General features: G+C 45.1%; 2 long non-coding RNA genes across 2 annotated transcripts; both read left to right on the forward strand.

The window, feature by feature from the left end:
• Positions 1–12,465: 12,465 nt before the first annotated feature.
• LOC134956787 (uncharacterized) lies at positions 12,466–30,532 on the forward strand. The gene is made up of 3 exons (XR_010186173.1): positions 12,466–12,692; positions 22,671–22,715; positions 30,484–30,532. It is a non-coding gene; the product is annotated as an uncharacterized LOC134956787 (long non-coding RNA).
• Positions 30,533–38,285: 7,753 nt separating this feature from the next.
• On the forward strand, positions 38,286–198,320 carry LOC134956786 (uncharacterized). The gene is made up of 4 exons (XR_010186172.1): positions 38,286–38,332; positions 51,276–51,320; positions 171,301–171,460; positions 197,832–198,320. It is a non-coding gene; the product is annotated as an uncharacterized LOC134956786 (long non-coding RNA).
• Positions 198,321–288,358: the final 90,038 nt, after the last annotated feature.

Raw genomic sequence — 288,358 nt, forward strand, 5'->3', positions numbered from 1 at the left:
TACACTAGTATATTGCATTAAAATAATATTGTAATACTGCAATAGTAAGTGATTGGTACTGATTGGTCTGGTGGGATGATGAGCATGTACCTCACAGAGGCAGAGAGATATATTTAAAATGGTCTTAATGACACTGTAGAACTCAATACTGTCTAGCTGTTATCAAAGGTTCTAGTCACTAAAAGTACTGGGAAATCCTGATATTAGTTAGGTGTTGTCAATTTATTGTTTTTTTTAATGGTGTCTGTTGGTCTGAGTGGGGTGTGGGGCGTCTGCCCCTCAGGGCAGATTGAGTTTAAATATATCTCTCTGCCTCTGTGAGGTACATGCTCATCATCCCACCAGACCAATCAGTACCAATCACTTACTATTGCAGTATTACAATATTATTTTAATGCAATATACTAGTGTATTATAATATTTATTAATTCACTAGTATATTTTGTAAAGTACTATAAAGACCTCAGTTTAATATCTATACCTCTGTCTATTTTATTTTATTTATTATTATATTATTGTATGTATTAATTTGTGTGAGGAGATTGAATTTCTTCTTATGTCCCTGCTTTGAAGTATTATTTGAATAAGATTTCAGTGAATAAGATATAGATTTATATGCTGTCCCCTGATTTGACTTTATATGCTAATTTGGAGTCTAACCTTTGTAAGTGCACATGTGGTGCGCTATAAAATACATACGTTTGTGTGTGTATATATATATTTGTATTATATGTATGTATGGTCCACACATTCATGTATTAACTATTCTGCTGTCCCTTTCTTCGCTATGAACACATATGGATATGAAGCTAATTAATTAATTGACTTTAAGTTAAATCTGATGTAGCCATAAAGAACAATTGATGGAGTTGTTAGAAGTTTATAATAAAATAAAATAAAAAATATAAAAAAATTAAGAATGACAGACAACCAAATAATAGATTTGCAGAGAACAAATGTTTTTTTCTATTTTATTTTATATATATATTTGTTTTATGTTTCTTAATTGATATATTATTAGGTAGATTGCTGGTGATTTTATACACACACACTCCTGAGAATGAATGTGACAGGAGCTCTACAGGTGCTTATACTAATGATTTAATTGGTTTCCCTTTAAATATGGAGACCTAGGAGAGCACAATCACTTCAACCCTCTGAGGAAACGACCAGTGTTGTCGGTCGAGAAACGCGTCAGGGCTCAAAGGATCCAGGCACTCGTCAGACCTACGAGTTTATTTATTCTATACCCTCGATCTCTGCCGGAATTGATTGACCAGCTCCGTAGCCACCTGCATTGGTCCCGCTTGCTATACGGGGACCGTGGCTTTCATTTGATTCATTTGGAATCTACAGTGCTCAAATCATCTGGAGCACCAGCGATCCGTTTTTGGAGGCGGCAGTGAAAGAGATATCCTGCCACACTGGTCCGGCAGGAGAACGGGAGGTCGAGCCGCTAGAAAGAGCGGTGCCCGGTTTATGGTCAGTACCGCTGGGACAACTGTGGAAGCGGTAAGCAATTCAGCTCCGGATAATAGTCACAGTGAGAGAGTGACAGACGGAGCCTATGCACTTTACTTCATCTAATTTCAGTATGATATCTTTACCAAACCGGTTTATCCAATAGCAAGAATATCACTACTTTATAGAATAAAGGAAAAACATTCATTTTGGAACGGTTTCTAAAGTGCTATATATTTTTAAACAAATTTCTACATATCAAATTATCAGCTACTATTAATTACACCAGACTGATGGATCATTGGTTCTAACAAAGAACGTATACTGAATGTTGCATCATTTACTAGTGCACTAGTACTGTGGGACTATATTATATCATATGCCGAGTGTGGATTCTTTGTTGAATTGAATATATTACTAGTTCTAACTAATGTCATTTTTAACTGATTGTGATTCAATTTATTTTATGAATAAATTTGTTCAAATGCACATGTAGTCTGCTTGCGCTCTCTCCTCTTCCTTTTTTCTTTCAATTGTTTAGGGTGTGCTAATACCCTTTCCCTTGAGAGCAGCAGGCAGCATTTTTCAACCTAGGCTCAGTAGGGCGCTTTTTCTCTGTTTTTTCTTTAATTTAGTGGGTCTGGGCCACTCATTCACTGCTTCAACTTTTGTTGGGTCAGTAGAAATGCCCTGTCGACTTACCACATGTCCCAAATAAGTAACAGAGGGCAGACAGAACTTGCACTTGTCCACAGAAAGTTTGAAACCTTTCTTCAATAATCTATCCAGTACCCTGAGCAGACGCTGGTTATGTTCCTGCAGAGAGGACCCGAAAACGATAATATCATTGAGATAAACTAATACCTCACGATAATTCATATCACCCACCGTCTGCTCCATGGTCCTTTGAAAAGTTGCCGGGGCACCCTTGATTACCTGGGGCATCTTCAAAAATTAAAAGAAACCCAAAGGGCAAATAAAAGTAGTATTCTCTCTATCCTGATGACTCATAGGTATTTGGTAATACCCACTCCGCAGATCCAACACTGTGAACCACTGACTCCCTTGCAAACAGTCCAATGCCTCCTCTATCCTAGGAACCGTGTACTGATCTGGCACAGTGCGTTGGTTAAGTGTGCGATAATCAATACACATTCTAATTTTGCCATTCTTTTTACGAGCCATTACAATAGGAGAGGCATATGGACTTTCAGAGTGTTGAATAACCTCTGTTTCTAAGAGAGTCTGAAGATGCTGTCTGACATCATCGAAATCTGCAGGAACAAGTCTGCGTGACCTCTCCCTAAAAGGAGTCTCATCAGTCAGCTTTATACAGTGCACCACACCTTTTGCTTTTCCCAAATCCTATTCCCCAAGAGAGAATACATGCTTTCGTTCCAGCAATTCCTCACATAAAGTATTTTGTTCTGCCAACCCAATGTCACTCCCCTGGAAATATGGATGTAAGTCTTCTATGGAAAGGCCCTGAGCACGAGAGAAATCTCTGTGCTCAAACTCCCCGTCCCTGTATTTCTCATGGCAAGTCACCATAGTAATAGCAGTCGCTTCCCTACACATTTTTAAACACCAATCACTGAGGACCCTAAATAAATGAGCAGTAGTCCCAATGATCACGGGCATTACAGTTTTATCACCTGGTGATTCTGGGCATACCAAAGCAATTAGAGGTAATGGCTCCGACACACCCATAAATCCTTCCGTAAACTCTATGTTGACTACCACATAACCTAAATATGGGTATTTCTGGTCACTCAATCCCCAAATTACCAGTACTTCCAGGGGCATGATAGGGACATCAGATAGATAATGTCTATACCAATGCTCAAATATAATGGACACCTGGGACCCACTGTCCAACAAAACAGGGCAGGGATGTCTATTTAATTTAACAACCACACGTGGAGCGGGTCCTATCATACCATCCAGAATAGAACTACTCCACTGGGTACTCCCCATTGAATCTACATCTAATTTCTGGGAGATGGTGAGGGGCCCGCAAATCTCCCGCCATCGTTTCCCTGATGAAGAGAATTATTTGACTGAACATTAGTTCCTACTTCATTCATTCCCCAGTCTATAGAACATTCTATTGCTCTATGTCCTAACTGTCCACAGCGGAAACACCCTCTGCTTATAAAATTTTTACCTCTCCTAAAATTTCCCCTACCACTGTTAAACCCCCTATTGGAATTACTGGAAGTACTGCTGGAGGGATCCACCCTTTTATTTAGTGCCAGAATAAGCTGGTCTATTTTCTTATTTTGTTCCACTACCAGAGTAACTAACTTGTCTTCCCTCGACCCTTGGGCCTCAGGGGAGGGTACCATCACTTTGACAGCTTTGGTATGAGTATTTTCCCTATTAGCAATTAACGCTTCATCCTGTGTAATTTCCTTAATTAGATCATTAAGGGTGGGACTTCCTAATAATAAAGTTGTACAACGCAACCGCTGAGCTACAGGGTCAGTTGTTAATGCTCCCCTAATTAATTGTTTCAAGCGGCTACTATCCACTTCAGCTGGAGCTAACCCTCCTTTATCTACAATTTTATGGATTAATTTATCAAGTCTATACACATACTGTGATAACTTTTCTCCTGTCTCCTGATAAGTATGATGGAATCTGGCCACCAAATCACCTACGTCCTCCAATGTCCCATATGTGTATTCTAAGGCCTGACAATAGTCAGCCACAGCAGCCCCAGGATTACTTTTTCTAGTAGCTTGAATAATTCCCATAGCGGGTCCCCGTAAACTCTCTACTATCCTTTGTTTCTTTATATGATCGGAGCAATGCCACTCCTCAGACTGATGTTAAGCTGCCTCCCTCCAGGCTGCATAAGGTTCCTCACCAGTAGGTACAGGAATTATTCCTGAAAAAAGCCTCAATTGCCTGTAACTACCCTCATAGTGCCACCTTTCCAATTGATGTACTACTTTATCAGCTTTAACCTCTAACTGGTTACCTAATTTTTCTTCAATGCCCTGTGTTTGACTACCCTCTCCCACAGCCGCGGAGGGATCTCCACTAGCCGGAGAAGACATGTCACCCACAATTAATGGTTCAGCAGCCCTTTCACTGCCATCCTTTTCAGGCCATTTAATTATCCACCGGCGTTCTGGGTTAGATCTAACAGCCACCACTTTAGGAAGCAATTCAGACTCTAAATCATGACTGGTAGTTATTAATACAGCACACATCTCTCCACTTTCCCTAAATTGTTTATCAGCAATCCTTGGTTGCTTTACCCCAAAGAGAAACAACATCTCTGTCATAATGGTACCATCAGTGGTGTCTGTGAGATCCCCCATCAATACAAAACTCCTTTCAGGAGTTACTCCCTTCCTTATACACCAGTCACATACTTCACTCCTGGTATATTGTGGCATTCTGGCTACTGTGCTTCACTTACCCCTGAGTATCTTACAAAGTGATCTTACGCGGTGCCTCCAAATGTAACCCCTCTCTCACCACCCAGGGGTACTTAATACATATGTGCCTCCACCCAAGCTATATTCTAAGGCTCGCCTGGGTAAGCCTCCCACCTGCAGTGTATATGTGAGTGTATTCAAATCAATTACTTATTACCTCTTATATTGTACCTTTCTTCTCTTCCAGATTTCCAGGATCCAAGTCAAACCACAACTAAAGGTAAGTAATGTAATTTAATCACAGAATCATACTACACCACTTCTGAATTAATAATTTGCCTTGTTGGGCATAAAGACAATAATACATTCAATATATATTTATATATTTATATATAACAGTGGTATCTACCACGGCTTTATCCGATTGACAAAAATGTATGAATAACATCTGCAAATTTCGATGGGACACCTTTATATTTATCTAGTATATTACTTCAGTGTTTTGGATTAACACTAGTCCAACAAATATGTTGTTACAGTTATTTTCATATACCAGTCTTTAGAACATCTAATATTTCCAATCACACTGAATCCTGTATTTATATTACTCTCTAGGCGTCCGGGTATTTATTCCCTATTAATAGTATATATAAGACTGTCAATTAGATCTATTTCCTATATATGATATTCCTCCCTCCTTGCCGTTATTTCAAGGTTATAATGACAATTAACTGTATTCATAAGTGCCATATGCAAGTCACTCTATTTGTTGGCCCGGCTATGAATCTTTATAGCTATATTAGCTTCCTGACTTGAGATTTCATTCTATTATGCCCATCATTTACTCTTTTGGGCTACTGCAAACTTATTGTTGACTTAGGCTACTGAGAACTGGTATCTGCAATATGACAATTACTTAAAGCAGAGTTTTAGCCGGAGTCTATGATGCACAGTGTGTGTATTCTGCAGGGGCAATGTGGTTTTAGCTCACTTACACGTCCCTTAGATATGCTGCTGCTGTGGCGGGATGACGCTCCCCCGACTCCTCCCCAGTGAGGTGGTGATCAATGGAGTTGGGTTGTCCCTAGTGAGAGGCAGAAGATACCTTCAGCTCCGCCTAGCCTGGATCGCTATGGAGAAGTATCTTTCGTCTTCCTCCGCTCCTAGACCACTGGCCCAGCTAGACTGGGAGATGCCCCAGTCTCCTCGAGCAGCGGGCCGTCTCCGGCGGTATCTCCCCCGCACTGCCTCAACTCCTTTTCCCAAGGTATTGCCTGGCGTGGGTATCGCTACTCAGTCCCTGCGGCGCCGCTGTATGTTCACAGCATACAGCTCTATTATCGGCCCGCAGGAGAACTGATCACACACACTAGCCAGGGGAACAGCAGCCAGCCAAGCAGCGCTGGTGAGCACTGTTTATACCCACTCATCAAGGGACTCGCGCCGCACAGCCTTTCTCCATTGGTCCGCCGTCCCTAGCCACCGCCAACCAGTGCCTCCCATGGTCAGCCGCTCGCGGGCAGCCCTGAACCCCTCTGATGGACAAACTCTTCCCACCCTGCAGGTTGTTGCTCCGCAGCACGAGGTATTTGTTAAGGACTCTGTTTGCCGCCTTTTCTGCCTTGCAGGCTATTGCCCATATGTCTCAAGCCCACCTTGAAGTATACACCACCATTGCTATATTAAATAAATCATGGCAGCAGACCACCATCACCATGGATGACACAACCACTCCACCTCATCACTACCATATATACCTATATATATATATATGTATAAATTAATTTCATATATTTATTCTATTTATATCTATTGTACATATCCCTTTACACAATACACTTATATGAACCCCAGACCTATTGGATTTCACATGAACTACATATTTCCCCTAATACTAACACAACTATATATTAAGTTAATGCTAAACAATCAATAATAAACAATATTCATGTTACACTAGTGAGCATTTATTTAATACTCCGCACCACCGGGTGCAAAACGCTAAACTATGGCGCCCGATGCTCGGAGTATTGTTGACCCTAAAGCCACGTGGTATTCGCTTATTTCTGTAATAATCAGAAAGAAACTGCCCATGGAGGGTGAGATCCACTAACCTTTTCCTTAACCGTAACACTTATGGTAAAGATCAATGGGTGTATCATCAGGCAATTTTTTAAATTGACGGTGGTCAAATAAGACCTTATCGGCATCATCATCTGTGAGAGAGAAGAAGTTACTCTGTGCTAAATTAAGTGTCACCTCATCGAGAACATTCCCTACTCCCAAAGACATAGCAAGGGCTAGACTTAACTAAACAATAGACTGGGATGTATAGTGAGTTTATCTGAACTAAAACAATAGTAGATACTCTGCACTCCTCATCAAAAGTGCAAACAGCTCACCGGGTGCCATCAACGTTGAACTTTCATTCAAATAGATACATCTTTGGAAGAAGCGGCACTCTACGGATTTTTCAGAAAATTACCACACAGACAAGCATCTGTACTGCTACATTTCTTTTTTATTCAACCGTCGTCAGGCATGTCAAATACAAAAACGTTTTCACCTTTTATAACCAACATCCACCTCATGTGAAACGCCCCTGGGTGTCGTCAGCAATTGATTTCCCTGCTGACTTCATCAGTTACTAACAAATGTGAATAATTACTTCCATCACCATAGAAACCATTATACAATAGAGCTTTACATTATAAAAACAGCAATTTTACATTCATGACAATTGATGCTCCATGTTTCAATTTCTCAACCAGCAATGAGCTTTTATATACAGATAAACAGATACCTAATAAGCGAGATATATATATATATATATATATATATATATATATATATATTAGAGATATGCACCGGAAATGTTTCGGGTTTTGTGTTTTGGTTTTGGATTCGGTTCCGCGGCCGTGTTTTGGATTCGGACGCGTTTTGGCAAAACCTCGCTTAAAATTTTTTGTCGGATCCGGGTGTGTTTTGGATTCGCGTGTTTCTTTTCAAAACCCCCTCAAAAACAGCTTAAATCATAGAATTTGGGTGTAATTTTGATCCTATAGTATTATTAACCTCAATAACCATAATTTCCACTAATTTCCAGTCTGTTCTAAACACCTCACACCTCACAATACTATTTTTAGTCCTAAAATTTGCACCAAGGTCGCTGGATGACTAAGCTAAGCTACCCAAGAGGGCGGCACAAACACCTAGCCCATCTAGGAGTGGCACTGCAGTGGCAGACAGTATGGCTCTTAAAAAAATTGTCCCCAAACAGCACATGATGCAAAGAAAAGAGAAAAAGAGGTGCACTGTGGTCGCTGGACGGCTAAGCTAAGCGACACAAACACCTCAATATCACAGGAATTATTTGTTCTAATCAATGGTATTATTGGTCCAAATCACTGGAAGAAAATTACAAAATCACAGGAATTATTCGTTCTAATCAGTGGTATTATTGGTCCAAATCACTGGAAGAAAATGACAAAATCACTGGAATCATTTGGCAAGATCACTGTAATTAATAATTAATTATAAAGCACTGATATTAATTGGTATAATCTCGCTATCGCCTAGTGAAGTGGAATCTAGACGGGATTTTGTACTGGGGACACAATAACTTCATCAATTGTCTAAATCCCAATGCACTAATGGCGGAAAATGCACTGATTATACTGAGAACTGATTATACTGATCAATCACTGATTATACTGAGCACTGATTTTACTGAGCACTGATGATACTACGGAGAACTGACACTGAGCAGCGAGAACAGTACTGGACTATATTACTGTAGTATACTGGTGACCACAATGCTGCACTGTACTACTATATATACTGCTCACAACAAGGCAGCACAGATATGGATACTTGCAGTGACATGGAAATGCTGCAAGATACAGCAATTGCCTACTGTACTGTACAACTATATACTGTTGGTCACCAAAATGCTGCACACTGAGCACAGATATTTGCAGCACACTGAGCACAGATATTTGCAGCACACTGAGCACAGATATGGAGCTTTTCAGGCAGAGAACGTAGCCAGGTCCTCTCCATTCTATTGCCAATGCACGAGTGAAAATGGCGGCGACACGCGCCTCTTTATATAGAATACAAATCTCGCGAGAATCCGTAGCGGGATGATGACATTCGGCCGCGTTCGGGTTGACCGAGCAAGGCTGCCTCGGACCCGTGTAAAATAGGTGAAGTTCGGGGGGGGGTCGGGACTCGACGAACCGAATCCGCTTATCTCTAATATATATATATATATATATATATTATATACCAAACAGCAGGAAACGGCACTCAGAGACTTTGTATATCGTGCCAAAACAGCAGCTTTAATAAGACATCAACGTTTCAGGGTTTCCCCCTTCAAAAAGTTGATGTCTTATTAAAGCCTTGCTGCTTTTTTTGCACAATATACAAAGTCTCTGAGTGCCGCTTCCTGCTGTTTGGTACATGTGAGGGGGCGCTGACCCCTTTAAGAGGGCACCAGAGCCAGTATTCTGCTGTAATCTGGGAGTGCCGGATCCTGTTCATTTATATATATATATATATAGAGAGAGAGAGAGTGATGGAGCCTTCCTCATCTATCCCTTTACTAGGATTAATTGAGCCAGGGCAGTCGGACTTAGGGGGTCATTCCGAGTTGATCGTAGCTGTGTTAAATTTAGCACAGCTACGATCGTACACTCAGACATGTGGTGGGACGCCCAGCACAAGGCTAGTCTGCCCGGCATGTCAGTGCCGCCCCCCCCCCCCCCCACAAATACAAAAGCATCGCACAGCGGCGATGCCTTTGTATTTGAGGAGTAACTCTCGGCCAGCGCAGCTCCTGACATGCGGGGCAGACTAGCCCTGTGCTGGGCATCCCCCCGCATATCAGGGGCGATGATCGTAGCTGTGCTACATTTAGCACAACTACGTTCTACTCAGAATGACCCCCATGGTTTTGCCGAACTGCTAACAAATTTGCCGTTGCGATCAACTCTGAATTAGGCCCTTAATCCCCTGCTGTATTGTTCTCTCTGTATTGTATTACAGCTGAGAACAATAGATGAAAGGCTTATGCACCTAGGCGCAGCAGAGAAGCCTAGATGAGCGAGGCTCCATCTGTATATGTACACAGTACATATCCTAGGCCGAAACCAGGATTTTCGTCACCCGAGGCAAAGCATTAATTTGGCGCCCAACACCCCCAAAAAATTAATAAATAAATAAAATACAAACCCTGTCAGACCAAAATAATCAGATTATCAAAAATTTTGAAGAACGGGGATTCTATTGGACAACATTCCCCTATGTGCCTCAAATGCCCTATGCGTCACATGCCCCGCCACCTACATGCTCCTCTGTGTGTCCCCATACATTGAACTATGGCCCTCTTCCCGAGTTGATCGCTAGCTACCGTTGATCGCAGCACAGCGATCAGGCTAAAAATCGGCACTTCTGCGCATGCATACGGGCCGTAGTACGTATGCGCAAAGTACTTTCGCACAAAACAATGCATTTTACACAAGGTCGAGCGACGCTTTTCAGGCGCTCTGTTGATCGGTGAGTGATTGACAGGAAGTGGGTGTTTCTGGGTGGAAACTGACCATTTTCCGGGAGTGTGCTAAAAAACGCAGGCGTGCTTGGGGAAACGGGGGAGTGGCTGGCCGAACGCAGGGCATGTTTGTGACGTCAAAGCAGGAACTAAACAGACTGAAGTGATCGCAAGGAAGGAGTAGGTCTGCAGCTACTCTGAAACTGGTTGAAAAAATGTCAGCACTGTTCTGCTAACCTTTCGTAAGCACTTCTGCTAAGCTAAGATACACTCCCAGAGGGCGGCGGCTTAGCGCTTGCACTGCTGCTAAAAGCAGCTAGCGAGCGATCAACTCGGAATGAGGGCCTATATCATAACACTTCATAACTGCACTATATTCCCCTATCCATTGCACTACATCACTATAATACATCCCTTACATGCTGAACTACATCACTGCACTACATACCCTATATGCTACACTATATCACTAAACTACATCCCCTTATATGCTATACCACATCAATGCACTACTTGCCCCTATATACTGCAATACATTACTACACTACATACCCTATATGGTACACTACATAACTGCACTACACCCCCCTATAACCTACACCAAATCCCCCCATCTGGGAGGCAAAGCAGAGGTTGATACTGCTAACTGAGAGCACAGTGCGCTTCTATAGCTTGTACGGTGCACCGCATGCTAGGCGCAGCACTGCATGGCAAAAAAGAGAGTTTAAGACAGTAGCCAACATAGGAGAGATCCCAGTTACTGGAATTAACCCGCACAGCGACGGAGTCAGATATGGGCCGACCGCGCATTACCCCGGGAGCTGTCTGCTGTCTCACTGGAGCAGCACAACACTGGCGGTAAAAAACAAAACAAAAAAACATGCTCCTCTGTAACTCCTTAGTGCCCCCTCAAATCCAGCACCCGGGGCACATGCCCCCTTATCCCCCCCTAGTTACGGCTCTGACATATATATATATATATATATATATATAAAACAATGGTGGTATGGGCGGCACTCATGCAGACTCCACAGCGTAAGAAAGATTACTTTATTAGGGCCAACATGTTTCGGGGACCATACCCCGTCCTCAGATCTGGCCCTGAGGACGGGGTATGGTCCCCGAAACATGTTGGCCCTAATAAAGTAATCTTTGTTACGCTGTGGAGTCTGCATGAGTGCCGCCCATACCACCATTGTTATCTACTTGGGACTTCCGTTTTTCCAACTGGGAAGGCACCTCAGCTGCTGCTGTCATTCAGAGTGGAGTGCCGGGCTGTTCCTGTTTGCTCTATATATATATATATATATATATATATATATATAGGCAAAGAGGTATTCGGCACTCCAACACAGGTAGATATCACAGCATGCTCCGGTGCCCTGCTTGCAATATAGCATATAACAGACAGAAATAGCCAGCACTCGCAGAGACTTGTTTAAATAAATTGACACAGTACAGCAGCTAGAGTCAACGTTTCAGGATAGACTCCTTTTATCAAGACCAAATGCAAAAGTGAAAAAAGTACATTTATATACATTACCAACACCTCATGTGCACGGCTTCCTCCGCTCTCCGAGACTCAAGGTGACGTCATAGGGGTGCGCCAGCGCCGACGACCCTGCATCCACGGGTGGGGGCGGAGACAATACCAAGTGAGACCCGTCACCATAGCAACTGTACACAACAAGCAAGCAGGACGCATCAGTGAAATGCATGTAGTAACAGGTGTGGTGTTTTACAGGTTAAGCGCACATAAGTAGGACAAAAGGAGATGGGGGCTAGTACATAATAAATGAATAAATAAATATCGCTAGGGGACAGTCCCTGGGGGCATATAAGCATAAGCTGCTATCAGGGACGTGCAGTCAGGGGAGGCAGGGGAGGCAGTGCCTCCCCTGTCATAATGACTGCAGTAATGCAAAGAAGATGTTTATAACACATCCTGTGTCATAATTATCCTCTTTGCATTTTTCTAATCATATTTGCTGTTTGGAAACACAGCCAACGGTCGGTGGGAGGCAGCTGAGAGCGCTGCCTCCCACTGACAATAGTAAAGTGTCTGAGCTGGGGGACGGGCAGGGGGCGTGGCCAAACGGAGGGCAGGAAAAGCCCATTGAAAAAACATGCAGTAGAGGCAGCAGCAGATCTGCCTCAGTGAGAGGGGAGTGCCTGCATGCCACCTCAGAGCCCGCCCCTGTCAGGGAGGCAGATTTGATTGGCCAGTGACTGTGACCGTTTCCTGATGCACTCTCAATGCTGAGTCCGGATCTCCCTCTCTCCAGGTGCTGGTGGTTTTACAGATGGTGAGGTGAGCTGTCAGGGTGCACTACAGCCAGTAGCGGATGTTGCCACGGGCAAGCAGGACTTTTGCCCAGGGCGCCGCCTTCCGGAGGGCGCCGCACCATGGCAAGATCCGCTGCTGCTGTGGGCCCCCCCCCCCCCCGCTGCCGTGGCCCGCTGTCCCGCTGTCCGTTCCGTTGTGAAGGGAAACTACTAGACGCTACGCGTCGAGTTTCCCTTCGTGGGCTGCCCGCAGTGAAGGGAAACTAGATGCTAAGCGTCTAATTTCCCTTCCTGGAGAGGACCTTCACTGTAATGATGTGCGGTGCGCGTTGACGTCATCGCGCACCGCACAGCAAAGGTCCTCTCCACGAAGGGAACTAGACGCTTAGCGTCTAGTTTACCTTCGTGGAAAGGACCTTTGCTGTGCGGTGCGCGATGACGTCATCGCGCACCGCACAGCAAAGGTCCTCTCCACGAAGGGAACTAGACGCTTAGCGTCTAGTTTACCTTCGTGGAGAGGACCTTTGCTGTGCGGTGCGCGATGACGTCATCGCGCACCGCACATCCTACAGCAGTACAGGGGGCATAACTGACCACGCCCCCTGTATGAAGCCACACCCCCTTAATGCCGCACGGGGCGCCCGAAGCCCCGGAACCGTCCCTGACTACAGCATGGGTAGCACTGTTATCAGGGGGGTGTGGGGACCTCCGGTTTCCTGCACATGGCTACTATAGCCACGAACAGTAGGGTCAGGCTGCTGCTGTCAGGGCAGGGCTATGGCAGGAGCAGGCTGCATGTCACTGTCTGCTCCAGCCTTTAGTTTCCCAGCCCTCAGCTGCTGCCTGTGGATGTGTGTTACTGATACCTCCTCCATTCCCACACACATGCAGCAGCAGCACAGCCCTGGCTGGGGGTGGGAGGAAGACGGCTGCTGGGGCTCTTTACTTGTTGTTCTGTACACTGGAGTAATCATTCATTTCTTATATTTGTCGTAACCCTATATCTGACAGTAAAATTACTAATAATTCAATATTAAAGTGCCTCCACCCAAACTTTTTATTCTATGTTGTGATTATAATAGAAAAAGGGCTCAGTTTGGGGTAAACCCACACAATCGGGAATTTTTCTCTTACAGGAAGAATCAACGTTAAGGGTTAATATTTGAAAAGAGATATTGGCCCTCATTCCGAGTTGTTCGCTCGGTGTTTTTCATCGCATCGCAGTGAAATTCTGCTTAGTACGCATGCGCAATGTTCGCACTGCGACTGCGCCAAGTAATTTAGCTATGAAGATAGTATTTTTACTCACGGCTTTTTCTTCGCTCCGGCAATCGCATTGTGATTGACAGGAAATGGGTGTTACTGGGCGGAAACACGGCGTTTTAGGGGCGTGTGACTGAAAACGCTACCGTTTCCGGAAAAAACGCAGGAGTGGCCGGAGAAACGGTGGGAGTGTCTGGGCGAACGCTGGGTGTGTTTGTGACGTCAACCAGGAACGACAAGCACTGAACTGATCGCACAGGCAGAGTAAGTCTGAAGCTACTCTAAAACTACTACGAGGTTTGTGATCGCAATATTGCGAATACATCGGTCGCACTTTTAAGAAGCTAAGATACACTCCCAGTAGGCGTAGGCTTAGCGTGTGTAACTCTGCTACATTCGCATTGCGACCGATCAACTCGGAATGAGGGCCATATTATAAGTATATCATTCGGGGATATATCATACACAGTACACATCATACTTTATATAAGCTAATTTACTAGTAACTTTTTAATTACAATATACTTATACAATTTACTTTTCAATATGACATGTATTATTGACAATAACAGATAGAATACAATATACCATAAGATAATAAATTCATTACTCATGCATTACCCTACAATTCCCCTCTTCCTCCAGTCCCATCCAGTAGCTAACTGCAGTTAGTATAGACAGTTATTACATTTATATATGTGCATATATATATATCTCCTGAATAGTCTACTGAAAAACCCGGGATTTTGCTAGTGAATATATATATATATATATATATATATATATATATATATATATATATATATATATTCTATGTTATTTAGGTTGAAATCCTGTGAAGTTGAAGTTTAGTACTGATGCCATAAAGTATCTTCTAAGTAACTAATAGTTGTTACCTATCTAAATGTATCCAAGAGTTCCTTTCCTTGAAGTGCAATAGTATCTTTTACATATTATTGTATCCAATGCTTGAATGAATAACTTTTGAGGAGTTGTAAGAAATCCCCACTAGGTGTCTCTGTCCTGTCACTTTTGGTTTCTCTGAGCTGAGAAGATACTCATCTAGTGTACCTATCCTCCATCTGTAACATACAGCTGTTCCAATAGGGGAATAAATAAAGTCTTATTAATGTTATCTTTCTGCAGTGTAATGTAGATTTCACAGACCTTAGACGTCTTCAGCTACAGCTCCTGCTAGTAGCCAATCCAGATATAACTAGGCTCCTCCCCTTGCTCACCGATTGAAGGACTTTGGATTTCTCACTCTACTCCTAGTTTTCAGCACTCCCCCGCTCTCGTAGTCAGCTAGGAGGCTATTGTCAGCTGCTGCTTGTATCTGTACTTTATTCCCCTTCTCAGCTCTCCCCCGCTCTCGTACTCAGCTAGGAGGCTGGGGATCCCCAGGGATTTCCGAGTGAAATAGAAGAAACAGCTGACCTGTTCTCTCGGCTTCTTCTGTGTATTTTCTGGAAGATGAACTGCCGCTATTACTCTGGAGGGGTTAGGTGCCTTAATTTTGATTCCGGCTGTCTTGAATAATGACTCCTCTATTCTGTCACCCGCGGGTCACAGCGAGGCCAGCGCCTCCTCCTCGGGTAGCCGCGCCTTCCTTGATCCGCCTCCGGGTAGCCGCCGCCTCAGCTAGACTCAGCCGCCGCTGGTGATGCCTCTTCGGGTGGTCACGCCTCTCTCTGTCAGTCACCAGTTAGCCGCTGCCCCCGGCTCAACTCCGCCAATGCGAGCGCCGCTGCCTCAGCTAGCGGTGTCTCCCTCTCTCGATCTCCGGCAGACGGGACCTCCTGCAGCAGCTCGATCCTTCAGTGAGCCGTTCAAGAGGTAAGCCACCTCCTCTCCCTCTGCCGCTGCAATGTTCACAGCACAGCTCTCTCTGTGCAGAGCAGAGGGGAGAGGGAAGCGGACTCCTCAGCAGCTCACACAGCCCCCTTCTGCGCTAGATCTCCCCCTTTTATAGTGACTGTTTAGTCCTCGTGATCCCCATCTCTTTTCCCGCTCACAGCGTGAGATACCCCTGTTCAAATACAGTCTCGTGCATGTCAGAGGAGTATAGTCCAGGGTCAATGCAACAATATTCATTAAAATCACATCAGTTACCTCAGCTACCTATAAGATTATCATGAAGTATGATACCAGTTCAATAAATAAATCATTAACTATACATATATTTATACCATATTTACAATATCCCTATTTAGTTAATAGTGTATATACCGCAGGGTCACATTTCTCCCCCTGGTGATCTGTAATATAAACAAGTGTTCACATAACACAGATCACCACATTTACATATTTTTCATTTTTTTTACAATCATATGGTTGAGTTAACTGTATTACTTAAAATCTACAGCATCACCTACATAACCAAAGTATGGCCAACTGTTTACTACACTAGAGTGAATAATGCGAGGCTCCAACGTGGGACTTCCTAACTTGTCATACGTAAAATTTCTGGGTGGCCTGCGTACCCGTTGAGGCCTCCCCTCAATGTTATCTTCCTCCATGGCTGAGGATTCTTTATCACAATTACTAGAGGGAATATCATAAGAGTCATTCTCCGTTGGACTTGTCAGAACAGCATCACTTATATCCTCCCCATAATTTTCTCCATCATCTATGTCTATTCCTTCAGAAATAGATTCTTCTCCAGTTACGTACGCTTGACTTTCTCTTAAGGTGGTGCTAACATTTGGAATATCAGAATTATAGAAATAGCCCATACCACTATTGGATATATCCTCCAACGCATTCTCTTCTATTTGATGAGGTGGGCTCGGAGAAGGTATTGATGTATCATTCTCTGATTTATTAGTAATATCGTCAATCCCAATATCATCTTGGAAAGAAATTTCTTGGGTAATCGGTAACAAGTGTTGTCGGTGACAGGTAAGTATGGGTCCCTCACCATCTTCAGCCATCAGACGATACACAGGAATATCCGGCAATTTATCTATTATCCGATATGGATTCTCCCTCCATCTATTAGCAAATTTTTGACGTTTTGGGTGTCCCAATTGTTTCAACAGAACTCTGTCTCCAGGTAATAACACATGTTCTTTAACATTCTTATCATAATACTGCTTATTCTTTTCTCCTTGTTTTTTGGACATTTTTTTAGCGATAGAATAAGCTTCCCGCAGCTCTTTTCAAAGTTTCTTGACATATTGTGTGTGTGTGCAATGGTTATGATCTCCCATAGTGATCCCCAGTCAAACATCTATGGGCAACCGTGCCTCCCTCCCGAACATAAGGACATAAGGGGAGTACCCAGTGGCATCATTGATGGTACAGGTTTAGGCATGGACTAACTGGCATACATGGCGCTTCCATTGCATCTTATCTTTCGTGGATAGGGTTCCAAGCATATTTAGCAAGGTTCTGTTGAATATTTCCAGTTGTGGGTCACCCTGAGGGTGATAGGGAGAGGTCCTAGATTTCTTAATGCCACAACAACTGCATAATTCTTTGATTAATTTGCTCTCGAAGTCTCGTCCCTGGTCGGAATGAATTCTAACAGGTAGCCCATAATGTACAAAAAACTTGTCCCACAATGTTTTAGCCACTGTCAATGCTCTTTGATCAGGGGTTACATATGCTTGTGCATATCTCGTAAAATGGTCTGTAACTATTAATATATTGCTTTCTTTACCATTTGGGCCCTCTAATGAGAGAAAATCAATACAGACCAATTCCATGGGTCCTGAACTGTCTATATTAACTAGGGGGGCCGAATGGGTGGGTAAGGATTTCCGGAGGATACAAATTTTGCAATTTTTACAATATTCCCCAATGTCCTGATTCATGAAGGGCCAATATACTCTCTGAAATTAATTGTTGTGTCTTCTCATATCCTAAATGTCCATGTTGGTCATGCAAGGTTTTAAGGATCATGGATACATACTTATACGGAAGGACAATTTGGTATTTAACCTCCCCCGATATCTTCATAGTTTTACTATAAAGGACCCCCTTTCTTAACAGTAATTTCTTTCTCTGTTGTAGTAACACATTCGTTTTCCAGGGTAGAACCCTTGTATCCAATATGAGATGAACATGACTCAAATGATCCATTACCGGTTTTAGATATGGGTTTTCCCTCTGAGCATTTCGTATTTGTTCCGATGATAATATTTCCAACCCCCCGAGGTCAGATCTTGAGACCCAACAGTACATCAAAGGTAATACAGCGTCTGATGCTCCCAAATAACTTATTCTTTCTTGAGGTGTATTAAATAATCCAGTTATCTGATGACATAAACTTTGAACTGCAGGAGCTGGAACTTCGATCCAATCATCATTGCTAGTATTAATACAGGGATTTCTTAAACGGGAAAGAGCGTCAGCGTCGGTGTTATGTGTACCCGGCCTATACTTCAGAGTAAAGTGGTAATTTGATAAAGCGGCCAACCATCGATGCCCAGTGGCGTCTAATTTAGCGGTTGAGTTTATATAAGTGAGAGGGTTATTGTCAGTCTGCACAATAAAACTTACTCCGTAAAGATAATCATGAAATTTGTCGACTACAGTCCATTTCAAGGTTAAAAATTCTAGTTTGTGTACAGCATAGCGTCTTTCACTGGAAGATAGTCATCTACTAACATAGGATACAGGACGCAATTGGTCATCTTGCCACTGGTACAATACTCCTCCTAATCCTTCAAATGACGCGTCAATATGCAATTCGTATGGCAGTTTAGGATTTGCATAAGCTAACACTGGGGTATGAGTCAGACAGTTCTTCAGCTTCTGAAAAGCTTCCTCACAAGCAGTTGTCCAACGTTCACCAAACTCTTCCTGAGGTTTGAAGTACTCTTTGCAGGAATAGTGACATTTATTCCAATGGCCTTTGTTAAGGGGTGGATATCCTTTGGTCAGCTCAGTCAGGGGTTAAGCAACCTTAGAGTAATTGGACACAAATCGGCGATAGTAGCCACAAAACCCCAGAAAGGAACGTAAATCTTTTATTTTGTTGGGACGAGGCCAATGGTTTACTGCTGCCACTTTATCTGGGTCTGTAGCCACACCCTCTCTACTAACCACATGGCCTAGATATTTAACTGTCTTTTGACATAGTTTACATTTGTCAATGGATAACTTTAATCCTTTTTGTTGCAGCCTATCCAATACTTTGATTAATCGGGTATTATGTTCAGCAAGGGTTCTTCCAAAGACTATTATATCGTCTAGATAAACTAGTACTTCTCTGTAACACATATCCCCGATGGTTTGTTCCATAGCTCTTTGAAATGTGGCCGGGGCACCTTTCACTCCCTGGGGCATTTTAAGAAATTCGAAAAATCCTATAGGACAAATAAAGGCAGTCTTGGCTCTATCTTCTGGTCTCATGGGGATTTGATAGTATCCACATCTCATATCTAACACCGAGAACCATTGGCTGACTTGTAAACAATCTAAAGCCTCTTCTACTTTGGGCACTGTGTATTGATCGGGATCGGTACGGTTGTTTAAGGTCCTGTAATCAATGCACAATCTAATATCACCATTCTTCTTTCGGGTCACTACAATAGGAGATGCACACTGGCTTTCAGAATTAGCTATGACATGGCTCTCAAGTAGGTTCTTCAAATGCTGCCTTACATAATCAAAATCGGCGGGGGCCAATCTACGTGACCTCTCCCTGAAAGGAATAGTATCAGTTAAATTAATTAGATGCTCAACCCCTACTGCAGTACCCAAATCCCATTCTTCTACTGAAAAGACTGGTTTTCTAAGATGTAATTCGCCCATCAATTTTTCTTTGTCACTATAGTTAATATCACTACCATGGAAGCAGTCCATAAATTTAGATTGGAATGCTTCGGTCTCTTTCTGGGGTGATGACTCTACATTACACACAGATATGCATTTTTCTCCCACACCCACTAAATCAGGTGACCAGTAGAGTGCGTTGTTATACGGGGAGGTAATCAACTTATCTTAAATCAAACACCAATCAGTTAATGTTTTAAAAAGATTGGAGTTTGTTCCCACAATGACAGATACATGTCCCTGGTCTCCTGGAGAATCAGGACACACTAAAGCAATTAACGGTAATGGTTCTTCATACCCATAGGGGGAATGAGAGAACTCGATGTGAGTAGATACGTATCCTAAATAGGGATACTTTTGGGCACTTAATCCCCATATTGCTAGACCGTCAAATGGTAGTAAAGGTACATTGAACAAATGTTGTCGTTATCAGCTTTCAAATATAATCGATACTTGGGAACCACTGTCCAACAAAACCATGCATGCTTTCCCATTTATCAATGCATGTACCCTTGGGGCCTTTCCCATCATCCCTTCCTGAATTGGATCAGACCACTGGGCACTCCCCATTGCACACACTATTATAGTTCAGGAGTTGATGCGGGGTTCATCGGCATCCCTCGGGAGTTTTCCGGTTGTTCTACATTTCTGTCATTACGGACTTGATTGTTCCTTCTATTATATCCATTTTGAGGACACTCAAAAGATCGATGTCCTAATTGTCCGCATCTGTAACAAGTGATGTTGTCTCTATTGTCTGGTCTTCGTGCATATCCTCTACCCCTCCCCAGGGACTGTGCCACTGATCTGTTACTCTGTAAAATTATGAGTTGATTCAATTTCTTATTTTGTTCTTCTAACAACTGATATAACTTGTCGCTGTTTGATGAAACATCAGTGGAGGGGGATACAATTTTTACTCTTTTCAGACTTTTTTCCCTGTTCTCTATCTGAACTTCTTCTAATTTTACTTCTTTTATTTAATCACTCAGCATTGGAGGAGGGGTTCGAGGCATACTGCACCTCAGTCTTTGAGCTACTGGATTAATAGTTAAAGCTCCTCTTAAAACATGCTTCATACGACGTTCATCAATTTCTCTCTGTTCAATCCCTCCTTTGTCTAAAAGTTTATACAGAATCTTATCTAGGCGGTAAATGTAGTCTGTAAGTGTCTCATTAGGTTCTTGGAAAGTACGATGAAGTCGAGATAGAATATCTCCTACTTCCTCTATGGTTCCAAAAGAATAATCTAATGCAGTGAAATAGTCTTTCAAGGTGGCGTTAGAATTGCTCCTACGTGTAGCATGTATGATCCCCATCGCTGGACCTCGGAGACTTTCAAAAGTCCTCTGTTTTTTTATATGCTCCGGGCATCTCCACTCCTCCAAATGCTGTACCGCTGCTTCTCTCCAAACCTCTTAACTTTCTTCCCCAGTGGGCACAGGAAGTATACCTGAAAAAAACCTTAATCTCCTATACCCACCCTCGTAATGCCACTTTTCAAAGTTACTTACTACTTTATCCATTACGGCCTCTACTTGAGGCTCGATAGGGTCAGTATTAGTTTGGTTGGCTTGTGAGAAGTCACCCATACTCTGATGGCTCCTCTGATTTTCCTCCACTCCATACCAAGGAGATTCTGTGGCTTCCTCCTCTCCCACCACTACTTGACTAGGCCATATGACAAGCCACCGTCTCCTCGGCACACTTTCCACTAAAATATTAATGGGGATCAAAGAGGCATCTAAATTATTTTGATTATTTATTAAAACTGCGCAAATTTCACCTAAAGTTCCTTTCAATTTATCTATTATAACAGGCGATTTTATCCCACACAATTTATTTACTTCTTTAATCACTTCTTCATTAGTTATGTTGGTAAAATTTCCCACCAAACCTACACTACGTCTCACATTCATACCGTGGTCTGTACACCAGGTGTATATATCTTTCTCACTTATGATTTCCATGGCAGCCAGTAGAGTATGTTTGCTGTCCGTCTCAGCAGTGCCTCCAGATGTAACCCTATATCTGACAGTAAAATTACTAATAATTCAATATTAAAGTGCCTCCACCCAAACTTTTTGTTCTATGTTGTGATAATAATAGAAAAAGGGCAAAGTTTGGGGTAACCCCACACAGTCGGGAATTTTTCTCTTAAAGGAAGAATCAACGTTTAGGGTTAATACACAGTACACATCATACTTTATATAAGCTTATTTACTAGTAACTTTTGAATTACAATATACTTATACAATTTACTTTTCAATATGACATGTATTATTGACAATAACAGATAGAATACAATATACCATAAGATAATAAATTAATTACTCATGCATTACCCTACAATTCCCCTCTTCCTCCAGTCCCATCCAGTAGCTAACTGCAGTTAGTATAGACAGTTATTACATTTATATATATGCACATATATATATCTCCTGAATAGTCTACTGAAAAACCCGGGATTTTGCTAGTGAATATATATATAGATATATATATATATATATTCTATGTTATTTACGTTGAAATCCTGTGAAGTTGAAGTTTAGTACTGATGCCATAAAGTATCTTCTAAGTAACTAATAGTTGTTACCTATCTAAATGTATCCAAGAGTTCCTTTCCTTGAAGTGCAATAGTATCTTTTACATATTATTGTATCCAATGCTTGAATGAATAACTTTTGAGGAGTTGTAAGAAATTGGGGATTTCTTACAACTCCTCAAAAGTTATTCAGCTCAGAGAAACCTAAAGTGACAGGACAGAGACACCTAGTGGGGCTAGGTGTCTCTGTCCTGTCACTTTAGGTTTCTCTGAGCTGAAAAGTTACTAATCTAGTGTACCTATCCTCCATCTGTAACATACAGCTGTTCCAATAGGGGAATAAATAAAGTCTTATTAATGTTATCTTTCTTTCTCTGTTTTATAGGTCACCTTCCCTCCTCACCTACAAATATATCTGCATTCCTCGCTGGTAAGTAATAGGGAATAGGCAAAAGTCAATGAGTTCCCTATGTAGTTGTTCCCTTCAAATTCCTGTGATTAGTCTTTCCTTCATAAACCTTAGTAGACCGGAAATAAAGTACTACCGCCTATTAAAGTCTATCCTTTGATGAACCCCCTGTCTATTGGTGGTATAACCTATAATGATGGGGGTGCAGTGTAATGTAGATTTCACAGACCTTAGACGTCTTCAGCTACAGCTCCTGCTAGTAGCCAATCCCGATATAACTAGGCCCCTCCCCTTGCTCACTGATTGAAGGACTTTGGATTTCTCACTCTACTCCTAGTTTTCAGCACTCCACCGCTCTCGTACTCAGCTAGGAGGCTATTGTCAGCTGCTGCTTGTATCTGTACTTTATTCCCCTTCTCAGCTCTCCCCCGCTCTCCTACTCAGCTAGGAGGCTGGGGATCCCCAGGGATTTCCGAGTGAAATAGAAGAAACAGCTGACCTGTTCTCTCGGCTTCTTCTGTGGATTTTCTGGAAGATGAACTGCCGCTATTACTCTGGAGGGGTTAGGTGCCTTAATTTTGATTCCGGCTGTCTTGAATAATGACTCCTCTATTCTGTCACCCGCGGGTCACAGCGAGGCCAGCGCCTCCTCCTCGGGTAGCCGCGCCTTCCTTGATCCGCCTCCGGGTAGCCGCCGCCTCAGCTAGTCTCTGCCGCCGCTGGTGATGCCTCTTCGGGTGATCACGCCTCTCTCTATCAGTCACCAGCTAGCCGCTGCCCCCGGCTCGACTCTGCCAATGCGAGCGCCGCTGCCTCGGCTAGTGGTGTCTCCCTCTCTCGATCTCCGGCAGACGGGACCTCCTGCAGCAGCTCGATCCTTCAGTGAGCCGTTCAAGAGGTAAGCCACCTCCTCTCCCTCTGCCGCTGCAATGTTCACAGCACAGCTCTCTCTGTGCAGAGCAGAGGGGAGAGGGAAGCGGACTCCTCAGCAGCTCACACAGCCCCCTTCCTCGCTAGCTCTCCCCCTTTTATAGTGACTGTTTAGTCCTCGTGAGCCCCATCTCTTTTCCCGCTCACCGCACGAGACCCCACGTTCAGCTACAGTCTCGTGCTGTTTACAGGTGGTACAGCCCCATATTGTTCCCGCTCACAGCGCGAGATCCCCCTGTTCAAATACAGTCTCGTGCATGTCAGAGGAGTATAGTCCAGGGTCAATGCAACAATATTCATTAAAATCACCTCAGTTACCTCAGCTACCTATAAGATTATCATGAAGTATGATACCAGTTCAATAAATAAATCATTAACTATACATATATTTATACCATATTTACAATATCCCTATTTAGTTAATAGTGTATATACCGCAGGGTCACATTTCTCCCCCTGGTGATCTTTAAGATAAACAAGTGTTCACATCACACAGATCACCACATTTACATATTTTTCTATTTTTTTACAATCATATGGTTGAGTTAACTGTATTACTTAAAATCTACAGCATTACCTACATAACCAAAGTATGGCCAACTGTTTACTACACTAGAGTGAATAATGCGAGGCTCCAACGTGGGACTTCCTAACTTGTCATACGTAAAATTTCTGGGTGGCCTGCGTACCCGTTGAGGCCTCCCCTCAATGTTATCTTCCTCCATGGCTGAGGATTCTTTATCACAATTACTAGAGGGAATATCATAAGAGTAATTCTCCGTTGGACTTGTCAGAACAGCATCACTTATATCCTCCCCATAATTTTCTCCATCGTCTATGTCTGTTCCTTCAGAAATAGATTCTTCTCCAGTTACGTACGCTTGACTTTCTCTTAAGGTGGTGCTAACATTTGGAATATCAGAATTATAGAAATAGCCCATACCACTATTGGATATATCCTCCAACGCATTCTCTTCTATTTGATGAGGTGGGCTCGGAGAAGGAATTGATCTATCATTCTCTGATTTATTAGTAATATCGTCAATCTCAATATCATCTTGGAAAGAAATTTCTTGGGTAATCGGTAACAAGTGTTGTCGTGATAGGTAAGTATGGGTCCCTCACCATCTTCAGACATCAGACGATACACAGGAATATCCGGCAATTTATCTATTATCCTATATGGATTCTCCCTCCATCTATTAGCAAGTTTTTGACGTTTTGGGTGTCCCAATCGTTTCAACAGAATTCTGTCTCCAGGTAATAACACATGTTCTTTAACATTCTTATCATAATACTGCTTATTCTTTTCTCCTTGTTTTTTTGACATTTTTTTAGCGATAGAATAAGCTTCTCGCAGCTCTTTTCGAAGTTTCTTGACATATTTTGTGTGTGAGCAATGGTTATGATCTCCCATAGTGATCCCCAGGCAAACATCTATGGGCAACCGTGCCTCCCTCCCGAACATAAGGACATAAGGGGAGTACCCAGTGGCATCATTGATGGTACAGTTGTAGGCATGGACTAACTGGCATACATGGCGCTTCCATTGCATCTTATCTTTCGTGAATAGGGTTCCAGGCATATTTAGCAAGGTTCTGTTGAATCTTTCCGGTTGTGTGTCACCCTGAGGGTGATAGGGAGAGGTCCTAGATTTCTTAATGCCACAACAACTGCATAATTCTTTGATTAATTTGCTCTCGAAGTCTCGTCCCTGGTCGGAATGATTTCTAACAGGTAGCCCATAATGTACAAAAAACTTGTCCCACAATGTTTTAGCCACTGTCAATGCTCTTTGATCAGGGGTTACATATGCTTGTGCATATCTCGTAAAATGTTCTGTAACTATTAATATATTGCTTTCTTTACCATTTGGGCCCTCTAATGAGAGAAAATCAATACAGACCAATTCCATGGGTCCTGAACTGTCTATATTAACTAGGGGGGCCGAATGGGTGGGTAAGGATTTCCGGAGGATACAATTTTTGCAATTTTTACAATATTCCCTAATGTCCTGATTCATGAAGGGCCAATATACTCTCTCTGAAATTAATTGTTGTGTCTTCTCATATCCTAAATGTCCATGTTGGTCATGCAAGGATCTAAGGATCATGGATACATACTTATACGGAAGGACAATTTGGTATTTAACCTCCCCCGATATCTTCATAGTTTTCCTATAAAGGACCCCCTTTCTTAACAGTAATTTCTTTCTCTGTTGTAGTAACACATTCGTTTTCCGGGGTAGAACCCTTGTATCCAATATGAGATGAACATGACTCAAATGATCCATTACCGGTTTTAGATATGGGTCTTCCCTCTAAGCATTTCGTATTTGTTCCGTTGATAATATTTCCAACCCCCCGAGTTCAGATCTTGAGACCCAACAGTACATCAAAGGTAATACAGCGTCTGATGCTCCCAAAGAACTTATTCTTTCTTGAGGTGTATTAAATAATCCATTTATCTGATGACATAAACTTTGAACTGCAGGAGCTGGAACTTCGATCCAATCATCATTGCTAGTATTAATACAGGGATTTGGTAAAAGGGAAAGAGCGTCAGCGTTGGTGTTACGTGTCCCCGGCCTATACTTCAGAGTAAAGTGGTAATTTGATAAAGCGGCCAACCATCGATGCCCAGTGGCGTCTAATTTAGCGGTTGAGTTTATATAGGTGAGAGGGTTATTGTCAGTCTGCACAATAAAACTTACTCCGTAAAGATAATCATGAAATTTGTCGACTACAGTCCATTTCAAGGCTAAAAATTCTAGTTTGTGTACAGCATAGCATCTTTCACTGGAAGATAGTCCTCTACTAACATAGGATACAGGACGCAATTGGTCATCTTGCCACTGGTACAATACTCCTCCTAATCCTTCAAATGTCGCGTCAATATGCAATTCGTATGGCAGTTTAGAATTTGCATAAGATAACACTGGGGTATGAGTCAGACAGTTCTTCAGCTTCTGAAAGCTTCCTCACAAGCAGTTGTCCAACGTTCACCAAACTCTTCCTGAGGTTTGAAGTACTCTTTGCCGGAATAGTGACATTTATTCCGATGGCCTTTGTTAAGGGGTGGATATCCTTTGGTCAGCTCAGTCAGGGGTTGAGCAACCTTAGAATAATTGGACACAAATCGGCGATAGTAGCCACAAAACCCCAGAAAGGAACGTAAATCTTTTATTTTGTTGGGACGAGGCCAATGGTTTACTGCTGCCACTTTATCTGGGTCTGTAGCCACAGCCTCTCTACTAACCACATGGCCTAGATATTTAACTGTCTTTTGACATAGTTTACATTTGTCAATGGATAACTTTAATCCTTTTTGTTGCAGCCTATCCAATACTTTGATTAATCGGGTATTATGTTCAGCAAGGGTTCTTCCAAAGACTATTATATCGTCTAGATAAACTAGTACTTCTCTGTAACACATATCCCCGATGGTTTGTTCCATAGCTCTTTGAAATGTGGCCGGGGCACCTTTCACTCCCTGGGGCATTTTAAGAAATTCGAAAAATCCTATAGGACAAATAAAGGCAGTCTTGGCTCTATCTTCTGTTCTCATGGGGATTTGATAGTATCCACATCTCATATCTAACACCGAGAACCATTGGCTGCCTTGTAAACAATCTAAAGCCTCTTCTACTTTGGATACTGTGTATTGATCGGGAACGGTATGGTTGTTTAAGGTCCTATAATCAATGCACAATCTAATATCACCATTCTTCTTTCGGGCCACTACAATAGGAGATGCATACCGGCTTTCAGAATTAGCTATGACATGGCTCTCAAGTAGGTTCTTCAAATGCTGCCTTACATCATCAAAATCGGCGGGGGCCAATCTACGTGACCTCTCCCTGAAAGGACTAGTATCAGTTAAATTAATTCGATGCTCAACCCCTACTGCAGTACCCAAATCCCATTCTTCTACTGAAAAGACTGGTTTTCTAAGATGTAATTCGCCCATCAATTTTTCTTTGTCACTATAGTTAATATCACTACCATGGAAGCAGTCCATAAATTTAGATTGGAATGCTTCGGTCTCTTTCTGGGGTGATGACTCTACATTACACACAGATATGCATTTTTCTCCCACACCCACTAAATCAGGTGACCAGTAGAGTGCGTTGTTATACGGGGAGGTAATCAACTTATCTTGAGTCAAACACCAATCAGTTAATGTTTTAAAAAGATTGGAGTTTGTTCCCACAATGACAGATACATGTCCCTGGTCTCCTGGAGAATCAGGACCCACTAAAGCAATTAACGGTAATGGTATTTCATACCCATAGGGGGAATGAGAGAACTCGATGTGAGTAGATACATATCCTAAATAGGGATACTTTTGGGCACTTAATCCCCATATTGCTAGACCGTCAAATGGTAGTAAAGGTACATTGAACAAATGTTGTCGTTACCAGCTTTCAAATATAATCGATACTTGGGAACCACTGTCCAACAAAACCATGCATGCTTTCCCATTTATCAATGCCTGTACCCTTGGGGCCTTTCCCATCATCCCTTCCGGAATTGGATCAGACCACTGGGCACTCCCCATTGCACACACTATTATAGTTCAGGAGTCGATGCGGGGTTCATCGGCATCCCTCGGGAGTTTTCCGGTTGTTCTACATTTCTGTCATTACGGACTTGATTGTTCCTTCTATTATATCCATTTTGAGGACACTCAAAAGATCGATGTCCTAATTGTCCGCATCTGTAACAAGTGATGTTGTCTCTATTGTCGGGTCTTCGTGCATATCCTCTACCCCTCCCCAGGGGCTGTGCCACTGATCTGTTACTCTGTAAAATTATGAGTTGATCCAATTTCTTATTTTGTTCTTCTAACAACTGATATAACTTGTCGCTGTTTGATGAAACATCAGTGGAGGGGGATACAATTTTTACTCTTTTCAGACTTTTTTCCCTGTTCTCTATCTGAACTTCTTCTAATTTTACTTCTTTTATTAAATCACTCAGCGTTGGAGGAGGGGTTTGAGGCATACTGCACCTCAGTCTTTGAGCTACTGGATTACTAGTTAAAGCTCCTCTTAAAACATGCTTCATACGACGTTCATCAATTTCTCTCTGTTCAATCCCTCCTTTGTCTAAAAGTTTATACAGAATCTTATCTAGGCGGTAAATGTATTCTGTAAGTGTCTCATTAGGTTCTTGGAAAGTACGATGAAGTCGAGATAGAATATCTCCTACTTCCTTTATGGTTCCAAAAGAATAATCTAATGCAGTGAAATAGTCTTTCAAGGTGGCGTTAGAATTGCTCCTACGTGTAGCATGTATGATCCCCATCGCTGGACCTCGGAGACTTTCAACAATCCTCTGTTTTTTTATATGCTCCGGGCATCTCCACTCCTCCGAATGCTGTACCGCTGCTTCTCTCCAAACCTCATTACTTTCTTCCCCAGTGGGCACAGGAAGTATCCCTGAAAAAACCCTTAATCTCCTATACCCACCCTCGTAATGCCACCTTTCAAAGTGACTTACTACTTTATCCATTACGGCCTCTACTTGAGGCTCGATAGGGTCAGTATTAGTTTGGTTGGCTTGTGAGAAGTCACCCATACTCTGATGGCTCCTCTGATTTTCCTCCACTCCATACCCAGGAGCTTCTGTGGCTTCCTCCTCTCCCACCACTACTTGACTAGGCCATATGACAAGCCACCGTCTCCCCGGCACACTTTCCACTAAAATATTAATGGGGATCAAAGAGGCATCTAAATTATTTTGATTATTTATTAAAACCGTACAAATTTCACCTAAAGTTCCTTTCCATTTATCTATTATAACAGGCGATTTTATCCCACACAATTTATTTACTTAATTAATCACTTCTTCATCAGTTATGTTGGTAAACTTTCCCACCAAACCTACACTACGTCTCACATTCACACCGTGGTCTGTACACTAGGTGTATATATCTTTCTCACTTATGATTTCCATGGCAGCCAGTAGAGTATGTTTGCTGTCCGTCTCAGCAGTGCCTCCAGATGTAACCCTATATCTGACAGTAAAATTACTAATAATTCAATATTAAAGTGCCTCCACCCAAACTTTTTATTCTATGTTGTGATAATAATAGAAAAGGGGCTCAGTTTGGGGTAACCCCACACAGTCTGGAATTTTTCTCTTACAGGAAGAATCAACGTTTAGGGTTAATACACAGTACACATCATACTTTATATAAGCTTATTTACTAGTAACTTTTGAATTACAATGTACTTATACAATTTACTTTTCAATATGACATGTATTATTGACAATAACAGATAGAATACAATATACCATAAGATAATAAATTCATTACTCATGCATTACCCTACAATTCCCCTCTTCCTCCAGTCCCATCCAGTAGCTAACTGCAGTTAGTATAGACAGTTATTACATTTATATATATGCATATATATATCTCCTGAATAGTCTACTGAAAAACCCGGGATTTTGCTAGTGAATATATATATATATATATATATATATATATATATATATATATATTCTATGTTATTTAGGTTGAAATCCTGTGAAGTTGAAGTTTAGTACTGATGCCATAAAGTATCTTCTAAGTAACTAATAGTTGTTACCTATCTAAATGTATCCAAGAGTTCCTTTACTTGAAGTGCAATAGTATCTTTTACATATTATTGTATCCAATGCTTGAATGAATAACTTTTGAGGAGTTGTAAGAAATCCCCACTAGGTGTCTCTGTCCTGTCACTTTAGGTTTCTCTGAGCTGAAAAGTTACTCATCTAGTGTACCTATCCTCCATCTGTAACATACAGCTGTTCCAATAGGGGAATAAATAAAGTCTTATTAATGTTATCTTTCTTTCTCTGTTTTATAGGTCACCTTCCCTCCTCACCTACAAATATATCTGCATTCCTCGCTGGTAAGTAATAGGGAATAGGCAAAAGTCAATGAGTTCCCTATGTAGTTGTTCCCTTCAAATTCCTGTGATTAGTCTTTCCTTCATAAACCTTAGTAGACCGGAAATAAAGTACTACCGCCTATTAAAGTCTATCCTTTGATGAACCCCCTGTCTATTGGTGGTATAACCTATAATGATGGGGGTGCAGTGTAATGTAGATTTCACAGACCTTAGACGTCTTCAGCTACAGCTCCTGCTAGTAGCCAATCCAGATATAACTAGGCTCCTCCCCTTGCTCACCGATTGAAGGACTTTGGATTTCTCACTCTACTCTTAGTTTTCAGCAATCCCCCGATCTCGTACTCATCTAGGAGGCTATTGTCAGCTGCTGCTTGTATCTGTACTTTATTCCCCTTCTCAGCTCTCCCCCGCTCTCGTACTCAGCTAGGAGGCTGGGGATCCCCAGGGATTTCCGAGTGAAATAGAAGAAACAGCTGACCTGTTCTCTCAGCTTCTTCTGTGGATTTTCTGGAAGATGAACTGCCGCTATTACTCTGGAGGGGTTAGGTGCCTTAATTTTGATTCCGGCTGTCTTGAATAATGACTCCTCTATTCTGTCACCCGCGGGTCACAGCGAGGCCAGCGCCTCCTCCTCGGGTAGCCGCGCCTTCCTTGATCCGCCTCCGGGTAGCCGCCGCCTCAGCTAGACTCAGCCGCCGCTGGTGATGCCTCTTCGGGTGGTCATGCCTCTCTCTATCAGTCACCAGTTAGCCGCTGCCCCCGGCTCGACTCCGCCAATGCGAGCGCCGCTGCCTCGGCTAGTGGTGTCTCCCTCTCTCGATCTCCGGCAGACGGGACCTCCTGCTGCAGCTCGATCCTTCAGTGAGCCGTTCAAGAGGTAAGCCACCTCCTCTCCCTCTGCCGCTGCAATGTTCACAGCACAGCTCTCTCTGTGCAGAACAGAGGGGAGAGGGAAGCGGACTCCTCAGCAGCTCACACAGCCCCCTTCTGCGCTAGATCTCCCCCTTTTATAGTGACTGTTTAGTCCTCGTGAGCCCCATCTCTTTTCCCGCTCACCGCACTAGACACCCCGTTCAGCTACAGTCTCGTGCTGTTTACAGGGGGTACAGCCCTATATTGTTCCCGCTCACAGCACGAAATACCCCTGTTCAAATACAGTCTCGTGCATGTCAGAGGAGTATAGTCCAGGGTCAATGCAACAATATTCATTAAAATCACCTCAGTTACCTCAGCTACCTATAAGATTATTATGAAGTATGATACCAGTTCAATAAATAAATCATTAACTATACATATATTTATACCATATTTACAATATCCCTATTTAGTTAATAGTGTATATACCGCAGGGTCACATTTCTCCCCCTGGTGATCTGTAATATAAACAAGTGTTCACATCACACAGATCACCACATTTACATATTTTTCAATTTTTTTACAATCATATGGTTGAGTTAACTGTATTACTTAAAATCTACAGCATCACCTACATAACCAAAGTATGGCCAACTGTTTACTACACTAGAGTGAATAATGCGAGGCTCCAACGTGGGACTTCCTAACTTGTCATACGTAAAATTTCTGGGTGGCCTGCGTACCCGTTGAGGCCTCCCCTCAATGTTATCTTCCTCCATGGCTGAGGATTCTTTATCACAATTACTAGAGGGAATATCATAAGAGTCATTCTCCGTTGGACTTGTCAGAACAGCATCACTTATATCCTCCCCATAATTTTCTCCATCATCTATGTCTATTCCTTCAGAAATAGATTCTTCTCCAGTTACGTACGCTTGACTTTCTCTTAAGGTGGTGCTAACATTTGGAATATCAGAATTATAGAAATAGCCCATACCACTATTGGATATATCCTCCAACGCATTCTCTTCTATTTGATGAGGTGGGCTCGGAGAAGGTATTGATGTATCATTCTCTGATTTATTAGTAATATCGTCAATCCCAATATCATCTTGGAAAGAAATTTCTTGGGTAATAGGTAACGAGTGTTGTCGGTGATAGGTAAGTATGGGTCCCTCACCATCTTCAGACATCAGACGATACACAGGAATATCCGGCAATTTATCTATTATCCGATATGGATTCTCCCTCCATCTATTAGCAAGTTTTTGACGTTTTGGGTGTCCCAATTGTTTCAACAGAACTCTGTCTCCAGGTAATAACACATGTTCTTTAACATTCTTATCATAATACTGCTTATTCTTTTCTCCTTGTTTTTTGGACATTTTTTTAGCGATAGAATAAGCTTCTCGCAGCTCTTTTCGAAGTTTCTTGACATATTGTGTGTGTGTGCAATGGTTATGATCTCCCATAGTGATCCCCAGTCAAACATCTATGGGCAACCGTGCCTCCCTCCCGAACATAAGTAAAGAGGGGAGTACCCAGTGGCATCATTGATGGTACAGTTGTAGGCATGGACTAACTGGCATACATGGCGCTTCCATTGCATCTTATCTTTTGTGGATAGGGTTCCAAGCATATTTAGCAAGGTTCTGGTGAATCTTTCTGGTTGTGGGTCACCCTGAGGGTGATAGGGAGAGGTCCTAGATTTCTTAATGCCACAACAACTGCATAATTCTTTGATTAATTTGCTCTCGAAGTCTCGTCCCTGGTCGGAATGAATTCTAACAGGTAGCCCATAATGTACAAAAAACTTGTCCCACAATGTTTTAGCCACTGTCAATGCTCTTTGATCAGGGGTTACATATGCTTGTGCATATCTCGTAAAATGGTCTGTAACTATTAATATATTGCTTTCTTTACCATTTGGGCCCTCTAATGAGAGAAAATCAATACAGACCAATTCCATGGGTCCTGAACTGTCTATATTAACTAGGGGGGTCGAATGGGTGGGTAAGGATTTCCGGAGGATACAATTTTTGCAATTTTTACAATATTCCCCAATGTCCTGATTCATGAAGGGCCAATATACTCTCTCTGAAATTAATTGTTGTGTCTTCTCATATCCTAAATGTCCATGTTGGTCATGCAAGGCTCTAAGGATCATGGATACATACTTATACGGAAGGACAATTTGGTATTTAACCTCCCCCGATATCTTCATAGTTTTCCTATAAAGGACCCCCTTTCTTAACAGTAATTTCTTTCTCTGTTGTAGTAACACATTCGTTTTCCGGGGTAGACCCTTGTATCCAATATGAGATGAACATGACTCAAATGATCCATTACCGGTTTTAGATATGGGTCTTCCCTCTGAGCATTTCGTATTTGTTCCGTTGATAATATTTCCAACCCCACGAGTTCAGATCTTGAGACCCAACAGTACATCAAAGGTAATACAGCGTCTGATGCTCCCAAAGAACTTATTCTTTCTTGAGGTGTATTAAATAATCCAGTTATCTGATGACATAAACTTTGAACTGCAGGAGCTGGAACTTCGATCCAATCATCATTGCTAGTATTAATACAGGGATTTGGTAAACGGGAAAGAGCGTCAGCGTCGGTGTTATGTGTCCCCGGCCTATACTTCAGAGTAAAGTGGTAATTTGATAAAGCGGCCAACCATCGATGCCCAGTGGCGTCTAATTTAGCGGTTGAGTTTATATAAGTGAGAGGGTTATTGTCAGTCTGCATAATAAAACTTACTCCGTAAAGATAATCATGAAATTTGTCGACTACAGTCCATTTCAAGGCTAAAAATTCTAGTTTGTGTACAGCATAGCGTCTTTCACTGGAAGATAGTCCTCTACTAACATAGGATACAGGACGCAATTGGTCATCTTGCCACTGGTACAATACTCCTCCTAATCCTTCAAATGACGCGTCAATATGCAATTCGTATGGCAGTTTAGGATTTGCATAAGCTAACACTGGGGTATGAGTCAGACAGTTCTTCAGCTTCTGAAAAGCTTCCTCACAAGCAGTTGTCCAACGTTCACCAAACTCTTCCTGAGGTTTGAAGTACTCTTTGTCGGAATAGTGACATTTATTCCGATGGCCTTTGTTAAGGGGTGGATATCCTTTGGTCAGCTCAGTCAGGGGTTGAGCAACCTTAGAGTAATTGGACACAAATCGGCGATAGTAGCCACAAAACCCCAGAAAGGAACGTAAATCTTTTATTTTGTTGGGACGAGGCCAATGGTTTACTGCTGCCACTTTATCTGGGTCTGTAGCCACACCTTCTCTACTAACCACATGGCCTAGATATTTAACTGCCTTTTGACATAGTTTACATTTGTCAATGGATAACTTTAATCCTTTTTGTTGCAGCCTATCCAATACTTTGATTAATCAGGTATTATGTTCAGCAAGGGTTCTTCCAAAGACTATTATATCGTCTAGATAAACTAGTACTTCTCTGTAACACATATCCCCGATGGTTTGTTCCATAGCTCTTTGAAATGTGGCCGGGGCACCTTTCACTCCCTGGGGCATTTTAAGAATTTCAAAAAATCCTATAGGACAAATAAAGGCAGTCTTGGCTCTATCTTCTGGTCTCATGGGGATTTGATAGTATCCACATCTCATATCTAACACCGAGAACCATTGGCTGCCTTGTAAACAATCTAAAGCCTCTTCTACTTTGGGCACTGTGTATTGATCGGGAACGGTATGGTTGTTTAAGGTCCTATAATCAATGCACAATCTAATATCACCATTCTTCTTTCGGGCCACTACAATAGGAGATGCATACCGGCTTTCAGAATTAGCTATGACATGGCTCTCAAGTAGGTTCTTCAAATGCTGCCTTACATCATCAAAATCGGCGGGGGCCAATCTACGTGACCTCTCCCTGAAAGGACTAGTATCAGTTAAATTAATTCGATGCTCAACCCCTACTGCAGTACCCAAATCCCATTCTTCTACTGAAAAGACTGGTTTTCTAAGATGTAATTCGCCCATCAATTTTTCTTTGTCACTATAGTTAATATCACTACCATGGAAGCAGTCCATAAATTTAGATTGGAATGCTTCGGTCTCTTTCTGGGGTGATGACTTTACATTACACACAGATATGCATTTTTCTCCCACACCCACTAAATCAGGTGACCAGTAGAGTGCGTTGTTATACGGGGAGGTAATCAACTTATCTTGAGTCAAACACCAATCAGTTAATGTTTTAAAAAGATTGGAGTTTGTTCCCACAATGACAGATACATGTCCCTGGTCTCCTGGAGAATCAGGACCCACTAAAGCAATTAACGGTAATGGTATTTCATACCCATAGGGGGAATGAGAGAACTCGATGTGAGTAGATACATATCCTAAATAGGGATACTTTTGGGCACTTAATCCCCATATTGCTAGACCGTCAAATGGTAGTAAAGGTACATTGAACAAATGTTGTCGTTACCAGCTTTCAAATATAATCGATACTTGGGAACCACTGTCCAACAAAACCATGCATGCTTTCCCATTTATCAATGCCTGTACCCTTGAGGCCTTTCCCATCATCCCTTCCGGAATTGGATCAGACCACTGGGCACTCCCCATTGCACACACTATTATAGTTCAGGAGTCGATGCGGGGTTCATCGGCATCCCTCGGGAGTTTTCCGGTTGTTCTACATTTCTGTCATTACGGACTTGATTGTTCCTTCTATTATATCCATTTTGAGGACACTCAAAAGATCGATGTCCTAATTGTCCGCATCTGTAACAAGTGATGTTGTGTCTATTGTCTGGTCTTCGTGCATATCCTCTACCCCTCCCCAGGGGCTGTGCCACTGATCTGTTACTCTGTAAAATTATGAGTTGATCCAATTTCTTATTTTGTTCTTCTAACAACTGATATAACTTGTCGCTGTTTGATGAAACATCAGTGGAGGGGGATACAATTTTTACTCTTTTCAGACTTTTTTCCCTGTTCTCTATCTGAACTTCTTCTAATTTTACTTCTTTTATTAAATCACTCAGCGTTGGAGGAGGGGTTTGAGGCATACTGCACCTCAGTCTTTGAGCTACTGGATTACTAGTTAAAGCTCCTCTTAAAACATGCTTCATACGACGTTCATCAATTTCTCTCTGTTCAATCCCTCCTTTGTCTAAAAGTTTATACAGAATCTTATCTAGGCGGTAAATGTATTCTGTAAGTGTCTCATTAGGTTCTTGGAAAGTACGATGAAGTCGAGATAGAATATCTCCTACTTCCTTTATGGTTCCAAAAGAATAATCTAATGCAGTGAAATAGTCTTTCAAGGTGGCGTTAGAATTGCTCCTACGTGTAGCATGTATGATCCCCATCGCTGGACCTCGGAGACTTTCAACAATCCTCTGTTTTTTTATATGCTCCGGGCATCTCCACTCCTCCGAATGCTGTACCGCTGCTTCTCTCCAAACCTCATTACTTTCTTCCCCAGTGGGCACAGGAAGTATCCCTGAAAAAACCCTTAATCTCCTATACCCACCCTCGTAATGCCACCTTTCAAAGTGACTTACTACTTTATCCATTACGGCCTCTACTTGAGGCTCGATAGGGTCAGTATTAGTTTGGTTGGCTTGTGAGAAGTCACCCATACTCTGATGGCTCCTCTGATTTTCCTCCACTCCATACCCAGGAGCTTCTGTGGCTTCCTCCTCTCCCACCACTACTTGACTAGGCCATATGACAAGCCACCGTCTCCCCGGCACACTTTCCACTAAAATATTAATGGGGATCAAAGAGGCATCTAAATTATTTTGATTATTTATTAAAACCGTACAAATTTCACCTAAAGTTCCTTTCCATTTATCTATTATAACAGGCGATTTTATCCCACACAATTTATTTACTTAATTAATCACTTCTTCATCAGTTATGTTGGTAAACTTTCCCACCAAACCTACACTACGTCTCACATTCACACCGTGGTCTGTACACTAGGTGTATATATCTTTCTCACTTATGATTTCCATGGCAGCCAGTAGAGTATGTTTGCTGTCCGTCTCAGCAGTGCCTCCAGATGTAACCCTATATCTGACAGTAAAATTACTAATAATTCAATATTAAAGTGCCTCCACCCAAACTTTTTATTCTATGTTGTGATAATAATAGAAAAGGGGCTCAGTTTGGGGTAACCCCACACAGTCGGGAATTTTTCTCTTACAGGAAGAATCAACGTTTAGGGTTAATACACAGTACACATACTTTATATAAGCTTATTTACTAGTAACTTTTGAATTACAATGTACTTATACAATTTACTTTTCAATATGACATGTATTATTGACAATAACAGATAGAATACAATATACCATAAGATAATAAATTCATTACTCATGCATTACCCTACAATTCCCCTCTTCCTCCAGTCCCATCCAGTAGCTAACTGCAGTTAGTATAGACAGTTATTACATTTATATATATGCATATATATATCTCCTGAATAGTCTACTGAAAAACCCGGGATTTTGCTAGTGAATATATATATATATATATATATATATATATATATATATTCTATGTTATTTAGGTTGAAATCCTGTGAAGTTGAAGTTTAGTACTGATGCCATAAAGTATCTTCTAAGTAACTAATAGTTGTTACCTATCTAAATGTATCCAAGAGTTCCTTTACTTGAAGTGCAATAGTATATTTTACATATTATTGTATCCAATGCTTGAATGAATAACTTTTGAGGAGTTGTAAGAAATCCCCACTAGGTGTCTCTGTCCTGTCACTTTAGGTTTCTCTGAGCTGAAAAGTTACTCATCTAGTGTACCTATCCTCCATCTGTAACATACAGCTGTTCCAATAGGGGAATAAATAAAGTCTTATTAATGTTATCTTTCTTTCTCTGTTTTATAGGTCACCTTCCCTCCTCACCTACAAATATATCTGCATTCCTCGCTGGTAAGTAATAGGGAATAGGCAAAAGTCAATGAGTTCCCTATGTAGTTGTTCCCTTCAAATTCCTGTGATTAGTCTTTCCTTCATAAACCTTAGTAGACCGGAAATAAAGTACTACCGCCTATTAAAGTCTATCCTTTGATGAACCCCCTGTCTATTGGTGGTATAACCTATAATGATGGGGGTGCAGTGTAATGTAGATTTCACAGACCTTAGACGTCTTCAGCTACAGCTCCTGCTAGTAGCCAATCCAGATATAACTAGGCTCCTCCCCTTGCTCACCGATTGAAGGACTTTGGATTTCTCACTCTACTCTTAGTTTTCAGCAATCCCCCGCTCTCGTACTCATCTAGGAGGCTATTGTCAGCTGCTGCTTGTATCTGTACTTTATTCCCCTTCTCAGCTCTCCCCCGCTCTCGTACTCAGCTAGGAGGCTGGGGATCCCCAGGGATTTCCGAGTGAAATAGAAGAAACAGCTGACCTGTTCTCTCAGCTTCTTCTGTGGATTTTCTGGAAGATGAACTGCCGCTATTACTCTGGAGGGGTTAGGTGCCTTAATTTTGATTCCGGCTGTCTTGAATAATGACTCCTCTATTCTGTCACCCGCGGGTCACAGCGAGGCCAGCGCCTCCTCCTCGGGTAGCCGCGCCTTCCTTGATCCGCCTCCGGGTAGCCGCCGCCTCAGCTAGACTCAGCCGCCGCTGGTGATGCCTCTTCGGGTGGTCATGCCTCTCTCTATCAGTCACCAGTTAGCCGCTGCCCCCGGCTCGACTCCGCCAATGCGAGCGCCGCTGCCTCGGCTAGTGGTGTCTCCCTCTCTCGATCTCCGGCAGACGGGACCTCCTGCTGCAGCTCGATCCTTCAGTGAGCCGTTCAAGAGGTAAGCCACCTCCTCTCCCTCTGCCGCTGCAATGTTCACAGCACAGCTCTCTCTGTGCAGAACAGAGGGGAGAGGGAAGCGGACTCCTCAGCAGCTCACACAGCCCCCTTCTGCGCTAGATCTCCCCCTTTTATAGTGACTGTTTAGTCCTCGTGAGCCCCATCTCTTTTCCCGCTCACCGCACTAGACACCCCGTTCAGCTACAGTCTCGTGCTGTTTACAGGGGGTACAGCCCTATATTGTTCCCGCTCACAGCACGAAATACCCCTGTTCAAATACAGTCTCGTGCATGTCAGAGGAGTATAGTCCAGGGTCAATGCAACAATATTCATTAAAATCACCTCAGTTACCTCAGCTACCTATAAGATTATTATGAAGTATGATACCAGTTCAATAAATAAATCATTAACTATACATATATTTATACCATATTTACAATATCCCTATTTAGTTAATAGTGTATATACCGCAGGGTCACATTTCTCCCCCTGGTGATCTGTAATATAAACAAGTGTTCACATCACACAGATCACCACATTTACATATTTTTCAATTTTTTTACAATCATATGGTTGAGTTAACTGTATTACTTAAAATCTACAGCATCACCTACATAACCAAAGTATGGCCAACTGTTTACTACACTAGAGTGAATAATGCGAGGCTCCAACGTGGGACTTCCTAACTTGTCATACGTAAAATTTCTGGGTGGCCTGCGTACCCGTTGAGGCCTCCCCTCAATGTTATCTTCCTCCATGGCTGAGGATTCTTTATCACAATTACTAGAGGGAATATCATAAGAGTCATTCTCCGTTGGACTTGTCAGAACAGCATCACTTATATCCTCCCCATAATTTTCTCCATCATCTATGTCTATTCCTTCAGAAATAGATTCTTCTCCAGTTACGTACGCTTGACTTTCTCTTAAGGTGGTGCTAACATTTGGAATATCAGAATTATAGAAATAGCCCATACCACTATTGGATATATCCTCCAACGCATTCTCTTCTATTTGATGAGGTGGGCTCGGAGAAGGTATTGATGTATCATTCTCTGATTTATTAGTAATATCGTCAATCCCAATATCATCTTGGAAAGAAATTTCTTGGGTAATAGGTAACGAGTGTTGTCGGTGATAGGTAAGTATGGGTCCCTCACCATCTTCAGACATCAGACGATACACAGGAATATCCGGCAATTTATCTATTATCCGATATGGATTCTCCCTCCATCTATTAGCAAGTTTTTGACGTTTTGGGTGTCCCAATTGTTTCAACAGAACTCTGTCTCCAGGTAATAACACATGTTCTTTAACATTCTTATCATAATACTGCTTATTCTTTTCTCCTTGTTTTTTGGACATTTTTTTAGCGATAGAATAAGCTTCTCGCAGCTCTTTTCGAAGTTTCTTGACATATTGTGTGTGTGTGCAATGGTTATGATCTCCCATAGTGATCCCCAGTCAAACATCTATGGGCAACCGTGCCTCCCTCCCGAACATAAGTAAAGAGGGGAGTACCCAGTGGCATCATTGATGGTACAGTTGTAGGCATGGACTAACTGGCATACATGGCGCTTCCATTGCATCTTATCTTTTGTGGATAGGGTTCCAAGCATATTTAGCAAGGTTCTGGTGAATCTTTCTGGTTGTGGGTCACCCTGAGGGTGATAGGGAGAGGTCCTAGATTTCTTAATGCCACAACAACTGCATAATTCTTTGATTAATTTGCTCTCGAAGTCTCGTCCCTGGTCGGAATGAATTCTAACAGGTAGCCCATAATGTACAAAAAACTTGTCCCACAATGTTTTAGCCACTGTCAATGCTCTTTGATCAGGGGTTACATATGCTTGTGCATATCTCGTAAAATGGTCTGTAACTATTAATATATTGCTTTCTTTACCATTTGGGCCCTCTAATGAGAGAAAATCAATACAGACCAATTCCATGGGTCCTGAACTGTCTATATTAACTAGGGGGGTCGAATGGGTGGGTAAGGATTTCCGGAGGATACAATTTTTGCAATTTTTACAATATTCCCCAATGTCCTGATTCATGAAGGGCCAATATACTCTCTCTGAAATTAATTGTTGTGTCTTCTCATATCCTAAATGTCCATGTTGGTCATGCAAGGCTCTAAGGATCATGGATACATACTTATACGGAAGGACAATTTGGTATTTAACCTCCCCCGATATCTTCATAGTTTTCCTATAAAGGACCCCCTTTCTTAACAGTAATTTCTTTCTCTGTTGTAGTAACACATTCGTTTTCCGGGGTAGACCCTTGTATCCAATATGAGATGAACATGACTCAAATGATCCATTACCGGTTTTAGATATGGGTCTTCCCTCTGAGCATTTCGTATTTGTTCCGTTGATAATATTTCCAACCCCACGAGTTCAGATCTTGAGACCCAACAGTACATCAAAGGTAATACAGCGTCTGATGCTCCCAAAGAACTTATTCTTTCTTGAGGTGTATTAAATAATCCAGTTATCTGATGACATAAACTTTGAACTGCAGGAGCTGGAACTTCGATCCAATCATCATTGCTAGTATTAATACAGGGATTTGGTAAACGGGAAAGAGCGTCAGCGTCGGTGTTATGTGTCCCCGGCCTATACTTCAGAGTAAAGTGGTAATTTGATAAAGCGGCCAACCATCGATGCCCAGTGGCGTCTAATTTAGCGGTTGAGTTTATATAAGTGAGAGGGTTATTGTCAGTCTGCATAATAAAACTTACTCCGTAAAGATAATCATGAAATTTGTCGACTACAGTCCATTTCAAGGCTAAAAATTCTAGTTTGTGTACAGCATAGCGTCTTTCACTGGAAGATAGTCCTCTACTAACATAGGATACAGGACGCAATTGGTCATCTTGCCACTGGTACAATACTCCTCCTAATCCTTCAAATGACGCGTCAATATGCAATTCGTATGGCAGTTTAGGATTTGCATAAGCTAACACTGGGGTATGAGTCAGACAGTTCTTCAGCTTCTGAAAAGCTTCCTCACAAGCAGTTGTCCAACGTTCACCAAACTCTTCCTGAGGTTTGAAGTACTCTTTGTCGGAATAGTGACATTTATTCCGATGGCCTTTGTTAAGGGGTGGATATCCTTTGGTCAGCTCAGTCAGGGGTTGAGCAACCTTAGAGTAATTGGACACAAATCGGCGATAGTAGCCACAAAACCCCAGAAAGGAACGTAAATCTTTTATTTTGTTGGGACGAGGCCAATGGTTTACTGCTGCCACTTTATCTGGGTCTGTAGCCACACCTTCTCTACTAACCACATGGCCTAGATATTTAACTGCCTTTTGACATAGTTTACATTTGTCAATGGATAACTTTAATCCTTTTTGTTGCAGCCTATCCAATACTTTGATTAATCAGGTATTATGTTCAGCAAGGGTTCTTCCAAAGACTATTATATCGTCTAGATAAACTAGTACTTCTCTGTAACACATATCCCCGATGGTTTGTTCCATAGCTCTTTGAAATGTGGCCGGGGCACCTTTCACTCCCTGGGGCATTTTAAGAATTTCAAAAAATCCTATAGGACAAATAAAGGCAGTCTTGGCTCTATCTTCTGGTCTCATGGGGATTTGATAGTATCCACATCTCATATCTAACACCGAGAACCATTGGCTGCCTTGTAAACAATCTAAAGCCTCTTCTACTTTGGGCACTGTGTATTGATCAGGAACGGTACGGTTGTTTAAGGTCCTATAATCAATGCACAATCTAATATCACCATTCTTCTTTCGGGCCACTACAATAGGAGATGCATACCGGCTTTCAGAATTAGCTATGACATGGCTCTCAAGTAGGTTCTTCAAATGCTGCCTTACATCATCAAAATTGGCGGGGGCCAATCTACGTGACCTCTCCCTGAAAGGACTAGTATCAGTTAAATTAATTTGATGCTCAACCCCTACTGCAGTACCCAAATCCCATTCTTCTACTGAAAAGACTGGTTTTCTAAAATGTAATTCACCCATCAATTATTCTTTGTCACTATAGTTAATATCACTACCATGGAAGCAGTCCATAAATTTAGATTGGAATGCTTCGGTCTCTTTCTGGGGTGATGACTCTACATTACACACAGATATGCATTTTTCTCCCACACCCACTAAGTCAGGTGACCAGTAGAGTGCGTTGTTATACGGGGAGGTAATCAACTTATCTTAAATCAAACACCAATCAATTAATGTTTTAAAAAGATTGGAGTTTGTTCCCACAATGACAGATACATGTCCCTGGTCTCTTGGAGAATCAGGACACACTAAAGCAATTAACGGTAAAGGTTCTTCATACCCATAGGGGGAATGAGAGAACTCGATGTGAGTAGATACATATCCTAAATAGGGATACTTTTGGGCACTTAATCCCCATATTGCTAGACCGTCAAATGGTAGTAAAGGTACATTGAACAAATGTTGTCGTTACCAGCTTTCAAATATAATCGATACTTGGGAACCACTGTCCAACAAAACCATGCATGCTTTCCCATTTATCAATGCCTGTACCCTTGGGGCCTTTCCCATCATCCCTTCCGGAATTGGATCAGACCACTGGGCACTCCCCATTGCACACACTATTATAGTTCGGGAGTCGATGCAGGGTTCATTGGCATCCCTCGGGAGTTTTCCGGTTGTTCTACATTTCTGTCATTACGGACTTGATTGTTCCTTCTATTATGTCCATTTTGAGGACACTCAAAAGATCGATGTCCTAATTGTCCGCATCTGTAACAAGTGATGTTGTGTCTATTGTCTGGTCTTCGTGCATATCCTCTACCCCTCCCCAGGGGCTGTGCCACTGATCTGTTACTCTGTAAAATTATGAGTTGATCCAATTTCTTATTTTGTTCTTCTAACAACTGATATAACTTGTCGCTGTTTGATGAAACATCAGTGGAGGGGGATAAAATTTTTACTCTTTTCAGACTTTTTTCCCTGTTCTCTATCTGAACTTCTTCTAATTTTACTTCTTTTATTAAATCACTCAGCGTTGGAGGAGGGGTTCGAGGCATACTGCACCTCAATCTTTGAGCCACTGGATTAATAGTTAAAGCTCCTCTTAAAACATGCTTCATACGACGTTCATCAATTTCTCTCTGTTCAATCCCTCCTTTGTCTAAAAGTTTATACAGAATCTTATCTAGGCGGTAAATGTAGTCTGTAAGTGTCTTATTAGGTTCTTGGAAAGTACGATGAAGTCGAGATAGAATATATCCTACTTCCTCTATGGTTCCAAAAGAATAATCTAATGCAGTGAAATAGTCTTTCAAGGTGGCGTTAGAATTGCTCCTACGTGTAGCATGTATGATCCCCATCGCTGGACCTCGGAGACTTTCAACAATCCTCTGTTTTTTTATATGCTCCAGGCATCTCCACTCCTCCGAATGCTGTACCGCTGCTTCTCTCCAAACCTCATAACTTTCTTCCCCAGTGGGCACAGAAAGTATCCCTGAAATAACCCTTAATCTCCTATACCCACCCTCGTAATGCCACCTTTCAAAGTGACTTACTACTTTATCCTCTACTTGAGGCTCGATAGGGTCAGTATTAGTTTGGTTGGCTTGTGAGAAGTCACCCATACTCTGATGGCTCCTCTGATTTTCCTCCACTCCATACCCAGGAGCTTCTGTGGCTTCCTCCTCTCCCACCACTACTTGACTAGGCCATATGACAAGCCACCGTCTCCCCGGCACACTTTCCACTAAAATATTAATGGGGATCAAAGAGGCATCTAAATTATTTTGATTATTTATTAAAACCGCACAAATTTCACCTAAAGTTCCTTTCCATTTATCTATTATAACAAGCGATTTTATCCCACACAATTTATTTACTTCTTTAATCACTTCTTCATCAGTTATGTTGGTAAAATTTCCCATTAAACCTACACTACGTCTCACATTCACACCGTGGTCTGTACACCAGGTGTACATATCTTTCTCACTTATGATTTCCATGGCAGCCAGTAGAGTATGTTTGCTGTCCGTCTCAGCAGTGCCTCCAGATGTAACCCTATATCTGACAGTAAAATTACTAATAATTCAATATTAAAGTGCCTCCACCCAAACTTTTTATTCTATTTTGTGATGATAATAATAGAAAAAGGGCTCAGTTTGGGGTAACCCCACACAATCGGGAATTTTTCTCTTACAGGAAGAATCAATGTTTAGGGTTAATATTTGAAAAGAGATATTTTAAGTATATCATTCGGGGATATATCATACACATCATACTTTATATAAGCTTATTTACTTGTAACTTTTGAATTACAATATACTTATACAATTTACTTTTCAATATGACATGTATTATTGACAATAACAGATAGAATACAATATACCATAAGATAATAAATTCATTACTCATGCATTACCCTACAATTCCCCTCTTCCTCCAGTCCCATTCAGTAGCTAACTGCAGTTCGTATAGACAGTTATTACATTTATATATATGCATACATATATCTCCTGAATAGTCTACTGAATAACCCGGGATTTTGCTAGTGAATATATATATATATATATATATATATAAACAACGGTAGTGTTCAGCACTCCATTAAAAATAACAAAACTGCTGCGGGTGCCATCACACGTGTAAACTGAATCCTCACACTTACATTTGTAGACCAGGGTGCGGCACTCCGTCAAAATAACTCAATGCAGTCGGTTTTAGTAGAAAATCAACGTTTCAATGTTAATACATTTTCGTCAGGATTACAAATAACACAAGAACATACATACCTTAAATAGTAACACCCGTGCTCTTGCCGCGGTTGTCAGCGGGTTCTCCGCCCCGGACCGCCGCTTTGAGATGACGTCATTACGCAAATAGCGTGTGGCGTCAGTGCATACCCATCACCATAGTAACCAAATAAACAGGAACTGTCAAAGATAACAACGTGTATTACATGTCGTCGTATAGCAATATATGGTAATTTGTCTGAAAGGATGTTTATCTATATTCAACCAATCCCTAATATCACATCAATTAACTACCAAAATTGGTAGATTATATCTCAATCATCGCATAAAATAGCGACGGATATTTCATCTCCTAGTGTGAATCCCATGGTCTAAATGGGTAACAACTGACATGTAAATCATACCAGATCGGATATAACCAATAATGATACCAATTAAATAGTAAAATGCATCCTAATTCTCAAAAGTATCTTAATCATTAATTAGGTAAAACATGAAAAGGATAAATGTTCATTGAGACCCTTTGGGCTAATAACATCTAGTCGATGTATCCATCGAGTCTCACATTTCAGTAATTGTAGATTGCGATCTCCACCCCTTCTTGATAGTGGGATGTGGTCAATCATTCTATATTTAAGATTAGGTAACCCATGACCCTTCTCAGCAAAGTGGCGTGCTACGGGTTGTTCACTAGTGCCACTAGAGATGGCTAATCTTATAGAGTGGCGGTGAGCTGCCATCCTCTCCTTAAATTTACATTGGGTCTTTCCTATATAGGAGAGGCCACAGGGACAAATGATCTGATAGACCACATGTGTACTATTACAATCCAAATGATGTCTGATCTGGTATGTTTTCCCTGAATGCGGATGATTAAATTTATCCCCCTGTATTAAATAATTACAGGTGGTGCATCCACATTTAAAGCATCCCCATCTCTTTGTAGACAAAAAATGTTGTTGTCTTGTTGATCCTATATCTGAGATGTCAGTGCGGACCAGTAAATCCCTCAGGTTTTGTCCCCTAGTAAAGCAGGGCATAATTCTGCTTTCCGTTAAATTTAAGGTGTCATCGCTTTTAATCATAGGCCATAATTTCTTGGCTGTTGTAATGATCTTGTCAGATACGCAATTGTATCGATTGACAAATGGTAGTGCATGCATTAAGGATTTACGTGATTTTTTCTTTAGTAAATCCGTCCTATTAAGGGACATCACTTTTTGTTTTGAGGACATTAACAGTTTATAGTCGTATCCTCTCTGTACAAATTTGTTGATAAGTTTATCAATTTGTATATTCGCTACTTCACTATTGTCATTGATGCGGCGTATTCTGATCATTTGAGAAAAGGGAAGACCCATTTTCAATTTCCTAGGGTGACCACTATTCATGTGCAATAATGTATTACGATCAGTATCCTTAGAGTATACTGTAGTACTAATCCCCTGTGTGGTAATCGAAATGGTTACATCCAAAAAATTCAACTGTTCCTGACTCATCTTAACCGCTAGTTTAACTGGGTTGTCAGATGTGTTATGTGCTTGAATTAACTGCAGGAATGTGTCTTTGGAGCCTTGCCAGATGATGAACACATCATCTATAAAACGAGTGTACATCAAAATATTTGACTTAATAAATTCATCTGTAAAGAAAATATCCTCCTCCACCTCAAACATAAAACAATTAGCATATGCCGGGGCCATAGAAGACCCCATCGCACATCCAGTACACTGTAAATAATATGAACCATCAAATAAAAAATAATTTTTTGTCAAAACAAATTCCAATAATTGCAACAAAAACTGTATATATGGAGCAGAAAAATGATTTTCTTTCATTAACAAATTTCTAACCGCAGTTATACCAAGATTGTGGGGAATCACCGTGTAGAGGCTGGCTACATCAATACTAATGAGCCAGACTCCTGTCGGTAATGTGCCCACAATTGATAATTTGTTTAGAAACATGGTAGTGTCCAACAAGAAATTTTTGTGTTTCTGTACCAAAGGTTGCAGTATAGAGTCCAGGAAAACTGCCGATGGTTGTGAAAGTGATCCCCTAGCAGATATTATGGGCCTGCCTGGAGGGGGACTAATCCCTTTATGCACTTTGGGTACCGTATATAGAACCGGAGTCAGTGGGTGTTCAGGTATTAATAAATCATAAATATCCTCATGTAGAATTTGCATATCTTTAGCCATAAGTATGCACTCACGTAGTTCTCTTTTAAAAATATCGGTAGGATCACCTCTTAATTTAATATACGTGTTACTGTCACTTAATTGGCGCATAATTTCAATTTTATAGTCGGAGAGGTCCTGCAGGACAATCCCTCCTCCTTTATCCGCCGGTCTTATAATCAGATTTTTATTAGAGGATAAAGACTTAATGGCTTCCCTTTCTAAAAGAGAGAGATTAGGATGTATCCGATTGTGGTGTTTGTTGATAATTTTGACTTCATGTTCCAAAGATCTGATGAATGTCTTGATGGAGGCATTGTTAGAAACGGGTTCAAATGTTGATTTACTTTTAAATTGCTTCATTTGATCTGGAACATGTTGTTCTTTTGGTGGTATAGGATCTTTCTTTCCAAAAAATTCTTTTAATTTAAGTTGTCGCTGAAAGCGATGTTTATCCACCTGCCACTGCAAATCATCGAAGCCCACTGTAGGTATAAACGTTAGGCCTTTTTGTAGAAGGCTGTTTTCAGCATTGGTAAGTTCATAGGAAGATAAATTAAAAATAATCATCTCTTCGCTGTCGTTGACATCTTGTTGCCCCGTCCTTTTCCTCCTGTTTTGTCCGCCCCTTCGTGATGGTCTTGTTCTCCTGTGATGTTCTTGCCTCTTCTGGTCGTAACTCCTAAAGGGGGTAAAGGTGCTTTTCTTCGTCTGCGTGTACGTCCTTCTGATTCACTCGCAGTACTACCCTGGTCTTGTGAGGATTCAGTGTCAAAACGTGTATGCGGGTGTTTTCTTCTGAAAAATGGTGTCCTGTTGTCATATGATCTTCCCCCATGTAGCCATTGGTACACTTTATGATGTTCGTAATCAGCTTCGACTTTGATCAATTTTTCCTTCTTAAACTTGATCAATTCACGTTTGTGGGTCGCTATTTGATTATTTAATTTATTGATCCAGTCATTATCCTTATCTGTTGTCAGGATAGGTAGATGGATTTGTTCAAAGGCTTCAATTTTGGTCTTGATTGCCGCCATTTCCTTGTTAGACTGGTCAATTACCAACAGTAATAAATCATATGAGCATTTATTAAGTATTCCGATCCACTTTTTGCAAAAGCTTGGATCATTTCTGCCAATCGTAGGGCAGTTTTTAATTCTAAACCCTCTAGGGATTTTCTTAGATCTGAAATAATCGCTCAATGAGACAGAATGGCAATAGTAATCGACCTCCTTTTTCTTTAACCTGAGTAGGTCACGGAATACAAGATCAGGGGCCGATGCTTCAGGTGCATCACGCAGACAATCAGAGTTCAATATGGTTTCAGCTTCAAGGTCAGAGAAACCAAATGATCAGAATACGCCGCATCAATGACAATAGTGAAGTAGCGAATATACAAATTGATAAACTTATCAACAAATTTGTACAGAGAGGATACGACTATAAACTGTTAATGTCCTCAAAACAAAAAGTGATGTCCCTTAATAGGACGGATTTACTAAAGAAAAAATCACGTAAATCCTTAATGCATGCACTACCATTTGTCAATCGATACAATTGCGTATCTGACAAGATCATTACAACAGCCAAGAAATTATGGCCTATGATTAAAAGCGATGACACCTTAAATTTAACGGAAAGCAGAATTATGCCCTGCTTTACTAGGGGACAAAACCTGAGGGATTTACTGGTCCGCACTGACATCTCAGATATAGGATCAACAAGACAACAACATTTTTTGTCTACAAAGAGATGGGGATGCTTTAAATGTGGATGCACCACCTGTAATTATTTAATACAGGGGGATAAATTTAATCATCCGCATTCAGGGAAAACATACCAGATCAGACATCATTTGGATTGTAATAGTACACATGTGGTCTATCAGATCATTTGTCCCTGTGGCCTCTCCTATATAGGAAAGACCCAATGTAAATTTAAGGAGAGGATGGCAGCTCACCGCCACTCTATAAGATTAGCCATCTCTAGTGGCACTAGTGAACAACCCGTAGCACGCCACTTTGCTGAGAAGGGTCATGGGTTACCTAATCTTAAATATAGAATGATTGACCACATCCCACTATCAAGAAGGGGTGGAGATCGCAATCTACAATTACTGAAATGTGAGACTCGATGGATACATCGACTAGATGTTATTAGCCCAAAGGGTCTCAATGAACATTTATCCTTTTCATGTTTTACCTAATTAATGATTAAGATACTTTTGAGAATTAGGATGCATTTTACTATTTAATTGGTATCATTATTGGTTATATCCGATCTGGTATGATTTACATGTCAGTTGTTACCCATTTAGACCATGGGATTCACACTAGGAGATGAAATATCCGTCGCTATTTTATGCGATGATTGAGATATAATCTACCAATTTTGGTAGTTAATTGATGTGATATTAGGGATTGGTTGAATATAGATAAACATCCTTTCAGACAAATTACCATATATTGCTATACGACGACATGTAATACACGTTGTTATCTTTGACAGTTCCTGTTTATTTGGTTACTATGGTGATGGGTATGCACTGACGCCACACGCTATTTGCGTAATGACGTCATCTCAAAGCGGCGGTCCGGGGCGGAGAACCCGCTGACAACCGCGGCAAGAGCACGGGTGTTACTATTTAAGGTATGTATGTTCTTGTGTTATTTGTAATCCTGACGAAAATGTATTAACATTGAAACGTTGATTTTCTACTAAAACCGACTGCATTGAGTTATTTTGACGGAGTGCCGCACCCTGGTCTACATATATATATATATATATATATATATATATATATATATATTCTATGTTATTTAGGTTGAAATCCTGTGAAGTTGAAGTTTAGTACTGATGCCATAAAGTATCTTCTAAGTAACTAATAGTTGTTACCTATCTAAATGTATCCAAGAGTTCCTTTACTTGAAGTGCAATAGTATCTTTTACATATTATTGTATCCAATGCTTGAATGAATAACTTTTGAGGAGTTGTAAGAAATCCCCACTAGGTGTCTCTGTCCTGTCACTTTAGGTTTCTCTGAGCTGAAAAGTTACTCATCTAGTGTACCTATCCTCCATCTGTAACATACAGCTGTTCCAATAGGGGAATACATAAAGTCTTATTAATGTTATCTTTCTTTCTCTGTTTTATAGGTCACCTTCCCTCCTCACCTACAAATATATCTGCATTCCTCGCTGGTAAGTAATAGGGAATAGGCAAAAGTCAATGAGTTCCCTATGTAGTTGTTCCCTTCAAATTCCTGTGATTAGTCTTTCCTTCATAAACTAAAGTAGAGCGGAAATAAAGTACTACCTCCTATTAGGTATTCAATAAGTTCCCATTAAAGTCTATCCTTTGATGAACCCCCTGTCTATTGGTGGTATAACCTATAATGATGGGGGTGCAGTGTAATGTAGATTTCACAGACCTTAGACGTCTTCAGCTACAGCTCCTGCTAGTAGCCAATCCAGATATAACTAGGCTCCTCCCCTTGCTTACCGATTGAAGGACTTTGGATTTCTCACTCTACTCTTAGTTTTCAGCACTCCCCCGCTCTCGTACTCAGCTAGGAGGCTATTGTCAGCTGCTGCTTGTATCTGTACTTTATTCCCCTTCTCAGCTCTCCCCCGCTCTCGTACTCAGCTAGGAGGCTGGGGATCCCCAGGGATTTCCGAGTGAAATAGAAGAAACAGTTGACCTGTTCTCTCGGCTTCTTCTGTGGATTTTCTGGAAGATGAACTGCCGCTATTACTCTGGAGGGGTTAGGTGCCTTAATTTTGATTCCGGCTGTCTTGAATAATGACTCCTCTATTCTGTCACCCGCGGGTCACAGCGAGGCCAGCGCCTCCTCCTCAGGTAGCCGCGCCTTCCTTGATCCGCCTCCGGGTAGCCGCCGCCTCAGCTAGACTCAGCCGCCGCTGGTGATGCCTCTTCGGGTGGTCACGCCTCTCTCTGTCAGTCACCAGTTAGCCGCTGCCCCCGGCTCGACTCCGCCAATGCGAGCGCCGCTGCCTCGGCTAGCGGTGTCTCCCTCTCTCGATCTCCGGCAGACGGGACCTCCTGCAGCAGCTCGATCCTTCAGTGAGCCGTTCAAGAGGTAAGCCACCTCCTCTCCCTCTGCCGCTGCAATGTTCACAGCACAGCTCTCTCTGTGCAGAGCAGAGGGGAGAGGGAAGCGGACTCCTCAGCAGCTCACACAGCCCCCTTCTGCGCTAGATCTCCCCCTTTTATAATGACTGTTTAGTCCTCGTGAGCCCCATCTCTTTTCCCGCTCACCGCACGAGACACCCCGTTCAGCTACAGTCTCGTGCTGTTTACAGGGGGTATAGCCCTATATTGTTCCCGCTCACAGCGCGAGATACCCCTGTTCAAATACAGTCTTGTGCATGTCAGAGGAGTATAGTCCAGGGTCAATGCAACAATATTCATTAAAATCACCTCAGTTACCTCAGCTACCTATAAGATTATTATGAAGTATGATATCAGTTCAATAAATAAATCATTAACTATACATATATTTATACCATATTTACAATATCCCTATTTAGTTAATAGTGTATATACCGCAGGGTCACATTTTACTCCGTTCTTTTCTGTTCCAGTTTTTGTTTGGTCACTGGCACTGCAAGTCCTGAGTAACGGGCCCTACACACTGGCTGATTACACTAAAATATATTTCAGTGTGTATTTACCAATGATGAACGATGTGCGAGCCCGCGCTTGTTTATAGTTGGTGCCGTGTCGTTTATGCGTGCAAGCCAATATGGACAATATCGTCCATATTAGCATGCAGGGCTATGGGGCTGGGTGACGGGGGAGTGAAGAAACGTCACTCCCCCGTCAGCCCCCCTTGCCGCCGGGGCATCTGTCGGCCATATTGGCGATCAGGCACCTCGGCTCAAAATCGTCCAGTGTGTAAGGCCCTTAAGTGTTGTTGTGAAGATGTTGTAAAAACGGATGGTACAGTATATTATAAGAGTGAAATATAAATGCTGCAATATGGTCTGATTTGGCCTGGTCACCTACTGTACTGTATGTCAAGCTTACTGGTAGGGAATGCGGTTAGTTTACTGACAGTCGGGATCCTGCCCCCCGCAACAATGCCGTTGCCAGAAATTTGATTTGGTCATGATACAGGCGTCCAAACCCCGACAGTTGGCTTCCCGACCTATGTAAGTATAGTGCCACCGATAGTTTTAGGGTTAGTTTAGCCTCCCCTGCCCCCAGGGAGGTTAGGGTTAGGCTGCAGGGAGGGGGGTTAAGCACCCACGGAGAGGGTTAGGGTAGCGCTGCGGGGGAGGAAGAGTTAAGTTTAGCCAGTGGGGAGGGGGGTTAGGTTTAGGCAATGCTGCAGGGATGTTAGGGTTGGGCACTATAGGGGCAGGTTAGGGTTAGGCTGCGTGGGGAGGTTAGGCTGCATGGAGGAGCGTTAGGCACCCACGGAGAGGGTTAGGGTTAGGCTGCAGGGAGGGGTATTAGGCACCCACGGAGAGGGTTAGGGTTAGGCTGCGGGGGAGATTAGGCAATGCTGCACAGATGTTAGGGTTAGGCACTATAGGGGGAGGTTAAGGTTAGGCTATGGGATTGGAAATGGAGGATTAGGGGGTTGGGGAGAGGGGATAATACCCCCTAGCTGTATGTTGGTGTAAATCAAGTTCTGTTATTAGCCAGTGCCTCCCCAATCATTGACCTCACCGCACATCACTGGCTGCTATAGCAGTTATCATCCTAAGAGAAGGGAAATATGTTATAACATATAAAGGCCAGGTATCATTAAATAAAGCTACCTAACGCGCTCTGTAGCACACCTCAGAACAAGCCAAAGTGAGGGGAATAGGATAGTGTTAATGGCTAAGGATTACAGGAAACAAGTCTAAGATTAAATGTCATTCAAACCAAGCGGTTTGACAGTTTGTAAAGTGTAGATCCAGCGTGCTTCTGTTTGTAGTAGGGTTTTACCCCGATCTCCACCTCTCTTGGATTCTGGGACCCCGTCAATGATTTTGTATCGGATGGATGCCAGGTTGTGATGAAAGTCTCTGAAGTGGTGGGCGACCGGTTGGTCGGAGCCCTTCCCTTCTAATGCTGCTCTAATGCTAGAGCGGTGGAGGGCGATCCTCTCTTTAAATTAACACATAGTTTTTCCAATGTAAAGGAGTCCGCAGGGACACTTGATATAATAGACTACAAAGCGACTAGAACAGGTATATGAAGATTTGATGGAAAATTTCTTCCCTGATCTTGGATGATGAAAATATTGGCCTGTTTCAAGGCAACTACATGTGGTGCAACCCAAACATCTGTAGTTGCCAGGCTTCCATGTGAGGAAATGAGTAGAAGTCGTTTTGCTGAAACTGGAAATATCATTGTGTACAAGGAAGTCCTTGATATTTTTGCCCCTGCAAAATGCTGGAAGAATGGTGGTGTTTGTGAATGTAGGTAAAGTTTTATCATTCGCTACGATCGGCCAGATCCATTTGGCTGAGCCCACTGTCTGAGCACTATTGGTTGAAAAGTCCTGTGGCCACACTATCCGGTCTCTAGACTCCCGCTGTTTGGTCTTAAATAATAAGTATTTCCGGTTTTTGGTGATCACCCTCTCTTTGTCTATTTTAAGATATTTTAATTTGTAACCACTAACTACAAACTTGCGTATCATCATATCAATCTGCTTACTAGCATCCCCACTGTTACTACATATGCGATAGATCCTTAAAAATTGGGAATAAGGTAACCCCCATTTTAAGGCAGGGGGATGGTGGCTATTGGAGTGTAGGGTAGTGTTCCTATCGGTTTCTTTTACATATAGAGTGGTGTGCAAGACATGATTGTTATCCTGGATGACCATAACATCCAGGTAGTCGATTCTCTCAAAACTGCAGGAGTATGTGAATTGAATGGAGGTATCCAGTGTATTCACATGTCTCATCGCATTGTGAAAATCCTCTTCCGTGCCAGACCACAAGATGAAAATATCGTCGATATAACGATAGTATGCCCTAATGTTGCAGGACATCATAGGGTTAGTAAGGAACAAGTCCTTTTCTACCTCACACATGAACAAATTGGCCAGGCTTGGAGCTACACAAGAACCCATAGCACATCCGGACTGTTGTTGGTAAATTTTGCCATCAAAAATGAAGTAATTCCACTTCAACGTAAGCTCGAGCAGTTGTATGAAAAAATCGACATCAGGCCCTGAATAATTTGTATTGCCTGTAATACAGCGTCTAATAGCTTCTATACCCCGATGGTGCGGTATATTGGTGTATAGGCTAACGACATCTACCGTACACATAAGGTGTTTATCTGGCAGTGGAGCCAAAGCCAGAATTTTATTCAAAAAGGCCGTGGTGTCCTTAAGACAAGAAGCCTGCTCACTCACAATGGGCTACAAAAACATGTCTATGTATTGTGAAATGGTGTAATATAAGGATTCACAGGCCGCAATGATGGGCCGACCAGGGGGGCATATAGGGTTCTTGTGTAGCTTGGGAATAGTGTACAGCACTGGAACAACCGGCCACTCTTGGGATAATACCTGTTGGATCTCACATTGTTGACTGTTGCTTCACTCAGCACTGTATCTATTTCTTCTTTGTATTTGACAGTAGGGTCAGCTGGCAGTAATTGATACATACGAGTATCTGCTAATTGGGTATAAATTTCAGATTTGTAAGTCTTGAGGTCTTGTACCACAATGCCACTGCCCTTGTCCGCGGGGCAAATGACAATGTCTGTATATGAACCAAGTGCTTTAAGGGCTGCATGTTCAGCAGTAGATAAATTCGGTTTATTACCAGTGTGCATTGGAACAGGTTCATCGCAAAGATTATGCATAAAATTGATGAAACATTTGATATTCGTATTATTCGATACTGGGTCAAAGGTTGAGGATTTGTGTAAGGGGGGGCTCCCATTGTTGGCTGCTCGGAAGCCGCAAAGAATTCTTTCAGACGTAATCGATATCCAAATTTATATAAGTCAATCTTGTTCCGAAAGGCATCAGGGTTGTTTGTTGGGATGTGTGAAAGACCTCTATTGAGCACTGAAACTTCTTCTTGTGTTAGTATGCGAGACAGATTAAACACTAGATTTTCTTGCTCGCTGTCTTTTTGGATTTTGCGTGCCCACTGTCCACCGCGCCTGGTGTGCTTCCTTTTTTGGAGTTCCTTTGGCCCCTTGTTGTCACCCTGGGGGTTTTGAGGAGTTTTTTGACCGCTGGTCTCCTGCACATTCCGGCTCACTGGAAGAGACAGCGCTGAAATTTTCAGTGTCTGCGTTAGGTCTTCTAAAGTGTCTGAACCTTGGTTTCTTACCGGTATTGGTATTACGGTTATAGGCCCAACTATACACAAGATTTTCTTGATAATCCCTATCAACCGTATTGCGTTTAGCTTTCTTGAACTGAATGAGGTCTGTGCAGTATTTTGCCAGATCAGCCGTTAGTTTGCTCAAAAGTTCTTGTGAGGTGTCGATGTTTATTAAACCGCTTTAGGTTTGTTCAGATGCTGTGATTTTTTCTTGGGCGATAGTAAGTTCCTGACAGGATTCCTCAATCACTAAAAGGATTAGGTCATACGAGCACTTATTGAGCACAGCTGCCCAACGTCTACAGAATTCAGGGTTATATCGACCAATAGTCGGGGTGGTACGAATGCGAAACCCTCGAGGGATTTTCTTGTCACGGTAATAGTCCGATAGTGTAACACCATGAAAATAAAAGTCAATTTCCTGTTTCTTTAGTTTGTCCAGCTGTATGAAAACTTGTTCTGCTGTATCTGCACCACAGGTGTCTTGAATTTTATCTGTGAACAGAATGGCTTCAGAATCAGTTAAGCTTAATGCTTCTCCAACCGGTAGAATCACGATGCTAAAGCCAGGTACTGCATCCACACCTGACATGTTGTGTCAGCTTCACCAGTGAATTAAAACCAAAATGGTCCCACCATAAAAGAACTAGAGTTAAGTTCCAATAACACACACTTGGAGGCAATCTGCTGTGTGGTAAATAGTGATGAGCGGGTTCGGTTTCTCGAAAACGGAACCCCCCCGAACTTCAGCCTTTTTACACAGGTCCGAGCCATACTCGGATTCTCCTGTATGGCTTGGGTAACCCGAGCGCGCCCGAACTTCATCATCCCGCTGTCAGATTCTCACGAGATTCGGAGCCGCCATTATCACTTGTGCATTGCAAATGTTACGGAGAGGACGTGGCTGGCGTCCTCTCCGTTATTGTTGAATTTGATTGTGCATTATTGCTTAATTCATTGTGGGGAGGACTGGGGAGCAGCTATATAATATAGGAGGAGTACAGTGCAGAGTTTTGCTGATCAGTGACCACCAGTTATCCGTTCTCTGCCTGAAAAAATTGCTCCATATCTGTGCTCAGTGTGCTGCATATATATCTGTGCTCACACTGCTTAATTGTGGGGACTGGGGAGCAGCTGTATTATATAGCAGGAGTACAGTGCAGAGTTTTTCTGACAGTGACCGCCAGTATACGTTGTCTGCCTGAAAAACACTCCATATCTGTGCTCAGTGTGCTGCTTTATTGTGGGGACTGGGGACCACCAGTATCATTAATATTATATAGGAGGAGTACAGTGCAGAGTTTTGCTGACAGTGACCACCATTATACTGTGTCTGCCTGAAAAACACTCCATATCTGTGCTCAGTGTGCTGCTTTATTGTGGGGATTGGGGAGTCGGGACCACCAGTATAATATTATATAGAAGGAGTACAGTGCAGAGTTTTGCTGACACAGTGACCACCAGTATACTATATATAGCAGTACGGTACGGAAGGCCACTGCTGTACCTACTTCTGTGTCGTCATTAAGTATACTATCCATCTACATTCTATACCTGTGGTGCATATTAGTTTTACAGTTTGCTGACACAGTGACCACCAGTATACTATATATAGCAGTACGGTATGGAAGGCCACTGCTGTACCTACCTCTGTGTCGTCATTAAGTATACTATCCATCTACATTCTATACCTGTGGTGCATTTTAGTTTTGCAGTTTGCTGACACAGTGACCACCAGTATACTATATATAGCAGTACGGTACGGAAGGCCACTGCTGTACCTACCTCTGTGTCGTCATTAAGTATACTATCCATCTACATTCTATACCTGTGGTGCATTTTAGTTGTGCGCAGTATATATAGTAGTAGGCCTCAGTGGCGGAACAAGCAAGCTGTGGGCCCAGGTGCGACAAAATGCTTTGGGCCCCCCCCCCACCCCATCCCATCCAAGTCCACCCCATGGGCAGTGCGCGCCGTAGGCGCACGAAAAAATACATAGTGGCGTGGCTTTGTGGGGAAGGAGTGTGTCCACAAAATAATACCAATTCATAAAACGGTGCACAGTAGTCTCCATTCTTCAAATTACGCCGCACAGTAGCACCACTACACCAGGTAGAGACCCTTTTACACCTTACAGCGAACAGATTCCCCTTTTTACACATAACGGCAGACAGCGTGCACTTTTTACACATAACGGCAGACAGCGTGCCCTCGTTACACATAGCGGCAGACAGCATACACTTTTTACACATAATGGCAGACAGCGTGCCCTCGTTACACATAGCGGCAGACAGCGTGCCCTCGTTACACATAGCGGTAGACAGCGTGCACATTTTACACATTACGGCAGACAGTGTCCCCATTTTACACATTACGGCAGACAGCATCCCCATTTTACACATTACGGCAGACAGCATACACTTTTTACACATAACGGCAAACAGCATCCCCATTTTACACATTACGGCAGACAGCATACACTTTTTACACATAACGGCAGACAGCGTGCCCTTTTTACACATTACGGCAGGCAGATTCTACCTTTTTACACATAGCGGCAGGCAGATTCCCCATTTTTATACATAGCGGCAGGCAGATTCCCCATTATTACACATTGCTGCAGGCTGATTCCCCATTTTTACATTGCGGCAGGCAGATTCCCCATTTTTACATTGCAGCAGGCAGATTCCCCCTTTTTACACATTGCGGCAGGCAGATTCCTCATTTTTATACATAGCGGCAGGCAGTCCCCCCTTTTTACACATTGCGGCAGGCAGTCCCAACAAATAAAAAAAGAAAGAGAAAGAAAGAAAGAAAGAAAGAAAGAAAGAAAGAAAGAAAGAAAGAAAGAAAGAAAGAAAGAAAGAAAGAAAGAAAGAAAGAAAGATTATACTTACCCTCTCAGTTGGCTCAGGCTCCTTGTGCAGCTTCCCGGGCAGTAGAGAAGAAGGAGGAGGGAGGTGGAGGAGGGAGCCGCAGCAGCGCTGTGTTATTGGTGGAGGCGCTGCTGCTGCTGCCCCTCTGCTTCCCTATAGGCTGTTCTCAGAGACAGCCTATAGTGAAGCAGAGGAGCAGCAGCAGCAGCGCCTCCACCAGTAACAAAGCGCTGCTGCGGCTCCTTCACCTCCGTCCTCCACCTTACCCCCGTGCCACTGCAGTGCGCGCCGCTCATCTACTCTCTCTCCGGGCGGCTGTGCGCTGCGGGCAGCAGTTGCCCAGAGCGCACAGCGGCATGTAATGAGTCAGTTTGACTCATTACATGCTTGGGCCCCTGAACAGAGGCGGGCCCCAGTGCAGTGCACTGCTTGCACTGCCGGTAGTTCCGCCTCTGGTAGGCCTATTGATACTGGCATATAATTCCACACATTAAAATATGGAGAACAAAAATGTCGAGGTTAAAATAGGGAAAGATCAAGATCCACTTCCACCTTATGCTGAAGCTGCTGCCACTAGTCATGGCCGAGATCATGAAATGCCATCAACGTCGTTTGCCAAGGCCGATGCCCAATGTCATAGTAGAGAGCATGTAAAATCCAAAAAACAAAAGTTCAGTAAAATGACCCAAAAATCAAAATTAAAGCGTCTGAGGAGAAGCGTAAACTTGCCAATATGCCATTTACGACACGGAGTGGCAAGGAACGGCTGATGCCCGGGCCTATGTTCATGGCTAGTGGTTCAGCTTCACATGAGCATGGAAGCACTCATCCTCTCGCTAGAAAAATGAAGAGACTTAAGCTGGCAAAAGCACAGCAAAGAACTGTGCGTTCTTCTACATCACAAATACCCAAAGAGAGTCCAATTGTGTCGGTTGCGATGCCTGACCTTCCCAACACTGGACAGGAAGAGCTTGCGCGTTCCACCATTTGCACGCCCCCTGCAAGTGCTGGAAGGAGCACCCGCAGTCCAGTTCCTGATAGTCAAATTGAAGATGTCACTGTTGAAGTACACCAGGATGAGGATATGGGTGTTGCTGGAGCTGGGGAGGAAATTGACAAGGAGGATTCTGATGGTGAGGTGGTTTGTTTAAGTCAGGCACCCAGGGAGACACCTGTTGTCTGTGGGACGAATATGGCCATTGACATGCCTGGTCAAAATACAAAAAAAATCAGCTCTTCGGTGTGGAATTATTTCAACACAAATGCGGACAACAGGTGTCAAGCCATGTGTTGCCTTTGTCAAGCTGTAATAAGTACGGGTAAGGACGTTAACCACCTCGGAACATCCTCCCTTATACGTCACCTGCAGCGCATTCATCATAAGTCAGTGACAAGTTCAAAAACTTTGGGTGACAGCGGAAGCAGTCCTCTGACCACTAAATCCCTTCCTCTTGTAACCAAGCTCCTGCAAACCACACCACCAACTCCCTCAGTGTCAATTTCCTCCTTACCCAGGAAAGCCAATCGTCCTGCAGGCCATGTCACTGGAAAGTCTGACGAGTCCTCTCCTGACTGGGATTCCTCCGATGCATCCTTGAGTGTAACGCCTACTGCTGCTGGCACTGCTGTTGTTCCTGCTGGGAGTCGATCGTCATCCCAGAGGGCAAGTTGGAAGACCACTTGTACTACTTCCAGTAAGCAATTGACTGTCCAACAGTCCTTTGCGAGGAAGATGAAATATCACAGCAGTCATCCTGCTGCAACGCAGATAACTCAGGCCTTGGCAGCCTGGGCGGTGAGAAACATGGTTCCGGTATCCACCGTTAATTCAGAGGCAACTAGAGACTTGATTGAGGTATTGTGTCCCCGGTATCAAATACCATCTAGGTTCCACTTCTCTAGGCAGGCGATACCGAAAATGTACACAGACGTCAGAAAAAGAGTCACCAGTGTCCTAAAAAATTTAGTTGTACCCAATGTCCACTTAACCACGGACATGTGGACAAGTGGAGCAGGGCAGACTCAGGACTATATGACTGTGACAGCCCACTGGGTAGATGTATTGCCTCCCACAGCAAGAACAGCAGCGGCGGCACCAGTAGCAGCATCTCATAAACGCCAACTCGTTCCTAGGCAGGCTACGCTTTGTATCACCGCTTTTCATAAGAGGCACACAGCTGACAACCTCTTACGAAAACTGAGGAAGATCATCGCAGAATGGCTTACCCCAATTGGACTCTCCTGGGGATTTGTGACATCGGACAACGCCACCAATTAAGTTTTGCACATACATTAAATTTGGTGGTGCAGAATTATTTAAAAAACGACAGGGGCGTGCAAGAGATGGTGTCGGTGGCCCGAAGAATTGCGGGACACTTTCGGCATTCATGCTCCGCGTGCCGAAGACTGGATCACCACCAAACATTCCGGAACCTGCCCTGCCATCATCTGAAGCAAGAGGTGGTAACGAGGTGGAATTCAACCCTCTATATGCTTCAGAGAATGGAGGTGCAGCAAAAGGCCATTCAAGCCTATACATCTGCCTACTATATAGGCAAAGGAGGGGGAATGCACCTGACTCAAGTGCAGTGGAGAATGATTTCAACGTTGTGCAAGGTTCTGCAACCCTTTGAACTTGCCACACGTGAAGTCAGTTCAGACACTATCAGCCTGAGTCAGGTCATTCCTCTCATCAGGCTTTTGCAGAAGAAGCTGGAGACATTGAAGGAGGAGCTAAAACAGAGAGATTCCGCTAGGCATGTGGGACTTGTGGATGGAGCCCTTCATGTGCTTAACCAGGATTCACGGGTGGTCAATCTGTTGAAATCAGAGCACTATATTTTGGCCACCGTGCTCGATCCTAGATTTAAAACCTACGTTGTATCTCTCTTTCTGGTAGACACAAGTCTGCAGAGGTTCAAAAACCTGCTGGTGAGAAAATTGTCAAGTCAAGCGGAACGTGACCCGTCAACATCTCCTCCTTCACATTCTCCCGCAACTGGGGGTGCGAGGAAAAGGCTAAGGATTCCGAGCCCACCCGCTGGCGGTGATGCAAGGCAGTCTGGAGCGAGTGCTGACATCTGGTCCGGACTGAAGGACCTGCCAACGATTACTGACATGTCGTCTACTGTCACTGCATATGATTCTATCACCATTGAAAGAATGGTGGAGGATTATATGAGTGACCGCATCCAAGTAGGCACGTCAGACAGTCCGTACGTATACTGGCAGGAAAAAGAGGCAATTTGGAGGGCCTTGCACAAACTGGCTTTATTCTACCTAAGTTGCCCTCCCTCCAGTGTGTACTCTGAAAGAGTGTTTAGTGCAGCAATCGGCGTACGAGGTTACTTCCATAAAATGTGGAGAAGATGATGTTCATCAAAATGAATTATAATCAATTCCTGCGTGGAGATATTCACCAGCAATTGCCTCCTGAAAGTACACAGGGACCTGAGATGGTGGATTCCAGTGGGGAAGAATTAATAATCTGTGAGCAGGGGGATATACACAGTGAAAGGGGTGTGGAATCGGAGGATGATGATGAGGAGGACATCTTGCCTCTGTAGAGCCAGTTTGTGCAAGGAGAGATTGATTGCTTCTTTTTTGGTGGGGGCCCAAACCAACCAGTCATTTCAGTGACAGACCCTGTCGCTGAAATGATGGGTTTGTTAAAGTGTGCATGTCCTGTTTATACAACATAAGGGTGGGTGGGAGGGCCCAAGGACAATTCCATCTTGCACCTCTTTTTTCTTTCATTTTTCTTTGCATCATGTGCTGTTTGGGGACTATTTTTTGAAGTGCCATCCTGTCTGACACTGCAGTGCCACTCCTAGATGGGCCAGGTGTTTGTGTCGGCCACTTGGGTCGCTTAGCTTAGTCACACAGCGACCTTGGTGCACCTCTTTTTTTCTTTGCATCATGTGCCGTTTGGGGACTATTTTTTTGAAGTGCCATCCTGTCTGACACTGCAGTGCCACTCCTAGATGGGCCAGGTGTTTGTGTCGGCCACTTGTGTCGCTTAGCTTAGTCACACAGCGACCTTGGTGCGCCTCTTTTTTTCTTTGCATCATGTGCTGTTTGGGCACAATTTTTTTGAAGTGCCATCCTGTCTGACACTGCAGTGCCACTCCTAGATGAGCCAGATGTTTGTGTCGGCCACTTGTGTCGATTAGCTTAGTCACAGAGAGACCTTGGTGCAAATTTTAGGACTAAAAATAATATTGTGAGGTGTGAGGTGTTTAGAATAGACTGGAAATGAGTGGAAATTATGGTTATGGAGGTTAATAATACTATGGGATCAAAATGACCCCCAAATTCTATGATTTAATCTGTTTATTAGGGTTTTTTGAAAAAAACACCCGAATCCAAAACACACCCGAATCCAATAAAAAAAAATCAGTGAGGTTTTGCCAAAACGTGTCCGAATCCAAAACACGGCCGCGGAACCAAATCCAAAACCAAAACACAAAACACAGAAAAATGTACGGCACACATCACTAGTGGTAAATAGATAGGCAAAGTGTGTGTTATTGTGGCACCTAACTCTAGTTCGGTGCTACGACACCGAAACAGCTGTAGGAGCTGCCACTCGTTCTGAGATACTGATACGCTGAACTGCTAAGTACCAATTCTTTGTATTTGCCTATGGCTATGCTTACACATTGCCCCTTATATGGAGTTTTTCTGGATTAAAATGTACTAACTCAGTTTGCTGCTAAGTTTTGGTGTGCTGGTCTATGTGGGAACTCCGCATTTGCCTATACATGATTGTTTCACCGGGCACCCATCTGATATTAGGAAAGTGTGTGCTATTCACTTTGGACTTGTGTATATATATATATATATATATATATATATATATATATATACATACACACATGTCAGGGTTCACCGATATGTGATATAACCCAGCTTGTATAGGTAGGTTGCCACTAGGATTTTCAAAATGATTCTGTCCGATAGGTGCACTGCAGCCAATAACATATGGCTGTGTCAGCCCCCATACGTCTCCTCCCTGCTTTGATGTCCCCCAGCTGTAAAGCACCCCAAGCTAGGCTGCTTTGTCACTCCCCTTTCTGTTCCTCACTCCCTACCAAGAGGTTGATCTTCTTGGGTGCTCCGCTTGTTTCACTGTGTCTGTGCAGAAATCAACATCACCCAGCTCACTTCAGTATAAAATAGCTTGAAATACCAGGGGAATGGCTTGAAGTGTGTGGAGTGTGGTAACCTCAGGGGCACATACTTGGGCAATCTTTTATACTCATATCATCTGCCACCCCTTCCTCCACCACACACACACAAGCATTGCTGTCAGTTGAGCTGTAACATAGTAACATAGTAACTAAGGTTGAAAAAATACAATTGTCCATCGAGTTCAACCTGTTACACACATCAACCTACAGTATGTGTGTGACACATGATGGTATTCCAGCTGATGCCTTTCAGAACTGTTGTGGCATGTAATTTCTCAACAGCTGTGTGTGTGGGAGGGGGTTCTAACTTGCATTGACATAGCAAATCGCAGTATTACTTTTTTTTTTTCAATCTGGCATAATGTGTATCAGGGCACTGCAATGTGGTATAATGTGTGTCAGGAGAACTGCGATGTGGCATTATGTATATATGGTGACACTACAAAATGGCATAATGTTTATAGGGGGCACTGTAATGTGGCATAATGTGTGTTAGGAGGACTGCAATGTGGCATAATGTATATCTGGGTGCACTTCAATCTGGCATAATGTGTATTGGGGCACTGCAATGTGGCATAATATGTGTCAGGAGCACTGCAATGTGACATAATGTATACGTGGGGCACTACAATATGTCCTAATGTTTATTGGGGGCACTGTAATGTGGCATAATGTGTATCGGGGCACTGCAATGTGGAATTATATGTATCAGGTGAATGTGGCCTAATGTGTATTGGGTGACATAATGTGTACTAGGGCACAGCAATTTGGCATAATGTGGACACTGTAATGTGGCCTAATGTGCATTGGGTCACTACACTGTGACATAATATGTTCTAAGGGCACAGCAATTTGGCATACTATGTATCGGGGCACTGCCATGTGGCATATGTGTATCAGGGCACTGCAGTGTTGCATAATGTGTATTGGGAGCACTACAAAGTGGCACAATATATATTGGGGGGACTACAATATGGCATAATGTGTATCGGGGGAACTGCAATGTGGCATAATATGCGTTGGGGGTCAATACTAATAAAACTGATGGTGATCATGTTTGCATCTTCAGTGTGCCACAAGTTGAAGACCTCTTGTGTAAGAAAAGGGGAAAGGTAGCTTGGGTGGTAGAAGGATGGCTGTATTTGCATAGATTTGGTGGTTTCATTTATGTCTTTGGATATAAATCAAAATTGAATCATGAATGTCTGAACTCACAGCTAGGGCAATCCAGTCATCACCCCTAACTGTCCTCTACCCTGCAATCTGGATGCATGCAGTCTCTGTATATGATTTACTTCTCTCCTTATGTCCTAAACTACACTGCAAACATTTTTATGGTCAAAAGCTTCTGAATGTTTGTATATAATTATGTGCACTGATTAAATAAAGCCTTTGCATTGGCTCTACAGAAACATATTTCTCTCAAACTATTTTACATTATGATGGAACCCTGAAACCGTTAGGTAGGACCTCAATTTTATTAAGTTATGGACATACTCAGGAGTCACATACTGTACTGTAATTATCGTGTCAGCATGTTCACTGGATGGATGGATAGATATATAGATAGCTATATTGAGGTGATTGACGGTAGGCAGTATCTATGTCCTCCATCGGGCTAGTAGTTACATCCAACGGTACTGACCACACCCCCTGTGTAGACTACACACCCACTTCAGTAGTCACACCCCCACAGTGCTGGTCACACCCCTTATGGTAGCACACAATAGGCCCTTCATACATTTCCTTTCCATGCCCGTGTGTACCTTTATCTGGCTCTGCCCAGACCCATACTGCACATGCACAGTAGTGGAAGTCCATGAGAAAGTGAACCATTGTTTTTTCAGAATCATTATCAAGGTTCAGTTTTTAATTATTTTGTTAGTAAATACCTCAAATTTAATATTCCATGAAAGAAAAATAATTTTGCAAAACCATTTATTGTCTTAAATCATGGTAGAAAGAAATGCATATGTTAGTATCTGCCTACTGAAGATGTTTTGATTCCAAAGTTGCTACCATTACATATGCATCAGCTGTTTATGTTCTGCAAGTTCTTAATAAGTCCTGATGCTATTTAAAGTGTTTACTTCAAGATTCATCTAAAAATTTATTTGAAAAGGTAAGTTTATGTATAGTATTTAACTTGCAAAAACAGAGTCTTTTAATTGTCCTGCCCGTGACGAAAAACATACAAAAGTTTTTGTAGTGGGATAATGGCTCGTAGGTTAGGTGCAGAGGCAGATTTAGACCTTATGGGGCCCTAAGCAAGTGCCCCCCTCCCACAAACAATCCATATTGACTACAGCCTGCCATGGTCTGGAAGTATTTCAGCCATCCCAACACAATCAGAAATGCCCTGCTAATAAGGGATGGGGGACCTACTACAATCATTGGGAGGGGTGCTGATATATAATGCAGTCACATTAATGGGTGCAATAATAAGTATTACAAGATATAATGCCTATTATTACACCCATTATTGTGACTGCTTATTATTACACCCATTAGTGTGACTGTACTATACATCAGTGCCTCCACCTCCCCACCCCACTGACTTTAGCAGCCTAGCAGGTCCCCAATAGACACACAGAATGTGATGACAGATAAGAACCACTTAGCCTATCTAGTCTGCCCACGTACACGTGTATACGCACACACTAGAGTTAATTTTTGTGAGAAGCCAATTAACCTACCAGTATATTTTTGCATTGTGGAAGGAAACCGGAGTACCTGGAGGAAACCCACGCAAGCACAGGGAGAATATACAAACTCCATACAGTTATTATTATTATTAGATTTTATTTATAAGGCACCACATGTGTTTCGCAGCGCCGTACAAAGGACAGTACAGGGGACAAAACATTGCATTACAGTAAATAAATAACAGAAATAGAGTACAGGTAACAGAGCACCACACATTCTCAAGACATAGTACAGCTAAGATGTAAGTATTGAGGGAGTGATCATCGTACTACTAGAGGCTGGTGGTCATAGATGGAGATGAGCCTAAACTAGCAAGATAAAGATGGTCGTTGAGTAGGGGAGAGCTGTGAGTGAAATGTGCTGAGACGAGTGCTTAGATAACAAGAGGAAAGAGGGCCCTGCTCTGAAGAGCTAACAATCTATTGGGGAGGGGCGACAGACAGATGACAAGAGGTGCAGGCAAGTGGGAGGTAGCCTGATGGCAGTATGCAAGCAAAGCGGAGATGTTCACGGCATGAGGCAGGGGGGGTGGAGGCGCGGCTTCAGCTCTGGATTATGCATCAGAAGGGTACGCTTTGATGACTAGGTGGGTTTTTAGTGCCCGTTTAAAGCTTTGCAAGGTTGGGGAGAGTCTAATGGAGCGGGGGAGTGCGTTCCACTGAAGGGGTGCAGCACGGGCAAAATCCTGAACTCGTGCATGGGAAGCAGTAACCATGGCGGTGGAGAGGCGACGGTCATTAGTCGACCGTAGGGGGCGGGAGGGAGTATGAAGGGAAAGGAGGTTGGAGATGTAGGGAGCAGTGGAGACAGAGATGGCCTTGTATGTGAGGGTGAGGAGTTTGAAGAGGATTCTGTAGGGGAATGGGAGCCAGTGTAGATTTTGTTGAAGGGGAGTGGCAGATGTGGTGCGGCGTGAGAGGAAGATAAGCCTAGCTGCGGAGTTCAGGACAGATTGGAGGGGAGCAAGATGGGAGCAAGCGAGGCCAGTGAGGAGGACATTGCAGTAGTCAAGTCGTAAGATGACCAGTGAGTGGATGAGTTTAGTTGCACTCTGGGAGAGATATGACCTGATACGAGCAATGTTGCGTAGCTGGAAACGATAGGATTGTGCCAGAGCTTGGATGTGGGGTGCAAAGGAGTGGGAGGAGTCGAGAGTGACACCCAGGCAGCGGAGTTGGGGAACGGGGGAGATGGAGGTGTTGTCAACAATGATGGAGATATTGGTCGGGGGTGTTGCTCTGGATGGGGGGAAGATGATGAGTTCCGTTTTTTCCATGTTGAGCTTTAGAGAGCGTTCAGACATCCAGGAGGAGATTGCAGAGAGGCAGCTCGAAACCTGAGAGCGGATAGAGGGGGACAGATCAAGAGATGAGAGGTAGAGTTGTGTGTCATCAGCATAGAGGTGGTATTGAAGGCCAAATGAGTTAATGAGCGCACCCAGGGAAGAGGTATACAGGGAGAACAGAAGGGGTCCAAGGACAGAACCCTGAGGGACACCAACAGGAAGGATGGAAGGGTGTGAGGTGGTGCTTGAGGCAGACACAGAGAAGGAGCGGTTAATGAGGTAAGAAGAAAACCAGTCAAGGACGGTGCTAGAGAGGCCAGCGTTTTGGAGTGTGCCGAGGAGGAGAGGATGATCTACGGTATCAAAGGCAGCAGAGAGGTCCAGAAGGATGAGCAGAGAGAAGTGGCCCCTGGATTTGGCCGAAAGCAGGTCATTGGTGACTTTCACCAGGGCAGTCTCAGTTGAGTGGAGTGGGCGAAAGCCAGATTGTAGTGGATCAAGGATGGAGTTGTCAGAGAGGTAGCTTGTGAGACGGCTATAGACTAGTCGTTCAAGTAATTTCGAGGCGAAAGGGAGAAATGAGATGGGGCGGTAGTTAGTGGGTGATGAGGGGTCGAGGTTGGGTTTTTTGAGAATAGGTGAGACCAGAGCATGTTTGAATGGTGAGGGGAAGATGCCGGTGGAGAGGGACAGGTTAAAGAGGTGAGCAAGGTGGGAGCAGTTCAGGGGGCAGGTGGTGGTGGGGGAGGATAAGATGAGGGAGTGGACTTCCTTGTCTGAAGTCGGATGGAAGGAGGACAGGGTGGGATAGATGGAGGGGAGGGATAGAGGGGGTAGCAGAGGGGTGACGGCGGGAGATGTCGATTCGGATATCCTCAATTTTGGAGATGAAGAAGGAGGCAAAGTCAGTGGCAGTGAGGGAGGATGGGAGGGAAGGAGGAGGGGTGTGAAGGAGAGTGTTGAAAGTTTCAAAGAGACGGCGTGGACAGGAGGACTGAGAAGAGATGAGTGCTTGGAAAAAGGATTGCTTGGCGAGGGAAAGAGCAGAGCTGTAGGAGGAGAGAATAAGAGTTAGGGCCATGGTTGGAATCAAACCCATGACCTTAGTGTTGTGAGGCAGTAATGCTAGTCAGTGTGACTTTGTTACTTATAGAGATGAGCGGGATCGGATCCCTGAGATCCGAACCTTACTGAACCTCCCTACACAAGTCCGGATCCGAGTCAGGCTCTGGTTTTCCCACCTGACTCGGAAACTAGAACGAGGCAAAATGTCATCATCCCGCTGTTGGATTCTCGCGGGATTCGGATTCCATATAAGGAACTGTGCGTTGCAGCCATTTTCACTCCGGTCTCGGAGAGTGTAGTGAGAGGACGTGTCTCCATCCTCAGTGTCTGTGTGGGCAGGAAAGTGGGGTGTCGATTCTAGTGCTGTGTTGTGCTGCTCAGTCCAGTGTAGTCAGTGTCTTATGCTGCATCAGTCCAGCCAGTCACAGTGGTGGTGTCCTCTGCTGCTATATGTCCACAGTGCTACTGGCTGCTATATAAATCCCTTGCAGTTTTACTGTGCTGTCTTGCATCAGACCAGGGGTAGTGTTTCTCTTGTGCAGCATCAGTCCAGTGACCAGTCACAACAGTGGTGGTGTCCTCTGCTGCCATATACCCAGAGTTACTGGCGTATAATACCAGTGATATTGCCGTATAATTCCCGTGATATTGCCATATAATTTGCGTGATACTGGCATATAATTACAGTAATATTGCCGTGTCATTTTAAGGATACTGGCGTATAACTCCTGTGATATTGCCGTATAATTCTCAGAATAATGACATATAATTCCTGTGATATTGCCGTCAAATTCCTGTGATATTGCCATATAATTCCCGTGATACTGGCGTATCATTTCTGTGATATTACTGTATAATTCTCAGAATACTGGCATATAATTCCTGTGACATTACTGTATAATTTCTGTGATATTGCCGTATAATTCCAGTGATATTGCCATATAATTCCCATGATACTTGTGTATAATTCCTGTGATATTGCTGTATATTTCTCGGAATACTAGCGTACAATTCCAGTGATATTGCCGTAAAATTCCTGTGATATTGCCATATAATTCCTGTGATACTGGCATATAATTCCTGTGATATCTCTGTATAATTATTATGCACACCAGTGCCTGCAGGAATGTACTGGTGTCTGAACTGTTATGCACACCAGTGCCTGCAGGAATGTACTGGTGTTTGAACTGTTATGCACACCAGTGCCTGCAGGAATGTACTGGTGTCTGAACGGATAGGTATGCAAAACAAATGAACTCACAGACAGACTGGGGAATATGACATTACGTACACAGAAGGTGATAGGGTAACAAAATAAACACAAAGGGAACAGAGAAGCCCAGAGGCTGAGAAACTGGGTGTCTCCCTAGTATTAGTAATGCTCAGATGGAAAAAGCAAGATGTTGTGTTTTAATACGTAGAGAACCCGAAATGCTGTTGTTAAGGGCAAGAGCAAAACCCTAAAGGGTTACCAACGGGTGTGGCAGTAAACTCCTTGGTCAGAGATGGAATGATAGACACAAGGAGAGTCTCCACAATCCTAATCCTCACTTGCAGTGCACAGGTTCAGCTTACTGCCACTAAACTGACACCTGAACACCTTGCACAGTGAGACAGGATTTAGGCAGGCAAGTCTGAGAATACAGCAGCAAATTTGCTAAGTTCAGAGAGTAGTAAAAGAACCCCAGCAAGTTAAACGACTGACTCCAGTCTTACTGCTAGGTCTGGATTGGCAGAGTGTAGTACCAAATCCCCAGGCCTATTTGCAGTAAGCAACAACAAATACAAAGCTACACAGTACTGGCTAACTTTCAGGAACTGACTAACCAACAAAGATTCAGCAGCATCTGCTTAACCTGAGAAGAGGGTTTATAAAGCAGGTGCTGTCCACGCCCCACACAGACCTCACAGACTGTGAGCACAAAAACCAGCACCGGATCCCCTGCCATGCACAGAGCCTATAACCACTGCACAGCAAAAGACCCGAACCGGAGTATCAGCTGCGCTCAGGTTACTCAGCTAGCACTTGTCTCCCGGTTGCCTTGACGACGTGGCAGCACAGGGCAGGAGACCCTAACAGTACCCCCCCTCTGACGAGGGGTCAAAGAACCCCTACCACCGGGTTTATCGGGGAACTGCGAGAAGAAAGAGCGTATCAGTCTGGGGGCATGAAGATCACAACTGCGCACCCACGACCGCTCCTCCGGGCCATACCCCTTTCAGTGCACTAAAAATGACAGCCGACCCCGAACCATCTTGGAGTCAAGAATCCTTTCAACAACAAACTCCCTCTGGTCACGTATCAGAAGAGAGGAAGGTCTTCCACTGGAAGAAGGATGTCACGAACCGGTCTCTCACCTTTGCGGGTTCTGGGGTTCATCCGTTGCCAGTGCGGTTGCTCGCGGTGCTGTGCGCCCGTGTGGGGACACGGCGTGATCAATGGCACAGGTAATGCAGAGTCTGGGAACTGTGAGTGCGGGGACCAAATGGCCTAAGGCACTGCGGTGTGTCTGCTGTATAGGAGGTGGCCATGTTGGAGACCAAATAGCTAATACAGAGCACTTGTGAAAACACCTGTGGGCAGGTGTAAGCCAATCCTGTGCTTGTGCTGCCTTTAAGTAGGCTGGGATTATGTTACTCTGGGCCAGTGCTTTGTTGTATCAACGCTGTGCTCTAGCTCTGAGCTCTCTCCGTGCATTCCTGTGTGATTCCCGTGGTCCAGATATCGCCTCCGCTCCCAGAGGTCCGTCTGCAGCCTTCACTGCTGAAAGATCCACCGGCTCTCCGCTGTGCTGTCAGTTAATTGCACTCCTATTGGAAACAGTTGAATTCCCAGAGTCTTGCATGAGGTTACCTGGTCTGTCTGCCTATCCTACAAAGTCTGGAGGATCTCATTTCCCTCAGCTGTTCGTTTGTTCAACTCTGCATTTAACCCATTCATCACCTTGTCTTCTACTACAGTTTCACAGTGATCTCCGGAACCCGCAAGTAACCCAATTCAGTACTTTTTGTTATGTTGCCATTACAAGGATAATTCTTCAGTCTCTCAGTTAACTCTCAAAACTCCATTGCAAATCCTTACAGTTATCTCTTCATGTCTGCATTATCCAGTTAATCACATTCTGCAGTTCAGCATCAAAGCTTGTTTATATTTGCTATGTTGTCATAACAAGGATAATTCTTCACAGTCTCTCAGTTAACTCTCAAAACTCCATTGCAAATCCTTACAGTTATCTCTTCATGTCTGCATTATCCAGTTAATCACATTCTGCAGTTCAGCATCAAAGCTTGTTTATATTTGCTATGTTGTCATAACAAGGATAATTCTTCACAGTCTCTCAGTTAACTTTCAAAACTCCATTGCAAATCCTTACAGTTATCTCTTCATGTCTGCATTATCCAGTTAATCACATTCTGCAGTTCAGCATCAAAGCTTGTTTATATTTGGACAATCCAACATTTATTCATCAGCTTGTTTTGCATATGTTTCCATGAACATTTCTTTTATTTATTTTTGAGTTTTCTCCTGCATATTATTCCTGCAATACTTCAGTATAATATGATGATTAACAACTTGTCAGTTAACTCTTTACTGAATTGTTATTTTGAATAAATATATGAAGCGGAACTTTCTTCGTCCTCCCTGCTTTCTTCATAGCCCAGCACCTACACCTGTGGTTGGTCCCGGGTTAACGGATTCACAAAAACACCCGGACCTGACAAAGGATTACTAATAGCCCGTTTTAAAAGGGAACAATAAAATGTTTTATCAAAACCCAAAGAACGGGGCAGATCTAACTGATATGCCACCAGATTGATAACCCTGGTGATCTTATAACGGACGATGAACCGGGGGCCTAACTTATGAGATGGCTGTCTCAACTTCAAATTCTTGGTAGACAACCAGACGAAGTCTTCCACACCATTAGAGGTCTCTGATCATTAACAATGGCTGCCCACTTGCCACCTAAACACAAACAGTGCTGGCGATGGCAGACCACCAGTAGCGGCGGGCAAGTATGTGAACGAGCAGGCGGGACCATCTGGGCCCTAGGCGCTCGCTTGTGTTGCCTGGTGGCAGGGCTTAAAGTGGTCCTAGAGAGGTGGGGGAATGCATGTGCCGTAAAATAAGGGTGGCCTCACTAAGAAAGGGCGTGGTCACACAATAGTGCCCCCAACTAAAAATCAGCTCCATCGTATCTAATTACATCACTGTTACTTTAAAATTAATGAAAGAACAAATCCAGCAGAAAACTACACCTGCAACCTGGGAGACATGTAACCCAATGCACAGCCAAGGTGGGAGATAGGGGATCCCAGCTGGATACATAGCTATAGGAGGGATACATACAGAGCAGTATCATTATATAAACAGCAAGGAGGTTTAAGCTCTGGTACTCACACAAAGACCGCAAACAGCAGCGCATGAACTCCAAGCTCCTGTAGCAGCACCCTCATCCTCCACCGGCATCATAGGGATGGGGCCAGACGAGGCACTGCACTGGGTGTATGAGAGAGGAGGGAGCACACCTTTGTCTGTGCTTGGAGTGGGACGGAGGAGGAGCAGGGATCTTAGGTTGGTCCCGGCTGTAGTGAGGTTGGAAGTTGTCAGCAGCCACCAGCCATGCCTGCGGACCGGCTGCTGATCAAAAGAAGAGGCTGCTGATTGTGCGCCAATCATGGCTGGCAGACCGCCATCCAATGAGAATCTGCCACTAGGCAGCTTCTCATTGGATTGTGGTGCGCGAGCCGTGATTGGACCACGGGCTCACCCAGTTTAAAAAAAATAAAATAAGCCTTGCTTTCGTTTAATTGGCAGCCGGTCCGCCCATGAGCCAGGATTGGCTGGCTGCTGCTACAAGCTTTGAAGTGCACTGAAGCTGGGATCAGATGCTAGTGGCCGGACGGAGACGGAACTGGTTCTACCTTCAAATTGAAGTGATGGAATGCAGTTCTGCCCCGTTCTGGCCCACTGTAAGCACTGCCTAGCGGTAAATCCGCTACTGGTTAGGTGCACAGTTGGTCAGAAGTAGTTCATTATGTCAAAGTCGAAAAATATCATGATGCATATCCCTTGTACTAACCCCTCATCCACAAGCGCGCTGCTCATGCACCTGGTCCCCCGTGCGTACACATACCCGCAAGTTGCGTAAGGGATGCTCCAGCGTCTCGTGCGCATGATATGTTTATTTACGGCGGAGTTTGTGAGCGTGTAGCGTGCGACTCAAACGTAGCATATTTAACACAAATAGTGCATTTTGTAGATATTGTTCCCCTAGACCATGTCAGCGAGTATGATTAGTTTAAACAGTTCCTGGACAGAGAGATTCCTCTTTGCATGATAGGAAGGGTCAGATAAAGGCTGAAAGGTGGTGTCTAGTATCCAGCTGTAGGGTATTTTAAGGGTAACATTTCGGTGTTAGTTAGGAAAGGATCGCTCGCTCCTGCGTATAGTTATGTACATAAATAGATTATGAACATTAACTGTATTTGCTGTAAATTACACATGCGGCGGGAATCCAGAGGATACCACCCACAGGAGCAGCTGGGGAAAGACACAGCCCACCTGTTCAAATCCACCTATGACCTTTCCTGTAATGTAGAGACACATCCCTATGTCCAATGAACAATGAGATTACAGGTACCATTGTATTGTGAATGTATGTTGTGTATATAAAGACCACTGTTGCCTGGCCAGCCTCATGACTCTGAAGCCTTACTCCCTGAATAGCTGAGGACTGGATCCAGGTCGCGCTTGCGAACAATACCCCAGTATGTATATTCTCTGTAGCCATCTTTATTCTCTGTTATTCTGTTAGATTTCCGTGTTAGTCTGTAGTGTATAACTTGTATCTGTTTACCCCTTTTCTCTGAATAATCCGCTGCGGTCTTGGAGCCCAGTGGTTTTCACAAACCGATGTGGTGTTTTCACTTTTCTGCAAAGGGTTTTCTTAGTGTCTCAATCGCTATAACAGCATTAGCATTGTTAAGGTTTTTAGGCGTTACATCATTACAATATTTGACTACTAAGGTTTAGAGTATAAGCATATCCTTACCGTGTTTTATTAGCAAGGTTTACTGTATATCATTCTGTGAGCGTCCGTGCCGCTCGTGTTTCACGCTCGCGGCACAGCGTCTCTTACGCTATTAGCGTATCATACGGTACTCAGTATGCCAATAGCATGCTAGGTACAAAGCTCGAACCCATGAGCATATGTGCTGCTCATGCGTTGCGCCCTCGGCGTAGCATCTGTTACGCTAAGTGCGTACCCATACGGTACTCAGTACGCAAATAGTGTACTTAGTCCGTAGTGTGTGTAATAAGTCTAGCGGCCATAGCGGCTCCACGGTAATAGTGTATAGCTTTATGATTAAAGATAATAATTGACATTATCAATTGGGGACATCGTCTGGTTCTCCTCATATTCGCAGCCTAGCAGGACAAGGCAGACTTTATCCATCAGCAAAGGGCGGGAAGGTATCCCCTGTTAAGCCTTTTCTCGGTCAGGTGGATACACTAGTGCTGATTAGATAAGCGTCTGCTCCGCTTGGTTTGAAGGGATGCTGATGGGATCCGAAAGGTAAGAATGTAAAGATATTGGTTGTTTTTAAATCTGTTACATTTCTGTTTGGTGCCAACTGCGCACGCAACACACGTAACACACGCACACATAAGTATTTTATTTGTGTACTTTGCATATCTGCTCACATGATTGCCGTAATTACTGATTACTAGATTTATTTTGACCCGTGCTGAAAAATTTGTTGCTATTTAGTTAAAAATATAGAGTAATATTTAGGGGAGTACGTGTAAAACACACACACAGCCTGGCCCAGTTATAAAGGTTTAAACAGGAGATACTGTGTGGTGCTTGGTAAGCGATTATAGTTGAATATCGTTTACATTTATAGAAGCGTGTTATTTGTGTTATTGCGGACGTATCCGGCCTTTTGCATACGTGTCTCGGACAGCGTGCGAGACTGCGTACGCAATGCAAAGCCCTACACACGTGGTGTATTTTACGCAACGTGCATACAGATACGCCCACTAAATACAAATCACACGATAGCATTGTTTCAGTTTAGGCGAGACGGCAGCCACGCGATAATAGCACAAATTTGTTCAGTTTCCAATATTTAGTTTAATACCTTACTTTACTGTAGTACCTCTGGGGAGAGCTATCAGTTAACAGGAAAATATATTTTTCTGATCAGAAAAGTATAGAATGTTAGTGTGGGCTGAATAGGGTGTGAATATATTGAACCCCGCTCGGTGGTCTTGGTAAAGCTTGGTGAGGCTTGGTGAAACTCGGTGAAGCATGGTGAAGCACTGTCTAGGTGAAAACGTGTGGAGCACAGTCCTGGTGTACGCATGGGACGGAGCATGATAAAGTTTTCGTGGTATTGCGCTCCGGCTGTTTTGGAGCACAGTAGGGAGACTCCAGTGATCCTACCACTTATAGATAGCAAGAGTCTATAAGCGGTACGATTGGACCGCGCGGTTGTATGGGCAACACGTGACGCAACGTGATACGGGGTTTTGCATATTTGTGCGTAAATCTTGTCATCATACGCATTGTAGGAAGCACATGCAAGCGTGATTTGTGTAAAGTAAAGGTTTAGGGAATTTTCGCTGGTCTCTCAGGAAAATCTCTAGAGGTAGGGCCTGCAACGACTATATGTGTCTGCTAAATGAGGCGGATCTGTGATACTCGGAGCAGAACAAGCTGGTGGAAGAGCTTTGAGGACTTCCACCATAGACTACTGTGTTTGGTGCATTTTAGGAAGTTTTCCCGTGTTAAAAAAGTCCACAATGGAAGCCAAGTGCACAACACAGGTATGTTCCTCAGCCAGGGTTCAGGCAGAGATGAGACCCAGGGGGTCAGCTCGGTTAGTAATGTGGGGGAAGTATGGTCCCCACACTGAGACCTTTTGTGATGAATGGACACGAATGACTGTGGGGGATAAAGCACCTTTTCCTGGGATAGGTAGTTTTGACTCAGAGGTATTACATAATCTAAGGCTTAGGATCTGTCTGATAAAATCCCAAAACAGAGGATCAGACACAAAAACTGTTTACATTTATGGCAATAAGAGAGTGATATGCAGAGGGAACTAGCTTACACAGCTGGTTCTAACCCTAGCAGGAAACTGGTAACAACCACACCACCACAGTACACTACAGGAGAGATAATGGCTACAGAGAATGGCATACTGGTATATGACGTTAAGAGTGCACTTAATAAATGTATTAATGACGATAAGAGTAAACTTAATAAATGTAGTAATGACGACAAGAGTAAACTTAATAAATGTATAAATTCTAACCCGTGCAAGTTGCACCCTATTTTAAACTTCCCTCTGGATTACAAGCAAGAAAGTGAGCCCAGCACGATGTCGGCACTTTCTCTAGCAGCCACCATACAGGACACCCAGGTGAGCACGGCCCAATCGGTAAGGACAGTAGTAAAGCCCCCTAGCGGAGGGACAGGTGAGGTCGTGTCCACAGGTAAGTACGGTATTGTACATTATGCACAGACAATTGCAACTCATATTATAGAGTCAACACAAAATGGTGTAATTGAACTAAATCCTGTCAGGGTGATCGCAGTCCCCAATGGGAGGACTGACGCTCAGGGAGTCACTCCCGTCAGAGACATTGCTATGCATTGTCCCTGGTCCCAGACAGAATTGAGGACAATTATGTCTGAATTTCCCGATCCCAGGAAAGATCTAGCCTCATGTCAAAAGTTTATTAAAGAACTAGGTAACGCCGCTGAACTCAATAACAAAGATTGGCGGACAGTGCTAAGGGTATGTTTGCCCTCTAGTATTGACCCTGTGAAATTCATTACTGATTGTAAATTAGATGCAGAGGTGGCTCTCACTGATGAATACAATCAGGAGAATGTTAAACAGATCAATCTGCAGTTAGGAGTATATTTCCCAACTGTTGTCAAATGGAACAAAATTTTCTCCATTAGACAAAAAGAAGGTGAAACTGCTTCTGACTATTTCCATCGAGCACTGCAGGAAATGGCTAGATACACTGGGGTCCTGGACATTGAGGAAAGTGTGCATCATAGGGAGGTAGCGGTGTCCGTATTAATGGACGATTTAAAGGAAGTGTTGAGAACAAGGGTACAGACCACTCAACCTAGCTGAAGAGGTATCTCGGTGGCTGCATTAAGAGAGTCCGCTGTCGGGCATGATCGGAACATCGTTAGACACAGGGAGTCACAGGGGGATAAGCTGATGGCAGTAAGTATACAGGCCCTTACAACAAGGCCACCTCAGCCTAAGCCGCAGACCCCTGATGGTAAGTTGTATGTAGTAAAATGTTATAACTGTCAGAAGGAAGGACATATTGCACGGAATTGCAGATTTAGAGACCCACATAAGGTATATCGACCCCCTAGACAAGAAAACGAGCAAAGTTATGATAAATGTAATTGGGATCAGGGATCACATATGTAAAATTTTGGGCTGCACCTGTAGTCTACAGCCAGTGAAGTTGATTGTTAGCCTTGATAGTAAACCTGAGGTTCCAAGTTGATGTAATTGGTAGATCATTCCTTGTGGATACAGGGGCGGCCAGGTAAACTCTGTGATTTATCTTTAAATGTTTCCTTTTTCATCTCTGACGTTCACCAGCAGAACTACAGCTCAAATGTCACATTTCTACTTGGTCTTTTCAGAGGTCTACCCAACCCCAGTATGTCTTACCAGCATCATTGTGCCTGGCCATGCACAAAGGGTGTAGAGTGGAAATACTGGTGGGGGAGACTGTGCATAGAGACCGATAGACATGTTGGTGTGACAGCCTGAAGGTGAACGGAAATCTCTCTCTTTTTGTTTTTCCATGTTCTACGGATGGTATTTCATACAATAAGTTAAACACATGGTAATGCAAAATTTATGCTCCCTATAGAAAAGTTGCTGATTCGGAAAGAAATCGTATCACTGCAGTGTCCGTTCCAGGAAGACTGAGAGTCAGCACTGTTGAGACGGCATCTGAGCAAGGAGAACAAAAAGACTAGAGGCGGTTATCGTACCAGTTTTCTTTCCTTTCTATTATTTTCTTTACCTTCCATTACCACTCTCTTTTTCTCCTCCTGCAAGATGGACTTCCCCAAGAGATTGCGTTCCGAGTTTTCCTGTTGACCCTGTTGTTAACCAGTACAGTCTATTTCAGTGAGAGTACCAGAGAGGTCGAATTAGTAGAATTCCAAGAGCAACACAGTCACCGAGCAAAGGCGAGTATCAGAAAACTATCTGGTAGTCATGACACTAGGAGACATTGTGAAAGATTGTTAGCTGAGGAGAATTGTATCTGTAGGAATTGTGAAAACATAGTTGAGGACGGGTGCATCCAGAGATGTCAGTCCAGCCTTAATATCAACATGGACCGTCATCCATTGAGTGACTATCACTCATTAGTGGGTAAGGTTTTAAACCAAGCAAATTGCTGGGTGTGCTCACAAGTACCTCAAGGTCAGAGCAAGTCAGGACTAGTACCATACCCTTTAACACTAGATGAGGTACTTGAATTAAGGGGTGGGAGACCGGTGGACAAGAAATTTAATATTTCTAGGCCTCCTAGTTTGAAGCTCCACCAATATCATGTCGATAGGTCCTTAATATGTTTCAACATTTCCAATCCCATTAAGTCGGGAAATTGGGAAGTGACATGGAATAACCAAACCATGGCATTTTCACACAGAGCCGATAGAATGCCCATAGACTCAGAACTTATACGCCAAATAGCCGACGGTGGGAGATATTTTCGGTATAGGTACACTCTAGGAAGTAGGACAATGTGGGTTGGAGAAGTATCACCAGGATACTGTGAGCATATCATACAGCCTGATACGTGTACTGAACAGATGAGAGAGTTAGCAGGGGTGTATCTAGGGGTCCCAGCGCCCCTGGCAAAAGTAATGGGTTGGCGCCCCGCCCCCCACCCCACCCCCCCTACACACATTTAAAATAAGGTGTGAGTATTGGAAATGGGGCATGGTCTTGTGGGGGAAGGGTGTGGACACAATAGTACTTACAAATCAAATTATGCCACACAGTAGTGTCCATTTTTCACATTATATCGCACAGTAGTGTCTCCTATTCACGTTACACCATCATTCCCCCCTAACCCATCCCCCAGCCTCTTCAGTGGTGCCTAATCCTAACCCACCCTTCCTAATCTCACTCCCTGCAGACTAACCCTAACACTCCAGCCCTCGCAGCCTAACACTAACCCTCCCACGTGGCTTGCCAGTGGAGATTTTGGCACCAACTCAATCCAGATTTTGCCATTCTGCATCGCTATCTATGTTGGAATGCCAGCATCATCAATCCAAGCAGTTTCGGGATGCTGGCGTCAGGTTTCCGACCGTCGGGATGCCAAACGCTGGCATCTTGACTGCATCCCGAATGAAATGCTAATGAGATGCTGTGAGATGAGCCTCAAATGGACCCAGCCATTAACCAAACACCATTAGTTGGATGGTAGAAGTGCTTCCTGTTAGAAGAAACATCAGGGTGCCATCACTTCCAAGATAAAATTATCAATTATACAATAACCTGGTATACATTTCCTTGAACCTGGCCTTGAAATAGGTAAGATATGTATTTTCTTTATTACACTCAACAATTTAAAGTTTTCGCTTACTTACTACTTACTTACATCTAACATGCATGAAAATCGTGTCGTTTTTCAGGTACTACAGTCCCTTCTCCCAAACACTTTTTTTATTATCTTCAACAACAAATAGATTTATAGCACTGTGCTATATAAATTGCGGTGTACCTGGTGAGAGTCTGTTACTGCCGGCGTGTCCATCAGCACCGAACTGCACTTGTGATCAGACAAGTGTCCAGCAGCACCGCACTTGTAATCAGACTCAAAATAAACTACAGTTCCCAGCAGCCCTTGCTGCCAGGAGCTCCCAACAACAAGAGCTGCTGGGAGCTGTAGTTTCTTTTGAGTATGATTATAAGTGCGGTGCTGCCGGACACCGACACCGCTCCAGCAGTAACAGACTCTTACCAGGTACAGTCTGATAGTACTACTTTTCTACCCTTTGGCCGCAGGTGGCACCGCCAGGCGGCGCCCCCTCCTTGCCTGGCGCCCCTGGCGAGTGCCATCCTGGCCAATGGGTAGATACACCCCTGAGTTAGGGATAGGATTTTTCACCTGGAAGGTTTGCAATATGGTTATGTCATATTCTGTCCCATATGTCCTCCCCGATGATGCATATTTCATATGTGGGAGGAAGGCGTATAAGTGGCTTGCCCCAAACTCAGAGGGATTGTGTTACATTGCAAGAGTGTTGACAGAAGTAATGACCATTACCCATAATAAGATGAAAGACGTTCACCACAATGCTCAAGCTCCTTACACTCATAGTCACTACAAACAAATTGTTAAGAGACACCTTATAGATAGGACAGAGCACGCAGCCTCTGATTTGATCCACGAATCCACCGGGATTCAATTCCTACTCGCGATCGATATCACCCGTACCGCCAGAGGAATTATACATTTTAGGTAAATTAGTGCGCTAGCGAACCTGATAGACAATATCACCGAGATGTATAATGACACCTTCAGGTATACTGGGAGGGAGTTGCAAGCTTACAAAATGGAACTGATCCAGCACAGGATGGTTCTCAATTACATCACAGCGGTGACAGGCGGGTATTGTGTCACCCTAGCAACTCAGTATGGTGTGAAGTGCTGTACTTATATCACAAACAGCACCGATGACCCAACCAAGGTCATAGATCAAAAGATGGACGATATCTTGCAATTGAAGTGGGAGTTCCGAAGAATACACAACCATACCCTTACTGCTGTGGGTAATGAACTGACCGGCTGGGTTTCATGGTTGAACCCACGCAATTGGTTCTCAGGTTTAGAAGAATGGGCTCAAAAAGTTATCTTGAATGTAGGAAAATTTCTCTTGTGTATCCTGGGAGTTGTCATAATGATTGATTTGATATTTAGATGTGTTCGGATTTTAACGCGGTGCAAGCGCAGTGCCAGAGTGATGAGTTTGAGGAGCGAGGGCATTGTTACTACAACTGGTTTAATTTATGACCCATCAATTGAGACAATGTTGTGATAAGACGTGATTCCACGGTCCGTTTCTTTCACCCGTTTCTCCTTTGTTTTTCTCCAAGGTAAAAAGACATCCACTCGGAAGAAGATTGTGATGAACATTTCTACAGACCTTTGATGAACATTTCTACAGACCTTTGATGGACATTTCCACAGACGTTGCGAGACATTTTAGAGACTTTAAAATACTTTTCATGGACACTTGAAAGACTTTGATTATCACCCACAGCAAGGATACAGCCATTCGGACAAGACTTCAACTGACACCCAAGGACAATTGCACACATTATCATATGAATGCATTTGTGACACATGTTTCTTATCTTCATCTCTACAACCTTCAGGTAGTGGCACACATAGTCGACAGATGATATAGGTACATATATAAGCTTTCACATGTTTCTCCCCCTCCATGTATCATCAACTAAATGTGCACCCCATTTGTTGGAACAAGAAGCTGAAAAGAGCTCGGTAGTGTTTGTTGGGCCACTTACAGACCCTTAAAACGGGATAAGAAGGATTTAATTTATACTTCGCAATACCTTGAAGCTTATTTAGAACATGTACAGCATGATAATACATTCCCCTCAGACATGAATTTCCCACATACATGCTTTTACTATCCCACTAGGTCGTACATTTCCCACCTTCTCCTCTCCGCCCTCCACCCAATCATTTATAGGTATTTCATTGTATTGTATATTTTTCTGCTTAATTGTTTAGATAGTGGCAGTTATTGTTGACTGCCAAAGGGTGGACTGTCAAAGTCGAAAAATATCATGATGCATATCCCTTGTACTAACCCCTCATTCACACGTGTGCTGCTCGTGCACCTGGTCCCCCGTGCGTACACATACCCGCAAGTTGCGTAAGGGACACTCCAGCGTCTCGTGCGCATGATATGTGTATTTACGGTGGAGTTTGTGAGCGTGTAGCGTGCGACTCGAATGTAGCATATTTAACCCAAATAGTGCATTTTGTAGATATTGTTCCCCTAGACCATGTCAGCAAGTATGATTAGTTTAAACAGTTCCTGGACAGAGAGATTCCTCTTTGCATGATAGGAAGAGTCAGATAAAGGTTGAAAGGTGGTGTCTAGTATCCAGCTGTAGGGTATTTTAAGGGTAACATTTCGGTGTTAGTTAGGAAAGGATCGCTCGCTCCTGCGTATAGTTATGTACACAAATAGATTATGAACATTAACTGTATTTGCTGTAAATTACACATGCGGTGGGAATCCAGAGGATACCACCCACAAGAGCAGTTGGGGAAAGACACAGCCCACCTGTTCAAATCCACCTATGACCTTTCCTGTAATGTAGAGACACATCCCTGTGTCCAATGAGATTACAGGTACCATTGTATTGTGAATGTATGTTGTGTAAATAACGACCACTGTTGCCTGGCCAGCCTTATGACTCTGAAGGCTTTCTCCCTGAATAGCTGAGGACTGGATCCAGGTCGCGCTTGCGAACGATACCCCGCGTATGTATATTCTCTGTAGCCATCTTTATTCTCTGTTCTGTTAGATTTCCGTGTTAGTCTGTAGTGTATAACTTGTATCTGTTTACCCCTTTTCTCTGAATAATCCGCTGCGGTCTTGGAGCCCAGTGGTTTTCACAAACCGGTGTGGTGTTTTCACTTTTCTGCAAAGGGTTTTCTTAGCGTCTCAATCGCTATAACAGCATTAGCATTGTTAAGGTTTTTAGGCGGTACATCGTTACAATATTTGACTAGTAAGGTTTAGAGTATAAGCATATCCTTACTGTGTTTTATTAACAAGGTTTACTGTATATCATTCTGTGAGCGTCCGTGCCGCTCGTGTTTCACGCCCGCAGCACAGCGTCTCTTACGCTATTAGCGTATCATACGGTACTCAGTACGCCAATAGCGTGCTAGGCACGAAGCGCGAACCCATGAGCGTACGTGCCACTCGTGCGTCGCGCCCTCGGCCTAGCGTCTGTTATGCTAAGTGCGTACCCATACGGTACTCAGTACGCAAATAGCGTACTTAGTCCGTAGTGTGTGTAATAAGTCTAGCGGCTATAGCGGCTCCATGGTATGAGGGGATAGCTTTATGTTTAAAGTTAATAATTGACATTATCAATATCCTCTAAAAATAATTTACAGAATTACAGTACACAGTTGCATAATCAGGATTTTAACTAGAGATGTGCGGCGGGCACTTTTCGTGTTTTGTGTTTTGGTTCTGGTTCCATACTCGTGTTTTGGATCTGGATTGGTTTGGCCAAAACCGCCCTTTTCTGTTTTGGTTTTGGATTTGGATCTGGATGATTTTTGGAGGGAAAAACATAAAAACAGCTAACATCACAAAAATTGGGGTAATTTTGATCCTATGGTATTATAAACCTCAATAACATTAATTTCCACTCATTTGCAGTCTATTCTGAACACCTCATAATTCACAATATTGTTTTTAGGCCAAGAGGTTGCACTGAGGTGGCTGTATGACGAAGCTAAGTGACAAAAGTATGCGGCACAAACACCTGGCCCATCTAGGAGTGGCACTGCAGTGGCAGACAGGATGACAGATTTAAAAAATAGGCCCCAAACAGCACATCATGCAAAGAAGAAAAAGAGGTGAAATGAGATAGCTATAAAAAGTAACTTTACCATAAATGGTAAACGAACAGGCGCTGCAACTGGGCTGGTTGTCTAAGCTGCCGATGGAAAAGGTGATAGATGGTCACCCCAATGTACATACACATATAAAAACAAAAGAAACCAACTGCGCTTTCATGAAAAATTCACAATTTTATATTTGCTAAAACCAATATGCGAACATTAATAAAGATACAAAAATAAAATAAATGACAGTAATCATACAAGAAAAAACATGCTAAAAACCGAGCCTTAATAAGTCAATCTCTGGACCGCAATTAGTCTAATTTAGGGCAGTCTATGTGCAAATGCTGGCATAAGCAACTAATGCTGGTGAGTGTAAAGATCCTGCAGGGCATACGTATGCATATGTTTTTGCAACATCCTGACTGAAGATGAATAGTTACCAAGTCCCTGGTGGTGTTTCAGCCTGGTATTCCACCTAGCGAGGTTCCAGAGTATTCTCTTTATCCAGCGCAATAACAGTGGTGGTTCTCCCTTTATTAATCTCCACAATCATGGGACTGGAATCTCCTGATGTGCAAACAACATATGCACCATCCTGCATACTTTCTCAGCAATGCCCTGGTCAGAGATGTGGATTTTAGCATGTTTTTTTTTGTATGATTACTGTAATTCATGTTATTTTTGTATCTTTATTAATGTTCGCATATTGGTTTTAGCAAATATAAAGCAATGAGGTAGCTGTATGACTAAGCCAAGCGACACAAGTGTGTGATACAAACACGTGACCCAATTAGGAGTGGCACTACAGTTGCAGACAGGATGGCACTTAAAAAAACTAGGCCCCAAACAGCACATCCTAAAAAGAAGTAAAAGAGGTACAATGAGGTAGCTGTATGACTAAGCTAACCGACACAAGTGTGCTGCACAAACACCTGGCCCATCTAGGAGTGGCACTGCAGTGGCAGACAGGATAGTACTTAAAAAAAAATAGTCCCCAAACAGCACATCATGCAAAGAATTAAAAGAGGTGCAATGAGGTAGCTGTATGACTAAGCTAAGTGACAGAAGTGTGAGGCACAAACACCTGGCCCATCTAGGAGTGGCACTGCAGTGGCAGACAGGATGGCAGATTCAAAAAATAGGCCCCAAACAGCACATCATGCAAATAAGAAAAGGAGGTGCAATGAGGTAGCTGTATGACTAAGCTAAGCGACAAGTGTGTGGCACAAACAACATTGGACGTGTTGGAATTTGCCCAGATGTAATACAGGTTGAGTATCCCTTATCCAAAATGCTTGGGACCAGAGGTATTTTTGATATCGGATTTTTCCGTATTTTGGAATAATTGCATACCATAATGAGATATCATGGTGATGGGACCCAAGTCTAAGCACATAATGCATTTATGTTTCATGTACACCTTATACACACAGCCTGAATGACATTTTAGACAATATTTTTTACAAATTTGTGCATTAAACAAAGTGTGTCTATATTCACACAATTAATTTATGTTTCATATACACCTTATACACATTGCCTGAAGGTCATTTAATACAATATTTTTAATAACTTATGTTTTAAAATAAGTGTGTGTACATTGAGTCATCAAAAAACAAAGGTTTCACTCTCTCACTCTCACTCAAAAAAGTCTGTATTTCGGAATATTCCGTATTTCGGAATATTTGGATATGGGATACTTAACTTGTACACGCACAATATTGGTGGCACAGGAGAGCATACCCTTAAACCACACACACACACACATGGCAAATCCTGTAAAATTAAGTTGGATAATATTAACCCTTCTATTTGAAGCTATTATAATAATATGCAACACAGGTGAGCGTACTCCTACACCACAGGTCAAACCCTGTAAAACTTATTTGTACAATAATATAATTAATGTATACAAACCTTTTATTTGGAGTAAATAATATACAGCACAGGACACCACCACTGAACTTATGGCAGCACAATACACCACCACTGAACTTATGATAGCACAAGACAGCACCACTGGACTGGAATTATACGGCAGTACTCCTGGACTTATACGGCAGCACCCCTTGAGTTGTACGGCAGTGTCAGACAGGATGGCACTTTCAAAATCTAGTCCCCAAGCAGCACATGATGCAAAGAAGAAAAAGAGGTGCAAGATGAAATTGCTATGTTACATAAACAGGACATTCACACTTTAACAAACCAGACATTTCAGCGACAGGGTCTGCAACACAACTGTGGCTAAAATGACTGGTTTATTTGGGCCCCCAACAAAAAAGAAGCAATCAATCTCTCCTTGCACAAACTGGCCCTACAGGGGCAAGATGTTGACCTCATCCTCATCCTCCGATTCCTCACCCCTTTCAGTGTGTACATCCTCCTCCTCACAGAGTATTTATTCGTCCCCACTGGAATCCACCATCACAGGTCCCTGTATACTTTCTGTAGGCAATTGCTGGTGAAGATCTTCCCGGGGGAATTTATAATTAATTTTGATGAACATCATCTTCACCACATTTTGTGGAAGTAACCTCCTACGCCGATCGCTGACAAGGTTACCGGCTGCACTAAACACTCTTTCAGAGTGCACACTTAAGGGGAAGGGGGTCAACTTAGGTAAAATAAAGCCAGTTTGTGCAAGGGCATCCAAATTGCCTCTTTTTCCTGCCAGCAGACATACGGACTGTCTGATATGCCTACTTGGATGCTGTCACTCATATAATTGTCCACCATTCTTTCAATGGTGACAGAATCATATGCAGTGACAGTAGACCTGTCAGTAATCGCTGGCAGGTCTTTCAGTCCGGACAAGATGTCAGCACTCGCTCCTGACTGCCCTGCATCACCACCAGTGGGTGGGCTAGGAAATCTTATCCTTTTCCTCGCAGCCACAGTGGCGGGAGAAAATGAAGGCGGAGCTGTTGATATGTCACGTTCCGCTTGAGTTGACAATTTTCTCACCAGCTGGTCTTTGAACCTCTGCAGACTTGTGTCCGCTGGAAAGATAGATACAACGTAGGCTTTAAACCTAGGATCGAGCACGGTGGCCAAAATGTAGTGCTCTGATTTCAACAGATTGACCACTCTTGAATCATGGCAAAGCGAATGAAGGGCTCCATCCACAAGTCCCACATATTTTGCAGAATCGCTCCGTCTTAGCTCCTTCTTCAATTTCTCCAGCTGCTTCTGCAAAAGCCTGATGAGGGGAATGACCTGACTCAAGCTGGCAGTGTCTAAACTGACTTCACGTGTGGGAAGTTCGAAGGGTTGGAGAACCTTGCACAAGATGTAAATCATTCTCCACTGCGCTTGAGTCAGGTGCATTCCCCCTCCTTTGCCTATATTGTAGGTGGATGTATAGGCTTGAATGGCCTTTTGCTGCTCCTCCATCCTTTGAATCATATAGAGTGTTGAATTCCATCTTGTTACTACCTCTTGCTTCAGGTGATGGCAGGGCAGGTACAGGAGTGTTTGATGGTGCTCCAGTCTTAAGCACGCAGTCGCTGAATGCTGAAAGTGGCCCGCAATTTTTCAGGCCACCAACAGCATCTCCTGCACTCCCCTGTCATTTAAAAAAAATTCTGCACCACCAAATTAATTGTATGTGCAAAACATGGTACGTCCTGTAATTTGCCATGATGTAATGCACGCAACAATATTGGTGACATTGTCCGATATCACAAATCCCCAGGAGAGTCTAATTGGGGTAAGCCATTGTGCGATGATGTCCCTCAGTTTCCGTAAGAGGTTGTCAGCAGTGTGCCTCTTACGGAAAGCAGTGAAACATAGTGTAGCCTGCCTAGGAACGAGTTGGCATTTGCAAGATGCTGCTACTGGTGCCGCTGCTGTTGTTGCTGCTGGAGGCCATACATCTACCCAGTGGGCTGTCACAGTCATATAGTCCTTAGTCTGCCCTGTTCCACTTGTCCACATGTCCATGGTTAAGTGCACAGTTGGTACAAGTGAGTTTTTTAGGACACTGAGGACACTTTTTCTGACGTCTTTGTACATTCTTAGTATCGCCTGCATAGTGAAGTGGAACCTAGATGGAATTTGTTACCGGGGACACACTACCTCAAACAATTCTCTAAGTCCAACTGAACTAATGGCGGATACTGGATGCACGTCTAACACCAACATAGCTGTCAAGGCCTCAGTTGTCCACTTTGCATTAGGATTAGTTATGAGCGGGTTTGGTTTCTCGGAAACCGAACCCCCCCGAACTTCACCCTTTTTACACGGGTCCGAGCCATACTCGGATTCTCCTGTATGGCTCGGTTAACCCGAGCGCGCCTGAACGTCATCATCCCGCTGTCGGATTCTCGCGAGATTCGGATTCTATATAAGCAGCCGCGCATCGCCGACATTTTCACTCGTGCATTGGAAATGTTAGGGAGAGGACGTGGCTGGCGTCCTCTCCGTTTATTCATTGTTGAGTTGATGCAAATATTTGTGAATTCCTTATATCATTGAGGGGACTGGGGAGCAGCTTTATATTAATAAAAGAGGAGAACAGTGCAGAGTTTTGCTGATCAGTGACCACCAGTTTTATCCATTCTCTGCCTGAAAAAAAAACTCCTTATCTGTGCTCAGTGTGCTGCATATATCTGTGCTCACACTGCTTAATTGTGGGGACTGGGGAGCAGCTGTATTATATAGCAGGAGTACAGTGCAGAGTTTTGCTGACAGTGACCACCAGTATACGTTGTCTGCCTGAAAAACACTCCATATCTGTGCTCAGTGTGCTGCTTTATTCTGGGGACTGGGGACCACCAGTATATATTATATACAGTGCAGAGTTTTGTTGACCAGTGCAGAGTTTTGCTGACCAGTGACCACCAGTATATAATATATAGCATTACGGTACAGTAGGCCACTGCTGTACCTACCTCTGTTTCGTCAAGTATACTATCCATCTAGATTCTATTAGTGATGAGCGGGTTCGGTTTCCGAGAAACCGAACCCCCCCGAACTTTACCCTTTTTACACGGGTCCGAGCCATACTCGGATTCTCCCGTATGGCTCGGACGTCATCATCCCGCTGTCGGATTCTCGCGAGATTCGGATTCTATATAAGCAGGCGCGCATCGCCACCATTTTCACTCGTGCATTGGAAATGATAGGGAGAGGACGTGGCTGGCGTCCTCTCCGTTTTATTGTAGAAGACAGTTGATTTTTGTTTGTTTTTTATTGCTTAATTGTGGGGAGGATTGGGGAGCAGCTGTTAGGAGTACAGTGCAGAGTTTTGCTGATAAGTGACCACCAGTTTTTATCCGTTCTCTGCCTGATAAAAACGTTCCATACCATATCTGTGCTCAGTGTGCTGCATCTACATTGTATACCTGTGGTGCATTTTAGACAAGTTTAGCAGTTTGCTGACAGTGTCACCAGTATACTATATATAGCAGTACGGTAGGCCACTGCTTTACCTACCTCTGTGTCGTCACTCGTCATCCATTAAGTATACTATCCATCTACATTCTATACCTGTGGTGCATTTTAGACTAGTTTAGCAGTTTGCTGACAGTGTCCACCAGTATACTATATATAGCAGTACGGTAGGCCACTGCTGTACCTACCTCTGTGTCGTCACTCGTCATCCATTAAGTATACTATCCATCTACATTCTATACCTGTGGTGCATTTTAGACTAGTTTAGCAGTTTGCTGACAGTGTCCACCAGTATACTATATATAGCAGTACGGTAGGCCACTGCTGTACCTACCTCTGTGTCGTCACTCGTCAACGATTAAGTATACTATCCATCTACATTCTATACCTGGGGTGCATTTTAGTTGTGCGCAGTATATATAGTAGTAGGCCATTGCTATTGATACTGGCATATAACTCCACACCTTAAAATATGGAGAACAAAAATGTGGAGTTTAAAAAAATAGGGAAAGATCAAGATCCACTTCCACCTCGTGCTGAAGCTGCTGCCACTAGTCATGGTCGAGACGATGAAATGCCATCAACGTCGTCTGCCAAGGCCGATGCCCAATGTCATAGTAGAGAGCATGTAAAATCCAAAACACAAAAGTTCAGTAAAATGACCCAAAAATCAAAATTAAAAGCGTCTGAGGAGAAGCGTAAACTTGCCAATATGCCATTTACGACACGGAGTGGCAAGGAACGACTGAGGCCCTGGCCTATGTTCATGGCTAGTGGTTCAGCTTCAAATGAGGATGGAAGCACTCATCCTCTCGCTAGAAAAAAGAAAAGACTTAAGCTGGCAAAAGCACAGCAAAGAACTGTGCGTTCTTCTAAATCACAAATCCCCAAGGAGAGTCCAATTGTGTCGGTTGTGATGCCTGACCTTCCCAACACTGGACGGGATGAGCTTGCGCCTTCCACCATTTGCACGCCCCCTGCAAGTGCTGGAAGGAGCACCCGCAGTCCAGTTCCTGATAGTCAAATTGAAGATGTCACTGTTGAAGTACACCAGGATGAGGATATGGGTGTTGCTGGCGCTGGGGAGGAAATTGACCAGGAGGATTCTGATGGAGAGATGGTTTGTTTAAGTCAGGCACCCGGGGAGACACCTGTTGTCCGTGGGACGAATATGGCCATTGACATGCCTGGTCAAAATACAAAAAAAATCAGCTCTACGGTGTGGAAATATTTCAACACAAATGCTGACAACAGGTGTCAAGCCGTGTGTTGCCTTTGTCAAGCTGTAATAAGTAGGGGTAAGGATGTTAACCACCTAGTAAGATCCTCCCTTATACGTCACCTGCAGCGCATTCATCATAAGTCAGTGACAAGTTCAAAAACTTTGGGTGACAGCGGAAGCAGTCCACTGACCACTAAATCCCTTCCTCTTGTAACCAAGCTCCTGCAAACCACACCACCAACTCCCTCAGTGTCAATTTCCTCCTTACCCAGGAAAGCCAGTAGTCCTGCAGGCCATGTCACTGTCAAGTCTGACGAGTCCTCTCCTGCCTGGGATTCCTCCAATGCATCCTTGAGTGTAACGCCTACTGCTGCTGGCGCTGCTGTTGTTGCTGCTGGGAGTCGATCATCATCCCAGAGGGGAAGTCGGAAGACCACTTGTACTACTTCCAGTAAGCAATTGACTGTCCAACAGTCCTTTGCGAGGAAGATGAAATATCACAGCAGTCATCCTGCTGTAAAGCGGATAACAGAGGCCTTGGCAGCCTGGGCGGTGAGAAATGTGGTTCCGGTATCCATCGTTAATTCAGAGCCAACTATAGACTTGATTGAGGTACTGTGTCCCCGGTACCAAATACCATCTAAGTTCCATTTCTCTAGGCAGGCGATACCGAAAATGTACACAGACCTCAGAAAAAGAGTCACCAGTGTCCTAAAAAATGCAGTTGTACCCAATGTCCACTTAACCACGGACATGTGGAGCAGGGCAGACTCAGGACTATATGACTGTGACAGCCCACTGGGTAGATGTATTGCCTCCCGCTGCAAGAACAGCAGCGGCGGCACCAGTAGCAGCATCTCGCAAACGCCAACTCATTCCTAGGCAGGCTACGCTTTGTATCACCGCTTTCCAGAATAGGCACACAGCTGAAAACCTCTTACGGCAAATGAGGAAGACCATCGCAGAATGGCTTACCCCAATTGGACTCTCCTGGGGATTTGTGACATCGGACAACGCCAGCAATATTGTGCGTGCATTACATCTGGGCAAATTCCAGCACGTCCCATGTTTTGCACATACCTTGAATTTGGTGGTGCAGAATTATTTAAAAAACGACAGGGGCGTGCAAGAGATGCAGTCGGTTGCCCGAAGAATTGCGGGCCACTTTCGGCATTCATGCACCGCGTACAGAAGACTGGAGCACCACCAAACAATCCTGAACCTGCCCTGCCATCATCTGAAGCAAGAGGTGGTAATGAGGTCGAATTCAACCCTCTATATGCTTCAGAGGATGGAGGAGCAGCAAAAGGCCATTCAAGCCTATACATCTGCCCACGATATAGGCAAAGGAGGGGGAATGCACCTGACTCAAGCCCAGTGGAGAATGATTTCAACGTTGTGCAAGGTTCTGCAACACTTTGATCTTGCCACATGTGAAGTCAGTTCAGACACTGCCAGCCTGAGTCAGGTCATTCCCCTCATCAGGCTTTTGCAGAAGAAGCTGGAGACATTGAATGAGGAGTTAAAACAGAGCGATTCCGCTAGGCATGTGGGACTTGTGGATGGAGCCCTTCATTCGCTTAACCAGGATTCACGGATGGTCAATCTGTTGAAATCAGAGCACTACATTTTGGCCACCGTGCTCGATCCTAGATTTAAAACCTACGTTGTGTCACTGACCTGATTTGGGAGTGTTGTGGACTCGGGGCTTCTTCCGATGACCGGGAAGAGGATCCGCTACTGGGTCGCAGTAGAGATGGCCGGATGTAGGTCTTCCTCATGCAGGATTAAGACGGCAGGCAGGAAGCACAGAAGAATTCTTGAAGGTTTCCTGAAAGACAAGACTTGTAGAAATACTGAATGCTGAGATACTGAGATATTGAAGGCACTGTGGTGTTGGAGGCACTGTGGTGTTGGAGGCACAGAGGTGCTGGTAGTACAGGTACTGAGACACCCGGGTGCCGGGAGCACAGTGAGACTAAATGCTGAGGCACTGGAGGCACCGAGGTGCTTGGAGACACGGAGTGCTTGGAGGCACGGAGGTGCTTGGAGGCACGGAGATATTTGGAGGCACGGAGGTGCTTGGAGGCACGGTGGTGCTTGGAGGCACGGAGGTGCTTGGAGGCACAGAGGTGCTTGGAGGCACGAGGTGCTTGGAGGCACAAGGTATTTGGAGGCACGGAGGTGCTTGGACGCACGAGGTATTTGGAGGCAGGGAGGTGCTTGGAGGCATGGAGGTGCTTGGAGGCACGGAGGTGCTTGGAGGCACGGAGGCGCTTGGAGGCACGGAGGTGCTTGGAGGCACGAGGTGCTTGGAGGCTCGGAGGTGCTTGGAGGTACAGGATGCTTGGAGGCACGGAGATCAACTGGTTTAATTTATGACCCATCAATTGAGACAATGTTGTGATAAGACGTGATTCCACGGTCCGTTTCTTTCACCCGTTTCTCCTTTGTTTTTCTCCAAGGTAAAAAGACATCCACTCGGAAGAAGATTGTGATGAACATTTCTACAGACCTTTGATGAACATTTCTACAGACCTTTGATGGACATTTCCACAGACGTTGCGAGACATTTTAGAGACTTTAAAATACTTTTCATGGACACTTGAAAGACTTTGATTATCACCCACAGCAAGGATACAGCCATTCGGACAAGACTTCAACTGACACCCAAGGACAATTGCACACATTATCATATGAATGCATTTGTGACACATGTTTCTTATCTTCATCTCTACAACCTTCAGGTAGTGGCACACATAGTCGACAGATGATATAGGTACATATATTAGCTTTCACATGTTTCTCCCCCTCCATGTATCATCAACTAAATGTGCACCCCATTTGTTGGAACAAGAAGCTGAAAAGAGCTCGGTAGTGTTTGTTGGGCCACTTACAGACCCTTAAAACGGGATAAGAAGGATTTAATGTATACTTCGCAATACCTTGAAGCTTATTTATTTATTTGTTCGCATATTGGTTTTAGCAAATATAAAGCAATGAGGTAGCTGTATGACTAAGCCAAGCGACACAAGTGTGTGATACAAACATGTGACCCAATTAGGAGTGGCACTACAGTTGCAGACAGGATGGCACTTAAAAAAACTAGGCCCCAAACAGCACATCCTAAAAAGAAGTAAAAGAGGTACAATGAGGTAGCTGTATGACTAAGCTAACCGACACAAGTGTGCTGCACAAACACCTGGCCCATCTAGGAGTGGCACTGCAGTGGCAGACAGGATAGTACTTAAAAAAAATAGTCCCCAAACAGCACATCATGCAAAGAATTAAAAGAGGTGCAATGAGGTAGCTGTATGACTAAGCTAAGTGACAGAAGTGTGAGGCACAAACACCTGGCCCATCTAGGAGTGGCACTGCAGTGGCAGACAGGATGGCAGATTCAAAAAATAGGCCCCAAACAGCACATCATGCAAATAAGAAAAGGAGGTGCAATGAGGTAGCTGTATGACTAAGCTAAGCAACAAGTGTGTGGCACAAACAACATTGGACGTGTTGGAATTTGCCCAGATGTAATACAGGTTGAGTATCCCTTATCCAAAATGCTTGGGACCAGAGGTATTTTGGATATCGGATTTTTCCGTATTTTGGAATAATTGCATACCATAATGAGATATCATGGTGATGGGACCCAAGTCTAAGCACATAATGCATTTATGTTTCATGTACACCTTATACACACAGCCTGAATGACATTTTAGACAATATTTTTTACAAATTTGTGCATTAAACAAAGTGTGTCTATATTCACACAATTAATTTATGTTTCATATACACCTTATACACATTGCCTGAAGGTCATTTAATACAATATTTTTAATAACTTATGTTTTAAAATAAGTGTGTGTACATTGAGTCATCAAAAAACAAAGGTTTCACTCTCTCACTCTCACTCAAAAAAGTCTGTATTTCGGAATATTCCGTATTTCGGAATATTTGGATATGGGATACTTAACTTGTACACGCACAATATTGGTGGCACAGGAGAGCATACCCTTAAACCACACACACACACACATGGCAAATCCTGTAAAATTAAGTTGGATAATATTAACCCTTCTATTTGAAGCTATTATAATAATATGCAACACACGGCGAGCGTACTCCTACACCACAGGTCAAACCCTGTAAAACTTATTTGTACAATAATATAATTAATGTATACAAACCTTTTATTTGGAGTAAATAATATACAGCACAGGACACCACCACTGAACTTATGGCAGCACAATACACCACCACTGAACTTATGATAGCACAAGACAGCACCACTGGACTGGAATTATACGGCAGTACTCCTGGACTTATACGGCAGCACCCCTTGAGTTGTATGGCAGTGTCAGGTGCAAGATGAAATTGCTATGTTACATAAACAGGACATGCACACTTTAACAAACCAGACATTTCAGCGACAGGGTCTGCAACACAACTGTGGCTGAAATGACTGGTTTATTTGGGCCCCCAACAAAAAAGAAGCAATCAATCTCTCCTTGCACAAACTGGCCCTACAGAGGCAAGATGTTGACCTCATCCTCATCCTCCGATTCCTCACCCCTTTCAGTGTGTACATCCTCCTCCTCACAGAGTATTTATTCGTCCCCACTGGAATCCACCATCACAGGTCCCTGTATACTTTCTGTAGGCAATTGCTGGTGAAGATCTTCCGGGGGAATTTATAATTAATTTTGATGAACATCATCTTCACCACATTTTGTGGAAGTAACCTCCTACGCCGATCGCTGACAAGGTTACTGGCTGCACTAAACACTCTTTCAGAGTGCACACTTAAGGGGAAGGGGGTCAACTTAGGTAAAATAAAGCCAGTTTGTGCAAGGGCATCCAAATTGCCTCTTTTTCCTGCCAGCAGACATACGGACTGTCTGATATGCCTACTTGGATGCTGTCACTCATATAATTGTCCACCATTCTTTCAATGGTGACAGAATCATATGCAGTGACAGTAGACCTGTCAGTAATCGCTGGCAGGTCTTTCAGTCCGGACAAGATGTCAGCACTCGCTCCTGACTGCCCTGCATCACCACCAGTGGGTGGGCTAGGAAATCTTATCCTTTTCCTCGCAGCCACAGTGGCGGGAGAAAATGAAGGCAGAGCTGTTGATATGTCACGTTCCGCTTGAGTTGACAATTTTCTCACCAGCTGGTCTTTGAACCTCTGCAGACTTGTGTCCGCTGGAAAGATAGATACAACGTAGGCTTTAAACCTAGGATCGAGCACGGTGGCCAAAATGTAGTGCTCTGATTTCAACAGATTGACCACTCTTGAATCATGGCAAAGCGAATGAAGGGCTCCATCCACAAGTCCCACATATTTTGCAGAATCGCTCCGTCTTAGCTCCTTCTTCAATTTCTCCAGCTGCTTCTGCAAAAGCCTGATGAGGGGAATGACCTGACTCAAGCTGGCAGTGTCTAAACTGACTTCACGTGTGGGAAGTTCGAAGGGTTGGAGAACCTTGCACAAGATGTAAATCATTCTCCACTGCGCTTGAGTCAGGTGCATTCCCCCTCCTTTGCCTATATTGTAGGTGGATGTATAGGCTTGAATGGCCTTTTGCTGCTCCTCCATCCTTTGAATCATATAGAGTGTTGAATTCCATCTTGTTACTACCTCTTGCTTCAGGTGATGGCAGGGCAGGTACAGGAGTGTTTGATGGTGCTCCAGTCTTAAGCACGCAGTCGCTGAATGCTGAAAGTGGCCCGCAATTTTTCAGGCCACCAACAGCATCTCCTGCACTCCCCTGTCATTTAAAAAAAATTCTGCACCACCAAATTAATTGTATGTGCAAAACATGGTACGTCCTGTAATTTGCCATGATGTAATGCACGCACAATATTGGTGACATTGTCCGATATCACAAATCCCCAGGAGAGTCTAATTGGGGTAAGCCATTGTGCGATGATGTCCCTCAGTTTCCGTAAGAGGTTGTCAGCTGTGTGCCTCTTACGGAAAGCAGTGAAACATAGTGTAGCCTGCCTAGGAACGAGTTGGCGTTTGCAAGATGCTGCTACTGGTGCCGCTGCTGTTGTTGCTGCTGGAGGCCATACATCTACCCAGTGGGCTGTCACAGTCATATAGTCCTTAGTCTGCCCTGTTCCACTTGTCCACATGTCCATGGTTAAGTGCACAGTTGGTACAAGTGAGTTTTTTAGGACACTGAGGACACTTTTTCTGACGTCTTTGTACATTCTTAGTATCGCCGCCATAGTGAAGTGGAACCTAGATGGAATTTGTTACCGGGGACACACTACCTCAAACAATTCTCTAAGTCCAACTGAACTAATGGCGGATACTGGATGCACGTCTAACACCAACATAGCTGTCAAGGCCTCAGTTGTCCACTTTGCATTAGGATTAGTTATGAGCGGGTTCGGTTTCTCGGAAACCGAATCCCCCCGAACTTCACCCTTTTTACACGGGTCCGAGCCATACTCGGATTCTCCTGTATGGCTCGGTTAACCCGAGCGCGCCTGAACGTCATCATCCCGCTGTCGGATTCTCGCGAGATTCGGATTCTATATAAGCAGCCGCGCATCGCCGCCATTTTCACTCGTGCATTGGAAATGTTAGGGAGAGGACGTGGCTGGCGTCCTCTCCGTTTATTCATTGTTGAGTTGATGCAAATATTTGTGAATTCCTTATATCATTGAGGGGACTGGGGAGCAGCTTTATATTAATAAAAGAGGAGAACAGTGCAGAGTTTTGCTGATCAGTGACCACCAGTTTTATCCATTCTCTGCCTGAAAAAAACACTCATCTGTGCTCAGTGTGCTGCATATATCTGTGCTCACACTGCTTAATTGTGGGGACTGGGGAGCAGCTGTATTATATAGCAGGAGTACAGTGCAGAGTTTTGCTGACAGTGACCACCAGTATACGTTGTCTGCCTGAAAAACACTCCATATCTGTGCTCAGTGTGCTGCTTTATTCTGGGGACTGGGGACCACCAGTATATATTATATACAGTGCAGAGTTTTGTTGACCAGTGCAGAGTTTTGCTGACCAGTGACCACCAGTATATAATATATAGCATTACGGTACAGTAGGCCACTGCTGTACCTACCTCTGTTTCGTCAAGTATACTATCCATCTAGATTCTATTAGTGATGAGCGGGTTCGGTTTCCGAGAAACCGAACCCCCCCGAACTTTACCCTTTTTACACGGGTCCGAGCCATACTCGGATTCTCCCGTATGGCTCGGACGTCATCATCCCGCTGTCGGATTCTCGCGAGATTCGGATTCTATATAAGCAGGCGCGCATCGCCACCATTTTCACTCGTGCATTGGAAATGATAGGGAGAGGACGTGGCTGGCGTCCTCTCCGTTTTATTGTAGAAGACAGTTGATTTTTGTTTGTTTTTTATTGCTTAATTGTGGGGAGGATTGGGGAGCAGCTGTTAGGAGTACAGTGCAGAGTTTTGCTGATAAGTGACCACCAGTTTTTATCCGTTCTCTGCCTGAAAAAAACGTTCCATACCATATCTGTGCTCAGTGTGCTGCATGATATATCTGTGCTGAGTGCTCACACTGCTTTGTGGGGACTGGGGAGCAGCTATAGCAGGAGTACAGTGCAGAGTTTTGCTGACAGTGTCCACTAGTTTACTATATATAGCAGCACGGTAGGCCACTGCTGTACCTACCTCTGTGTCATCACTCGTCATCCATTAAGTATACTATCCATCTACATTCTATACCTGTAGTACATTTTAGACTAGTTTAGCAGTTTGCTGACAGTGTCCACCAGTGTACTATATATAGCAGTACGGTAGGCCACTGCTGTACCTACCTCTGTGTCGTCACTCGTCATCCATTAAGTATACTATCCATCTACATTGTATACCTGTGGTGCATTTTAGACAAGTTTAGCAGTTTGCTGACAGTGTCACCAGTATACTATATATAGCAGTACGGTAGGCCACTGCTTTACCTACCTCTATGTCGTCACTCGTCATCCATTAAGTATACTATCCATCTACATTCTATACCTGTGGTGCATTTTAGACTAGTTTAGCAGTTTGCTGACAGTGTCCACCAGTATACTATATATAGCAGTATGGTAGGCCACTGCTGTACCTACCTCTGTGTCGTCACTCGTCATCCATTAAGTATACTATCCATCTACATTCTATACCTGTGGTGCATTTTAGACTAGTTTAGCAGTTTGCTGACAGTGTCCACCAGTATACTATATATAGCAGTACGGTAGGCCACTGCTGTACCTACCTCTGTGTCGTCACTCGTCAACGATTAAGTATACTATCCATCTACATTCTATACCTGGGGTGCATTTTAGTTGTGCGCAGTATATATAGTAGTAGGCCATTGCTATTGATACTGGCATATAACTCCACACCTTAAAATATGGAGAACAAAAATGTGGAGGTTAAAAAAATAGGGAAAGATCAAGATCCACTTCCACCTCGTGCTGAAGCTGCTGCCACTAGTCATGGTCGAGACGATGAAATGCCATCAACGTCGTCTGCCAAGGCCGATGCCCAATGTCATAGTAGAGAGCATGTAAAATCCAAAACACAAAAGTTCAGTAAAATGACCCAAAAATCAAAATTAAAAGCGTCTGAGGAGAAGCGTAAACTTGCCAATATGCCATTTACGACACGGAGTGGCAAGGAACGACTGAGGCCCTGGCCTATGTTCATGGCTAGTGGTTCAGCTTCAAATGAGGATGGAAGCACTCATCCTCTCGCTAGAAAAAAGAAAAGACTTAAGCTGGCAAAAGCACAGCAAAGAACTGTGCGTTCTTCTAAATCACAAATCCCCAAGGAGAGTCCAATTGTGTCGGTTGTGATGCCTGACCTTCCCAACACTGGACGGGATGAGCTTGCGCCTTCCACCATTTGCACGCCCCCTGCAAGTGCTGGAAGGAGCACCCGCAGTCCAGTTCCTGATAGTCAAATTGAAGATGTCACTGTTGAAGTACACCAGGATGAGGATATGGGTGTTGCTGGCGCTGGGGAGGAAATTGACCAGGAGGATTCTGATGGAGATGTGGTTTGTTTAAGTCAGGCACCCGGGGAGACACCTGTTGTCCATGGGACGAATATGGCCATTGACATGCCTGGTCAAAATACAAAAAAAATCAGCTCTACGGTGTGGAAATATTTCAACACAAATGCTGACAACAGGTGTCAAGCCGTGTGTTGCCTTTGTCAAGCTGTAATAAGTAGGGGTAAGGATGTTAACCACCTAGTAAGATCCTCCCTTATACGTCACCTGCAGCGCATTCATCATAAGTCAGTGACAAGTTCAAAAACTTTGGGTGACAGCGGAAGCAGTCCACTGACCACTAAATCCCTTCCTCTTGTAACCAAGCTCCTGCAAACCACACCACCAACTCCCTCAGTGTCAATTTCCTCCTTACCCAGGAAAGCCAGTAGTCCTGCAGGCCATGTCACTGTCAAGTCTGACGAGTCCTCTCCTGCCTGGGATTCCTCCAATGCATCCTTGAGTGTAACGCCTACTGCTGCTGGCGCTGCTGTTGTTGCTGCTGGGAGTCGATCATCATCCCAGAGGGGAAGTCGGAAGACCACTTGTACTACTTCCAGTAAGCAATTGACTGTCCAACAGTCCTTTGCGAGGAAGATGAAATATCACAGCAGTCATCCTGCTGTAAAGCGGATAACAGAGGCCTTGGCAGCCTGGGCGGTGAGAAATGTGGTTCCGGTATCCATCGTTAATTCAGAGCCAACTATAGACTTGATTGAGGTACTGTGTCCCCGGTACCAAATACCATCTAAGTTCCATTTCTCTAGGCAGGCGATACCGAAAATGTACACAGACCTCAGAAAAAGAGTCACCAGTGTCCTAAAAAATGCAGTTGTACCCAATGTCCACTTAACCACGGACATGTGGAGCAGGGCAGACTCAGGACTATATGACTGTGACAGCCCACTGGGTAGATGTATTGCCTCCCGCTGCAAGAACAGCAGCGGCGGCACCAGTAGCAGCATCTCGCAAACGCCAACTCATTCCTAGGCAGGCTACGCTTTGTATCACCGCTTTCCAGAATAGGCACACAGCTGAAAACCTCTTACGGCAAATGAGGAAGACCATCGCAGAATGGCTTACCCCAATTGGACTCTCCTGGGGATTTGTGACATCGGACAACGCCAGCAATATTGTGCGTGCATTACATCTGGGCAAATTCCAGCACGTCCCATGTTTTGCACATACCTTGAATTTGGTGGTGCAGAATTATTTAAAAAACGACAGGGGCGTGCAAGAGATGCTGTCGGTTGCCCGAAGAATTGCGGGCCACTTTCGGCATTCATGCACCGCGTACAGAAGACTGGAGCACCACCAAACAATCCTGAACCTGCCCTGCCATCATCTGAAGCAAGAGGTGGTAATGAGGTCGAATTCAACCCTCTATATGCTTCAGAGGATGGAGGAGCAGCAAAAGGCCATTCAAGCCTATACATCTGCCCACGATATAGGCAAAGGAGGGGAAATGCACCTGACTCAAGCGCAGTGGAGAATGATTTCAACGTTGTGCAAGGTTCTGCAACACTTTGATCTTGCCACACGTGAAGTCAGTTCAGACACTGCCAGCCTGAGTCAGGTCATTCCCCTCATCAGGCTTTTGCAGAAGAAGCTGGAGACATTGAATGAGGAGTTAAAACAGAGCGATTCCGCTAGGCATGTGGGACTTGTGGATGGAGCCCTTCATTCGCTTAACCAGGATTCACGGATGGTCAATCTGTTGAAATCAGAGCACTACATTTTGGCCACCGTGCTCGATCCTAGATTTAAAACCTACGTTGTGTCACTGACCTGATTTGGGAGTGTTGTGGACTCGGGGCTTCTTCCGATGACCGGGAAGAGGATCCGCTACTGGGTCGCAGTAGAGATGGCCGGATGTAGGTCTTCCTCATGCAGGATTAAGACGGCAGGCAGGAAGCACAGAAGAATTCTTGAAGGTTTCCTGAAAGACAAGACTTGTAGAAATACTGAATGCTGAGATACTGAGATATTGAAGGCACTGTGGTGTTGGAGGCACTGTGGTGTTGGAGGCACAGAGGTGCTGGTAGTACAGGTACTGAGACACCCGGGTGCCGGGAGCACAGTGAGACTAAATGCTGAGGCACTGGAGGCACTGAGGTGCTTGGAGACACGGAGTGCTTGGAGGCACGGAGGTGCTTGGAGGCACGGAGATATTTGGAGGCACGGAGGTGCTTGGAGGCACGGTGGTGCTTGGAGGCACGGTGGTGCTTGGAGGCACAGAGGTGCTTGGAGGCACGAGGTGCTTGGAGGCACAAGGTATTTGGAGGCACGGAGGTGCTTGGAGGCACGAGGTGCTTGGACGCACGAGGTATTTGGAGGCAGGGAGGTGCTTGGAGGCATGGAGGTGCTTGGAGGCACGGAGGTGCTTGGAGGCACGGAGGTGCTTGGAGGCACGAGGTGCTTGGAGGCTCGGAGGTGCTTGGAGGTACAGGATGCTTGGAGGCACGGAGATCAACTGGTTTAATTTATGACCCATCAATTGAGACAATGTTGTGATAAGACGTGATTCCACGGTCCGTTTCTTTCAACCGTTTCTCCTTTGTTTTTCTCCAAGGTAAAAAGACATCCACTCGGAAGAAGATTCCGATGACCGGGAAGAGGATCCGCTACTGGGTCGCAGTAGAGATGGCCGGATGTAGGTCTTCCTCATGCAGGATTAAGACGGCAGGCAGGAAGCACAGAAGAATTCCTGAAGGTTTCCTGAAAGACAAGACTTGTAGAAATACTGAATGCTGAGATACTGAGATATTGAAGGCACTGTGGTGTTGGAGGCACTGTGGTGTTGGAGGCACAGAGGTGCTGGTAGTACAGGTACTGAGACACCCGGGTGCCGGGAGCACAGTGAGACTAAATGCTGAGGCACTGGAGGCACCGAGGTGCTTGGAGACACGGAGTGCTTGGAGGCACGGAGGTGCTTGGAGGCACGGAGATATTTGGAGGCACGGAGGTGCTTGGAGGCACGGTGGTGATTGGAGGCACGGTGGTGCTTGGAGGCACAGAGGTGCTTGGAGGCACGAGGTGCTTGGAGGCACAAGGTATTTGGAGGCACGGAGGTGCTTGGAGGCACGAGGTGCTTGGACGCACGAGGTATTTGGAGGCAGGGAGGTGCTTGGAGGCATGGAGGTGCTTGGAGGCACGGAGGTGCTTGGAGGCACGGAGGCGCTTGGAGGCACGGAGGTGCTTGGAGGCACGAGGTGCTTGGAGGCTCGGATGTGCTTGGAGGTACAGGATGCTTGGAGGCACGGAGATCAACTGGTTTAATTTATGACCCATCAATTGAGACAATGTTGTGATAAGACGTGATTCCACGGTACGTTTCTTTCACCCGTTTCTCCTTTGTTTTTCTCCAAGGTAAAAAGACATCCACTCGGAAGAAGATTGTGATGAACATTTCTACAGACCTTTGATGAACATTTCTACAGACCTTTGATGGACATTTCCACAGACGTTGCGAGACATTTTAGAGACTTTAAAATACTTTTCATGGACACTTGAAAGACTTTGATTATCACCCACAGCAAGGATACAGCCATTCGGACAAGACTTCAACTGACACCCAAGGACAATTGCACACATTATCATATGAATGCATTTGTGACACATGTTTCTTATCTTCATCTCTACAACCTTCAGGTAGTGGCACACATAGTCGACAGATGATATAGGTACATATATTAGCTTTCACATGTTTCTCCCCCTCCATGTATCATCAACTAAATGTGCACCCCATTTGTTGGAACAAGAAGCTGAAAAGAGCTCGGTAGTGTTTGTTGGGCCACTTACAGACCCTTAAAACGGGATAAGAAGGATTTAATGTATACTTCGCAATACCTTGAAGCTTATTTATTTATTTGTTCGCATATTGGTTTTAGCAAATATAAAGCAATGAGGTAGCTGTATGACTAAGCCAAGCGACACAAGTGTGTGATACAAACATGTGACCCAATTAGGAGTGGCACTACAGTTGCAGACAGGATGGCACTTAAAAAAACTAGGCCCCAAACAGCACATCCTAAAAAGAAGTAAAAGAGGTACAATGAGGTAGCTGTATGACTAAGCTAACCGACACAAGTGTGCTGCACAAACACCTGGCCCATCTAGGAGTGGCACTGCAGTGGCAGACAGGATAGTACTTAAAAAAAATAGTCCCCAAACAGCACATCATGCAAAGAATTAAAAGAGGTGCAATGAGGTAGCTGTATGACTAAGCTAAGTGACAGAAGTGTGAGGCACAAACACCTGGCCCATCTAGGAGTGGCACTGCAGTGGCAGACAGGATGGCAGATTCAAAAAATAGGCCCCAAACAGCACATCATGCAAATAAGAAAAGGAGGTGCAATGAGGTAGCTGTATGACTAAGCTAAGCGACAAGTGTGTGGCACAAACAACATTGGACGTGTTGGAATTTGCCCAGATGTAATACAGGTTGAGTATCCCTTATCCAAAATGCTTGGGACCAGAGGTATTTTGGATATCGGATTTTTCCGTATTTTGGAATAATTGCATACCATAATGAGATATCATGGTGATGGGACCCAAGTCTAAGCACATAATGCATTTATGTTTCATGTACACCTTATACACACAGCCTGAATGACATTTTAGACAATATTTTTTACAAATTTGTGCATTAAACAAAGTGTGTCTATATTCACACAATTAATTTATGTTTCATATACACCTTATACACATTGCCTGAAGGTCATTTAATACAATATTTTTAATAACTTATGTTTTAAAATAAGTGTGTGTACATTGAGTCATCAAAAAACAAAGGTTTCACTCTCTCACTCTCACTCAAAAAAGTCTGTATTTCGGAATATTCCGTATTTCGGAATATTTGGATATGGGATACTTAACTTAACGCACAATATTGGTGGCACAGGAGAGCATACCCTTAAACCACACACACACACATGGCAAATCCTGTAAAATTAAGTTGGATAATATTAACCCTTCTATTTGAAGCTATTATAATAATATGCAACACACGGCGAGCGTACTCCTACACCACAGGTCAAACCCTGTAAAACTTATTTGTACAATAATATAATTAATGTATACAAACCTTTTATTTGGAGTAAATAATATACAGCACAGAACACCACCACTGAACTTATGGCAGCACAATACACCACCACTGAACTTATGACAGCACAAGACAGCACCACTGGACTGGAATTATACGGCAGTACTCCTGGACTTATACGGCAGCACCCCTTGAGTTGTATGGCAGTGTCAGGTGCAAGATGAAATTGCTATGTTACATAAACAGGACATGCACACTTTAACAAACCAGACATTTCAGCGACAGGGTCTGCAACACAACTGTGGCTGAAATGACTGGTTTATTTGGGCCCCCAACAAAAAAGAAGCAATCAATCTCTCCTTGCACAAACTGGCCCTACAGAGGCAAGATGTTGACCTCATCCTCATCCTCCGATTCCTCACCCCTTTCAGTGTGTACATCCTCCTCCTCACAGAGTATTTATTCGTCCCCACTGGAATCCACCATCACAGGTCCCTGTATACTTTCTGTAGGCAACTGCTGGTGAAGATCTTCCCGGGGGAATTAATAATTAATTTTGATGAACATCATCTTCACCACATTTTGTGGAAGTAACCTCCTACGCCGATCGCTGACAAGGTTACCGGCTGCACTAAACACTCTTTCAGAGTGCACACTTAAGGGGAAGGGGGTCAACTTAGGTAAAATAAAGCCAGTTTGTGCAAGGGCATCCAAATTGCCTCTTTTTCCTGCCAGCAGACATACGGACTGTCTGATATGCCTACTTGGATGCTGTCACTCATATAATTGTCCACCATTCTTTCAATGGTGACAGAATCATATGCAGTGACAGTAGACCTGTCAGTAATCGCTGGCAGGTCTTTCAGTCCGGACAAGATGTCAGCACTCGCTCCTGACTGCCCTGCATCACCACCAGTGGGTGGGCTAGGAAATCTTATCCTTTTCCTCGCAGCCACAGTGGCGGGAGAAAATGAAGGCGGAGCTGTTGATATGTCACGTTCCGCTTGAGTTGACAATTTTCTCACCAGCTGGTCTTTGAACCTCTGCAGACTTGTGTCCGCTGGAAAGATAGATACAACGTAGGCTTTAAACCTAGGATCGAGCACGGTGGCCAAAATGTAGTGCTCTGATTTCAACAGATTGACCACTCTTGAATCATGGCAAAGCGAATGAAGGGCTCCATCCACAAGTCCCACATATTTTGCAGAATCGCTCCGTCTTAGCTCCTTCTTCAATTTCTCCAGCTGCTTCTGCAAAAGCCTGATGAGGGGAATGACCTGACTCAAGCTGGCAGTGTCTAAACTGACTTCACGTGTGGGAAGTTCGAAGGGTTGGAGAACCTTGCACAAGATGTAAATCATTCTCCACTGCGCTTGAGTCAGGTGCATTCCCCCTCCTTTGCCTATATTGTAGGTGGATGTATAGGCTTGAATGGCCTTTTGCTGCTCCTCCATCCTTTGAATCATATAGAGTGTTGAATTCCATCTTGTTACTACCTCTTGCTTCAGGTGATGGCAGGGCAGGTACAGGAGTGTTTGATGGTGCTCCAGTCTTAAGCACGCAGTCGCTGAATGCTGAAAGTGGCCCGCAATTTTTCAGGCCACCAACAGCATCTCCTGCACTCCCCTGTCATTTAAAAAAAATTCTGCACCACCAAATTAATTGTATGTGCAAAACATGGTACGTCCTGTAATTTGCCATGATGTAATGCACGCACAATATTGGTGACATTGTCCGATATCACAAATCCCCAGGAGAGTCTAATTGGGGTAAGCCATTGTGCGATGATGTCCCTCAGTTTCCGTAAGAGGTTGTCAGCTGTGTGCCTCTTACGGAAAGCAGTGAAACATAGTGTAGCCTGCCTAGGAACGAGTTGGCGTTTGCAAGATGCTGCTACTGGTGCCGCTGCTGTTGTTGCTGCTGGAGGCCATACATCTACCCAGTGGGCTGTCACAGTCATATAGTCCTTAGTCTGCCCTGTTCCACTTGTCCACATGTCCATGGTTAAGTGCACAGTTGGTACAAGTGAGTTTTTTAGGACACTGAGGACACTTTTTCTGACGTCTTTGTACATTCTTAGTATCGCCGCCATAGTGAAGTGGAACCTAGATGGAATTTGTTACCGGGGACACACTACCTCAAACAATTCTCTAAGTCCAACTGAACTAATGGCGGATACTGGATGCACGTCTAACACCAACATAGCTGTCAAGGCCTCAGTTGTCCACTTTGCATTAGGATTAGTTATGAGCGGGTTCGGTTTCTCGGAAACCGAACCCCCCCGAACTTCACCCTTTTTACACGGGTCCGAGCCATACTCGAATTCTCCTGTATGGCTCGGTTAACCCGAGCGCGCCTGAACGTCATCATCCCGCTGTCGGATTCTCGCGAGATTCGGATTCTATATAAGCAGCCGCGCATCGCCGCCATTTTCACTCGTGCATTGGAAATGTTAGGGAGAGGACGTGGCTGGCGTCCTCTCCGTTTATTCATTGTTGAGTTGATGCAAATATTTGTGAATTCCTTATATCATTGAGGGGACTGGGGAGCAGCTTTATATTAATAAAAGAGGAGAACAGTGCAGAGTTTTGCTGATCAGTGACCACCAGTTTTATCCATTCTCTGCCTGAAAAAAACACTCATCTGTGCTCAGTGTGCTGCATATATCTGTGCTCACACTGCTTAATTGTGGGGACTGGGGAGCAGCTGTATTATATAGCAGGAGTACAGTGCAGAGTTTTGCTGACAGTGACCACCAGTATACGTTGTCTGCCTGAAAAACACTCCATATCTGTGCTCAGTGTGCTGCTTTATTCTGGGGACTGGGGACCACCAGTATATATTATATACAGTGCAGAGTTTTGTTGACCAGTGCAGAGTTTTGCTGACCAGTGACCACCAGTATATAATATATAGCATTACGGTACAGTAGGCCACTGCTGTACCTACCTCTGTTTCGTCAAGTATACTATCCATCTAGCTTCTATTAGTGATGAGCGGGTTCGGTTTCCGAGAAACCGAACCCCCCGAACTTTACCATTTTTACACGGGTCCGAGCCATACTCGGATTCTCCCGTATGGCTCGGACGTCATCATCCCGCTGTCGGATTCTCGCGAGATTCGGATTCTATATAAGCAGGCGCGCATCGCCACCATTTTCACTCGTGCATTGGAAATGATAGGGAGAGGACGTGGCTGGCGTCCTCTCCGTTTTATTGTAGAAGACAGTTGATTTTTGTTTGTTTTTTATTGCTTAATTGTGGGGAGGATTGGGGAGCAGCTGTTAGGAGTACAGTGCAGAGTTTTGCTGATAAGTGACCACCAGTTTTTATCCGTTCTCTGCCTGAAAAAAACGTTCCATACCATATCTGTGCTCAGTGTGCTGCATGATATATCTGTGCTGAGTGCTCACACTGCTTTGTGGGGACTGGGGAGCAGCTATAGCAGGAGTACAGTGCAGAGTTTTGCTGACAGTGTCCACTAGTATACTATATATAGCAGCACGGTAGGCCACTGCTGTACCTACCTCTGTGTCATCACTCGTCATCCATTAAGTATACTATCCATCTACATTCTATACCTGTAGTGCATTTTAGACTAGTTTAGCAGTTTGCTGACAGTGTCCACCAGTGTACTATATATAGCAGTACGGTAGGCCACTGCTGTACCTACCTCTGTGTCGTCACTCGTCATCCATTAAGTATACTATCCATCTACATTGTATACCTGTGGTGCATTTTAGACAAGTTTAGCAGTTTGCTGACAGTGTCACCAGTATACTATATATAGCAGTACGGTAGGCCACTGCTTTACCTACCTCTGTGTCGTCACTCGTCATCCATTAAGTATACTATCCATCTACATTCTATACCTGTGGTGCATTTTAGACTAGTTTAGCAGTTTGCTGACAGTGTCCACCAGTATACTATATATAGCAGTACGGTAGGCCACTGCTGTACCTACCTCTGTGTCGTCACTCGTCATCCATTAAGTATACTATCCATCTACATTCTATACCTGTGGTGCATTTTAGACTAGTTTAGCAGTTTGCTGACAGTGTCCACCAGTATACTATATATAGCAGTACGGTAGGCCACTGCTGTACCTACCTCTGTGTCGTCACTCGTCAACGATTAAGTATACTATCCATCTACATTCTATACCTGGGGTGCATTTTAGTTGTGCGCAGTATATATAGTAGTAGGCCATTGCTATTGATACTGGCATATAACTCCACACCTTAAAATATGGAGAACAAAAATGTGGAGGTTAAAAAAATAGGGAAAGATCAAGATCCACTTCCACCTCGTGCTGAAGCTGCTGCCACTAGTCATGGTCGAGACGATGAAATGCCATCAACGTCGTCTGCCAAGGCCGATGCCCAATGTCATAGTAGAGAGCATGTAAAATCCAAAACACAAAAGTTCAGTAAAATGACCCAAAAATCTAAATTAAAAGCGTCTGAGGAGAAGCGTAAACTTGCCAATATGCCATTTACGACACGGAGTGGCAAGGAACGACTGAGGCCCTGGCCTATGTTCATGGCTAGTGGTTCAGCTTCAAATGAGGATGGAAGCACTCATCCTTTCGCTAGAAAAAAGAAAAGACTTAAGCTGGCAAAAGCACAGCAAAGAACCGTGCGTTCTTCTAAATCACAAATCCCCAAGGAGAGTCCAATTGTGTCGGTTGTGATGCCTGACCTTCCCAACACTGGACGGGAAGAGCTTGCGCCTTAAACCATTTGCACGCCCCCTGCAAGTGCTGGAAGGAGCACCCGCAGTCCAGTTCCTGATAGTCAAATTGAAGATGTCACTGTTGAAGTACACCAGGATGAGGATATGGGTGTTGCTGGCGCTGGGGAGGAAATTGACCAGGAGGATTCTGATGGAGAGGTGGTTTGTTTAAGTCAGGCAGCCGGGGAGACACCTGTTGTCCGTGGGACGAATATGGCCATTGACATGCCTGGTCAAAATACAAAAAAAATCAGCTCTACGGTGTGGAAATATTTCAACACAAATGCTGACAACAGGTGTCAAGCCGTGTGTTGCCTTTGTCAAGCTGTAATAAGTAGGGGTAAGGATGTTAACCACCTAGTAAGATCCTCCCTTATACGTCACCTGCAGCGCATTCATCATAAGTCAGTGACAAGTTCAAAAACTTTGGGTGACAGCGGAAGCAGTCCACTGACCACTAAATCCCTTCCTCTTGTAACCAAGCTCCTGCAAACCACACCACCAACTCCCTCAGTGTCAATTTCCTCCTTACCCAGGAAAGCCAGTAGTCCTGCAGGCCATGTCACTGTCAAGTCTGACGAGTCCTCTCCTGCCTGGGATTCCTCCAATGCATCCTTGAGTGTAACGCCTACTGCTGCTGGCGCTGCTGTTGTTGTCGGAAGACCACTTGTACTACTTCCAGTAAGCAATTGACTGTCCAACAGTCCTTTGCGAGGAAGATTAAATATCACAGCAGTCATCCTGCTGTAAAGCGGATAACAGAGGCCTTGGCAGCCTGGGCGGTGAGAAATGTGGTTCCGGTATCCATCGTTAATTCAGAGCCAACTATAGACTTTATTGAGGTACTGTGTCCCCGGTACCAAATACCATCTAGGTTCCATTTCTCTAGGCAGGCGATACCGAAAATGTACACAGACCTCAGAAAAAGAGTCACCAGTGTCCTAAAAAATGCAGTTGTACCCAATGTCCACTTAACCACGGACATGTGGAGCAGGGCAGACTCAGGACTATATGACTGTGACAGCCCACTGGGTAGATGTATTGCCTCCCGCTGCAAGAACAGCAGCGGCGGCACCAGTAGCAGCATCTCGCAAACGCCAACTCATTCCTAGGCAGGCTACGCTTTGTATCACCGCTTTCCAGAATAGGCACACAGCTGAAAACCTCTTACGGCAAATGAGGAAGACCATCGCAGAATGGCTTACCCCAATTGGACTCTCCTGGGGATTTGTGACATCGGACAACGCCAGCAATATTGTGCGTGCATTACATCTGGGCAAATTCCAGCACGTCCCATGTTTTGCACATACCTTGAATTTGGTGGTGCAGAATTATTTAAAAAACGACAGGGGCGTGCAAGAGATGCTGTCGGTTGCCTGAAGAATTGCGGGCCACTTTCGGCATTCATGCACCGCGTACAGAAGACTGGAGCACCACCAAACAATCCTGAACCTGCCCTGCCATCATCTGAAGCAAGAGGTGGTAATGAGGTGGAATTCAACCCTCTATATGCTTCAGAGGATGGAGGAGCAGCAAAAGGCCATTCAAGCCTATACATCTGCCCACGATATAGGCAAAGGAGGGGGAATGCACCTGACTCAAGCGCAGTGGAGAATGATTTCAACGTTGTGCAAGGTTCTGCAACACTTTGATCTTGCCACACGTGAAGTCAGTTCAGACACTGCCAGCCTGAGTCAGGTCATTCCCCTCATCAGGCTTTTGCAGAAGAAGCTGGAGACATTGAATGAGGAGTTGAAACAGAGCGATTCCGCTAGGCATGTGGGACTTGTGGATGGAGCCCTTCATTCGCTTAACCAGGATTCACGGATGGTCAATCTGTTGAAATCAGAGCACTACATTTTGGCCACCGTGCTCGATCCTAGATTTAAAACCTACGTTGTGTCACTGACCTGATTTGGGAGTGTTGTGGACTCGGGGCTTCTTCCGATGACCGGGAAGAGGATCCGCTACTGGGTCGCAGTAGAGATGGCCGGATGTAGGTCTTCCTCATGCAGGATTAAGACGGCAGGCAGGAAGCACAGAAGAATTCTTGAAGGTTTCCTGAAAGACAAGACTTGTAGAAATACTGAATGCTGAGATACTGAGATATTGAAGGCACTGTGGTGTTGGAGGCACTGTGGTGTTGGAGGCACAGAGGTGCTGGTAGTACAGGTACTGAGACACCCGGGTGCCGGGAGCACAGTGAGACTAAATGCTGAGGCACTGGAGGCACCGAGGTGCTTGGAGACATGGAGTGCTTGGAGGCACGGAGGTGCTTGGAGGCACGGAGGTGCTTGGAGGCACGGATATATTTGGAGGCACGGAGGTGCTTGGAGGCACGGTGGTGCTTGGAGGCACGGTGGTGCTTGGAGGTACGGAGGTGCTTGGAGGCACGGAGGTGCTTGGAGGCACGAGGTGCTTGAAGGCACGATTTATTTGAAGGCACGGAGGTTCTTGGAGGCACGAGGTGCTTGGAGGCACGACATATCTGGAGGCACGGAGGTGCTTGGAGGCACAAGGTGCTTGGAGGCACGGAGGTGCTTGGAGGCACGGAGGTGCTTGGAGGCACGGAGGTGCTTGGAGGCACGAGGTGCTTGGAGGCACAGAGGCGCTTGGAGGCACGGAGGTGCTTGGAGGCACGAGGTGCTTGGAGGCTCGGAGGTGCTTGGAGATACAGGATGCTTGGAGGCACGGAGATCACAGGGACGAGGGAGCTCTGGAATCACAGCTTCCGCAGGAGAAACGAAGATACTCAGGCACCGGATCTCTGCCCGGTGTCTGGTTTTAAATCCCCCGCCCTAACCTGATTGGCGGAGCAGGCAGGTGACATCAGACCTGCTCCGCCTCCTTGACCTCACTTATGATGGCGGCGCCCTCGCTTCCGGGAAGCCGCCGGAGGGACACGCCGACCCGCCGCCGGAGCCGGAGACCGCCGGGAGAAGAGAGGCGCCGGGCAGACCAGGCCACCCGCAGGGACAAGCGCGGTCGCCGCGGCCCGCAGTGCGTGACAGTACCCCCTCCTCCAGGAGTGGCCCCTGGACACTTCCCGGGCTCAGTCAGATGTCTGGAGTGAAAGATCCGAACCAGTCGAGGAGCCGTTACTTCAGTAGCCTTAATCCAACTTCTCTCCTCAGGACCATAACCCTTCCAGTCCACCAAGTACTGTAATTTTTTATGAATATAAAGAGAGTCAAGAATAGCTTTGATTTCAAACTCCGCTCCAGTTTCTGCCACTACAGATGTTGGCCTAGGGAATGCTGAGTGGAACCGATTCAGAATGAGGGGATGGAGTAGAGAAACATGAAAGGCGTTAGGTATTCGAAGATGGGCAGGCAAACCCAGTTTACAGACCACAGGATTTAAGACTTGTAGCACAGGGTAAGGACCGATGAACCTTGGAGCGAACTTCATGGTGGGCACCTTCTACCGGAGATTACGTGTGACGATTGACTCGTTCCGTTTGACCATTTGTTTGGGGATGATAAGCGGACGAAAACTTTAGTTTAATTTGTAGGGTTGAACAGAGGGCTTTCCAAAACCTGACGGTGAACTGTACTCCACGGTCAGAAACAATCTCTTGTGGCAACCCATGCAAACGAAAATGTTCTTGGATGAACAGTAGAGCCAGTTTCGGTGCTGTCGGGAGACCAGTCAAAGGCACAAAGTGTGCCATCTTCGAAAAACGGTCAACGATAACCCAAACGGTGTTGCAACCCTTGGAACAGGGCAAGTCAGTGATGAAGTCCATGGAAATGTGAGTCCAGGGTCTCACAGGGATAGGCAAAGGACGAAGTAACCCTGCAGGAGGCAAACGAGGAGATTTATGTTGTGTACATTGTGGACAAGAATTAACTCAATCTTGTACATCCTTCCTCATGGTGTTCCACCAGTAAGACCTTTGCAGAAACTTGTACATCTTCTGGACACCGGGATGACCGGAAAACTTGGAGTTATGGACCCACTGTAGTATTCTTGGCCGGAATCTAGCTGGTACGGACATTCTTCCAGGAGGAGGAGCTGGAGTAGTTAAAGCAGCAGAGACAGACACTGGATTCAGAATTAAACACCGCTCAGGAGGTTCATCCTCGTCTGTGGAAACTTGTGAACGGAAAAGCGCATCTGCTTTAATATTGAGAGTCCCGGCCCGGTACTTGATAATGAACAAGAATCGGGAAAAGAAAAGTGCCCATCTCGCCTGGCGAGGATTCAAGCATTGTGCGGATTTGATGTACAGCAAATTCTTGTGATCTGTGTAGATGGTAAACACATGTTTAGCCCCTTCCAGAAGATATCTCCACTCTTCCAAGGCAGATTTGATTGCCAAGAGTTCCTGGTCTCCAATAGTGTAATTTCGTTCGGCCGGAGAGATTTACGAGAATGGAAGCCACACGGAAGTAATTTCTTATCAGAGGAGTACTGGGAGAGAACAGCCCCAACCCCGACTGAAGATGCATCAACCTCTAAGAAGAAGGGTTCATCGAAATTTGGTTGTTAGAGAACTGGAGCCGTCATGAAAGCTAACTTTAAGTGAGAAAAAGCTACAATGGCTTCCGGAGGCCACAAACTTGGATTAGAACCCTTCCTCGTCAGGGCAGTGATGGGCGCAACAATGGTGGAGAAACCCCTAATGAATTTCCTGTAGTAGTTCGCAAAGCCCATGAACCTTTGTATTGCTTTCAAAGAAAGAGGCCGAGTCCAGTCACGAATGGCAGACAGCTTTTCCGGATCCATGCGAAGCTCCGTCCCCGAGATGATATAACCGAGGAACGGAATAGATGTTACTTCAAAGGTACATTTGGAAAGCTTGGCATAGAGATGATTCTCTCGTAAACGGTGGAGCACCTCTTTGACTTGAGTCCTGTGTTCGACAAGATTCTTGGAAAAGATCAGTATGTCGTCCAAATATACCACAACACTCCGATACAACATGTCACGAAAGATTTCATTGACGAATCCCTGGAAAACCGCGGGAGCATTACTAAGACCAAACGGCATCACCAAGTATTCGTAATGCCCATCTCGGGTAATAAAGGCAGTCTTCCATTCATCACCTTCTCGGATGCGTATAAGATTATAAGATCCCCTCAAGTCGAGTTTGGAAAAAATGCGGGCACCACGAACCCTATCAAATAATTCTGTGATTAGTGGCAAGGGGTATTTATTCTTGATAGTAATGTCGTTTAAGCCGCGGTAGTCGATGCATGGTCTCAACCCCCCGTCCTTTTTCTTCACGAAAAAGAAGCCCGCACCAGCAGGGGAGGAAGAGGGGCGAATAAATCCCTTGAGCATATTGGACTTAATATACTCCGACATAGCTTGGGTCTCGGGAAGGGACAGAGGATATGTGCGACCATGGGGTGGCATCTTCCCTGGGACAAGGTCAATAGGGCAGTCCCAAGGCCTATGAGGTGGTAACAGGTCAGCAGCTTGTTCCGAAAATACGTCCTTGTACCCTTGATATGCCTCCGGAATGTACTCTTCATCCGTCTTGGAGGTGACACGGAGCGGACAAACAGGAGTAAGACAATTAGTGTGACAAAAGGAACTCCAGGACAGAATTTGTGAAGACTTCCAGTCGATGTGGGGATTATGACTTTTTAGCCAAGGCATTCCAAGAACCAGATCATGGGGCATTTCTGGGATAACCAAGAGTTCCAAATCTTCCTGATGTAGAGCCCCGACCTGCAGCTTAACTGGCCCCGTGCGCCACATTATAAGACCTTTGGAAATTCTAGTCCCGTTGATAGCCGTCAGTGAAATTGGCCGCTCGATAGGCCGTAACTGTAAACCCAAGCTTTGGGCACAGAAGGAAGAAACGAAATTCCCGCAGCTCCGGAATCAAATAGGGCTTCACAAGACTTGGAGACTGAATCGGAGACTAGTGTTACAGGAAGCAAACAGTCCGAAGTTGGAGAAGCTTTTTGTCGTAACTCCCAGCTTGACTCCTCCAGAACAAGCTGGGCCTGCCCGTTTCCCGGACGGGATTTACAAGATTTAAGAAAATGATCTGTGGCTCCACAGTAAAGGCAGAGTTTACCCTCACGACGACGCTGTCGTTCTTCCGGAGACAGTCGGGATCGGTTAATTTGCATGGGCTCATCTGAGCTAGGTGAGGCCACCGGTCTAGGAGTAGGATTCCGGAACCTGGAACGATCCAAACGGCTACGTTCCCTTCCACGCTCCTGCATCCGAAGATCCACCTTGACGCAAAGGGAAATCAAATTTTCTAATGGATTCGGCATATCTCTGGTAACCAGCTCATCTTTCAGCCGGTCGGAAAGACCGTTCCAGAAGGCAGCTCTCAGGGCGTCATTATTATTTCAGCGTAGTTCGGAAGCAATGGTCTGGAAATGAACCACGTACTGACCCACGGAACGGGCGCCCTGTCGAACACGGAGCAAGTTGGAAGAAGCAGTGGTCATTCTGCCGGGTTCGTCGAAAATCCTTCGAAAGGACGAGATGAAGTTGGTATAGTTGGAAACCATGGGATCAGATCGTTCCCATAATGGAGACACCCAATCCAAAGCAGACCCTTCCAGCAGAGAAATAATATATGCTACCTTGGACCGGTCTGTAGGAAAGTTGTGTGCAAGTAGCTCGAAATGTACCTCGCATTGGTTTAAGAAACCGCAACAATTATAGCGGGACGGAGTAGGCAGCTGAAGGCGTGGAGTGATACCGGCCGATGGTTGAACATTGCTGGCAACGGCAACTGGTGCGACTACTGGAACAGGTGCCGGAATTACTGAGGCTAGAGACGCCTGAATCTGATCCAGACGCCCGGACAACTGCTGGAGGTACTGCATCACCTGGCCTTGTGCCGCTTCCTGACTTTGTACTCGGGAAGCCAGGTTCTGGATGGCACTTGAGTCCGTGTTCCGATTCCCCGGGTCCATGTGGCCTGAGTATACTGTCACTGACCTGATTTGGGAGTGTTGTGGACACGGGGCTTCTTCCGATGACCGGAAAGAGGATCCGCTACTGGGTCGCAGTAGAGATGGCCGGATGTAGGTCTTCCTCATGCAGGATTAAGACGGCAGGCAGGAAGCACAGAAGAATTCCTGAAGGTTTCCTGAAAGACAAGACTTGTAGAAATACTGAATGCTGAGGAACTGAGATATTGAAGGCACTGTGGTGTTGGAGACACTGTGGTGTTGGAGGCACAGAGGTGCTGGTAGTACAGGTACTGAGACACCTGGGTGCCGGGAGCACAGTGAGACTAAATGCCGAGGCACTGGAGGCACCGAGGTGCTTGGAGACACGGAGTGCTTGGAGGCACGGAGGTGCTTGGAGGCACAGAGATATTTGGAGGCACGGTGGTGCTTGGAGGCACGGAGGTGCTTGGAGGCACAGAGGTGCTTGGAGGCACGAGGTGCTTGGAGGCACAAGGTATTTGGAGGCACAGAGGTGCTTGGAGGCACGAGGTGCTTGGAGGCACGAGGTATTTGGAGGCAGGGAGGTGCTTGGAGGCATGGAGGTGCTTGGAGGCATGGAGGTGCTTGGAGGCACGGAGGCGCTTGGAGGCACGGAGGTGCTTGGAGGCACGAGGTGCTTGGAGGCTCGGAGGTGCTTGGAGGTACAGGATGCTTGGAGGCACGGAGATCACAGGGATGAGGGAGCTCTGAAATCACAGCTTCCACAGGAGAAACGAAGATACTCAGGCACCGGATCTCTGCCCGGTGTCTGGTTTTAAATCCCCCGCCCTAACCTGATTGGCGGAGCAGGCAGGTGACGTCAGACCTGCTCCGCCTCCTTGACCTCACTTATGATGGCGGCGCCCTCGCTTCCGGGAAGCCGCCGGAGGGACGCGCCGACAAGCCGCCGGAGCCGGAGACCGTCGGGAGAAGAGAGGCGCCGGGCAGACCAGGCCACCCGCAGGGACAAGCGCGGTCGCCACGGCCCGCGGTGCGTGACACGTTGTATCTCTCTTTCTGGCAGACACAAGTCTGCAGAGGTTCAAAGACCTGCTGGTGAGAAAATTGTCAAGTCAAGCGGAACGTGACCCGTCAATATCTCCTCCTTCACATTCTCCCGCAACTGGGGGTGCGAGGAAATGGCTAAGAATTCCGAGCCCACCCGCTGGCGGTGATGCAGGGCAGTCTGGAGCGAGTGCTGACATCTGGTCCGCACTGAAGGACCTTCCAACGATTACTGACATGTCGTCTACTGTCACTGCATATGATTCTCTCACCATTGAAAGAATGGTGGAGGATTATATGAGTGACCGCATCCAAGTAGGCACGTCAGACAGTCCGTACTTATACTGGCAGGAAATAGAGGCAATTTGGAGGCCCTTGCACAAACTGGCTTTATTTTACCTGACATGCCCACCCTCCAGTGTGTACTCCGAAAGAGTGTTTAGTGCAGCCGGTCACCTTGTCAGCAATCGGCGTACGAGGTTACTTCCACAAAATGTGGAGAAGATGATGTTCATTAAAATGAATTATAATCAATTCCTCCGTGGAGACATTCACCAGCAGTAATTGCCTCCAGAAAGTACACGGGGACCTGAGATGATGGATTACAGTGGGAACGAATTAATAATCTGTGAGGAGGGGATGTACACAGTGAAAGGGGTGAGGAATCGGAGGATGATGATGAGGTGGACATCTTGCCTCTGTAGAGCCAGTTTGTGCAAGGAGAGATTGATTGCATCTTTTTTGGTGGGGGCCCAAACCAACTAGTCATTTCAGTCACAGTCGTGTGGCAGACCCTGTCACTGAAATGATGGGTTCGTTAAAAGGTGCATGTCATGTTTATACAACATAAGGGTGGGTGGGAGGGCCCAAGGACAATTCCATCTTGCACCTCTTTTTTTCTTTCATTGTTCTTTGCATCATGTGCTGTTTGGGGACAATTTTTTTGAAGGGCCATTCTGCCTGACACTGCAGTGCCACTCCTAGATGGGCCAGGTGTTTGTGTCGGCCACTTGGGTCGCTTAGCTTAGTCACACAGCTACCTCATTGCGCCTCTTTTTTTCTTTGCGTCATGTGCTATTTGGGGAGTATTTTTTTGACGGGCCATCCTGCCTGACACTGCAGTGCCACTCCTAGATGGGCCAGGTGTTTGTGTCGGCCACTTGGGTTGCTTAGTTTAGTCACACAGCTACCTCTTTGCGCCTCTTTTTTTCTTTGCATCATGTGCTGTTTGGGGAGTATTTTTTTGAAGGGCCATCCTGCCTGACACTGCAGTGCCACTCCTAGATGGGCCAGGTGTTTGTGTCGGCCACTTGGGTCGCTTAGCTTAGTCACACAGCTACCTCATTGCGCCTCTTTTTTTCTTTGCATCATGTGCTATTTGGGGAGTATTTTTTTGACGGGCCATCCTGCCTGACACTGCAGTGCCACTCCTAGATGGGCCAGGTGTTTGTGTCGGCCACTTGGGTCGCTTAGTTTAGTCACACAGCTACCTCTTTGCGCCTCTTTTTTTCTTTGCATCATGTGCTGTTTGGGGAGTATTTTTTTTGAAGGGCCATCCTGCCTGACACTGCAGTGCCACTCCTAGATGGGCCAGGTGTTTGTGTCGGCCACTAGGGTCGCTTAGTTTAGTCACACAGCTACCTCATTGCGCCTCTTTTTTTTTTGCATCATGTGCTGTTTGGGGAGTATTTTATTGAAGGGCCATCCTGCCTGACACTGCAGTACCACTCCTAGATGGGCCAGGTGTTTGTGTCGGCCACTTGTGTCGCTTAGCTTAGCCATCCAGCGACCTTGGTGCAAATTTTAGTACTAAAAATAATATTGTGAGGTGTGAGGTGTTCAGAATAGACTGAAAATGAGTGGAAATTATGGTTATTTAGGTTTATAATACTATGGGATCAAAATGACCTCCAAATTCTATGATTTAAGCTGTTTTTTAGGTTTTTTTTTAAAAAACACCCGAATCCAAAACACACCCGAATCCGACAAAAAATTATCAGTGAGGTTTTGCCAAAACGCGTCCGAATCCAAAACACGGCCTCGGAACCGAACCCAAAACCAAAACACAAAACCCTGAAAAATTTCCGGTGCACATTACTAGATTCTATACCTATGGTGCATTTCAGTTGTGCAGTTTGCTGACACAGTGACCACCAGTATATATAGCAGTACGGTACGGAAGGCCAATGCTCTACCTACCTCTGTGTCGTCAAGTATACTATCCATCTACATTCTATACCTGTGGTGCATTTTAGTTTTGCAGTTTGCTGACACAGTGACCACCAGTATATATAGCATTATGGTACGGAAGGCCACTGCTGTACATACCTCTGTGTCATCAAGTATACTATCCATCTACATTCTATACATGTGGTGCATTTTAGTTTTATAGTTTGCTGACACAGTGATCACCAGTATATATAGCAGTACGGTACGGAAGGCCACTGCTGTACCTATCTCTATATCGTCAAGTATACTATCCCTCTAGATTTTATACCTGTGGTGCATTTCAGTTGTGCAGTTTGCTGACACAGTGACCACCAGTATATATAGCAGTACGGTACGGAAGGCCACTGCTGTACCTACCTCTATATCGTCAAGTATACTATCCATCTAGATTCTATACCTGTGGTGCATTTTTGTTGTGCAGTTTGCTGACACAGTGACCACCAGTATATATAGAAGTACGGTACGGAAGGCCACTGCTGTACCTACCTCTGTGTCGTCAAGTATACTATCCCCTTCGACTCTGATCCACCAGCACTACAGCTTCAAGGAACTTTGCTTACAGCAGAGAGTTCTTCTGTCTGCACGGTGGCTTTATTGCGGTCTCTGAACGGCACCAGCCTACACTGTCTGACGGCTGCAATTGGCCGCGGGACACCACCAGCCCATATCATCTGACGGCTGTGCCTGGCAGTGGGATAACGACAGCCCGTATCATCATCTCACGGTAATACCTGGCTGTGAGACAACGCCAGCCTGTATCATCTAAACGGCTATTCGGCCGTGGGACAGCGCTTTAGTCTCTTATAAACCAGTGCCAGCAACGGCTCCAGCTAATGTTACACCTGTGAATCTCCACCGCAATTAGCGGCCACAGCGTGTGCTCCTCTGACGTCTTGGAAGATGTGGTATTACCTACGCTTAGGGCATTAAGAGGATTTCCACCAGCCCAAGGTAACACACAGGCAATTATCCTGCATCCGGGACTTACAGATTTAGGAGCAAGTTTGGATAATTATTCCTTCATTGAATTTCTCTCCTTAGCATCACATTGTGGGCTTTATACAGGACTTTACCGAGGACGCTCGGTAATACCAGCCCACAGGAGAGGTAATATTGTATACTGTTTATTGCATATTTGACCGCTGGGCCCTTTTTCCGTCTCCGATTACTGGAGAAAAAGTTCTGCTATTTCTATATATTTTTAGCCACAATACACTGCAGAGAGTAAAATTGTAACTATTTAGTTACATTATTGTTACAACTCTAAAAAGCATCAATCTTATACCCTGAATCAGGGGAATACTATATACAAACCTTGATTGATACTGTGTGTTTATACAATGGTGTTTTAGAGTATATTTATTTAATTTTTTTTATATATGATTAACTTTATTTGTTGTTGATGTATTTTACATTATAATAAACAATTTTATATAGAAGACTGTCAACTCTCCATGATTTATACCCACTTGTAACACCCCAAGCGCAGCCGATTTTCTCCTTCCTTTTTTATACTATCCATCTAGGTTCTATACCTGTGGTGCATTTCAGTTGTGCAGTTTGCTGACACAGTGACCACCAGTATATATAGCAGTATGGTACGGAAGGCCACTGCTGTACCTACCTCTGTGTCGTTAAGTATACTATCCATCTACATTCTATACCTGTGGTGCATTTCAGTTGTGCAGTTTGCTGACACAGTGACCAGCAGCATATATAGCAGTACGGTATGGAAGGCCACTGCTGTACCTACCTCTGTGTCGTAAAGTATACTATCCATCTAGACTCTATACCTGTGGTGCATTTCAGTTGAGCAGTTTGCTGACATAGTGACCACCAGTATATATAGCAGTACGCTATGGAAGGCCACTGCTGTACCTACCTCTGTGTCGTCAAGTATACTATCCATCTACATTCTATACCTGTGGTGCATTTTAGTTTTGCAGTTTGCTGACACAGTGACCACCAGTATATATAGCAGTACGGTACGGAAGGCCACTGCTGTACCTACCTCTGTGTCATCAAGTATACTATCCATTTACATTCTATACCTGTGGTGCATTTTAGTTGTGCGCAGTATATATAGTAGTAGGCCATTGCTATTGATACAAGCATATAATTCCACACATTAAAAAATGGAGAACAAAAATGTGGAGGGTAAAATAGGGAAAGATCAAGATACACTTCCACCTCGTGCTGAAGCTGCTGCCACTAGTCATGGCCGAGACGATGAAATGCCATCAACGTCGTCTGTCAAGGCCGATGCCCAATGTCATAGTAGAGAGCATGTAAAATGTAAAAATCCACAGATGTCAGAAAAAGAGTCACCAGTGTCCTAAAAAATGCAGTTGTACCCAATGTCCACTTAACCACGGACATGTGGACAAGTGGAGCAGGACAGACTCAGGACTATATGACTGTGACAGCCCACTGGGTAGATGTATTGCCTCCCGCAGCAACAACAGCAGAGGCGGCTTCAGTAGTAGCATCTCGCAAACGCCAACTGGTTCCTAAGCAGGCTACGCTTTGTATCACCGCTTTCCAGAAGAGGCACACAGCTGACAACCTCTTTACGGAAACTGAGGAACATCATCGCAGAATGGTTTACCCCAATTGGACTCTCCTGGGGATTTGTGACATCGGACAATGCCAGCAATATTGTGCGTGCATTACATCTGGGCAAATTCCAGCACGTCCCATATTTTGCACATACATTGAATTTCGTGGTGCAGAATTATTGAAAAAAATGACAGGGGCGTGCAAGAGATGCTGTCGGTGGCCCGAAGAATTGCGGGCCACTTTCGTCATTCAGCCACCGCGTGCCGAAGACTGGAGCACCACCAAACATTCCTGAAACTGCCCTGCCATCATCTGAAGCAAGAGGTGGTAACGAGGTGGAATTCAACCCTCTATATGCTTCAGAGGATGGAGGAGCAGCAAAAGGCCATTCAAGCCTATACATCTGCCCACGATATAGGCAAAGGAGGGGGAATGCACCTGACTCAAGCGCAGTGGAGAATGATTTCAACGTTGTGCAAGGTTCTGCAACCCTTTGAACTTGCCACACGTGAAGTCAGTTCAGACACTGCCAGCCTGAGTCAGATGATTCCCCTCATCAGGCTTTTGCAGAAGAAGCTGGAGACATTGAAGGAGGAGCTAAAACAGAGCAATTCCGGTAGGCATGTGGGACTTGTGGATGGAGCCCTTAATTCGCTTAAGCAGGATTCACGGGTGGTCAATCTGTTGAAATCAGAGCACTACATTTTGGCCACCGTGCTCGATCCTAGATTTAAAACCTACGTTGTATCTCTCTTTCCGGCAGACACAAGTCTGCAGAGGTTCAAAAACCTGCTGGTGAGAAAATTGTCAAGTCAAGCGGAACGTGACCCGTCAACAGCTCCTCCTTAACATTCTCCCGCAACTGGGGGTGCGAGGAAAAGGCTAAGAATTCCGAGCCCACCCGCTGGCAGTGATGCAGGGCAGTCTGGAGCGAGTGCTGACATCTGGTCTGGACTGAAAGACCTGGCAACGATTACTGACATGTCGTCTACTGTCACTGCATATGATTCTGTCACCATTGAAAGAATAGTGGAGGATTATATGAGTGACAGCATCCAAGTAGGCACGTCAGACAGTCCGTACGTATACTGGCAAGAAAAAGAGGCAATTTGGAGGGGGTGTGGTTCATCAAATTGACAGTATCTAGCCTGACAATGTTTAGGTCAACCACTATATGTCGACAGTCACTAGGTCGACATGGATGGAAGGTCGACAGGGTTTCTAGGTTGACATGTGCTAGCTCAACTTGTCTAAAAGTCGACATGAGGATTTTTTTTTTTACGTTTTTTCGTAGAGTGACCGGGATCCCAAATTAGTGCACTGCGTCCCCTCGCATGGCTCGCTTCGCTCGCCATGCTTCGGGCATGGTGCCTTCACTCTACCGCTTCGCTCAGCACAGATTACCATTCCAATCGTAGTCCACGTGGATCGTTAATTACGAAAAAATAAAAATATGTGAAAAACTCATGTCGACCTTTAGACCTGTGCATGTCGACCTAGAAACCCTATAGTGGTCGACCTAAACATTGTCGACCTAGATACTGTCGATCTACAGACCGGATCCGATGTGGAGGCCCTTGCACAAACTGGCTTTATTCTACCTAAATTGCCCTCCCTCCAGTGTGTACTCCGAAAGAGTGTTTAGTGCAGCCGCTCACCTTGTCAGCAATCAGCGTACGAGGTTACTTCCAGAAAATGTGGAGAAGATGAAGTTCATCATAATGAATTATAATCAATTCCTCCGTGAAGACATTCACCAGCAATTGCCTCCAGAAAGTACACAGGAATCTGAGATGGTGGATTCCAGTGGGGACGAATTAATAATCTGTGAGGAGGGGGTTGTACACAGTGAAAGGGGTGAGGAATCGGAGGATGATGATGAGGTGGACATCTTGCCTCTGTAGAGCCAGTTTGTGCAAGGAGAGATTGATTGCTTCTTTTTTGGTGGGGGCCCAAACCAACCAGTCATTTTCAGTCACAGTCGTGTGGCAGACCCTGTCGCTGAAAAGATGGGTTCGTTAAAGTGTGCATGTCCTGTTTATACAACATAAGGGTGGGTGGGAGGGCCCAAGGACAATTCCATCTTGCACCTCTTTTTTCTTTAATTTTTCTTTGCGTCATGTGCTGTTTGGGGAGTGTTTTTTTGAAGTGCCATCCTGTCTGACACTGCAGTGCCACTCCTAGATGGGCCAGGTGTTTGTGTCGGCCACTTGTGTCGCTTAGCTTAGTCACACAGCGACCTTGGTGCGCCTCTTTTTTTCTTTGCATCATGTGCTGTTTGGGGACAATTTTTTTGAAGTGCCATCCTGTCTGACACTGCAGTGCCACTCCTAGATGGGCCAGGTGTTTGTGTCGGCCACTTGGGTCGCTTAGCTTAGTCACACAGCTACCTCATTGCGCCTCTTTTTTTCTTTGCATCATGTGCTGTTTGGGGACTATTTTTTTAAGTGCCATCCTGCCTGACACTGCAGTGCCACTCCTAGATGGGCCAGGTGTTTGTGTCGGCCACTTGTGTCACTTAGCTTAGTCACACAGCGACTTTGGTGCGCCTCTTTTTTTCTTTGCATCATATGCTGTTTGGGGACAATTTTTTTAAGTGCCATCCTGCCTGACACTGCAGTGCCACTCCAAGATGGGCCAGGTGTTTGTGTCAGCCACTTGTGTCGCTTAGCTTAGCCATCCAGCGACCTCGGTGCAAATTTTATGACTAAAAATAATATTGTGAGGTGTGAGGTGTTCAGAATAGACTGAAATGAGTGGAAATTATGGTTATTGAGGTTAATAATACTATGGGATCAAAATGACCCCCAAATTCTATGATTTAAGCTGTTTTTTTGGGGGGGGTTTAAAAAAAACCCCGATTTCAAAACACACCCGAATCCGACAAAAAATTTTCAGGGAGGTTTTGCCAAAACGCGTCCGAATCCAAAACACGGCCGCGGAACCGAATCCAAAACCAAAACACAAAACCCGAAAAATGTCCGGTGCACATCACTAATTAGGATGACTGTCATTTTTCATCTTCCTCTCAAAGGAATATTGGACAGTCAATTGCTTAGTTGAAGTAGTACAAGTCCTCTTCCTACTTCCCCTCTGGGATGACGATCGACTGCCAGCAGCATCAACAACAGCAGCAGCAGTAAGCGTACCACTCAAGGATCCTCCGGAGGAATCCCAGTTAGGAGAGGACTCCTTAGTCTTACCAGTGACATGGCTTGCAGAACTACAGATGTTCCTGACTGAGGAGGAAGTTGACTTTGAGGGAGTTGGTGGTGTGGCTTGCAGGAGCTTGGGTTCTAGAGGAAGAAGGGATTTAGGTGTCAGTGGACTGCTTATGCTCTTACCCAAAGTTTCACAACTTGACACTGACTTCTGATGAATGTGCAGCAGGTGATGTATAAGGGGGATGTTCCTAGTTGGTTAACGTCCTTACCCCTACTTATTACAGATTGACAGAGGCAACACATGGCTTGACACCTGTTGTGTGGATTTGTGGAGTAATAATCCCACACCGAAGAGGTGGCTTTTTTGGTAGTTTGCCCAGGCATCACAATGGTCTTATTTATTCCACGTACAACAGGTGTCTCCCCTGGTTCTTGATTTAAACAAACCACATCACCATCAGGATCCTCATCGTCAACTTCCTCCTCAGCACCAGCAACACTCATATCCTCATCCTGGTGTACTTCAACAGTGACATCTTCAATTTGAATATCAGAAACTGGACTGGGGGTGCTCCTTCCAGCACTTGTAGAGGATGTGCAAATGGTGGAAGGTGCCACCTCTTCCCGTCCAGTATTGGGAAGGTCAGGCATCACAACCACCGACACACTTGGACTCTCCTTGGGGATTATGATACCATCTTAGAACGCAAGTTCTTTGCTGTGCTTTTGCCAGCTTAACTCTTATAATTTTTCTAGCGGGAGGATGAGGGCTTCCGTCATCATGTGAAGCTGAACCACTAGTCATGAACATAGGCCAGAGCCTTAGTCGTTCTTTGCCACTCCATGTGGTAAATGGTATATTGGCAAGTTTACGTTTCTCCTCAGACCATTTACATTTTTTGGGGGGTCTTTTTACTGAATTTTGGCTTTTTAGATTTTACATGCCCTCTACTATCACATTGGGCATCGGCCTTGGCAGACGACGTTGATGGCATTTCATCATCTATGTCATGACTAGTGGCAGCAGCTTCAGCACTAGGAGGAGGTGGTTCTTGATCTTTCCCAATTTTATCCTCCAAATTTTTGTTCTCCATTATTTTTCTGGAGTTATATAACAATATGCGGTACAGGAGAGCATACCCTACAACACACAGGGCAAACCCTGTGAAAATTATTTGGATTAAATATTAATAACCCCTTTATTTGGAGTAAATAATATACAGCACAGGACAGCACCAATGAACTTATATGGCAGCACCACTGGACTGGACTTATACGGCAGTACCACTGGAATTATACTTCAGTATCAGTGGACTTATGCGCAAGTACCACTGGAAATATATGTCAGAATCACTGGAAATATATGGCAGTATTACTGGAATTATACAGCAGTACCACTGGACTTATATGGCAGTACCACTGGACTGGATTTATACGGCAGAATCATTGGATTTATATGCCAGTACCACTGGAATTATACAGCAGTATCACTGAAATTATATGGCAGTACAACTGGATTTATATGGTAGTACCACTGGACTGGATTTATAAAGCAGAATCACTGGACTTGTACGCCAGTACCACTGGCATTATATGGCAGTATCACTGGACTGGATTTACACAGCAGTACCACTGGACATATACGGCAGTATCACTGGATATATACGCCAGTACCACTGGAATTATACGGCAGTATCACTGGACTTATACGGCAGTACCACTGGACTGGATTTATATGGCAGTATCACTAGATTTATGCGCCAGTACCACTGGAATTATATGGCAGTATTACTGAAATTATAGAAGAGTACAACTGGAATTATACGGCAGTATCACTGGATTTATACAGTAGTACCGCTGGACATATACGGCAGTATCACTGGACATATACGGCAGTACCACTGGACATATACAGCAGCACAGGGACACCAACGCTGAACTGATGCAGGATAACACAGCACCACTGTAATGGACTGGATTTATACAACAGCACTGGACATATGGCAGCAGAGGACACCACCACTGTGACTGGACTGATGCAGCACAAGACACTACCACTGTACTGATGCAGGACAACACAGCACCACTGCAATGGACTGGAATTATACAGCAGCACTGGACATATGGCAGCAGAGGACACCACCACTGTGACTGAACTGATGCGGCACACGACACCACCGCTGGACTGATGCAGCATAAGACAGCACCATTGGACTGGACTTATACAGCAGCACTGGACATGTGGAAGCAGAGGACACAACCACTGTGACTGGACTGATGCAGCACAAGACACTACCACTGAAATTATGCAAGATACTGAGAACGGAGACACGTCCTCTCTCTACACACTACAATGCCAGAGTGAGAATGGCAGCGACTCGCGGCTCCTTATATGGAATCCAAACCCCGCGAGAATCCGACAGCGGGATGATGATGTTTTGTCTCTTTCTGGTTTCCGAGTCAGGCAGGAAAACCCGAGCTTGACTCGGATCTGGGCTTGAGTAGTGAAGTCTGGTAGGGTTCGGTTCTCAGTGAACCGAACCCGCTCATCTCTAATTTTAACCTTTTTTAAATGGTCCCACCTATTACAAATTGAACACAAACATTTGGACCAATAGTTTTCCAACATCCAAAAGTAAAATGTATTGTCATGAAAGAAGTTTGCTTTTTTATTTATTGTTTTATGCAAGTTAAAACTAAAATAAAGCCATAGTTAATTAAGTATTAGTATTAGCGAACTTGAGACTTATTTGTCGATTGCTCTTCATAGTTAGACTGTCAAGATCGATGTTTGAAGGCATTGAATGCAATATTGGTGTATTGTGTCGGTACTGGGGGGGGAGGAGGCTATGTACAATGAAATGTGATAGGGGGCTGTGTGCATTGAGGGGTAGTATGGGGAGGAGGTGTCTGTGTATACTGGAATGGAATATGGGTGTACTCATTGGTGTCGAGAGAGGGGGGGATGATGTACAGATTACCTGGGCCCGGGCATGACAGGGGGCCCGGGACAGAGCACTCCAGTAGCAATTTTTTTGGTGGGGTAATTATCTTTTCCTTTATTACAAATCAGTGGAGAGGCAGGCGGGCATGTGAGCAATGGGTCGGGCTGCCAGGAGGGAGGATGTATGTGTGTGTCACCTGGCTGTTTGTCCCTTGCCGTGGATTTCCCTCACAGCCACTTCCAACAGCCGAACCGCTGCTAGGATCTTGCAAGATGATGACATCATCAATCTCTGTAGCCGGCTCTGGATTCCCTCTTTAGAATTAGCGGCTCCGGGAGGTGGGCAGGGACTGGGAGGGGCATGCATGCAACTGGCTGGGCATGGCCCGTGGGTTTAAGAAGTGGCACAGCTCAGCTCAGTCTTTGTATTATTCTAATAATTTTTTGAGTCAAAACTCTGTAGTAAAAAGTCTATGGCAGGGGAGACAGCCTACCTTTTCTGCACATCTCTGATCAAAACTCACCAAATTTCCAGCAGCATGTACTGCTGCACTTGCGTCTAATGCCCACGTGTATATATTGCTGCACCTGTGTGTAATGTCCACATGTATACACTGCTGCACCTGTGTATGATGCACACATGTATTTACTGCTGCACCTGTGTACTGAAGAATGCCCACATGATATAGTGCTGCACATGCGTATGATGCCCACATATATATACTGCTGCACCTGTGTATAATGACCACATATATATACTGCTGCACCTGTGTACGATGCCCACATGTATATACTGCTGCACCTGTGTATAATGCCCACATGCATATACTGCTGCACCTGTGTATAATGCCCACAGGTATATATTGATGCACCTCTGTATAATGCCCACATATATATACTGCTGCACCTGTGTATGATGCCCACATATATATACTGCTGCACCTGTATATAATGAGCACATTTATATACTGCTGCACCTGTGTAGTATGATGCCCACATGTATATACTGCTGCACCTGTGTGTAATGCGCACATGTATATACTGCTGCACCTGTGTATGATGCACACATGTATTTACTGCTGCACCTGTGTACTGAAGAATGCCCACATGATAAAGTGCTGCACCTGTGTATGATGCACACATATATATACTGTTGCACCTGTATATAATGACCACATTTATATACTGCTGCACCTGTGTATGATGCCCACATGTATATACTGCTGCACCTGTGTGTAATGCCCACATGTATATACTGCTGCACCTGTGTATGATGCCCACATATATATACTGCTGCACCTGTGTATAATGACCACATATATATGGTCCCGGGTAGTTGTACCGTGGCCCAGGATTTCTCTTGGCAGCCCTGGCCTGAACTACTTTTTATTTTGTATGCATGCACAGGATCATGATTCTGTACATATGCACAAGCTGCACACTTCAGACCAACAGAGAAGACTCTCCCTGGACATACAAGTAGGGGCTGATGCTAGAGTGAAAGCAAAGGAAAATTATTACATAAAGTTAGTTTATTTCCCTTCATTTATTTTTAATATGGGAAGTCACAGACTAGACAGGCCATTGGTGGCTAGAAAGGTTTTTTTTTATTTGTATTTGGTATTTATTTATTTTTTGCTTCAGTTCCTTTCTATTGGATTTAGTACAACTCACCCACTGCTCTGGTGGTCCTTTCACCTCTCCAGGAGCTGGGAAACTCTTTCCCACAATCAGAAGTCTCCCAGCAGTTCAGGCAGAGTGATCCTGCATGACTTGTGTGCATCATGGAAACCCCCCATCATTCCACCATTGACGTGCAAACTGCTACAGAGGGGATTAAGTACAAATAATTATAAAAGAAGCCAGTGCCATAGAATCATTGCCACAGGCACTGGGAGTGGGGCAGTTCCCGTCAATGTGCGCCAATGGCACTGAAAAGTTCAAAACAGTTTTACAACTCTGCAACTCATATTAAAAGTAAATACAGAGTGCAAGAACATTAAACAAAGATTCAGCTACTGGGACACCTGACTTTATTAGAGACTGCAAAAATACACACGTGAGACATTTAAAAGTCTTGGCATGATAAATGAATCAACTACAAAATCTTGGTGGAGCAAGATCTGCTATTCCAAGTTGACTGCAATAACAAGTATTGTGCAGCAGCTACAGAGCTAGGAATATGTGAAAATGTGAAAAACAATTTTGCCCCACATAACATAAAATACAGGTTTTTAGAAATGATTAGAGATGAGCGCTTGAAATTTTTCGGGTTTTGTGTTTTGGTTTTGGGTTCGGTTCCGCGGCCGTGTTTTGGGTTCGACCGCGTTTTGGCAAAACCTCACCGAATTTTTTTTGTCGGATTCGGGTGTGTTTTGGATTCGGGTGTTTTTTTAAAAAAAACCTAAAAAACAGCTTAAATCATAGAATTTGGGGGTCATTTTGATCCCATATTATTAATAATCTCAAAAACCATAATTTCCACTCATTTTCAGTCTATTCTGAATACCTCACACCTCACAATATTATTTTTAGTCCTAAAATTTGCACCGAGGTCGCTGGATGACTAAGCTAAGCGACCCTAGTGGCCGACACAAACACCTGGCCCATCTAGGAGTGGCACTGCAGTGTCACGCAGGATGGCCCTTCCAAAAAACACTCCCCAAACAGCACATGACGCAAAGAAAAAAAGAGGTGCAATGAGGTAGCTGTGTGACTAAGCTCAGCGACCCAAGTGGCCGACACAAACACCTGGCCCATCTAGGAGTGGCACTGCAGTGTCACGCAGGATGTCCCTTCCAAAAAACCCTCCCCAAACAGCACATGACGCAAAGAAAAAAAGAGGCGCAATGAGGTAGCTGTGTGAGTAAGATTAGCGACCCTAGTGGCCGACACAAACACCGGGCCCATTTAGGAGTGGCACTGCAGTGTCACGCAGGATGGCCCTTCCAAAAAACCCTCCCCAAACAGCACATGACGCAAATAAAAAAAGAGGCGCAATGAGGTAGCTGTGTGAGTAAGATTAGCGACCCTAGTGGCCGACACAAACACCGGGCCCATTTAGGAGTGGCACTGCAGTGTCACGCAGGATGGCCCTTCCAAAAAACCCTCCCCAAACAGCACATGACGCAAAGAAAAACAGAGGCGCAATGAGGTAGCTGTGTGAGTAAGATTAGCGACCCTAGTGGCCGACACAAACACCGGGCCCATTTAGGAGTGGCACTGCAGTGTCACGCAGGATGTCCCTTCCAAAAAACCCTCCCCAAACAGCACATGACGCAAAGAAAAAAAGAGGCGCAATGAGGTAGCTGTGTGAGTAAGATTAGCGACCCTAGTGGCCGACACAAACACCGGGCCCATCTAGGAGTGGCACTGCAGTGTCACGTAGGATGTCCCTTCCAAAAAACCCTCCCCAAACAGCACATGATGCAAAGAAAAAAAGAGGCGCAATGAGGTAGCTGTGTGAGTAAGATTAGCGACCCTAGTGGCCGACACAAACACCGGGCCCATTTAGGAGTGGCACTGCAGTGTCACGCAGGATGGCCCTTCCAAAAAACCCTCCCCAAACAGCACATGACGCAAATAAAAAAAGAGGCGCAATGAGGTAGCTGTGTGAGTAAGATTAGCGACCCTAGTGGCCGACACAAACACCGGGCCCATTTAGGAGTGGCACTGCAGTGTCACGCAGGATGGCCCTTCCAAAAAACCCTCCCCAAACAGCACATGACGCAAAGAAAAACAGAGGCGCAATGAGGTAGCTGTGTGAGTAAGATTAGCGACCCTAGTGGCCGACACAAACACCGGGCCCATTTAGGAGTGGCACTGCAGTGTCACGCAGGATGTCCCTTCCAAAAAACCCTCCCCAAACAGCACATGACGCAAAGAAAAAAAGAGGCGCAATGAGGTAGCTGTGTGAGTAAGATTAGCGACCCTAGTGGCCGACACAAACACCGGGCCCATCTAGGAGTGGCACTGCAGTGTCACGCAGAATGGCCCTTCCAAAAAACCCTCCCCAAACAGCACATGACGCAAAGAAAAATAAAAGAAAACAGAGGTGCAAGATGGAATTGTCCTTGGGCCCTCCCACCCACCCTTATGTTGTATAAACAGGACATGCACACTTTAACCAACCCATCATTTCAGTGACAGGGTCTGCCACACGACTGTGACTGATATGACGGGTTGGTTTGGACCCCCACCAAAAAAGAAGCAATTAATCTCTCCTTGCACAAACTGGCTCTACAGAGGCAAGATGTCCACCTCATCATCATCCTCCGATATATCACCGTGTACATCCCCCTCCTCACAGATTATCAATTCGTCCCCACTGGAATCCACCATCTCAGCTCCCTGTGTACTTTGTGGAGGCAATTGCTGCTGGTCAATGTCTCCGCGGAGGAATTGATTATAATTCATTTTAATGAACATCATCTTCTCCACATTTTCTGGATGTAACCTCGTACGCCGATTGCTGACAAGGTGAGCGGCGGCACTAAACACTCTTTCGGAGTACACACTTGTGGGAGGGCAACTTAGGTAGAATAAAGCCAGTTTGTGCAAGGGCCTCCAAATTGCCTCTTTTTCCTGCCAGTATAAGTACGGACTGTGTGACGTGCCTACTTGGATGCGGTCACTCATATAATCCTCCACCATTCTTTCAATGTTGAGAGAATCATATGCAGTGACAGTAGACGACATGTCCGTAATCGTTGTCAGGTCCTTCAGTCCGGACCAGATGTCTGCATCAGCAGTCGCTCCAGACTGCCCTGCATCACCGCCAGCGGGTGGGCTCGGAATTCTGAGCCTTTTCCTCGCACCCCCAGTTGCGGGAGAATGTGAAGGAGGAGATGTTGTTGACAGGTCGCGTTCCGCTTGACTTGACAATTTTCTCACCAGCAGGTCTTTCAACCCCAGCAGACTTGTGTCTGCCGGAAAGAGAGATCCAAGGTAGGCTTTAAATCTAGGATCGAGCAGGGTGGCCAAAATGTAGTGCTCTGATTTCAACAGATTGACCACCCGTGAATCCTTGTTAAGCGAATTAAGGGCTCCATCCACAAGTCCCACATGCCTAGCGGAATCGCTCCATGTTAGCTCCTCCTTCAATGTCTCCAGCTTCTTCTGCAAAAGCCTGATGAGGGGAATGACCTGACTCAGGCTGGCAGTGTCTGAACTGACTTCACGTGTGGCAAGTTCAAAGGGCATCAGAACCTTGCACAACGTTGAAATCATTCTCCACTGCGCATGAGACAGGTGCATTCCACCTCCTATATCGTGCTCAATTGTATAGGCTTGAATGGCCTTTTGCTGCTCCTCCAACCTCTGAAGCATATAGAGGGTTGAATTCCACCTCGTTACCACTTCTTGCTTCAGATGATGGCAGGGCAGGTTCAGTAGTTTTTGGTGGTGCTCCAGTCTTCTGTACGTGGTGCCTGTACGCCGAAAGTGTCCCGCAATTCTTCTGGCCACCGACAGCATCTCTTGCACGCCCCTGTCGTTTTTTAAAAAATTCTGCACCACCAAATTCAAGGTATGTGCAAAACATGGGACGTGCTGGAATTTTCCCATATTTAATGCACACACAATATTGCTGGCGTTGTCCGATGCCACAAATCCACAGGAGAGTCCAATTGGGGTAAGCCATTCCGCGATGATCTTCCTCAGTTGCCGTAAGAGGTTTTCAGCTGTGTGCGTATTCTGGAAAGCGGTGATACAAAGCATAGCCTGCCTAGGAAAGAGTTGGCGTTTGCGAGATGCTGCTACTGGTGCCGCCGCTGCAGTTCTTGCGGCGGAAGTCCATACATCTACCCAGTGGGCTGTCACAGTCATATAGTCCTGACCCTGCCCTGCTCCACTTGTCCACATGTCCGTGGTTAAGTGGACATTGGGTACAGCTGCATTTTTTAGGACACTGGTGAGTCTTTTTCTGAGGTCCGTGTACATTCTCGGTATCGCCTGCCTACAGAAGTGGAACCTAGATGGTATTTGGTAACGGGGGCACACTGCCTCAATAAATTGACTAGTTCCCTGTGAACTAACGGCGGATACCGGACGCACGTCTAACACCAACATAGTTGTCAAGGCCTCAGTTATCCGCTTTGCAGCAGGATGACTGCTGTGATATTTCATCTTCCTCGCAAAGGACTGTTGAACAGTCAATTGCTTACTGGAAGTAGTACAAGTGGGATTACGACTTCCCCTCTGGGATGACCATCGACTCCCAGCAGCAACAACAGCAGCGCCAGCAGCAGTAGGCGTTACACGCAAGGATGCATCGGAGGAATCCCAGGCAGGAGAGGAATCATCAGAATTGCCAGTGACATGGCCTGCAGGACTATTGGCATTCCTGGGGAAGGAGGAAATTGACACTGAGGGAGTTGGTGGGGTGGTTTGCGTGAGCTTGGTTACAAGAGGAAGGGATTTACTGGTCAGTGGACTGCTTCCGCTGTCGGCCCAAGTTTTTGAACTTGTCACTGACTTATTATGAATGCGCTGCAGGTGACGTATAAGGGAGGATGTTCCGAGGTGGTTAACGTCCTTACCCTTACTTATTACAGCTTGACAAAGGGAACAAACGGCTTGACACCTGTTGTCCGCATTTCTGGTGAAATACTTCCACACCGAAGAGCTGATTTTTTTGGTATTTTCACCAGGCATGTCAACGGCCATATTCCTCCCACGGACAACAGGTGTCTCCCCGGGTGCCTGACTTAAACTAACCACCTCAGAATCCTCCTGGTCAATTTCCTCCCCAGCGCCAGCAACACCCATATCCTCCTCATCCTGGAGTACTTCAACACTGACATCTTCAATATGACTATCAGGAACTGGACTGCGGGTGCTCCTTCCAGCACTTGCAGGGGGCGTGCAAATGGTGGAAGGCGCATGCTCTTCACGTCCAGTGTTCGGAAGGTCAGGCATCGCAACCGACACAATTGGACTCTCCTTGTGGATTTGGGATTTCGAAGAACGCACAGTTCTTTGCGGTGCTACTGCTTTTGCCAGCTTGAGTCTTTTCATTTTTCTAGCGAGAGGCTGAGTGCCTCCATCCTCATGTGAAGCTGAACCACTAGCCATGAACATAGGCCAGGGCCTCAGCCGTTCCTTGCCACTCCGTGTGGTAAATGGCATATTGGCAAGTTTACGCTTCTCCTCCGACAATTTTATTTTAGGTTTTGGAGTCCTTTTTTTACTGATATTTGGTGTTTTGGATTTGACATGCTCTGTACTATGACATTGGGCATCGGCCTTGGCAGACGACGTTGCTGGCATTTCATCGTCTCGGCCATGACTAGTGGCAGCAGCTTCAGCACGAGGTGGAAGTGGATCTTGATCTTTCCCTAATTTTGGAACCTCAACATTTTTGTTCTCCATATTTTAATAGGCACAACTAAAAGGCACCTCAGGTAAACAATGGAGATGGATGGATACTAGTATACAATTATGGATGGACTGCCGAGTGCCGACACAGAGGTAGCTACAGCCGTGGACTACCGTACTGTACTGTGTCTGCTGCTAATATAGACTGGTTGATAAAGAGATGTAGTAGTAGTATGTATGTATAAAGAAGAAAGAAAAAAAACCCACGGGTAGGTGGTATACAATTATGGACGGACTGCCGAGTGCCGACACAGAGGTAGCTACAGCCGTGGACTACCGCACTGTACTGTGTCTGCTGCTAATATAGACTGGTTGATAAAGAGATGTAGTAGTAGTATGTATGTATAAAGAAGAAAGAAAAAAAAACCACGGGTAGGTGGTATACAATTATGGACGGACTGCCGAGTGCCGACACAGAGGTAGCTACAGCCGTGGACTACCGTACTGTACTGTGTCTGCTGCTAATATAGACTGGTTGATAAAGAGATGTAGTAGTAGTATGTATGTATAAAGAAGAAAGAAAAAAAAACCACGGGTAGGTGGTATACAATTATGGACGGACTGCCGAGTGCCGACACAGAGGTAGCTACAGCTGTGGACTACCGTACTGTACTGTGTCTGCTGCTAATATAGACTGGTTGATAAAGAGATGTAGTAGTAGTATGTATGTATAAAGAAGAAAGAAAAAAAAAAACACGGGTAGGTGGTATACAATTATGGATGGACTGCCGAGTGCCGACACAGAGGTAGCTACAGCCGTGGACTACCGTACTGTACTGTGTCTGCTGCTAATATAGACTGGTTGATAAAGAGATGTAGTAGTAGTATGTATGTATAAAGAAGAAAGAAAAAAAAACCACGGGCAGGTGGTATACAATTATGGACGGACTGCCGAGTGCCGACACAGAGGTAGCTACAGCCATGGACTACCGTACTGTACTGTGTCTGCTGCTAATATAGACTGGTTGATAAAGAGATGTAGTAGTAGTATGTATGTATAAAGAAAAAAGAAAAAAAACCAAGGGTAGGTGGTATACAATTATGGACGGACTGCCGAGTGCCGACACAGAGGTAGCTACAGCCGTGGACTACCGTACTGTACTGTGTCTGCTGCTAATATAGACTGGTTGATAAAGATATGTAGTAGTAGTATGTATGTATAAAGAAGAAAGAAAAAAAAAACACGGGTAGGTGGTATACAATTATGGACGGACTGCCGAGTGCCGACACAGAGGTAGCTACAGCCGTGGACTACCGCACTGTACTGTGTCTGCTGCTAATATAGACTGGTTGATAAAGAGATGTAGTAGTAGTATGTATGTATAAAGAAGAAAGAAAAAAAAACCACGGGTAGGTGGTATACAATTATGGACGGACTGCCGAGTGCCGACACAGAGGTAGCTACAGCCGTGGACTACCGTACTGTACTGTGTCTGCTGCTAATATAGACTGGTTGATAAAGAGATGTAGTAGTAGTATGTATGTATAAAGAAGAAAGAAAAAAAAACCACGGGCAGGTGGTATACAGTTATGGACGGACTGCCGAGTGCCGACACAGAGGTAGCTACAGCCGTGGACTACCGTACTGTACTGTGTCTGCTGCTAATATAGACTGGTTGATAAAGAGATGTAGTAGTAGTATGTATGTATAAAGAAGAAAGAAAAAAAAACCAAGGGTAGGTGGTATACAATTATGGACGGACTGCCGAGTGCCGACACAGAGGTAGCTACAGCCGTGGACTACCGTACTGTACTGTGTCTGCTGCTAATATAGACTGGTTGATAAAGAGATGTAGTAGTAGTATGTATGTATAAAGAAGAAAGAAAAAAAAACACGGGTAGGTGGTATACAATTATGGACGGACTGCCGAGTGCCGACACAGAGGTAGCTACAGCCGTGGACTACCGTACTGTACTGTGTCTCCTGCTAATATAGACTGGTTGATAAAGAGATGTAGTAGTAGTATGTATGTATAAAGAAGAAAGAAAAACCACGGGTAGGTGGTATACAATTATGGACGGACTGCCGAGTGCCGACACAGAGGTAGCTACAGCCGTGGACTACCGTACTGTGTCTGCTGCGACTGGATGATAAATAATGATATAAAAAATATATATATATCACTACTGCAGCCGGACAGGTATATATTATATAATGACGGACCTGCTGGACACTGTCTGTCAGCGGAATCAGTTTTTTATAGAATAAAAAAAAAAACACCACACAAGTGAAGTCACACGACGAGTGTTTAACTTTTTCAGGCAATCACAATATAGTATACTACTAACTATACTGGTGGTCAGTGTGGTCAGGTCACTGGTCAGTCACACTGGCAGTGGCACTCCTGCAGCAAAAGTGTGCACTGTTTAATTTTAATAATAATATGTACTCCTGGCTCCTGCTATAACCTATAACTGGCACTGCAGTGCTCCCCAGTCTCCCCCACAATTATAAGCTGTGTGAGCTGAGCACAGTCAGATATATACATAGATGATGCAGCACACTGGGCTGAGCAGTGCACACAGACTGAGTCACTGTGTATCGTTTTTTTCAGGCAGAGAACGGATATATTAAATAAAACTGCACTGTCTGGTGGTCACTGTGGTCAGTCACTACTAGTAAACTCTGCACTCTCTACAGTTCTACAGTACTCCTAAGCTCCAGTAAATCAGGTCAATCTCTCTCTCTCTCTCTTCTAATCTAAATGGAGAGGACGCCAGCCACGTCCTCTCCCTATCAATCTCAATGCACGTGTGAAAATGGCGGCGACGCGCGGCTCCTTATATAGAATCCGAGTCTCGCGAGAATCCGACAGCGTCATGATGACGTTCGGGCGCGCTCGGGTTAACCGAGCAAGGCGGGAAGATCCGAGTCGCTCGGACCCGTGAAAAAAAACATGAAGTTCGTGCGGGTTCGGATTCAGAGAAACCGAACCCGCTCATCTCTAGAAATGATCAGAGTTTTATACAGTATAGTGATCTTTAAATTGTTCTATTGGCTCTTCCAATTATTGCCAGACCTGAGCAAAGAGAAGCCTGTATATGACTTATTGTAGTAGTACAACTATGTACAGTATATACAGAGGCAGAACTCTGGGAGGCAACAGTGTCATATGCCGCCGGGCTCCTGCTCTGAAGGGGGGCTACTCTCCTCCCATTCTGTGACAACATTGAATTAAGTTAATTGATAGCTGTCGCTGTCTTTTCAGTGGCCGACTTCCTCACTGGTCCCTGCACCTTACAAGTCACACACTGTTTATTATACTGAATATACACATTTTAAAAGTATCACAGTCAGGATTAGAAACCACAAAATATTACACTGGAAGCAGACACCTTACTGATGAAGCTGTTTGCTCCTGTATAGGAAATATGAGCATTTTAACTATATGAAGATACTACTCTGACAATTACACGTAACTTCATATAGTTAGAATTCTCATGCTTCCTCTACAGGAGCAAATAACTCCATCAGTAAAGTGTCTGCTGCTAGTGTAACAGGTCATGGGTTCTAATCCTGGGTTTGACTGCTAAGAATTGTGTGATACACACACACAAACACACACACACACACACACACACACATTTTTCTTAATATAGGAAATAGGGGGGCACCAATATTTATGTTGCCTCCGGGCAACTGTGACGAACTTACGCCACTGAGTATATACATCTACAACATGTAAACATTCATACTTTTATTACCTGATGAAAGCATTGCAAAGCTACTGTAGTATGATAGCGTAGGGCAGGCATTCCCAACCTCGGACCTCAAGGCAAACTATCAGTACAGGTTTTAGTGATATCTAGGCTTCAGCACATATAGTTAACTAACTGAGATACTAAATAAGTCACATGTGCTCAATCATGGATATCACTAAAACTTGGAATGTTATTGTGCCTTGAGGACCGAGTTTGGGAATGCCTGGCATGGGTGGGGGGCAAAGAACAGGTGTCGATGAGGCTCGGAAGTTGCTGTGTCAGAATACAGAGGATCAGGAGAAGCATCAGAAGGAAGATAGTAGATGCCGGTACAGAAGACTCCTGGATGCCTAAGCCATGGTGGCAAAGGGGATTTTGCAAAAGAGCTTAAATTAGACCCCTTGCTGTTCAGGTGAAGTTTGGGGAGTGTCTAGTAGTCTGAGGAGTCAAACCAGTGCCAAGAGGGAAGAGAGAAACTGGCACTTGGCAAACTGAGGAGCAGTGCTGACCTCTTTTGGAAAGGGCCAGTGTAGAGGGAACCCAATTGTGCCATACCAAGCTCAACAGAGCATGTAATGTGTCTGTGAGACCATCTTTACTCATTATCCTAGACCACCAGAGTATTTGGCATTAAAACACAGAGCAGTAGGGCAGTAAGTGGGCAGGCATGCAGGGGGGATGACATCTGGGGATATCCTTAAATTCTTGTCTACAGTGTCAAATTGGACATGGATGGCCCTAAAACATGCTGACCATCTGGGATGGTGAGGAACTGAGGTTGCTGAAATGTTTACTTCTGAGCGCATGCACATAAAACAAAGTAGAATTAGAATTCTTAGAACACACTGAGTTGTACTTCCTTTGGAGATGCTGAGATTTCTCAAGTTCAATCACATTCTTGTTTGATAACTGAAGACAGAACTAGAGAGTATCTAAAGACATTTCTGTAGAATCAACAAAAGTAACTATTTATTTGGCTCTTGGGTTGATTCAGTATATCAGCTCTTAAAAATGTAATTGAAATTCAAGTTTGGAACCTCCCTCCCTTGTTCACTGAGGGTTTGATCTACATTGCGTACAGTAGCACATCTGTTTGGAATGCCTTTTTACCAGACTTCCAGCCTGATGACTCCTGTGATTGGTCTGCCTCCTGTTTATTAGGGATTCTGGTCAGTTCCTCCCTGACGGTGATATTGTTTGGTTCCTGTTACCTGGTGAAGCCTGTTACATGGTCATTGTACACTGTACAGTTCCCTGTACCATAGCCTTTCTGTCCTAGTCCTGCCTCCTGATACCCTGCATCAGTCCATAGCATTCTGTTCCAGTCAGTTCTGCACCCACTCCCTGCTGGGTTCTGCCCTTCATCTGTGTCCTGTGTATTCCCAGCTCTGTGTTCTACCTTGGTAAGACCTCCTGTGTCACCTTGAGTCCTTCTTTTGTTTCAGCAAATTCCTGTGAATTCACCATGCCTGCCCTAGTCATTCTGAGTCCTGGTTCCGTTCACATCTCATTGCACAGAATCCTGACGGGGGTCGGGTAAGTATTTTTACCCACCCCAAACCCTAACTCTCACTTCCCACAGCCTAACCCTAACCTCTTCATTCCACAGAATAACCCTAATCCTCCTCAGGGGTGCCTAACCCTAACACCCGCCATCCACAGCCTAACCTTATCCCTCCTTTCCCCGCATCCTAACCCTCTCCCCGCAGCCTAAAGCTGTGTTTCACCAGTATACTTATATTCGGGATGTCGGCGATTGGGATTCCGACATCGGCAGTTTGTCCCCTTGTTGGAATTCCGGCACCAGGATATTGCCATGTGTTGGGATTCCAGCGCCGGTATTTTGAGTGCCAGAATCCCGACTGCCGTCACCCTGATCGTATCCCGTCTGCATATGCAAAGTACATCCACCTTCATATTTCTATGTAAACCATCAGTTTAATTCTAGCATTAGTAGTCTAATAATAATTTGTTACCTTTCCTGTTGTATAATAAAACCATATATGGCAAATAAGTTTGTATGGAATTTGGTGACTGCGAATACATTTTAATATTTACTGTGCTCAAACTCTATATAACATATTATATTTTTTAATTTTACCCTTACTATTATCATTAGTCTAAAATTTGTCACATAGTTTAAACACACATGATTCTTACAGTACATTTGCACAGTTATGAGGGTTGAAAATTCAGCTACTGCAGCACCTTCTCCACTGTCCTTCGCTGTCTCTGTGTGTATGTGAGTGCTGACCCATGCTAGTTGTGTCTATGTTCCCCTCATTGAAAGTGACAGCATGTGAGGGCAAAAGAAAACTTCCGCCCTTACAGCACATTGCTCTCTATTTTACTGGTCAATTAGTGTTCCTGGATTCAGGGCCGCATTAAGCCTCGGCGGTGCCCGGGGCACTTATGACGAGGGGGTGGCCCCGATAGAAGGTGCAGGATGTAAATTAAATTGTACATACCTCCCAACATGTCCCATTCCAGGAGGGGCAAAATGCTCTCTACCCGGACTTCCCACTTAATAAATGATTGGCGTCACCTGTGTTGAACTATATAATTGATAAGAAAGGTACTTCAACACAGGTGATTGCAATAATAAGTTAAGAAGGAAGTCCAGGTAGAGAGCATTTTTGTCCATTCTGGAATACGTCATGGCAGGAAAGATTGTGTATATTAAATTTAAACTAGAGATGAGCGGGCTCGGTTTGTCGAGATCCGAACCCCCCCGAACTTCACGTATTTCACACGGGTCCGAGGCTACCTCGGATCTTTCCGCCTTGCTCATTTAACCTGAACGAGGCCGAACGTCATCATCCCGCTGTCGGATTCCATATTAAAAGTTGTGCGTCACCGCCATTTTCACTCGTGCATTGGAGATTGAACGGAGAGGACGTGGCTACGTTCTCTGCCTGAAAAGCTCCATATCTGTGCTCAGTGTGCTGCAAATATCTGTGCTGTGGGACCACCAGTATATTATATTAGTACAGTACAGTAGGCCATTGCTGTATATTGCAGCTCCGTGTCAGACTCAGTTCTAGACAGTATCCTGATTAGTGCTCAATATCTAAAAAACACAAGTACCAGCGCTGGCTGTAAGAATCATATAAGGATGGTTTGCTGAATAAAATGTCAATTTATTAAATCATTTAAAAAAACAGGTGTGAAATCCCGTTATTGATCTAAATAACACTTAAAATATAAAGTATAATAGTGCCCACTGGGTATAGTCACTTATACATCCACTTTCCTTTGGGACATATACAGATTTACACGGCTAGGACAGTCTCCAAATGGCAATCACTGTAGCAGCAGATAATTACCGGTTTCCACAGATGAGATGTTTAATGGCATCAGCTTTAGGAAGGGTCCATTGCTAGCTGTTTGTGTGGATCCGGTTCTTTATCCTTGGGGAATGAATCCCAGTGATAGGAGCAAAGTCCAAATGAATGCCGAGAGTGTCAGAGTGCCAATGTGTCGTGGAGTGGTGCCCAGGTGGGGTATAGGGCTCAACGCGTTTCGCTGGCAACAAGGTGATCCAGCTTCCTCAGGAGCATAAATGCACTGTATATTGGGTCTATATTTATACCCTGCTTCATTAATTGATCAAAAACACCTGTCTGGTGCTTAATTAAAAATGTTGCAAACCGTCACAAAATATAATTTTAATCGTATCCTTATTTACACAGAGATCTGCTGTTATATATAAAGCAAATCCCACCTCAAAACGAGCATTAGTATTTAATTTATACATAGAATTACATTTGAATGAAACCGGTCACGTGACCTGAAAAGACACGTGATCGGGAGTCTAGGTAGTCCTATTGGTCCGATATAACATGTGGTTTTAGTCACATGATCGGAGACTCAGTCATCCCCTTCTCAGAGGACACTGTTCACAGTTTACATGCTCAGAGCGATCTCTCCAGTCACGTGACCCCGAGTCTCCGATCACGTGACCGTGTTATCATTGGTTCACAAAGGTCACATGGTTTTGGTGATCTCATAGGAGAAAGATCCCCTTCATGGAGAGTACTGTCTAGTCTTTTCAGTACTACTGATTAGTTACATATCACGCAAATAGTATAGCTTTAATTGGCAACAGAGATACATTGTGTACAAGTTAGATAGGGAAAGATATAAAGTATATATGAGAGAGGGAGAACGCACTAGAATCATTATATAATATTTGTCAAGTTTTCCTTGCAGTGATTCGGTACAGGATGTTTCTTGTTTAGAGCTAGTCACTGTAACTAATAATACATATGAACAGAGTTTCCTTATATACTTGTCAATATATTATAAATAATATTATGAATGAGTAAACAAACATAATTAAAACAAATTAAAGCCAATAACACAAAAACGAAAATAGAGAATGGGAAAATAATAATAAAAAATAAATAATAATAAATTTAAAACACATTTTGAATGTAATTGTAGTTCTATAAGATTTAATTACCACTAATATATATGTATATAACACACATACCTGCATCTGTAAACACAGCTACGCCTTAAGACATAATATACCTTGAATAGGTATACCCACAGATAATTTAATTAAATTTAATTTATACCACTGGTTACATGTGAGGGTGCTCGATTATTAATTAGACCTTTATGGTACACATTTTCATAAGGGATTTGTCATTTGTTATTAAATAGATATATATACATGTGTGTATAACCTCCAGAACGGGAGTTGATTTAGATTTAAGTTTACAATTTTTGGTTTTTAGATCTTCCCAAGGAAACCTATAGAATCTATAGGACCTATCCATTCTAATGATGTGCATAAGGAGAGGAGAGAGGGAATAATAGAACAAGGGTAAGCATAAGAGCTCCAGACTAGAGGACCGAATTTAATTCAATTGCTTCATTCAGTCCATCTGGATGTAAAGAGTTAAACTTTAACAACCAGAAGACTTCCCTCCGACAGAGTTTATTAAATCGGTCTCCTCCTCTATCCGTAGGGGCGATATGTTCAAGACATATTATCGAAAGACAAGCAGGATTGTTATTATGTTCATTGTAATAATGTCGTGATACACTGTGAGCCATGTATTTGCGTATTATGTTCCGTCGATGTTCCATAAAACGCGTGTGTAATGGTCTTGTGGTTCGGCCCACATAATTTAGACCGCATCCGCATGTCAACAAGTATATCACGAAATTTGAATTACAATTTAAAAAGGATCTCAATAGGTATTTTTCATTAGACGGTGGAATGGGAATAGAGGTAGTTTTACGTTTCATGTGTTGACACATTGTGCATCCGTTTTTGCCACACCTATGGAAACCCAAAGGTTTCTTGGTCAACCAGTTTGAGTCGTTTTTGTTTGTATTTTTCTCTATTGTTGGAATTTTGAAGAAACTGGGGGCCAATATAGTCTTTAAAGCTCTGTTTTTCCTATAAATCACTTGAGGTTTGTTTGGTAGGAGGTTCCCAAGAATGTTATCATGTTTCAAAACTCTATAGTTTCTTTCAAAAACGGCTGTACGCGTACGGCGTCCCTGGTTGCTAGGCACCGGGCCACACCGACGAGCGGACCCCGGCGCCTAACAATATTAGTACAGTACAGTAGGCCATTGCTGTATATTGCAGCTCCGTGTCAGACTCAGTTCTAGACAGTATCCTGATCAGTGCTCAATATCTGCTGCATTGTTGTGTGACCAGTATATACTATATATATATATATATATATATATATATATATATATAGTAGTACAGTGCAGCATTTTGATGACCACCAGTATATAGTTGTACAGTACAGTAGGCCATTGCTGTATTGCTGTATCTTGCAGCTCTGTGTCACTTCAAGTATCCATATCTGTGCTGCATTGTTGTGAGCAGTATATATATAGTAGCACAGTGCAGCATTTTGGTGACCACCAGTATATAGTTGTACAGTACAGTAGGCCATTGCTGTATCTTGCAGCTCCGCGGTGTCACTTCAAGTATCCATATCTGTGCTGCATTGTTGTGAGCAGTATATACAGTAGTACAGTGCAGCATTTTGGTGACCAACAGTATATAGTTGTACAGTACAGTAGGCCATTGCTGTATCTTGCAGCTCCATGTCACTTCAAGTATCCGTATCTGTGCTGCATTGTTGTGAGCAGTATATATAGTAGCACAGTGCAGCATTTTAGTGACCACCAGTATATAGTTGTACAGTACAGTAGGCCATTGCTGTATCTTGCAGCTCCTCGGTGTCACTTTAAGTATCCATATCTGTGCTATATTGTTGTGAGCAGTACAGTATATATAGTAGCACAGTGCAGCATTTTGGTGACCAACAGTATATAGTTGTACAGTACAGTAGGCCATTGCTGTATCTTGCAGCTCCGCGGTGTCACTTCAAGTATCCATATCTGTGCTGCATTGTTGTGAGCAGTAGATATAGTAGTACAGTGCAGCATTTTGGTGACCACCATTATATAGTTGTACAGTACAGTAGGCCATTGCTGTATCTTGCAGCTCCGTGTCACTTCAAGCATCCATATCTGTGCTGCATTGTTGTGAGCAGTATATATAGTAGTACAATGCAGCATTTTGTTGACCACCAGTATATAGTTGTACAGTACAGTAGGCCATTGCTGTATCATGCAGCTCTGTGTCACTTCAAGCATCCATATCTGTGCGGCATTGTTGTGAGCAGTAGATATAGTAGTACAGTGCAGCATTTTGGTGACCACCAGTATATAGTTGTACAGTACAGTAGGCCATTGCTATATCTTGCAGCTCCGTGTCACTTCAAGCATCCATATCTGTGCTGCATTGTTGTGAGCAGTACATAGTAGTACAGTATGTTAGGCCATTGCTATTGATATAATAATATAACTGGCATATAACTCCATACATTAATAAATGGAAAACAAAAATGTGGAGGGTAAAATAATGAAAGATCAAGATCCACTTCCACCTAGTGCTGAAGCTGCTGCCACTAGTCATGGCAGAGATGATGAAATGCCATCAACGTCGTCTGCCAAGGCCGATGCTCAATGTCATAGTAGAGAGCATGTAAAATCCAAAAAACAAAAGTTAAGTAATATTACCCAAAAATCTAAATTAAAAGCGTCTGAGGAGCAGCGTAAACTTGCCAATATGCGATTTACGACACGGAGTGGCAAGGAACGGCTGAGGCCCTGGCCTATGTTCATGGCTAGTGGTTCAGCTTCACATGAGGATGGAAGCACTCATCCTCTGGCTAGAAAAATGAAAAGAGTTAAGCTGGCAAAAGCACAGCAAAGAAATGTGCGTTCTTCTCAATCACAAATCCCCAAGGAGAGTCCAATTGTGTCGGTTGCGATGCCTGACCTTCCCAACACTGGAGGGGAAGAGGTGGCTCCTTCCACCATTTGCACGCCCCCTGCAAGTGCTGGAAGTAGCACCCACAGTCCAGTTCCTGATAGTCAAATTGAAGATGTCACTGTTGAAGTACACCAGGATGAGGATATGGGTGTTGCTGGCGCTGAGGAGGAAATTGACAAGGAGGATTCTGATGGTGAGGTGGTTTGTTTAAGTCAGGAACCCGGGGAGACACCTGTTGTCCGTGGGATGAATATGGCCATTGACATGCCTGGTCAAAATACCAAACAAAAATCACCACTTTGGTGTGGAATTATTTTAACAGAAATGCAGGTGTCAAGCCGTGTGTTGCCTTTGTCAAGGTGTAATAAGTAGGGATAAGGACGTTAACCACCTAGTAAGATCATCCCTTATACGTCACCTGGAGCACATTCATCAGAGGTCATTGACAAGTTCAAAAACTTTGGGTGACAGCGGAAGCAGTCCACTGACAACTAAATCCCTTCTTCCTCTTGTACCCAAGCTCCTGCAAACCACCCCACCAACTCCCTCAATGTCAATTTCCTCCTTAGACAGGAACGCCTATAGTCCAGCAGGCCATGTCACTGGCAAGTCTAACGAGTCCTCTCCTAACTGGTATTCCTCCGATGGATCCTTAAGTGTAACACCTGCTGCTGCTGGCGCTGCTGTTGTTGCTGCTGGGAATCGATTGTCATCCCAGAGGGGAAGTCGGAAGACCACTTGTACTACTTCCAGTAAGCAATTGACTGTCCAACAGTCCTTTGCGAGGAAGATGAAATATCACAGCAGTCATCCTGTTGCAAAGCAGATAACTCAGGCCTTGGCAGCTGTGTTGGTGTTATTCGTGCATCTGGTATCCACCGTTAGTTCACAGGGACTTAGAGAATTTCTTGAGGTAGTGTGTCCCTGGTACCAAATGCCATCTAGGTTCCACCTCTCTAGGCAGGCGATGCCAAGAATGTACACAGACATCAGAAAAAGAGTCACCAGTGTCCTAAAAAATGCAGTTGTACCCAATGTCCACTTAACCACGGACATGTGGACAAGTGGAGCAGGGCAGACTCAGGACTATATGACTGTGACAGCCCACTGGGTAGATGTATTGCCTCCAGCAGCAACAACAGCTGCGGCGGCACCAGTAGCAGCATCTCGCAAATGCCAACTCGTTCCTAGGCAGGCTATGCTTTGTATCACCGCTTTCCATAAGAGACACACAGCTGACAACCTCTTACGGAAACTGAGGAACATCATCGCATATTGGCTTACCACAATTGGACTCTCGTGGGGATTTGTGACATTGGACAACGCCACCAATATTGTGCGTGCATTACATATGGGCAAATTCCAGCACGTCCCATGTTTTGCACATACAATTAATTTAGTGGTGCAGAATTTTTTTTAAAATTACAGGGGCGTGCAAGAGATGCTTTTGGTGGCCCGAAGAATTGCGGGCCACTTTCGGCATTCAGCCACCTTGTGCTGAAGACTGGAGCACCAGCAAACACTCCTGAACCTGCCACTCCATCAGGTGAAGCAAGAGGTGGTAACGAGGTGGAATTCAACCCTCTATATGCTTCAGAGGATGGAGGAGCAGCAAAAGGCCATTGAAACCTATACATCTGCCTACGATACAAGCAAAGGAGGGGGAATGCACCTGACTCAAGCGCAGTGGAGAATGATTTCAAGGTTCAAGGTTCTGCAACCCTTTGAACTTGCCACACGTGAAGTCAGTTCAGACACTGCCAGCCTGAGTCAGGTCATTCCCCTCATCAGGCTTTTGCAGAAGCAGCTGGAGAGATTGAAGGAGGAGCTAAAACGGAGCAATTCCACTAGGCATGTGGGACTTGTGGATGGAGCCCTTAATTCGCTTAACCAGGATTCACGGGTGGTCAATCTGTTGAAATCAGAGCACTAAATTTTGGCCACCGTGCTCAATCCTAGGTTTAAAGCCTATGTTGTATCTCTCTTTCTGGCAGACACAAGCCTGCAGAGGTTCAAAGACCTGCTGGTGAGAAAATTGTCAACTCAAGCGGAATGTGACCCGTCAACAGCTCCTCCTTCACATTCTCCCGCACCTGGGGCTGCGAGGAAAAGGATAAGAATTCCGAGCCCACCGGCTGGCAGTGATGCAGCGCAGTCAGGAGTGAGTGCTGACATCTGGTGCAGCCTGAAGGACCTGCCAACGATTACTGACATGTCTACTGTCACTGCATATGATTCTATCACCATTGAAAGAATGGTGGAGGATTATATGAGTGACTACATCCAAGTAGGCTCGTCAGACAGTCCGTACGTATACTAGTAGGAAAAAGAGGCAACTTGGGGGCCCTTGCACAAACTGGCTTTATTTTACCTGAGTTGCCCCCCCTCCAGTGTGTACTCCGAAAGAGTGTTTAGTGCAGCCGGTCACCTTGTCAGCGATCGGCGTACGAGGTTACTTCCAGAAAATGTGGAGAAGATGATGTTCATAAAAATGAATTATTATCAATTCCTCCGTCGAGACAATCACCAGCAATTGCCTCCAGACAGTACACAGGAACCTGAGATGGTGGATTTCAGTGGGGACAAATAAATAATCTGTGAGGAGGGCGATGTACACAGTGAAAGGGGTGAGGAATCGGAGGATGATGATGAGGTGGACATCTTGCCTCTGTAGAGCCAGTTTAAGCAAGGAGAGATTGATTGCTTCTTTTTTTGGTGGGGGCTCAAACCAACCAGTCATTTCAGCCACAGTCGTGTGGCAGACCCTTTGGCTGAAATGATGGGTTTGTTAAAGTGTGCATGTCCTGTTTATGTGTGTAATGCCCACATGTATATACTGCTGCACCTGTGTATGATGCACACATGTATTTACTGCTGCACCTGTGTACTGAAAAATGCACACAATGATATAGTGCTGCACCTGTGTATGATGCCCACATATATATACTGCTGCACCTGTGTATAATGACAACATATATATGGTCCCAGGTACCGGGGCCCAGGATTTCTCTTGGCAGCTCTTGCCTGAACTACTTTTTATTTTGTATGCATGCACAGGATCATGATTCTGTACATATGCACAAGCTGCACACTTCAGACCAACAGAGCAGACTCTCCCAGGACATACAAGTAGGGGCTGATGCTAGAGTGAAAACAAAGCAAAATTATTACATAAATTTAGTTTAGTTCCCTTCATTTATTTTTAATATGGGAAGTCACCAGACTAGACAGGCCATTGATGGCTAGAAAGGTTTTCTTTTATTTGTATTTGTGTTTTTATTTTTGCTTCAGTTTCTCTCTATTGTATTTAGTACAACTCACCCACTGCTCTGGTGGTCCTTTCACCTCTCCAGGAGCTGGGAAACTCTTTCCCACAATCAGAAGTCACCCAGCAGTTCAGACAGAGTGATCCTGCATGACTTGTGTGCATCATGGAAACCCCCATCATCCCACCATTGACGTCCAAACTGCTAAACAGGGGATAATTATAAGAGAAGCCAGTGCCATAGAATCATTGCCACAGGCACTGGGAGTGGGACAGTTCCTGTCAATGTGCGCCAATGGCACTGAAAAGTTCAAAACAGTTTTACAACTCTGCAACTCATATTAAAAGTAAATACAGAGTGCAAGAACATTAAACAAAGATTCAGCTACTGGGACACCTGACTTTATTAGAGACTGCAAAAATACACACGTGAGACATTTAAAAGTCTTGGCATGATAAATGAATCAACTACAAAAACTTGGTGGAGCAACATCTGCTATTCCAAGTTGACTGCAATAACAAGTATTGTGCAGCATCTACAGAGCTAGGAATATGTTTATGGTTTCTTCATAATGAAAATGTGAAAAGCAATTTTGACCCACATAACATAAAATACAGGTTTTTAGAAATGATCAGAGTTTTATACAGTATAGTGATCTAAATTGTTCTATTGGCTTTTCCAATTATCACCAGATCTGAGCAAGGAGAAACCTGTATATGACTTATTGTAGTAGTACAACTATGTACAATATATACATCTACAACATGCAAACATTCATACTTTTATTACCTAATGCAAGTATTGCAAAGCTACTGTAGTATGATAGCATAGGGCAGGCATTCCCAACCTCGGACCTCAAGGCAAACTATCAGTACAGGTTTTAGTGATATCTAGGCTTCAGCACATATAGTTAACTAACTGAGATACTAAATAAGTCACATGTGCTCAACCATGGATATCCCTAAAACCGGGAATGTTATTGTGCCTTGAGGACTGAGTTTGGGAATGCCTGGCATAGGTGGGGGGGGCAAAGAACAGGTGTCGATGAGGCTTGGAAGTTGTTGTGTCAGAATACAGAGGATCAGGAGAAGCATCGGAAGGAAGATAGTAGATGCCGGTACAGAAGACTCCTGGATGCCTAAGCCATGGTGGCAAAGGGGATTTTGCAAAAGAGCTTAATTTAGCCCCCTTGCTGTTCAGGTGAAGTTTGGGGAGAGTCTAGTAGTCTGAGGAGTCAATAATAAATGATGTTAAGGAGCGCTTGATTCATGTGGTTGTGCTAAATTATGTGTAATTTATGTGGATATGATGTTAATATTTATTGCAATACCTGTAATTGACGGCGGCTGGAGCCGCAATGGTAGTTGCCTAGTGCAGAGCTCTCTCTCTGTCCCTAGCTAACTAACCCGCCGCTGTATTTCATAGGCACGTACTGCTATTAAACAAATGTTTTCCAAAAGGAGCTTAAACATTTATCTAACCCATTTTTTTTTTTACAGGTATTGCAATAACTATTAACATGATATCCACATAAATTACACATACTTTAGCACAACCACATGAATCAAGCGCTCCTTAACATCATTTATTATTTATTATTATCCAATTTATAGGAGCTGCTGAAATACATTATAACAGTGCAGTATTAATCCCTACACACATTAGTCTGAGGAGTCAAACCAGTGCCAAGAGGGAAGAAAAAATCTGGCACTTGGCAAACTGAGGAGCAGTGCTGACCTCTTTTGGGAAGGGCCAGTGTAGAGGGAACCCAATTGTGCCATACCAAGCTCAACAGAGCATGTAATGTGTCTGTGGGACCACCTTTACTCATTACCCTAGACCACCAGAGTATTTGGCATTAAAACACAGAGCAGTAGGGCAGTAAGTGGGCAGGCATGCAGGGGGGATGACACCTGGGGATATCCTTAAATTCTTGTCTACAGTGTCAAATTGGACATGTATGACCCTAAAACATGCTGACCACCTGGGATGGTGAGGAACTGAGGTTGCTGAAATGTTTACTTCTGAGCGCATGCACATAAAACAAAGTAGAATTAGAATTCTTAGAACACACTGTGAGTTGTACTTCCTTTGGAGATGCTGAGATTTCTCAAGTTCAATCACATTCTTGTTTGATAACTGAAGACAGAGCTAGAGAGTATCTAAAGACATTTCTGTAGAATCAACAACAGTAACTATTTATTTGGCTCCTGAGTTGATTCAGTATATCAGCTCTTAAAAATGTAATTTAAATTCAAGTTTGGAACCTCCCTCCCTTGTTCACTGAGGGTTTGATCTACATTGCGTACAGTAGCATATCTGTTTGGAATGCCTTTTTACCAGACTTCCAGCCTGATGACTCCTGTGATTGGTCTGCCTCCTGTTTATTAGGGATTCTGGTCAGTTCCTCCCTGACGGTGATACTGTTTGGTTCCTGTTACCTGGTGAAGCCTGTTACATGGTCATTGTACACTGTACAGTTCCCTGTACCATAGCCTTTCTGTCCTAGTCCTGCCTCCTGATACCCTGCATCAGTCCATAGCATTCTGTTCCAGTCAGTTCTACACCCACTCCCTGCTGGGTTCTGCCCTTCATCTGTGTCCTGTGTATATCCCAGCTCTGTGTTCTACCTTGGTAAGACCTCCTGTGTCACCTTGAGTCCTTCTTTTGTTTCAGCAAATTCCTGTGAATTCACCATGCCTGCCCTAGTCATTCTGAGTTCTGGTTCCGTTCACATCTCATTGCACAGAATCCTGACGGGGGTCGGGTAAGTATTTTTACCCACCCCAAACCCTAACTCTCACTTCCCACTGCCTAACCCTAACCTCTTCATTCCACAGAATAACCCTAATCCTCCCCAGGGGTGCCTAACGCTAACACCCGCCCTCCACAGCCTAACCTTATCCCTCCTTTCCCCGCATCCTAACCCTCTCCCCGCAGCCTAAAGCTGTGTTTCACCAGTATACTTATATTCGGGATGTCGGCGATTGGGATTCCGACATCGGCAGTTTGTCCCCTTGTTGGAATTCGGGCACCAGAATATTGCCATGTGTTGGGATTCCAGCGCCGGTATTTTGAGTGCCAGAATCCCGACTGCCGTCACCCTGATCGTATCCCGTCTGCATATGCAAAGTACATCCACCTTCATATTTCTATGTAAACCATCAGTTTAATCCTAGCATTAGTAGTCTAATAATAATTTGTTACCTTTCCTGTTGTATAATAAAACCATATATGGCAAATAAGTTTGTATGGAATTTGGTGACTGCGAATACATTTTAATATTTACTGTGCTCAAACTCTATATAACATATATTATATTTTTTAATTTTACCCTTACTATTATCATTAGTCTAAAATTTGTCACATAGTTTAAACACACATGATTCTTACAGTACATTTGCACAGTTATGAGGGTTGAAAATTCAGCTACTGCAGCACCTTCTCCACTGTCCTTCTTCGCTATCTCTGTGTGTATGTGAGTGCTGACCCATGCTAGTTGTGTCTATGTTCCCCTCATTGAAAGTGACAGCATGTGAGGGCAAAAGAAAACTTCCGCCCTTACAGCACATTGCTCTCTATTTTACTGGTCAATTAGTGTTCCTGGATTCAGGGCCGCATTAAGCCTCGGCGGTGCCCGGGGCACTTATGACGAGGGGGTGGCCCCGATGGAAGGTGCAGGATGTAAATTAAATTGTACATACCTCCCAACATGTCCCATTCCAGGAGGGGCAAAATGCTCTCTACCCGGACTTCCCACTTAATAAATGATTGGCGTCACCTGTGTTGAACTATATAATTGATAAGAAAGGTACTTCAACACAGGTGATTGCAATAATAAGTTAAGAAGGAAGTCCAGGTAGAGAGCATTTTTGTCCATTCTGGAATACGTCATGGCAGGAAAGATTGTGTATATTAAATTTAAACTAGAGATGAGCGGGCTCGGTTTGTCGAGATCCGAACCCCCCCGAACTTCACGTATTTCACACGGGTCCGAGGCTACCTCGGATCTTTCCGCCTTGCTCATTTAACCTGAACGAGGCCGAACGTCATCATCCCGCTGTCGGATTCCATATTAAAAGTTGTGCGTCACCGCCATTTTCACTCGTGCATTGGAGATTGAACGGAGAGGACGTGGCTACGTTCTCTGCCTGAAAAGCTCCATATCTGTGCTCAGTGTGCTGCAAATATCTGTGCTGTGGGACCACCAGTATATTATATTTTATATGATTCCAGCACTCTGGTCTGAGGAGGTCCTATTGCAAGGACCGGAGCACTGGAACTTAATGCTGGGAAAGGGAGCGGGAATAGAAAATAGCCCCTTGCGCCCTAACTCCGTTGTCTCGCCCGTGCTGTCAGAAATCCCCTGCGAGACTATGGTTGCTTGAGCCCATGGCAGCCGCGTTTGAAGTGCGGATTATGTCTGCCCAACTCCGATGCCCCCTCAGGTCTTAATGGGAGACAAAGGGAAATCCGAGACAGGGTGATAACAAGGGGCCCTCTGACTAAACAACCAGGCCAGGGGCTACAAGCTAACTAACAAAACCTGAAGTATGTGCAGAAACCCGCCAGGGAAAAGGACAACCAAAATCCACTTGTCCAATACTCCTACCCGGCACCGCCGGATACCAGAGTGGACCTGTGGAAGCGGAACCCTCCGCGAAATGCACCAAAACACAAATAATAAATAATAAAGCGGACAAGCCGCAACACACGGCAAGGCCGCGACTCACGAACACCACTGGATGTTAAAAGGTGATTAGTCTGGACTCCAGGAATAAGATGACAAACTTCCGAGTTCAGAACTTCCGAATACTGGAATGACCGGATACAGCAAGACTGGAACAGACTCTCAGCAAACAGAGACAGCATGCAGGAAGCTATTACCGGCGTCTGTGAGAAGCCCTGGGAGTGTATTTAACAAGGAGTCCTCCAATCAGCTGCAAAAAGGCTGATTAGAATAAATGCCGTGCAGCTGCCTTGCTGCATGGCCAGAAAGCAGGTGAATACATTAACTCTTAAAGCCCAGCAACGGGGAACGCGGTCCGCCAGTGGCGTCCCCGTTGCTAGGGTCCATGCGGCTCAGCGCGCCCGGCGTCCAGCGTTGCCAGGGAGCCGGCGGCTGTCCGCGTACGGCGTCCCTGGTTGCTAGGCGACGGGCCACACCGACGGGCGGACCCCGGCGCCTAACAGTACCCCCCCCTTGAGGAGGGGTCAAGGAACCCCTAAAGCCAGGCTTCCAAGGAAATTCCCGAAAAAATGCCCTCTTGAGCCTTGGGGCTTGAAGATCCTTATCCAGGACCCAGGACCTTTCCTCTGGACCATAACCTCACCAGTGAACCAGAAAATAGAGCCGGCCCCTGGACAACTTGGAATCGAGAACCTTCTCCACCAGGAACTCCTGTTGTCCCTGTACATCCACTGGAGATCTTCCCTGAGAGATCTTCCGAGGAAATTTATTGGAAGAAATGTATGGCTTCAACAGGGAGCAATGAAACGTATTCCCAATCCGAAGAGATTTTGGTAAACGTAACCGGAAAGCAACTGGGTTAACTTTTTTAATGATATGAAATGGTCCAATAAATTTGGGTCCCAACCTAGCTGAAGATTGTCGAAGTCTAATGTTACGAGTCGACAACCATACCCTATCTCCCACCTTAAAATTGCAAGGACGTCGGAGCCGGTCAGAAAATTTTTTCTCTCGAAGGCCGCTTTTCTGAGAGCAAGGTGCACTTTTTTCCAAGTGGCTCTGAGATGGGAGGTTAAGGTTAGCGAGGAAACTGAGGAATGTTGAAAAAAAGAATTAGCTCTGGGGGGAAAACCAAAAACTGAAAAGAATGGAGACACGTTGGTGGAGGAATGACAAGAATTATTGTAAGCAAACTCCGCCAATGGAAGAAACTCGGACCAATCATTCTGGAGTTTAGCTGAATACAAACGCAAATACTGTTTCAATGATTGGTTAACTCGCTCGGTTTGCCCGTTGGACTGTGGGTGGTAACCAGATGTTAATGACAATCTCATCTTTAATGAAGCACAGAAACACTTCCAGAATTGTACAATGAATTGTGGACCCCGATCAGAAACAATATCAGTGGGCAACCCATGAAGTCTGAAAACATGGCGGAGAAACAATACTGCCAATCCTTGGGCAGATGGCAGTCGGGGAAGGGCAATGAAATGAGCCATCTTGCTAAAACGGTCTACTACCACCCAAATGACACTGCATCCAGCTGAAAGGGGAAGGTCCACCACAAAATCCATGGAAATATGAGACCATGGCCTGAGAGGGACATTCAAGGGCATAAGTTGCCCGATAGGCAAGGAACGGGGAACCTTATGCTGTGCACAAACCTGACATGAAGAAACAAACTCCTTAACGTCTTTAGAAAGACCAGGCCACCATACTGAGCGGGAGACTAACTCCAATGTCTTAGAGATCCCCGGATGCCCGGAAACTTTGTTATCATGGAATTCAGTCAAAACAGTAGCTCTCAAGAACTCAGGGACGTAAAGACGACCAGCAGGAGTATTTCCAGGAGCTTGGTGTTGAAGCTGTTTTAACTGGGTAAATAAATCTTGTGTGAGGCCTGCCCAAATGACTGAAGATGGAAGTATGGGAGTAACAGGACTGTTATCATGAACCGGAAGAAAACTGCGTGACAGAGCATCTGCCTTGGTATTCTTGGAACCTGGCCTGAAAGTTATAATAAATTTGAAACGAGTAAAGAACAAAGCCCAACGAGCCTGCCGGGCATTCAGCCGCTTAGCTGATTCGATGTATTGCAGATTCTTATGGTCAGTCAATACTGAAATGGTATGTGTTGCTCCCTCCAGCCAATGCCTCCACTCCTCGAAAGCCCATTTTATTGCCAGTAATTCCCGGTTACCAACGTCATAGTTGGATTCAGCGGAGGAGAATTTCCTGGACATAAAGGCACAAGGATGTAGTTCCTGAGACTCTGGATCCTTTTGAGATAGTATAGCCCCTACTCCAACCTCCGAGGCATCAACCTCCACAACGAAGGGCAATCCTGGATTGGGATGTCTAAGGACTGGAGCCGAGACAAAAGCTTGTTTCAAGGCCCGAAAGGACAACTCCGCTTTACGCGACCAGTTGGTAGGATCCGCTCCTTTCTTTGTCAGGGCCACAATGGGAGCAACCAGGTCGGAAAAAGAATGAATGAACCTCCTGTAATAATTCGCAAACCCTAAAAAGCGCTGAATTGCTTTTAAACTGGTGGGTTGCGCCCAACTAAGGATGGCCTGGAGCTTCTTTGGTTCCATGAAAAATCCCCGAGGGGAAATAATGTATCCTAAAAAAGATACCTCCGTGACATGAAACTCACATTTCTCCAGTTTGGCATATAGATGATTCTCACGTAACTTTTGAAGAACCTGACACACCTGGGTAACATGTTGTTCAATAGAGTCAGAATAAATCAGGATGTCGTCTAAGTAAACGACCACGAATTTCCCTAGGAAGTCACGGAGCACATCGTTAATGAGGTCCTGGAAAACTGCTGGAGCGTTAGACAAGCCGAACGGCATCACTAGGTACTCGTAGTGACCCGACTGAGTACTGAAGGCTGTCTTCCACTCATCTCCGGACCTGATTCGGATGAGGTTATACGCTCCTCTTAGATCAATTTTGGAAAAAATCACAGCCGAACGCAGCTGATCAAAGAGGACAGAAATCAGCGGCAGAGGATAAGTATTTTTAACTGAGATTTTATTTAGGGCTCTATAGTCAATGCAAGGTCTGAGCGAGCCATCCTTTTTCTCCACAAAGAAGAAGCCTGCACTTAAAGGAGATTTTGATGGCCTAATAAATCCTTTCCCTAGGCTCTCTTTAACATAGTCATTCATGGCCGCAGTTTCTGGCCTGGATAAAGCATATAACCTTCCCTTTGGCAATGCGGCACCAGGAATTAGCTCAATGGCGCAATCATAAGGCCGATGGGGAGGCAGAATGTCTGCATTGCCCTTGGAGAACACATCAGCAAACTCCTGGTACTCCACGGGAATGAGTTCAGGAATTGCAGCAGCTATTCTGACTGGAAACTAAATACATTCCTTATCACAGAAAGCACCCCATTGAGAAATTTCCCCTGACCGCCAATCAATGGTGGGATTGTGAAAGGCCAGCCAAGGGTGACCCAGAACCACTGGAACTGCTGGGCAATGGGTAAGGAAGAACTCGATTTTTTCAGAATGAAGAGCTCCTACCGTAAGTAGTACAGGGGGTGTACAGAGGGAAATAACCCCATTGGACAGTGGACTCCCATCTAAGCCATGCATGGTGACACTCCTACCCAAAGATAACTGAGGAATACCTAAGGCCTTAGCCCAAGTTAAATCCATAAAGTTTCCTGCGGCTCCACTGTCGACAAAAGCCGACACCGAGGAACTGAGGCTGCCAAAGGAAACCTTAGCTGGGACTAAAAGGGAGTTATTCGAGGAGATAAGCTGCAGACCTAGGTGAACCCCCTCACAATTCACCTGGTCAAGGCATTTCCCGACTTATTCGGACAATTACGAGCAAAATGTCCCTTACCCCCACAGTACAAACAAAGACCAGAGTTTTGCCTTCTGGCTCTCTCTTCAGGAGACAACCGGGAGAGACACATCTGCATGGGCTCCTCTATGTCCTCAGGGATGGAATATACATACGGAGATGACCTGACCGATGCTCCTTTTTCAGCCTTCCGCTCTCTGAGACGACGATCAATCTTAATAGAAAGCTCCATGAGTTTATCGAAAGTCTCAGGAGCGGGATACTGGAGGAGACTGTCTTTAATAGATTCTGATAAGCCGAGGCGAAACTGACTGCGCAGGGCTGGGTCATTGCAGCCACAGTCGTTCGACCACCGGCGAAACTCCGTACAATAAACCTCTGCTGGATTCCTACCCTGTCTGAGAGCGCGCAACTGACCTTCAGCGGATGCCTCTCTATCAGGGTCATCATATAACAGTCCTAAAGACCCAAAAAAAGCGTCTACTGACAACAACACCAGATCATCTGCTTTTAAACCAAATGCCCAAGTCTGGGGATCCCCCTGGAGCAAAGAAATAATAAACCCGACCCGCTGAGATTCAATACGCGAGGAGATCGGTCTTAAACGAAAATAAAGTTTACAGGATTCTTTAAAATTAAAAAACTCTTTTCTATCACCAGAAAAACGGTCAGGCAAATGCATTTTTGGTTCAGGAACTACCCTCGGGGAAGTTCGTAAAAGATCTTCCTGCGACTTCACCCGAAGGGAAAGATCCTGAACCATCTGAGTAAGTTCTTGAATCTGACTGACTAAGAGCTGACCAGGATTTGGTCCTAACCCTGTCGGATTCATGAGGCCGACAATTTCTTACAAAACTGAATAAGAAAAAATTAAACTCCGTTTAATCTTAAGTTTTGGTATGGCCGGTAATTATGATTCCAGCACTCTGGTCTGAGGAGGTCCTATTGCAAGGACCGGAGCACTGGAACATAATGCTGGGTAAGGGAGCGGGAATAGAAAATAGCCCCTGGCGCCCTAACTCCGTTGTCTCGCCCGTGCTGTCAGAAATCCCCTGCGAGACTATGGTTGCTTGAGCCCATGGCAGCCGCGTTTGAAGGGCGGATTATGTCTGCCCAACTCCGATGCCCCCTCAGGTCTTAATGGGAGACAAAGCCGGCGGCTGTCCGCGTACGGCGTCCCTGGTTGCTAGGCACCGGGCCACACCGACGAGCGGACCCCGGCGCCTAACAATATTAGTACAGTACAGTAGGCCATTGCTGTATATTGCAGCTCCGTGTCAGACTCAGTTCTAGACAGTATCCTGATCAGTGCTCAATATCTGCTGCATTGTTGTGTGACCAGTATATACTATATATATATATATATATATATATATATAGTAGTACAGTGCAGCATTTTGGTGACCAACAGTATATAGTTGTACAGTACAGTAGGCCATTGCTGTATCTTGCAGCTCCGCGGTGTCACTTCAAGTATCCATATCTGTGCTGCATTTTTGTGAGCAGTAGATATAGTAGTACAGTGCAGCATTTTGGTGACCACCAGTATATAGTTGTACAGTACAGTAGGCCATTGCTGTATCTTGCAGCTCCGTGTCACTTCAAGCATCCATATCTGTGCTGCATTGTTGTGAGCAGTATATATAGTAGTACAATGCAGCATTTTGTTGACCACCAGTATATAGTTGTACAGTACAGTAGGCCATTGCTGTATCTTGCAGCTCCGTGTCACTTCAAGCATCCATATCTGTGCTGCATTGTTGTGAGCAGTACATAGTAGTACAGTATGTTAGGCCATTGCTATTGATATAATAATATAACTGGCATATAATTCCATACATTAATAAATGGAAAACAAAAATGTGGAGGGTAAATTAATGAAAGATCAAGATCCACTTCCACCTAGTGCTGAAGCTGCTGCCACTAGTCATGGCAGAGATGATGAAATGCCATCAACGTTGTCTGCCAAGGCCGATGCTCAATGTCATAGTAGAGAGCATGTAAAATCCAAAAAACAAAAGTTAAGTAATATTACCCAAAAATCTAAATGAAAAGCGTCTGAGGAGCAGCGTAAACTTGCCAATATGCGATTTACGACACGGAGTGGCAAGGAACGGCTGAGGCCCTGGCCTATGTTCATGGCTAGTGGTTCAGCTTCACATGAGGATGGAAGCACTCATCCTCTGGCTAGAAAAATGAAAAGAGTTAAGCTGGCAAAAGCACAGCAAAGAAATGTGCGTTCTTCTCAATCACAAATCCCCAAGGAGAGTCCAATTGTGTCGGTTGCGATGCCTGACCTTCCCAATACTGGAGGGGAAGAGGTGGCTCCTTCCACCATTTGCACGCCCCCTGCAAGTGCTGGAAGTAGCACCCACAGTCCAGTTCCTGATAGTCAAATTGAAGATGTCACTGTTGAAGTACACCAGGATGAGGATATGGGTGTTGCTGGCGCTGAGGAGGAAATTGACAAGGAGGATTCTGATGGTGAGGTGGTTTGTTTAAGTCAGGAACCCGGGGAGACACCTGTTGTCCGTGGGATGAATATGGCCATTGACATGCCTGGTCAAAATACCAAACAAAAATCACCACTTTGGTGTGGAATTATTTTAACAGAAATGCAGGTGTCAAGCCGTGTGTTGCCTTTGTCAAGGTGTAATAAGTAGGGATAAGGACGTTAACCACCTAGTAAGATCATCCCTTATACGTCACCTGGAGCACATTCATCAGAAGTCATTGACAAGTTCAAAAACTTTGGGTGACAGCGGAAGCAGTCCACTGACAACTAAATCCCTTCTTCCTCTTGTACCCAAGCTCCTGCAAACCACCCCACCAACTCCCTCTATGTCAATTTCCTCCTTAGACAGGAACGCCTATTGTCCAGCAGGCCATGTCACTGGCAAGTCTAACGAGTCCTCTCCTAACTGGTATTCCTCCGATGGATCCTTAAGTGTAACACCTGCTGCTGCTGGCACTGCTGTTGTTGCTGCTGGGAATCGATCGTCATCCCAGAGGGGAAGTCGGAAGACCACTTGTACTACTTTCAGTAAGCAATTGACTGTCCAACAGTCCTTTGCGAGGAAGATGAAATACCACAGCAGTCATCCTGTTGCAAAGCAGATAACTCAGGCCTTGGCAGCTGTGTTGGTGTTATTCGTGCATCCGGTATCCACCGTTAGTTCACAGGGACTTAGAGAATTTCTTGAGGTAGTGTGTCCCTGGTACCAAATGCCATCTAGGTTCCACCTCTCTAGGCAGGCGATGCCAAGAATGTACACAGACATCAGAAAAAGAGTCACCAGTGTCCTAAAAAATGCAGTTGTACCCAATGTCCACTTAACCACGGACATGTGGACAAGTGGAGCAGGGCAGACTCAGGACTATATGACTGTGACAGCCCACTGGGTAGATGTATTGCCTCCAGCAGCAACAACAGCTGCGGCGTCACCAGTAGCAGCATCTCGCAAATGCCAACTCGTTCCTAGGCAGGCTATGCTTTGTATCACCGCTTTCCATAAGAGACACACAGCTGACAACCTCTTACGGAAACTGAGGAACATCATCGCATATTGGCTTACCACAATTGGACTCTCCTGGGGATTTGTGACATTGGACAACGCCACCAATATTGTGCGTGCATTACATATGGGCAAATTCCAGCACGTCCCATGTTTTGCACATACAATTAATTTAGTGGTGCAGAATTTTTTTTTTAAATTACAGGGGCGTGCAAGAGATGCTTTTGGTGGCCCGAAGAATTGCGGGCCACTTTCGGCATTCAGCCACCTTGTGCCGGAGACTGGAGCACCAGCAAACACTCCTGAACCTGCCACTCCATCAAGTGAAGCAAGAGGTGGTAATGAGGTGGAATTCAACCCTCTATATGCTTCAGAGGATGGAGGAGCAGCAAAAGGCCATTGAAACCTATACATCTGCCGATGATACAAGCAAAGGATGCACCTGACTCAAGCGCAGTGGAGAATGATTTCAAGGTTCAAGGTTCTGCAACCCTTTGAACTTGCCACACGTGAAGTCAGTTCAGACACTGCCAGCCTGAGTCAGGTCATTCCCCTCATCAGGCTTTTGCAGAAGCAGCTGGAGAGATTGAAGGAGGAGCTAAAACGGAGCAATTCCACTAGGCATGTGGGACTTGTGGATGGAGCCCTTAATTTGCTTAACCAGGATTCACGCACGGGTGGTCAATCTGTTAAAATCAGAGCACTATATTTTGGCCACCGTGCTCAATCCTAGGTTTAAAGCCTATGTTGTATCTCTCTTTCTGGCAGACACAAGCCTGCAGAGGTTCAAAGACCTGCTGGTGAGAAAATTGTCAACTCAAGCGGAATGTGACCCGTCAACAGCTCCTCCTTCACATTCTCCTGCACCTGGGGCTGCGAGGAAAAGGATAAGAATTCCGAGCCCACCGGCTGGCAGTGATGCAGGGCAGTCAGGAGTGAGTGCTGACATCTGGTGCAGCCTGAAGGACCTGCCAACGATTACTGACATGTCTACTGTCACTGCATATGATTCTATCACCATTGAAAGAATGGTGGAGGATTATATGAGTGACTACATCCAAGTAGGCTCGTCAGACAGTCCGTACGTATACTAGTAGGAAAAAGAGGCAACTTGGGGGCCCTTGCACAAACTGGCTTTATTTTACCTGAGTTGACCCCCCTCCAGTGTGTACTCCAAAAGAGTGTTTAGTGCAGCCGGTCACCTTGTCAGCGATCGGCGTACGAGGTTACTTCCAGAAAATGTGGAGAAGATGATGTTCATCAAAATGAATTATTATCAATTCCTCCGTCGAGACAATCACCAGCAATTGCCTCCAGACAGTACACAGGAACCTGAGATGGTGGATTTCAGTGGGGACAAATAAATAATCTGTGAGGAGGGGGATGTACACAGTGAAAGGGGTGAGGAATCGGAGGATGATGATGAGGTGGACATCTTGCCTCTGTAGAGCCAGTTTAAGCAAGGAGAGATTGATTGCTTCTTTTTTTGGTGGGGGCTCAAACCAACCAGTCATTTCAGCCACAGTCGTGTGGCAGACCCTGTGGCTGAAATGATGGGTTTGTTAAAGTGTGCATGTCCTGTTTATGTGTGTAATGCCCACATGTATATACTGCTGCACCTGTGTATGATGCACACATGTATTTACTGCTGCACCTGTGTACTGAAAAATGCCTACAATGATATAGTGCTGCACCTGTGTATGATGCCCACATATATATACTGCTGCACCTGTGTATAATGACCACATATATATGGTCCCGGGTAGTTGTACAGGGGTCCAGGATTTCTCTTGGCAGCCCTGGCCTGAACTACTTTTTATTTTGCATGCATGCACAGGATCATGATTCTGTACATATGCACAAGCTGCACGCTTCAGACCAACAGAGCAGACTCTCCCAGGACATACAAGTAGGGGCTGATGCTAGAGTGAAAACAAAGCAAAATTATTACATAAATTTAGTTTAGTTCCCTTCATTTATTTTTAATATGGGAAGTCCCCAGACTACACAGGCCATTGATGGCTAGAAAGGTTTTCTTTTATTTGTATTTGTGTTTTTATTTTTGCTTCAGTTTCTTTCTATTGTATTTAGTACAACTCACCCACTGCTCTGGTGGTCCTTTCACCTCTCCAGGAGCTGGGAAACTCTTTCCCACAATCAGAAGTCACCCAGCAGTTCAGACAGAGTGATCCTGCATGACTTGTGTGCATCATGGAAACCCCCATCATCCCACCATTGACGTCCAAACTGCTAAACAGGGGATAATTATAAGAGAAGCCAGTGCCATAGAATCATTGCCACAGGCACTGGGAGTGGGACAGTTCCTGTCAATGTGCGCCATTGGCACTGAAAAGTTCAAAACAGTTTTACAACTCTGCAACTCATATTAAAAGTAAATACAGGGTGCAAGAACATTAAACAAAGATTCAGCTACTGGGACACCTGACTTTATTAGAGACTGCAAAAATACACACGTGAGACATTTAAAAGTCTTGGCATGATAAATGAATCAACTACAAAAACTTGGTGGAGCAACATCTGCTATTCCAAGTTGACTGCAATAACAAGTATTGTGCAGCAGCTACAGAGCTAGGAATATGTTTATGGTTTCTTCATAATGAAAATGTGAAAAACAATTTTGACCCACATAACATAAAATACAGGTTTTTAGAAATGATCAGAGTTTTATACAGTATAGTGATCTAAATTGTTCTATTGGCTCTTACAATTATCACCAGATCTGAGCAAGGAGAAACCTGTATATGACTTATTGTAGTAGTACAACTATGTACAATATATACATCTACAACATGCAAACATTCATACTTTTATTACCTGATGCAAGTATTGCAAAGCTACTGTAGTATGATAGCATAGGGCAGGCATTCCCAACCTCGGACCTCAAGGCAAACTATCAGTACAGGTTTTAGTGATATCTAGGCTTCAGCACATATAGTTAACTAACTGAGATACTAAATAAGTCACATGTGCTCAACCATGGATATCCCTAAAACCTGGTATGTTATTGTGCCTTGAGGACTGAGTTTGGGAATGCCTGGCATAGGTGGGGGGGGGGGGGGGGGGGCAAAGAACAGGTGTCGATGAGGCTTGGAAGTTGTTGTGTCAGAATACAGAGGATCAGGAGAAGCATCGGAAGGAAGATAGTAGATGCCGGTACAGAAGACTCCTCAAAGGGGATTTTGCAAAAGAGCTTAAATTAGCCCCCTTGCTGTTCAGGTGAAGTTTGGGGAGAGTCTAGTAGTCTGAGGAGTCAATAATAAATGATGTTAAGGAGCGCTTGATTCATGTGGTTGTGCTAAATTATGTGTAATTTATGTGGATATGATGTTAATATTTATTGTAATACCTGTAATTGACGGCGGCTGGAGCCGCAATGGTAGTTGCCTAGTGCAGAGCTCTCTCTCTGTCCCTAGCTAACTAACCCGCCGCTGTATTTCATAGGCACGTACTGCTATTAAACAAATGTTTTCCAAAAGGAGCTTAAACATTTATCTAACCCATTTTTTTTTTTTACAGGTATTGCAATAATTATTAACATGATATCCACATAAATTACACATACTTTAGCACAACCACATGAATCAAGCGCTCCTTAACATCATTTATTATTTATTATTATCCAATTTATAGGAGCTGCTGAAATACATTATAAAAGTGCAGTAATAATCCCTACACACATTAGTCTGAGGAGTCAAACCAGTGCCAAGAGGGAAGAAAGAATCTGGCACTTGGCAAACTGAGGAGCAGTGCTGACCTCTTTTGGGAAGGGCCAGTGTAGAGGGAACCCAATTGTGCCATACCAAGCTCAACAGAGCATGTAATGTGTCTGTGAGACCACCTTTACTCATTACCCTAGACCACCAGAGTATTTGGCATTAAAACACAGAGCAGTAGGGCTGTAAGTGGGCAGGCATGCAGGGGGGATGACACCTGGGGATATCCTTAAATTCTTGTCTACAGTGTCAAATTGGACATGTATGACCCTAAAACATGCTGACCACCTGGGATGGTGAGGAACTGAGGTTGCTGAAATGTTTACTTCTGAGCGCATGCACATAAAACAAAGTAGAATTAGAATTCTTAGAACACACTGTGAGTTGTACTTCCTTTGGAGATGCTGAGATTTCTCAAGTTCAATCACATTCTTGTTTGATAACTGAAGACAGAACTAGAGAGTATCTAAAGACATTTCTGTAGAATCAACAACAGTAACTATTTATTTGGCTCCTGAGTTGATTCAGTATATCAGCTCTTAAAAATGTAATTGAAATTCAAGCTTGGAACCTCCCTCACTTGTTCACTGAGGGTTTGATCTACATTGCGTACAGTAGCACATCTGTTTGGAATGCCTTTTTACCAGACTGATGACTCCTGTGATTGGTCTGCCTCCTGTTTATTAGGGATTCTGGTCAGTTCCTCCCTGACGGTGATATCGTTTGGTTCCTGTTACCTGGTGAAGCCTGTTACATGGTAATTGTACACTGTACAGTTCCCTGTACCCTAGCCTTTCTGTCCTAGTCCTGCCTCCTGATACCCTGTATCTCTCTTTCCGTCAGACACAAGTCTGCAAAGGTTCAAAGACCTGCTGGTGAGAAAATTGTCAACTCAAGTGGAATGTAACCCATCAACAGCTCCTCCTTCACATTCTCCCGCAACTGCAGCTGTGAGGAAAAGGATAAGAATTCCGAGCCCAGTGATGCAGGGCAGTCAGGAGCGAGTGCTGACATCTGGTCCTGCCTGAAGGACCTACCAACGATTACTGACATGTCTACTGTCACTGCATATGAATCTATCTCCATTGAAAGAATGGAGGAGGATTATATGAGTGACCGCATCCAAGTAGGCACGTCAGACAGTCCGTACGTATACTGGCAGGAAAAAGAGGCCCTTGCACAAACTGGCTTTATTTTACCTGAGTTGCCCCCCCCCCCCCCCTTCCAGTGTGTACTCCGAAAGAGTGTTTAGTGCAGCCTCTCACCTTGTCAGCGATCGTCGTACGAGGTTACTTCCACAAAATGTGGAGAAGATGATGTTCATCAAAATGAATTATAATCAATTCCTCTGTGGAGACATTCACCAGCAATTGCCTCTAGAAAGTACACAGGGACCTGAGATGGTGGATTTCTCGCGAGATTCGGATTCCATATAAAGAGTTGCGCATCGCCACCATTTTCGCTTGTGCATTGTAGAGAGTACAGAGAGTACAGAGAGGACGTGGCTATGTTCTCTCAGTGCCAGTTCTCAGTATCAGTGCTCAGTATCAGTGCTTATTGTCTTGTGCTGCATCGTGCTGCTCAGTAATACTAGTACTGTGTCTTCTGCTGCATCTTGCTGCTGTAGGGTGCTGTGGTAGTAGTGTCCAGTGACTTTGCATCTTTCATCATCATTCCAGTCACAGTGGTATCTGGGGGTCACAATTCCAGAGTGCTTTTGTGCTGCTCACTAATACTAGTACAGTGTCTTGTGCTGCATCGTGCTGCTCAGTGTCAGTTCTCAGTAGTATCATCAGTGCTCATTGTCTTGTGCTGCATCGTGCTGCTCAGTAATACTTTGCTAATACTAGTACAGTGTCTTGTGCTGCATCATGCTGCTCAGTGTCAGTTCTCAGTAGTATCATCAGTGCTCAGTATCACTGCTCAGTAGTATCATCAGTGCTCAGTATCACTGGTCAGTACTCAGTGTCTTGTGCTGCTCAGTGTCCGTACTCAGTATCACTGCTTAGTAGTATCATCAGTGATCAGTATCACTGCTCAGTAGAATCATCAGTGCTCAGTATCACTGGTCAGTGCTCAGTGTCTTGTGTTGCTCAGCGTCAGTTCTCAGTAACACTGCTCAATAGTATCATCAGTGCTCAGTATCACTGGTCAGTGCTCAGTGTCTTGTGCTGCTCAGTTTCAGTTCTCAGTATCACTGCTCAGTAGTATCATCAGTGCTCAGTATCAATGCTCAGTAGTATCATCAGTGCTCAGTATCACTGATCAGAGCTCAGTGTATTGTGCTGCTCAGAGTCAGTTTCCAGTAACACTGCTCGGTAGTATCATCAGTGCTCAGTATCACTGCTCAGTAGTATCATCAGTGCTCAGTATCACTGGTCAGTGCCTAGTGTCTTGTGCTGCATCGTGCTGTTCAGTGTCAGTTCTCAGTATCACTGCTCAGTAGTATCAGTGCTCAGTATCAATGGTCAGTGCTCAATGTCTTGTGCTGCTCAGTGTCAGTTTTCAGAATTACTGCTCAGTAGTATCATCAGTACTCAGTATCACTGGTCAGTGCTCAGTGTCTTGTGCTGCATCATGCTTCTCAGTGTCAGTTCTCAGTATCACTGCTCAGTAGTATCAGTGCTCAGTATCACTGGTCAGTGCTCAATGGCTTGTGCTGCTCAGTGTCAGTTCTCAGTATCACTGCTCAGTAGTATAATCAGTGCTCAGTATCACTGGTCAGTGCTCAGTGTCTTGTGCTGCATCATGCTTATCAGTGTCAGTTCTCAGTATCACTGCTCAGTAGTATCAGTGCTCAGTATCACTGGTCGGTGCTCAATGTCTTGTGCTGCTCAGTGTCAATTCTCAGTATCACTGCTCAGTAGTATTATCAGTGCTCAGTATCACTGCTCAATAGTATCATCAGTGCTCAGTGTCACTGCTCAGTGCACAGTACTGCTCAGTGTCAGTTATCAGTATCACTTCTCAGTAGTATCATCAGTGCTCAGTATCACTGCTCACTCAGTAGTATCATCAGTGCTCAGTGTCACTGCTCAGTGTCTTGTACTGCTCAGTGTCAGTTCTCAGTATTACTGCTCAGTAGTATCATCAGTGCTCAGTATCACTGGTCAGTGCTCAGTGTCTTGTGCTGCATCATGCTTCTCAGTGTCAGTTCTCAGTATCACTGCTCAGTAGTATCAGTGCTCAGTATCACTGGTCAGTGCTCAATGTCTTGTGCTGCTCAGTGTCAGTTCTCAGTATCACTACTCAGTAGTATCATCAGTGCTCAGTATCACTGCTCAGTAGTATCATCAGTGCTCAGTGTCACTGCTCAGTGCATAGTACTGCTCAGTGTCAGTTCTCAGTATTACTGCTCAGTAGTATCATCGGTGCTCAGTATCACTTCTCAGTAGTATCATCAGTGCTCAGTATCACTGGTTAGTGCTCAGTGTCTTGTGCTGCATTGTGCTACTCAGTGTCAGTCCTCAGTGTCACTGCTCAGTAGTATCATCAGTGCTCCGTATCACTGCTCAGTAATATCATCAGTGCTCAGTATCATTGGTCAGTGTCATGTCAGAACAAAATGTTTTGGAGGTTGTGGAGGTGTCTTCCTCAGAGGAGTCTGTACCAGGTACTCAGGATTGCTTTGAGTGGTTTCATCCCATTAGGATAGCCTAGGAAATAAGATTCCTCAGAGTTTATTAGGGCATACTCTATTAAGTTGCTGGAAAAAAGCTACAAAGAATGCTCTAGATATGGATCAGTCCATTTCATCTAGGACCCCCTCAGCCCTGATACACAGGTCTTGCAGGCCAATGCAGACATTCATGCCGACACAGCGATCGACACAGAAGTTAGAGGGGGGCACTATGATAGATTGGAATATAAAAATTCAGCAATTTATCAATGCCATTAGGGATCTGTTAGAAATAACTACAAATAGAGGAAAATTATTGTATGCTAACTGCAAAATCATTAGTGACATTCCCGGTTTCAGAAGAGTTGAATACCCTATTTGAAAGATCCTGGTTAAACCCAGAAGAGGTTTTTCACATCCTCAATAAAGTACTTAAGACATATCCCTTTCATGTGGAGCATAGAAGGAGATGGGAGATTCCTCCCATATTGGATATTTTGGTGTCCAGGCCATCAGGGGTAATTATATTACCTGTACCAGGCTCTGCCTCATTAAAGGAGCAGACTGACCGCAAGATAGAGACAACTCTAAAATCCATTTACATGGCTACTGGAGCCACCCTTAGGCCCACTATTGCATGCACTTGGGTAGCTAGGGCTATGATAAAATGGTCAGACAATTGAATAGAAGACCTTGATACAATCCATAGGAATGATGTTGTCTTGATTCTAGGTCACATAAAGGATTCGGCTAAATTCATGGTGAAAGCCACGAGGGACATTGGGCTGATGAATTCTAGAAGCATCCTCCATGGCAGTAGCGGCTCGCAGAGGTCTCTGGATCCGCCAATGGAACGCAGATGCCGAATCCAAGAGGTACCTCCCCTTCACAGGTAAGACACCGCTTGGGGATACTCTGAATACAAAGGCTACTTCTGGTAAGTCAGCTTTGCTTCCTTCTGCAGCACCACCTGTGAGAAGACGTAACTCTGCCTCTCTGATTGAGTCCCCTTGGGCTGCCAGATCGAGAAAATTCGAGAGGGCCTACTTCTGCATGAGGCTAGGCCATAGAAAGAGCAGAAAGTCTGCACCCACTACAGGTGCACAGGTTCAGAGGTTGGAGTCAACTCCCTTAGTGTTCTTAGCGTGAAGCGGAAGGATTCCCATGTGGGGGTCCACTGAGGGGGGGGGGGTCTCATCTACATCACTACAGGGGAGTCTTAGTGATTATTATTATATCCTGGGTAATAAAAATTATTACCCAGGGTTACAAACTGGATTCAGGAGTTTCACCCTGGCTGTTTGTTTAATCAGCCCTGCCAATTGTTAGGACAGTGGGTTTGTCCCTGTCATATAAAAAAAAGTTTTTTTTAAAAGTGCCATCCTATCGGACACTGCAGTGCCACTCCTAGATGGGCCAGGTGTTTGTTCCGCACACTTGTGTCGCTTAGTTTAGTCATAGAGCTACCTCATTGCCCTCTTACTTCTTGGTACATATGGGACAGCTACTTCTTGGCACGATGTGCTGTTTGGGGATACATTTTTTTTAAAAGAGCCATCCTCTCTGACACTTCCGTTTATGTCCAGTGGTACTGCCATTTTATATAATTCCCGTGATACTGGCTTGTAATTCTAGTGATTTTGTCATTTTCTTCCAGTGATTTGGACCAATAAATAATACCATTGATTAGAACGAATAACTCCAGTGATATTGAGGTGTTTGTATCGCTTAGCTTAGCCATCCAGCGACCGTCATCCAGCGACCTTGGTGCACCTTTTTTTTTTCTTTGCACCATGGGGGTCATTCCGAGTTGATAGTTAGATGCTTTTGTTCGCTGTGCAGTGATGAGGATAAAAAACGGCACTTCTGCGCATGCGTATGCGGCGCAATTCACACGCGCGTCATACTATTACAACGACAGATGTAGTTTCACACAAGGTCTAGCAAAGCTTTTCAGTCGCACTGCTGGTAATTGACATGAAGTGGGAGTCAACTGACCGTTTTCAGGGAGTGTTCGAAAAAACGCAGGCGTGCCAGGAAAAATGCAGGCGTGGCTGGGTGAACGCAGGGCGTGTTTGTGATGTTAAAACAGGAACTGAACAGTCTGAAGTCATTGCAAGCACTGAGTAGGTTTGGAGCTACTATGAAACTGCACAAAAAAATTATGCCGCCACTCTTCGATCCTTTCGTTCGCATTTCTGCTAAGCTAAAATACACTTCCAGTGGGAGGCGGCATAGCGTTTGCACAGCTGCTAAAAACAGCTAGCAAATGATCAACTCAGAGTGACCTCCTATGTGCTCTTTGGGGATTATTTTTTTAAGTGCCATCCTGTCTGACACTGCAGTGCCACTCCTAGATGGGCCAGGTGTTTGTGCCGCCCACTTGGGTCGCTTAGTTTAGTCATCCAGCGACCTTGGTGCAAATTTTAGGACTAAAAATAATATTGTGAGGTGTGAGGTGTTCAGAATAGACTGGAAATGAGTGGAAATTATGGTTATTGATCTTAATAATACTATAGGATCAAAATTACCCCCAAATTGTATGATTTTAGCTGTTTTTGAGGCTTTTTAAAAACATCACCTGAATCCAAAACACATCCGAATCCAAAACCCAAAGCAGGGGTGCTGTTGTTAAAATAAAAGTTCACTGGTCCTGTATGCTGTAAAAATACAGGGGTAGCTGTTGATAAAATAAAAGTACACTGGTCCTGTATGCTGTAAAAATACAGGGGTGCTGTTGATAAAATAAAAGTACACTGGTCCTGCATGCTGTAAAAAAAAACAGGAGTGCTATTGTTAAAATAAAAGTACACTGGCCCTGTATGCTGTAAAGTACAGGGGTGCAGTGAAAATAAATGTACATTGGCCCTGTCTTGTATGCTGTAAATTTACAGGGGTGTTGTGAAAATACAGGGGTGCTGGCACTGTTCGCGTTTGCGATGTCTATGTCTGACCTACACAACACTGTATGGGTAGTGGAGGCCCCTACCACCATTTGCACTCCCCCTGCAAGTGCTAGGAGAAGCACCCACAGTCAAGTTGCTGATATTGAAATTGAGGCTGTCACTGTAGAAGTACACCAGTATGAGGAGGATATTGGAGTAGCTGGCACTGAGGAGGAAGTTGACAATGAGGATTCTGATGGCGATGTGGTTTGTTTGAATAAGGCTCCACTGGAGACAGTTGTTGGCAATTTGGATAAAAAAGACCATTGTCATGCATGGGCAAAATACCAAAAAAGCCACCTCTTTGGTGTGGAATTATTTCTCCACAAAACCGGACAACAAGCGTCAAGCCATATGTTGCCTTTGTCAATCCATAATAAGTAGGGGCAAGGACATTAACCACCTAGGAACATCATCCCTTATACGTCACCTGCAGTGCATTCATTATAAGTCATGTCTAGTTCAGTAACTTTGGGTAATAGCGTAAGCAGTTCACTGACATCTAAATGATGTGGTTTGTTTGTTTGAATAGAATTTCTCTGTGAGGATGTAAACACTGAAGGGGGAAGGGAATCTGAGGATGAGGAAGACATCTTGCCACTGTAGAGCCAGTTTGTGCAAGGAGAGAGAAATTGCTTCTTTGTTGCTGTGGATCCAAACAAACCAATCATTTCAGCCACAGTCATGTGGCAGACCCTGTCGCTGATTGGTTTGTTAAAGTGTGCATGTCCTGTTTATACAACATAAGGGTGGGTGGCAGGGCCCAAGGACAATTCCATCTTGCATGTCTTTTCCCTGCCACATCAATCCAGGAGTGCTGCCTTACATGGAGTGCTGCCCCTCTGCTGTATAAGTCCAGGGGTGCTGCCCCACTGCCATTTCAGGGGTGCTGTTGCCTGTCTGCTGTGCTGTGTAATTCTCCAGGGGTTCTGCCTATGCTGTATAAATCCAGGGGTGCTGCCGTTTAATTCCAGGGGTACTGCTGATCCTAGGTTTAAATTAAAGCCCAGACCAGAATATGAAACAAGCTTCAACATCACAAACAGATTTGTGGAAACATAGCCGCAAAGGTGGAAATGGAAATTGCAATTTTGACAAAGTGTTTTCCAATGAGACCATATTTTTGGCCAAAGTCAGTCAGACTCAGAAGAGACAGAATCATAATCAAATTAGTCAACCATAATTTTTATTTATTATTAATGTTACACATTTTGGAATTATTTATTTACAAGATGCGCATTTGTTGTACAGTGTTATTTTCCTAGGGGCTGCGTAGGGTTATTGTAAGACCTTGCAGTGTTAGAAGAACGGAGAATCTATGATCTTGCATTGCATCAGCTTTCCATTGCACTGCAGCACTAGATGGGTCAGGAGCTCCTGTGAGGCACAAACAGTTACTGAATAAGGCTCAGCATGGAGTCTCATGGTCGATTATAGCCAGGAATATGTCTGGCTTGCCAGGCTGAGGCATGCTGTGGGCACAGAGGTTAGCATTGCTTCCTCCAACAGTCCTACTTATAGTATGAAATTATTTTCGACTGTAGAGTGGAAAACTCCACTAGGGCCGGGGCTAAATAACAAAAAATTTACTGCACAGTCATGCTTAATACTGTACTGAACCCACCCGAACTCAACTGGCCCATCCGGGGCTGGTGTGGGGGCTCCGGAGGGGCTGCTAGATATCTAAGAGGCTGCTTTATTTAAAAATTAAATGTGAAAAAAAAAATAAACAAGATGCGGTGTAACTGGGACACACAGGTATGCTCACATGTGTTTAACTGAGAGCTGTGAAAAAACAAAATAAGGCATCTGCCACAAAATTTGTAATAAAAATGCAATAAAAAAATGGAAATAAAGAAACCCACAAAATTTTCACAAAATAAGTCTCCAGACTCCGTGGATAGGAAAATATTAAATCTTGATCCTGTTGTACAGTATACACCAGATTATCTTAATCCCTGAAAATGAAGAAGGTGGTACAAATTTGGAGGCTTTGGCCCCTAGTTTTTCAGTTTGTCCAGTAATGTGGTAATTATAGATTTGCTTGGTTGAAGTTCTTTCCGTTCCACACCAACATTGGAGTGGAGGTGAAAACCTGTGTGTTGTTCCTGATTGCATGTGCCTCTCTAATTTTAATCACCTTCTTGACACTGTCCTATTACTTTTGCCTCTTCTCATAATGTAAAAAGTCATCAAAGAAGGAGGTGGTATGTTTGTAGCTAGCTATGATTCGGAGAACTTTGTGAGCTTTTTCCAGGGGGACCACCTGTCGCTGCTCTCTCTGCACATGTTATATCTGCCCCCCTGCAGTGCACATGGTTTTGCCCAACTGCTCACAAATTTGTTGCTGTGATCAACTCTGAATTAGACCCTTAGGGGGTCATTCTGACTTGATCGTAGCTGTGGTAAATCTAGTACAGCTACGATCAGGAACACAGACATGCGGGGGACGCATAGCACAAGTCTAGCCCACCCCGCATGTCAGTCCCTGCCCCGTCGCTGAAGTACAAAAGCATCACACAGCGGCGATGCTTTTGTACTTCAGGAGTAGCTCCCAGCCAGCGCAGTTTTTGTGTGCTGGCCAGGAGCTACTCGTCGCTGCACGGCTCACAGCGGCTGCGTGTGATGTCACGCAGCCGCTGCGGCCCGCATGGTCCGGTCACACCTGCATTGGTCGGACTGTGCCCACAAATAGGAAGCCAAATGCCAGCGTTCCGCCCCCTCTCACCCAGTGACCGCCTCTGCCTGTCAGTCAGGCAGAGGTGATCGCTAGGTAACAACAGCCGTCGGCTATGCGCCGGCGCACTGCGGCACCAGTACATGCACATTTCTGACCTGATCGCTGCGCTGCAAAGAACTGCAGCGAACAATTAGGTCAGAATGACCCCCCTTAGTTTCTTGTCTATGAGCCTAGGGCAGGATATATAATGTTACCAGTCATTTATGTAGCGCACACATATTCCATAGCACTTAACAGAGAGAATATTTGGCCATTCACATCAGTAATTGCCCCAGTGGAGCTTACAATTTATATTCCATACCACATTTACACGCACACATTCATGCTAGAGTTAATTTTTTTGGGGAGAAAATTAACCTACTAGTATAATTTTGGATTGTGGGAGGAAACAAGAGTAATCCCACGCAAGCACAGGGAGAATATACTAAGTTCACTCAGTTAGGAATATGGTGGGAATTGAACCCATGGCCTCAGTGTTGTTAGGCAGTAATGCTAACCATTACACCATCCATTTAACAGACTATGGGGGGGAGGGCATGCAATTACTGCCAATATTTTCGACAAGTTGAAAAAACAGCACTTTTTGATGTTTTTATGGCAAATTTGGATTCGAACTATTCAATTTTAGTGCTGCTTTTTCGACTTTTGAAAATGCCTGCACTGGCAAAAAACACGTGGATTTGCGAAATCACCGCTGATCCACATGTTTTGTCGAATTGACAGTGGTTTTCAATGGTTTTATGGTCCGTTTTTGCCCATGTCGATTCAACCCCCAAAAAAAGGTGAAATGGCATGGCGAAAATGTATTAAAAAACAGGCGAAATGCCTTCAATTGACTAGGGTGGGTTGAATTTGCTCCGTTTTTTTTTTTTTTTTTTTTGGGGGGGGGGGGGGGTAGCCAAAACAAACCGACACTAATTGTATACCCCTTTACAGTATGTTGTTGAGACTACCAATTGTATATAAGAAGCTAGTAAGGAATGAGAACTCTTATACTATAATATGTATCATATCTTAGGCCCTCATTCGTTCGCTTGGTAAATTTCTTCGCATCGCAGTGATTTTCCGCTTAGTGCGCATGCGCAATATCCGCACTGCGACTGCGCCAAGTAATTTTGCTATGAAGAAAGTATTTTTACTCACGGCTTTTTCTTCGCTCCGGCGATCGTAGTGTGATTGACAGGAAATGGGTATTACTGGGCGGAAACACGGCATTTTATGGGCGTGTGGATAAAAACACTACAGTTTCCGGAAAAAACGCAGGAGTGGCTGGAGAAACGGGGGAGTGTCTGGGTGAACGCTGGGTGTGTTTATGACGTCAAACCAGGAACGACAAGCACTGAACTGATCGCAGATGCGAGTAAGTCTGAAGCTACTCTGAAACTGCTAAGAAGTGTGTAATCGCAATATTGCGAATACATCGTTCGCAATTTTAAGAAGCTAAGATTCACTCCCAGTAGGTGGCGGCTTAGCGTGAGCAACTCTGCTAAAATCGCCTTGCGAGCGAACGACTCGGAATGATGGCCTTAATTTGAAACACTGAGAAACTTTGAGTTTATCCAAGATTGTTAAACCATAAAACTTTGATATGTATATATACAATGAAGTAATATTGCAAAACACTCTAATGCAGGATAAATACAAATACTGTAAGAAAATATGGTTTGAAATCACAAATAATTAATAGTTTGAATGAAGTGGTAGGTAGAGTGCTTACAGAGGAACCTTCCAGATTATGACAGCAAATTTATCTTAGCTTTAAAATGTGAATGCCATGAGGGGCGTGGCCTGGACGGGCATGAAGTAGCACTTGCAGTGTGCAGCTCTCCAGCCATATCATCCTGAATACACATCCTGATTTCCCCCCCTCGGTCTGATACTGGGGCCATAGCTGCCCCCCCTGGACTGGGTTTAATCCTGCTGCTATCATCTCCGGAGGCTCTGGAGCCCTGTGTGCTGGCGGGCTCTGACCCACGCTGGGACTACTGCCTCGTGCTATAGCCGGAAGTCCGGCTTCTCCTCCCCGCTACTGCCCGCGGCGACTGGCTGATTACCTGGACGAGGAGGGCGCCGGGATCTCCTCCGTTGCTCTGATCGCCTCCTACACTGTCAGGGGAGAGTCCTGTGTGAGGCTCCCTGCACCGCTCTGACATCGCGGACTCGCGCGGTACGGGAGAATGGAAGTGCGGCTCCCGTTGTCCGCCGCCGCCCGCTACAGCCAGCCGAATCGCCGGAGCACGGACCGCGGGTCTGCACTGCCTCTCGCTGTATGTGACACCCGGAGGGGAACACACTGCTAGCTGCCTGCCCCCAGCGTCTATCCTCTGCACCCCCTGATGCTCTGTGTCCACATCCATGCTGGAACCAGGTACTAGGGCACACACTGCTTGGAGTGGGGGAGGACAACACCTGCAGCTGAGTCTGGGTTGACGGAGATTACTGGGCCCACACTCCCCTCCCTCCTTCCGCCTGCTTCTCTCTCCTGGCCTGCCAACCCGGCCTGAATTAACTGCAGGGCGAGCTTCCCTGCTGTGTCTGGAGCCTGCTGCCGGGGGACTGGTTCTATGCGCCCTGGGGGTGGTGGTCCCTCCATCCCTGCTTAAGCGGCCACTTTGTGGTATATCTCGTGACTCTGGCCCTGCTGTCTATCTATACATATATATATATATATAAATACACTCTCACACTTTTCTCTGCCTGTATTTGCTTTGATATACCCTGCTAACTGGTCGGTCACCGTGCTGTCCAAAATGGTGAAGGGTCGCCAGACTGGCGCGAATGCAGGAGCAATGGATACATTTGTTCGTGATCCTGGCCCGCAACAGCGAAGGGGGGAGAGCGTAAGACATAAGACATCACCCCCATCCCCTGCGTACAGTTCCGCCTCTTTTAACCCTCCGGATGCCGCACTGCAGAGAGTACTGGATGCGGTCACCGCCAGCGAGGCGCGTCTGGCTGATAAAATCGGGCAAGTATAGTCTGATCTCTCCATTATCCATTAAGACCTTCAGAGGGTGAGAGAGAGAGTGGGGGAAGCTGAGACCCGCATATCCAATATCGAAGATTCTGTCGGCCCACTAGGTCGCCGCACTGACGCTTTGGAATCTCAGATGACAGATGTGCGCAGAAAGATGACAGACATGGAGGGACGTCTGCGGCGCAATAACGTCCGTTTTATTGGTCTGCCCGAGAAGGAAGAGGGCTCTGCTCCCGAAGAGTTTCTCGTAAAATGGCTCCGGGATGCCTTTGGTTCTGAGGAGTTTTCACCTTACTTCACAGTTGAACGGGCCCATAGAGTTCCGATGCGCCCGCTGCCTCCAGGGGCTCCACCCCGCACCTTTATTGCTAAATTCCTCCACTTCCGTGATCGGGACACAGTTCTGAGGTTGGCTCGTACCAAAGGCCCGTTAAAGTGGAATGGATCGCCTATATCTGTATTCCCAGATTTCGCGGTGGATGTGCAAAAGGATAGAGCTCAGTTCCTGCCTGTTAAGAGGAGGCTCCGTGAAATTTACCTGCCATACGCCATGCTTTTCCCGTCCAAGTTGCGGGTAGTGGCTGATGGGGAAACAAAGTTTTTCACAACTCCCCGTGAGGCCATGGTGTGGCTGGACAGCCGATTCCCGGCGAGGCGTGCCCTTGCAAATCCGTGAATCTCCGGCCTAGCCCTAATGCTGACTTTCTCCTGTGTTTCCTTTTTTATTTTCCTTATCTTTTGGAATTTACTACAATTGATTAACATATGTCAGCTATTTAATGGGAAACGATAAGATGCGGGGGTGGTTGACTGCTGTTGATGTCCACTTATCTCTACTGCTCTGTTTTCAAGCCTCAAACAGGGTATATGAATACTCGCCAGCCTACTCTGATATTTATGGTATGCTTCCGAGCCTTCCTTACCTCCTGTTTTTTTTTTTTTCCTCTTTTTTTTAAATTTTATATTTTATTATATTTTGTATTTCTGGGGGAGCGGGGGAGGGGGGTAATATGTTTGGTTTGATATGCTTGGCTCTTTGATATTTGTGTAGGAATTATTCTGGCACGAATAGACCTAGGGGGTGGATCTATATGATTTCCCCCCATTTTTTCGGGGAGTGGTGGTTGGTGGCTGGAGACTACCTCTATATTTCCCGAGAGTCATTATATTCTTGGCCCCGACTACGGTGTGTATGCACTGGTTAATGGTGCTACGAAGTTTTGCTATTTAAAATTTTTTCTTTTAGGTAGTTGCATTTAGTTCTGGGATCCAAGTATGCTGCAGGTTCGGGGTGGTATACAGGAAGGGGGGAGGGGGAAGGTTTTGGGTTGTATTTACTGTTTGTGTGGAATGGTATGTTGTGAATGGACATGGTATGTTGCTGTACTACTTAAACATGGGCGTCTGATGTATGAATCTGTGCACGGCGGAACGGGCTGGCCGCGAGGTGCTACATGTGTTTTACTTTTGATGCAATATGGCTGGGATTAGAGTGTTAGCGTGGAATGTGCGAGGGCTTAACGATAAAATTAAGAGGTCCCTGGTACTCCGACAGTTCAAAAACTATGCGGCTGATGTGGTCTGCCTTATGGAAACGCATTTGGTGGGGAGTAAGACTCTCTCATTGAAGAGGCCATGGGTGGGATGGGCGTACCACTCCATGCACACTTCGGCCTCTCGTGGGGTTTCAGTCCTTATTAGGCGGACTGTCCCCTTTGTACTGGAATCCATGCAGACAGATCCATGGGGGAGATATGTGTTCTTGAAATGTAGACTATTTTATGTCCCTGTCCTCCTTATGGCTGTCTATGTGCCTCCCCCCTACTCCCCTGTGGTTCTTAAAAAAGCTGCTGGGTTTATGGCCTCATCCCCCGGGATATCGGTTGTTTGCCTTGGGGACTTCAATAATGTGCTAGATGCGGCGATGGATAGGCTCTCTATGTCTCCGTCTGCTGAATGTCCTGGGAAGTCCGCCTTTGCAGATGTGGTGTCGGGATTGTGCCTGGTCGACCCTTGGAGATTGAGACACCCGTCTCTTAAACGATACTCCTGTTTCTCTCACTCCCATTCTTCGTTCTCCAGGATCGATCTGGCCCTCCTCTCACACGACATGATCCCCCGGGTTGGTAGTATTAGATACGAGACTAGAGGTATATCAGATCACTCCCCTTTGACCTTTACTTTAGACTTTAATTGCTCTAGGGGCCAGGCTGTATGGAAATGTAACCCATTTTGGCTTGTACACATGGGGGACGGCTCTGACCTGGTGGCCGCATGGCGGGAATTCTTTGAATTAAATAGCGCCGATACGGCTATCTCTACACTATGGGACACGTTTAAGACCTTCCTGCGGGGGAGTTTGATTAAATGGGTATCTAGCTTGAAGTCTTTCTATAAGCGACGGGAGGCGGTGCTGGAAGCCCAGAGTGTGGCTGCAGAATTGCAATACCTACAAGATTCTTTAGACAGCTCTAGGGCGGCCTGGTTATCGGCTCAGAGGGAATGGAGGGAGTACCTAATGGAGAAGACTCCTTTTTTCATCCCATACTTTCTACGCTACTGGTGATAGGCAGGGGTCGTACCTGGCATCTTTGGCCCGGGGTGATAGACCTAATAGTGTGGTTGTTGAGATTATGAACTCTGATGGCATATCTCTGACTCAGACCCCACAAATGGCGGCTGAATTTGTATCCTATTATAGTCACCTGTATGAATCTAAATTAGAGTGCACTCAGTCACACCTAAGCGATTATTTAGACAAGGTTCGGTTCCCCACCCTGTCCGGTGAGGCTTGCGACTTGTTAGAGGCACCTATCTCATCAGATGAAATTATGGCTGCTATCAAGGCCTCCCCTAGTGGTAAAGCCTCGGGCTTGGATGGTATACCCTCTGAGATATATGGGCATCACCTGGACTTCTTTTTCCCTCGTCTACTCGAGTTGTATGCCCAGATCTTTGCGCAGGAGTCTCTCCCCCAATCTATGGCGGAGGCAGTGATTGTAGTTATCCCTAAACCTGCAAAGGATCTCAAGAGAGTTGAGTCCTATCGCCCTATATCCCTCCTACCCACTGATATAAAAATTTTGGCTAAGGTGCTGGCTGGCAGATTAAATACAGTTATTTCCCAAATTATACATCCGGATCAGACGGGATTTATGCCCAATAAATCGACATCCATTAACCTTAGACGACTGTTCACACATCTGCAAATTCCCTGTAGGGACCCCACCTCCTCTATAGTTGTTTAGCTGGATGCCACTAAGGCTTTCGACTCTGTGGAGTGGGCCTACCTGTGGAAAGTTATGCGTAGATTCGGTATAGGCCCGAACGTCATTAAATATGTCCGACTGATGTATTCCTCCCCTTCAGCGAGAGTGGCGGTCAATGGATTCGTATCTCATTCCTTCCCCCTGTCTAGAGGTACGCGACAGGGCTGCCCATTGTCTCCTACCCTGTTTGCTATAGCCATAGAGCCCCTCGCGTGCCTCCTGAGAGCGGATACGGGGATCTCTGGCTTTAAGGTGGGTGCTTGTGAAGACAGGGTGGCCCTATACGCCGATGATGTTTTACTGTTTGTGGATCGCTATGCTGAGTCTATGCCTAGGAATTTAGAAATTATTGGTGGGTTTGGGCGATATTCTGGGCTTTTGATCAATTGGGAGAAATCCTTTATTATCCCACTTCAGGGCGAAGTTCCTAATTCCCCGTTGGTTTCTCTCCCGTTGCGGTGGGTGGACTCCTTCAAATATCTGGGTATTTGGGTGTCTAATGATCCTCAAAAATTCCCCTCCCTAAATATTACCCCACAAATAACATATCTCCGCAGTCGGGTGAAGGCGTGGGGAAAATTACCTTTAACGGTCACGGGGAGGGTTAATATGGTAAAAATGGTCTTCCAGCCCAAACTTCTATATGTCCTACAGCACTCTCCCGTTTATATTCCGCAGAGGACCTTTCAACAAATAAATGGTCTGCTTTCCTCTCTGGTGTGGGCTAGTAAGCGGGCACGGTTGAAAATAGATACCCTGACCAGGTCACGGGAAATGGGGGGACTGGCTCTCCCCAACTTCCGTTTTTACTATTACGCGGCACAGTTGGTACATGTCTGGGAGTGGGTTACCGACCTCGATGCCCTGGCTCTGCACTCGCTGATGCTGCACCATGACTACCCATGGGGCTCCCCATTACAGCTACTACTTTGTGGTAGTATCAAAATGTCCACATTGCCACTTATTAAGCAATCCATCCTAATATGGAAATTGGTGCACTCTGTGATGCGAGGTCACGGTGTTGATCCGGATACCCCACTGGATAATGCTTACAGGCTGCCGGAACTGTGTCATCTTCAGGTCCGAGACGTTTGGGGTAACTGGGGAGTGCACTCTTTAGGACATTTATATAAAGATGAGACCCTTACCTCATTCCAACAACTCCAGCAGACACATAATATCCCCTCAGGGTTTTTTTTCCGATTCCTTCAGCTGAGACATGCCCATTTCCAAATGGTCCTCCAGCTCTCGTTGATTCCCCGGTCAAATTAATGATGCAGACGCTGGACTCGGGACACCTGGTTTCTAAAATATATGGTCGTATTCTCCAGATGCATAATATAGATCCCCTAACTACTCTTCGAGATAGGTGGGAATCAGACGTGGGTACATTATCAGACGATGCTTGAAATACTGCTGTGGGAGCCCATCGGATCTCCACTTCATCTGTTAGGTACCAACAAATACAACTATACATCCTGCATAGAGTATATATGACCCCGGTGAGGTTAGCACATATTGGGGGGTCCCATAACTCGCAATGCCCCAAATGTGGAGCCGCGGGTGCCGACTTCTGGCATCTAATTTGGGTATGCCCTGGCGTGTCTCGGTTCTGGACGGCTGTTATACGCACCATGTGTGATACGGGTGTTCCATCTTCCATATGTACGCCTGCATTGTGTACACTGTTGATTGTGGAATAGGAGGCCTTAGATCCACCTTGCAAGAGATATGTTACTAAACTTTGTGCTCTAGCTAGGGTCTGTATAGCCCGGCTGTGGCTGGCGGGCGAGGCCCCGTCAATTAAGGCTTGGATATCCCTGGTCAATGAAACTGTTGCACACGAAAAATTTGTGTCCCTGGCAAGGAAGGTGGAGAGGAAATTATTTACGATATGGGGTAGGTGGATAGACTCTAAATACTTTAAGGAGAGATAGGGTCCTGAGTTGCATCTCTCGCCTTATTTCACTCTGGGATTTTTGGGGGTGGGCACCCTCACGGCCGGCCTTGTTGAGCTGTATTGAGATGTATTATGCTTGTTCTGCTATGCTTATGCCTATGCTGGAAGGAATAAGATAGAGGTGTGCTACTCTCAGACGCTGTGACTATGTGATTGTTTGACTTACGTGACATTATTTTCGCAAGAGTTACTATGTGCCTTATCTATGTACAGCTGTTTCCATGCATTCCGTGTATGTATGTAGTTTTATGTTTGTTTTGAGTGAAGTGTTGATGTAAACTTTGAAAATTCAAATAAAAACTATTGAATTTAAAAAATGTGAATGCCATAACATGAAAATAATAATATACTGTATAAAGATTTGCCATTTCCTTAGAACTACTCCTGTTACCCATTCACACTATGGGTGAGTTCTAGCTAAAGCATGGAGAAAGATAAAGTGGAGAGAGATAAAGTACTAACAATTAGCTTATATTATTTTACAAACTGTGGGCAGAATGTACTAAACGCAGAAATGATGCCAAAACTCAAAGTTGTGGGCATTTTCCTGTATGTACAAAGTTCCAGGATTCAATACATTCTGGAGCTTGGAGCCGGAGGTTTACGCCATCTTTATGTGGCATTACCCAGTAGAATCTAAACACAATATTGGCAGGCGTAAATTGTGCCCACCAACTGCCGCTAAGTACCAAATCATGAGATTACCAATCCTCAATAATACTTAAACAACAAAAAAAGAGAGTAGTTCACAAGCGCTGTTAGAGTTAAATTCCATAGAAAATGTTCTTAGCTCCTTATATCAGGTGTTACTTATATTCTAAATCAAATCGGAAAGACAGGGAAACTTGATCAGATATCAGGAAGTACCACTGATTCCTTCAGGATTCTACTGTGGGAACTACTGACTCTGTGAATCAATGGGTAGATTCCTATTTTGTTAGGGTCTCCTGCCCTGTGCTGCCACGTCGTCATGGCAACCGGGAGACAAGTGCTAGTGGTGTAACCTGAGCGCAGCTGATACTCCGGTTCGGGTCTCTTGCTGTGCAGTGGTTATAGGCTCTGTGCACGGCAGGGGATCCGGTGCTGGTTTTTGTGCTCACAGACTGTGAGGTCTGAGTGGGGCGTGGACAGCACCTGCTTTATAAGGCCTCTTCTCAGGGTAAGCAGATGCTGCTGAATCTTTGTTGGTTAGTCAGTTCATGAAAGTTAGCCAGTACTGTGTAGCTTTGTATTTGTTTGTTGCTTACTGCAAATAGGCCTGGGGATTTGGTATTACACTCTGCCAATCCAGACCTAGCAGTAAGACTGGAGTCAGTCGTTTAGCTTGCTGGGGTTCTGTTACTACTCTGTGAACTTAGCAAGTTTGCGGCTGTATTCTAAGACTTGCCTGTCTAATCCTGTCTCACTGTGCTAGGTGTCAGGGGTCAGTTTAGTGGCAGTAAGCTAAAACCTGTGCACTGCAAGTGAGAATTAGGATTGTGGAGATTCTCCTTGTGTCTATCATTCCATCTCTGACCAAGGAGTTTACTGCCACACCCGTTGGTAACCCTTTAGGGTTTTGCTGTTGCCCTTAGCAACAGCATTTCGGGTTCTCTACGTATTAAAACACAACATCTTGCTTTTCCATCTGAGCAGTTCTAATACAAGGGAGATACCCAGTTCCTTAGCCTCTGGGCTTCTCTGTTCACTTTGTGTGTATTTTGTTACCCTATCACCTTCTGTGTACATTATGTCATATCCCCCAGTTTGTCTGTGAGTCCATCTGTTTTGCATAACAGTTCAAACACCAGTACATTCCTGCAGACACTGGAGTGCATAACAGTTCTGACACCAGTACTTTCCTGCAGGCACTGGTGTGCATAACATATGCAGCTGCTTAATACTCCTGTTGAAATTTTGTGGGAATATGGAGCATACCCCTCAAAATACGTTGCAACAGGTGGTCGATCAGGTGCAGGTCCTGACTCGACAATTTAATGATTTGTCCATTAAAATGCACACCTCCCAGGCTGCTGGCGGAGCTCCCGCAGCAGCAGCACCTGCAGGGGTTAAGGAGCCGAAAGTAAATCTCCCGGATCGTTTTTCTGGAGATCGCTCGCAGTTCTTTTGTTTCAAGGAGAGCTGCAAGCTATACTTCCGGCTTAGGCCTCAGTCTTCTGGGTCGGAGATTCAGCGGGTGGGCATAGTGATTTCCTTGCTACATGGAGACCCACAGGTCTGGGCATATGGGTTGCAGCCTGACTGTCCGTCGCTTAAAAGTGTTGGGCATGTTGTATGATGACCCTGACAAGACGGCCTCAGCCGATGCTCAGATTTCGATCCTTAAGAAGGGCGAAGGCCAGTTGAGGTTTACTGTACGGAGTTTCGGAGGTTGGCCCATGATACCCAGTGGAATGACCCAGCCCTGAGACACCAGTACCGAAGAGGTCTTTCTAACCAGATAAAGGACCAACTGGTACAATATCCCTTGCCTGATAGCTTGGATCAGCTCATGCAGTTATCCATCCGGGTGGATAGACGGCTGAGAGAGCGTAGGCTTGAAAGGGAGACTGAGATTTCCTTCCTTCCCAAGGGAACCTCAGACTCTGAGGAATTTTCTGAGGAGCCTATGCAGATTGGGGCTACCCGCCTCTCCTCGCGTGAGAAGACGCGGAGGAGACAGCAGGGGTTGTGTTTGTACTGTGGGAATAAAGGTCATGTGGTAGTATCATGCCCAGAAAAGCCGGAAAACTTCAGGGCCTGAGGGTGATGGGAAATAACCTGTCAGGCCAGAAGTCAGAATTTCCCAAGAAGACTTTTATCATTCCGGTGACCTTGAAGATCCTCGGTCAAACTGTCAAGACTGAGGCCTTTGTGGACAGTGGGGCCGACGGGGTTTTTATGGACCGCCAATTCGCCCTGAAACACTCTGTTCCCTTAGTACCCTTGGCATCGGAAATTGAGATTTGTGGGTTAAACGGGGAACCATTATCCCAAGGTAAAATTACCTCTTGCACTAGCCAGATTTCTTTGTTTATTGGAGCCACACACTCTAAAAAATTGTCCTTTTATGTGACTGTCTGTACTTTTGCCCCATTGGTGTTGGGGTTACCCTGGTTAAGGGCCCACAATCCTCAATTTGACTGGGTCTCTGGGGAGATTCTTAGTTGGGGTACTGATTGTTTCAGGAGTTGCTTGAGCCTTCCAGTCAGGCTCTCGCAGCTAAGTTTGCCAGGATTGCCAGGGTGTTATGCAGATTTTGCGGACGTGTTCTCCAAAAAAGTTGCAGAGGTACTACCTCCCCATCGCCCCTATGACTGTGCCATTGATTTGTTGCCAAATGCTAAGCTTCCCAAGAGCAGGTTGTACTCCCTGTCACGTCCTGAGACTCAGGCTATGGCAGAGTACATTCAGGAGAACTTGGCTAAGGGATTTATCAGACCTTCACAGTCTCCAGTTGGGTTGGGGTTCTTCTTCGTGGGTAAAAAGGACGATTCGTTGCGACCCTGCATCGACTTCAGGGAATTGAACCGTATCACGATTAAAAACTCATACCCACTGCCTCTCATTTCGGTCTTGTTTGACCAGCTTCGTACTGCCACCATTTTTTCTAAGATTGACCTACGCGGTGCGTACAATCTAATCCGAATAAGAGAGGGGGATGAATGGAAGACTGCCTTTAATACCCACTCAGGGCATTATGAATATTTGGTGATGCCTTTTGGGCTCTGTAATGCCCCGGCAGTCTTCCCGGATTTCATGAATGATGTGCTCAGGGAATATTTGGATAGATTCTTAGTTGTATACTTAGATGACATCCTAATCTTCTCCCATTCCCTGGAGGAACATCGGAAGCATGTACGCTTAGTCCTCCAGAAACTCAGAGACCACCGGCTTGGGGCGCAGCTGGAGAAGTGCGAATTTGAAGTTCAGCAAATCGCATTTCTAGGATATATTATCTCCCCAGAAGGTTTCCAAATGGAGGGTTCCAAGGTACAGGCAGTCCTGGATTGGGTGCAGCCCACTAGTTTGAAGGCGCTTCAGCGTTTCCTGGGCTTTGCGAATTTTTATAGACGATTTATCGCTGGATTTTCGTCTATAGTGGCGCCCTTGGTGGCACTCACAAAGAAAGGGGCGGATGTTGCTCACTGGTCTTGTGAGGCTAAAGCGGCTTTTGCCCGTCTCAAAAGGGCATTTGTTTCGGCCAAGGTGCTGCGACACCCAGATCCAGAGCGTCCTTTTGTGGTGGAGGTGGATGCCTCTGAGATGGGTATTGGGGCAGTGCTCTCTCAGATGGGAGTGTCTGATAATCGCCTTCATCCCTGTGCTTACTTTTCCCGTAAATTTTCGCCTGCCGAGATTAATTATGACGTGGGTAACCGGGAATTGTTGGCTATTAAGGATGCACTCGAGGAGTGGAGACACTGGCTTGAGGGGGCTAAGTTTGTGGTCTCAATTCTCACTGACCATAAAAATCTGGCATATTTAGAGTCAGCGAAGCGTCTCAATGCCAGGCAGGCACGATGGGCTTTGTTTTTTGCTCGCTTTAATTTTTTGATAACATATCGCCCTGGGTCAAAAAACATCAAGGCTGATGCGCTCTCGCGGAGTTTTGCTCCAATCCAGGAGACCACCGAGGAGCCGTTGCCCATTGTTTCCCCATCATGTATTAAAGTGGGCATTACCAGGACCTCTTATCATTAGTCCTTAGAGCACAGGAGCAGGCTCCTCCAGACCTTCCGGTAGGTCTTTTGTTTGTGCCTCCTAGGTTAAGACAGCGAGTGTTCCTGGAATTCCATGCCAAGAAGTCGGCAGGTCACCCGGGTATTGCCAGAACTCGGGAGTTGCTATCTAGGGCGGTGTGGTGGCCCTCGGTGGCTAAGGATGTGGATCAGTGGGTTCGGGCATGTGACATCTGTGCCCGAAATAAGACTCCTAGAGGGGTTCCTGTTGGCCCATTACATCCACTCTCTATCCCATCTAAGCCATGGACCCACATTTCAATGGATTTTGTGGTGGACTTGCCCAAATCCTCGGGGATGACAGCCATCTGGGTTGTCGTTGACAGGTTTTCGAAGATGGCGCACTTCGTTCCACTGGTTGGGCTGCCATCAGCCAGACGCCTGTCTGAATTATTTATGCTGCATGTTGTGCGTCTCCATGGGTTGCCACTTGATGTGGTCTCTGACCGCGGATCCCAGTTTTTGGCCAAATTCTGGAGGGCATTTTGTTCCGATCTCCAGATTTCTGTCAGCTTGTCGTCAGGCTACCATCCGCAGTCTAATGGGCAGACTGAAAGGGTGAACCAGTCCTTGGAGCAGTTCCTCAGGTGTTATGTCTCCAAGTGTCAGACTGACTGGGTTGCTCATCTGTCCATGGCGGAGTTTGCCTATAACAACGCGGCTCACTCTGCTACAGGGATCTCTCCCTTCCTTTGTGTGTATGGGCATCATCCTAAGGCCAATTCTTTTGACCCCCTGGACTCCACGCCTGGTGGTTCCTCTGTGGTTTCGGTCCTTAGAGGTATTTGGCGGAAAGTGAAGAAAGCCCTTGTGTCTGTGTCATTAGTGACCAAAAGGGTTTTTGATAAGCGGAAAAGACCCTGCAGCTTCAAATTAGGAGACTTCGTCTGGTTGTCTACCAAGAATTTGAAGTTGAGACAGCCATCTCATAAGTTAGGGCCCCGGTTCATCGGCCCTTATAAGATCACCAGGGTTATCAATCCGGTGGCATTTCAGTTAGATCTGCCCCATTCTTTGGGTATCAATAAAACATTTCATTGTTCCCTTTTAAAACGGGCGATTAGTAATCCTTCTTCCAGTGGAAGACCTTCCCCTCTTCTGATACGTGGCCAGAGGGAGTTTGTTGTTGAAAGGATTCTTGACTCCAAGGTGGTTCGGGGTCGGCTGTCATTTTTGGTGCACTGGAAGGGGTATGGCCCGGAGGAGCGGTCGTGGGTGCGCAGTTGTGATCTTCATGCCCCCAGACTGATACGCTCTTTCTTCTCGCAGTTCCCCGATAAACCCGGTGGTAGGGGTTCTTTGACCCCTCGTCAGAGGGGGGGTACTGTTAGGGTCTCCTGCCCTGTGCTGCCACGTCGTCATGGCAACCGGGAGACAAGTGCTAGTGGTGTAACCTGAGCGCAGCTGATACTCCGGTTCGTGTCTCTTGCTGTGCAGTGGTTATAGGCTCTGTGCACGGCAGGGGATCCGGTGCTGGTTTTTGTGCTCACAGTCTGTGAGGTCTGAGTGGGGCGTGGACAGCACCTGCTTTATAAGGCCTCTTTTCAGGGTAAGCAGATGCTGCTGAATCTTTGTTGGTTAGTCAGTTCATGAAAGTTAGCCAGTACTTTGTAGCTTTGTATTTGTTTGTTGCTTACTGCAAATAGGCCTGGGGATTTGGTATTACACTCTGCCAATCCAGACCTAGCAGTAAGACTGGAGTCAGTCGTTTAGCTTGCTGGGGTTCTGTTACTACTCTGTGAACTTAGCAAGTTTGCGGCTGTATTCTAAGACTTGCCTGTCTAATCCTGTCTCACTGTGCTAGGTGTCAGGGGTCAGTTTAGTGGCAGTAAGCTAAAACCTGTGCACTGCAAGTGAGAATTAGGATTGTGGAGATTCTCCTTGTGTCTATCATTCCATCTCTGACCAAGGAGTTTACTGCCACACCCGTTGGTAACCCTTTAGGGTTTTGCTGTTGCCCTTAGCAACAACATTTCGGGTTCTCTACGTATTAAAACACAACATCTTGCTTTTCCATCTGAGCAGTTCTAATACAAGGGAGATACCCAGTTCCTTAGCCTCTGGGCTTCTCTGTTCACTTTGTGTGTATTTTGTTACCCTATCACCTTCTGTGTACATTATGTCATATCCCCCAGTTTGTCTGTGAGTCCATCTGTTTTGCATAACAGTTCAAACACCAGTACATTCCTGCAGACACTGGAGTGCATAACAGTTCTGACACCAATACTTTCCTGCAGGCACTGGTGTGCATAACATATTTTCATCAAAATGTATCTTTAACTGTGCCATTCCTCTGTAAGTGTGTTTCATGAGGCACCGATGACCACTGCTTGGAATTGGTACCTCCTGAAACTCACTTACATATACTGATGCCGCACGGGATGCTGACATCACAATACCCCAATGTCCATCTTGCAGGACACACTGGTGTCCTGCCACACACAGGGGGGTGGGGGTTAGGCAGAAGGGTATGGGTTAGGCACATAGATGGGGAGGTTAGGGTTAGACAATGAAGTGGGGAGGGTTAGGTTTAGGCAGTGGGGAAGGGAGGGTTAAATTTAGGCACCACACCAGAGGGTTAGGGTTAGGGTTGGCACCACCAGGGAGGGTTAAGTTTAGGCACCCATAATGGAGAGTTAGGGTTAGGGTAGGGGGCAGAGGAGGGTTAGGGTTCTTTAGAGGGGGCTATCAGATTTCTGATGGACGTTTTTGTGCCTTGGGTGAGAGGGATCTCTGTCTGATCCCATTTACCACTGGTAGAAGCTTGCAGTTGGATTATTGCTATCCCACAGTAAAAATGAGCCAATCTTCTGTATGTGGAAGTACACATAGGACCGGCCAGATTGAATTCTGTCCTCAGGTCTTTTAAACAGAAGGATATGCCAGGGATTAGAACTGTTACATTGCAGGCTTCCTCTGACTAAGCCTGGATGGGTGTTTAGTAGCAATAACTCCAACATGAACAGTGAATGGAGTCATGCAGTCCCTGTGCTCAGCTGCCCCGCAGCCCTTGCATGCTCGCTTCACCCACTCCATCATCAGGAGAGATAATGTACAGCTCCTCTTGTAATAAAGCTTTGCTTTCACAGAATAGCTCATATGGGGTAATTCTGAGTTAATCGCAGCAGGAACTTTGTTAGCAGGTGGGCAAAACCATGTGCACTGCAGGGGAGGCAGATATAACATGTGCAAAGAGAGATAGATTTGGGTGTGGTGAGTGAACTCTGCAATCTAAATTGCAGTGTAAAAATTTAGCAGCCAGTATTTACCCTGCACAGAAACAAAATAACCCACCCAAATCTAACTCTCTCTGCAAATGTTATATCTGCCCCCCCCCCCCCGCCCCCTGCAGTGCACATGGTTTTGCCCAACTGCTAAAAAATTTCCTGCTGCGATCAACTTGGAATTACCCCTTATTGGCCAGAGCACTACCGGGACCAGTCCACTTTGATAAGTAAAGGTCTAGATCGAGCACCACTGGACAGGCAGTGGAGTACAACACAGCCACATTCCGTACAGCTGGGCAGTGCACGAATTAGTTACAGGCCGGGACAGCAGTCGTGATGGTGATGGTCCCGCCGGCAGTTGAACTTCATTAAAAAAATGCAGATGGCTGGAGCTTGTCAGCTTGCATGGGGTGCCCCTGAAATGGGTGGGGGGCCTGCGGTAACGTATACCCTGCCTCCCTCCTTTTAATACAGCTCTGTGGTTACCTACCTGCACTAGAAGATTACTTCTTTTGTGAGCTCTTTTCTTTCCTTTCTCTGTCATCCTAAAGGGTAAATTAATCAGATTGATAAATTAGAAAAGGTTGGCTATTTGTGATGCACTTATATCCATTAAGAACAAATAATTTGTTTTAAAATTCTATCTTTATTCATATTTTGAAACAGCTTAATCAAAGTTTGAACTTGCATTATTGGAGAATGCACAGTTGAGTCACATTATTACGACCACCACCTAATAGCCAGTATAAGCGCCATGTGCAGCTCTGAAGCAGCTAGATAGGCTGAACCTCCATATTAGACACACATCTGGTAGCCCCCAGGTTCATTTTGACAGTGGGCTGCTCTACTGTAGTGAGTCAATCGGCCCTCACGCACCTTCATAGCAGACGTTCACCACATCAATGGCACGTGGTGCTCCGCAGTTTCAACGTTGGTTATTTGCAATAGTGCCATTTGTCCAGTCATGATACCCCGTCACCACAGCAGCATGTGAACAGCTCACAAACTGCGCTGTTCCAGAAATGCTGCCAGCCTTGACCCGAAAGCCGATAATAATCAGTTTTTGCAACTCAGATAAATCGCCCCTTCTACCCATGACAGAAAGAGTGATGTGTGTGCAGACGGCCTATCGCACACCTTATATACCCACCGAAGCAGCGCACAACATGTGACGTACTACATGGCTATGCACTGCCAACGTCAAATGTAGGAGGTGGTCATAATAATGTGACTCAACTGTATATTTAAAATGAAAGTACTAAATCAAAGATGAAAAGAATCTTCCTACATATGGAGCCGCGCTCATCTGAGGCGGCTCCATTGCAGGCATGCGCTCCCGGCGTGACTAGGCGATCCGACCACTGGGAGTGCACAGAGACGCTCTTCCATTCACTAGAATGGAGCACGTCTCCATCAAAGTCTCCGTCACGGACGTGCGTGCGCCCCGGATGGAGATGCTCTCCCATTCTAGTGAACGGGGCGCGTCTCCGCCCGCCTGGACAGAAACGCTGTAGTTGTTAGGAACAGACGGAACCACAACTAGTATGGCTCCATCTGTACCTCTATGTCTGTCTGAGTTTTCCCAGTTTTGTTCTAATTGTAAATCGCAACGTAATATGCTGAGCTATAAAAAGCCCCTTTCACACTTTCAATGCCGTCCCCCACTCGGGAATTGGAAACGGTTTCTTCCCGGGTGCAATCCGACATTGGACCCTAAGATCTGGCTTCCTGACCCGGCAATATGTAGCGGTGGGGAGGCAGAGCTGACATCAGGGGCAGGGCGGGGTGGTACTGGGAGATTAGCTGATCTCCGCGCCGCCTCTCCCTATGTAGTGAACGGGTCCCAGGTCGCATCGACTCTGTAACCCATTCACACTGCCACTGACCCAGTATTCAACCAGAGAATAACCCTTCTTATAACCTGGGTTGAATTACCTGGTCAGGCGAGCCAGGATTTCTCCATGGGCCCTTTCACATCGCACACTGACCCGTGTAGACTCGGCAATATAAGGGGTCGATCGATACCAGGTTATTTGTGTGATGTGAAAGCGGTAGAAGAAACTGTTAATAAATAATAAATAAATAAAGTGATAAAGGCAAGAATATTAGCTTTGTTTTTAGGACTGGGTAGTTTATCTCTTTGTAGACAAAAAACATATAAGTTAGTAATTCTTATAGGATTTATTCATTTATTACATGTATTTTTGTAAAGGATCTTCAATAGTTACTAATTCTTGGGACACAGATTCATAGCTGGACACTAAGGCCCTCATTCCGAGTTGATTGCTCGCTAGCTACTTTTTGCAGTCATGCAAACGTATAGTCGCCGCACACGGGAGAGCGTATTTTTCGCTTTGCAAGTGTGCGATCGCATATGCAGCTGAGCGGTACAAAAAGTTTTTTGCAGTTTCCGAATAGGTCTGAACTTACTCAGCCCTTGTGATCACTTCAGCCTGTCCGATCCCGGAATTGACGTCAGACACCCGCCCTGCAAACGCCTGGACACGCCAGCTTTTTCCCTACCACTCCCAGAAAAGGGTCAGTTGACACCCATAAACGCCTTCTTCCTGTCAATCTCCTTGCGATCGGTTGTGCGAATGGATTAATCGCTAGAAGTACTGCACAGCAATGATGCTGTTTGTACCCGTACGATGTGCGTGCGCATTGCAGTGCATATGCATGCACAGTAGTAACCTGATCGCTGCGCTGAGAAAAACGGCAGCGAGTGATCAACTCGGTATGAGGGCCAAATGCGGCTGCAGATACAATTTTTGACTCAGAGGCAGGGGCTGGCTGGGTAGGGGGGCAGGGTGCCATCTGCGCCCCAGACCAGTATAATTTAGGTGTTCCTGGGCCACATGACTGTAGATTCCCTGAGAAAAACTGGGCCGTTGCCAGCCAGCCCCTGCTCAGAGGATGTGCAAAAATACACATGCCCCTGCACATCTTAAACCCTATTCGCGAACTGGTTTGCCACAAATGTGCAAGCCAATTTACCAGTGACTTTATGCACTTATAAAAATTCAGGTGTATAAATGACTGAACACACACTGCTTCAATAGGTTACAATAACTTTATATCATATCAAAATGTATTTCATACATACAAAGACAATTCATTACATTTAATGTCAATTAATGAACGGCATCCAATGCTATACATAAAAATCAATCACGTGTCCGCACTGCAGTAGTGGTGCATGTATGCATGTATGTATGCATGCATGTATGTATGTATGTATGTATGTATGTATGCGCAGTTTACCAATAATCGGGAAAACATCAGCACAGGGTAAAACTATGAATCAGGCCATGGTTTTTAGTTTACATAGTTATCAGAAGTTTGTTGGTATTGGAATTAGAATGTTTCTATTTGACATAACTATTGATATATACATTCCTATTTGTGCGCTTCATTATATTTGCAACAATGTAATTGAAGAAGCGAATGAATGAAGGTGTTATGGTTAGAAGAAACAGTTATTAACAGTTAAAAATAAATGATTACAACTTAAAAACATAGCAATTATTACCCACAAAATCTATCAGTAAATAGACTATCAACATTATTATCAGGGCCAGCTCTAGGCACATTCGACACGTGCGGCCGTGTAGAGCGCCACCCTCAATGGGGCACACCAATTTCTCACCTCCATATTTGCTCATGGGTCCATCTCCAGCTCTAATTCCCCATGCTCTCAGCCCCCTCCACGTGCACCATGCCTCTCACCCCCCATCCCTCTCTCAGCAGCAGCGATCTCTCTCTGCTTTCCCCGCTATGCACCCCCATTCCTTGGCTCTAACCAGCAGCAGCAACTACCCCCGCCCTGCTCTCCCCTCTCTGCGCCCCATCTGCTCCCCGAAAACTGTACTTCCCCCTCCCACAGCTCTCCCCGTTCTGAAACTGCTGGCTCCCGGTGCTGGCTGTCACACTGCCGAGTCTCCTCCCCAAGACACCGGCAGTGACAGCACAGGATGCACGGGGGATCCTCAGGCTGCTCTGGCTTGCTGTCTGCCGGAGTCTGCCCGGATCGCCCCACTCTGCGGCTCCCCCTCCTCTGCTCTCCCCGTTCTGCAACCCCTGGTCCCCCGCTGCGGTCCGATCTGGTATCGGGCTGACTCTAGCGGCTGCTGTACAGCTCCCATGGACCGCTGATGCCAGGGCTCCTCTTCTGTGTGTATCCTGGCCTGCCTGCATGCTGCTGGAGGAAGACTCTGGTGTGCGTCGGTGAGCAGCTCTACAATGGCCGGGTAAATGTACTTGGCACTCTTTGGTGGGCATGTGTATCTGGCACTGTTTTGGGGGCATATGTATCTGGCACTGTTTGGGGGGCATGTGTATCTGGCACTGTGGGGCATAAAATGCGTATCTGGCACTGTGGGGCATATAATTTGTATCTGGCACTGCTGAGGGCATATGTGTATCTGGCACTGTTGGGGGTAAAGAATGTGTATTTGGCACTACTGGGGGCGTTTGTGTATCTGGCACTGCACTGCTGGGGTCCTTATGTGTCTGACATTATACTGTAGACATTATGTGTAAGGAACACTACTGTGGGTGTTATGTGTAAGGCTACTAATTGTGTGCGAAAATATCTTTATTCATAGTTTGATTAAATAAAGTTGCAAGGTCACGCCCACTTTGCCAGGAGCGTGCGCACTTTGACATTTTCTTGCTTAGAATGCTAGTAGGCCTATAGCCAGCCTTGATTATTATTATTATTATTATTATTATGATCTCTAGGTCACAACATCTTCATCCATTAAATTAACAAAAACCCAGAAAACTGTTGTAAAACACCTTCATCCGCTCACCTGTTCAGTTGTTGTAAGACACTGCAGTATGTCACGATCCGGGTATCTGGACGCCATTACTTGCCTTTTAGAAGTCTCCTGAGGCTGGCTCCGCGTTCCAGGGCCAGATTCCATCTGTAATACTGATGTCCACATTCTGCATCCCTCTCCTGTCACCCTGAGACGCTGTCACAGCGGCGCCATGTTTACTTTCTGAATGGCGTCTTCCGTTCTCCACGGCCACCGCCGCCGTTCCTGTGTTCCAGTATACAGGTTATCAGAGTGGCGCCTCATGCCAGCCGCGGCCTCCGCTGTCGTCCGCGTGGTTCTAGTGTGCAGTCATCAGTCTGGCATCTCCTGTCCTCTGCGGCCGGCGCCACCATTGCTGCTAAGTTTCCACATGGATTACCAAACCAACTTTCCGTCCAAGTACCAACATGGGAGCAGCCATGTTGGATTCTCTCACATGTTCAATCTCCACCAATCCGCTGCTCCACTGAAATCTGCATAATTGCCTAGCCAATCCCTTCCTTGCTGCAGGTATAAGTATCCTGTGCCTGAGCAAGGAAGGCGTCAGTGCTTTGGTTGTCAAACCTAGTTCCAGTCTCTCTCTCCTGTGGTTGTTTTCCAGGTTCCAGCTCCTGTCTCCAAGCTTCGACAAAAGAGACCTGCTCCAGTCTACCACCTGCGGTGCAGCCTGTCTCTGCAGTCCTCTGTGACTCCTCAATTACAAGCTGCAGATTCACCTGCTTCCAGCACTCAGCTTCCAGCAGGGATCAGCTCCTCTTAAAGTGCCGGTACCACTTGTCCAGCATCCACTCCGTGTCTACATCTGACTGGTTCCAACCAGTACCCACATCAGTCACTTCATCTACAGCAGTCCAGCTTTCCGTGGAACATCAGCTGGTATGATCCTGGGCTATTCCCACTACTACAGTCGGGCCTGGTAAGGACTTTCCATCTAGAGGACAATAAGAACTGTACCCATACTACCAGAGCCCTGTGGCCATTGCTATCCTGTTGTTCCCAGGAACTGTGTTATATAACTGCTGATTTTACGTTTTTCTTTTATTACTGCTGTGTTGCATGGAGTTTGTCAAATAAACATAATTGACTTTTATCTTGGTTGTCGTGGTCACACCTTCGGACAATCTTCCTACGTGTAACTTACATGTCCAGGGGTCTGATACAACCTCCCAGGTTTCACTATATCTCAGCCCCTACAACTGAGCCTGCCTCCCGTCAGCTCAGGCCCTCAGTTGTGACACAGTATGCTGTATGGATTGCACATACTGTAATTATGAGCCAACCAAACATCAGTTTGGACTAAACCTCATATAGTCTGAGGATTGTCCTGTATACCTTAACCATAAGCATCTTAACACTTAAATAATAAATAAAGACACGGAGACATGAATTTGGCAGAAAAACTGTTACTGTAGCTATTAATTTAAATGAACTAATAACTGCGTGAATAATTATTTTAAAGTATGGTGGCCCAAAAGAACGAATAAAACAACCCCAACCCATGAACAAAACCTATCCTATAAAACTGAAGTAAACCATCCAAACACACAATAGGTATCCGCTCCACCTCCATTGTGACTACCCACCCATGAAGGTGATGAGGCTGCCCCCGTAAAGGTGGTCCAGCAGATGTATACCAGTCAACGAAGGTGAGCGCACCTAAAACCAACCACCAAACGACCTCCAAGCAACTTCTTTAATCCAACAAACAGGTAACTTGCCGTTCTTTCCCGCCACAACATAACCGTGACAGCACTTATCACAAAATAGCCAACGAAAACAACAACAAATTTACCCCATCAATTAGGGAGGGAGGGTGGGACGATTAAAGCAAAAGAGGCTGACCCAGACCCTTCACCAAGCTCAAAGCCCTTCTTTGCCCACCCCCCAACCTTAACTCCCATAGATTACAAGAATACTCCCATAATGCCTTACTGTCCTGCCCCCAGCCTAATGAGGTTTAACTAATTTTCCCAAACCTCATATAGTCTAAGGATTGTCCTGTATACCTTAACCATAACCATCTTAACACTTAAATAATAAATAAAGACACGGAGACTTGAATTTGGCAGAAAAACTGTTACTGTAGCTATTTATTTAAATTAACTAATTATTGATGAATCTTTATTTTAAAGTATGGTGGCCCAAAAGAACGGCTAAAACAACCCTAACCCATGAACAAAACCTATCCTATAAAACTGAAGTAAACCATCCAAACACACGATAGGTAACAGTTCCACCTCCATCTGGACTACCCACCCGTGAAGGTGATGAGGCTGCCCTCATGAAGGCGGTCAACAGATGTATACCAGTCAACGAAGTTGAGCGCACCTAAAACCAACCACCAAACGACCTCCAAGCAACTTCTTTAATCCAACAAAAAGTTAATTTGCCGTTCTTTCCCACCAACAGCGAAGTTCTGCTCAACAGAAACTACGCTCCGTCACCATACCCCTAACCCAAAGAACACCCCTGAAAAACATATCCTCAAGAAATATAAACAATCCTTCTCCAGTCAAGTGTACCCCATCTGGCCTAAATAAGTAAAAACACCGGAACTTGATCTGTTGGTGCCAAACCACAGCACCACCTTGAGCCACCACAAATTTAGCTACCGCGGAATTGACCTTCTGTCTAGCTACATTGATTGCTTTACAATCCGCCACTCCTCACCAACACAAACGAGGCACCATACAAGACCAAATTAGCTTGATGCCCAGCCAAGTGCTTGCAATCTCCCACAAATCTTGCACCATGACCAACCGAAAATTCACTGCCTTCCTTTTTCCTAGGTCATTCCCACCTAAGTGAATCACCACCATTTTGGGCAGACCAAACCGTCTAACCTGCTCCAGAAGTTTGACTTTCAGATCATGCCACAGCATACCCCTCACTCCTATCCACCGCACATCTGCCGACCTAACAAAGCTAGGAGCCTCCTCTGAAGCCATAAGCTCAGCTGCCCAAAAAATATAGGAGTGACAAATCACCCAAATAATACATTTATCCTCCCGCCAACCTATAAGGGAAAGACAGACAATAAATGTAATTACTTAGGTAAATATCAAACTTAGACCAGAAAAGGAACCAAGAACTAAAACTATGAGGATCTGCCAAAAAGAAAAATGAATTGAGGAATATGAATTTCCTCTCAGACAAGCTTCAGGCCAATCAAAGCAACAGAAAGAAACAACAGGAACAGTCAAAATAAGAAAAAGGTGGTGGGAGGGGGTGGGGGGATGTTAGGGGGTGGGTGAGTGTGGGGGGGGAACACACAGAGAAATCAGCTGGAGGTGAAACGTAAAAATTAGATTTCAATTAGCCAAGTTAATGTTAATAAGCCGATTCAGTCCATCAGTTTCAGGCAAAAAATCGTCAAAGAACTCCAGACCCCCCTGCCAGCAGTGGCGAGTAGCTAGCCATCCGAGTAGGGAGGACAGGGGAGACAAACAAGACAGAATGGACACAATGAACTGAAACAAACAAACTTTTAATATGAACAGCAACGTGCTTATGCAACAGCGGGCCAAATGTAACGCTTGTAACTACCCGACTTCCAACAGCCCAAAGCCTTAAATCCAGCCACTGGAAACCCTGCCGATGCTGCAGAAGTGGTGGCCCCAATTCTAAATGAATGCGAACCAAAATCCCTAGGGGAGAGGCCCAAACTGGACAGGCAGCGTGGCATCATCCAAGTAAATTGGTATTTTGTTAATGGCAACCTGTCATATGCAGCAGCCAAGACCCGTCTTTCGAGGGCCTCACTTCCAGGTATCGATTAGCCAATGCCACCGGACAACATTCTCCACTACCCGATGGTGCCAAAGTGTCTCAATGGACTTTACCCAACTGATCAGTTTTGGAGAGGCGCAGCCTGCACAGCACAGACCCCACTACTATAACATACGAACGCCGCATAATGGTATCTGTCCTTTTAGAAGCTGCGACCAACTCAGAGGCCCTAAATGCTCCATGAAACACCATGGAAAAAGCCAATCCAAATAAAAGCGCTTCAAATCGTGAGTCTGCCACCTCCGCCACTGCTCCAATGATGGAAGGAAGCAGGGATGCATTGATAGGGTGCATCCTATCAGGAGGCACGGGCGCCGAGCGTGCCCAACCTTTAAGAGCACTCGTTAGAAGGAAACTCTTCGTAAAATCCGGAACACTCTTTAACTTTGAGAAAAAGGATATCCCAGCAAGGTACAGAGATACCACTGCTCTCGATCTACCCGTTACGTAAAGCTGCCACACGAAGTACAGCAACAACCTTTGACCCTGCTTACCTCTAGGCCCTTGGTCATGGGGAAATTCTTCCCACTCCTTCAAGGCCTGACGGTATCTCTTGAGAGTGGTTGGGGCCAAAGATAGCTAGCCAATCCAGTCTGCCTCGACCTGCCAAACATAAAAAGTACAGGGCAAATCCACTGAATCAGCCTCCGGGGCCAATAAACGGAACCTATCCCACTGCTCTCTTGACAACGCATCAGCGATCCAATTATCGACCTTGGGAACATGCTGAGCCTGAAACAGGATATTACAGCGCATGCAAGTCAGCACTAGCTTCGACAATACCCGCAGGACTTGCAGGTCCTTAGCTCTCTGAGTGTTAACCGCGTGCACGACTCCCAAATTATCACAACAAAAGAGAATACTGCGATTGTGAAGCCGCTCCTCTCGAACCTCCAAGGCAACCATGATGGGAAAAAGCTCCAGCAACAACAGGTCACTAGTCAGCCCCTCCTTTGACCAAGACTCAGGCCACGATGCCGCGCTCCAAGCCCGCGCAGATAACAGCTGAACCCCGATGAGCCCGCCGCATCCGTGACCAGCTGCAATTCGAAGCTGTCAATGAGTGGGGCCATCCAGATCAGCACATCATTAAACTCTGCTAAAAATGAAACCCACACAGATAGGTCCCTCTTGATATCAGCAGATAAGTGGACAAAATGATGCGATCTGGACACCCCAGCTATGGACCGCTCCAACTTCCGACAAAAAACTCTGCCCATGGGAATCACTCTACAGGCAAAGTTCAGCAGCCTTAACAGGGATTGGGCCTCCCGCAAAGTCACCTTACGCTGCGCCAAGCACCACGCTATGGACTCCCAAAGCTTCTCAACCTTGTCCTGAGAAAGTCGGCAAGTACTTGCAATAGTATCGATTTCGATACCCAGGAGAGACAGACAAGAGAGAGGCCCCTCCATTTTGTCTTCGGCCACAGGTACGCCAAATTGCCTCAACAATGCACGCAGCGAGAACAACAGTTCACCACAATGTAGAGAATCCGTGGGCCCCATACACAGGAAGTCGTCAAGATAATGTACTATCCCACAATCCACGCAAGAAAATTCCACACACCAATGTAAAAAGGTACTGAACCTTTCAAAAAAGGAGCATGAAACGGAACACCCCATAGGCAAGCACTTGTCTATGAAGTATTCCTTCCCGACGCAGAAACCCATGAATCTGAACGACTCCGGGTGTAATTGAAGTAAACGGAAGGCCGATTCGACATCAATCTTAGCCATGAGGGCCCCGGGGCCACAGCCCGTACCATTCCAAGTGCATCCTCAAAAGACTGATAAACACCGAACAATATTCTGGTGGAATAGCATCGTTAACAGTGGACCCCAATGGATAAGACAAATGCTGAATGAGCCGAAACTTCCCTGGGGCCATTTTGGGCATCACATCCACTTGTGAAATGATTAAATTCTTCAATGTTGGCAGTGCAAAGGGGCCCACCATTCTATCCAGTCGCACCGCCTGCTCGACCTTTTCCCGATGTACCACAGGAAAATCTCGAGCAGATCGCAGGTTCCTAGAGGCCCGAACCAGAACCTCACCTTCCACCTGCAACTGAAAACCCGACGTAAAACCATCAGGCAGAAAATTTGCGTTGTCCCTGTTTGGATACCACCCCAACCATTTGCGCATGGTCTCCATATGTATTGGGGTTGGCGCCCTAGTTAGTGGCAACCCTGTCGGCGGTCTTGCCGGCTGTGCGCCCAGCAGCCTTAGCTTCCTGATGTCCAAATCGAAAGCAATTGGATGCGGGGTGGGATCCATTACAGCGCAAACAGAGGTGTTGAAAATGACACCGTTGACCAAGGGAGCACGCAGAATTGTTAAATGCAAAGCATTTCCCTTTGGCGTAGCCTGCGATTCTGACTGGCCCATTCCCCAGAGGCGTCTCTGGGATGAGCAACGGACACCCCTTTTGCGGCCTGCTTCATATCCTGCGCTCTCGTGACCCGAAGCCATACCCCACCACATCCCTGCACCCGAAGTCAATGATGTGCAGGCAATCATGTTTATGTTGAAACTGCTTATCATAATGCAGCCACGTATCGTCCTTAGACTGACGCTGCATGTTGTGGACGAGGTGTATGTACCTGATCACATTGACGTGCTCCTCAGGCCAATCCTCCAAATAGCATGCTGCAAACACGCAGAAGCCCACCAACCAATTGTCGCAAGATCAGAATGCCTCCGCGCCTATACCGCCCTTCGCACGCGCTTCGCACACGCTTCCTTACCTTCTCTTTTGGCATCGTCCGTCAGCATGAAAAGTTCAACGTATTCTCCCAGTTGAATCTTTTTCCTGCAACTCTCCTGCAGACCCTGCAAGACCGCTGTGTAATAGCAGTGAACTACACCCGGCAAATTACACCGCCTACTGGCCCTACATGAACTACTAGAAACCCTATTTCTCTTATGCCGCCTATCACGGTGCCTTGCCTCCCGCCACGCATATTTACAAGCTCTCTTCTTAGCCTTTGTGGCGCTACTAGCTGCAGATTGCCTAGATGATGAAGAGGAGGTAGACCTACTAGACCCACTGCAGGAAGAAGAAAATGACATTCCTGACCCTGCGTCTGAATTCTCCTCCCACTCACATAGGGTCCCGGATCCCGATGGTGACACCTCCTCCACAACCGTCTCCTCCTCCAGATTATTCCCCGCTTCCGAATCTGAAAAAGAAGGCAGAGCCGCCCCTGGAGCCAAAGCCCCACAGGCAGGAATGAAAGAAGACGCCCCCGCGGGGGTAAGGGCATTGCCACCTAGCAATGCTGCGGCGGAACTTAAACTGCGGCACACTTGAAAAAATTGCGCCATGGCGGGCCAGAAGTACCAGGGAGAATAGCCCCGTCCCCTGTTGCGGGCACCGCGGAAACGCCACCCGGGAACATAGCTGCCAACAGCGGCCCAAATGCAGTGGTCATAGCCGACATCGCAGCTGCAATGGCAGAGAGATCCAGGACATCAGCCGACACCCCACTAGTCCCTTCACCCCGCTGCCCCGAAGCAGGGACGGCCCCCCCACCTAGACTACTCTGCCCTGGCCACCTCCCACTGGGACTGGTGCCAGCTGCAACCTGGCCCCTTAAACTCCCCTCTAGAATCCTTCCTGCTGCAGCACCTCCCTGCCCTCCCCCCTGCCTCCACCTGCAGACTCATTGGTACGGCTACAACTCCCAGCCCGTCCCCCCCTCTGGGCCTGTACAGTGGCCCTTACAGGAGCCTGGTAGCCTCTCCTGTTGGAGTGGAGAGATCTCCCAGGCTCCCCCCGCCGACCACTCACACTGCCCAGCCGCCAGCCGCCTCTCCACCTCCCTCCGCTGCCTGCCACACCGGATTGATCCTCTGGCACCCGCGGGAGCGGAAGGGAAGGCACGCAACCTCGCGCTGCCACGTGCACCCGCGAACAGGCACCCGCAGTGGCGCCAGCAGCTGCTGCATCGGGCGGAGGAGTGGGAGAAGAGCTAAGGTAACGGGCAGGGGCGCCAGCGGTGGGGACGTGTCATGGTGGTCACACCAAAACAGTCTTAAGTGGTAGAATGTAAGAAAAGCAGGGACCTCAGATAATTAACAATATGAAATATGTGCTGTATTATACAAAAGCTCAGTGAACTCCACACTAAGCTACAGCAGCAAACTGCAATGCAGGAGAACTGGGACAGCACTTACCCCTACCACGATTAAAGCAAAAGAGGCTGACCCAGCCCCTTCACCAAGCTCAAAACCCTTCTTTACCCACCCCCAACCTTAACTCCCATAGGTTACAAGAATACTCCCATAATGCCTTACTGTCCTGCCCCCCAGCCTTATGAGGTTTAACCCACTCCTCTCCTATTTTGTCAATTTGTTTTCCAAATATACAAAAATAAATCGGCGCTTCTGCATGAATGTGGCTAATTATTTAGTAAAAGCCAATGTTAGAAAAATAATAGTAATATATTTCCTATTTACACAAAAGATTCCAGCAGCTGCTAAAAAGGGAATACTCAACCCTTATCAGGACACAATACAAACAATAACAACAGTGCTAGTAAATATGTGTAAAATTTATTAACACAGTTAAAGAATTAATAAAAAATTAAAGGAATGAACGTACCAGCTAGTACTAAAATATTTTTATAATATAGTATAAAATATAATTATGTGCATCTAGTTTGCATATTTTAGCATTAGCCGGGACGTTCATTCCTTTAATTTTTTTATTAATTCTTTAACTGTTAATAAATTTTACACATATTTTCTAGCGCTGTTGTTATTGTTTGTAAATATCAGTTTGCTAATGGGGTTTTTTTCATTGATCATCTTGATTTCACATTCAAATAATAACTCATCCTTTAGACATACTTGCCTACACTTTTAGAATGGCCAAGAGGCTCCCGAAAATTGTGTGGCACTCCCAGCTCCCCCGGAAAGGAGCAGCTGCCCCAGCTGCCCTTAATTCCCTGAAGCCACCGCTTACCAATAGCAAGTGTGGGGGGGAGGGGGCAATGGCGCAAACAACATCATCGTAGCCCCATCCCCACACTCTACAAATCCGGTAACTGGTCATTGTGCCTCCACGCCCCCGCTCTGCCCATGCACTTTGATGCCGTGCCCCCTGTTGTGCCAACATGGTTGCCCTCTCCTGGAGAGCTGCCAGAAAGTCAGCAAGTTTGCCAAGGGTCGGATTGGCCACAGGGAGCATCACATCCAGGGTCGGACTGGCCCACAGGGGAACAGGGGAAACCACCGGTGGGCCCCACTGCCTGTGGGTCCCCTCCTTTTCTAGGGATCAGGTTCCAAACTCTATCCTAGTGAACTTGAATTATGCATTATACATATGTTACATTATACTTCACAAGAATTTGGTTTATTATACATTTACCAAGGGGCACAGAACATGTACTCTGTCATGGTTAGTCAAACCTTTGTGGTGGCTGGCCATGATCCCACTGGAGCATGGCCACACCCTTAAGCCTGGACCCCTACAATAGCATTCCCCCGGTGGGCCCCTCAGGCCCCAGTCCAACACTAATTACATCTCCCACATGACAGGCAGCCCAACCACTGAGTATGCTGCATTGTCCCCATTCATTCTGTTATCCCATCTCTGCAGAACAGCAAATCTGCCATCCAGTGATGCTGCCATGTCTACACAGTGGCCCTCATTCCGAGTTGTTCGCTCGCAAGGCGATTTTAGCAGAGTTGCACACGCTAAGCCGCCGCCTACTGGGAGTGAATCTTAGCTTCTTAAAATTGCGAACGATGTATTCGCAATATTGCGATTACAAACTTCTTAGCAGTTTCAGAGTAGCTTCAGACTTACTCGGCATCTGCGATCAGTTCAGTGCTTGTCGTTCCTGGTTTGACGTCACAAACACACCCAGCGTTCGCCCAGACACTCCCCCGTTTCTCCAGCCACTCCTGCTTTTTTCCGGAAACGGTAGCGTTTTTATCCACACGCCCATAAAACGCTGTGTTTCCGCCCAGTAACACCCATTTCCTGTCAATCACACTACGATCGCCGGAGCGAAGAAAAAGCCGTGAGTAAAAAACCTAACTTCATAGCAAAATTACTTGGCGCAGTCGCAGTGCGAACATTGCGCATGCGTACTAAGCAGAAAAACGCTGCGATGCGAAGAAATTTACCGAGCGAACGACTCGGAATGAGGGCCAGTGTTATACCACTTGTGCTGCCCATGTTGGGTCACTTCTACAAAATTTTACAGGGTCACTTTTAATTCCCAATTTGCCCATGCATATAATACTACACAGCAGACCCCCTGTACATGTAACATTACACAGCTACCCCATCTGTACAGATAACACTCACAGCTGTAGCCTGTACATGTAATACTAAACACTGCCCCCCCAGTACATATAACATTACACAGCTGCCACCATCATGCATATAATACTACACAGCAGACCCCCTGTACATGTGACATTATACAGCTACCCCATCTGTACAGATAACACTCACAGCTGTCCCCTGTACATGTAATACTAAACACTGCCCCCCCTGTACATATAACATTACACAGCTGCCACCATCATGCATATAATACTACACAGCAGACCCCCTGTACATGTAACATTATATAGCTACCCCATCTGTACAGATAACACTCACAGCTGTCCCCTGTACATGTAATACTAATCACTGCCCCCCACCTGTACATATAACATTACACAGCTGCCACCATCATGCATATAATACTACACAGCAGACCCCCTGTACATGTAACATTATACAGCTACCCCATCTGTACAGATAACACTCACAGCTGTACCCTGTACATGTAATACTAAACACTGCCCCCCCTGTACATATAACATTACACAGCTGCCACCATCATGCATATAATACTACACAGCAGACCCCCTGTACATGTAACATTACACAGCTACCCCATCTGTACAGATAACACTCACAGCTGTCCCCTGTACATGTAATACTAATCACTGCCCCCCCTGTACATATAACATTACACAGCTGCCACCATCATGCATATAATACTACACAGCAGACCCCCTGTACATGTAACATTATACAGCTACCCCATCTGTACAGATAACACTCACAGCTGTCCCCTGTACATATAATACTAATCACTGCCTCCCACCTGTACATATAACATTACACAGCTGCCACCATCATGCATATAATACTACACAGCAGACCCCCTGTACATGTAACATTATACAGCTACCCCATCTGTACAGATAACACTCACAGCTGTCCCCTGTACATGTAATACTAATCACTGCCCCCCCTGTACATATAACATTACACAGCTGCCACCATCATACATATAATACTACACAGCAGACCCCCTGTACATGTAACAATACACAGCTACCCCATCTGTACAGATAACACTCACAGCTGTACCCTGTACATGTAATACTAATCACTGCCCCCCCTGTACATGTAACGTTACACAGCTGCCACCATCATGCATATAATACTACACAGCAGACCCCCTATACATGTAACATTACACAGCTACCCCATCTGTACAGATAACACTCACAGCTGTCCCCTGTACATGTAATACTAAACACTGCCCCCCCCTGTACATATAACATTACACAGCTGCCACCATCATGCATATAATACTACACAGCAGCCCCCCTATACATGTAACATTATACAGCTACCCCATCTGTACAGATAACACTCACAGCTGTCCCCTGTACATGTAATACTAAACACTGCCCCCCCCTGTACATATAACATTACACAGCTGCCACCATCATGCATATAATACTACACAGCAGACCCCCTATACATGTAACATTACACAGCTACCCCATCTGTACAGATAACACTCACAGCTGTCCCCTGTACATGTAATACTAAACACTGCCCCCCACCTGTACATATAACATTACACAGCTGCCACCATCATGCATATAATACTACACAGCAGACCCCCTATACATGTAACATTATACAGCTACCCCATCTGTACAGATAACACTCACAGCTGTCCCCTGTACATGTAATACTAAACACTGCCCCCCCCTGTACATATAACATTACACAGCTGCCACCATCATGCATATAATACTACACAGCAGACCCCCTATACATGTAACATTACACAGCTACCCCATCTGTACAGATAACACTCACAGCTGTACCCTGTACATGTAATACTAAACACTGCCCCCCCCTGTACATATAACATTACACAGCTGCCACCATCATGCATATAATACTACACAGCAGACCCCCTGTACATGTAACATTATACAGCTACCCCATCTGTACAGATAACACTCACAGCTGTCCCCTGTACGTGTAATACTAATCACTGCCCCCCCTGTACATATAACATTACACAGCTGCCACCATCATGCATATAATACTACACAGCAGACCCCCTGTACATGTAACATTATATAGCTACCCCATCTGTACAGATAACATTCACAGCTGTCCCCTGTACATATAATACTAAACACTGCCCCCCTCTGTACATATAACATTACACAGCTGCCACCATCATACATATAATACTACACAGCAGACCCCCTGTACATGTAACATTATACAGCTACCCCATCTGTACAGATAACACTCACAGCTGTCCCCTGTACATGTAATACTAATCACTGCCCCCCCTGTACATATAACATTACACAGCTGCCACCATCATGCATATAATACTACACAGCAGACCCCCTATACATGTAACATTATACAGCTACCCCATCTGTACAGATAACACTCACAGCTGTCCCCTGTACATGTAATACTAATCACTGCCCCCCCTGTACATATAACATTACACAGCTGCCACCATCATGCATATAATACTACACAGCAGACCCCCTGTACATGTAACATTATATAGCTACCCCATCTGTACAGATAACACTCACAGCTGTACCCTGTACATGTAATACTAAACACTGCCACCCACCTGTACATATAACATTACACAGCTGCCACCATCATACATATAATATTACACAGAAGACCCCCTGTACATGTGACATTATACAGCTACCCCATCTGTACAGATAACACTCACAGCTGTCCCCTGTACATGTAATACTAAACACTGCCCCCCCAGTACATATAACATTACACAGCTGCCACCATCATGCATATAATACTACACAGCAGACCCACTGTACATGTAACATTATACAGCTACCCCATCTGTACAGATAACACTCACAGCTGTACCCTGTACATGTAATACTAAACACTGCCCCCCCAGTACATATAACATTACACAGCTGCCACCATCATGCATATAATACTACACAGCAGACCCCCTGTACATGTAACATTACACAGCTACCCCATCTGTACAGATAACACTCACAGCTGTCCCCTGTACATGTAATACTAATCACTGCCCCCCCTGTACATATAACATTACACAGCTGCCACCATCATGCATATAATACTACACAGCAGACCCCCTGTACATGTAACATTATATAGCTACCCCATCTGTACAGATAACACTCACAGATGTCCCCTGTACATATAATACTAAACACTGCCCCCCACCTGTACATATAACATTACACAGCTGCCACCATCATGCATATAATACTACACAGCAGACCCCCTGTACATGTAACATTATATAGCTACCCCATCTGTACAGATAACACTCACAGCTGTCCCCTGTACATGTAATACTAATCACTGCCCCCCCTGTACATATAACATTACACAGCTGCCACCATCATGCATATAATACTACACAGCAGACCCCCTGTACATGTAACATTATATAGCTACCCCATCTGTACAGATAACACTCACAGCTGTCCCCTGTACATATAATACTAAACACTGCCCCCCACCTGTACATATAACATTACACAGCTGCCACCATCATGCATATAATACTACACAGCAGACCCCCTGTACATGTAACATTATATAGCTACCCCATCTGTACAGATAACACTCACAGCTGTCCCCTGTACATGTAATACTAATCACTGCCCCCCCTGTACATATAACATTACACAGCTGCCACCATCATGCATATAATACTACACAGCAGACCCCCTGTACATGTAACATTATATAGCTACCCCATCTGTACAGATAACACTCACAGCTGTACCCTGTACATGTAATACTAATCACTGCCCCCCCACCTGTACATATAACATTACACAGCTGCCACCATCATGCATATAATACTACACAGCAGACCCCCTGTACATGTAACATTGCAGTGCATATTGTCGGGCTCCTCATGTGCTAGTCCAGGCCGGCTGCAGCGCAGTTTTGTTGGGGTATTATAAATGGATGATCCTGAGTCAGCAGAGAGCTCTCTCTGCAGGTTGCCATGTGACTCTGGTGGGAGAAGCCTGTGGCAGCCAGCAGCCTGCCTGTCCACATACTGCTAGAGATGGGCGCTGTGTGTTCCTCCCGCTCTCCATCTTCATCCTCACTCTCTCCCTCACCTGTCCTCCCACAGAGAAGGAGCCGGGCGCACCGCTATTGTGAAGTGTAGCACAGCGAGCACCCACCAAGGTGTTAATATGATGGCAGGTGAGCATAGCAGGTTCATTCTACCCCCTCCCCAATGGTGTCCTATCACTGGCCAATTATTAGGGACAGAGTGTCAGGCCCCTAATGTGGGGGCCATGTAGACAGACATACAGATGGGTCCATGTTTATCTTGACCTTTAATAGGATTAACTGAGACTGGACAGTCAGTCTTAATACCCTGCTGTAATTACTTAATCCCCTGCTGTAATTACTTAATCCCGTTCTGTATTGTTATCTGTATTGTATTGCAGCTGAGAACAATAGATGAAGGGTTTATGTTAATAAACCATGTTGTGCCTAGGCGCAGCAAATTAGCCAAGATAACCGTGAACCCATCTGTATGCCCGTGTGAGACTGTCAGGGCCAGCCACAGAAATCTTGGGGCCCAGTACACTCATATTATTGGTGACCTCTATCGCTCAAAGGTAGGTACAGGCTGGTAGGTACAGGCTCCCCCCATTGTCTCTGTCCATCCTCACAATCTCCAAAGCCGCACTCCTCACCTGTGGTTCTCCAGCACCATATTTCCCATCCCCTCGTATCTTTCAGCCCCTCCACCCCATGAGTATCTCAGCCTCCCCTTCTTTTATGACTTAGCTTTCCCCTGTTCCCCTGTGTCTCTCAACAATCCCCCCCTCCTCCATCCCCCTGTGTCTCTCAGCCTCCCTATCCCTGTGGTGCAGCCTTCCATGTCAGTCAGCCTCCCGTTGTGTCTCCACCACCTGACCCATGTCTCCCCATCCCACACTTACCTCCTGCTGCATGCATTGCTGAATCTGTTTCTCCATATTTGCAGGCAAATAGACTTATCTGCTGTCCAGTGGCGCAGTGTCATGGCATTATGTGCTGTGCCGGATTTGGCACTAAGCAAACTTTATTGTGCCAGCTACCTGAAGCCAGCCAGTCGGGCTCCTGACCTCTCTCTCCTTCTCTTTCTATATTTGGCCTGATGACTACAACACGGCACAGGCAAGGGGGATGGACTCCCAAGAATTATAAGGGTCTAGGGCCCCTCAGAATCCGAGGGCCCGTCACAATCGCCTACTTTGTCCCTCTCATTCACCGGGCCTGCTGATTGTGCATGCTTATGTGGAGATGTGCCCTGTACCCCAGGACACATCCCAGCAGCAGAACGCAGGGGATCTGTGGCCACTGCGGGAAAACATGTATGATAGCGCTGGACAGTGTGCTTGTCCCCAGCGCCTGTCAGTGTGCGGCAGCCGGTGCAGGGATCAGACGTTTCCCTGCACCAGACTGTCAGAGGCGTTAAGGCAACACCGCTGCAGCGCCGCTTTAAACTTGGCACCAATCTGGCCACCAATGAAAAGCGCCGCCCGCGGGATTTCAAATCCGGCGCTGTCCGCGAACCAATTGCGGCTCACGGGGTGCCAGCTAATCAGAGATGGGCGTCAATCGGCGCTCACCGTGTCATAGGCCCCGCCCCCGGGGTGTGATGTCAGATGCCAGGTGGGAGCCGAAGACAGAAGAAGCCGGGCCGAAGAGCGGTGAAGAGTCAGGCGGCGCCAGGAAGAAGAGGAAGTCGTGGCGGGAGGTCCTGAGGCCGCGGAGGAGGCCAGATGATACCAGGCTCCTGGAAGAAGATGTCCAGCGGCGACTAGACGCGGAGAGGCGACGGCGGCGCTGCTGGCCAGGAAGAGGAGCGCCGGAGAGGTCACTAGGGATGTGAAGAGAAAGAGCTAACGAAGCTCCCCCCTGGTGCCTATCCCATCGGTATGGTAGGCCCTTGTAAGGTGCCCCACCCCCTTTTCTCCCTAGACCACCGGGTGTTCGGGCATTAGGCCGTGTGACAGTCAGGCCACAGTCCTGCGGCGCAAGTTATGTGGGCATTATCCAAGCAGTAGGCCTGTGGGGATGGATAGAGGGTGTTAGGCCCAAGTTACAGTAAACCCCCCTATTAGGTGTATATAAGGTGACCCTGGGCATTAGGCCCAGGTCACCCAACCAGCCACATGTTAGGCAGGCGCTAGGCCGGTGGAAAAAGTCAGGCTTCTGGCCTGTGCGCAGTCAGGGGGCGTTAGTCAGGTGAATAAGGGTGGTGCTGTGCACTAGGCCCAGGCCATCCCGGTGGATGCAGGTAGGCAGTCCCGCTTGGCCTGAGCGCCACATAAGTAAGTGTACAGGAGGTGGGTAGGCTGTACGGCGCCCACCCTCTCAGCGGCAGGTAGTGATTTAAAGGGACAGCACAGTTTAATCTTGTACTCTGATATTGTTATGTGTGTTGTTACCTTGCAGGGCAAAGTGTTTGTTAAAAAGTTTGTGCATATTTTGTGTTGCACCACCCACATGAGCTACAGTACTTTGAAGGCTCTGTTCATGTAGCTAGTGTATCGGATGCACACTAGGGTAGTTTTTGGCCCTGCATGGCTGTTTTCTCTTTACCTCCTTACATGGACCTGTAAGTGGAGAAGATCGGAGTGCAAGACTTGTGACGGTGAGTAACACCTCTGTCCGTGTGTCCCTTTCGGTGTGTTTGTCCCTATCTGTCTCCCTTCCTTCAGGGCGAACGGTGAACCTTGCATGCCAGTGCAAGGTCGAATTTACACCTGTTGCGAGAGTACCGATAGGTGAAATTCGGGCTTTGAGGCTGTTTGCCCAGGATGACCTTCACCTAGCCCGAAAGTTCAATTGTTCTGTTTTGGAGGGAGCTTTGGTCCACAGTTAGGAAGTATGAAACTCAGCAATCTCCTTCCCCCTAGGTCAGGCATTCCCAACCGCGGTCCTCAAGGCACACCAACAGTGCAGGTTTTAGTGATATCCAGGCTTCAGCACAGATGGTTAAATCAAAATAACTGAGGTACTAATTAAGTCACCTGTGTTCAAGCCTGGATATCCCTAAAACCAGGACTGTTAGTGTGCCTTGAGGACCGAGGTTGGGAAACACTGCCCTAGGTCATCATGTCCGGGTCCAACTGAAGATTTCCATGTCCGTTGAAGGTTCCGGTACCTGAAGGTGAGAGAGTGCAGCGCCTGGTGAGTAGTGAGTCAACACCTGCACGGCAGCAGGCCCTGCACCACACCACCACCCTCTTACATTTTGGCATAGTTGTTAGGATCACGGACCCCGGACACGATGTGGAACGTCCCCAAGAAGACCCCCCCCTGCGTACGGCTCTGGAACAGACCCGCCTCCGGATGTGTGCTGACCAGAGCGACTGGTTGACGGTGACTGGGGCAGATCTCCTGAAGATTGTGCAGCGGTTGGTCCAGCGAGGAAAGGAAGAGTGCCGGGAAAAGTGGTGCAAGAAGGCCGCTGTGACGCCCTGCAAGAAAAGTCGGCAAATGGGACACTTTGCCGACGAGTGTACTTGGCGAGAGACATCCTCAAAGAAGGTGGTCCAGCAAGCTGACTGAAGACATTGTCAGAAGGGCCAAGCGAAGAAATAGTCCTGGTGTTTGCTCTGCAGAAACTACAGGCATGAGCATAACAGTTGTCCCTGGGACGAAGAGTGGAGCCAAGACGAGGTCGATTTCCGTTGTGAAAGCTGTGGAGATCCCCGACATCGGCTTCCGGAGTATCCATGGACTGAGTACAGGACAGGACAGACAGGACAGACTACGAGGCCATGGTGAAGCAGCTGACGGAGTCTCATCAGCAACTTTGGATTTCGGGTGGCTGCAGAGCCCATGTGTGCGCTCTGCGAAATTAGGGTACATGAGCTTCCCGATTGTCCGTGGAATGAAGACCGGATCATTGCGGATGGTCGTGCCCAAAGATGGGAGGAGGAAACCAGAGAAATGGAGTGGAAGAGCCTGCTTGAAGTTAGTTCACAGGTGCCCATTTCATCTGAGCCGGAACCAACAGTTGAAGATCCCTCAGTGAAGGAGGTGGCCAAGGAACCCATCTTGGAGAAGATAGCAGTGACCCTCCCTTGCTGGAAGTGTCGGCGACCAGGACATTCGGCCAATGAGTGTCCTTGGGAAGATGCAGCGGACCTACTGTGCCCCAAGAAAGTGACCCCAGTGAAAGCGGATCCTTTCCCGCATAATGCGGAGGTGGACGACTGGGAGGAGAAGAAACTACGCTGCAAGGAAAAGCGTGAAGACCCAGTGGCGAGGACATCCAGTATCTCCTCGCGTTGGAACTGTCCACGACCCGGATGTGTGGAACAGGTGTGTCCTGGGTACCAAGAGATGCCAGCGGAAGAAAAGAAGTACGCTGAGGAAGCAGAGATGCCAGCGGAAGAGACTAAGTACGCTGAGGAAGAAAATAGTCCCCTAGTCCAGGTATCGGTGGAGGAGGACTCAGACTACTGTGAGATGTCCGCCGATGAATCTCTCAAAGAACAGATGGAGGACGACTCGGGCATCAGTAGTGCCGACGAGTGTGACTGGCAGGGTTGGGTGGAGCCATGCTCACAGTTGATTCTCCTCCGTGAAGAGGAGGAGATGGTCCTGAGGCAAGAATACCTGCCGGAAATACCAAGTTGGACAGACAGACAGGGAGAGGATTGTGATGCCGTGGGAGGACCCCTTCCAGAGGAAGACATAGGACCTTTGGAGATGCCCCACGAGGAAATGCTACAGATGGTGGTTGTTGACTGGGAGAAAATGGATGCCCCGGAGGATTCCACTGTTGGGTGGTGGTCGGTCCCACACCCTGAAGACAGTGATGACCCAGACGAAATAGGAGGCCAAGAGTGGGTGACTGTTGTCCCCGTGGAAGAGGATTCCCCCTTGTGTCCTAAAGTAAGTGGTCATGATGAGTCGCCAATCACCCAGAGGATCCACCGTTTTGAGGTCATGAGGTACAAAGGAGAGGAATCCGGAGCCGGCGGAGGAAGGATGTGGGGTCACAGTCTGTCTGGGCTGGGCCCTCGAACGCACCGTCGTCGCAAGGACCATGGAATTCCCTGACCTGCGGTTAATGGACTTCGTGAGGACCTTTGTAAGGACTACAAAGGAAAAAAGGGGGGGGGGGGAATGTGGAGATGTGCTCTGTACCCCAGGGCACATCCCAGCAGCAGAACGCAGGGGATCTGTGTCCCCTGTGGGAAAACATGTATGACAGCGCTGGGACAGTGTGTCTGCCCACAGCGCCTGTCAGTGTGCAGCAGCTGCGGGTGTCTGGTGCAGGGATCAGACGTTTCCCTGCACCAGACTGTCAGCGGCATCGGACAGCACCGCAACAGTACCACTTTAAACTTGGTGCCAATCTGGCCGCCAATGAAAAGTGCCGGCCAATCAGACGCGGGCACGGCGAGCCAATCGGCGCTCACCACGTCATATGCCCCCCCCCCCCCCCCTTGGCGTGTGACATCAGATGCCGGACAGGAGCTGAAGACAGAAGGAGCCACGCCGAAGAGCAGTGAAGAGTTGGGTGGCGCCAGGAAGATGTCCAGCGGTGGCTGGATGCGGAGAGCCGACGGCAGCGCCGCTGGACAGGACGGGCCAGTGGCAGAAGAGTGAAGAGGAGCGCCGGAGAGGTCACCAGGGGTGGGAAGTGAAAGAGCTAACAATGCCACCCCTGGTGCCTCTCCCATCGGTACGGTAGGCTCTTGTAAGGTGCCCCCCCCCCTTTCCTCCCTAGAGCACCGGGTGTTCGGGCATTAGGCCTGTGGGACAGTCAGGCCACAGGCCTGTGGCGAAAGTTGACGGGCATTAGGCCCGTGGCCACAATCCAGGCAGTAGGCCTGTGGGGACGGATAGAGGGCATTAGGCCCTAGTTACAGTAAACCCTCCCTATTAGGTGTATATAAGGTGACCCTGGGCATTAGGCCCTGGTCACCCAACCGATAACATGTTAGGCGGGCACTAGGCCCGTGGGAAAAGTCAGGCCTCTGACCTGAACGCATTCAGGGGGTGTTAGGCCCAGTAAATAAGTTGTCCCCCAGGTGAATAAGGATGGTGCTGGGCACTAGGCCCAGGCCATCCCGGTGGATACAGGAAGACAGACCCGCTTAGCCTGAGCCCCACATAAGTGTACAGGAAGTGGGTAAGCTGTACGGCGCCCACACCCTCAGCGGCAGGTCAGGATTTAAAGAGACAGCACCATTTAATCTTATACTCTGATATTGTTATGTGTGTTGTTACCGTGCAGGGCAAAGTGTTTGTTTTAAAGTTTGTGCATAGCTTGGGTTGCACCACACGAGCTAGTTTGAGGGCTCTATTCATGTAGATAGTGTATCGGACGCACACTAGGGTAGTTTTTGGCCCTGCACGGCTGTTTTCTCTTTACCTCCTTACAGGGACCTGTAAGTGGAGAAGATCGGAGTGCAAGACTTGTGACGGTGAGTAACACCTCTGTCCGTGTGTGCCTTTTGGTGTATTTGTCCCTATCTGTCTCCCTTCCTTCAGGGCGAACGGTGAACCTTGCACGCCAGTGCAAGATCGTATTTACACCTGTTGCGAGAGTACCGATAGGTGAAATTCAGGCTCTGAGGCCGTGCGCCCAGGATGACCTTCACCTAGCCCAAAAGTTACATTTTTCTGTTTCGGAGGGTGCTTCGGTCCACAGTTAGGAAGGACGGAACTCAGCAATCTCCTTCCCCCTAGGTCATCGTGTCCAGGTCCAACTGAAGATTTCCATGTCCGTTGAAGGTTCCGGTACCTGAAGGTGAGAGAGTGCGGCGCCTGGCGTGTAGTGAGTCTATACCTGCACGGCAGCAGGCCCTACACCGCACCGCCACCATCTTACACTTAGACTGAGCAGACAAGCTATCTCCCACTGGCTAACTAGTCTAGTCGTGGACAGACACATGCACCCACACAAACACACACACACACACACACACACACACACACACTGTATATGCATCACTTTCTTATAATTCTTGTTGGCTGTCTTGTCAGTGAATTTGAATGACAGAGAGAGCCCAAGAATGTTCTTTTTAAGGTGTTGACCATCTAAGGGATGTGATATTCAAACCTTGAAAAGTACTTTGAACTCCTGTACCTTGGTAATATATTACACATAGGTGGTCATTCCGAGTTGTTTGCTCGTTGCCATTTTTCGCAAGGGAGCAATTGTGTGGAAAATGTGCATGCACATGGTACGCAGCGCGCATGCGCTAAGAATTTTAACACAAAACTTAGTAGATTTACACAAGCTCGAAGTTTTTTCCACGCTCGAGTGATCGTAGTGTGATTGACAGGAAGTGGGTGTTTCTGGGAGGTAACTGAGCGTTTTCCGTGAGTGTGCTAAAAAATGCAGTCGTGCCAGGTAAAAACGCAGGAGTGGCTGGCCGAACGCAGGGCGTGTTTATGACGTCAAAGCAAGAACTAAACGGACTGAGGTGATCGCCACCTAGGAGTAGGTCTGGAGCTACTCAGAAACTGCGAGGAATTATTTAGTAGCAATGCTGCTAAAAGCAGCTAGCGAGCGAACAACTCGGAATGACCACCATGGTTCGTAATAAAAGTGCTTGTATATAGATACTGCTAGATACTAGCATTTAAAATATGTCCCATCATATGCTAAAAATATTAACAGTAAACTATTATGGAGCTTTACCAGTCAGAGGAAGGATTTAGGATTTAGTCCTCCTCTAACATAAGAACAAAACCAAAGAAACAGATTGTTGTTGTCTCTCAAAGATAATTAAGTAAAATCAGTGGTCCCAATATTGGCCCTCATTCCGAGTTGTTCGCTCGGAGTTTTTCATCGCATCGCAGTGAGAATCCGCTTAGTGCGCATGCGCAATGTTCGCACTGCGACTGCGCCAAGTAACTTTACTATGAAGAAAGTAATTTTACTCACGGCTTTTTCATCGCTCCGGCGATCGCATTGTGATTGACAGGAAATGGGTGTTACTGGGCGGAAACACGGCGTTTTAGGGGCGTGTAGCTGAAAACGCTACCGTTTCCGGAAAAAACGCAGGAGTGGCCGGAGAAACGGTGGGAGTGGTTGGGCGAACGCTGGGTGTGTTTGTGACATCAACCTGGAACGACAAGCACTGAACTGATCGCACAGGCAGAGTAAGTCTGAAGCTACTCTAAAACTGCTAAGTCGTTTGTGATCGCAATATTGCGCATACATCGGTCGCAATTTTAAGAAGCTAAGATTCACTCCCAGTAGGCGTAGGCTTAGCGTGTGTAACTCTGCTACATTCGCCTTGCGAGCGATCAACTCGGAATGAGGGCCATTATCCTTTGACCCCAAAGATTGCCAATTCTGCCTCTGTTATAATGTGTTACTGCTCACAAGTGACTGGGACTTCTCAGACTGCACAGAGGTAGTACATTGGCTTGCATTACTGCCAACATTTAGCAGTAGGAGTTTAGCCCCAGGCAGTTATTGTACTCACTTCTTGTTTATTGTTCCACTACTTCTCATTAATAGCTACGTTTATGTACTTTATCCACCTCTTTAAAGTCTATATACTGCTGGATGCATTTTAGTTTACTGTTCTTATGAACTGTGTTTGTTTTTTAATTTAAGCTGTCATTTTGACAAATCATGTTTCTTATTAACTTTTTTTCCTACCAGTGGAAAAACTTATGTAAGTTGTTTACGCGCCACTACATTGCTCATCTGCTTAGCTGTAGGTAAAATAAGAACAGTTGTAAGGTGCGGGACTTTATTCTGCAAAGAACCATTACAGTCCAAGACCCTCACAGCATCATACAGCATTGTCTTGTGTACCTCTAATTCTTCATCTCCTCTATTATAGTAATAGCCATTGACCATCAAAAGTTAGCAACCATTGATGGTTTGCCACCAGGGGTGAATGGTTTTGCCCTTGAAGGCTGTTGGGCAATAATGGGTTTTCTTCAGTATTCTGCTTCTCTGTGGATATGTGATATCTCTCAAAAACATATGTTTTCAGGGTGTACTCACAAATCTTAATTACCACATGAATGTATATACAGGGAACTACAGCAAATGGAGAACAAATTGACAGAATAGGAGAGGAGTGGGTTAAACCTCAGTTAGGCTGGGGGCAGTACAGTAAGGCATTATTGGAGTATTCTGGTAGCCTATGGGAGTGAACGTTGGGGGTGGGCAGAAAGGGTTTTGAGCTTGGTGAAGGGGCTGGGTAAGCCTATTTTGCGTTATTCGTGGTAGGGGTAAATGCTCTTCCCCCCTTTCTCCTGGGTTGTGATCTGCTTGCCCCAGTTTTCATTTGATAGTGTATACTGCTTCTTGCTGTGTGCATTTTCTACTGTGCCCCATATAAGGCCTGTTTGCCCATTTGCCTCCCGGGATTCATAGTATGGCCGCCATGCCCCATCCCCGCCACTCCACTGGTGCCTCTGCTCGGTATAGGGATGCTTCTCCCTCTCAGTCCGGTCCCCCGGGCCGGAGTGCTGTGCTCCCGGCCGATGCGACAGCTGCTGATGCTGCCCGGGTGCCCGTCCCCAGGTGCACACAGCGGTGCGTGTGAGCGATCCTTCCCCAGGGATGCCGTGGGCACCAGAGGATCGCTCCAGCACAGCGGTTGTCGGTGAGGGGAGGGGAGGTGGCCGGAGGCGGACCAGGTCGTGCAGTTGGCAGGGGAGCCAGCGGGGGTATTCATTGGCGGGAATCCCCTCCGGCTGATGAGGCGCGGGGACACATGTGCGGTCTCTGTGCCCTCCACCGCTGAGAATCTCTGGCGGCTCCCCGGACGGTGGGGCTTTGTGGAGGGATGGGGCCAGTGGCTCTTCCACCAGCTGCCCCTCCCTCGCACGCCTGTTTGTCTCTCAATCTCCCTGGGAGCTCTCCCCACTCCATCGGGAGGGGCTCCCGGGCTCCTTTAGATGTGCGAGTGCAGGATCAGAGGGGGGGGGGGGGGCGGTCTGTGAGCGGAGGTCATGCTGTTCTCCCGGTGAGCGGGGCCAGTGTGTGCCAGGGCGGTGCTGGGGCGAGTGGTCCACCGTGGGAGAGAGTGGGTGGTCTGCTGGCGGCTAGCGCCGGTCCCAGGTGGGGGCAGCCGAGACGGCGTAGCTTCGCTGTGGGGGCCATCCCTGCTTCGGGCCTGGGGGATGGGGGAACCATTGGGACTGCGGCTGCGGTTCCGGATCCCTCCGCTGTTGCGGCTGCAATGCCGGCTATGACGGCTGCATTTGCAACATTTTTGTCAGCTATGTCTCCGGTTGGCGTCTCCGCGGTACCCGCTTCTGTCAATGCGGTAATTCTCCCTGATGCTTCTGGCCCCGCCATGGTGCAATTTCTTCATGCGTGCCGCAATCTAGGTTCCGCCGCTGTGTTGCTTAGTGGCACTGCCCTGTCCCCCGCAGGGGCGTCTGCTTTCATCCCTGCCGGGGGTACTTCGGCTCCCGGGGCGGCTTTCCCTTCTTTTTCAGATTCTGATGTGGGGGATGAACGGGAGGAGGAGCCTGTTGTGGAGGACATTTCTATATCGGGAGGCGGGACCCAAGGTGAGTGGGAAGATGATACGGTCGATTGGTCAGGCGGATCTTCTTCTTCCTCTTCCTGCTCTGGGTCCAGTAGGTCTTCCTCCTCTTCATCTTCTTTGCAGTCGGCAGCTAGTAGCGCCGCGAAGGCTAAGAAGAGGGCTAAGCAGCATAAGAAGAGTAGGGTTGCTAGTGGTTCCCGTAGGGATAGGAGATAGCGCAATTTGCCGGGCGTGGTTCACTGCGATTACACGGCAGTGTTGCGGGGTCTGTGGGAGAGTTGCAGAAAAAAAGATTCGGCGGGGGGAATACGTCGACCTTTTCACTTTGAGTGATGATACCAAGAGGGAAGTTAAGGAAGCGCTTACGAAGGGCGGTATTGGAGCGGAGGCCTTCCACTCTTACGACAATTAGTTGGCGGGTTTCTGCGCTTTCGCGGCATGCTACTTGGAGGATCGGCCTAAAGAGCACATCAACATCATCAGGTACATACACCTTGTTTATGACATGCAGCGCCAGTCTAAGGACTATACGTGGTTGCATTATGACAAACAGTTCCGTCAGAAGCATGATTGCCTGCACATCATTGACTTCGGGTACAAGTGTGTGGAGGTATGGCTTAGGGTCACAAGAGCGCAGGATATGAAGCAGGCTTCTAAAGGGGTGTCCTTTGCTCAGCCCGCAGGGGCAAATCAGTTGCTGCCTGCTTTTGAGGCGTCTCCTCCGTGACGCCCTTGTGGTGCGACCCGTTCTGCTCAGCAGGCGATGGTGAAGGGGTAGTGCTTCGCATTTAACAACTCTGCATGCCCCCTCGGTCAACGTTGTCGTTTTTGTCACCTTTTTTTGCGCTGTAATGGATCCCACCCCGCTTCCACTTGCTTTCGGGCTGGGCGACAGGGAGCTAAGGCGGCAGGGGGCATGGTCAGCAAGACAGCCGGGGGAGGCCATGCTCAAATGGTTCAAACAGGAATGACGCAAATATTTTTGTTTGATGGTTTTGCATCGGGTTTTCGATTGCAGGTGGAGGGGGAGGTTGTAGTTTGGGCCGCCAGGAACTTGCAGTCTGCTCGGGAATTCCCAGAGGTACTTCGGGAAAAGCTCGAGCAGGAGGTTTGCCTGGGTAGGATGGCGGGCCTCTTTACGCTGCCGCCAGTGGAAAATGTTATAATTTCCCCGGTGGGGGTGGTGCCCAAAAAGGCCCCAGGGAAGTTTCGGCTCAATCAGCATTTGTCTTATCCATCGGGGTCCACGGTTAATGATGCAATTCCACCGGAGTATTGTTCAGTGGTTTATCAGTCTTTCGAGGAGGCGCTGGGCATGGTACGCGGCTGCGGCCCTGGGGCCTTCATGGCTAAGCTTGATGTTGAATCGGCCTTTCGCTTACTTCCATTGCACCCGGAGTTGTTCAGATTCATTGGTTACCACGTCGCGGGGGACTACTTCAACGAGAAGTGTTTGCCTATGGGGTGTTCCATTTTGTGTGCCTTTTTTGAGGAGTTCAGCACCTTTTTGCATTGGTGTGTGGGGTTTTCTTGCGAAGGTTGCGGTATTGCGCATTATCTTGATAACATTTTGTGTATGGGGCCCGCAAATTCTCCTTGTTGTGGTGACCTGTTGTTTTTGCAGCATTTGTTGTTGAGGCATTTTGGCGTGCATGTGGCTGAGGACAAGACAGAGGGGCCTCGCTCTTGTTTGTCTTTTTTGGGTATCGAGATAGATACTTTCTCAGGTACTTGCCGGCTGCCTCAGGACAAGGTTGCTAAGCTTCAGGAGTCCATAGCGCAATGCTTGGAGCGGTGTAAAGTGACATTGCGGGAGGCTCAATCCCTGCTGGGGATGTTGAACTTTGCCTTTCGGGTGATGTCCATGAGTAGGGTTTTTTGTCGGAAGTTGAAGCTGTCCACGGCTGGGATGTCCAGGCCGCGCCATTTTGTCCATTTATCTGCTGAGATTAGGAGAGACCTCGCTGCGTGGGTTTCGCTTCTGGCGGACTTCAATGGTGTTCTGATCTGGATGGCCCCACTCGACAATTTCGACTTGCAGTTGTTCATGGACGCGGCGGACTCGTCTGGGCTCAGTTGTTATCTGGACGGGGCTTGGTGCGCGGCTTTGTGGCCCAAGGCTTGGTCACGGGAGGGGCTAACCAGTGACCTGTTGTTGATGGAAAACTTCCCCATCATGGTTGCCTTGGACGTTTGGGGGGAACGTCTTGGCGATTGCAGAATTCTTTTTTGTTGCGATAATTTGGGGGTTGTGCACACTGTTAAAAATCAAAGGGCTAAAGCCCTGCTAGTCCTGCGGGTATTGTTGCGACTAGTGCTGACTTGCATGCACTGTAATATTCTGTTTCGGGCTCAGCACATCCCCGGGGTTGATAATGGTATCGCCAACGCATTGTCCAGGAAGCAGTGGGATAGATTCCGTTTCTTGGCCCCGGAGGCTGATTCAGCGGGTTTGCCCTGCCCTTATTATGTTTAGCAGGTCATCGAGGCGAATTGGAAGGGCTAGCCGAGCTATCTTTGGCTCCATCCACTCTCACGGGATACTGTCAAGCCTGGAAGGAATGGGAAGACTTTTCCCGTAACCAAGGGCCTAGAGGTAAGAGGTGTCAGAGGTTGTTTCTGGACTTCGTTTGGCAGCTCTTTGTAACAGGTAGATCGTGAGCCGTGGTGTCTTGGTACCTTGCTGGGATATCCTTTTTCTCAAAACTAAAGGGTGTTCCAGATTTTACGAAGTTTCCTTTTAATGAAGGCTCTTAAGGGTTGGGCGCGCTCGACACCGGTGCCTCCTGATTTTAGGCACCCTATTGATGCGTCCCTGCTTCCTTCCCTCATTGGGGCGGTGGTGGGGGTTGCGGACTCCCATTTTGAAGCGCTTTTATTTCAATTGGCTTTTTCCATGGCATTCCATGGAGCGTTTAGGGTCTCTGAGTTGGTCGTAGCTTCTAAAAAGTCGGATGCCATTATGCGGCGTGCAGATGTTGTCGTGGGTGTGGGGTCCGTGCTGTACTGGCTGCGCCGCTCAAAACTGATCAGATGGGTAAAGGTAATTGGATCACTTTGGCACCATCATGTAATGGGGAATGTTGTCCGGTGGCATTGGCTAATCGAAACGCGGAGGTAAGGCCCTTATTAGAAGGGTCTTGGCTGCTGCACTACGATGGGTTTGCTATTGACGAAATACCAATTTACTTGGATGATGCGGCACTGCCTGTCCAGTTTGGGCCTTTCCCCTTAGGACTTTGGTTTGCATTAATTTAGAATTGGGGCCGCCATATCCACAGCATCTGCAGGGTGCGCTGTGGCTGAAATTAAGGCTTTGGGCCGCTGAAAGTCGGCTTCTTAGAAGCGTTACATTCGGCCCGTTGTTGCGTAAGCGAGTTGTTGTTTACTACTAACATTTTGTTCGTTTGACTGTTTATGCGTTTCAGTTCAGTTTGTTCGTGTTATTTTGTTTGTCTCCCCTGTCCTCCTTACTCGGATGGCTAGCTATTCGCCACTGCTGGCAGTGGGGGTCTGGAGTGCTTTGCTATTTTTTGCCTGAACTGACGGACTGATTTGGCTTAATTCATTAAATTTGGCTAATTGACATCTAATTAAAAGTTCCTCAGCAGGTTTTTACGTTTCACCTCCAGCCGAGTTATTATGTGTGATCCCAAACTCTCCCCCACTTCAACCCTAACACCCCCTCCCCCATTCACGTTTTATTGTTTTGACTGTTCCTTCTTTTTCTTTCTGTTCCTTTGATTGGCCTAAAGCTTGTCCGAGAGGAAATTCATAGTCCTCAATTCAATTTTACTTTTTGGCAGATCCTCGTTCTAGTAGCTGGTTCCTGTTCTGGTCTGGGCTTGATTTTACCTTGCATATTCACATTTGCTTGTCTGTCTTTCCCTTATAGGTTGACAGAAGGATGATTTTGGTGTTTGGGTGATTGATCACTCCTATGGTTTTTGGTCAACCGAGTTTTTGTCTTTGGAGGGGGCTCCTAGCTTTGTCAGGTCGGATGATGTGAGGTGGATAGGAGTGCGGGGTATAATGTGGCAAGATCTGAAAGCCAAACTTCTGGAGCAGGTTAGGCGGTTTGGGTTGCCCAAACTGTTGGGGATTCACTTAGGTGGGAACAGGGGTGTATCTATGAGTCCGGGCACCCCTGGCAAAGTAAGGGACTGGCGCCCCCCCATAGTTGATATAGGGAAGGTGCATGTGCAAAAAAGGGACATGATCTTGTAGGAAAGGGGCATAACCACACAATAGTTCCCCCAATTCAAATTATGCTACACGGTTGTAATCCTTATACATATCCTGCACACACAGTAGCGGTTCCCTTTACACATTATGCCCACACAGTAATTCTTATAACATTGAGGAGACATCAGCAGTGCCTGGCCTGGCTGAGGAGGCAATGCCACCCAAGGCTAGGTAGTATAATAAAATAGTAGTGCAAAGAAGTGCAGTACAGCGCACTACTCAGTGGTGCAAGTAGAAAACAAATCTTAGTGGTACTGTGTATGCGCACCTTTGGGTGTGGCAACATGCCAAATGGGGCGTGGCCAATGAAAATGGGGGCATGATACACAAAAGACCCCAATAGTGCAGTGCCAGATACACATATGCCCCCAATAGTGCCAGATACAAATATGCCCCACAGTGCCAGATACACATATGCCCCCACAGTGACAGATATGCCCTTACAGTGCTAGATTTGCCCCCACAGTGCCAGATACACATGTCCCCACAGTGACAGATATGCCCCATAATGCCAGATACACATGCCCCCACAGTGCCAGATATGCCCTCATGGTGCACAGGTATACCCCCACAGTGCTAGATATGCCCCCATGATGCCAGATACACATATGCCCCCACAGTGTTAGATAAGCCCCCACAGTCATATAGTCATTTTCCCATCCCAGCACATAGCCATAGTCCCCTCCCAGTAAATAGCCATAGCCGCCACCTCCCCAAGCAATCGCCGTAGTCTCCACCTCTCCCAACACAGGAATACAGTAGTCTCCACCCCCTCCCATAACATAACAATATTTACCTGCCAGCATAGATAGCCATAGTCACCCTCCCTGCACATAGCTTCTCACCTCCCCAAGCACATAGCCATTGTCCCCCTGCCAGCACATAGCTGTAGTCCGCCCTTAGCACACAGTAGTAGTCTACAGAACTCCCAGCACATACATAGCCTCCCCACACAGCACATAGCCCTAGTCCCCACCCTACAACATCCCAGCAGATAGCCGTTGTGTCTGGCAATACCTGCTGTGCCGAGCTGCCTGTGCATTGCCTGGGATGGAGGGCGGAGGATTGCTCTACAGGCAGGAGCTGGTGTCGGTGTCCGTCACCACAACAAACTACGTGAAGAAACTGAAAATAAACTACAGCTCCCAACAGCCCTTACCGCCGGGAGCTCCCGACAGCAAGGGTTACTGGGAGTTGCAGTTTATTTCCAGTTTCTTCCCAGTAGTGCATTACTGTCGGACACCGTAGCCAGCTCCTGCCTGCTGAGCGATCCTCCGCCCTCCATCCCAGGTAATGCACAGGCAGCTCAGCACGGCAGGTATTGTCAGATGCTACGGCTTAAGGGATTCCACCCATTGGCCGAGGGTGGCACCGTCCCCTGGTGGGAACGACCTGTGTAAGAGGAAGGCAGTGAATCTTAGATTGGCCATTGTTCGTGATTTGCAGGTGATTGCGGGCAATTGACTGGGCTGTAGGCTTATCTGTTCTTGTATGGTGCCACGTTGGCGAGGAGTGGTGGATTGTAAAGCAGTCGATGTTGCTCGGCGGAAGGTCAATTCCACGGTTGCTAAGTTTGTGGTGGCTCATGGCGGTGCCGTAGTTTGGCACCAGCGGATCAAGTTTCGGTGCTTTTACTTGTTTAGACCAGATGGGGTTCACTTGACTAGACAGGGATTGTGTATATACCTTGAGGATCTGTTTTCGATGGTTGGTTCTTTGGGTTAGGGGTATGGTGGCGGAGCGTAGTTTCTGTTGAGCAGAACTTCGCTGTTGGTGGGAAAGAACAGCAAGTTAACCATTTGTTGGATTAAAGAAGTTGCTTGGAGGTCGTTTGGTGGTTGGTTTTTAGGTGTGCTCACCTTCGTTGACTGGTATACATCTGCTGGACCACCTTCACGGGGGCAACCTCATCACCTTCACGGGTGGGTAGTCAAGATGAAGGTTGAGCGGATACCTATTGTGTGTTGGATGGTTTACTTCAGTTTTTATAGGATAGGTTTTGTTCATGGGATAGGTTTGTTTTAGCTGTTCTTTCTGGCCACAATACTTCAGATTAATTATTTATCAGTTATTAGTTAATTTAAATAAATAGCTAACATTTTTCTGCCAAATTCAAGTCTCCGTGTCTTTATTTATATTTAAGTGTTAAGATGTTATGGTTTAAGGTTACGGACAATCTTCAGACTATATAATAGGTTTAATTGGAGCAGCTGCTATTCCCCATTTTGTTTGCAAAAGCAGCCCTCATAGGTTTCTATAGGAGTTGTTTCAATGCCAAATTGACCAAGCTCCAGAATGCTTTGTCTTATTGCACTTGGCCCCGGGAGATAACACCATCTTCAGATGACATTAGCCATTGTAGCCTATAGTTTACAAATAGCAACATTTACAGAGAAGGGGATTGTGCATTAGAGCAGTGGGGTCCCAAAGGAGAAGTGTTAAAAGTAATGTGATTTACTATTCCTTCACATTGCATGGATGGGCTCCTATCAGGGCCCTGTCCATGTGTTTGTTTTTTAATATGAGGGGTAATTCCAAGTCGATCGCAGCAGGATATTTGATAGCAATTGGGCAAAACCATGTGCAGTGCAGGGGAGGCAGATGTAACGTGCAGAGAGAGTTAGATTTGGGTGGGTTATTTTATTTCTGTGCAGGGTAAATACTAGAGATGTACACTTGAAATTTTTCGGGTTTTGTGTTTTGGTTTTGGGTTTGGTTCCGCGGCCGTGTTATGGGTTCGAACACATTTGGCAAAACCTCACCGAATTTTTTTTGTCGGATTCGGGTGTTTTTTTCAAAAAACACTAAAAAACAGCTTAAATCATAGAATTTGGGGGTCATTTTGATCCCAAAGTATTATTAACCTCAAAAACCATAATTTCCACTCATTTTCAGTCTATTCTGAACACCTCACACCTCACAATATTATTTTTAGTCCTAAAATTTGCACCGAGGTCGCTGGATGACTAAGCTAAGCGACCCTAGTGGCCGACACAAACACCTGGCCCATCTAGGAGTGGCACTGCAGTGTCACGCAGGATGGCCCTTCCAAAAAACACTCCCCAAACAGCACATGATGCAAAGAAAAAAAGAGGCGCAATGAGGTAGCTGTGTGAGTAAGCTAAGCGACCCTAGTGGCCGACACAAACACCTGGCCCATCTAGAAGTGTCACTGCAGTGTCACGCAGGATGGCCCTTCCAAAAAACACTCCCCAAACAGCACATGACGCAAAGAAAAAAAGAGGCGCAATGAGGTAGCTGTGTGAGTAAGCTAAGCGACCCTAGTGGCCGACACAAACACCTGGCCCATCTAGGAGTGGCACTGCAGTGGCACGCAGGATGGCCCTTCCAAAAAACACTCCCCAAACAGCACATGACGCAAAGAAAAAAAGAGGCGCAATGAGGTAGCTGTGTGAGTAAAATAAGCGACCCTAGTGGCCAACACAAACACCTGGCCCATCTAGGAGTGGCACTGCAGTGTCACGCAGGATGGCCCTTCAAAAAAATACTCCCCAAACAGCACATGACGCAAAGAAAAAAGAGGTGCAAGATGGAATTGTCCTTGGGCCCTCCCACCCACCCTTATGTTGTATAAACAGGACATGCACACTTTAACCAACCCATCATTTCAGTGACAGGATCTGCCACACGACTGTGACTGAAATGACGGGTTGGTTTGGACCCCCACCAAAAAAGAAGCAATTAATCTCTCCTTGCACAAACTGGCTCTACAGAGGCAAGATGTCCACCTCATCATCATCCTCCGATATATCACCGTGTACATCCCCCTCCTCACAGATTATCAATTCGTCCCCACTGGAATCCACCATATCAGCTCCCTGTGTACTTTGTGGAGGCAATTGCTGCTGGTCAATGTCTCCACGGAGGAATTGATTATAATTCATTTTAATGAACATCATCTTCTCCACATTTTCTGGAAGTAACCTCGTACGCCGATTGCTGACAAGGTGAGCGGCGGCACTAAACACTCTTTCGGAGTACACACTTGTGGGAGGGCAACTTAGGTAGAATAAAGCCAGTTTGTGCAAGGGCCTCCAAATTGCCTCTTTTTCCTGCCAGTATAAGTACGGACTGTCTGACGTGCCTACTTGGATGCGGTCACTCATATAATCCTCCACCATTCTTTCAATGGGGAGAGAATCATATGCAGTGACAGTAGACGACATGTCCGTAATCGTTGTCAGGTCCTTCAGTCCAGACCAGATGTCAGCATCAGCAGTCGATCCAGACTGCCCTGCATCACCGCCAGTGGGTGGGCTCGGAATTCTGAGCCTTTTCCTCGCACCCCCAGTTGCGGGAGAATGTGAAGGAGGAGATGTTGACAGGTCGCGTTCCGCTTGACTTGACAATTTTCTCACCAGCAGGTCTTTGAACCCCAGCAGACTTGTGTGTGCCGGAAAGAGAGATCCAAGGTAGGTTTTAAATCTAGGATCGAGCACGGTGGCCAAAATGTAGTGCTCTGATTTCAACAGATTGACCACCCGTGAATCCTTGTTAAGCGAATTAAGGGCTCCATCCACAAGTCCCACATGCCTAGCGGAATCGCTCTGTGTTAGCTCCTCCTTCAATGTCTCCAGCTTCTTCTGCAAAAGCCTGATGAGGGGAATGACCTGACTCAGGCTGGCAGTGTCTGAACTGACTTCACGTGTGGCAAGTTCAAAAGGTTGCAAAACCTTGCACAACGTTGAAATCATTCTCCACTGCGCTTGAGACAGGTGCATTCCACCTCCTATATCGTGCTCAGTTGTATAGGCTTGAATGGCCTTTTGCTGCTCCTCCAACCTCTGAAGCATATATAGGGTTGAATTCCACCTCGTTACCACTTCTTGCTTCAGATGATGGCAGGGCAGGTTCAGGCGTTTTTGGTGGTGCTCCAGTCTTCTGTACGTGGTGCCTGTACGCCGAAAGTGTCCCGCAATTCTTCTGGCCACCGACAGCATCTCTTGCACGCCCCTCTCGTTTTTTAAAAAATTCTGCACCACCAAATTCAAGGTATGTGCAAAACATGGGACGTGCTGGAATTTGCCCATATTTAATTCACACACAATATTGCTGGCGTTGTCCGATGCCACAAATCCACAGGAGAGTCCAATTGGGGTAAGCCATTCCGCGATGATCTTCCTCAGTTGCCGTAAGAGGTTTTCAGCTGTGTGCGTATTCTGGAAACCGGTGATACAAAGCGTAGCCTGCCTAGGAAAGAGTTGGCGTTTGCGAGATGCTGCTACTGGTGCCACCGCTGCTGTTCTTGCGGCGGGAGTCCATACATCTACCCAGTGGGCTGTCACAGTCATATAGTCCTGACCCTGCCCTGCTCCACTTGTCCACATGTCCGTGGTTAAGTGGACATTGGGTACAACTGCATTTTTTAGGACACTGGTGAGTCTTTTTCTGACGTCCGTGTACATTCTCGGTATCGCCTGCCTAGGGAAGTGGAACCTAGATGGTATTTGGTAACGGGGGCACACTACCTCAAGAAATTGTCTAGTTCCCTGTGAACTAACGGCGGATACCGGACGCACGTCTAACACCAACATAGTTGTCAAGGCCTCAGTTATCCGCTTTGCAACAGGATGACTGCTGTGATATTTCATCTTCCTCGCAAAGGACTGTTGGACAGTCAATTGCTTACTGGAAGTAGTACAAGTGGGCTTACGACTTCCCCTCTGGGATGACCATCGACTCCCAGCAGCAACAACAGCAGCGTCAGCAGCAGTAGGCGTTACACGCAAGGGTGCATCAGAGGAATCCCAGGCAGGAGAGGACTCGTCAGAACTGCCAGTGACATGGCCTGCAGGACTATTGGCATTCCTGGGGAAGGAGGAAATTGACACTGAGGGAGTTGGTGGGGTGGTTTGCGTGAGCTTGGTTACAAGAGGAAGGGATTTACTGGTCAGTGGACTGCTTCCGCTGTCGCCCAAAGTTTTTGAACTTGTCACTGACTTATTATGAATGCGCTGCAGGTGACGTATAAGGGAGGATGTTCCGAGGTGGTTAACATCCTTACCCCTACTTATTACAGCTTGACAAAGGCAACACACGGCTTGACAAATGTTGTCCGCATTTCTGGTGAAATACTTCCACACCGAAGAGCTGATTTTTTTGGTATTTTCACCAGGCATGTCAATGGCCATATTCCTCCCACGGACAACAGGTGTCTCCCCGGGTGCCTGACTTAAACAAACCACCTCACCATCAGAATCCTCCTTGTCAATTTCCTCCCCAGCGCCAGCAACACCCATATCCTCCTCATCCTGGTGTACTTCAACACTGACATCTTCAATCTGACTATCAGGAACTGGACTGCGGGTGCTCCTTCCAGCACTTGCAGGGGGCGTGCAAATGGTGGAAGGCGCATGCTCTTCACGTCCAGTGTTGGGAAGGTCAGGCATCGCAACCGACACAATTGGACTCTCCTTGTGGATTTGGGATTTCAAAGAACGCACAGTTCTTTGCTGTGCTTTTGCCAGATTAGATTTTTGAGTCCTTTTTTTACTGATATTTGGTGTTTTGGATTTTACATGCTCTGTACTATGACATTGGGCATCGGCCTTGGCAGACGACGTTGATGGCATTTCATCGTCACGGCCATGACTAGTGGCAGCAGCTTCAGCACGAGGTGGAAATGGATCTTGATCTTTCCCTATTTTTGGAAGCTCAACATTTTTGTTCTCCATATTTTAATAGGCACAACTAAAAGGCACCCAGGTAAACAATGGAGATGGATGGATACTAGTATACTTATGGATGGACGAGCGACTGCCGACACAGAGGTAGCTACAGCCGTGGACTACCATACTGTGTCTGCTGCTAATATAGACTGGATGATAATGAGATAAAAATAAAATATATATATATATATATATATATCACACTAGTACTGCAGCCGGACAGGTATATATATATTATGTAATGACGGACCTGCTGGACACTGTCTGTCAGCACTGCAGACTCCTAAAGTAAGCTACTAGTATCAAGAAGATAGAAAAAAAAACCACGGGTAGGTGGTATACAATTATGGATGGACCAGTGACTGCCGACACAGAGGTAGCTACAGCCGTGGACTACCGTACTGTGTCTGCTGCTAATATAGACTGGATGATAATGATATAAAAATAAAATATATATATATATATATATATATCACACTAGTACTGCAGCCGGACAGGTATATATATATTATGTAATGACGGACCTGCTGGACACTGTCTGTCAGCACTGCAGACTCCTAAAGTAAGCTACTAGTATCAAGAAGATAGAAAAAAAAAACACGGGTAGGTGGTATACAATTATGGATGGACCAGCGACTGCCAACACAGAGGTAGCTACAGCCGTGGACTACCGTACTGTGTATGCTGCTAATATAGACTGGATGATAATGAGATAAAAATAAAATATATATATATATCACACTAGTACTGCAGCCGGACAGGTATATATATATATTATGTAATGACGGACCTGCTGGACACTGTCTGCAGAATGCGTTTATTAAAAAAAACATCACACGACGAGTGTTTAACTTTTTCAGGTAGACAATCACAATATACTGGTGGTCAGCAGACAATCACAATACTGGTGGTCAGTGGTCACTGGTCAGTCACACTGGCAGTGGCACTCTGGCAGCAAAAGTGTGCACTGTACTTAAAATATGTACTCCTGCTATAACTGCTCCCCAGTCTCCCCCACAATTAAGCTGTGTGAGCAGTGAGCACTCAGCACAGTCAGATAATGATATACAGTATTACATATGATGCAGCACACTGGGCTGAGCACAGATATGGTATGTGACTGTGTCACACTGTGTATCGTTTTTTTTCAGGCAGAGAACGGATTAATTAAACTGGTGGTCACTGGTCACACTATCAGCAGCAAGTATTACTCCTCCTAATAATATGCTCCCCAAAATTTGTGTCTCTCTCTAGTACTCTAGTCTAAACGGAGAGGACGCCAGCCACGTCCTCTCCCTATCAATCTCAATGCACGTGTGAAAATGGCGGCGACGCGCGGCTCCTTATATAGAATCCGAGTCTCGCGATAGAATACGAGCCTCGCGAGAATCCGACAGCGGATGATGACGTTCGGGCGCGCTCAGGTTAACCGAGCAAGGCGGGAAGATCCGAGTCCCTCGGCCCCGTGTAAAAAAACATGAAGTTCGGGCGGGTTCATCTCTAGTAAATACTGGCTGCTTCATTTTTACACTGCAATTTAGATTGCAGATTGAACTCACCACACCCAAATCTAACTCTCTCTGCACATGTTAACTCTGCCTTCCCTGCAGTGCACATGGTTTTGCCCAATTGCTATCAAAAATCCTGCTGCGATCAACTTGGAATTACCCCCATAGTCGGGCATTGAAACATGATGATGAATAAATACTTTATGCCCCTTACAGTCCCGTCAACAGAAATCTTGGGGCCCTGTACACTATCTTTGCGGGCCCCCTCCACCCCGCCCAAACGCCCCTTGCCCCCTGACCCACACATCCCTCCCTGCATGTGCTTGACACTGTAGTACCATAATTGTGCAGATTCAGGAGCTGTACAATTTGGGGGGCATGATAGAAGTAATATTAGAGTTGCCCCTGCACATTTTGGGGGTAATTCCAAGTTGATCGCAGCAGGAATTTTTTTAGCAGTTGGGCAAAACCATGTGCACTGCAGGGGAGGCAGATATAACATGTGCAGAGAGAGTTAGATTTGGGTGGGGTGCATTCAAACTGAAATCTAAATTGCAGTGTAAAAATAAAGCAGCCAGCATTTACCCTGCACAGAGACAAAATAACCCACCCAAATCTAACTCTCTCTGTTATATCTGTCACACCTGCAGTGCACATGGTTTTGCCCAATTGCTAACAAACTTGCTGCTGCGATCAACTCAGAATTACCCCCTTTATGTGACAGTTTGATATGTGATGCGTTAGTTTTAATTGAAATATATGCTAGCCTTTTTATTATATAGAAACAGGACAGGAACCTATATAACCTACAGGACACAAGTATATATATATATATATATATATATATATATATATAAAATAATTACAGACTCTCTAACATTTAAAAACATAACTTTATTGGAACATCCACTTATATAGATACAAAATAATACAACTCTCTGCAATATAGAAAAAAGTAAATTCACTTATATTTAACCAACGATGTGATAAACAACATCAACATTTTTCTTTTTACAAACCCAAAATAAATTACACCCTGTGCATTGAAAGTTACAAGAGTCTTCTTAATTTCAAGGAATCAAAATCTTTTATAACAACAGTGAAATCAATACTCTGTGCTATTTCATGTTCAATTGTCAGCAATGCTAAACCATTTAAGCGGCTTTCAAGCATGGTTGCTCGCATGTGGTTTTTTATAATGGCAAGTTTGCTGAATTCTCGCTATCCTTCTGCGACTGTAAATTGTAGAGTGCAGAAGATTTGTAATCCAATATACACCTCTCCGAAAATGTCTTCCAACTGCAGCTTGTAAATTGCATTCAGTAGCAAAAGAGGGCCAGAGACATGTTCTCCAAAGGTTGCTTTGCAGATGCTTTTAAGGTGTATTATTTCATTTTCCAAACTGGAAGTTAGGTCATCTGAATACTTGTCCAGCAATGATTTACATTGTTGACTGATCTCAACTTCACTTAGGACATGGACATTTAGTAGTGGTGAAAACAAGATTGAGATGAGGTCCATGTGCTGAAATCTATCTGTGAGTTCATATTTAATGGAATCCATTATTAAAAAGAAGACCTCTATCTTAAAATTATCCTCAGCAGGGACAACAGCACTTTCTCTGAGCTGTTTAAACTTTGCAGGGATATTCAAATTTTCAGTAACAAGTTTGGCTTCAGAGAGTAGTGGCCATTGTTCTTTCAGTGATTTCATTTCTAAAGTTAGGTCATTTATGTTTGCTGTTGCAATTTGAAGTGTGATGGCTCTTGACTGAAGAATTACATTTGTGTCATCAAAACTTTCTAGAATCTTAACCCTGAAGGCTGCCATTAGTACAGCCTTGAAACTTGAAAAATAGTGACGTAAACCGCCAAGTTCAGAGAAAGCATCATGCGAAAGTTGTTTCTTTTTGGTGGCAATCAATTCATCCATTGCTTCAATAACATGGTATCCGTTTGGATGGATGACCATGTTATGGTCGACAGTCATTAGGTCGACCACTATTGGTCGAAATTGACATGGTCAACCCATAAAAATGGGTTGGCCACTATTGGGTCGACATGAAAGTTCGACATGAGTTTTAAAAAAATATATATATATTTTGGGGAACTTTTCCATACTTTATGATCCACGTGGACTACGATTGGGCCATGCCTGAAGCATGGTGAGTGAAGTGAGCCATGCGAAGGGACGCAGTGCACTAATTAGGGTTCCCCGTCACTTTAGGCAGAAAACGACACCCAAAAAAGTAAAAAACTCATTTTGACCTTTTCATGTGTCGATCTTTCATTTGTCGACCGTTCAAGTGCTGACCATTTGTCCATGTCGACCATGCCAATGTTCACCAATAGTGGTCGACCTAATGACTGTCGACCATAACATGACATCATACCATTCATACCGGTACCCAATAACACTGGAAAGGTGTCAAGCAACTGGGCGAATCGCTTCTTTTTTAACCCTCCAACGGGTGTCACTTTGACTGTGTAGAGAACATACTGTTTTGTCAGTGAGCAACTTCCAACTCTCAGGGCTGCCACTAAACAGAGCATACAGGCAATTACCATATCCAAAAAAAGTAATTGCTTCATCGCAGCATGATGCAGTATGTACACCAACTAGATCCAGACAGTGTGCAGTACATGGTGAATTAATCGCTGTTGGATGTTTTTCTTTAATACATGCCTGAACAGCTTTAACATTTCCAGACATGTTACTGCCATTGTCATAGCCTTGTCCTCTGCAATCAGCTTTGTTTATGCAATGGTGCTGCAGTCTTCTTAATACCTCATCTGCAATTTCCATCCTTGTTTCCTGTGAGAAATCAAAAAACGCAATAAACCTTTCTTGCATGGACCATTGCCTTGTTTCTGCGTCTTTGTGAATGTAGTGCAAAATCAGGACATTTTGCTCAATGTGAGCACTGTCAGGTGTTGCATCACATATCAGAGAAAAAAAATAGATCTTTTATCCAGAATAACACCCAAGACACGTTTCCCACAGAAATCAATAAACTCATTTTGCATTTCATGTGACAAATAGAGAGCTTGAAGCCGTTTACCACGGCCTTGGCTCTTCTTACCTTTAGCTAAGTGCTCTTCTAGCAAAAGATCATGATGAGAACATATTCAAGACATCCTAGAAAGTTGCCATTGTGTACATCTCCTATTATATCTGAACTGCCTCGCAACACCTGACTACGTGAGCTTAAGTGATTGGTTAGATCAAGAAAACATTTCAGAAGGGAAATCAACTTCTCTCTTTCGGATACCAACTGTTGTTGTAGTTGATGTCAATTACTCTACTGTCCTCCTAACAGCAGGTTCAAGTGTTCTCCACTGCAAATAACACTACTTGTGTTGAAGACTGCTCTCATTCTCTGGCAATCTTCTATACAGTTTCCACCATTTGTGTTTGGATTGATTAAAACCCTCTTCTGTTGCAAGGGAGCTTACTTGATGCGTAGTCTGAGAAGCAGATACAAAGATTTGGCATGGGGCGCAATATAGGGTATTTTTTGTTAGGCTTGGAAATAGCCAAACTCTGGCTGACTTCTCACGTCCATTTGGTGTACGTGTGTGAAGCAGAGAAGTGGGAAAAGAATGCCTTCAACATTAGCAGGCAGATGCCCAATCATTTCTTTCAGTTTGGCTTCAGAGTTTAGACCAAATTTCACAATAACTCGTCGGTCATTATCTGTTAGTACTTGAGGCCACTCACCTGGATTATTTGGGTTAAATGTGTTCATCTGGCCCACATCCAGCTTCATAATGCTTGGGTCAGGCATCTCTCCCACAGGAGTGAGAGTTACAGTCCCAGAAAGTATTTCCAAGGTGGCTGAACTTGAAGTTGATTCTTCAAAAATTGCAGTTTGTTCATCTGAGGTATCTACAGCAGTCTCAGTTAACTTCTCAATATGCATATCCTCTTCATCAGAATTATGTCTCTCCTCTTCATCAATCTTCTGTCTCTCCTTTTTGTCAGTCTTCTGTCTCTTCTCAAAATACTTAAAAAGGACATTTTTCTTCTTGAAGTCTTCAGCTCTCTTTTCATTGTCTTTCTTTTCCTTCCTTTTTTTAGCACCAGATTTATATTGATTCATTATGATGATACCTGCAAAAGTAATATAAATAATTGTATTCATCTAGACCAGTGTTTACCAACCTTGGTACTCAAGTTTAAGGATATCCATGCTTGAACACAGATGCTCCACTCAAAATAACTGAGGTACCAATTAAGCCAACTGTGCCTTGAAAACAGAGGTGGAAAACACTTATCTAGATTCTTCCTTAACTTAAACCTCCCTCGCACAGCTGTACCACTAACCTTAAAGGTGTCCTGTCTCTATACTGTAACTTCTGGCTCTGTGGTTCTTCTCAGGTATTGTACATATGGGGTAGCCAACCAGTAAGAAGCTAAGTAAAAAAAGATCTATAAACCACAAGCATTTTGTATACTGTAGGTCAGTACTACAAATAATACACAATTTAAAAACACACCTCCCACGCACAATAAGACTCTACTCTAGTCTCCAAACCTTCAAGCATTCCCTGAAAACTCACCTCTTCAGGCAAAGTCGTGAGATTCCAAATTTCTTATCAAAACCACCCACAATTGCATCCCCATTGTACAGTCCACACATACCCTCACTTGTTTTCTCTTTCTTCACATTCCCCTCCTAATCCCAGGTCAACATTGCTGTGTGACCGTATCATACAGCACCCCAGGAACCTTTGCAATCTGATGGACCATTATGCACTAAAAAACACCTACCCTTGTGTATCAATGCCTATTTCCTTATCAAGTAAAAGCTTGCAAGTTGGGTCTTTGCACCTCTATGGGCGGTATTCAATTAGTAGCTAAAAAAAATGGCACTAATTCGACACAGTGCATTCAATTGGGGGCATTTTTGCACGTTTTTTAATCCAGTTTTGCCCATGCCTTTTCCCTTTTTTTTGTTGAAACGGCATGGGCGAAAATCAACCCAAAAACTATTGACAACACCTGCAAATTCGATAAAACACGTGGATTCACCGACCCATGTGGTTTTAGTCCATGCCAGCTTTTTCAACCAGTCGAAAAAAAATGGCACGGACTTTGAATAGGTCGCATGTTAATTCTAGCCCAAAAAAAGGTGGAAAAGTTACGTTTTTTGGACCCACTAACTGAATACCGCCCTATGGCCCTCATTCCGAGTTGTTCGCTCGGTGTTTTTCAGCGCATCGCAGTGAAATTCCGCTTAGTGCGCATGCGCAATGTTCGCACTGCGACTGCGCCAAGTAACTTTACTATGAAGTTAGTATTTTTACTCACGGCTTTTTCATCGCTCCGGCGATCGCATTGTGATTGACAGGAAATGGGTGTTACTGGGCGGAAACACGGCGTTTTAGGGGCGTGTGGCTGAAAACGCTACCGTTTCCGGAAAAAACGCAGGAGTGGCCGGGGAAACGGTGGGAGTGCCTGGGCGAACGCTGGGTGTGTTTATGACGTCAACCAGGAACGAAAAGCACTGAACTGATCGCACAGGCAGAGTAAGTCTGAAGCTACTCAGAAACTGCTAAGTCGTTTGTGATCGCAATATTGCGCATACATCGGTCGCAATTTTAAGAAGCTAAGATTCACTCCCAGTAGGCGGCGGCTTAGCGTGTGTAACTCTGCTACATTCGCCTTGCGAGCGATCAACTCGGAATGAGGGCCTATGTCTGTCTGTTATTACCCAAATTTGTTTATATGATAAATTATGGTCCGGCACTCACATAACCAGTGGGCAACTTGATCCGGTGCCAGCATAGGTAATGCAGCTTTGTATATTCCAAAAGGATGCGACACTGATACAGATAACTAAACGAAGATAGCAGAAATCTTTCTCAACGTTTCAGTTTATTAACTGTTTTCAAGAGCTAAAACACACACAATGAAAACTTACCTAAATACCCTCCACCATCACCATGTGTCTAAGACAGCTGGTGCTAATCGCCGGTCCGTCCGGTAGAAGTGATGTCATGACGCCTTTGGTGCGTCTCCTGATGTCATGTGCCATCAACCATGTGACCACCACCGCATCTGTTGCCAAGCAACCAACATCAACAACAACCTCGTACTGACATCGGCACTACTACTTACTAAACAAACATAATCTCATGTGTGCATGTACAGATTATAAATCAAATATTATTGTACTGAAGATAAGTGGCAATATAAGGAGACATGTTATTTATGTGCATCATATCAACACATTAACATCAGCTAACCATACTTATATACAATGTATCAATATGCAGTAACATGACCCTAACTATGCAATAAAGGGGCCTGGAACAATTGATTAGTAACAACACTTAAAGATAACAGGTAAATTAAATTTATTCATTTAACCCTTTAGGGGTTATCACATCAAGTTTGGAGATCCAATATGTCTCCCGTGCTGTTAAACAAACTTATGGTACTGCCTGATTTATCTGAGGATGTATGGCTTATTACAGCAGATATATCAAGTTTATATACGATCATTCCTCATCATGAGGGTATTTTTGCAGTAGGTGAGCTTCTTAGGAGTAACGGTACCATGAGACATGATCATATTGAGATCATACTGTTGGCATTAGAAATTATATTAAAAAACAACTATTTTATGTTTGATAGTAAATATTACTTACAGCTTACTGGCTGCGCCATGGGGTCCTCTGTGGCCCCGGCGTTTGCGAGTAAGTATATGTTTATGATTGAAGAAATTTTGTTTTTTAGGGACCCTGAAAATCTTTTCCCATATATGTTTCTACACATGCTTCATTGATGACCTACTGATTTTCTGGAGTGGGCCTCAGGAAACGTTTGTGAATTTGATTGAGAATCATAATCGGTCTGATAGTCCAGTGAAATTCACATGGACTATGAGCCAACATATGATTGATTATCTGGATGTTAGGATCTTAAAGGAAAATAATGGTTTAACAATCACTTTATTTACAAAACCAACTGATAGAAATTCATTACTTGACTATCAGAGTTGCCATCCACGGAATTTGAAAATGGGGTTGCCATACTCACAAATGTTACGAGTCCACAGACTGAATAGTGATTCTGAGAGAACTGTTGTTCAATTAGATGAGATGGTTGAGAAATTTGTGGTGAGAGGGTACCATAGACAGTTTTTGGTAGATACTAAAAACCGGGTTCTAGCTTTGGATAGGACCGATCTGCTGAAGCGTACAACAAGTGAGAACTCCAAAAAGAACAAAATACCATGGGTATCCCAATTTACCACCTTATCCCCTAATATACATAGGAGATCAAAAAATATTTGGCCATTAATCAGTACAGATCCTGAAATTTGGCTCACTAATTCCACATTGATGCCATGTTATTCAAGAGGGAGGAATTTGTGTGATATTTTGGTGAAAACCACTTTCACCTCTTCCCCTAACACGACTAGTGGTCATTTTTTGACTACAAAGACTACCAGGGTGCTTTCGTTGTGGCTGTGTAACGTGTGGGTTTATGATCTCTGTGGACACATTTAACCACCCACAGACTGGTAAATTGATAAAAAATTAAAAATCACCTTACGTGTAACAGTTGGTTTGTGATTTACCAGCTGATTTGCCCCTGTGGACTATCTTATGTCGGAAAGACACAGACTAAATTTAAAGAAAGAATGGCTAATCATCACCATGCTATTAGATTAGCATTGGTTAAGGGGTCGTAGCAAGACATTTTGCTGAAATGAAGCACCCTTTAACGACCCTAAGGTTATAATGATTGATTTGGTCCTTCCTAATAGTCATGGTGGGGACCGTAATAAAAGATTGCTACAAAGGGAGACATATTGAATCTCCAACTTGATGTGATAACCCCTAAAGGGTTAAATGAATCAATTTAATTTACCTGTTATCTTTAAGTGTTGTTACTAATCAATAGTTCCAGTCCCCTTTATTGCATAGTTAGGGTCATGTTACTGCATATTGATACAATGTATATAAGTATGGTTAGCTGATGTTAATGTGTTGATATGATGCACATAAATAGCATTAGTGTCTACGGATATTGCCACTTATCTTCAATACAATAATATTTGATTTATGATCTATACATGCACACATGAGATTATGTTTGATTACTAAGTAGTAGTGCCGATGTCAGTACAAGGTTGTTGTTGTTGTTAATGTTGGTTGCTTGGCAACAGATACAGTGGTGGTAACATGGTTGATGGCGCATGACGTCAGTAGACACGCCGGAGGCGTCATGACGTCACTTCTAATGGACGGACCGGCGATTAGCACCAGCTGTCTTAGACAAATGGTAATGGTGGAGGGTATTTAGGTAAGTTTCATTGTTTGTGTTTTAGCTCTTGAAAACAGTTAAACTGAAACGTTGAGAAAGATTTCTGCTATCTTCATTTGGTTATCTGCATCACGAGTGCCGTATCCTTTTGGAATAAATATATATATATATATATATATATATGTATATATATATATACAGTGAACGTCATCATACCGCTGTTGGAATCTCGTGGGTTTTGTATTCCGTATAAACAGCCGTGCATCGCTGCCATTTTCACTCTGGGCTTGAGGAAGTGAGAGAGAGAGAGAGACCTCTGTCTCTCTGTGGGTGGTGGCATCAGGTGGGGTTAGTGTGTGCTCTGTAGTGGTGCTGCTGCAGTCACTGTGGTGTACCCTAGCTGTGTTAGGGGTGCTGTTCTGGCTGTTCTGGCTGTCACTGGTGTTTCATGTGCTGTTACGGATGCTGCAGCTATACATGGGTGTTGCTGTCCTCCTGTTTGCTATAAAATATAGGGTGCTGCTGTTAAAATAACAATTAAGTGGCTCTGTATGCTGTAAAACTTAAGGGGTACAGTTGTTAAAACTTAAAAGCACACGGATCCTGTGTGCTGTAAAAATATAGGGGTGCTGATGTTAAAATAACATTACAATGGCCAGGTATGCTGTCAAAATTCAGGGATGCAGTTCTTACAAATTAAAAGCACACTGGTCCTGTATGATGTAAAGATATAGGGGTGCTGCTGTTAAAATAACATTACACTGGCCCTGTATGCTGTAAAAAATTCAGGGGTGCAGTTGTTAAAAATCTGATGCCTTTGTCAATCTATAATAAGTAGGTATAAGGATGTTAACCACCTAGGAACATCCTCCCTTATACGTCACATGCAGCACATTCAACAAAAATCATTGTCAAGTTCAGAAACTTTCGGTAACAGTGTAAGCAGTCCACTGACACCTAAATGATGTGGTTTGTTTGTGTAAATAGTATTTCTCTGTGACAATGAGGATGTAAACACTGAAGGAGGGGGGGAATCTGAGGATGAGTATGACATCTTGCCACTGTAGAGACTGTTTGTGCAAGGAAAGAGGTTAATTGCTTCTTTTTTGGTGGGGGCCCAAACAAACCAATAATTTCAGCCACAGCCGTGTGGCAGACCCTGTCGCTGAAATTATTGGTTTGTTAAAATGTGCATGTCTTGTTTATACAACATAAGGGTGGGTGGAAGGACCCAAGGACAATTCCATATTGCACGTCTTTTCTTTGCCACATAATTCCAGGGGTGCTGCTATATATGGGGTGCTGTCCCTCTGCCCTATCGATACAGGGGTGCTGCCCTACTGTCATTTAAGTCCAGGGGTGCTGTTGCCTGTCTTCTGTGCTGTGTAATTCTCCAGGGGTGCTGCATATGCTGTATTCATCTGGAGGTTTGCCGTATAATTCCAGGGGTTCTGCTGTACTTGATCCTAGGTTTAAATGAAAGCCTACAGCAGATATGAAACAAGCTTCAACATCACAAACAGATTTGTGAAAACTAGCCGCAAAGGTGGAAATGGAAATTGCCAAAGTGTTTTTAAATAAAGTGGGGAGAGGCCCCATTTGTGGCCAAAGTCAGAGTGACTCAGAAGAGATTAAATCATAATCCAGCACAAATGCCGGAGAGGTACTGTAAAAGTGATATTTTCTGCTGGAGCATTAGAGAGAGGTTCTACTCAATTATTTCATGTTAGGGAATCACACAAATTAATGGATTCAATTAGTCAACTTTAATTTTAATTTGATGTTCCACATTTTGGGATTATTCATTTAGAAGATGCACATTTTTTGTAGAGAGTTCTTCTTTTTCTAAGGGTTAGGGATATTGCAAGACCTTGCGGTGTTAGAAGAACAGAATATCAGTGTTCTTGCATTGCATCAGCTTTCCATTGCACTGCAGCACTAGATGGCCCAGTAGCTCCTGTGAGGCACAAACAGTTGCTGAATAAGGCCAGTATGGAGTCTCATGGTGGTTTACAGCCAGGAAGATGTCTGGCTTGCTAGGCTGAGGCATGCTGTGTGCACAGAGGTTTGCATTGCTTCCTCCCACAGTCCTACATATAGTATGAAATGAGTTTGGACTGTAGAGTGGTAATGTCCACTAGGGCAGGGGCTGAATAACAAAAAAATGACTGCACAATCATGCTTAGTACTTTACCAAACCCACCCGAACTCAACTTGTCCCATCTAGGGCTGCTGTGGGGGTTCAGGAGGGACTGTTAAAACATCTAAGGGGCTGCTTTATTTAAAAATAAAATATGAATAAAATAACATAAACAAGACACACAGGTGTGTTCACATGTGTGTAACTAGGACACACATGTATGCTCACATGTGTATAACTGGGAGCAGTAAAAAACTAAAATAAGGCAACTGACACAAAATATATAAATAAAAATGCAATAAAAAAAAATGAAAAAAAAAAAGAAACCCATGAGATTTTCACAAAATAAATCTCCAGACTCTATGGAGGGGAAAATATCCAATCTTGATCCTGTGGTATACACCAGTTTATTTGCATCCCAGCATTAAATCTGAGATTATCTTAATCCCTGAAAATGGACAAAGAGGTACAATTTTGGAGGCTTTGGTCCCTAGTTTTTCAGTTTGTCCAGTAATGTGGTAATTATGTTTGCTTGGTTGAAGTCCTTACTGTTCCACACCAATATAGGAGTGGAGGTGAAAGCCAGTGTGTGCCTCTCTAATGTTTTATCACCTTCTTGAGACTGTCCTCTTCCTCTTGACTCTTCTCATAATGTGAAAAGTTATCAAATATGGAGCTGGTATGTTTGTAGCTAGCTATGATTCAGAGAATTTGGCGAGTTTTTTCCAGGGGGACCACCTGTTGCTGAAATGATGGGTTTATTAAACTGTGCATGTCCTGTTTAAATAATATAAGGTTGGGTGGGAGGGTCCAAGACAATTCCATCTTGCACCTCTTTTTTTCCTTTACATTATGTGCTCTTTGTGGCCTAGTTTTTAAAACTGCCATCATGTCTGTCACTGCAGTGCCACTCCTAGATGGGCCAGGTGTTTGTGCCGCCCATTTGTGTCGCTTAGCTTAGTCATCCAGTACAACCTTTTGGCCTAAAAACAATATTGTGAGGTGTTCAGACTAGACTGGAAATGAGTGGAAATTAATGTTATTGAGGTTAATAATACAGTATGCTCAAAATTACCCCCAAATTCTAGTGATTTTAGCTGTTTTTATGTGGGGTTTTTTAAATCATCCAGATCCAAACCCAAAACCAAAATCTGAACGGGTGGTTTTGTCAAAACCAATCCCGATCGAAAACACGAGCGGGGATCCAGATCTAAATCCAAAACATAAAACCTGAAAAGTGTCTGGCACACATCTCTAATATATACATATACACATGTTACCGTCACATGAACTCCACTGTCACTGGTGTGGATAGATTCCTTTAATCTTGAGATTCCTTTATAATAAAGATTAAAGAGATTGACGGATCTATATGAGGAAACAGACTCAGGACATTTATTTGGTTATGAGAAAAAGTGTGGGTTTCATTAAATGTGGATAGGGTGTGCAGCCCCCTATGTAACTGTTGGTAAAGGGAGGTTAGAAAGGGATAGATGTCTTTGGGACTAAATGATTTGTTTTTGAGAAGGGAAGAAAAACCTGCACTGTTCAGACATCTCCAAATTAAGAAGATCAGCTTGGGCAGAGAAAAGTCTAGGGAGATTGTTGGCTAATTGGGACCATAATGACAGAAAATTGGGTGGGCAGTATATAGCTTCTCATAAAAAGTTTGGAATTCTGCTACAATGTCAGAGGGAGTTGTGCTAGTGCAGGCCTGGCCAACCTGTGGCTCTCCAGCTGTTGTTAAACTACAAGTCCCATCATGCCTTGCCACAGTTTTGCTATTACGGAATGCTAAAACTGTGGCAGAGAATGCTGGGATGTGTAGTTTCACAACATCTGGAGAGCCACAGGTTGGCCAGGCCTGTGCTAGTGCTTGAAGGGTTGGAGTTCAAGCATCAGAATCAGCCTCTATTTACAAGGAGATTTGGCCATACCAGCAATTTACACAACTTTTTCCATCTGTAAAATCTATTTAGAGTAGTTCAAAGGTAGAGGACATGATCCCATGAAGGAAGGAATAATGTCATTATGCTCCCTTTGGTACTTAGCCTGATATGAGATAATGTGATCTGACATGACTGCCTTAGTAGTCTCCCAAAACAATACAGGGTCATTCCAGAGGGCTTAATTATAACCTTTAAATTTGTGCCAGCAGGACTATAAAAAATCCATGACATCATCCAAGTGATAGAGACAAAAGGGGAATCTCCAAGAAGTGGGAACAATACAAGAAATCCCTAGGTCTAGGACAAATGTAATAGAAATACCAAAAACTACCCCAGCGCACAATACAGTATATATGGGGAAAAGATAACAACAATTTTTTCACTTTCCTAACCCTTTAATGGATATTTAAGGAAACTACAGACTAAAAATCCAGTTCATTCAATCTTTTATTTAGTTAGAATGGTAAAACAGAATTGTTTGATTATCTAAAAGGCAATAAATAGATTATAAAGGGGTGACTGCCTATTACCGGTAAACAAAAACCACCACAAATACAAACATATAACATATAAAGCAGAATGTGTAGAGTGATACTTCACTATGCCCCACTGCACTTTAGTAGTTTCCAGGGCATAGGTAGAAATAGAAATAGTCCTGAATAGACTGGATGCGCCGATCTGCGTCTTACTCCCTCTATATTTTTCAGTCAATGACTGCAGTTATTATTTCATGGAGAGTCCTTCTGTTTTTTTGCTGGATAAAAAAAATCCTTTTTTGATAAGGAATTTACCTTATACAATTGTCCGGCGGACTTCATTCCTCCCCCCCTCATCAGCGCTGATGATCGGACAGCCAGTGAGCAGCCTTCACTCTAAAGAACAGTCCTGGGACAATTGTATAAGGTAAATTCCTTATCAAAAAAGGATTTTTTTTATCCAGCAAAAAAGTGATTAAAGGGACGTGCCTTACGAATTGGGAGAAGTACAGATTGCCATTAGCACGGTCTACACCATCGGTAGTGCGTTCCCCAGAAGGACTCTCCATGAAATAATAACTGCAGTCATTGACTGAAAAATATAGAGGGAGTAAGACGCAGATCGGCGCATCCAGTCTATTCAGGACTATTTCTATTTCCACCTATGCCCTGGAGACTACTAAAGTGCAGTGGGGCATAGTGAAGTATCACTCTACACATTCTGCTTTATATGTTATATGTTTGTATTTGTGGTGGTTTTTGTTTACCGGTAATAGGCAGTCACCCCTTTATAATCTATTTATTGCCTTTTAGATAATTAAACAATTCTGTTTTACCATTCTAACTAAATAAAAGATTCAATGAACTGGATTTTTAGTCTTTCGTTTCCTTAAATATCCATTAAAGGGTTAGGAAAGTGAAAAAATTGTTGTTAGCTTTTCCCCGTATATACTGTATTGTGCGCTGGGGTAGTTTTTGGTTTTTCTGTGTCTGTGTTTATAGTGGAGCTTGGTAGTAGCCCCACTCCCTGCAGCAGCACGTACAGTCCTAACCTACTCTTGATCTTTTAGCGCAGTGCCATTCTTGTTAATATTTAATAAAAATACCTTAGGTGCATGGTCTGAAATGCGGATGTCAAGGATAAACTATGCCCAAAGCCTAGGGAATAAGCCATTTGCCAGCAATATCTAATTAATTCTGGAGAATTTGGGATATACAGGTGAATGAAATGTGAAGGTATGAAGGATTAGAAAGACACCAGGGATGAGACACCTCGGGCCGGTTGTAATGAAGTCCGAGTTGAAGTGCAGGTTCCTGGCCGAACTGAGAAATTATTTTAAAGTGGCAATAAGTTACAAGGCATGGTTTTGCCCTGTACATGATTGCTGCTTTAAAAAAATGTCCAAGTTCGTCCGGGGATCCGCACCTCAAGCGAACTCAGACTTCATTACATCCTGCCCCTCATGTCTATTTTTTAGGCGGTGAATGTTCTACCATTGGGAGGCGGTCTGGGACAAAGTTCATCAACCATGTTGAAGTCTCCAGCAATACTTAAAATTGGTGTTTACCTTTGGAGCAACATATGAGGGTATCCAATTACCCACAATAGTGCAGTGGTCGCGAAAATGGGCATTTTCACAATTATTTTCACCCCTATCCAATTACTGTGCACGAAAAACACCCGTTCTTCATGCGAAAATACATAGGTTCTACAAAAAGCCGTGGACCTATGTATTTTCACAGCAGTTATCATGGGTAAAATGGGCACATATCATGGATTATGCTCCCGAGACAAGCAAAGCATAATCCCCAATAAGTGCTGGCATCAGGGGATAAGCGTTGGCATATCGGGGCTATTTGGATAGCCCCCTGCTGATAAAATTATCCACAGTAACAGACTGCAGGTAATTGGATACCCCTCAAAGTCATATAAAATAAGTGGGAAAAGAACATTAAAAAAAGAAAAATAGAGAATTCTATCATTCCTTTTTCAAGTATACCACCAGACAAAAAAACACAATGGCCCTCATTCCGAGTCGTTCACTCAGTAATTTTCATTGCATCGCAGTGAAATTCCGCTTAGTACGCATGCGCAATATTCGCACTGCGACTGCGCCAAGTAATTTTACAATGAAGATAGTATTTTTACTCACGGCTTTTTCTTCGCTCCGGCGATCGTAGTGTGATTGACAGGAAATGGGTGTTACTGGGTGGAAACACGGCGTTTTAGGGGCGTGTGGATAAAAACGCTACCGTTTCCGGAAAAAACGCAGGAGTGGCCGGAGAAACGGGGGAGTGTCTGGGCGAACGCTGGGTGTGTTTATGTCGTCAAACCAGGAACGACAAGCACTGAACTGATCGCAGATGCCGAGTAAGTCTGAAGCTACTCTGAAACTGCTAAGAAGTTTGTAATCGCAATATTGCGAATACATCGTTCGCAATTTTAAGAAGCTAAGATACACTCCCAGTAGGCGGCGGCTTAGCGTGAGCAACTCTGCTAAATTCACCTTGCGAGCATCAACTCGGAATGAGGGCCAATGTGTATACAATAAAAAGAGGGACACTGGTGACTGGTATTAGCAAATAACACTGCAAACATATTAAACGTGTAAAATATTTGCTTCACACAGAACGACTCTGCACTCAGGTTGCTCTGTCAGGTTGCTTATTTCTTCCTCAGGGAAGCTGTGTTTGCTGAACAAATGTCATTTGTTCAGCAAACACAGCTTCCCTGACCACTAGCTAAGCCCAAACCGTCCCTCTCTGTCATTTGGCCACTAACTGGCATTGGAAACCCAGCCCACTGGTTCCACAAACCTTTATTCCTTCACACAACTAAAGGCCCATACACACTAGCCGTGCCGATATCGATATTTGCTGCAGCGGGGACCAGGCAGGGTGCTGTCATCGGCAAGTGCATACACACTTGCCGATGCCAGCGGGGAAGGAAGCGAAACCCATGCTGCATCTGCAGCATTGCTGTCATTTACCAAGACCTCCCTCGTCTCTACATGTTCAGACGAGGGAGGGGGTCATTAATGATGCGCGGGGGCGTGCACCGTTAATGACATTGAGGGTACACACTGGATGAAATTGTAAAAGATCTCGCTCAGATCGGCCTTTCTGAGCGAGATCTTCTACTTTCTCGTCTAGTGTGTATGGGGCTTAACTATTCACACTCACATTTTGCAGCTGTGTATTTACCTTTGCTGTAGCAAGGAGCAGGATTCTTAGCCCTACCTGCCCCATTTCGTACGGAGTGAGTCCTGTTCTGAGCATCAGAACGTGGCAAAGTCCCCTCTTTGCCACACATGACATCACATAGAGAAAGGAAGAAAAACAGAATAACCAGATAACAGCACACCTGGATGAGTGAGTGTTTGAACAATGTCCTACACAATAGAGACTTCATCAAAAACATGGTTTTGTCCATTGTCGGTAATATGTAGCTTATGTAGGGTATATAATTGTAAAGTGGATATGGTTGTCCAAGAAGTGTTTACATGAGGAAGAAAGGCACCTTGAAAGAGGATTCACATCCCAAACGCATTGGTGCTATGGGCTGAAACCTTTTTTTTCTAAACCTGAATTTTGCTAGCAATTAGTAACTGAATTCTAACTCTCACATTTCCTGGGCTGTAAGGAGAGATTATCTATTTGGACATCAAGTTATCTTTTTCTGGTAATTAGACTCTGGTCTCACCACTTTGAGGATATTTTCAGTAGAGATGAGCGGGTTCGGTTCCTCGGGATCCGACACCTCCCCGAACTTCACCCATTTTACACGGTTCCGAGGCAGCCTCGGATCTTCCCGCCTTGCTCGGTTAACCAGAACGCACCCAAACGTCATCATCCCGCTGTCGGATTCTCGTGAGATTCGTATTCTATATAAGGAGCCGCGCGCCCCCGCCATTTTCACTTGTGCGTTGGAGATTGAACGGAGAGGACATGGCAGCGTTCTCTCCTTGAAAAGCTCCGTAATCTGTGCTCAGTGTGCTGAAAATATCTGTGCTCAGTGTGCTGCAAATATCTGTGCTCAGTGTGCTGCAAATAATCTATGCTCAGTGTACTAAAAATATCTACGTCTCTGCCTGAAAACGCTCCATAACTATGCTCATTGTGCTGCAAATATCTGATCAGTGTGCTGCATTGTGGGGACTGGGGACCACCAGTATATAATATATACTTTTCTATAGCTTCTATACTGCTTGTCAGGACACACGTGTCACAGTTACACCGCTCTGTACTACTACTGATATACAGTAATATATATATACTTTTCTGTAGCTTCTATACTGCTTGTCAGGACACAGGTGTCACAGTTACACCACTCTGTACTGATATACAGTAATATTATATATACTTTTCTATAGCTTCTATACTGCTTGTCAGGACACATGGGTCACAGTTACACCACTCTGTACTGATATACAGTAATATTATATATACTTTTCTATAGCTTCTATACTGCTTGTCAGGACACACATGTGTCACAGTTACACCGTTCTGTACTACTACTGATATACAGTAATATATATACTTTTCTATAGCTTCTATACTGCTTGTTAGGACACATGGGTCACAGTCTGACACTGCAGTGCCACTCCTAGATGGGCCAGGTGTTTGTGTCGGCCACTTGGGTTGCTTAGCTTAGTCATCCAGCGACCTTGGTGCAAATTTTAGGACTAAAAATAAAATTGTGAGGTGTGAGGTGTTCAGAATAGACTGGAAATGAGTGAAAATTATGGTTATTGGGGTTAATAATACTATGGGATCAAAATGACCCCAAAATTCTATGATTTAAGCTGTTTTTGAGGGTTTTTTGTAAAAAAAACACCCGAATCCAAAACACACCCGAATCTGACGAAAAAAATTCAGGGAGGTTTTGTCAAAACGCGTCCGAATTCAAAACACGGCCGCGGAACTGAATCCAAAACCAAAACACAAAACCCAAAAAAATTCCGGTGCACATCACTATCTATAACATAAAAACATTCATACTTTTATTACCTGATGCAAGTATTGCAAAGCTACTGTAGTATGATAACATAGAGCAGGTATTCCCAACCGTGGACCTCAAGGCACAGTATCAGTACAGGTTTTAGTGATATCTAGGCTTCAGCACATATAGTTAACTAACTGAGATACTAAATAAGTCACATGTGCTCAACCATGGATATTACTAAAACCTGGAATGTTATTGTGCCTTGAGGACTGAGTTTGGGAATGCCTGGCATGGGTGGGGGGGCAAAGAACAGGTGTCGATGAGGCTCGGAAGTTGCTGTGTCAGAATACAGAGGATCAGGAGAAGCATCAGAAGGAAGATAGTAGATGCCGGGACAGAAGATTCCTGGATGCCTAAGCCATGGTGGTAAAGGGGGTTTTGCAAAAGAGCTTAAATTAGCTCCCTTGCTGTTCAGGTTTAGTTTGGGGAGAGTCAAGTAGGCTGTGGAGTCAAACCAGTGCCAAGAGGGAAGGGAGAATATGGCACTTGGCAAACTGAGGAGCAGTGCTGACCTCTTTTCGGAAGGGCCAGTGTAGAGGGAACCCAATTGTGCCATACCAAGCTCAACAGAGCATGTAATGTGTCTGTGAGACCACCTTTACTCATTACCCTGGACCACCAGAGTATTTGGCATTAAAACAAAGAGCAGTAGGGCAGTAAGTGGGCAGGCATGCAGGGGGGATGATACCTGGGGATAGCCTTAAATTCTTGTCTATGGTGTCAAAATGGACATGGATGCCCCTAAAACATGCTGACCACCTGGGAAGATGAGAAACTGCAGTTGCTGAAATGTTTACTTCTGAGCACATGCACATAAAACAAAGTAGAATTAGAATTCTTAGAACACTCTTCCAACGTTCCGTACATAAATCTATAAAGCAGATCACATATTCAACACTTTTAGACAAGAAATATCATGTGATGAGCATGTAATGGAATAATTAAACACAAATATCTTTATCATATGAATATTCTAGACAAGATATTTGATATTTGAGGAGATCTTTGTTGCCATTGAGTACATTGGTTGTGAAACCTTGGGGCACCCTGTGAGTTGTACTTCCTTCGTAGACTCTGAGATTTCTCAAGTTCAATCACATTCTTGTTTGATAACTGAAGACAGAACTAGAGAGTATCTAAAGAAATTTCTGTAGAAACAGTAACTTTTTATTTGGCTCTTGAGTTGATTCAGTATATCAGCTCTTTAACATTTTATTGAAATTCAAGCTTGGAACCTCCCTCCCTTGTTCACTGAGGGTTTGATCTATATTACGTACAGTAGCACACCTGTTTGGAATGCCTTTTTACCAGACTTCCAACCTGATGACTCTTGTCTCCCTTTTATTAGGGATTCTGGTCAGTTCCTCCCTGATGGTGGTGATGTTTGGTTCCTGTTACCTGGTGAAGTCTATTACATGGTCACAATACACTGTACAGTTCCCTGTACCCCAGCCTTTCTATCCTAGTCGTGCCTCCTGATACACTGCATCAATCCATAGCATTCTGTTCCAGCCAGTTCTGCACCTATTCCCTGCTGGATTCTGCCCTTCATCTGTGTCCTGTGGATATCCCAGCTCTGTGTTCTACCTTGGCAGGACCTCATGCATCACCTCGAGTCCTTCTTTCATTTCAGAAAATTCCTGTGAATTTACCATGCTAACCCTAGTCATTCTGAGTCCTGGTTCCATTCACATCTCATTGCACAGAATCCTGACAGGGGTTGGGTAAGTATTTTTACCCACCCCCAACCCTAACTCTCACTTCCCACAGCCTAACCCTAACCTCTTCCCCTCACAGAATAACCCTAATCCTCCCCAGGGGTGCCCAACCCTAACACCCCCTCTCCACAACCTAACCTTATCCCCCCTTTCCCCACATCTTAACTCTTCCCCTGCAGCCTGAAGCTGTGTTCACCAGTATACTTATATTCAGGAAGTTGGCGATTGGGATTCCGACATCAGCAGTTTGTCCCCTTGTTGGAATTCCGGCACCAGGATAATACCATGTGTTGGGATTCCAGCGCCGGTATTTTGAGTGTCAGAATCCAGACTGCCGTCATCCTGATCGTATCCCGTCTGCATATGCAAAGTACATCCACCTTCAAATTTCTACGTAAACCATCAGTTTAATTCTAACATTAGTAGTCTAATAATAATTTGTTACCTTTCCTGCTTTATAATAAAACCACATATGGTAACTAAGTTTGTATGGAATTTGGTGACTGCTAATACATTTTAATATTTACTGTGCTCAAACTCTATATAACATATATTGTTTTTTTCATTTTACCCTTACTATTATCATTAGTCTAAAATTTGTTGTCACATAGTTAAAACACACTTGATTCTTACAGTACATTTGAACAGTTATGAGGGTTGAAAATTCAGCTACTGTGGCACCTTCTCCACTGTCCTTCTTCTCTGTCTCTGTGTGTATGTGAGGGCTGACCCATGCTAGTTGTTTCTTTGTTCCCCTCATGGAAAGGACCAAGAAGTGACAGCATGTGATGGCAAAAGAGAACTTCCACCCTTACAGTACGTTGCTCTCTATTTTACTGGTCAAGCCTTGGCAGTGCCCGGGGCACTTAAGATGAGGAAGGTGGCCCCGATGGAAGGTGCAGTATGTAAATTAAATTGTACATACCTCCCAACATGTCCCATTCCAGGAGGGGCAAAATGCTCTCTACCCGGACTTCCCACTTAATAAATGATTGGCGTCACCTGTGTTGAACTATTTAATTGATAAGAAAGGTACTTCAACACAGGTGATTGCAATCAAAAGTTAAAAAGGAAGTCCAGGTAGAGAGCATTTTGTCCATCCTGGAATAGGTCATGGTGGAAGGTATAGATTGTGTATATTAAATTTAAACCAATGGTGTATATTATTTTCAACTAATAGTTTAATAATGCCTGAATACTGTTTATAGCTCCACCTAATTAAAAGACAACTATTTTATAAAATGTTCTTGTAGTGGAACAAAGACAACTAAACCATAAAATACACTTTGAAAAATAAAATAATTTATCTTGTCACATGCAAGAATACCAGCAGCCTCTGTACTACTTACACACTGGGACAGGACTCAGGAGGACTTTCTGTGTATGTCTCTATCTCCAGACCCAAATGGTTTAGTTGCATAACAGTTTACACAGGACTCAGACACCCAGGTGGGCAGGAGGAGACGCTGGGATCCCTGTGTCACTTATAGCTCTCTCTACCCTCCTATCTCTCCTTTGGTCAGAAAGCTCCGTCGGTAGCTCATGAAGCATGATATTCCTGTGTCTCTGCCTGCTTTGCATACTGTCCTGCTCTCATTCTGGCTGCTGGTTCTGCTGCTGCTTAAGAGCGAAAGCTAGTGATGTCAGTGTGCTCTGGCCATGGGGCCCGCTGACAAAGTGGGCCTGGGATACAGTATGCCCTGCATCCCCCCCTTAGTTTGGCTATGTCTGGATAACATGATCTCAATAATGTATGCAACGCTTAGAGAATAGAGGTTGCCTATGTGTGTGGCTGGGGTGCAGTAATACTAAATAATATTTCAAACTACTGTTATGCAGTATGTGAGGTAATGTATACCAGGCTCCATAAAGCAACCCCTTGTCTGTCCTAGGTTTGATGGTGATATCACCTCCAATGGTTCTCCTGAGCAATACTACTGAGTAGACTGCATTTCAGTTTAATGTATTGTCACAGCCCCTCTTCAAAAAAATCACAGTACAAAACATTATCTTGTAGTTACACTATCAGTGTTGCAAAAGGAATAGGGGCATAACTATACCTAATGGGAGTGGACCCCATAGCAAACTTTTCAGTGCTGGTCGGGAACTAACCTCCCAAACCCCATGCCTTCTGCCTTTCTAACAGTATTGCACTTCAGTCACATCTGTTGTCAGTTTCTTGGGTGGCGCTTCTACCTATTCTCACTGATGCTGATGCAGCAAGCAAGTGTAAATGGGTGCAGGGGAGGGCTGTGCCCTGTAGCAGCAGCACACCCTGCACGTACTACATCTGCACCTATGCCTGCATATGGAATGTAGTGGATAGTCGGGATCCTGGCTGTCACAATACCAATGCTGGGATCCCAACAGGGCCACCATACCGCTGCCGGTACACTGGTGAGGTTGGTGATTCCCCCTCTATGGGTGTCCATGACACCCATAGAGGGAGAATAGAACCTGTGGCATGCATAGTTTACCACTGATCCCTCAAGGGGCTTTGTTGCACTCGCACCGTGCCAGCATTCCGTCGGTTGGAATGCCGATGTCGGGATCTTGACGTTCGGCATCCCAGGTGGCGGGATCTCATACTAATCCCTGAAAATTCCATGATGTGAGGAGCAAAATAAAGGTTCAATGCATTGGTACAGTGCTTTCTTGCATGGCAATATGTTACCCTCAGTATTTCTTTGGGCCAAGGCAAGCAAAGCATAGCAAAGCATATTATCCTTTAAAGAGTGCTTCCCAAACTTTTTTGAATCACAGCACCCCAGAACATCAGAATTTTTTTTTATGCCACCCCTAAGCCAAAAGTTTCTTATTGAGAAATTTAGAAATAAATATTAAATTAAGTAAATTATGTTTAAATTAGTGATGTGCATCGGAAATTTTTCGGGTTTTGTATTTTGGTTTTGTATTTGGTTCCGCGGCCGTGTTTTGGATTCGAACGCGTTTTGCCAAAACCTCCCTGAAATTTTTTTGTTGGATTCAGGTGTTTTTTTTTTACAAAAAACCCTCAAAAACAGCTTCAATCATAGAATTTGGGGGTCATTTTGATCCCATAGTATTATTAACCCCAATAACCATAATTTCCACTCATTTCCAGTCTATTCTGAACACCTCACACCTCACAATAGAATTTTTTGTCCAAAAATTTGCACCAAGGTTGCTGGATGGCTAAGCTAAGCGACCCAAGTGGCCGACACAAACACCTGGCCCATCTAGGAGTGGCACTGCAGTGTCAGACAGGATGGCACTTAAAAAAATAGTTCCCAAACAGCACATGATGCAAAGAAAAAAAGAGGTGCACCAAGGTCGCTGGATGGCTAAGCTAAGCGACCCAAGTGGCCGACACAAACACCTGGCCCATCTAGGAGTGGCACTGCAGTGTCAGACAGGACGGCACTTAAAAAAATAGTCCCCAAACAGCAGATGATGCAGATAGATATATATATATATATATATATATATATATACTGGTGGTCAGCAAAATTCTGCAGTGTCCTCCTACTATTTACTGCGCACAACTACAATGCAGCACAAATATGGATGGATGGTATACTTGACGACACAGAGGTAGTACCGTACTGCTATATATATATACTGGTGGTCAGCAAAATTCTAAACTAGCCTCCTACTATATACTGCGCACAACTACAATGCAGCACAGATATGGATGGATAGTATACTTGACAACACAGTCGTAGAGCAATGGACTACTGTACCGTACTGCTATATATATACTGGTGGTCAGCAAAATTCTGCACTGTCCTCCTACTATAATAATGTGCACAACTACAATGCAGCACAGATATGGATAGTATACTTGACGACACAGAGGTAGAGCAATGGACTACTGTACCGTACTGCTATATATATATACTGGTGGTCAGCAAAATTCTGCACTGTTGACCTACTATATACTGCGCACAACTACAATGCAGCACAGATATGGATAGTATACTTGACGACACAGAGGTAGAGCAATGGACTACTGTACCGTACTGCTATATATATATATATATATATATATATATATATATACTGGTGGTCAGCAAAATTCTGCACTGTCCTCCTACTATATACTGCGCACAACTACAATGCAGCGAAGATATGGATCGGTAGTTTACTTGATGACACAGAGGTAGAACAATGGACTACTGTTCCGTACTGCTATATATATACTGGTGGTCAGCAAAATTCTGCACTGTCCTCCTACTATATACTACAATGCAGCACAGATATGAAGCGTTTTCAGGCAGAGAACGTAAATATTTGTAGCACACTGAGCACAGATATTTGCAGCACACTGAGCACAAATATTTGCAGCACACTGAACACAGAAACTGAGAGAAAACAGCCACATCCTCTTGTTATCATCTCCAATGTACGAGTGATAATGGTGGCGATGCGCGGCTCTTTATTTGCAATACGAATCTCGCGAGAATACGACAGCGGGATGATGACGTTCGGGCAAGCTCTCTGGTTAACCAAGCAAGGCGGGAAGATCCGAGGCTGCATCGGAACCGTGTAAAATGGGTAAAGTTCGGGGGGGTTCGGATCTCGAGGAACCGAACCCGCTCATCTTTAGATTAAATGTCAAGCTTAGGGTCAGTTATGTGGTAAGGGACAAGATTTGCTTCTGTTTGTCCACATATTTTATGGATTGAAGCCAAATGCACTGATTATGCCTATTACATTGACCATAAATAATTTTAACTGGTCCTGGACCACCAACCCAGGGCACCCCTGCAACTGTTCTGAAGCACCCCAGGGTGCGACAGCACACAGTTTGAAAACCACTGCTCTAACGGTTTACCTGGGCTATTCAGAGGTATCTTCATATAAACTTTATCAAATTGGTGACAACAGTTTTTTTATTAACATGAGACCTCCCGACAATTGTATACTGCAAATCATAAGCAGACTGACCGCTTGTAGGGGATGTGGTTAATAATCTGCATGTTGGGATCCTGGCATTCAGTATACCGATGCTGGAATCCCAACAGCTGAAGAAATGCCGGAGGTCGGAATCCCAACAGCAGCCCGGTATTCCCACTCGGGTGGTGAGTCCACACCATCACCCAAGTGGGAATACAACCTGTGGCGAGCAAATCTCACCACTGGGCCTGAAATGGGGCGAGCACAGTGAGCCCACGAGGGGACTCGTTGCCTTGCTGCCAGGATTCTTTCTGCCAGGATGCCGCTGTTGGTATAGTGACAGCCGGCATCCAGGACCTATTATTGTATACAGTTTAACACTAAGAAAAAGAACAAGTGCAGGTGGCGTACTGTATGTTTTTGCACTTGTGAGTGTTTAAAAACAATGTAATAATTGTTGGTAAAAGTGCAGAATGTTTGGTCATTTGCACTGAATATGCTAGTAGGTGTCATTAAACATAAAGATTATCTTTGTTTTTGCTGAGTCCCCGGCAGCCTGGGGACCCTGTTGCAGGTAGTGCCTTGTTCGCCTATCAGGTAATGAGAATGAAATATGCAGTCTTTATGCAGTATGTAGAGTTGTCGTCATGTACATCTATATTAGAGGAGACATAAAAGAAGAGACAAACAATAGTTCTCACCGGAATACAGTCTAGCACTTCACTGATGTCTTCATTTCTCTTGCAGCAAAGTAGAAAAATAATTTAGCGATTGGCAAACTGTCTGCATTAGCTTTGTTCGCTACCAGATGAAGAATGTGATTTGTCAGCCAGACAGTTTATATTAAAAGTAAATAACATTCAGGAGAACATTAAACTAAGATTCACCTGCCTGTACATCCACCTGCGCTTTTTGTAGTATAATACATATTAAAAGTAGTGATGAGCGGGTTCGGTTCCTCGGAATCCGAACCCGCCCGAACTTCAGCTTTTTTTACACGGGTCCGAGCGACTCGGATCCTCCCGCCTTGCTCCGTTAAACCGAGCGCGCCCGAACGTCATCATCCCGCTGTCGCATTCTCGCGAGACTCGGATTCTATATAAGGAGCCGCGCGTCGCCGCCATTTTCACACGTGCATTGAGATTGATAGGGAGAGGACGTGGCTGGCGTCCTCTCCGTTTAGAATAGATAGAGAGTGAGACACTTGATTTACTGGAGCATTAGGAGGAGTACTCAGAGAGTACAGAGTTTTGCTGATAGTTATACTAGTGACTGACCACCAGTGCAGTTTTATTTATTTTTATTATTTAATATAATCCGTTCTCTGCCTGAAAAAAAACGATACACAGTCACATACCATATCTGTGCTCAGCCTAAGTGTGCTGCATCATCTATGTATATCTGACTGTGCTGAGTGCTCACTGCTCACACAGCTTAATTGTGGGGGAGACTGGGGAGCAGTTATAGCAGGAGTACATATTTAACAGTGCACACTTTTGCTGCCAGAGTGCCACTGCCAGTGTGACTGACCAGTGACCACTGACCACCAGTATATTGTGATTGTCTGCCTGAAAAAGTTAAACACTCGTCGTGTGGCGTTTTTATTCTATAAACGCATTCTGCTGACAGTGTCCAGCAGGTCCGTCATTATATAATATATACCTGTCCTGCAGCAGTGATATATATATATTTTTTATATCATTATCATCCAGTCTATACTAGCAGCAGACGCAGTACGGTAGTCCACGGCTGTAGCTACCTCTGTGTCGGCAGTCGCTCGTCCATCCACAATTGTATACCTACCTGTGGTGTTTTTTTTTTTTCTATCTTCTTCATACTAGTAGTTTACTTTAGGAGTCTGCAGTGCTGACAGTGTCCAGCAGGTCCGTCATTATATAATATATACCTGTCCTGCAGTAGTGATATATATATATTTTTTATATCATTATCATCCAGTCTATACTAGCAGCAGACGCAGTACGGTAGTCCATGGCTGTAGCTACCTCTGTGTCGGCAGTCGCTCGTCCATCCATAATTGTATACCTACCTGTGGTGTTTTTCTTTTTTACTATCTTCTTTATACTAGTAGTTTACTTTAGGAGTCTGCAGTGCTGACAGTGTCCAGCAGGTCCGTCATTATATAATATATACCTGTCCTGCAGTAGTGATACATATATATTTTTTATATCATTATCATCCAGTCTATACTAGCAGCAGACGCAGTACGGTAGTCCACGGCTGTAGCTACCTCTGTGTCAGCAGTCGCTCGTCATCCATAAGTATACTAGTATCCATCCATCTCCATTGTTTACCTGAGGTGCCTTTTAGTTGTGCCTATTAAAATATGGAGAACAAAAATGTTTAGGTTCCAAAAATAGGGAAAGATCAAGATCGAATTCCACCTCGTGCTGAAGCTGCTGCCACTAGTTATGGCCGAGATGATGAAATGCCATCAACGTCGTCTGCCAAGGCCTATGCCCAATGTCATAGTACAGAGCATGTAAAATCCAAAACACCAAATATCAGTAAAAAAAGGACTAAAATATCTAAAATAAAATTGTCGGAGGAGAAGCGTAAACTTGCCAATATGCCATTTACCACACGGAGTGGCAAGGAATGGCTGAGGCCCTGGCCTATGTTCATGGCTAGTGGTTCAGCTTCACATGAGGATGGAAGCACTCAGCATCTCGCTAGAAAAATGATAAGACTCAAGCTGGCAAAAGCACTGCAAAGAACTGTGTGTTCTTCGAAATCACAAATCCACAAGGAGAGTCCAATTGTGTCGGTTGCGATGCCTGACCTTCACAACACTGGACGTGAAGAGCATGCGCCTTCCACCATTTGCACGACCCCTGCAAGTGCTGGAAGGAGCACCCGCAGTCCAGTTCCTGATAGTCAGATTGAAGATGTCAGTGTTGAAGTACACCAGGATGAGGAGGATATGGGTGTTGCTGGCGCTGGGGAGGAAATTGACAAGGAGGATTCTGATGGTGAGGTGGTTTGTTTACGTCAGGCACCCGGGGAGACACCTGTTGTCCGTGGGAGGAATATGGCCATTAACATGCCTGGTGAAAATACCCAAAAAATCAGCTCTTCGGTGTGGAAGTATTTCAACAGAAATGCGGACAACAGGTGTCAAGCCGTATGTTGCCTTTGTCAAGCTGTAATAAGTAGGGTAAGGACGTTAACCACCTCGGAACATCCTCCCTTATACGTCACCTGCAGCGCATTCATAATAAGTCAGTGACAAGTTCAAAAACTTTGGGCGACAGCGGAAGCAGTCCACTGACCAGTAAATCCCTTCCTCTTGTAACCAAGCTCACGCAAACCACCCCACCAACTCCCTCAGTGTCAATTTCCTCCTTCCCCAGGAATGCCAATAGTCCTGCAGGCCATGTCACTGGCAATTCTGACGAGTCCTCTCCTGCCTGGGATTCCTCCGAAGCATCCTTGCGTGTAACGCCTACTGCAGCTGGCGCTGCTGTTGTTGCTGCTGGGAGTCGATGGTCATCCCAGAGGGGAAGTCGTAAGACCACTTTTACTACTTCCACCAAGCAATTGACTGTCCAACAGTCATTTGCGAGGAAGATGAAATATCACAGCAGTCATCCTGCTGCAAAGCGGATAACTGAGGCCTTGGCATCCTGGGCGGTGAGAAACGTGGTTCCGGTATCCATCATTACTGCAGAGCCAACTAGAGACTTGTTGGAGGTACTGTGTCCCCGGTACCAAATACCATCTAGGTTCCATTTCTCTAGGCAGGAGATACCGAAAATGTACACAGACCTCAGAAAAAGACTCACCAGTGTCCTAAAAAATGCAGTTGTACCCAATGTCCACTTAACCACGGACATGTGGACAAGTGGAGCAGGGCAGGCTCAGGACTATATGACTGTGACAGCCCACTGGGTAGATGTATAGACTCCCGCCGCAAGAACAGCAGCGGCGGCACCAGTAGCAGCATCTCGCAAACGCCAACCCTTTCCTAGGCAGGCTACGCTTTGTATCACCGCTTTCCAGAATACGCACACAGCTGAAAACCTCTTACGGCAACTGAGGAAGATCATCGCGGAATGGCTTACCTCAATTGGACTCTCCTGTGGATTTGTGGCATCGGACAACGCCAGCAATATTGTGTGTGCATTAAATCTGGGCAAATTCCAGCATGTCCCATGTTTTGCACATACCTTGAATTTGGTGGTGCAGAATTATTTAAAAAACGACAGGGGCGTGCAAGAGATGCTGTCGGTGGCCAGAAGAATTGCGGGACACTTTCGGCGTACAGGCACCACGTACAGAAGACTGGAGCACCACCAAAAACGCCTGAACCTGCCCTGCCATCATCTGAAGCAAGAAGTGGTAACGAGGTGGAATTCAACCCTCTATATGCTTCAGAGGTTGGAGGAGCAGCAAAAGGCCATTCAAGCCTATACAACAGAGCACGATATAGGAGGTGGAATGCACCTGTCTCAAGCACAGTGGAGAATGATTTCAACGTTGTGCAAGGTTCTGCAACCTTTTGAACTTGCCACACGTGAAGTCAGTTCAGACACTGCCAGCCTGAGTCACGTCATTCCCCTTATCAGGCTTTTGCAGAAGAAGCTGGAGACATTGAAGGAGGAGCTAACACAGAGCGATTCCGCTAGGCATGTGGGACTTGTGGATGGAGCCCTTAATTCGCTTAACAAGGATTGGCGGGTGGTCAATCTGTTGAAATCAGAGCACTACATTTTGGCCACCGTGCTCGATCCTAGATTTAAAACCTACCTTGGATCTCTCTTTCCGGCAGACACAAGTCTGCAGGGGTTCAAAGAACTGCTGGTGAGAAAATTGTCAAGTCAAGCGGAACGCGACCTGTCAACATCTCCTCCTTCACATTCTCCCGCAACTGGGGGTGCGAGGAAAAGGCTCAGGATTCCGAGCCCACCCGCTGGCGGTGATGCAGGGCAGTCTGGAGCGACTGCTGATGCTGAAATCTGGTCCGGACTGAAGGACCTGACAACGATTACGGACATGTCGTCTACTGTCACTGCATATGATTCTCTCCCCATTGAAAGAATGGTGGAGGATTATATGAGTGACCGCATCCAAGTAGGCACGTCAGACAGTCCGTACTTATACTGGCAGGAAAAAGAGGCAATTTGGAGGCCCTTGCACAAACTGGCTTTATTCTACCTAAGTTGCCCTCCCACAAGTGTGTACTCCGAAAGAGTGTTTAGTGCCGCCGCTCACCTTGTCAGCAATCGGCGTACGAGGTTACATCCAGAAAATGTGGAGAAGATGATGTTCATTAAAATGAATTATAATCAATTCCTCCGTGGAGACATTCACCAGCAGCAATTGCCTCCAAAAAGTACACAGGGAGCTGAGATGGTGGATTCCAGTGGGGACGAATTGATAATCTGTGAGGAGGGGGATGTACACGGTGATATATCGGAGGATGATGATGAGGTGGACATCTTGCCTCTGTAGAGCCAGTTTGTGCAAGGAGAGATTAATTGCTTCTTTTTTGGTGGGGGTCCAAACCAACCCGTCATTTCAGTCACAGTCGTGTGGCAGACCCTGTCACTGAAATGATGGGTTGGTTAAAGTGTGCATGTCCTGTTTATACAACATAAGGGTGGGTGGGAGGGCCCAAGGACAATTCCATCTTGCACCTCTTTTTTCTTTCGTTTTTCTTTGTGTCATGTGCTGTTTGGGAAGTGTTTTTTGGAAGGGCCATCCTGCGTGACACTGCAGTGCCACTCCTAGATGGGCCAGGTGTTTGTGTCGGCCACTAGGGTCGCTTATCTTAGTCACACAGCTACCTCATTGCGCATCTTTTTTTTCTTCTTTGCGTGCTGTTTGGGGAGTAGTTTTTTGAAGGGCCATCCTGCGTGACACTGCAGTGCCACTCCTAGATGGGCCAGGTGTTTGTGTCGGCCACTAGGGTCGCTTAGCTTAGTCACACAGCTACCTCATTGCGCCTCTTTTTTTCTTTGCGTCATGTGCTGTTTGGGGGGTGTTTTTTGGAAGGGCCATCCTGCGTGACACTGCAGTGCCACTCCTAGATGGGCCAGGTGTTTGTGTCGGCCACTAGGGTCGCTTAGCTTAGTCACACAGCTACCTCATTGCGCCTCTTTTTTTCTTTGCATCATGTGCTGTTTGGGGGGTGTTTTTTGGAAGGGCCATCCTGCGTGACACTGCAGTGCCACTCCTAGATGGGCCAGGTGTTTGTGTCGGCCACTTGGGTCGCTTATCTTAGTCACACAGCTACCTCATTGCGCCTCTTTTCTTCTTTGTGTCATGTGCTGTTTGGGGAGTAGTTTTTTGAAGGGCCATCCTGCGTGACACTGCAGTGCCACTCCTAGATGGGCCAGGTGTTTGTGTCGGCCACTAGGGTCGCTTAGCTTAGTCACACAGCTACCTCATTGCGCCTGTTTTTTTCTTTGCGTCATGTGCTGTTTGGGGGGGGGGGGTTTGAAAGGGCCATCCTGCGTGACACTGCAGTGCCACTCCTAGATGGGCCAGGTGTTTGTGTCGGCCACTTGGGTCACTGAGCTTAGTCATCCAGCGACCTCGGTGCAAATTTTAGGACTAAAAATAATATTGTGTGGTGTGAGGTGTTCAGAATAGACTGAAAATGAGTGGAAATTATGGTTATTGAGGTTAATAATACTTTGGGATCAAAATGACCCCCAAATTCTATGATTTAAGCTGTTTTTTAGGGGTTTTTTTAAAAAAACACCCGAATACAAAACACACCCGAATCCGACAAAAAAATTCGGTGAGGTTTTGCCAAAACGCGTTCGAACCCAAAACACGGCCGCGGAACCGAACCCAAAACCAAAACACAAAACCCGAAAAATTTCCGGTGCTCATCACTAATTAAAAGTACTGGAATAATAAATCAGAACTTCATACAAAAGTTGCCTAAAGCTAAAGCTACTGTTGTCAGCAATCAGATCCTTTGTATTACCTGTGCACAGCCTTTATTCACTTGTGAGCAGTGGTATTAGGAGGTATATAGTAGAGATGAGTGGGTTCGGTTCACAGAGAACTGAACCCCCCGAAACTTCATGTTCTGAGCAAGAATCCAAGTCAGGCTCGAGACTTCCCGCTAGAATTGGAAACCAGAACGAGGCAAAATGTCATCATCCCACTGTCGGATTCTTGCGGGTTTTGGACTCCATATAAACAGCCTCGTGTCGCCACCATTTTAACTCCAGACGCGGAGAGTGAGGGAGACTGACCTTTTTCTCTCTCTGTGGGTGGTGGCATCAGGTGGGGTCAGTGTGCGCTCTGTAGGGGTGCTGTCCTGTCACTGTGGTGTCCTGTGCTGTTAAGGGTGCTGTCCTGGCTGTCACTTTTGGTTTCATGTGGTGTTAGGGGTGCTGCAGCTGTAAATGGGTGTTGCTTTCTTGGCTGTCACTGTGTTGTACAGGGGTCAGAGGCATTGTCCTCCTGTGTGCAGTGAAAATATAGGGGTGCTGGATTTAAAAATTCACGGGTGCAATGAAAATAAATGTACACTGGCCCTATCTTGTCCTGGATGTCAGTGGTGTATCATGTGCTGCTAGGGGTGCTGCAGCTGTACATGGGTGTTGCTGTCCTGGCTGTCACTGTGTTGTACAGGGGGGCATGTGCACTGTCCTCCTCTATGCAGGGAAAATACAAGGGGTGCTGGCTGTAAAAATTCAGGGGTGCAGGGAAAATAACTGTACATGGACTCTGTCTTCTATGCTGTAAAAATTCAGGGGTGCAGTGAAAATAAATGTACACTGGACCTGTGTGCTGTAAAGTACAGGGGTGATGCTGTTAAACTAAAAGTACATTGGTCCTGTTTGCTGTAAAAATAAAGGGGTGCTGATATTAAAATAAAAGCATACTGGTAATCTATGATGTCAAAATTCAGGGGTGATTCTCTTAAAATAAAAGTACACTGGTCCTGTATGCTGTAAAAATACAAAGGTGCTACTGTTGTTAAAATAAAAGTACTTTGTTCATGTATGCTGTAAAAATACAGGGGTGCTGCTGTTAAAATAAAAGTACACTGGTCCTGCATGCTGTAAAAATACTTTGGTGCTGTTGTTGAAATAAAAGTAAACTGATCCTGTATGCTGTAAAAATACAGGGGTGCTGCTATTAAAGTAAAAGTACACTGGTCCTGTATGCTGTAAAAATACAGGAGTGCTATTGTTAAAAAAAATATATACTGGCCCTGTATGCTGTAAAATACAGGGGTCCAGTGAAAATAAATGTACATTGGCTCTGTCTTGTATACTGTAAAATTACAGGAGTGTTGTGAAAATACTGGGGTACTGGCACTGTCCACGGTTGCGATGTCTAGGCCTGACTTTTACAACACTGTATGGTTAGAGGAGGCCCCTACCACCATTTGCACACCCCCTGCAAGTACTGGGAGGAGCACCACTAGTCCAGTTCCTTATATTGAGGTTGAGGATGTCACTGTAAAATTACACCAGGATGAGGAGGATATTAGAGTAGCTGGCGCTGAGGAAGAAGTTGACAATGAGGATTCTGATGGTGATATGGTTTGTTTGAATAAGGCACCAGTGGAGACAGTTGTTGGCCATGGGATGAAAAAGCCCATTGTCATGCCTGGGCAAAATACCAAAAAAGCCACCTCTTTGGTGTGGAATTATTTATCCACAAAACCGGACAACAGGCGTCAAGCAACGTGTTGCCTTGGTCAAACCATAATAAGTAGGAGTAAGGACATTAACCACCTAAAAACATCATCCCTTATATGTCACCTACAGTGCATTCATTATAAGTCATTGTCAAGTTCAGAAACTTTGAGTAATAGCGTAAGCAATTTACTGACACCTAAATTATGTGGTTTCTTGGTTTCAACAGTATTTCTCTGTGAGGATGAGGATGTAAACACTGAAGTGGGGGAGGGAATCTGAGGATGAGGAAGACATCTTGCCTCTGTAGAGCCAGTTTGTGCAAGAAGAGATTAATTGCTTCTTTTTTGGTGTGGGTCCAAACAAACCAATCATTTCAGCCACAGTTGTGGGGCAGACACTGTTGCTGAAATGATTGGTTTGTTAAAGTGTGCATCCTATCAGTCCAGAGGTGCTGCCCCACTGCTGTTTCAGGGGTACTGTTGCCTGTATGCTGTGTAATTACCCAGGGGTGGTGCCTATGCAGTGTAAATCCAGGGGTGCTGCCGTATAATTCCAGGGGTACTGCTGATCCTAGGTTTAAATTAAAGCACAGACCAGAATATGAAACAAGCTTCAACATCAAACAGATTTGTGAAAACATAGCCACAAAGGTGAAAATGAAAATTGCAATTTTGGCAAAGTGTTTTCCAATGAGACCACATTTGTGGTCAAAGTCAGTGTGACTCAGAAGAGACAGAATCATAATACAGCGCAACTGCCGAAGAGGTAAAAGAGAGATTGTCTGCCGGAGCATTAGATGGAGGTTCTTCTCAATTCTTTCCTGCTAGAAACTTACTCAAATAAATGTCTCCAATTAGTCAACCTTAATTTTGATTTATTATTAATGTTTCATATTTTGGGATTATTTATTTACAAGATGCGTATTTTTTGTACAGGGTTATTTTCCAAAGGGCTCCGTAGGGTTATTGCAAGACCTTGCAGTGTTAGAAGAACAGGGTTTCTATGATCTTGCATTGCATCAGCTTTCTATTGCACTGCAGTACTAGATGGGCAAGGAGCTCCTTTGAGGCACAAACAGTTACTGAATAAGGCCCAGCATGGATTCTTATGGTCGCTTACAGCCAGGAAGATGTCTGGCTTACAAGACTGAGGCATGCTTTGGGCACAGAGGTTAGCATTGCTTCCTCCGACAGTCCTACTTATAGTATGAAATTATTTTTGACTGTAGAGTGTAAACTCCACTAGGACAGGAGCTGAATAACAAAAAATTCACTGCACAGTCCTGCTTAGTACTGTACTTAACCAACCCGAACTCAACTGCCCCATCCGGGGCTGCTGTGGGGTTCCGGCGGGGCTGCTAAGACATCTAAGAGGCTGCTTTATTTAAAATTTAAACATGAAAAAAATAAAAAAGATGCACAGGTATGCTCACATGCGTGTAAATGGGACACACAGGTCTGCTCACATGTGTGTAACTAGGAGCTGTGAAAAACAAAAATAAGGCATCTGCCACAATATATGTAAATAAAAATGCAATAAAAAAATGGAAAAAAAGAAATCCACAAGATTTTCTCAAAATAAGCTTCCGTGGAAAGGAAAATATTCAATCTTGATCCTGTGGTATACACCAGTTTATTTGCATCTCAGCATTAAATCTGAGATTATCTTAATTCCTGAAAATGGTGAAGGTGGTACAAATTTGGAGGCTTTGGCCCCTAATTTTTCAGTTTGTCCAGTAATGTGGTTATTTTATATTTGCTTGGTTGAAGTTCTTTCCGTTCAACATCAACATAGGAGTGGAGGTCAAAGCTTGTGTGTTGTTCCTGATTGCGTGTGCCTCTCTAAGTTTTAATTACATTCTTGACACTGTCCTATTCCTTTTGCCTCTTCTCATAATGTGAAAAGTCATCAAATATTGAGCTGGTATGTTTGTAGCTAGCTATGATTTGTCGAAGTCAGAAAATATTACAGTACACACATCACATACAAACATCACACAGATGGTTTCCGTGCGCGTACTTATTCTGCTGTGTGTGCACATATTCACAAATTGTGTATGATCGCTCACATGGTTGTGTGTGTTAGCGCATGGTATGAGTAATTACGGAGGCATTTGTACTCGCATGGAAAAGCCACAAAGACAAATAATATATTTAATCCATATAAGGCATAAATCACCCACTGTCTGCTCATCCTTCTAATAGCATGAAGATGGTTCACACATAAATTATCCTCCCAGAAACTCTAATACAATGTACCACACGGCCTTGTTTATGCAAAGCATTGAAATCCTATGAAGAAGGCAAATACCTTTGGTTACTCCCATTGTTCTAGAGCTGTCCAGTATCTGTCGAAGACAATAAATATTGAATTGTCATTGTCTTATCTGAAGACAGGACAAACAAAAAGACAATATCCAGGAACCTAGTTTGAAGAGAAACTCAATTTGTAATAGCTGACAAATTACAAACCAGACATTTGGATAGCTAAGGTAATTCATGGTCTGACCTCTTGGAAATGTGTGTGTGTTTATATGTATATATATATATATATATATACATATAAACACACACACATTTCCAAGAGGTCAGACCATGAATTACCTTAGCTATCCAAATGTCTGGTTTGTAATTTGTCAGCTATTACAAATTGAGTTTCTCTTCAAACTAGGTTCCTGGATATTGTCTTTTTGTTTGTCCTGTCTTCAGATAAGACAATGACAATTCAATATTTATTGTCTTCGACAGATACTGGACAGCTCTAGAACAATGGGAGTAACCAAAGGTATTTGCCTTCTTCATAGGATTTCAATGCTTTGCATAAACAAGGCCGTGTGGTACATTGTATTAGAGTTTCTGGGAGGATAATTTATGTGTGAACCATCTTCATGCTATTAGAAGGATGAGCAGACAGTGGGTGATTTATGCCTTATATATATATATATATATATGTTCCCTAACAAATTGTAATAACAGGAAAGTGTATGTATGTATGTATGTATGTATGTATGTATGTATGTGTGTGTGTGTGTGTGTGTGTGTATATATATATATATATATATATATATATATGTATATCTTGAGGATGGAAATAGATAATCATATCATGTGTGGGATCATATTGTTCAGAGTCACGTAAACATTAATCTGGTGGGTATAAGAATATTGTCACATATTGCAACAATAAGTTATTAATAATACCAGATTTATGTATGATTAATATGAGGGGTTTAACTGGTCATGGGACGGGAACTGAAATGCAAACAACAGAAATCACATCTCAAGTCTTAGCCATCGCCCACCTCTTGAGCTGACCAATGATCCCCGGTGCACAGGATATGTCCCACCCCCGAACCAATGGAAGAAGAGCACAAAGTGTTTATTGTATTATGTTTTGATCAACTGTATAAAAAGCCAAGCTGCCTAGCCGGTCGGTAATCTCTCTCTCTGAAGGGTCATCTTGCATGATAGACCTGAACACCGGGACTGCGTGGCGCTGGGGAAACCAAACGTATGTACCATTGTATTGTAGCCTCTTTTCTGGTATTGTAATTGTATCTTTGTTGTAACCCCCTTTTATCAATTATATGTTGGCGGGTCGGATCCCAACTTCCTAAATACAATTGGTGTTGTGTCTCCTTTCCCTGCTAGATTGGTAAGTGTATTACAGACACACGTGAAGCTGCATAGTGCTAACGGCGTGTCATTGTGTGTGTATGCACCGTGTGTACTTTGTACGCCCATCATGGTGTTAGTATGCAAAGTGCGTACACGGTATGGGATTTCGGACGCAAACTGAGTAATAAGTACGTAGGCTAAGGATTGGATATAGCGGCCGCAGCGGCTCGATAATGAAGTGTATTAAGTGTGGTTTTAAGTATTGCTTTTAGTCCTGTAAGTAAATCAGCATTTACAGATTCTGAGAACTTGGAGAGCTTTTTCCAGGGGGACCACCTGTTGCTGAAATGATGACTTTATTAAACTGTGCATGTCCTGTTTCAGCAACATAAGGGTGGGTGAGAGGGCCGAGGACAATTCCATCTTGCACCTCTTTATTCTCTTTGCATTATGTGTTCTTTGGGGCCTAGTTTTTAAAACTGCCATCCTGTCTGCCACTGCAGTGCCACTCCTAGATGGGCCGGGTGTTTGTGCCACCCACTTGTGTCGCTAAGCTTAGTCATCCAGCTACCTCGGTGCAACCTTTTGGCCTAAAAACAATATTGTGAGTTGTTCAGAATAGACTGTGAATGAGTTTAAATTAATGTTATTGAGGTTAATAATAGGTAGGATCAAAATTACCCCCACATTCTGTGATTTTTAGCTGTTTTTATGTTCAGGAAAAAAAAATCCAGATACAAAACCAAAACACGAAAGGGTGGTTTTGTTAAAACCAATCCAGATCCAAAACATGAATGGAGATGCAGATCCAAAACCAAAACACAAAACCCGAAAAGTGGCCATTGTATTGTAGCCTCTTTTCTGTTATTGTAATTGTATCTTTGTTGTAACCCCCTTTTATCAATTAGATTTTGGCGGGTCGGATCCCAAGTTCCTAAATACAATTGGTGTCGTGTCTCCTTTCCCTGCTAGATTTGTAAGTGTAATACAGACACACGTGAAGCTGCATAGTGTTCACAGCATGTCATTGTGTTTGTACGCACCGCTTGTACTTTGTACGCCTGTCATGGCATTAGTACGCAAAGTGCATACACGGTATGGGACTTTGTACGCAAACTGAGTAATAAGTACGTAGGCTAAGGATTGCATATAGTGGCCGCAGCGGCTCGATAATAAAGTGTATTAAGTGTGGTTTTAAGTATTGCTTTTAGTCCTGTAAGTAAATCAGCATTTACAATTCGGGGCTCGATCTGGTTTTCACATGCTCACAGGCTAGCAGGTCATAGCAGACTTTTATCTATCAGCAAAGGGTGGAAAGATATCTACGTTAAACCTTTTCCTGGTTGGTGGATGTACTAAAAAACTCTATTTTTGTGCTGTTAGATTGTGTCTGCTCTGTCTGGTCTGCAGAGGTGCTGATAGAACCAGTAGGTAAACAGGAAAAAAGCTATTTAAAAAAATCTGTGTATTTATTTTTGGTGCCAAAAGCATACACAAAGGGTACCGATACTTTGCATACCCTCTCACATATTGTTGCCACAAGGTATATATTGCTAGACCAGTTTAGATCTGTGTGAAATCGGGTACATTTGTTGCTATATAGATAAAATTGAATAAATATATTTAATGGAGTAATGATAAAAACACAAAATGCAGTTCTGGCCCAGTCGTAAAAGGGTTAAACGGAACAAGTATGGGTTGTGTTCAGTGAGCGATTATAGTTTGTATTGCTCACATTTCTAGAAGTATTTTGATTTGTTTTATTGTGAACGCAAGTTTTTGTACACATGGCTCGGACAAAGTACAGGACTGCACTCGCAGCGTAAAAAGGCACTCATGGTCGCGTGTTTACGCAAAGTGCATAAGAGCGTGGACGCTAAGTACAAATTACACGATAGTTCATTCAATTAAAAGGTGGGGTAGTATACCTTAAATACAATAGCACATAACTATTTAAAAACTTCCAGTAAATAGAAAACAGTTAGGGGCCTAGCCTAGGTTGGGTACATCGCGATCCACTATCGACAGTGTATCGTAGTACTGGCCAAAGTGGGCGAGAGCGGGTGAAGAGCGCTCTGAAAACTTTCACCGTCTGCTTGCATTGAGTATTTTGGTGTTTGTAGGAAAAGGCCCACAATTCTGGAGCCAGTTGCTCAAGTGAGAGACGTATGGTAGCTAGGGTTCAGGCTGAAGGATTGCGGCCGAGAGGGTCTGCAATTTTTATTATGTGTGAAAAATATGGTTCACACACGGAGGCTTTTTGCAATGAGTGGGCACGTATGACTGACAAAGATAGGGTATCATTCCCTAGGATGGGCAGCTTTGAACCAGAGGTACTGCAGAATGTAGGTAGTAAAATATGTCTGATTAAATCTAGAAAATAAAGGATCAGACATAACATTTGTTTAAACCTGTGGCAACAAGAGGGGGAGGTGAAAAGGGAACAAACTCGCAAAGCAAGTTCCAAACCTAGCAGGAATGAGGGCATGAACACACCATTACCGACACAGGTCGAAGGGGAAAAGATGGCTACAGTCAATGGTATATCTGTAAATGATAAAAAAATGCAGGATCAATGTGTTAACCTTAACCCTTGCAAGTTGTATTCTGTTTTGAACTCTCTCCAAGGTCATAGGTCAGAGGAAAATGATGCATCCATCCCACTCTCAGCCCTCATCCAGGCAATTGCCTTACAGGAAATGCAGGTGGGCCCTGTCAAACCGGTAAGAGCAGTAACAGTATCCCCCATTGAAAGGACTGGTGAGATCACAGACATCGGTAAGTGTGAGACTGTTCATTACACAGAGACATTAACACCTTACAGTGAGCAGATCTGGAATGGAATGGTAGGATTACATCCTGTCTTGGAAATCGTAACTCCCAATAGGAGGACCGATAGTCAGGGAGTAATGCTCACCAGGAATAATGCAATGTATTGCCCGTGGTCCAGATCAGAACTTTGGTCAATAATTTCAGAATTCCCCGATCCCCAGAAGCATTTGGCCAGATGTCAGAAGTATGTAAAGGATTTGTGTAATGCATATGAACCGGCAAACAAAGATTGGCGGATACTTTTAAAAGCGTGCCTACCCCCTAATATTGACACCCAAAAATGTATCACTGATTGTAAATTAGAGTTGTATGGTCCTATGACTGACAAACACAATCAGGAGAACCTGGAACGAATTAACATGCAACTAGAGTTGTATTTCCCCACTGGAGAAGTGGAGAAGAATTTTCTCAATAAAACAGAGAGAAAATGAAATGGCATCTGAATATTTCCATAGGGCTCTGCAAATAATGGATAGATACATTGGGGTATCGGATATAGGGAATGATGCGAATTATAGGGAGGTGGCTGTCTCTGTGCTAATGGACGGGCTCTATAAAGCATTAAGGGACAGGGTGCAAACATTTTGCCTAATTGGAGAGGGGTCACAGTAGCTAGTCTTAGAGAGTGCGCTATTGGGCATCACAAGAATATTGCTAGGCGCAGAGAACAACAGGAGGAGAAGCTGATGACAGTAAGTATACAGGCTCTTACAGGAAAGTCTCATCAGCCAAAACCCCAGACCCCTGCTCTTTGGAAAAGACAGAGAATATGTTACATTTGTAAAAAGGAAGGGCATTTCGCCAGAGATTGTAGGAGTAGCAGGATAGATAGTCAATATAGACCCCCTAGATAGTAAACACAAGCCACATCATTAAACACATAAACGGGACCAAGGGACATATAATAAGGAATCATGAGCCATATAGAAAACACACATTCAGTTAATCGGAAGAACGGAATAGATGCAACTTTACCCTTTGACAAAACTTGCTAGGGTTAAGATGAGGCCTCTAAACTTTAACTTATTTCTCTAGCAGAAATGGCCCCTGATTAACTTAACAGGAGCTTTGTTAGATATGGAATACATATAATGTGCTCCCGCTCAGGAAGTACAAAGTATGTCAGACACCCATAAAGACTAATGTTGCATTTGACTGTTCTAGATACATGTCTGTCACATCTGGAGGAAATTATCTCACAGATACCGGGTTCCCTATAAACTTAGAATGGACAGGACACTGGATTGATGCCTGGGATAGTCCCAGTAGAGATAAGACACACATAGAATTTTTGAAGGGGAATAGACCAAGTAGAGAAGCCATTCCCCATAGTGCCCAATCCAGTTGTCAAATTTTATAAAATCCTCTTTTCCTCTATGCTACTAACCTCTATGTGATTTTTCTTCAAAGTTTCCTCCTCTTCTCTTACGTTCACCAACAGGAGGGTACAATACATGGACCTGATTACAGTTCAAACGCCACATGCCTATTCGGTCCTTCAGAGTTCTGCCCAAATCCAGTATATCTCACCAGCACAAGGATACCAGTATTACTGCAGTGTGCCTGGTCATGCATAAAGGGTGGAGAATGAGAATACTGGTGAAAGGAGACTGTGTACAGACACCGATATGCATGATGGTGTGACAGCCTGTTGGTGAATGCCAAACCTGACATTTTCTTTTTTTTTAATTATTATTCCCCTCTCTTCTCTCATCCAGAGACGGTTTACGTCACACAACTGATAACACATGACAGTAAATTTGAAATGCAAAATTTGTGTTCACTACAGGAAAAGGCAGTCTGAAAGTTGAAGGGGTATGGTCAGGAGTCCTCAGGACTTTGGACAGGTGGACACAGTAAGCCAGTAGCACCCAGAGCATATCTTCCAAGTCTAGCTGAGGCGACACAAGGTCTGACTCATCTGGGCAAAGAGGGTATGTGCAAGCTTGTAAGAGCCTACTGGTGTGCGCCAGGATTCTCTTCTCATGCAGGTAAGAGAGCAATGACATGTTTTACTTGCCTGAGGAAGAATATTGGTAAGACAATACCAACAGAGCCATCCCATATCCCTCCTACAGACGGACCGTTTCAGATACATCCAACCGGAAAAGACGTCAACCCTACCCAAAATGTTTATGTGAATGTATTGTAATATATGTGTATTATCTTCATCCCTGCAACCTCCAGTTAATGGCACACATAGACGACAGGTGATAGCCAGATATACTAGCACTCACATATGTTCCCCCTCCATGTATCATCAACTAAATGTGCACCCCATTTGTTGGAATAAGAAGCCGAAAAGAGCTTGGTAGTGTTTGTTTGCCCATTTACAGACCCTTAATATGGGATAAGAAGGATTTAATGTATACTTTGCAATACCTCAAAGCTTATTTAGAGCATATATGGCCCGATGATACATGCCCCTCAGACATTGGTTCATACATACATGCTTTTTACTATCCCACTAGGATATACATTTCCCACCTACAACTCTCCCCAATCATCCAAGCTTTTGTATATATTGTATAGGTAATATTTTTCTATTTATTAGTTAAGAGTGACAGTTATTGATGACTGCCAAAGGGTGGACTGTCGAAGTCAGAAAATATTGTGTGTTGTTCCTGATTGTGTGTGCCTCTCTAAGTTTTAAACACATTCTTGACGCTGACCTATTCCTTTTGCCTCTTCTTATAATGTGAAAAGTCATCAAATATTGAGCTGGTATGTTTGTAGCTAGCTATGATATGTCGAAGTTAGAAAATATTGCAGTATACACATCACCTACAAACATCACACAGATGGTCTCCGTGCGCGTACTTATTCTGCTGTGCGTGCACATATTCGCAAATTGCGTATGATCGCTCACGTGGTCGTGTGTGATAGCGCATGGTATGAGTAATTACAGAGGCATTTGTACTCGCATGGAAAAGCCACAAAGACAAATTATATATTTAATCCATATAATGCATAAATCACCCACTGTCTGCTCATCCTTCTAATAGCATGAAGATGGTTCACACATAAATTATCCTCCCAGAAACTCTATTACAATGTACCAGACGGCCTTGTTTACGCAAACCTTTGAAATCCTATGAAGAAGGCAAATAACTTTGGTTACTCCCAATGTTCTAGAGTTGTCCAGTATCTGTAGAAGACAATAAATACTGGATTGTCATTGTCTTATCTGAAGACAGGACAAACAAAAAGACAATATCCAGGAATCTAGTTTGAAGAGAAACTCAATTTGCAATAGCTGACAAATTACAAACCAGACATGTAGAAAGCTAAGGTAATTTATGGTCTGAACTCTTGGAAATGTGTGTATGTGTGTGTTTATATATATATATATATATATATATATATATATTATAACACTGTAGGGGTGCAAGGCGCCTCTTCCTGGGGAATATGGCAGCACGCAGCAGCTGAGGAACAACACAAGTCCAGTGTCTGGTACAACTGGCCCAGCCAGTTTTATTGAAACAGAAAATAAAACAAACACCAAAAGAAAATACCTTGCCTGTCCGGCACTAACTAAACACAAGATGTTCCTAACTATCACTAAACACAAAAACACAGAGTTCTCCAGTAAACACTGTATAGCTCACTTGTATCAGGAAGCGTGTTTCTCTCACACAGATCCCTCCAGTCTTCCCAGGCAGTCTGCCCATACTAATCAGGCTAGCAGCCCTATAACACTCTTACACAGCTGAAACCCTGATTAGCCCTCTGTGAGGCCAAAGACTCGAACTGGGCCCAATGTCTAAACCTCGCCTTATCTCTCTCTCAGAGCCTTTACCCAGCTTTTACAGCAAACTGAAAAGGTTCTGACAAAACAAAAGCATTTTCCTAGAAGTTTCCATTTTCTAAAACATGTAAGACAAGAACCTGGGACAAACATACCTGCCCTCAAACACTATCCCAGTGTTCTTGTCACATATCCCCCTCCCCTGTTTCGACCTAGGGGCCGGAACACTTGTAGCCCCCAAACAGAAGATGCGAGACAATGCATCTGCGTTGGCCAATTGTGTTCCCGGTCTATGTTCGACAGTAAACTTAAAGTCCTGCAATGCTAGAAACCATCTAGTTACACGAGCATTCTTGCCTCTATTTACATACATCCATTTTAAAGGGGCATGGTCTGTCACTAGTCTGAATTGTCTACCCAAGAGGTAATATCTCAAGGTATCTAGTGCCCACTTTATGGCCAAAGCCTCCTTTTCCACAATGGCATACCTTTTTTCATGCTCATTGAGTTTCCTACTCAAATAAATGATAGGGTGTTCGTCCCCATCTCTGGTTTGGGACAGCACAGCCCCTATCCCTACCTCTGAGGCATCTGTCTGTACCACAAATTCTTTCAAAAAATCTGGTGTTATCAACACCGGTTGTGAACACAAAGCCACTTTTAATGCTTGGAACGCTTTTTCTGCATCAGGGTTCCATTTCACCATATTTGACTGCTTCCCTTTGGTAAGGTCTGACAACGGCACCGCCGTGGTCGCAAAATTGGGAATAAACCGTCTATAGTACCCAGTTATTCCCAAAAAAGCCCTTACCTGTTTTTTATTCACTGGACGAGGCCAGTTTTGAATAGCATCAATTTTATTCAATTGGGGCCTAATCAGACCTCTGCCTATGGTGAAGCCCAAGTATTTGACCTCATCCATTGCGAGGCAGCACTTCTTTGGGTTAGCAGTTAACCCTGCCTCTCTGATTGAGTCCAGTACTGCTTGTACTTTAACCAAATGGTACTGTACTGTGAATTACTACATCATCCAAATAGGCAGCTGCATATTTTCTATGGGGCCTCAAAATTTTATCCATCGCCCGTTGAAAGGTTGCTGGAGCCCCATGCAACCCAAAGGGTAACATCTTATACTGGTACAGCCCCTACGGAACCGAAAAGGCAGTTTTTTCTTTTGCGCCATCAGATAAAGGTATTTGTCAGTAACCTTTGGTCAGGTCCAACGTGGTGAGAAACCTGGTGGTTCCCAGCCTTTCTATAAGCTCATCCACACGGGGCATGGGGTATGCGTCAAACTTGGACACCTCATTTAACTTACAAAAGTCATTACAGAAGCGTATGCAACCGTCGGGCTACGGGATGAGAACTATGGGACTGGACCACTCACTGTTAGATTCCTCTATGACTCCAAGTTCTAACATGGTTTTAACTTCTTTAGAAACAGCTTCTTGCTGAGCTTCCGGAATCCTGTATGGCTTTAAATGGACCCTGACCCCTGGTTCTGTGACAATGTCATGTTTTATTATGGTCGTTCGGCCAGGCAGCTCTGAAAATATTTCCCTATTTTGGATGAGAAATTCTTTAACCTGATTTTTCTGATCAGCTGATAATGTCTCTGACACCTTCACTGCAGGAAGCAACTGAGGTGAAGACACCGAAGGGCAAGGCTCCGCTGACAGAGACAACCTATCTTTCCAGGGTTTGATTAAGTTAACATGATAAATTTGTTCGGGTTTTCTCTTTCCCGGCTGGTATACTTTGTAATTAACCTCATTCACTTTTTCCCTAATCTCAAATGGACCCTGCCATTTAGCTAGGAACTTGCTTTCCACAGTGGGTACCAAAACAAGAACTCTATCTCCAGGAGCAAATTCCCGTATCTTGGCACTCCGGTTATATACCCTCTGTGGAGCACTTTGGGCCTGCTCCATGTGCTCTCTGACAATAGGTACCACAGCTGCAATCCTATCCTGCATTTGTGTTACATGTTCAATAACGCTTCCATAAGGAGTGGGCTGTCGTTCCCACGTCTCTTTGGCAACGTCTAACAGCCCTCTGGGGTGTCTACCATACAACAAATCAAATGGAGAAAACCCCGTAGAGGACTGAGGAACTTCTCTGACGGCCATTAACAAGTAGGGCAACAAACAATCCCAGTTTTTCCCATCTTTATCAACCACCTTTTTTAACATACTTTTTAATGTTTTATTAAACCTTTCCACCAACCCATCAGTTTGGGGATGGTAAATGGACGTCCTGAGGTGATTGACCTTAAATAATTTGCACAATTCTTTCATGACCCTTGACATAAATGGAGTACCTTGGTCAGTCAAAATTTCTTTTGGTATTCCCACTCTACTAAAAACCTGCACCAGCTCCCTAGCTATCGCCTTGGTTGTGATAGTGCGTAAAGGGACAGCCTCAGGAAATCGAGTGGCATAGTCCATTATTACCAGGATATACTGATGGCCCCGAGCGGACTTAAACAAGGGCCCCACGTGATCCATGGCTATTCTGTCAAACGGGACCTCTATAATAGGCATGGGAACTAGTGGGCTCCTAAAATGGGGTCTAGGGGCATGATACTGGCACTCAGGACAGAAAGAACAATATTCAGACACTTCTTTATAAACCCCTGGCCAAAAGAACCTTTGTAAAACTCTTTCAGTGTTTTTTTCTGCCCCTAAGTGTCCTGCTGTAACGTGACTATGAGCTAAATCTAGTACCGTTCTCCGATAAGGCTGGGGTACTACCAGCTGTTCCACCACATCCTCACCCTTTTTGACAATGTGGTACAAGAGCTCATTACAGATGGCCATGTGGGGATACGTAACCCTGTCACCTGGTACCACAGGCTCCCCATTAACAATCTTAACATTCTCTCTAGCCTTTATCAAGGTAGGATCCTTTAACTGTTCAGATGCAAACAGATCCTTTTTTACCTCCAGGTCAGGCACGCTTTCGTTTCTAACCACTATGTCTCTGTTCCCAGCAAGAGGGTCCTCACTGGACTCCCCATCTGTCACTTTCCCAGCCAAACTGGCAAAAGGCAAAGGGTCAGAAAGTTCCGAAGACACACGTACATCCATACCATCACCGGTATTACCAACTGGCTCTTCACTTCTCACATCTGTTGATAAATATGATTCCCACAGTTTCCAAAAATTAGAAAAATCCCTCCCTATTATGGCCTTATGCACCAAGATGGGGACCAGTCCTACTTTAACCATTGCTGACCCACAACAAGTTTCTATATTCACTTCAGCAGTGACATACCGTAATATTGTTGTCAGGAATCTGCATTTTCCATCGCATCACTGCTGTGGAACTACAGGTCCCAGCAGTTCAGTTCTGTTCCAGTTCTAGTTTTCAGTCTCCTGCAGCCCACAGCTCTCCGTGCTCCACCTAACCAGTTCAGTTCTGTTCCAGTTCTAGTTTTCAGTCCACTGCAGCATGGAATGCTTCAGCTAACTCACAGCTGATCTGGACACCTAATCCAGCTAGTATCTCTGCCTGCAGTTTGTGTCCAATCACTGCTGTGCAGGAGGTATAACTTCCAGTTTGTGGCTCTCTCACATCGCCTTGGACAACACGTCACATCCCGTGAACAGGCGGCTCCTGTTTGCAATCCTCTGTCTACAGAGATTTCCTTGTGTATTAGACCTGTGGAACAACAGGTCCCAGCCGTTCCAGTTCCCAGCTGTTCCTGTGTTCCCGTGGAACTACAAGTTCCAGCAACCCCTCCAGCTCTCCTGCGACATTCAGTGTGCAAGTTCCTGTGTTCCTGTGGAACTACAAGTTCCAGCAATCACTCCAGCTCTCCTGCTACATTCCCTGTGTTCCAGTCTCCAGTGGTTCCCTGTGTTCCAGCCTCCAGTGGTTCCCTGTGTTCCAGCCTCCAGTGGTTCCCTGTGTTCCAGTCTCCAGATCCCCTGTGTTCCTGGTTATCCTCCTGCATCTCCGTGGAACTACAAGCATCAGCAACCCCTGCATCTGTATTTGGCTCCACACCTATCTACAACCACAGTGTGCTTCAGCCTCAGCAGTAGAGACTCTCTCCAGGTGCATTCCATCACCTCACCTGTGAAGCAGCTTGCTAGCTGTCTGTGTTTAACGAACTACACTGTGAACATTCATGTGAGTCTCCTGCATCTGCTACCAGGTTACTTTTATTTTTGCTATACATTTATTACCATCTCTGCCGGCTCCACGTTTTAAACCACTCTGGTTTCCACACCAGTGGACTTATTCATCATACTGTCATATTGCCATTCCTTCCATAGACTCTCAGCTTCCAAGCTGCACCATTTCCATTGCATACTTTTTATTGTTTGTTCCTGCTCGTTATTCTGCTGCCTTTTTGTGTGAACTTTTATGTTAATAAATAACATTGCGCACATGCGCGGGAATCCAATCCAGTCTCCTCCATTCTTCCATCCTACCTCCACTGACCCACTAGCGCCCCCTCCGGGGACACAAACCAGACCGAACCTGACAGTTTGTCCAAGGCCCATGGACTCGGATGGTGGTCAGAATGTGGGGTCAGGGGCCTTACAAAATCTGGTCTCCCGTTTGGATGGTCAAGAGGCTGCGCAGCAGCAGATGTTCCAGTTCCTACAGGGAATGTCTATCCGTTTGGATACCTTGCAGCAATCCCTTCCAATTTCTGTTGTTTATCCAGTTCCTGTTCAAGTCACTCCTGCTCCAGTCATTTCAACTTTCCCTGCACAATCCGTTCCTGTGGATGGATCTTGCTCAAGTCAGTCCTATGGCAGTCCCTTCACAGCTAACTCTCCTGAGAGAGCTACTTCCTCCTTTGAAAGCTTCAAGACTCCTTTGTTGTCTGCTGTGAACTCTGAACCAATAAGCACTCTTTATCATCTATTGGAACAACTTCAAAGTCTCCTAACAAAAATCATTCCAATGATGCCAGAAATCCTGGGTGGTGCTTTAAACGCAGTGAAGAGTACTGCTCAAAGTATTGAGACTAGTGCGTCCTCCGTGTCAACTTTTTTTCAAACTAAAGTCTCTTCTCCTATGCAGAGAGAGGGCAGATTCCAGAGCTACCCGCGCTCCAAACTCACGGAAGCTGAACGCCGGCATCGCAAGCAGCTTCACCTCTGTTTTTACTGTGGGAGTTCTAGTCATCTAATTAAGGACTGTTCCTTCCGCAACTCAATAGTTGGTGACAAGTCCCAGCATCACAGTGTTTTCACCTGCAAACCTTCCAACGTATCCTCTACAGTTTCAAGTTCCTTTACCCCGGACAGGAGTGTCCAAAAAGTATACGATTGGGGTCCTGTGACAAATAGACCCAATCCCAAGTTCAGAAATCAACAGAGACTATCTATGTTACCCATAACTAAAGTAGTTTCTGTGCCCACAGCCCGAGAAGGGGCATCTGTGCCCACAGCCCGAGAAGGGACGTCTGTGCCTACAGCCCGAGAGGGGGCGTCTGTGCCTACAGCCCGAGAAGGGGCGTCTGTGCCTGCAGCCCGAGAGGGGGCGTCTGTGCCTGCAGCCCGAGGGGGGGCGTCCGTGCCCACAGCCCGAGAGGGGGCGTCCGTGCGACACAGCCCGAGAAGGGGCGTCCGTGCCCACAGCCCGAGAAGGGGCGTCCGTGCCCACAGCCTGAGAAGGGGCGTCCGTGCCTACAGCCCGAGAAGGGGCGTCCGTGCCTACAGCCCGAGAAGGGGCGTCCGTGCCTACAGCCCGAGAAGGGGCGTCCGTGCCTACAGCCCGAGAAGGGGCGTCTGTGATTACAGCCCCAGGTGGGGCATCTGATGTTGTGACCCCAGTAGGGGTATCTGATGTTCGGGTTCCAGAAGTGGCATCCGGGCATGCAACTCAAAGAAGTGTGTCTGATCTATTAACCCCAGGAGGGGTCTTTAGAGTTTCAGCCTCAAGTGAGGAATCCAGGGCCAAGATCCCAGGAGGAATTCTTAAAGTCACAGATACAGACATGAACTTTTGTTTGCCAACTTCAGAGAGTGCTACCAGCTCAGTACCACTCCAAGAGGGATCATTAGAACATCCGGATTCTGTCTATACAGAATCAAGTGTCAATGGACCTAGCCCGGTTCCAGCCGTCGGTCCAAAGTCTCCACTGGTTCCAGCCAGCCTGAGTGGCTCCAATGATGGGCTACCTCCTTCGGTTCCAGCCGATTCCAGAATCCTCGGATCAAATCCGGTCCTATCCGTCAGTCCGAGGACTCCACCGGTTCCTGTCGCTTCGGGCTCTTCCGGACCCAATCCGGTCCCATCCGTCTGTCCGGATCAGCCTCCTCTGGTTCCAGCCAACCCGAGTAGCTCTGTTTCCAATGCTGAGCTACCTCCTTCGGTTCCAGCCGATTCCAGCATCCTCGGATCAAATCCAGTCCTATCCGTCAGTCCGAGGACTCCTTCGGTTCCAGCCGATTCCAGTCTCTTTGTATCAAATCCGGTTCTATCCGTCAGTCCGAAGACTCCTGCGGTTCCAGCCGGTTCAGGCTTGTCTGGACCCAATCCGGTCCCATCCGTCTGTCCAGATCAGCCTCCTTCAGTTCAAGTCAAGTCAAGTAGTCCTGTACAAATCCCGGATCTATCCATTTGTCTAAAGTTGCCATCGGTCCCTGCCGATTCCAGTTCCTCTGAACCCGGTGTGGTTCTCTCTGGTGTTTCAAGTAAACAACTCCTGTCGCTATGTCCAGAGTCTACAGTTCTTGCAGATATTGCAGTTGCCTCAATCCAGATGGAGGCTCTAAGCATCTCACCCCAAAGCTTCTAGCGTTCGGTCAACCTCAGCTCAGAATTCCTGTCAGTCAATCCAGGAGATGACGTCCTCTCTCCACCCTCGAGCATTTCAAGTTGATTCTACTCCTGCTTCTGAATGCTTATTTCAGTCCTCAACGCTCAAGTGTCCACCAGATACAAAAGCTCCAGTCTACTTTGATGGTGACTATGCTCAGTTTCGTGCAGTGGCAAGCCAATACCTCGCTTTTACTGAGTCTGAACCTTCAGTGACTATTTCTAAAGCCAATGCAATCAGATACTTCCTCCTGTTCTTCAAAGGTAGAGCACTGGACTGGGCGAATCCTCTCATTGAATGTAAAGATCCGCTACTGAGTGATCTTCCCGCTTTCTGCGAAGCCGTAAAACAGGAGTTTGCTCCAAAGTTTATGCAGTCAAAGTCATCTGGGCATTCCGGCCAATTTGTCAACAGTTTGTCTACTGCTAAATCCTCTCCAACATCTCTGTCTGTGCAAGATCAGGATACATTAGACCAAGCTATTAAAAATTTCCAGGCTGCAAAGTCAAGACAACGTTCTCAGACTTTAGATTTGAAAGTTGCATATACTTCCGTGCCTCCATCCTACAGCAACACTTCTGAAAGTATTGACTCCCCAGATTCAACATCTGCTCAGTCTTCTGATCAGTCTTCCAGTTCTCAGTTTTTCGACTCAACTCCTTCCAAACACGAACAGGTTCTGTTGAATCAACGTATCAGAGATTTCAAGAAATACAGGAATTGGAGAGCTCCAGAACCAGTTCAAAGTCTACCATCTGTTGACGTAAGTGTTGGCTATGCTGCCGTAAACCCTAGTCCTGGTGTCTCATATAGCTTCAAATTCACTGGTCCACAGTTTGTCTCAGATTCTGTTGTTCCTAAACAAAAGGCTCCCATGACCACACTAGACCTGGACTCTGACTCTGAAAGTGAGTTTGTTGATGAAGACTCAAGTTACATTATGGGAGGTTCTATCCTTCCTAGCTATGCCTTTTCCCAGGAAGTAAATTCTGTCTCAAATGACCCTGAATGGTCTACTTGTTCTGACGAGGAAAATCTGTCTTCTGAAGATGAAAGTTGGGAAGACTTTTAAGGACCTCTGCTTTTGTGTTTTCCTAAGTTCTTTTTCAAGGTTCCTCCAAGTTACAGCGTGGGTGTTCGGTGCCCACCCATAAAAGGGGGGGTACTGTCAGGAATCTGCATTTTCCATCGCATCACTGCTGTGGAACTACAGGTCCCAGCAATTCCAGTTCCCAGCTGTTCCTGTGTTCCCGTGGAACTACAAGTTCCAGCAACCCCTCCAGCTCTCCTGCGACATTCAGTGTGCAAGTTCCTGTGTTCCTGTGGAACTACAAGTTCCAGCAATCACTCCAGCTCTCCTGCTACATTCCCTGTGTTCCAGTCTCCAGTGGTTCCCTGTGTTCCAGCCTCCAGTGGTTCCCTGTGTTCCAGCCTCAAGTGGTTCCCTGTGTTCCAGTCTCCAGATCCCCTGTGTTCCTGGTTATCCTCCTGCATCTCCGTGGAACTACAAGCATCAGCAACCCCTGCATCTGTATTTGGCTCCACACCTATCTACAACCACAGTGTGCTTCAGCCTCAGCAGTAGAGACTCTCTCCAGGTGCATTCCATCACCTCACCTGTGAAGCAGCTTGCTAGCTGTCTGTGTTTAACGAACTACACTGTGAACATTCATGTGAGTCTCCTGCATCTGCTACCAGGTTACTTTTATTTTTGCTATACATTTATTACCATCTCTGCCGGCTCCACGTTTTAAACCACTCTGGTTTCCACACCAGTGGACTTATTCATCATACTGTCATATTGCCATTCCTTCCATAGACTCTCAGCTTCCAAGCTGCACCATTTCCATTGCATACTTTTTATTGTTTGTTCCTGCTCGTTATTCTGCTGCCTTTTTGTGTGAACTTTTATGTTAATAAATAACATTGCGCACATGCGCGGGAATCCAATCCAGTCTCCTCCATTCTTCCATCCTACCTCCACTGACCCACTAGCGCCCCCTCCGGGGACACAAACCAGACCGAACCTGACAATTGTGTATCCCCATGTATGCAAGTTACCCCAATAGGTATTTGCTGGACCTTTAAGGGGTTCACTAACCCAGCTTTCACGAGGGTAACTAAACTTCCTGAATCCAGCAAGGCCTCTACCCAGTTACCCTCTAAGAACACATCACTCATTTGTTTTTCCAGCTCAGGTGAAGGTACCACAGTACAGGCTAACCTAGCAAAGAAAGACATTCTGCGACATTCAAAGGCAGCATCACATTGCATGGGTTCTTGCATGACTGGGCAATTGGCAATAACATGACCTGGCATACCACATCTAAAACATTAAACCACACGATTATCAACCCGTTTGGGCAACATAGACCGTTCTAGCCCCATTGGCGTGTCTCCAGGGCCAGTGTTTACAGTCTCTCCAGCCTTGCGTTCTCTTAACCGGCCAGCAACGTTTTCCCACGGAACAGTCTTACCAGTCTTTACTGAAGGGCGCTGTCGAGGATCTATGGGTTGCTGGGTGGTCATCAGTAGTTCCTCTGCTGCCAAATACCGCTCTACCATGTCCACTAATTGGTCAGCAGTACCCGGGTTTCCATGGCTCACCCACTTGCGCAGGACCATGGGCAAAGATCTCAAGTAGCGGTCCATGACGGCTCTTTCAACCATCTGAGGACCAGTTAATGTCTCTGGCTGTAGCCATTTTTTTTGTTAGCTGAATAAGGTCGTGCATCTGGGAGCGCGGAGGCTTCTCCATAGCGTACACCCAACGGTGCACCCGTTGTGCCCGTACTGACAGCGTGACTCCCAGGCGGGTCAGGATCTCAGTCTTTAGTTTATCATAGTCCCGAGCCTCAGCAGGGCTTAAATGAAAGTACGCTTTTTGGGGCTCGCCTGACAAAAAAGGTGCCAGCAGACTGGCCTACTGCGCTTTCGGACAGTTCTCACGCTCGGCAGTCCTTTCAAACGTGGTCAGGTAGGCCTCCACATCATCAACATCTGTCATTTTCTTCAGGAAGTGACTGGCCAGTATAGAACTAGAGCTGGTCGGACCACTGACGGCCACATCTCCAATCCGGGCTGCAAGGCTCTGCACCACTTCTGCTAAGGCCTCTCTATCCTGACGCTGTTGCCTGTAAAGTTCATCAATAGCCACCTGCTGCTGTCTCCTATTTTCCTCCTTTGCCACCTGCTGCTGTCTGTTGGCCTCCTGCTGAGCCGCTGTAGCTTGCAGCAAGGCTTTAAGCAGATCCTCCATGTCGACAGATTTTTCAGGCGGCTTTGTAGCTGCTCTCACCCAGGACATATATCAAACCCTCAGGGGTGAGTCTCAGTAACTTCCCACTGGGCTGTATCTGCATAAACCACCGTTTTCTGCAGGCCTCACAAAGCTGCTGCTTTCACTTATGCGCAGAACGGAGTGCTCGCATTCTCCACCAAGTTGTAACACTGTAGGGGTGCAAGGAGCCTCTTCCTGGGGAATATGGCAGCACGCAGCAGCTGAGGAACAACAAAAGTCCAGTGTCTGGTACAACTGGCCCCGGCCAGTTTTATTGAAACAGAAAATAAAACAAACACCAAAAGAAAATACCTTGCCTGTCCGGCACTAACTAAACACAAGATGTTCCTAACTATCACTAAACACAAAAACACAGAGTTCTCCAGTAAACACTGTATAGCTCACTTGTATCAGGAAGCGTGTTTCTCTCACACAGATCCCTCCAGTCTTCCCAGGCAGTCTGCCCATACTAATCAGGCTAGCAGCCCTATAACACTCTTACACAACTGAAACCCTGATTAGCCCTCTGTGAGGCCAAAGACTCGAACTGGGCCCAATGTCTAGAACTCACCTTATCTCTCTTTCAGAGCCTTTACCCAGCTTTTTGTCAGGAATCCGCAGTCTCCATTGCATCACTTCCAGTGAACAGGGCTCTCCTGGCTTCAGCCCTCTGTCCTCAGAGTATCCCCTGTGAATTGGACCTGTGGAACTACAGGTCC

The sequence above is a fragment of the Pseudophryne corroboree genome, chromosome 9, assembly GCF_028390025.1.
Source record: "Pseudophryne corroboree isolate aPseCor3 chromosome 9, aPseCor3.hap2, whole genome shotgun sequence".
Taxonomy (NCBI): domain Eukaryota; kingdom Metazoa; phylum Chordata; class Amphibia; order Anura; family Myobatrachidae; genus Pseudophryne; species Pseudophryne corroboree.